This window comes from Microcebus murinus, chromosome 10 (assembly GCF_040939455.1).
Source record: "Microcebus murinus isolate Inina chromosome 10, M.murinus_Inina_mat1.0, whole genome shotgun sequence".
Taxonomy (NCBI): Eukaryota; Metazoa; Chordata; class Mammalia; order Primates; family Cheirogaleidae; genus Microcebus; species Microcebus murinus.
The window spans coordinates 52,410,484-52,698,841 of NC_134113.1; the positions used below are offsets into that span (position 1 = coordinate 52,410,484).

Below are 288,358 nucleotides of genomic sequence, written 5' to 3' on the forward strand. Positions count from 1 at the left end.
ATACATGGATAAATTAAGAAAACACGAATAAGAGAAAGGGAACAAGAGGCAGTGAGATGTTTAAGGTTAAAGACTAACAGTGGTGCACATCACTTCTGCTCATATTTCAGGGGCCAAAGCTCAGTCAACTGGCTCCCCTGGGTGCAGTGAGGACTGGGAAAGGCTATCTTCCTGCTCCCAGGAAGAAAAATAAAATGATTTGTTTTCTCTGCAATAGACAAGGCTTGTATATTATCTTCTTTCCCTCTCACCTCTAAACGTGTTCCTTGTCTATACCTCTGTTAAATCTCTACCACTCGCTCATCTTTTCATGGCTTATCATTCCCAACTCCATGGCAAGGTCCGAGAGAAGAAAAATCACATCATGTCTTAAGCTTTTTGTCCTAAACAACACCCAGCATGGGCTTTGTGTGCTCAAAATGCCTCACTCCAACAGAGTGCATTTCAATTTACAGAGTGTCTTCACAGATTTATCTCATTGTTGATTGCTGAAGTGGAAGACCAATATTTCTGACTTTATGATATACGAATGTTTGGATGAGCTGCAGAAGGTCGAGCGAAGCAAATGTTTCCATTCCATCCAGTTCAGCCCCGCCAGGCCCACATAGACATAACCTTTTTCTTTCCTTTCTAAAATAAACTCAACTGGGTCATGCCACATTTTTCTTTTATTACTACTGGCATTTTATTTAAATGTTTGCATCCATATTCCCAAGTGAGATGATATTTCCTTTTTTCGTGCTATCTTCTCAATGTTTTGTATCAGGTTATCTTGTTAGGAATGAATAACTCTGAGCTGGCAAAGCCATGTAAAGAAGGAGCCCCAGTCTCTGAGTGTCTGGAGGACTACAGCTGCCAGGAGAGCTGCCCAACCCAAGCTGGAATGTGACATGAGTGGAAAACAAGTTTTACTGTGATAAGTCATTGAGATGTTGGGGCCCTTATTATGGTAGCAAGCCTTGCTTTTTCTGGCTCATAAATTCTTGTCATCTCAGGTCCTGCCCTCATCCTAGGTGATTTCTGTGTCCACGTGGATGACTCTTCAAAAGCCTTAGCCTCATAGTCCCTCCTAACCTCATCAACCTTTGTAACTTCATTTCCTCTGCTGCCGTTTACCCACAGTCCTGCAGCTTGTCAACCCCTTGAACTCCCCAACCACACCTGTTCTTCACCCTCCCCTGGCTCTCTTGTCCACTTTTCTGTTAGGCCTTTCCTGCCTTCACTTCCTTCCCACCCATCTTATTCTCAGTGGCCCGGGAGTGCAATCATTCTTTGGCCAACCAGCACCCCAAACTCCCTTGACACTTGTCCTTCCATTGCACCATTGCAGAAGCTCTAAACCTGCATCAGTCCTGGGGCCCCCTGGCTCTGCTCCTACACCTGCCCTGCTGAGCACTGCTGGAGGCAAAAAAAAAATGCATAAACATGTTCACGTGTTGTTTTCTTCAACTCGAAAGCCCTTTCCATTTCCCTATTCTTGTTCTCTTATTTCCCACAATTATTTGAGATCTCCTCCACTTTCTTTAAGCTCTTCCCCAATCCATTGCTTCCCCCTCACCCATCGAATGACTTCCTTTTCTATTTCACAGAAAAGCTGTGATCATCAAGCACAGATTCCCTCCATGCCCTATCCAGTCCTCTGCATCGTGTTCTGTCCACGCCCATCCTCTTCTCCTTCTCTGCCCTCCTCCCTGCTGTCCACCCTTCCTGCTGCGTCATGCCGGTGCTGCACTCCTGTGCCCTATCGTAGCTAGACCTTCACTCTCTCCTCTACCAGCTTCTCCACCCTCGCATTTCTATACGCCCAAACCTCCTGAATGTCACAGCCCTCTCTACATTCTGCTTCCTTCTGCATAGTTGAGGCTCTATCTTTTGTTTTCCATTCTTCCCATCTCAGCTTCTTGAAAGAGATGCTTGCACCTTCTCATTTCTCATGCATTCCTCAACCCACTGCCATCTGTCTCCCTCCTCCACTTAACTACTTGTGCCAAGGTCACTTGTTCCTAAGTCTAGTGAACGTTTCCAGGCTCTGTCATCCTTGATCTCCCTGAAGTATTCGGCCCTGCTGGACACTGTCTCCTCCTCATTTGGCTTCAGCGATCCCATCCTCCTCCTCTGGTTTTGCCCTCGCCTCTTCGGCCCCTCGTTTTCTGGCTCCTGCTCTTCCAACTGCTTAAACATTACTGTTTCCCACTGTTCCATCCCCTTCTCTTCTCTTGCTGATTTATTTCACCCACTCCCATGGCTTGGATGCCTAACAAAATGCTGATGACTGAAATCTAAATCTCTGGCTCAGCTGTTTCTTCTGAGCTCCAGGTATCTTCATTCGTCTTTGTACTGATGTTTCCTCTTTGATGCCTTACAGGCTGCTCCAACTCTACGGGTCCGAAATGAAACTCACTTTCTTCTCCCTCAAATACATACCCCATCTTGGAGGAGGGCATCACTGTTTACTGCACCCCCCTGCTGTAAATCATAAAGTCAGCCTTGGTGCTCTCTTCTGCCTTCCTCCATCTAACCAAGCACCAATCTTGTCCACCCCAGTATCTTAACACCTCTCGCATAACCCCCTCTCCATCTCCACTGCTACTTCTCAGTTTACGTCTTCATCGTTTCTTCCTGATTAATCGTATAATGCCCTAAGTATCATATTTCTCCGAAAATAAGACAGAGTCTTACATTTATTTTTCCTCAAGAAGACACCCTAGGGCTTATTTTTAGGAGATGTGTTATTTTTTTTAAGTATGGTACAACAAGCTACATTTATTCAAATATAGTTAAGTCGTCTTCTTCTGGAACATCCTCATAACTCTCCAAACCCCGAATTCCATACTGAATTTCTTGCAACTCTATTTCCTTTAGAACCATGAGCCCCAATCTCTCATGTCGAGCAACAGAACTCTCATGGGGTAGATGAGAAGGGCTGCTCATCTTCTTTACCGCTCCACGACGAAATGCATGGGTTGTGCAGATGCGCTGCGTAGCCACGCCCATCACTAGGGCTTATTTTCGGGGTAGGGCTTATATTGCACAAATGCTTAGAAATCCTGCTAGGGCTTATTTTATGGGTAGGTCTTATTCTTGGGGAAACACGGTAGTCTGCCTCTTCCTCACTGCAGCCAGGAAGCTCTTTCTAAATTACACATCTTTTGTATCACTCCACCTGCTAAAACCCTTCACAGGCTGACCCCACAGCTTTCAGAATAAAGTGGAAATGAGTTGGGGTGGGGCACAGGACCCTTCACACCTACTCTTCCAGATTCCTCTCTGTAGAGCCCCCAACCCCACCCATCTTCAACTACAGTCTGGTAAAAACAAACTACTTGTGATTTGCTGGTTACAACATGTTCTTGCCAGCCTCTCAGCTGCTAACTAACTATGCCACTCCCTCCGACTGGAATCTCCTTCCTCCCATTCCACTTCGCCTTACATACTCCTTCTTTAAGGTTTGTCTTGAGATATTATGTCCTTAGGAAGGCTTTTCTGGATATTTATCACCACTATCCTTCTTTGTTCTCCTATAGGACCTTGTGCATATTTTTATTGTTGTCCTTCTGTGAGTCTGAAATGATTTGTCTATCTAATTTCAATCAATCATTAAGTCCTAAAAATTGTGCCTCATTAATATCTTCAAATTCCTGCCATCCTCTTGCTACTAGGCCACTGGGAAGGCCCTACAGTTGGTTTCCTTGCTTCCATCCCCCCTACTCCCCCACAATTGATCTCAAGGATCTCAACATTATCACCACGGAAATCTTTCAAATACAAATTGAATTAACATCCCTTCCCAGCTTCAAAAGGGTCTTTTAAGGAGGGTTTAAATCAGAACTAGTAGATGTTCAGAAAATGTTGCTTTAGGATGTGAATACAAGAATGAGGTAAAAGATGGCTTCACTGAAGTGTGATTTTTGCTAGTTCTTTATGATTAGTAGACTAACGATTAATGGAAAACATTGAGGAGAACATTCTCCTTTTTTTTTTTTTGAGACAGAATCTTGCTCTGTTGTCCGGGCTAGAGTGCTGTGGTGTCAGCCTATCTCACTGCAACCTAAAACTCCTGGGCTCCAGTGATCCTCCTGCCTCAGCCTCCCAGGTAGCTGGGACTACAGGTACTCACCATGCCTGGCTAATTTTTCTATTTTTAGTAGAGACAGGTTTTCACTCTTGCTCAGATTGGTCTCAAACTCCTGAGCTCAAGTGATCCTCCCACCTCAGCCTCCCAGAGTACTAAGATTACACGCATGAACCACCACACCTTGCCGGGGAGAACATTCTTTAAGGCCAGACTGGAATGGATTATTTAGATAGAATTATAGGAATCAATGCTGGGTAAGTTGCCTGGAGCTGCTCTAAGGAGAATTTTGAATGCAATTCTAAAGAATCGCACCATCACGTGTATTTTATACAAGATAAAATTTAGTTCTGCATCTGATTTTCCTACTCAAAACTAATATACCTTAAGAAAGTTAAATAAGAAATGAAAGGAATGTTTATGTGGTGAAAGGTCATATGTAGCGTCTCTAAAGAATGCAAACTCAATGTCACAGCAATGTCCAGTGAATCCAGGAGAGATATTGGGAGAGAAAGAGCTGAAGGGGCAGGCAGATATAATTTTAAGAGCCAATTATTTTAATGTCCTATTATGAAAATAACTAAGATGTAAACTGACCTAGAAAATTTTTTAAAAAGAAAACCCATAGTTACTGTAGTATTTGACCAAAGCCAGTAATTGTTTAAATACTCAATATTTAAATACATATTAATACTATTTGATAAAAGGAAAGCTTTAGACAAAAAAAAAAAAATTAACAGCGTTCATTTGGGCAAATAACAATTTGCCAGATGGGCAGCCTTCAGAACCAGAAGAGGTTCAGAGTGCTCCACTCCCCACCTTGGAAAGTATTTATGAATAGAAAAAGGTTGAAGAAAGTGGAAACAGGGAACAAAAAGCAGAGTGGTTGCTTCAGAGTGCCTTGTAAAGGTTAAAGTAGAGGGGACTTCCTTGTTACACTGGCTAAAACTGGCCTGTTGGGTTATGTGGCTATTATTGCTCTCTCTTCTGATTTCTCAGAAGGTCAGAGAAGCAACTTAGTTCTAGCGTGGTGCTGTGGGGGTGTAGCATGAGCGACTCCATCTTCCTCTAGTCTGTTGAGCCTAGTGCAGGAGCTCAGTGCGAATCAATGACCTCCTATAGATTGTATTTCACATATTACAGAAGGTAAAAAATATCTCTTCCTCATCCATTGCTAGGCTCATGGCTGAAACACCTATAACAAAATACAGATCAACAAGAAGGAAAGTATACAAAATTTTTAAATATGTTTTAAGCTTTTAGAAATGAAGACCCAAGGAAACAGGTAAACGTGTATATTTTTATGCTTAGGTTTGATGGAGAGGTGGATAATTACAGAGAAGTTTGATGAGACGAAGGGAGCTTGATGTAATGGTAATAAGCTGGGGGGATTTAGCAAGGACTGCTTGTTCAGATCCTTCTGTGTCCCTGTGTCTTCAGAGATAACGAAGTTCCTTTCTACTGGGTGTAGGGAGGGCACCTCTCGAATGAGGGTCTTTTCTCAGGGAAGAAAGACAAGGGAAAAGTTGCGAGTGGTCTCTGTTTCTGCTGTTTTCTCAAATACAAAGGTGCCGTATTTTGGCATAGCATGTTCTCAAGCTCGTTACTATTCTAAAATAATCATATTCTCATGCAAATAATTTAACCAATAAGAATAGGCAGCAGCAACAACATTTTTTAAAAAAGAGTGCCATTATTTTAAAATTTTTTGTCTCCAGAGAAATTGATAGTTTGTTTAAGATTATACTCTGGTGTGTAGAAGCATGGTTGTCAAATTCAAATGTTCAGAGAAAGACTTTTTATTCTCTGTTTACCACAAAATTAATAGTTCTGCATCAGGGAAAGTTCCTGTTTAATGGTATGAATCATCTTTGACTGGTTAATAATTAAACTACTGATTTTTAACTTTTTAATCTACTTGAAGGCTGGGAAAATTTGAATTAATGTAGTTTCTGTTCTTATTGTTAAAAGCTTTTTAAAAGCTTTTGAAAACAATAGATTGAGAATAGGAATACCTGCATTAAATTCCCAGACCTACGATAATTGTAAATCTTCACGCTGGTGCATTATATGAATCAGTCAACAGATATGCTTGTCTTGCCATTAAAAAAGTCTGAATACTAATGAGATACATATTTTGCAAGCCTAAAGTTATATAATGATATCTCAGGAACATATTAAATACTAGCTATCATGATTCCGAATGTGAGTTGTGACAACGTTATGGGATATTTTATGACACCTAAAGTGACACTTATGAGTAGGTGAAATGGAGGTACGATGTGATGGATTGAGTGTGATTATCTCCCCCTTCCATTATACTGACATTTACTGAAATGGCATCTGCCTTAGCAGTAACTCGGAGAGGTAATGGTTATGTGCCACTGGTTATGTGCCATTTAAGAAATACTGGTGACAGCAGCACTTTAAACTTAATGTTAGAAATCAAGTGAATGGTAAAATATAATGTTTTCAGACTATAAATGGGATATATTAGCAGACCCCAAACTGTGAGGTTCTAAATAATACATTAGCCTAGGAGAAAAGAACTAAAACTTTTCTAGACAAGCACTATAATTATTATGAAAAAAGTAGTGATTTAATAAAATCAAAAGAAAAAGAGTGACAGAGAGAGAGGAGATGTAGAGAGAGGAAAAGAAATGGAGAGGGAGAGAGAGGAAGGAAGGAAGGAAAAAGAAACATGGAGGGCAAGAGAGAAATTTTTAAAAAACAGACAATACTTGGCACAAATTGAGTGGGAAATTTTACCATGAGAATAAAAACAATCACAAGACAATAAATGTGAATAATATGTAAACATCAATTCTGTGGCTGCTGTCAAAATGATAATGTTGCTCTTATTCTCAGAAATATTTTTATGGATACATTCAGTTAATTCTACCCAGCTATCAGTAAATACTTTTTGAAAGTTTCCAGAAAGTGAAGAAAGTGTATGAAGGTGAACATCAAACATAATGAATAAAATAATTTTAACACATCTGTGAGCATAAAGAAGAGCATGTGTACCAAGTGGCTTTGGTGTCTACTTTTTGGCACAGGTATCGAGGGGCTACCAGACCTGCTATGTGTAGCATGTGCTCTTGGAATTGTTTTTCCAACAGAAATGTTAGATTTCTGATGAATATCTTCAATCTTAAAGGGTCTTCCTAGTGGCCAATAGTATGGTAGCATTCTTTTCTGAGATGGCTGATGGGGACTAGTGAACCAGGCTGCCATCTGCGGTAAATTGGTTTGGACAAGCTTAGATAGGGATATGGACCTTGATCTCACACTCAAAAGTTTCCCAATGCATTAACAAACATTCTTAATTCTTCTATTACAAATAAGAAAAAATTGGTGTGGCTAGGTTGTCTAGGTGCCAATCAGCATGTGGTCTTTACCCTGATCACTGGTAGGGGGAGGGCTGTGTGACTATGCCGAAAACACAGGCTTTGGTGGCCAGGGACGTGAGATCAGATCCCACCTTGGCTATGTTATATAACCTGCGGCCGGCCACTTTCCCATCTGAAAATGGGTCTATTAATGCCTACCCACAGGGATGGCTTGCCTCTTTGCAGTTATATAGGCAAAGAACCTGGCACTGTATGAAGCACATGAAATACAGTCGCCAGGGCCGACAGAAGTCACTTTTGGCAGCTCTAATGTGTTGCTGCTCAGATTTTCATGCACTGGCTATTTTTTTTTAATGAACCTAAAAATTGTAGGCTCTTTACCTAATACAAAGTGATAGCTGAATGCCTACTTCCAACAAAATGTATGGTAATTCCAAAATTAGAATGTTATTAATAATAATAAATCAAAAGGAATGGGCTTTACCCAAGAAGGACAGCCAAGTGCTGATTCTAAGACTACAATCTAGCCAAACTTGGATTCTAGTCTTAATTTCATACTTATTAGCCACATGACCTTGTGGGTAATTCATTTCTTTCAATTTTCTCATATGTAAAATGGGCAACAGTACTTACTTCAGTTTGGTGGTGTTTAGATTAAATGAAACAACACGTATGAATCTTGGCTCTGCCATCTACCAGCTGTGTGGTCTTGGGCAAGTTTCTAAATCTCTCTGTGTTTCCATTTGCTCATAGGTCAAGTGGATTTCACAGTACCCTAAATCAGAGGTTGTTAAGAGGACTACACAGGTTAGCTCACGGAATGCACTTACAGAACTCAGGCAAATCAGCAAGAGAAAAATCAAACAACCTCATTAAAAAGTGGCCAAAGAACATGAACAGAAACTTTTCAAAAGAAGACAGACTAACGGCCAACAAACATATGAAAAAGTGCTCAACATCTCTAATCATCAGGGAAAAGCAAATCAAAACCACAATAAGGTATCACTTAAACTCCAGTGAGAGTGGCTTTTATCAAAAAGCCCAAAACAATAAATGTTGGTGTGGATGTGGAGAGATAGGAATATTCATATGCTGCCGGTGGGACTGCAAACTAGTATAATCTCTGTGGAAAGCAATATGGAGATACCTCAAAGAGGTACAAGTAGATCTACCACTTGATCTAGCAATCCCATTACTGGGATCTACCTAAAAGAACAAAAGACATTCTATAAAAAAGACATCTGCACTAAAATGTTTATAGCAGCACAATTCACAATTGCAAAGATGTGGAAACAACCCAAGAACCCATTAATACATGAGTGAATTAATAAAATGTGCTATGTATACATCAGCCACAAAAAACAATGGTGATCTAGCACCTCTTGTATTATCCTGGATAGAGCTAGAGCCCATTCTGCTAAGTGAAGTATCACAAGAACGGGAAAACAAGCACCACGTGTACTCACCATCAAATTGGTATTAACTGACCAACGCTTAAGTGCACACATAGTAATAACTTTCATCAGGTGTCTGGCAGATGGGGGGGAGGACGGGATGGGTATATACACACCTAATGGGTGTGGTCCATCTGGGGGATGGACACGCTTGAAGTTCTGACCAGGGTAGGGCAAAGGCAATCTATGTAACCTAAACATTTGTACCCCTGTAAGATGCTGAAATAAAAATAAAAATAAACAAAATAAAATAAAGCAATGGTCGGCACACAGAAAGCACTCAATAAATGTTAGCGACTCGTTTTGCATTTTCACTTCTTTTTCATCGGTTTTATTGTTCATGGCCAGAAATTAGGTTGATGCGATGACAATGACACAGACATGGAAAAATACTGTAGTATAGAGATAGTGTAATATGCCAAGAGGCTCGACCTGCTGAGTGCGGTGTGCTGGCCACTCTCAACGGAAAGCAGAGAGGGCTTGGAGTGGGGGACACCGACGGAGATGAGAGGGTTGCTGGACAGAGACGAGCCCCCGAGCGTCACTGACACTGAGCCAGCTGCCATGTGGGGTGGTCATCGTCACCTGGCCTTCCACAGTTCCCAAAGCGCTTCCCGCGCACCACCGCATGCCACTCCCCGCCTTCCCCGCAGTGGGCGGGCGCCCTGAGCCGCCAGTCCCCACGCCACGCGTCCCACCCCACTCAGGTTTCTTCTTTCGCTCAGTTTTCGCTGGTGGTGACACAAGTTTCTCCTCATACCCAGGAACTAATTCAGAAGATACACTGCCATGGAAGTTGCCGGAACTTTGCACGTATTGACAGGAGAATTGGCGGTTAACTGGCCTGTCAGACCGCAGGGCCTCCACAGAGGTCACCTCCGTGCGAACGAACGGCATCCCTGCTGTTTACCCACCGAAGCAGTCGGAATTCCTCTGCGCGGAACTGGGTTCCACAAACGCCCTCCCCAAAGGTAAGAGGCAGCTTGCTAAACGTGTGTCAGCCCTGCTGCCTCATACCTTTCAGGCCCAGCCTGATTCCTTTCAGGCCCTTGACGTGTGCTAATTGGCACTGCTCCCTTGGCAGCTGCGGCGAGGAGACAGGCATCCGCGTCTTGCTCCCCTGCCCTCAGCATGACGTCTCTGCGTAAGTACCCAACGGGGTGCCTTAAACGAGTGGGAAATATATGCTAAATGGGCACTTAGATGTATTTAGCGTATTTATCACTGAATAGGACAAAACTCTTCACATGCTCTCTTAGGGGGTGAAGAAGAACGTCACCAACTGTGGGCAAAGTAGAAGATGTGCTACATGGAAATCAACCATACTGTAGACAGCACGAGACTGTCCCCCTTCTCGCTTCAGAGTTTATCGTCACAGGGGCCAGTCCCACAGCTCCTTCCTTCCTGGGCATTGATTCATTCATGCTTTCGATAAATGGTTTCTTTTTTAATTTCAGCGTATTATGGGGGCACAGATGTTTAGGTTACAGATATTGCCCTTCCCCACTCAAGTCAAATAATTTCTGATGAAGACCCCAAAGGCAATGACAGCAACAACAAAAATAAATAAATGGAACCTGAACAAATTAAAAAGCTTCTTCACAGAGAAGGAAACTTATCACGAGAGCAAACAGACAACCTACAAAATTAGAGAAAATATTCTCATGCTACACATCCGATAAAGGGCTGATAACTAGAATCTATATAGAACTCAGGAAGATCAGCAAGAAAAAAATCAAACAACACCATTAAAAAGTGGGCAAAGGACATGAACAGAAACTTTTCAAAAGAAGACAGACTAAAAGGGCAACAAACATACGGTACATGTTTATTATTTGTGGGGACTAGTTCTGTTCTCAGCACTGGGAAATACAACTCCAAACAAAACAGAAAAAAATTCCTGCCCTCATGGAGCATACACAGTAAGTAAAGTATATCGTAAGGCAGATGGTGTTGAATGTGATGGAGAAAAATAAAACAGGAAAGGGTGCAGGGGCGGTGGCCTTGGAGAGGGGTGTGGGGTTTGACTTTAAGTAACCTGGTTGGAGGCCAGGTTGGGTAAAGACCTGAAGGAGGCCGAGCTAGTCCAGCAAGAACCAGGAAAGGGTATTTCAGGAAGTGGGGAAGAAACGCAGAGCATCTGTGCTGCATGGCAACGTGCTTGGTGTACACAGAGGCAGGCGGAGTGAGCAGAGTGAGTGTGCGGCACAGCAGCGGGTGTGAGACCGGAGACCTGGAGAGGTGGTAAGCGTTTGCAGGGCTTTGTCGGGACTCAATCATGGCTACACTTTAGAATTTCCTATAGAGCTTTCAAACCAAGTGAATCCGAATCTCCAGGGTAGAGCCCAGGCCTGGGAATGGCTTGGAAATCTCCACAGGAACCTCCAGTGAGTAATCAGGCATTGGGAGAGAGTGAGACCTAAGGTTCTTAGCAGGGGAGGGATAGGAGCTGATAGATGCTTCAGGGGGGTCGTGGTGGCTGCAGTGTTAAGGACAGACCCCAGGAGGGAAAGGGTAGATGCAGGCAGACCAGCCCGGTTCTGCAGTGGTCCAGGGGAGGGATGCTGGTGGCTTGAACATGGGATAGGGTGGTGGAAAGGGCTCAGACTCCAGGTATATTTTGAAGGTAGAGCCAAGGGAATTTTCCTACAGATTGGGTACAGGGTGTAAGAGCAAACAAGCAGTTGAAGATGACACCAAGGTTTTAGGCCTGAGCAACTGGAAGGATGGAATTGCCACTTGACCAAAATGAGAAAGACCATGAGAAAAACCTGGAAGGCATGTCTAGACCATATATAAACACTTCACATGGAAATGCCCATAGATAGTAAACTCCTCAGTACCTGATACTATAAAAGGCTCACATAGTTTTAAGAGAGAGTGCGTTGAGTGGGGGTGGAGGGCAAGTGTCTATAGCTGAGTAGCTTTAAGGTCATTGGATAGCAAATAACAAACATGTGTTGCAAGCATTTTTAGAAATACGTAGAGAAGATGAAGATGCAGCCAGGAAAATGTTCCCATATATGCCTCTGCCTCCATCCCCTCTAAATCTTTTCCTGTGGGAAAAGTCTTCATTGCCTGGCAGGAATCCTGGCAACTGCCTCTAAATGCAAGAGCAGTGGTGCTACTGGTGGACAACACTCCCATTTCCCCAGTGTGCAGTACTTAAAGCTCAATACCCTGAGTGACAAACAGCAGGGGAGTTTGCCAGCCACCTCCTCACTGAAAGTGGAAAATCCCTGTAGAGCAACGACTGCGTCTAGTTCTCTAGGAAAGCCTCAGCTCTTGTATGGAGCTGTATATGACTTCATTTTCAGAAACCTTGCCACATTCCTAAGATGCTTAGTGTTCACCAATTAAACAAGAAAAGAAATGTAATAACACATTTGTCATTCAAATCACTACATACTAATTAAGTCCTTATGACAAATTATTTATCATAATCAATGATATGCTTTTTCAATTGAATCCTTATGTGAGTAAGATTTATTAACACACGTAGCTCCTGAAAAACTTGGCCCAGGATCAAGCCCTATATTTCCTCTGGTTTTGGGAAAAAGTCAAAGTTATTATAAATCGTTGCTTAGGAAAGCTATTTGCTATTTTCTTTACTGATTTGAAGTAGGTCAGATTGAGAGCTGAAGGCTTCCCTGAGGTTGTAATTAAGTATGAATATTAAAAAAAACTGAGAACAAATAAAAAAACAAACAACTTCTTTTAGGCTTTCACATCATAGACTTTTAATTGTGTTTTCACTTCAGGCAAGATACTTTCTTTGGAAAAAGGGAATGTAGTTGAAAAATGGATTTTTTTTTAAACCATGCAATAGCTCTACAAGCCTAGACTTTGAGAAAGATTTGCTTAAGCATGAATGCTTTGGAGAAATACTTAACAGGCAACATAGGGGCAAAATTGCACACAAATGCTCAGTAAGCAGCTTGAACTGTTGTGATTTAATTCTTCAGGTCAGTCTGATGGGTTTTTCCCCCTTGAAAATTACATCTTTCTGTCTCTTCCCACCCAAATCATTCACTCTTCTAAAACTGGCTTAGTCTAATCAATGTCTGAGCTAGAAAAGTAAATTTAATTACAGTGAGGCTGGGGTAAACATTAGCTCTAAGCCATTTCTTGGTCTATGGAGTGATAACTGAATTAAGTAGGATTATTTCATCATTACCATATTAAGCTCACATTGTTACACAAGAGAAGCTAATATTTCTAACTCTTTTCAGCCTAGCAAAATACGCTATCAGCATTTACATGAGCCAATTTAGTGTGTTTCCTCCTTGAAGAGCTATGCAATGGGAATGCATTGCAGCTACATTTTCAGTGCAGGGGGGGGGGAATGTGAAATGAGGAAGCGGCACACTGGACCCCATCCAAAGGCTCTAGTGATCAAACTACCTGAGGGCCTCATTATACCGCAGTTCCACGGATGCTGGCGCCCTTGTTTCCTGATAGCCACTGTAGCTGAATCCCCGTGGACCCGGGGCACACTCACAGTCTTGCCTTCCATCGTGTCTGTTGCCAGCTGTGGAAAACAAACAGGATCTCTCTAAGCATACATTCTTCCTTGAAGCCTCTGCTTAGGCATTATTTCTTCCAGGAATCTTTTTCTTGACCTCCCTATCTTTGGGCATTTCTGTCTCAGGGCACTTGCCTCATGATAAAACTATATTTCTGCTTTTCTTTGAAGCCTGGGAATAGCTTGATCATAGCTGACCTCTGGGTCGCCTGCAGGGACAGGCACATACTAGGTATTTAATACCATTTGTTGAATTAATGAATGAACATACTTGAAAAGCTAAGACGCACAAATACCTCCTACGTGCTAAGTGCTGGATCAAGAGATGGAAGACATAGCCTCCAGAAGTTGAGGATCCGGGTCAGGAAAATGGGGAATGTCTAGAGAGCCCCAGGAATAAAAGCCAGCATTGGTGGAAGGCCAAAGCAGTGAGCTGCCAGCGTTAGGGGAGATCACTGCAAGGGAAGGCACAGAGTAGAATCTTAACAGCAGGGCCAGACCGCAGAAGGTAGGCAGCCTCAAGCCAGACATGAGGAGGCAGGAAGGCAAAGGGGATATGATGAGCAAGGCCCTCTTGTGGAACTGAAAAGTATTACAGTTTATTACAACAGACATTAAGAGACTGGGTTCTGGATTCAGACAAAACTGAGTCCAAATCCTCATCCCTTTACTACAAGCTTTTTCAGTAAATCACTTAACATTCCTACGCCTCAGTTCCTCCACCTGTAAAATGGACATGAAAATAATATCCTCCTCATATATATGAGACAAAATGCATAAAGCCCTTAGGATGGGGCTTACATATAAGAAATGTTATTAGTGTCATTATTCTCATTCCTCATGGCATGACTAGGACACATTTAAGTGTTCAAGCCCATGTCACATTAGCTCAGCTGGTTCAAGCGAGGTCTCAGCCAATTATCTTCCTTCTTCACCTCCTACTGGCCATTATAGTCACTGGTGGACAAATTAACTCTTAATTACTCTTGAATTACTTTAGGTTTATTCGTTTACTCTCTCTGGTGTATCGTAATCTTCTTTAAGAGGATGGAGTAGTTATTACACATCATTTATGGCTCCACAGTATCTATCAATGCTCAATAATCTTCTCTTGGTTACTATCAGCCATTCATCACCATGAACCTTGATCCCATGATCCTTGACTCCATGACACTAACATCCTATGGACAATACACAAGTCTCTAAAAGTATATTTGATACTCTGCTAACATATTACCTTGTAGAAAAGTTTAATCAAGTAAGCCGGCAAGGCTGCCTTGTGAAATAATTTAAAAATTATTTTGAGAAATCTAATTTTAAAATTAGCTGGAAAAATTTGCCATGGGGTCTGCATTGTCTCTACCACTTTTCTAGAAATTTAAAACAAATTCTCTGATACTTCATCACATAGAACTTTTTTACTCTGTAAATCTGGGTCATTTTTAATTAAAACATATTGATATTAATCATTTATTCATTGACATAGTCTGATATGTATTTTATAATGGGAAAGCAGATATTTATTTTGCTATTAAGTAATTTCATGTATGAAGTGCAACCAGAGAAAAAAGCCAATAAACTGGAAGAAGCCTAGTCTACCAAACTCCTATCTTCTCAGGTAGATTTCCAACTTTGCTACTTGTGACACATTGTGTTTTATAGGAAAAAAATCATGTCCACCTTTATTATGACCTGTGATCCCGGATCTTCCATTCCTCTTCTCCCCAGACTTGCTGTGAGCATAATTCACTCTTATATTTACAGAGAGTTTATTTATGATCTGTAAAGCCAATGGCTGTACAAAGTCATTTTATTGGTAGAGCACCTATACTATTACTGTGTAGAGCTTTTAAAAAATGATTATCATGATAAAAGAGCTTATCAGCTGGGTCACCTGGAAAAATTATTTATCCTTTTGGAGCTTCTTGTCCCATCTGTAATATTTCCCACTTTTCAAGGCTACTGTGATGAGAATGACAATAAATAAACACTACCTCTCACATAGTAAGCATTGTAGAGAGGAAGGGCATGCCTCTAACCCTTGCCAGAGAGAGGCAAAGATATAAAATGTAACCAAAATGTTTGTACTCTCATAATTTCCTGAAATTAAAAAAAAAAAAAAACACTACCTCTCACAGTGTGCCTGGTACTTAGTAGGTGTTTAATAAATTAAAGCCAGTATACATGCCATATGCACATTTTATAATTTACAAAGTGTCTATTTTTTCCACATTCTCTTTATTCTGGTTCTTATTATAAAAGGGCTCCCTTCCCTGGAATCTATCTATAAGCAACAATGGCCCCTTAAACAGTCCTCTAAATTATTCAGGAGGTTATTATAAGAATCTTTATTTCTACTTTTTATATGTTACCATCCAATAATACTTGCAAGGGAAAACTAATTATCCTCTTTCCACACGAACTTTTGTATTATAATACATAAAAAAACGAGGGTTTGAGGACTGGCTATCAGGCAGGGAGGGATGAGAAAACCATGATAAGAACCTCAGTGCTCTCTCTAAAAACTATTATTCTAATATATTGGAAAAGCAAAGGAGTTTGGTTGTCTGTAGTTAAAATCTGCACTTAAATACCTTTGGAATACATCCTCACTTTCCTATGATCTAATCAAATTTGAAAGCTCCAAAGCTTTTGTTATGAACCTGATCTGTTGTAGCTGCTTTCAAACTAAAAATAGCTTAAAAAATGAAAGAATTAGGGATTTAGTCATCTCAAAGTAACTATTCCATTCTTCATACTTTAGAAAAATTCATAAATTATAGCCAACAATTTATGTTTCATTTAGCATCAGCAAATCAAACCTCTTTTGCTTTTGTAATATATTAGAATTTTTTTAGAGGACTAAGATTCTTTTTATTAATAAATCAATCAGCAAATAAAAATATTGTATTTTGATATAGCCTCAAACACAGCATTTGCTGTGGTCCCATTTCAGGATGTGTTTCATCAAAACAGGCAGAATCAGAATTCCATGGCAAATTTTTAAACAATAGGATGGGCAGGCCTTACCCCAAACTTCCTGAATCAACATCTCCGGCTGAGAAGTAGGTAGAGGGCTAACTGCTGGGAACCCTTGTTTGTTTAACTCTCCCCTGAACGCCTACTGAGGAGCTTAGCTTGGGACCTCCTGCTAGATCAGTTGGTAAGCCAAATGACACTGGAAGGTGGCAGTAAGCAAGTAGCAGCTGTGGCAAAGGAAAAGCAATGCCATGACAGGATGCTTAGGCTGTATCCTGTTTCTACAGTGCTTAGTAGGATGATCCAAAATCAAATGTCTTCTCAGAACTTGGACTGCCAGTGTGTCTTCCTGTCCCTCTTATGTTCCCACCCCCATAAGTTTCACCTACGTCCCTTCTGATGGGCATCTTGGAAAAATGTTTATTTATAAAAATAAAAACCATTTTTCTGTGCAAATCATTCAAGCAATTAAAGCTAAAAAATGAATATATTTAAATGTCTCCTAGGCCAAACAGTGAGGACTAATGCAGGAGTTGACTATAAATAAGAAAAATTTTTAGGCCATTCTTTCAGATTATAAATCTTAAAAGTGCATATAAAAATTTAACTCACAATCAGTTATGGAATATATTATCATAAGCATACAGGAAATAGTAGACCTCTTCATTACAGTGAATTTATGAAGCACAAATTAATTTTGTTCCTATGTTTAAAATACATGTGATCAGGCTCCTACCAAAAAATTGATACCCTCAAGAAATTAAAAATTCTACATCACAGCTTTCAATCCTATGCTTTTTTTTTTTTTTTATCACCATGCGTTCCTATTTTTGCTCAAAACATGACTTTGCTTTTCAGTATTCAGGATTTTTTTCTATTTTCTTTTGTTTTGGTGATAGGTATCTTGGTTTCTATCTCAGCTCTTCCTATTTTTTTCACCAGTGAGTGAGTGTTAAGACTTGCCAAGATTAGGCTTTACTAACCCCACACTCCTAGCACTGTCTGTATTTCCCTGCCAAATGCAACACTTATTTCCCAGGATCAAGGATTTGAGGGCTGGAAGGACCTTAGGCATCCCATCCAGAAAAGATTCAATTCAGGAATCCTCTTTCTAACTTCCTTGTCAGGGGATGGTCCTGGCTCTATTACACTTCTAAAGTCAGAGTATTTATGGCCCCTTGTGGCAGCCCCTTCCTTTCCCAGAGAACTTTTGTAGTTCAAGAGTTATTCTTTGTGTCCAGCCTAGATGTGTGATCCTAAACAAATCACAGCATCTATTGAGTCTGGGTTTCTCCAAATCTGAAGAAAGGGGTGATGATTTCCAAGGTCATACAAATCACAGAATTCTTCCTAATTATTTAAATGATTAACCAGAATAAAATGTTTACCGGTAACATCTTTGGCTCTGAAAGGTTACTGTCTAAAGCAGGGGTCCTCAAACTTTTTAAACAGGGGGCCAGTTCACTGTCCCTCAGACCGTTGGAGAGTGCGCACTGTGGGCCTGGGACAGTCATCTGCTAAGCAGGACAGGCAGCGTCAAAAACACCAGGAGGGCTGGATAAATGTGCTAGGCAGCCCACGTGTGGCCCACAGGCTGCAGTTTGAGGACGCTACTCTAAAGGGTGAAATCAGCATTTAAGAGGCAGGAGTAGTAAGTTTAACATCATGCAATAAGGAATTTTCAGTGCTACTGTGAAGTAGTTTTTGCATCTTAGTACCTAAAGAGACACTTCCTAGCCACTTGTTCCTTAACCCCCTGCTGCCCAGTCTGCCACTGAGAGTCTAATAAGGGCACTCACGGAGCTCTCACCATGTGTCCATTATTATTATTACTGACTCCACAGAAAACCACCATTGCAAAGTCAGTGGTTGATATTCCCTCCTCATCTACTTCTCTGCAATACGTCACTGTTGCCTACTCTCATCCTCTAAACATTCTCTTTTCTCTTAGCCCCAGTTACAACAATCCTTGATTCTCCTTTGCCCCTTTTTGATAACGTTTTTGTCTGAATCCTTGGTTCTTCTGCGTGCCCATCCTGTTAAAGACAGCCATTCCTGTGGACTTCTTATCTTTGCCAGGGAAGATGCTGAACCCTAGCCTTCCTTCTGCCTCTGTCACTAATTCACTGTTCAGCCTTAGGCAACAGACAACCGTTTGGGGGCCCCATTCATCCCTGAGAAATGGGAAGGAGCGGGGCTCAGTGATCAGGAACACCCCTTTGAGCTATACAATGCTATGCTAGGCTCTCTTAATCCCATTCCTGCACTCCATCAGTATGTGGTAAAGTTTCGGAAAGCCAGTGTAAGTCTGTGATGGAGCTAAGACCACCAGGAAATCATCAATTCCAGTATGGGAAGGAATTTCAACGCTATTGTGTCTGAAACCTTCATTTGATAGCTGAGGAAACAGGTTCAGTGAGGGTACCTGGTTACCTCATGGCAGAGACAGAAATAATAAGGAGGTCTCCTGGGCTCTCACTTCTTGCAAAATTGGAGTTTAAGTGTCTTCCAAACCAGGTAAAATGCATAATGATATCAGAATAAAATGTGATATAGAAGGTATAAATTGATATAAATTTAGAATACATTAAAGCCGTTCCCCCCCTCTTTAAAAATAAATTCTATTCTATAAGAATTTTGGAGAGAGATTTGCTATAGGTGGTGCTTTACGCAAAATATCATAATCTGATCACATAAAACATCTTAGATTTATGTTTTTAAATACCCAAATAAAACAAAACATCAAGTCACACATTACATATATTTACATTAATTCAAATGTCCAAAGCACAATACAGCAGGGTCTATTTAATAGTTCACATAATTTAAGATTTACATATACACAAGCATATGAACAAATATTAATGTGCTAGAACAAAGATTTAAGAAGTTACTCAGACATTCTGGTATTGACACCTACATATTTACGGGAACAAATAATGATGACTTCGAACTTTCGATGAGATCTTTTATACAAGGATACAGCATGGAAAGAAGACAAGTGAACAAATGTATTTTCCTTGCACTATTTATCTAACACCATATAGGATGATGTGGCCTTATCCAGATTTTATTAGCAGAGTCTGTTTACTCGTCTGAAATAGTGATTTTGGCTGAATAAGTCCCAAATCCAACTTTACTTTATACTTTGCTGCTTGATTCTTTCTTCCATATCTTTTAAAAATGAAATAGGACACTAGTGCTTTTCTTTAAAATAACTCAACTTTGGTCCTAAGAAGTTAGCAAAGTCTATTTTTAAAGAACACTAATACATGAAGTTTATTTTTTTCTTTTAAGAATTTTGAATAAAGGGATAATGTCAGTCATATCACCTCTGGGCCAGCTTTGAAAAGATCCATGGTGCTAAAGGCTAAGATATTGTTATTTAGAACTTAAACTTTGGAAGACAACCCCATTTTTCTCTGGCACATTTAGGAACCAAAGTGCTTTACCTCATTTTCTATCAAAGATTTTAAGAGACCATTTGCTTGTCTTTCAAAAATCAAAACAACACAATTTCTATCCTGCTGTTTATTTTGTAGACCACACACAAAGTTAAATACGAAGAGATTAAATTATGACATCATACAAATACAGGCACAAAATTAAGTGGACGCCACGAAGGGTGTGTCTGAAAACACTGAATTGACTGAATCTGAGTCAGATTTCCCCCTCGCGGACTTTAAGATGCCCTCGGCTATAACCGTCTCGCTGGGAAAGAGCCTGACTTTCCCATTCTGCCCCGCTGCAGTATCCTTTAGGGGTTCCAAAAACACCACTCTTTTACCTGCTCCTGCCTTCCGTTCATCAGTGGAGGCATCACTAGCAGGGCCGGGACTGAGAATAGATGAATGGGCATTGCTTTGGTTTAGCATATTTTTCTGTCTCTTAGATTTACACTTGCAGGGACATGGAGTCAGATAGAGGTACAAAAGTACCAAAATGATACTGGCCACACAGGCAGCAAGAGTGGTAAAAGCTGTGTTAAATGCCTCATGAGCATGGGATCTGCTAACAGTGAAATTGCTCACGTTTATTGTGACATCCACAGTTTCATTTAACAGGCGTTGCCTATTCATTGCAATACAAGAATACACTCCAGCATCCTCAAAACGAGGGCTTTCTATAACCAGAGTTCCATTGTGAAACACTCGAAAGTTTTCCATCTCTTTATCTGGCTCCAGCAGTCTGTTATCTGGACCCACCCAGATGAAATCAGTATTTGCATTATCAGTCTTGCTGTCACAGTGGACAATCAGTCTTTCCCCTACCTGAGCCTCATGAATAAAGCCAAGTGCACGGAAGGAACCATTGATGATGCTGTCAGAGCAATTCATAAAGCTATCTTGGAGCAGTAGCACCTGGTGGGAGTGCTTGGAGTCAGACCATAGGCGACAGGTGTAATCGTTCTTAAAATCCATCACTGAGCTAAAGTGCCTACGATACCAAAAGACCAACAATGAGTACAGGGAACAATCACAGATAAATGGGTTTCCGTGAAGGTAGATGCCTCTCAGCTGTTTTCCTGGCACTAAATTTATATGGTGCATTGGCAGGGAAGGAATCCGGTTATAAGAAACATCTAAAAACATCAGTTCTGCCAGCTTGAACCTTCCAACATACAAATCCATAGGAAACTGTGTGAGAAAGTTTCCGCTTAGGTAGAGTTTTTGCAATTGGGAGAGTCCTCCAAATGCTGAAGGATCAAGATAGGAAATGTGATTGTTGTAAAGTAGGAGCACTTCCAGAACCTTCAACTCTTGGAACACTGCATTTTTCACCGTCTTCAGCTTATTGGAAGATAAGTCCAGACACTTCAAATTTGGAGTTGTGGAAAAACTGCCCGTGGAGATGCTAGTGATGTTGTTATGACGAATAATTAGGGTGTTCAGCTTTACAAACGACACTGGAATCCACTCCGCATCCAGAAGCCCAATTCTGTTATAACTCAGATCCAGCCTCTTAATCAGTCTGAAAAGGTTCCCAGGCACCTTGGACAGGTTTTTGTTGGTGCAGCTGACAATGTCCGTCGCACAGATGCAAGCGGTGGGGCACACCCCCGAGGCGCTAGGGCTCACAGTCACTGTGATCACCAACAAACACAGCAGCTCTCTGCAGCCAGGTCTGACAGCTCCTGGCAGGGTGGGCAGTGTGTGTAAGCGAAAAGACATTATGGTCGCCTCTGAGCCTCCTCCTGGTGTCTTTTCCACCAGCTCAGCCTTCCACCAGGGAACCTGGTAAACAATATTTAAGAAGGGGTAAAATGCAGAAGTTAACCACCACTAGTTAACCCTTAAGAGTATGCCTTACTTTCTTTCTAGTAACTTCTGAAATGGGTTTTATTTCACACTGGGGAACTCTTATGTTTCCCCTTTACTGTTAAATGCATTTTCCCCCAGGGTTATGATTCCTGCTTATAGGCAGACATTTACAGTCACATTCTCTCCACACGACTGTCTCACCATCAGAAACTCCATTTTTTTAAAAGGTGCATCCTGTGTTGTTGTTTTCAACTCCCTCCAGCAGACACAAAAAGACACAAACGCATCCTATAAACAATTCAGCGGAAATACTTAGCAAGCCACCCGTCCAGAAAACGACTCACGGAGCAGGGAAGCCTCTGGAGCTCGGGGGACAGGCCGCCGACGTGGTGCCTTCCGAAGGTCTGCGCGTCAGTCGGTCCGCGTCTGTCACTCCTGCACCTTCCGACTTCCTTTCCCTCCTGCCCCCGGCGGGCGGCAGCCTCTCGCCGGCTCTCAACTTTGGGGAGTTTCGAGCAGCCGCGGCGGCAGCAACGAACCGGGCGCAGCCCAGCTCTCCGCTGGCTCCGGTGGGTTCTCCCGGGCTCTTCTCATTGCACGGCTGAAGGTACCGCCTCGGCGCTCCGGCCGCCGTGTGCCCGCGCGGGCGCCCCGCTCCCGCAGCCGGGCCGAGGGGCGGGGGCGCGGGCGGCGGGCCGGCCCCGCCTCTGCGCGCTCGGGAGGCGGCAGGACCCGGGTTCCCGCGCGCCCAGCGTCGGGGAGTCGGCGCCGCCCCCGCGCGCCCTCCCTCCTGCGGGAGCCGGCTCCCGGTCGCGGGAAGGGGCGCGTGGCGAGGGGCGCGGGGCGCGCGGCGCGGGAGGGGGCGCGGCGCAGCCAATCCGAGCGGCGGCCGGCGCCCCCCTCAGGCCGCCCCGCGCCCCGCCGCCGCCGCCTCGCGCTTCCCGCCCCGGCCGCCCTGGGGACCTGGAGAACCTCCGCGCCGACGGGGGCGGGGGCGGGGTCCACACCCGAGGCCCGGACTCGCGTCCCCGGGTAAGGACGCACCCATCCACTGTCCTGCCAACGGTGTCCGTTCGTCCAGCCCAAAGCGGGGCAGTGGTGGGTCGGGGAAGGTTAAGGCGGAGACGCCCAGCCCCAGAGGGAGGGGTCCCCACTTTGTCGCGGCCGCGCAGAGCGCGTCTCTCCCCCAACCCTGTTCACTCAGTCCTCCGACCTCAGAGCTTTGCTTTGGGGCGAGGGCCTAGGGGGCTTTCTGGACCTAAGTGCAGCTGGCTTTCAAGGTTTACAAAATAAACACAGAAGCAGCTTTACGTCCCCGCCCACATTTGGGGAGGAGGTCGGGGAGGAAGGGAAGTCTGGCACGCTTCCTCTGGAGCGACAGGGATCTCAGCTTGAGGGAGGGTACCGGGAGGGCGCGGCGGGGACACCCCTCACCTCCCTGGGAAAGTTCCATCTCTTTCCTAACTCAGAAGGCGGCGTCAGGGATAGTGCCCAATTTGAGGAGGAGGAGGAGAAGGGCAGCAGAAAAGAAGGCTAGGAGCCGACCTTCTGGCTCGAATGCAAAGATAGGGGTATTAACCTAAATAATCATAATAATAACAGTAATCCTAGAGCCAGGTCCTTTTTCTTTCTTTTCCTTTTTTGAGCGTGTGTCCGTGGCTCGCGCCGTCCAGGGACCTTAGAGGTGGGCAGGGTCCCCACTCCGGAGCGCTGGGGTCCAGCCGGCACAGAAGGTGCGAGCTGGACAAGGCCGTTCGAAAATGAGGTAGAGGGCATGAGACTGATGAGCTTTTCGATTAAAAATCCATTTTTGTTTAATTCCGAGATAAGTTTTAGCGATGGGATTTGGCTGAGCCAAATGGCCCATTTGGCCATTAGATCCGGATTAAAAGAAAGAAATTACTGCGCTGGCAAAAGATGCTAACCGCAGCATGAAGAATAGCAGACCAAATGGAGAAAACAGGGCAGGGCAGATAACTTGTAATATCACTTGAAAAATAAAAACTAAGACAATAGCCACCACCTTTCCCCCCTCCCATACCCCTCCACACTTATGCAGTCTTGGCTTTAGTGAAAGTTGGTCCCTACACTGTCCCCGAGTTATTTCTGTGGGAGCACAGATCTGTCAGACCAGTGCCTAATTTAAGTAGAATTGTGTGCATTGTTAATTTTGTCAGCCTGATTGTGAAATAAAGCTGGAATAGCAGTGATAAATCAAGACATTTTCAAGTGAGGACAACTTGATTCAGGTTAGCTTCAGTTTCATGAAAAGTTAAATTTTCGCATAGGAGTACAGGCATTCCTCACTGTGAGCTCCCCAGGGAGAGGCAGAGACTGAGATTTTCTAATATTAGGCCACACTTCCTGGGGTTCTGAAAAATAAATCTTAGTCCCTAGGTCTTCATTTTTATGGAGTTGGAATGGCTAACACGGATAAATAGAATTAAAATTACTCAGAGAAATACTTTTCAAAGGACTAATAAATGACCAGGTTTTTGCAGTATTTTGCTAACATTCTATTCAAAGAAAACCTTGAAGGCAGAAGAAAGACCTATATTTAATACAAAGATGGTCTAAGAAGAATAAGTGAGTTTTAAAAAAATGGAAATGGGAAGGTTATGTTTTTTATAGCTGCAGGCAAGTCTTATAAACATTATGCAGATATTACACAACATAAATAGGCCAAATGCACTTAAAATCCACAGACAAGGCTATTTATCCATTTGAAGACCTGATTTGGGGGTTTTAATACATTTGTGGAGAGGAAGAAAGTTGTGAAAGAGTGGGTTTTACTAGCTGGGGAAAGAGGCAGGTGAGAGTTGACCTTAATGGTGTGATATAATAAGGTAAGATGTGCCCTTATTTTGTGGAGGGTAAACATTTTTATCTTTCTAGCATTCCTTCACCTCTTTGCCTTCTTCTAATAGATCTCGTCTTTCTACTAGAAGGTAAATACCATGAGGGCAGCAATTTTATCTGTCTTGGACACTACTCTATTCTCAGCTTCTAGAACCCTGGCTGACACATTAGTACATTTTTGATGAATGAACTGATGAATGGGGAACCTATTCAAGGTGGTTAAGGAATGGTTTACTCCACCTGAATCTTCTGGTTGCTATCCTGTTTCTTTACACCTCAAAAGTCTGTCTGAAAGACATAGGGAAAGAAAGGGAAAGAAGAGCCCTACAAACATGATTTGAGTCTGGATCCAGTAGTAGCTGAAGGCCACTGCACACTTTAATTTCCTTGTTAATTATACTTTCCACCTCCCTCATTTTTTTTTTTGCCTAAATTATTCTGAATTGTGCTTATGTCACTTGTGACTGACAGAATCCCAATACATACAATGATGGAAATAATAAATCTATACTCAGCCATTATTATGTGCCAGACATCTACATTATTTTATTTACTGGTCACTACAACCCTGTGACTTTATATAATTCTATAACCCAGATGGTAAACAACTGTGTTCCAAATTATTTGGAAATGAAATGGGATGCAATTATCTCAAGGGTCTATTTGAAGGATTTAGATTAAACAGAAGAGAGATGTTTCTGCCAGTGTGGATCCAACCTAGAATGGGTTGCCAAGACAGATGGTTGAGTTGCCTTCTCAGGAGTTTAAAATAGGACAGATATTCTTCTGGTCTCTTCCACATGACATAATCTATTGGTATTTTTGACCATTCGATAATGGCTCCAAGGAATAGTAGAAAGAAAGTGACTTGACAGTTGAGATAATTCTGAATCTAGTGTGCTGATCTGGATGTGGTCATGTGAGTGTCTGGCTGGGTTTGGAAATAACTTCTGCCTCTAGGCAAGCGAGTTGAGGAAATGAAATCTCAGGGGTTCTTCCAGCCTTGTGATTTCCAGATTTTCTCAGGTTGTAATCAAAGAGCTAAGGAATTAGAGATCTAAGAAATTGTTATAGCATGAGTTTGATGATTCTAAAGTCATTTTTACTAATAACACTCTAATAGCACTTTATATCTTTTGAAGGGCTTTCACATTCTTTCTCATTTGATTCTAGCATGCTTCCTGCAATCAGGTGTAATTTGGACACTGGCAGACATTTATCGTGCCCTTTTTATAACCTAGGAGGCACATTGGATGTTCTTTGGAGATGGAGTTCACGGGGGTTGCTGGCTCTACAGGCAAACAGGAGCTTCGTGTAGAGGTCTCCTCACTCTGGTGGGCAGCACTCTTAATAGGGTTTTTATAATGTAAGTTAACTCTTAGCCCACAGGAAGCACATACCTTTGCCCAGCAACTCTAGAAGTGCACTCAGCTCCTATAGCAACCTGTTCTCTTGGCCTACTCCAGTTGATTTTTATAAGTTGCCCAAGATTTGCTATAGGACCAGATCTCTCACCCAATCCTATGTCACTCACAATATGGAGACATATTTTCAGAGCAGGCTCAAACCCTGGCTTCTGTGCTTTCTGAACTCCCAGTGTGCACAGGGTGTTTGTTTCTCTGGATGCCCCCTTTACTTGACTAGAAATTGGGTGGGGGTTACTTGGGGAAGAGCTACATGTCCTCCCAGGAAGAGCTCACAAGGGGCAACTCTAAGTAATTACCACTCACCCATCTGATCATTATTATCTCTTCAATCTTCATTGACATAGGCTAGGTAAAATTCACAGAACATAAAATTCACCATTATTTCAAAATGCATAATACACTGATTTTTAGTTTACTCACAACATTGTGCAACCATCACCACTAATTATAGGATACAGACTCTCCTTGACTTATGATGGTACTGCATCCCAATAAGTCATCATAAATTGGAAATATTGTAAGTCAAAGATGCATTTAACACACCTAACCTACTGAACATCATAGTTTAGGCCACCCTACCTTAAAATGTGCTCAAAACATTTATATTAGCCTACAGTTGGGCAAAATCATCTCACATAAAGCCTATTTTATAATAAAGTATTGAATGTCTAATGTGATTTATTTGAATACTGGACATACAATTGTATGGGTACTCATAGTTTCTACTGAATGTGTAACTTTGACACCATTGTGAAGTTGAAAAGTCTTAAGTTTTCACTTTGGGAACCATCATTAGATGAACTGAACCATCATAAGTTGGGGGCCGTCTGTATTTTCATCACCCCCAAAAAGCCCCATACCCAGCACTTCCATTCCCCATTTCCTATCCCCAGGCAACCACTAATCTACTTTCTATCTCTATGGATTTGCCCATTCTGGACATTTTTTATAAATGAAATCATATAATATGTGTCCGGCTTTTTTGTGTCTGGCTTCTTTCACTTATCATACAGTTTTCATTGTTTGGATGGAGTTTTTTTAGCTAAGGGGGTTGCAGAAAGCCCTACATAGTTAGTTTAAAGCCATACATAGTTAGTTTAACCAAAGCCTTATTTACCCCAAGTCTTTAATTATAAAAGTATTGAACCTCTCTGTGATCACAGAAACCTACCAGTATTATGAGGCAAGGAGATCTAAGATCTCATTTTTAGCAAAACCCTTTACCCTGTTTATAAACCCCAAGAGTTAATTGAGGATATAACAATTGATTAGTTCTAAAGTTCCTTTCAACTTCAAAAAATTAACCTGATTTTCTCATAACAATGTGTCCTCTGTTGCCCAGGTCCCAGGAACATGGACTATTAAAAAACTAATTAGTGCAACTCAGTGTTTATTTTCTTAATCTGCCAGTTAGCACTGTGCTGGGCAGACACAAGGTCCTCTCTCTCTCTCTCTCTCTCTCTCTCTCTCTCTCTCTCTCTCTCTCTCTCTCTCTGATGAATAATGCCAGTCCCATTGCTTCTTTAGGAAAAGTAACTTACAGCAAGTTCTCTATAGTTGAGAAATCACTTTAATCTATCAAGTATTCTATTATGATTGGGTATCACATGTTCATTGTAGCATTGTTTCTAAGAGAAAAAATGAGCACAGGGATGTGGGTAAATAAACTAGTGTACGTCCATCTGGTGTCATACTATATTGTCATTAAAAAACAATGTGGCAGGGGACTATCTGTTGACATAGCAAAAAATTACAAAATGGTATGATTCCAATTTTTGTAAAAGAAAAAAATATGCATGTGAATTACATGGTACGTGTAGAAGATCATGTGAAAGGATATACCTACGTCATAAACAATGGTTTTAACATATTTCTTCTCTTTCCTTATTAGTATATTCTATTATTCTACAATGCTTTTGTGATAAGAAAAAGTACCATGAAAACTTATAATTATTTAATGTGCATCATGTGCATCAATGTTTCTGCTTAATTATGATTCCTACTTCATTATCAGCTACTGTAGTTTCAGAGAGCAAAACTTCTTCTGGCTTCTCAGGTAGGAAGTGACTCTGACTTCCCCTGTTTTGTATAATAATTCCCATCCTGTCATTTATTTGACAAATATTGACTAAGCATCTACTGTGTGCCAGGCACTATTCTTTACTCTGATCATTACAGCAATATACATACATGCTAGGATAGCCACACAAGCCTGACTGAAATGAGGCACTTAGTAGGCACTTATATATTTCTTATTGGCCGGTTGTCCACATTGCCAGGTTTGGGGCTCAACATTCTTGGTTGGGATCAACTCTCAACAGCCATGAATCTTTCTCTCCCAAGGCACATTCTTAGGCCAGTCTTGATGAAGGTGACATGGTTCCCTGCCCATGCCACCTTTTGTTTTTCAATGAGAAACAAAAATAAAAATAACAACTAAAAACTTTTTTCTCTGAATTAGTACTATATATGCTTATTGTAGAAAAATTGCAAGGTATAGGAAAAAGATAAAGAATCAGAGAATGCCATTCATAATCTCACTGGTAAATTACAGTTTCTGCTCAAAGGCTAATTCCATTGCAGTGAGAAACCTGAGAGGTTTGCAAAAGGATGATTTTTTTTCTTTGCCATAATTATGTAATGAGAGAAACAAGCATATCTTTTTTTTAAATCCTCATCCTTAGCAATGAAATAAGCAGATAAAAATTTGCTTTAAATTTAAATTTGCTTTAAAAAACTCAGTGTGTTAAAACCATACACCTAGCATTGTGATCGTATGTGATACATGCTCTAATTTGGGGTCCCCAATCCATGGTGAGTTGTATAATTATTTCATTATACATTAACCATGTAATAATAATACAAATAAAGTGCACAATAAATGTAACGTGCTTGAATCATCCCAAAACCACCACCTCCCCAACCCCAGTTCATGGAAAAATTGTCTTCCATGAGAACGATCCCTGGTGCCAAAAAGGTTGGGGACCACTGCTTTCATTTTGCTCATTATTAGCCTGAAGAGATCATCAATTCAATTTAGGAATTGAATTCCTAAATGCTATTATATCCCTTAAAACTGGGGCTCATTTTATCTCTCTGATAAATACAGATAATATTTAACCAACCCAGTTTAAAGAACTATATGAAGCATTCAGATTCCTGTTTTATGTCCTTTAAAAAATTCGATTTCCTGTAGGAGTAATTAATTTATCATTGCTGTATAAAGATGAATTTAATTGTTCAAAATAATATCTAGTTTGAAGGAACCATTACTCACCCACAAACATTAACACAAAAGAAAATAAAACTAAGAAAGAAAAGAATAAACTGTTTCCACTATGCAGCCAGCACTATTGCAAATACTTATTCAATTATTTTGAGCAAATACATGGCCCTCTATGGTGGATACTTTATGGGTAATTTGCTCTGGTAATTTGACCTTTCAGTTTGTGATAGTGAAAAGAAACATCACGTTATTATAAGAGAAGAACCTCTGGAAAGATCCAAGAAAGTGGTCTTGATAATAAGAACTACCAGTTATTGTGTCCTGGTAGTTCATATGGTGTTAAGACCATATAACAGTCTTCTCATTTAATTCCTACAAAGAGCCTAAGAGATGGCCATTAACATCCTCATTTGCTAATGAGGACCATGGGGCTTAGTTGGTTTTTATAACGTGCCCAAAATTAGCGGTGGAACTAGATCTCTCACTGAAGTCTGTCTTGGTCTAATTTCATACTTAACAATTTAACTCTAATGCTTCCCATTTAGGGAGTAGCCGGGTCAGCCATCATTTAAATTCCATTCAGCAAAAATTGTTAGTCCTGGCCACACTCCCAGAGCCATGATATGGTTGCTCTCCTCTAGGAATTTGTAGTGTTATTAGAAGTAACTATAAGATATGACAGCATAGAATTCAATTCCAAATTGGATAGAATCGAGAGCCAAAATATGTACAGAAAATGTGCAACAGAAAATATGTACTTTGGACTTCAAAAATTCCAAATACATAAAGAACTTTAGATCTTGCTCATTTTGTTGATAAAGTATCTGATACAACAAAGTGAATTGTATGCAAAATAAAAATAGAATCTGGGGGAAACTGTTAAATGGTCAGAGATGAAACTTGTCTCTCAGATTTAAGCAATGATAACGTGAACCCTATGGCTCATCTTATCCATGGTATTAACAACACAGAATTATAAGCAAGGAAAGCACTATCTTTCTCTGAGCACATACCAAGGATCTGAAACACCCTCTAATTAAATGCTAAATGACAATGTGTAATAATAATAATAATAAAAGTGCAATGTAGTAAATAGAGCATTGAATTAAAAATCAAATCCCTGGGTTTTGGTCCCAGAATGTCTATTTATTAACTGTGTGACCTTAGGTAAGTGACTCAACCTTTCAGATTCTCCGCTTCCCCATTTGTGAAATGGAAATGCAGTACCAATTATATACCCTGTTTAATTTCCCAAGGTCGACTGAGATGAGACATGTGAAAAGGGCTTTGATGTAAGAGAGTATTGCCTTATTGCCCTTGTGCCTTGGACATGGTCTGACACAGCACAGATGTTTAACAAATGTTTGCTGAATGTAATGGCTAGGTTTATGTACAAAATAAATAGAGCTGGAGAGGTGTCTCACCACAATGATGTTTGTACTAATTATGTGGCTCCCTCGAGCCAGGCTGTGCCAGAGTACAGCAGGTCCTCATTTGGCCCAGCTCTGCCTTGCTCTCGGTGGTAGTCTCTGTCGGCTGCTGCAGACTGGATGAGCCCACTGGTCTGCGTGCCTGGGCTTCTCAAAGCCCCAGGAGACTCACAGGTGGTGTTTTCTGGGGACGACCACAGTGGAGACCTTTAGTCAGAAGTGATGGTCAGCACTCTCAAAACACACTGGAGAGTGCCCAAACGGGTTTTGAACGATAGGGAAAGCCAAAGAAAGCAAATAATAATAATAATAATAATCACTCTCTCCAGAGAACAGTTTTGACATGCTGCTATTTGCTTCTTGCATTGTAATAAAAATACATGGTCGGAAACCAACATAGGTTTCCTTGGCAGCTATTGTGTAGAAGAGGTCAGGTGCAAATCTGAACACGTTGCTGGAGGATGAGTCTGCTCACTGACATTTCCTACTTCATAGAAACAGCAGGATGATGGAAAACATGCTTATCGTGGCAGTTATCCACATTTGTGCCAAAGTAGAATTTTCCATTCACTCGGTATTTATTAAAACTATTGTACATCTAAATTCCTCTTTTCAAAATTCCCTTTGTTGGGAAAGCACTGAGAACCTTGGCTCCTTGGCTGTATAGTTGTGTGTGCATCTGAGCCAATTTCTATAATATCCTTGGCTGTATTTTTAGAAAGAGAATACGCATTGACCCAATGAGCATTAAAATGTTTGTTTGTAGGGTGTGCCTGGGGGAAGCTGGATGTGAGCTCTACAGAGAGGGCCAACTGGATAACATTAACATGAGCCCAAGTTGGCAGGTGCAGAAACTTGATATTTTGGGTGTCTCAGAGTTAATTTGATATGTGGAGAATGACTTAAAATATAAACCAAAAGAATATCTACCTATCAATTTATAGCAAAAATCAAGTGAATCAGAACTTGATGTTGATGCAAATGAAAACCACAATGAGATATCACCTAACCCCAGTGAGATTGGCCTTTATCAAAAAAATCCCAAAACAACAAATGCTGGCAAGGATGTGGAGAGATAGGAACACTCTTATGCTGGTGGTGGGACTGCAAATTAGTGCAACCTCTGTGAAAAAGAATTTGGAAATAGCTCAAAGAGCTAAAAATAGAAATACCATTTGATCCAGCAATAGCACTATTAGGCATCTACCCAAAGGAATAAAAGACATTCTATAATAAAGACACCTGCACCCAAATGTTTATGGCAGCACAATTCACTATTGTAAGGATGTGGAAACAACCCAAGTGCCCGTCAATCCATGAGTGGATTAATAAAAATGATATATGTATATAATGGAATACTACTCAATTATAAAAAACAACAGTGATCTGGCACCTATTAAATTTTCCTGGATAGAGATTGAGCCCATCCTCTGAAGTGAGGTATCACAAGAATGGAAGAATAGGGTCCACATGTACTCGCCATCAAATTGGCACTAACTGATTAACACTAAGGTGCCCACACGGTAGTAATATTGTTTAGGGATTGAGAGGTTGGGGATGGGTAAACTCACATGGTGAGGATTGTAGGGTGGAAAGGACATGCCTCAAATCATTGTTTGGATGTGGCAAAGTCATTAACATGTAACCAAAATGTTTGTATTCCCATAATATCCTGAAATAAATAAATTTAAAAAAAAAGAATTTGATGTTGGCCTGGTTGTATTCTCTGGCTGTAAGAAAACTTTGGGAAGCCAAGTTTATAATCATAAATATGTTTGGTGAGTGTGAAATAATAAAGAAGAGTAGTTTGCTTGATGAGTTTAATGTTTAGTGGTATCAAGCTATTGTACATGGTCTAACCAGCAACACAAGAGAGAGATGTCTGCCAATAAGACCACATACTCAGATTGGCTGAATATGATACTATCATGCCTGGACAAAAGGCACCAAGCAGTTAATCAGTGAAGTCTTAATACAAAAGAAATACAACTGCACCCTGATTCTGCCCTAATCAGAAAATTCTCCTTTGTATTAAAGACAATCTCTCCCCTCTTCCTTTATCAGAACAATAACAGTCTGCAAAGGCAGAACAGCATCATAAATATGGTAGAATTGTGACCATGCACAGGAGAGCAAATGGACAAAGACCATAGAACTCATATCAGAAAGACATTATCAGAAAGCTGAGGAACCATCTGGAGAGAAAAGCCAGTCCCGGGAAGTAAGTCAGTTATAATTGTTTTTTATAAAGTCTGGGCAGCTCTCCTGTTTCTATATTCCTGAAGAATTATACAAGACAGGTGTTAATTTTTCCTTAAATGTTTGGAAAAATCATTGGTAAGCTATCTGGGCCAGAGGTTTTCTTCTTTAAAATAAAGGGCTCAATTTTTTAATATGTATTTTAAATTTTTTAATAATATTTTTAATAATTATTGATATTTTTTATCTTGTCTTCTGTCAGCTTTGACAAATTGTACTTTTCAAAGTTTGTCTATTTCATCCAAATTATCAAAATTTTCAGCATACAATTGTTTTTAGGATCCTTTTATTATCTTTTTTTGTGTTTGTGCCATTCAACTTTTTCATTGCTGTTGTTGCAAATTTGTTTTCTCTACTTTTTATCAGTCTTGTTTAGTTTTATTAATTTTGTTAATCTTCTCAAACAACTAACTTTGACTTTGCTGATTTTCTCTGTTATATGTTTGGTTTTTTTTTTTTTTTTTTTTTTTTTTTTTTTTTTGAGACAGAGTCTTGCTTTGTTGCCCAGGCTAGAGTGAGTGCCGTGGCGTCAGCCTAGCTCACAGCAACCTCAAACTCCTGGGCTGGAGCGATCCTTCTGTCTCAGCCTCCCGAGTAGCTGGGACTACAGGCATGCGCCACCATGCCCGGCTAATTTTTATATATATATATATCAGTTGGCCAATTAGTTTCTTTCTATTTATAGTAGAGACGGGGTCTCGCTCTTGCTCAGGCTGGTTTTGAACTCCTGACCTTGAGCAATCCGCCCGCCTCGGCCTCCCAGAGAGCTAGGATTACAGGCGTGAGCCACCGCGCCCGGCCTATATGTTTGGTTTTGATTTCCTTGATTTTTGCTTTTATCTTTATCCTTTGTTTTCATATGTTTCATTATTGTTCTCTACTTAAAATCAACACTGAAACATTGATTTTTAGCCTTTTTTTTCTAATACATGAATTAAAGGCTATATATTTCCTTCTAAGCACCATTTTAAGTTTTTTTTTTCTATTCTTGCTATTAATCTTTAGCTTAATTCCATAGTGGTAAAAAATATTCTGAAAGATTTCAATATTTTGAAATTGTTGAGGCATTTTTATTTATTTATTTATTTTGAGACAGAGTCTCGCTTTGTTGCCCTGGCTAGAGTGAGTGCCTTGGCGTCAGCCTAGCTCACAGCAACCTCAAACTCCTGGCTCAAGCAATCCTCCTGCCTCAGCCTCCCAAGTAGCTGGGACTACAGGCATTCGCCACCATGCCCGGCTAATTTTTTGTATATATTAGTTGGCCAATTAATTTCTTTCTATTTATAGTAGAGACAGGGTCTCGCTCTTGCTCAGGCTGGTTTCGAACTCCTGACCTCGAGCAATCCACCCGCCTCGGCCTCCCAGAGAGCTAGGATTACAGGCGTGAGCCACCGCGCCCGGCCTTGTTGAGGCATTTTTAATATTACAATGTATTGGTTTTAATAAATGTTCCTTGTATACTAGAAGTCAAAACGTTCATTAGTAGTGCAGTTTTACATACATGGCATTAGATCAGGTATGCTAATTTGCTGTTTATATCTTCTGTATCCTTACTGATATTTTATTTTTTTCACTTGTTCTGCCAGCTATTTGAGAGAGATATGCCTCTCATGTGATTGCTGATTTATACATTTTTTCTTGTCATTCTATCCAGTCTGTTTAATTGATTTTGAAGATATAATATGTATTTAGGATTGTAATATTTTCCTATTGGATTGACCTATTTGTAATTATGAACTGCTCTCATTACCTCTAATAATGTTTCTTGCCCTTAAGTTCACTTCATATGCTATTAGTATAGCTAGGTAGCTTGGGGTGGGGAGTTAGTGTTTCCATGGTTATTCTTTTTATATTAAATATTTCTTTGTCTTTTTTATTGTAGAATATTACAGGTGTACAAACATTTTGGTTACATAAATTACTTTTGTATAGTTTGAGTCAAAATTATAAGTGTATCCATCACCCAGATAGTGTACATTTTACCTCTTAGGTGTGAATTTACCTATCTCCTCCTCTCCCCTCCTGCTTGATTTCTGTTGACTTTTGTTACCATATGAGTAACAAATGAGTGTTGATCATTTGCTTCCAATTTAATAGTGAGTACATGTGGTGTTTGTTTTTCCGTTCTTGTGATACTTCATTAAGGAGGATGGTCTCCAGTTCCAGCCAGGTTGTTACAAAAGGTTCACCACTTTTTTAATGCCTGAGTAATACTTCATGATATACATATACTAGATAGATTAGATACTGATTTTGTAACCTGAGAATTTGCTGAATTTATTTATCAATTCCAGGAGTCTCAAGGCAGAGTTTGGGGTTCTCTCGATATAAAATCATATTGTTAAAAAAGAGTGATAGTTGCCTTCTTCTTTCCCCATTTGAATACACTTGATTTCCTTCTGTTGCATGATTGCTCAGGCTAGGACTTCCAGCACTATGTTGAACAGAAGTGGGGTCAGTGGGCATCCTTGTCTGGTTCCAGTTCTAAGTGGGAATACTTTTAATTTTTCCCTATTTAATATGATGTTGGCTGTGGCTTTGTCATAGAAGGCTTTTATAATATTGAGGTATGTTCTGTCTATGCCTATTTAGTTAAGAGTTCTTACCATAAAAGGATGCTGAATTTTATCAAATGCTTTTTCTGTGTCTATTGAGTTCTATTTATGTGGTGAATCACATTTACAGATTTGAATCACATTTATAAATTTGAGCCATCCCTGAATTTCTGAGATGAAGGCCACTTGATCATGGAATTATTTATTTATTTTTTGATATGCTGCTGAATTCAGTTTGCTAGGGTTTTATTGAGAATTTGTGCATCTATATTCATAAGGGATATTGCTCTGTAGTTTTCTTTTTTTGTTATGTCCTTTTCTGGCTTTGGTATCAAGGTGATATTGGCTTCAAAGAATGAGTTAGGGAGGATTCCTTCCTTCTCTATGTTATGAAATAATTTCTGCAAGATACATGCCAGTTCTTCCTTTTGGGTCTGGTAAAATTCGGCTGTGAAATCGTCTGGTCTGGGACTTTTTTTGTTGGGAGATTTTTTTATTGGTGCTTCAATTTTGTTACCTGAAAGTGGTTTGTTCAGGAGTTCCATTTCTTCCTGATTGAGCCTAGGAAGGTTGTGTGCCCAAGAATTTGTCTATTTCCTCAATGATTTCAGATTTATGTGCATAGAGATTTTTATAGTATTCAGAGATGATATTTTGTATTTCTGTGGTATTAGTTGTAATATGTTCTTTTTCATTTCTGATTATCTTATAGTGGTACTTTCTTTTTCGTTTCTGGTTAATCCAGTGAGAGGTCTGTCGATTTTATTCATCTTTCCAAAGAACCAACTTTTTGTTTCATTAATTTTCTATATAATTCTTTTGTTTTCAATTTCACTTAGTTCTGCTCTGACATTAGTTATCTCCTTTCTTCTGATGGGTTTGGGATTGGTTTGCTCTCCCTTTTCCAATTCATTATATTGTTGATTTGTGATTTTTCTGTCATTTGGAAGTAGGCATTTATGGTATGAATCTTCCACTTCTGTTTTTGCTGAATCTTGGGTTACCTCTGACATGCTGTCTTCACCTGTTCCCAACTGTGTATAGTGAGTTAGGTCCCCTAGCTTACTCTTGGTGATGGTGGGTGGTACTTGTGAGTACAAATTAGCTGCTCCTTGTTTGCTTGAGTTGGGAGGCACTATGCTTGCTTATGGTGTTGTTCTCTTGTCATTGATTGATGTTTTCATGGAATATCCAACTGCTGTGCCCATGATAAGCTCTGGTCCCCCAGGTGGGGCATATGAATACGCCAAGCTTTAGGAGTGACCCTGTAGCTCCAGGTGCTTTCTTGATCTCCACCATCATTGAGGAGGGGGCAGGAGCAAGGAAGTTCACAGCTAGGCTTTGCAAAGCCTCAGTGGGACTCAGAAGTTGCATTTCCCGCCACTAGAGGGAGCTGCTGGTAGGAGGGTCAGGACAAGCTTTCCAAACTGGGAAAGCTGTTCGTGGGGGAGGGGCCTAAGCACTTGTATGCTAAGGCCCCACGCTGGGTTTTTTCCACCAGTGGCACAATTTTTCTGTGGGGAGGGGTAGGCACTCCACAACTGGCCACTCCTTGGACACCCTGTAAAATTAAGTCAGTAAATGCTGTAAAGGGCATGCAAATTGACCTCCCTGTCAGTAGGAGGTGCTTGCCAGAAGGAAGGAATAAGGTGCAGTGTTGGTTTTGGGTCCTGCGGCTGGCTCCAGTCCCTCAGGAAAAGCACAGGAATGCTCCAGCTGTTCACATAAATCGATTCATCTATATTTGTTTAACTTTCTCACTATCTTGTCCTCTTATGCTCATTGAGGACAGAAGCAGTTTTGCTTGTATCTTGTCACTCTCTATAGCACCTGGCACAATACCTTGCATAAACATAGCCTGGGCTCAGCAAGTCTGTGGATTGGATTCAATTGCAAAATCTATGCATTGATTTAAGAGAAACCAATATTTAAAAATGAGACTCTTCATTAGAAGAGTCTAACAGATATTAATTGCTTTGCATAATAATTATCTACTTTGGAGACACAATTTCTTTTTAATGAATGCTTTAATTAGCTTCTATTATATATATTAGAAAATAAACTTGGAATACAGCCACTATGCAAGTTATCTATGCTAGTTTAAAATATATTTGAGGTAGAATTTGATTAACTACCAAAAACAGATATGTAAGTTTGTGTAAGATAACTTTAATAGCAAGGTCAGGTGACAATATTGATTTTTCAATAAAGTACTGAATATATCCAGTCAAATTCAAACACTTGCTAAATGGTATTTTGCAGATTTCAAAGAGCATTATTATTTAGCTCCTCAGTTGATCCCCTTAATAACTTGATGGATTAGGCAAAAAACGCAAAGAAACAGAGGATCGTGGAGGCGGGGGACTTCCACATTCACATTTATGTCGGCAGAATCAGGACCTGAACTGAAGTCCCCTGATGCCTAGTTCCATCCTCTGACTTTCTGCATCCACTAAAAATGCCTAAAATAACTCATATGTCTATAAAGATAAATCTACCTATAGAAAATACAGCCCTCAAAATACACAGTTTAATTATAACTTCTTAAATGATCACCCTCTTCCCAGATTTTAAAGAATCAAAACACACATGAGCATCTGCCTAGAGCAAACACAGTGAGTTTCCTCATGACTGGAAGCTCCCATGAAAGCCACACCTAAGTGGGGAGGGGAAGTCAAGGCTGATAATATTTTGTTTATTTTAGTCCTTCTGCTTAGTTTTTGTTTCCAGGCATTGGACTGAACTCAGTTTTCAGAGCCAGAAATCACCACTGTTTATGTATCTAAATTTATTAATACGCTACTTTTGGAAAGTTCTAGGTACAATAGATTCCAAGACTATTTTAGGAACTTCTTAGTGGCAAAGTCTAAATTGTGGTTCAGTGAAGAGCCAACAAACACAAACTCCAAAGAGCAATTGGTAAAATAAACTTTTGGAGGATATGAGACTCTTCTGTTCTTCTAGTAGGAGGCGCAGAATAAGTGCATGCTGAAGTTAATTAAATGAATGAATGAAAAGTACCTTAGTCTCTAGCTCTATCGCCTCAGTTTACCCAAAGATTCTTTGTGATGGCTGTGCCACCATTAGAGCAGCAGTTTATTTTCTGTAAAATTTGTAGTAGAAAGAAAGAAAGGATGGAGAACCAGAAACCAAATTTTTATCCATGTTGTATACATTATCATACTTGGTTTTGTGCCATAGCAAACAGCATCCTGTCCTCTCCAAGTTAGGCTTACCCTGTGCCACTTCCTGAGGAGGGAGCATTGGGTGTGGGGTGGTGGCTGACATGCTTTGGGACATTTGTGCCACCTCCCCAACTCCCATGTCTGAGAACTGCTGTTCACAGGCTCTACTGGGAAGAACATGGCCAAGTGGCCCTGACCCTGCCGCATGTCCACCGTGCCCCACTCTGGTTAGACCAAGGGCAGACCTGTGGACCACAACAGTAAGACTCCCTTGTGATTTTTACAGAAACTACAGTCAGCAGCTGTAGACTGCAGCTGAGAGCTCCCCTGCAGGGCAGGCTGAGGTTGGAGGCTTGCTAGTCAAAGTCAAGTACAACCAACTTAAGAGTAAGATTATAAATTATCACAGGAAGCCAAAGTCTATGGTGAGAAAAAATTAGATATGCTTTTAAAAAGCGAAGAGGAGAGTCAAAAGAAAAAGAACCAAAAACAAAAGAGAGAAATAAAGAAACAGAAAACAGAGACCTACTGCCTTGAGTTTCTGATCCCAGGTTTGGCCACTATGAAGTCCAGTTGGACTTTGTCTCCTGCTCGTGGATGCCTGTAAAATTGCTGGCTTTATCTTTACAGTCAACTCCTCTTTTTAATTTGAATCAATTCGAATGAGATTGGATTCCCAGCAACCAATCGTCTCTGACTAATGGACTTCTTCCTTCTCGCCTGGGCACCCAGTGCGTGTTGGCCCTGCTCTGTCCTGTCAGGAAAGAAAGGGGTCTGACAAACTTTCACACTATCAAATCCTGAGTTTGCTGACTTTTCTGGTGACATTTTAGAAGAGCACAGCAGCGAGAAGGCCACATGAGACGTTAAGGAGTAACAATTCCCAATACCATTTTGGGCATCAGTTATGATCTATTTCAGGAGGAGCAAAAGAGCATCTTCTATTATAAGTAGCACATTATTTATTCTGCCTAAAGGAATACTTACAGCTTGCATATTACTCTTTTCCTCCCCCACCCCCAGCAACCCCCACATACACCATGTGCAGTATAAACTCTTGTATCACTCGTACATGCCTTGAAAACAGGGATGGTGTCTCCACCGCTGCAACATACTCAGCACCTTCATACAGTGTTTTGCAGGTAAAGCGTTCATTGGAATGGGTACATGTCCTACATAGAATTTGAATCCATAATCATTCTCCCCCTTCTCTTGAATATTTTGAAAAATTCTGGGCCGAAAATCCAGATGACACATTTTCAGAAACCTTCCTTTTCCCTTTTGCCACTCCTTCTGGACATCCGTGTGCTTCTGTGAGTTCTGCTAGAATTGTTTGAAGAGAATGAGGAAGACAGGAAGTCGGGATTAGCTTTCACTTAGCCCAGCAAAAAAAAAAGACTTAGAGGTGACCCAGTCAGATTCATAAAGTGGTGATTAAAGGAGCCCAATATCAGCCATTTAAAGGGACTTTTCAAGCCAGTGCAACCTCCAGTTCCATCTGGGCACTCCCAACATCAGCCCACAGCCTCCCAGGCTCAAGTCCACCCCATGCCAGTCCTAAAGCCACCTTTCCAATGAAGGCACAGCAGGCAGAGAGCACATTTGCATGAGTGGAGGTGTAGGTGTACAAGCCCAGTGGCTCCAGAAGGCTACACTGTGCAGTGTTTAGCTACTTACTTGGAGGAAGGCCATTCTCACAGATTCATCTAAGGCCAATGAGGGAGCATTAATGGAAACCCTGAATCCAGAACAATTCATAAATACTGTTTTAGAAAATTATTTTCATTCATAAAGAATAGCTGGTTCTGCCAACTATCATTAACATTTTATTTCCTTTTTCTATATCATTAAAGGCAAGAGTCATATTCAGAACACTCAAAAGTCATATATGGAAATAAAAGAAGATAATGTTTTGGCAGGTTTCGTTTCTCTACCATATTATGTTCTTGTCTTTTCTGGTACAATAGTCGGACTTTTTTTCTAAACATTCCAATTTTACAGAATAAGTCATTGTTAATGTGGAAAGCAGCTGAATCATCCATCTATCCATCAATCAGTATACTTGTTTTCTTTTTTTTTTCCTATATGCTTATCATCATACTAAAATGATATTAGGAATTCTTTCCTTTAGAGCACTTTTCCCCTTCAATTATTTTGTTTGTTTCACAAGGATATAGTAAAGCTATCATTAACTTTGTGTTAGTTCAGATTCCTATTCAAAATATTGAGTCAGAAACTCGAGTCACGTGTAATCTTCCAGTATTTCAAATCTGATGCCTCCATATGGGAAGTAAACATAACATCTAGAAAAAGTAAGATAGAAAGGAAATGTTTTTGGGCCCTCAGAAAGACAAGTCAGACTGTAAGAGTTGACTTTAAAAGTTATTTGATCATCTTTTTTCAAATATGAAGAATCTAGTTTACTCCATCTTAAATATGATAACCTAAGATATTTTTTTCATTATAATACACTAACTTGTTGGGAACATATTTGATTATTTGAACCAAATGGTTTCAAGGAAAAGAAATGTAGACAGAAACAAAATATTATTTGGAACCAAACTATGATTTGGGGTGGGGGTTGGGAAGGGGCAATGACCTGGAGTCAAGAGAGCCGAAGACTGGTCACTGTGGTGTCACCATTGAGCTGAATGGCTGTTGCTTATTGGGCTTTTTATCTGCTTCAGTTTCCTCTTCAGTAAAATGAGATTCCTCCAGTGCCTAAAATCTCATTCTGAAACTCATCGACTGACCCTTTTCTTATTCTGCATCTCTTGACCCAAAATTTGTGATACAAAATCTTCGTGATAATTATGCATTCAACATCTACTCAGTAACTATTATGTGTTACATGCAATAATCATCATTAGCTCCCTAATCTTTCCCATTCTAACTATATGAAGATTATATGGGGAAAACTGTGATTTGAAAGGAAGATTTGAATTTGTTATGCATTATTTCTAAGAGAAGAACCTGGAGAAATAATTCGTCATAGACAATAGCCTCTATCTTAAAGCACTACGATATTGACCTCCAAGTAAGAAACAATATTGCTGGTACCAAATTATCCTTTTAATACATCCATGTTATAGATTCCTAGGCTACATGCTCATTAAAACACATAGTCTACCAAAACCATATTTTTAGCATTGTTAGCTTTTTTATTTTACTTTTTTATTATTTTATTTTATTTATTTTACTTTAGGATATGACTGGGGTACAAATGCTTTGGTTGCATATATTGCCTTTGCACTACCTGAGTCAGAGCTACAAGCATGCCCATCCCTCAGACAATGCATACTGCAACCATTAGGTGTGAATTTACCTATCCCCTCCTCCTCTTCCCACCTGCCAGAAACCCGATGAATGTTACTACTATATGTGCACATAAGTGTTGATCAATTAGTACCAACTTAATGGTGAATACATGTGGTATTTGTTTTTCCATTCTTGTGATACTTCAGTTAGAAGAATGGGCTCCAGCTCCATCCAGGATAATACAAGAGGTATTAGTTCATCATTTTTTCATGGCTGAGTAGAACTTCCTGGTACACGTATACCACATTTTATTAATCTACTCATGTATTGATGAGCACTTGGGTTGTTTCCACATCTTTGCAATGGTGAATTGTGCTGCTATAAACATTCAAGTGCAGATATCTTTATTATAGAATGTCTTTTTTTCCTTTGGGTAAATACCTAGTAGTGGATTGCTGGATCCAATGGTAGTTTTACTTTTAGTTCTTTGAGGTATCTCCATATTACTTTCCATAGAGGTTGTACTAATTTGCAGTCCCACCAGCAGTGTATGAGTGTTCCTATCTCTCCACATCCACTCCAACATCATTAGCTTTTAAATAGTAGCAATCATTTGAATGCTTGGAAAAGTCTGGTGAGCATGATTACATGTGGAAATTTTCAAATAGAATGTATCCAAAAATGTAAGTATATTAAAGAGTTTTCAACATGCTTTGCCATTTTTTTGTGCAGTTTCACATCGTGTCTTTACTAGTAATAACAATAAGTGGTGCAAAGATAATAGACTACACTACCATTCATTCCTCTCACCCCCACCCCCGGTATTATACAGTTTTCCAATCAACATGCTGCTAGTTTGCAAGGCATCTTTGTGATGTCAGGAGATTCTAGATTTCCTTTCAGAGACAACACATTGTAGTGTTAGGTTGAACCATAAAATTGCCATTTTTGGTCAGAAATGATTGACTCCTAGCAGTTTCATATGGAACAAGCTAAAGAGCCTTCCTCGGGTTTGAATTCCAGGCCTGAGAGTCAGCTGTGTGTCGGCTCGGGCCAGGTACTTAACTGCTGAGCCTGGTTTGTGCAATGGTAAATAACACCTACTTTGTAGGATTGATTATTAACTTAACATTGAGGCTAAGCGATGATGTATAGGAGCACTGTGCGTGGAAATAGCTAATGTTCAAGAACTAGCTAATAATACAATATTATTATAAGTAACTTAGAGATTTTCTTCCCTTTCCTTTAGCAATTTCTGCATATATGGCAAAGGTGACAGTTGCTATGGTACAGAGAAATGGAAACTATTTGTTAGGCAAGCTCAATTTTCAAAAACCCCACTAGTTTTAAAAGCCTTCCATTCCTGTCCTGCAGCTCTGGTATGTCCTAGTAAGGACACAGATAAAGTTTGACACATACTCGGAGTATCTAAATAGGAAATGTACTGAAGCAAACCAAGAACAGAATAAAAAAAAAAAAATCAAAGCACTGAGCAAACATTCTGAATTTTTGCCAGAGGAATTGGACTGCCTGAATCCCCATGACTCTTTGAGTTATTAATAGTGGCGCATTTTGCCATATTTTGAGCAGATATATATTTATATGTCATGTAGTATCTGTGCGTGGAGACTCTCAAGGCTTGATGGCCTTTTAAGAAATGTGTTATCTTGGAAGAGAACAGGCCAAGGAGGATGGCATTTTGTCATCTGTGTGGCACCTGCCACACTGTGTTCATCAAACACTACGAGAAAGACGGGCACTGCAGCCATGCCTGCGACACGGCTCCCATCTGCTCTGCCAGAAGCCATGACGAAGTCACGAGTTGCACAACAGTAGTAATTCGCAGCTATTTATGACCATTTTAACAGCGAAGGTCTAGATTAGAAGGCTGTGTTTACATGCCGTGCGGCAGAATGGTTCCATGAATCATTCTCACAGTAACTTTTGGTTCAACCAGTCAACCACATAATGAAAAAGCAACCAGTTGGTCTTGAAGCTATGATTAACAGCTCTCCCAGTTAGCCTCGACTTTCTTGAGGTTCTTCGGCATTTGAGACCGGTTGACTCCTGCCCCCACGCACACAGCCTCCCTCCTTCTCTCTTCCCTGCCAGCCACGGCTCTGCTACACTTTCTCCACTTAAGCTCAGGTCCCAAGACATCAAATAAGTCACAGGAGTTTAGGCAACTCCTGAAGAGCCCCTGTGCATATAATTCCTGTGCACATAATTAAAAGAACATATTTGAAGCACATGTTTATTTTCTCATTGTCTTGCTCCTTTGTGTGACTTCAATTAGTAACCCTGATGGCTCATTTGCATTAAAATTAGTAAAAGCCTTTCATTTGTCCATTTAAACTGACTTGAGGTTTTAGTTCATTATCACTTCCTGACAGCATGAAGGTCAGACTATTTCCTTTTGTTTCACCAGGCAGTTAATCCCCTCATTAAGGGTGATGGAAAATGAATAATTAAACATATGCCATTTTCATATTTCAGGTAATGAGAAGCCTGAAGATCCCAGAGGATGCTGTTAGAGGAAAAGTCAGGAAAGTGTTGAAGACTCTACCTCCTGCAAATATGTGAGTTTCTCTCCTTTGTCCTCATGGTAGAAAAGGTTCAGCGAAGGCTCTTCCCTTAAACTGAAACAAAACAAAGTGAAAGTAAAAGCAATAGTTGTTGGGCTAGGCTCAGACACTCATTAGCTGTGTGACTTGGGACAATGCAGCTAACTTTTTGACACTGAAGTTTTTCTCAATTATATAATAGGAATGATAACGGTAACCACCTTATCCAAGTGTTGGGAGTGTTAAATGCATAAATGAATAAACAGTGCTTACCTCAGTGCCTACCACATGGCAAGAGCTCATTAAATGTTAGCTAATTATATTAGCATTTTTGTCATCACCCCAGAAAGTCGCTTTCTGAATGCCGTGGGCATCAAGCCCCAGCAAACATTCACTTGAGACTGTTCAAAAGTTCACTGTGGTCCACGGGGTCAAGGATTAAGAGTAAATTGTGTTACACCTGGAACAAAAAAACCCATGTAACCCTGCCTCTGGGCCTTAGGGAATTCAACTTACATCAGACCTCTTCTAATTATTCTAAAAAGATTTTTTGGAGGGTGGAGGTGGCAGAAGGTAGAAAGACACAGTAGATGGGACCCAGAAGACCACAGCTGGTGAGGGAAGGTGAAGCCACCCACAGCAGGCTCCACTGTGCACTCTGAGTTCCTGCCACCAACCCCAGGCCCACCGCCTGTGTCCTTCCTCTGCTTCTCCCTCACAGGAAGCCGGCTCCTCCAGGGCGTCCGAGTCCTGTTCTGCTGAGACTGGTCAGGGGCCATCTTTGTACGTGGACTCTTGTCTCCTCTGACCATGTTTCAGCGGGACCTTCAGCTCATGCTGACTAAAAGTAGACTCAGCCCTGCTACAGAAATCCCTGCCCCATTAGGAACTACCTAAGGGTCTAATTCCTTTCGCTGTGTCAGGCAGCGTAGTAGACTGTACAAAGTAGGGGCAGCACCCTTCCAGATGCAGAGGTGAGGGAGGGAGGTCTCAGCTGAGTTTGGAAAGCTGCCTGGGATTTGGGTGATGGAGTGAAAGGGGGAGGATGTTTTAGGTAAGTGAGGAGTAGGAGCAAAGAGCAAAGTGCAAAGGGTCAGAATGTACTTGGAACAGGACATCTTCTGTGAGGCGGAAACAGGCCGTGTGAGGGGGTGAAGGTGGCTGGGGCTGCTCAGAGAGACGCGAACCTGGCCAGGGAAAGGGAAATCTGAGGGTTGGATCAAGGTGTTGGACTTTATCCTGCTGTAAATACAGATGGGGGAGGGTGGAAGCAGCGTTTTACCAAAAAAGCATGCAGTGCTGTGCAGGCAGCGTTGGTGAGGATAGGCTTGATGGGAGGAAGATTAGTCAGGGCTCTCAGACCTCAGGTTATGGCAACCTGGGAAGGAAAAGGAAAATAAAAATGCCTGAGGGTGGCTCTATGATTCTAGGCATTGATTCTATGCAAACGGAGCAGAAACCAAGGCTCAAAACTAAATCTTGAAATGTGTTCTGTCATTGCTTTACCTCAAATAGTCAATCCTAGTTGTATTTTTGTGGGGAAAATATTTTGCCCTTTTTAAAAAAGTTCTAGTAAGAAGCAGCTTTAACACTGCTTCCAGAAGAATAAACGTCACAGGAGAAAGTGAATTGAGTGTGTGCTTGAAAGAATGACAGAGAGTGCTGATGTGTTTTGAAAGAGCACACATACACCCCCACACACACGTGAACTGATGGTTTCCACGATAAGCACAGTCTCACAGCTACTTTTTCCCTCGTCAGTACTGGGAAATACTTTCTAGATCTTCTCATAAAAAAGTAGAAAAATAGTCTAATAATTGATGCATTTAGCAAGTTGTATAATTTTTCATTGAAAAACTGATATCATAGTTAGAAAATTAAATCTAGGAGAGAATTTAAATGTCCTTTTATAATTTTACAGAAAAATCAACAGGACAAGAGAGTAAACAACTCACCCAGAGTCACCCAGCTGGTGTGGACCAGATCCACTGTGACAAGGTAAGTGCTTTGACTCTCAGCCCAGTGCTCTTTCTGCTTTGCCATGAGAGTTCAAAAAGACCAATTCACAGTTGAAAGAAAAGAGTTGATGTTTTCCATTTTCTCTTTCTAAAGTTAAGAGCTGTTTTATTGGGTAAATTCTTCACATTTTTTCCTACTGCATTTTTTCCCCCTGTTTATAGAATTAAACAATTAGCTTTGTGGTAATCCTTGTGTTGAAGATACCTTAGTCCAGGGGTGCAAGTTGCCTCCTGGGAGAGACGGTGGGTGCACGTGGAAAGTGCAAATTTCTAGGCAGCCGGGCTCCCGGGGCCAGCCCTCTTGACTGGTGTTCTGGGTAAAGTGAATTCACAGAAAAGAAAAAAAAAAAAAATTCACAGAAAAGCATCAGCAAATGCTGGCTCTGAACCTGCCATGCCTACACCGACTGCCACCCCGGGACTGTCACCCCAGGCCCTCGAGTGGAGCTTCCCAGGAGGAGTCTGCGGGCTCACTCTGTGCCCCTCTCCCCTCTGTGGGAGCCTTTCCTGGTCTGGGGGGAGGCCCTTCCCCGCAGAGCAGCCCTCAGCCTCCATTCCCTTGCTCTCTCTCCTCCTCTGTTCCCTACCTTTCCTGGGAAAAGTTTAAAAGAAAAAAAAATTCATTGCATCAGAGCATGCTTCTTTTTCTTTTCCTCCAACTTCTCTTTCTCAGTCTCTGCCTCTCATCCAGGGGGAAGTGCTTCTCCGGGCCCTGGGTAAACACCCTTGGGGGCCCTGCCTCTGCAGCCTTCCCTCTGTGGCACCTCCCCCCAAGGCTTGCTTCTTTCTGCACTGGGGAGGGGTGGCCAGTAACCTCGGAAGGTTGCTGCAGACTGCTCCCCCTCCATCCCAGTGGCCAGGCCTGCCTCAGGGGCAGGAAGCTCTGGTCATGCGGAGCTGCAGAGCTTAATTAATGAGAGACTCAGACGGTAAAGCGCACATAGAGCAAGAGCGAGTGCAGTGGAGAGTCTTTGAAAAAGGCTCTAATTTTTAGCACAACCCAATAAAGTACTCAAGCAGCGTGATTTTCATTGGGATGTTGTTCCATTAAACATAGGGCAATTAAGAGATCTAGCTGGATGTCTGGCTTGATGACATTTCCATTTCGAAAGCTGAGTCAAATGGAAATACGGTGATAGGTGGTAAGTTTCTTAAGCTCAAGTCTGTCCTTTACATAATATCCATGTTAATTTTTTCTGTAACCTTTTAACTTTTCAGAGAAAACCTTTTTCTCTTATGACCATCTTAAGTTTTTAACTTTTGATTCATCAGATACTTATTGCTATCACCATGTCTTTGCTCTGTGTATTCCTTGGAAAGCCGGGTGTGGTGAAGCTACTCGATCTTCTAAATCCAGGCACTCACCTCATTTTCTTTTCTTTCTTATAGTGTTTCTTAACTTATGATTCTTAAACTAACTCTGGAATCATCTGGTGCTTACTTACATTGAATTTAGCATCAAGGTTGATTATTTAGTCAATCCTTGGGAGGAAGTATTAGATGCCAACTATACACCAGGAATGTTCTGAGTGTTGAGAAAATCGTGGTGAATAAAAGTGCTGTGGCCCTTGGCAACTGATCACATGGGCAATAATCAACTGATCATATAACAAATACATAACTGAAACCGTGGTAATTAAGATCAAGGAAAAATATGCTTAATAAGTTAAAACCTAACCTCCAGTGGTCAGTTTGATCAGTTGGGATTCTGTCTGTGGAAGCTTATTTCATCCTACAAAAAATCAAAAGTTGATGAAAATAAGATAAATTATGTTTTACGAACACATTAATTACAAAGAACTGTAATGTCTATATTTCACTTTCTGCCCCACACTCCTGCCCCTTTCTTGTGGTCACAAAGCCCACTCCAATTGTCAGAGATGGTCACATGATCCAAAAGAGGTGAATTTGAATCCTTCTCCAAGATTTTTCTAAGTGGGGCCGTGGGAAAGTTTTTCCCTTGTTGGCATGGAGAGGAGTGGCTATGAGTCCAGGCTGCTCTTGTCCACGAACATGCTCCTTTCCCCAACTTTTCTCCTGTACTTCTGAAGGCAGACAGAATGAAGCCAGCATGCAGGGAGAGGCAGGGATGAGAGACAAACACAGAGAATCCCAAAGTCGGAGCTTCTAGCTTCAGACATACCTCAGGCCAGTCCTCCATGGCTTTTTCCATGGTTGGGATACATAGGAGACTTAAACCACATTCCCAGCTTAAATGAGTTTGAGTCCATTTCGGTCACTTGCTAATAATAAGTGCATGTTCATACAGAAAGCAAGCACTTAATGCTGTAAATATTTCTTAGAGTGGATTACTACATGTGGCTGGACTGCCTGGACATATCTTAAAATGAACCCACTGAGGTTCTGGTTTTCTTGGTTAGTCTCTTTGAAGTAATTCTTCATAACACCAAGTACCCTGATTTTTGGTTTAGAGTTGGAGATAGGGGTGTCAGCCTTGATATTCTTCATTGTTGATTCATGTTCGTTAAAGATTCTCCCAAAGTTCTTGTGGGTGAATGCCCAAGCCAAGCACCGTAAGTCAAGATGCACCATGCTTTGTCTGTACCCAAAGTCTGGGAATCTTGGTGGAATCAAAGTCTTACCCGTCTCCACTGACTATTGTATTGCCATTGGGGACAGGTCTATGAGACAAGGACAACATATTCTCTGCCATAGGAAGAGGGAGGCTCTCTCTCTCTCTTCTCCTCTTCACAGGACACAGCGAGGGAACTGATAGATGGCAGCCCTAAGGACACAAATTGAAGAAGATAAATTGGAGTGAACTTTCTGAGATTTTGCCAATATTCCCAGAAGAAGCAGAGGGTTTCATGCATTGAAGTTAGAGCATGAGCAAGGACCATGGCATGGCCCCTGACGGCAGCTTGGGCAGAGAGACCAGATCCCAGCAGGTGGCAGCAGTGGCAGCAGAGGCCTCTTCGTCCCCTGACTGCAGCAGAGGTGGCACAGGACCACCGTGCAGACAGGGCTGGCAGTGAAAGAATGCCGTGCCTCAGAGATGCCAGGATCGGAGCCTGGAGACTCGGGCTCAGGTGCTGGAGTCACCACACCTGGGTTAGCCTCCCACCCCTTAGCCAGTTCCACAAGGACCTATCTATTCAGATACAGTGTCCCCCAAGGAGGAAATTGGTGAAAAAGTACGTTTTTACTTTCCAAACTGCTCCTTTACATCCAAGTGAGACTCCTAAACCAGAAAAATCGGAGCCCTTACCACCAATTGCAAGCTGGGTGTCCTTCAGAAAGACATTTACACTTTCTGAACCTCAGTTCTCTCCTATGTAAAATAGGGATAGAAATAATAATTACTTTCTAGGATTGTTGGAGGACAGAATGACAGTAGGAGACAATGGAATGCTATGCCTTGTACCAGCGAGGACCTCGTGAATGTTAGGCAGACGCATGTCCAGCAGCCGGGCTGGCGGGAAGGTTACCGTGCAGGAGCGTAGCACTTGTGGACTTGCGTGATGACAAGGAATTCAAGGTGGGGGTGGCGAGTAAGCATTGCTCTCTCCAACTTGGGAACCCTGAGATCTGCTGCTACTAGTGGGCTGTGGATGGGGGAAAGAGGCAAAAAGCAGGGAGAGTAACCCAAATGCTGCTGAGCTCCTCAGGAACTGATTCGCGAACTGCCCATACACTCACACAAGGACCCAGATGTGCTGGCTCAACACGCTAAGTGGAAGGTAAAATATGGGGCTGATGAGGAACAACAGCTCTTTCCCAGGGACTTCCTCTCCCAGAATCTTTTGTACCCTGCACATTCCTGTTGCTCCCTTTCTGTCTGGAAGCAACATAATTCCCAAAAGTGCATCAGGTTGACTTTTTTCCTCCACATCTTTGCCAAGCCAGTATGATCAACTTTTTACTCTTTCTTAATCTGACCAATTAAATTGTAGTTTAATTTCCAGTTTCTTGACCATTTCCTGATGCTGGTGAGACTGATCATCTTTACACTTATTTAATAGCCATTGGCATTTTCTCTTAGGTTTCCATTGCTTGACGCTTACAACAGGATGGAATCATCTTTAGAATCAGTCTGAGTCCAGCATTCATTACGACCACTCATTATTTCATTTTGTTTTCTTTTCTTCTTTAAACTTCATGCCTCTGATTAATCTGTTTAATTTTAGAAATATATAATATTTCAGGGCACACATAGACTGTCTTCCTTGGGCAGATTCCTGACAATAGGTAGAATTCTTTCATCTTTTGGATTCATCATGATTCAGATATTGAAATGAAAACTAAAATAAACTTTCCAGTTTGCCTTTAATCTCAATTTGAAATCAATGTAAGATGATTGAAAATCACCTACTTGATAGTACTTTATGTTTTTGCACTTTCTAAAGAACAGACTTGGAGAAAGGATTCTGTAAAAAAGAAGTTTTGAGTACTAGATTTATGATTTAAATGTCCCCATGTGCATCCTTCTCCCAATCTCTGAGCTACTTTCAGCAAATCATTTCCCTTTTCTTTCTCCATAAATGTGGCTTTATCAGTGATTCTCAACCCTGCCTACATATTAGAATTTCTTGAAAAACTTTTTTAAAATACTGTTTTTAAAACTTTAAAAAAAAATCTTTTAAAAAATATATACCCTAAAGAGAGTTAAACCAGAATCTCTGGGGTTGGGATTTACGCATCAATGTTTTCTTTAAGTGTCTCAGGTGATTTTCATATGCATCCAAGAATGAGAATCACTGAACATGATGATCTTTGATATTCCTTCTGGCAAACATCTCTGTGATTCTAAAACATGTTGAAATTTGGGCAGTATATCAAACTCTTTAGTGATTTTTAACCTAGTAAAACGGAGACTGCATTTTCCCACACACTGCATTAGAGTTTAGAAATGGCCTAACTGGTTGGTTGGCTTGGAGAATGTTTGTTAGTGGCCAAAATCACTTTTATTTTCCCTCTCCTTCTATGGTGTTCATGTCTCTAAATGAAACATTATTCTGGGCTTTTGTTGAGCTGAAAAGTAGACGAACAGAGAGGGGAAAATGATTGGACAATTGGTCACATAAATCACCAATCCAGTGGATAGCCAGCAAACACTTCTTTTGTCCCCACTTTGAGGTTTAAAAACAAAAATATTGTGTTTAGTGGGTATAAAGGGAGCTTTTGCAGAGGTGGTTGTCGACAAGGGGGGAAGTACAATAGGGTTACAATAAGACCCACTTCAATAAACATTTTTTGACTCAGTCAGTAGCCATTCAACCAATCAATGAATTATGAATTGCAAACATTCACCCAGGAAGTGGTTAGTGATAATTTGTAGTTGACAAGCACAACATGTCTAACATAGGATCTGGCTCAAATTTACTATGAAAATATGATCTTTCTGCTGTACAAAGGACTTAGAATATTATTAGGGAGACAAAACCTTTAATGCACAAAGATACTCCATAATATCCTTCTTAATTGCATGGTAGAGACCATAAGTGTAAGAAAAGCAGCCTCACCTTGAATTTCAAGTGAGAGAGGTTTTGAGATTCAGCTGAGTCACTATTCAGGAACATAACCAGTGAGAGATATGAGGTTCCCCAAGAAGTTGCTTTGATCATGAAAACATGAGCTTCTTTTTTAAATCAAATTCGTATTTTCTTTCAGGCAATTATTGATCAGGCTCTTCTCTGCTGAGTCAGTAACCAGCACATACAGAGAGGTTGGTCCTATGTGAAGTTTGATTTCCCAGGCCCCAGATGCAGGGCAACATGAGGTCACAGGACTAAAGGTTTGAGCTCTTCAGTTCAAAAACCAAATGCAAGCTGGGTGCAGCAGCTCACGCCTATAACCCTAGCATTCTAGGAGGCCGAGGTGGGAGGATTAGTTAAGGTCAGGAGTTTGAGGCCAGCTTGAGCAAGAGTGAAACTCCGTCTCTACTAAAAGTAGAAAAATTAGCCAGGAGTGGTGGTGTGCACCTGTAGTCCCAGCTACTGGGAGGCTGAGACAAGAGGATTGCTTGAGCCCAAGAGTTTGAGGTTGCAGTGAGCTAAGATGATACCACTACACTCTATCCAGGGTGACTGAGTGAGACCCTGTTTCAAAAAAAAAGACAAAAAAAACAAACAAACAAAAGAACCACCCACACACAAAAGAACCATATGCACCATAAAAGAATATGCTGGTGTTCTTTGAAATTTGATTAATATAACTCCAAATCTCAAAAAGAAATACATTTCTTCTCCCACTGAATTCAATTGCTTTAGAAGTGGTCTGATTTTTTTAAAAATTGATTTTCAGTAGAACTGAAGAATTCATTTAACATTTGGGTTGTCTTAATAATAAAAGCCCAAGCATGCTATGGACCTCATGTTTTGAGAGCCTGTGCAAAGCCACAAAAACACAAAGTTGAGGATAATCTCACTCTGTCCCAAGAGAGCTCACTTTCTAGGGGAATCAACACCTATATTAAACAGTGTTATGGAAGACTGCCTTTAAATACTTAAAAATGTATCTGCCATCATTTTATGATAGGTGGACTATCTCCATGGTTTTCACTGATCCTCACAAGAAATAAATGCGTATTAGATTTTTATGAATATATTACTTATTTATATATTTTTTAGTTGTGGGAGAGTACACATAACACAAAAGCTACCATCTTAACCATTCTTAAGTGTACAGTTCAGGGACCTTAAGTACATTCACATTTTTGTGCTACTGTCACCACCGTCCATCCACAGAACTCTTTTCATCTTGCAAAACTGGAATTCTGCACACATTAAACAATAGCTCCTCATTCCCTCCTCCCCCGGCCACTGGCAACCACCGTTCTACCTTCTGTCTCTATGAATTTGACTCCTCTAGATACCCCATGTAAATGGAATCATCCTGTATTTTTCCTTTTGTGATTGACTTATTTCACTTAGCATAATATCCTCAGGGTCATTTTTTTTTTAAAGAGCTAATATTGCCAAGTGTCTGATAAACAACCAACTGTATTTATTCTAGCTGAGGTGTCTCAGGTTATTTACAGATCTTATTCGAAAGTCGCTTCTTCTGGTGGTAAAAGATGTTGATTGGATGTCGTTTTGTACCCGGTTGAAGGAAATCGGCATCCTTCATGGATCGTCTGGACCCATCCATAGGCTCTCTGAGCAAGCCAAGGCTCCAGCACCGCCCCTAATAACTGTTGTTGAGGGTCGTGCGGCTCCTGCACAAGGGGACTCAGAGAGAAGGCAGCAGGCCTGACTCAGAGCTGCTGCCAGCCCCCCGCCCACGCAGGCTCTGCGCTAGATTACGGATGTGCACTACCATCTGGTATGTGGGTTTCACAGTAAGAATGGGAGAATCAAGCTATCCATGTCACGTGTTGCTATTATTTTATTTAACACTTGTTATATGGCCAACGCTGCACCAAGCACAGCATAAAATCTGGAATTGTTCGATACACTCTCTGTCTATGATCCAAGGGATGCTCCTGCCAAACTTGCTTCAGGAGTTTCCTCCCAATCCATTCAAAACCAGCTTTATTTCCTAAAACCCTCCAAATACAGGGTCTTGGTTGTTTAAAGACTAAAAATCTGCGCTTTCAATTTTTTTTTTATTTTAAGTAAGTGCCGTTTCAATTAGAGTCTCTAGGCAAATTTCTCTATACTTCATTAAGTTTATATCTTAGAGGAAAATATATTTCTCCACATTCCATGCTGTTAGTGCAGGAAATGAAACAAATATTTCCATTCACTATTTCCTTGGCTGTTTCTGTTTAACAAAACAGCGATTTTTTAGCTGAAGGTTTGTTCGTGATTTTAATCACAATCTATATGTTGGACCTTAGTAAATAGAAATCTGAGTGTTTTTCCACAGGAAAGCTGCTTGCAAGGTACATTATTTTACTATAATACCTTCTAATATTGTAATCTTTTAACAAAAACTTTGTAAGTGGTCACATTATTTGCAAATGTTCATAATAGTCATAATACTAACTTTTAAAAGCCTCCCAGTTCTTTCCTGGGCTCCAGGGAGTACTGGGATTGTTCAAGCGCCTCCTGCAGCTAGTAGGCTGGTTCCATTTTTTACAGTAAAGTGCCCCAACCTGCAGAGAGGATAACAGCTTCTTGGGCATGTGAGCCCTCGAACATACTGCTGCCTGCAGCGTGCAAAAGCAAACGGAATTTCCTTTCCCTCCCTCTTAACGGATACTCCTCCTCTCTTGGTAGATTTGCCTTTATAATCTATTATCAAAAACTGGCTCATGGAACTGGCTGTCTTTAAAAACATACGCAGTCCCCTCCCAATTATTTGGTGATGTTTTATTCATTCCATAAAGGAATGCTGGGCATTAGGTTAGGTCTCTGGCATGTACTAAGATGCATCAGACAGAGTCCTTATTCAAAAGGAAAAGGCAAGAGGATTTATACTCAATTACTATAATACTGTACAAGTCATAGGATCGGAGAAGGCTATAGGAATTCAGAAGATGGTCAAATCTTTGAATTTAGGAGCCACAGGTGAGGAATGAAAACACCTACCTTTTATTAAACATGTACTATGTATTAGGCACTGTGTTGGCAGCTTACACACATAGCTCCATTTCCACCAACACAGTACGATTAGACATTTTTGCTCCCGATTTGACAACGAGGAGAACAGTGTTGTTCAGGTCTGACTGCTCAGTTTTCGTGCTTTTTACTGCACCATGCCATACTGATGATGCATCCTGCTTCAAAGCCTATTTCCCTGTTCCGTTCCCCCTGCTGCCTCCCCAAAGGAGGAGAAAGACTGGCTTCAGACAGTCAGGTTTTAAACTACCTTATAGTTTGCATCAGAAATCTGTGGGACATGTGTACAGAGAAACATATATGTGCAAAGGATAGGCAAAGGTGTGATTTTTTTTTTTTTTTAAAGAATGTGGTTTTGAGAATCACATAATTTATTTAGAGGCACACACTGGTGAAGCCTTTTGCATAAGTTTTTCTTCCTCCTGTGATTCCAATTAGGAAAGGAAAAAAGTAGGTTTGGGACTTGGGTAATTTACTGAAGATTTCCATAGCGAGGCACACACGTCTGCAGAGATCCAGACTCCCCACACCTTCCTGAGTGCCCACGATGCAGCCCCACCTTAGAGGCTTCTCTCTCACCATTTGATCTTCATAGCAAAGCTGGGAGTTGATGCTACTCTTTCCCATTTGATACATGAGGAAACTGAGGTCCAGATAGATAGTGATAGACTTTAGATTCAAACCCAGGCCCTCTGCTTCCCAGTCTAGTGCATGACTTAAAAGCAGATGTGTTTGGAATCTGGGAAGAGGCTTTTCAGCTAATTAAAATCTGGCCCATGAAAGCTGGAAATGCAGCTTTCTCCACATTCTGGTCTGTCACCTTACCACCCCGGCAAGCAACAGAGAACATTAGCCCTGGGACAGACCTATGGCTGGCTCATAGCACATGTGCACACACCTTAATTTTATCTCGAAATTGGGTTGCCATGGTATAGAGGAGGCTGCCTCCCTGCTACTCCTGCTATTGCTTTATCTGTAGAGCTTCCCAAGAAAAAGCTATGCCAAATGTAGGTTGCTGGCACCAACCCCTCCAGCTGGGGCATGGGTGGAGGGATTGCCAGAGACTGCCGCCAAAGTGCAGGGCCCAGGGCAAACCGTGATGAGTCAGCTAATGCCAGCGTCTGGCTTTCCATTATGATCATCTTACTCCATGACACTGCATGTTTTTAGGAAATTCTATTCTCATGTTTTCTGCTGTATATTACACAAAGTTTAATAATATAGTCTGGAAATACAGGTGGGAAGAAAGTTTGGGAAGTTAGACTATGTGCAAATTAAGACTATAACTTGCGTTTTAATTATGCCAAAGCTGATATATTTTTCAAAAATAATAAAGAACAAACACAGCAAATTAAGTAAATTCTAGTTGAATTCACTACAGTCTGAGTAAGACCTGATGTTACCAGTTTATCTAAGTCTATAAAAGGGTATACATCAAAGCCTGGCACACTGGTTACCAATGAATGTATAATTGAATAAATGGATGGTGGTTTAGGACCTTGCCAAAACCAAGGGTGACAGCCTTCTTTGGATTAGGCCTCCTTTTGAGTCTTTATAATAGTGGGGGAGGGGGGATTCCAGGCACAAGAATTAGATAACAGTTGAAAGCTTGTTCTACTCCTTCTTTATTCTCTGCCCAAACCCACATTATACCACCTTTGCATGACATCTACACTGGATTCCAACCTCTGCTGCTGTGGTTTCTTTCGCCCTCCTCTCCCTGCTTCTCCTCTGGTGTCTGGGGACTATCTGGACCCTCCATTTTGTACTTTTCTGGGGACAAACACAGAAGGTTTTGTCTTAAAGGTATAGCCACTCTCCTGAGGTACCACTGGAAACTGCTTCCAACAAGAAAGGTGCTGGGAAGGCTTCAGTGCCTCCTCCCCCACCCCCTTCCCCTCTCATCTCCTCCCCTTCCTCTTCCTCTTTGTCTTCTTCTTCCTCTCTTTAGTCTATAAATGTTTGAACTTAGAAAGTAATTTGTTACTCTGATGTTTTAAAAAAATGTGGTATGGATTGAATCTCCTTATTGATCTTAGAGATCAAGTTCTGTGTACATCTAATGTACAACCATTTATTCTCTAAGTGGGATGATGATATGACGATTATTTATAGCAAATTAGAGGCATCCTTTAAGTTTTACAAATCTTCCATCTTCATATATTCCTTTTACGTGTAAATCCTTTTATGTGGACAATGAAAAATAATTGTATACAACAGTGTGAACTGCTATGCTAGGCTTTGATCCAAAGAAATTATATAGATTGATTTTTGGCATCTAAGAGCACTTTAGCTTTTGTTTCACATTAATGAAACTATGTTCCTTTAAATTACCTCACTAGAGATATAGATTAGGTAGTACAAAGAAAAATTTAAATATGTTAATATAAAGTATACAGAACAAGAAAATATTCCTGAATTAATTGTTTCATGATTTCTATTAGCATATAACTTCAGTGGTTTGTTTCAAAATATAGCAGTATTTTCTCAATATGTTTCTATTTTAAAATGAACTTTACTGTTAAAATATTGTGTTGGGTCTACATGGTGCCAAGTAAGCAGACAACAAATGCAAAATTCTGTCATGTAAATATTTGCAGACATACCCTCAGTGTGATGAGCCTTGGCTATAAAAAAGTTGTTGATAAGCTCTGTCCTCATCAATAATTGTTCCTTTTAGAGAGGCACACAGTCTGTCAAAGCACCTGAATTATTTCTAGTCTGCAAATAAATTTAATGGAGCAAATGCTTTTTTAGGTCACAATTTGGAAAAGGTGACATTTTTATTACAGAAAGAGTGAAAATCTTTTTGAAATCTTCTTTTTTAAAAAGAAAAATAGATTGGCCCAGATTTAAGTTTTTTTCTGGTTCCAAAATTATATAATTTATTTTAGTTTGATATTTTAATTTTTAAAATGCACAATTAGATTAAAAAAAATGAGTCTAATCTTTGTCATATAAATTTCATCCTAAACATAGTAGCTAGCATACAACTTTATAATAGTTCACTACTGATATGCTATAAAATTTTAATAGGTAGTTAGCTCATTTGAGCCAAATTGTCTGTTAATCTATTTAATAAATGATAATTATTCATTTATTGAAAATATCAAAGTTGTGAGGTTCTGGACTGTGTCAACCATAGGTGTTTATAAAATTGTATTCTTACAAAACAACAGTATTGGTACTAACATAAGAATAGACAATACAGATCAGTGGAATAGAATTGAGAGTCTAGAAATAAATCAACATATCTATAGCCAACTGATAAGGGTACAAAAACATTCAATGAGGAAAGAATAGTCTTTTCAACAAATGATGTTGGGACAACTGGAAAACCACGTGCAAAAGAATGAAGTTGGATCCTTACCTCATACTATATATAAAAATTAACACCAAATGGATCAAAAATCTAAACTTAGGAGTTAAAACTATAAAACTCATAGAAGAAAATATAGGAGTATTTGTGGCCTTAGATTTGGCAACAAATTTTTAGGTATGACAACAAAAGCAGAAGCAACAGAAAAAAAGTAGATAGATTGAACTTCATCAAAACTAAAAACTTTTGTGCTTCAAAGGACACTATCAAAGAAGTGAGAAGATAGCACAGAGAATAGGAAAAGATATTTGCAAATCATATATCTTGTAAGAGACTTCCATCCAGAATATATGTGAACTACAGCTCAATAATAAAAAGATAAATAGCCCAATTAAAAAATAGAAAAGAATATAAATAGACATTTTCTCTGAGGATGATATTCAAATGGCCAATAAGCACATAAAAAGTGTTCAATGTCATTAGTCATCAGAGAAATGCAAATCAAAACCACAATGAGGTACCACTTCACACCCTCAAAGACAGCTATCAAAAAAAAAAAAATTCAGATAATAAATTTGGCAAGGATGTGGAGAAATTTAAATCCTCATACACTGCTAGTGGGAATGCAAAATGGTGCAGCCACTTTGGAAAACAATCTGAAAGTTTCTCAAGCAGTTAAACAAGAAGTAACCATATGGCCCAGCAAATTCTACTTCTAGGTATACACTCAAGAGAAATGAAAACATATGTCCACACAAGACCTTGTATGTGAATGGTTATAGCAATATTATTTATAATAGCCAAAAGGTGGAAACAACCCAAATGTCCATCAACCAATGGATGGATTAAGAAAATGTGGTATCTCCATACAGGAGAACATTTTGTGGTCATAAAAAAGAATGAAGTATGATACGTGCTAAAACATGAGTTAGGCTTGAAAACATTATACTAAGTAGAAGAAGCCACTTAGGTCACAAAAGACCATATATTGTATGATTCAATTTATATGAAATGCGGCCCAGCGCGGTGGCTCATGCCTGTAATCCTAGCACTCTGGGAGGCCAAGGCAGGAGGATCGCTCAAGGTCAGGAGTTTCAAACCAGCCTGAGCAAGAGCGAGACCCTGTCTCTACTAGAAATAGAAAGAAATTAATTGGCCAACTAAAAACATATAGAAAAAATTAGCTGAGCATGGTGGTGCATGCCTGTAGTGCCAGCTACTCAGGAGGCTGAGGCAGGAGGATCGCTTGAGCCCAGGAGTTTGAGGTTGCTGTGAGCTAGGCTGACGCCACAGCACTTTAGCCCGGGCCATAGAGTGAGACTCTGTCTAAAAAAAAAAAAAAAAAAATGTATATGAAATGCTTATAACAGGCAAACCTGTAAAGAAAGAAAGTAGTTTGGTGGCTTCCTGGCGTGGGGAAAATAGGGGTTTGAAAGGGGAACTTAGCTAAAGGGTGTGGGGTTTCTTTTAGAGGTAATAAAAATATTCTAAAGTTGTGGTGATGGTTTCACATATCTGCAAAGATACCAAAAACCACTCAATTATATATTTTAAATGGATAAATTTATATTATGTGAATTATTTCTTCATAAAGCTGTTAAAAATGGGTGAAAAAAATCTTATTCTTTAAACACTAGGGAAGAACCTATCAGGGTGCTACCTCATGCAGGATGGTTTACAGATGAGACTTTGGCAAAAGGCAAGGGCTTCTCCCCTAGTTTTGCATGTCTCCTTTCATGGCTACATAGGTATGAATCACTAGTGGGTACTCATAGCCATGTACAATAGAATCTACTGTAAAAACACTGACTCTGTTGGAACCAAACCACTTCAGATCTAATAAAAATTAATAGTAAAATGAAGCCCAAAGTAAATTGAGTTTTTTAATTAGCTAAAAATATTGGAGGTTTTCCTTTTTTTAAGAAATCTCCTTTGCAATTTTTCTTCAATGGCTAGAAATAGGAATGCATATATAACATGTTCTAATACATTTTTTAGTAAAAAAAAATAATAATTTAATCTAATTAAATGTCCAAAGAGAATTTTTCAGATGTTGACTTTAAACTGGTTACTTTGCCTTCGGAAATTTCTGCTGCAATAGAAAAGTGGTTAAGAACTTACCTTTCTTCATCTGTAAAATGAGTATAATTGTAGTCCTCATGAAGTTAGAAAAAACATTATTTGGAATAATAAAATAGAGTTAGTATATAACAATCATTCTAAATGCTTATCATCATTATTATTTTGAATTAGGCATTCATCAGTTGGCCTAAGAAACATTCTGTTGGAGGAATATGTATTATATAATACAATCTAGTCACTCATTCTGGCCCTCTTTTTCCTTTTTTTAAGCACCACAGCAGATTTACCATTGACTTCCCTGTTTATACCACAGAAAATCTGCTTCACTTGTAATTGCAGCCATCATGATGTTTGCCTGAAGGTGGGCAGAAAGCCAATGGATCCACACATGCCCTTCAGTCCAGAACTTTGCATTCCAGGTTGTCTGGGTGTGACTTAACATCATAATTGCTCGAACTGTATTTTGTTAAGTGTGGAAAATAAATGCCTTCCTTACGTCCCCAGCAATAGAAAATCATTAAACATCTTGTGGCTGCTTAATCTTGTAGTCAAGATATATAGTATGGCATACTAGATTGATAGAGTCTTACCTTTCAGCTTCTCAACACCTACCATTTGTTTCTAGAAAATGAACATTTTCACCAAGATATTGAGCAGCTTCTCCTGTAGGCTGTAATTAAGTTCTTTAAATCTGGAAAACGAGAGTTTGGAGATGGGTACAAACCTTGGCAGTTGAATGATAAGTGATTTACAAGTCTATCTTGCTGCCATTTGTAGATCTTGGCTGTACAGTGCAAATCTTGTCAAAAATCTGTTCAGTGATTAAAGATTTATTACGTGCTCCCCAACGTCCTATGCATTTCTGAGAACTCACAGAAGAATTGGTCGCTGACCTGCTGGAGATTATAGTCCCCTAAATCAAAAACAAATGCCATGAGCTCATTTTCTTTTGCTACTTTCTCATTATAGTGGAGATCTCTGAGTTTCAAGGGAAGCGTACCGTAGAGTGTGGAAAGCAGAATGCAGAAAATAAGGTTATTTATTAGATTAGAATAAAGAATTTATCATTTGCTCATTATAGAAATTCTGCTCTCTAGAGTAACTGTGTGCTTATGTCACAGCCAAGATTATTTGACTCAATACAGAGCTTGTTGGTTTTCCACAAAACAAGGTACTCTCTTTATAGTAGTCACATTAAGGATATCCATATTTAGTTACAACTAGTGGCCAAAAAATCTTTCCTATGATTTTTATTATGTAAAAAATGCTTTCATGTTACCAAACACTAAAAATTGTTCTGTAAGATATAATAGACATTACTTGAGCTCTAGAATAGTTCCTTCTAAACAGTCTGTGAACACAGCCTCATATAAATCCAAGTCTGCCCAAGCATGTATTTTACTCATGCAGAGGTCAAAAAAAGATGCTTAATTTTTTATGACATCAATTATCTATGGAGGACAGGGATTGCACAAGCATTCCCCTTTAAAGATCTTATTTGATCTACAGTTAAGATACATATACTTTCATAAAACTAACAAAACAATGTACCAATACTCTATAGTAAGTCCACCAGGATATCAAAAAAATTAATAACAATTCCTATTCCCCTTCCTTAATATATTTGATATTTAAGTAAAAACTTGGAGGATTTGAGAAAGCAAGAAAAAAGCTGAATATACATAGTTGTTCAGATGACTGTTCTTAACACAGGTGATGGAGCCAGTGCCTCATGTGTGTTAAACAAGTGACTTTTTCCCTTCCTTTTTTTTCTATTGTATTTTCATTTTACAAAATCAGGATCATGCTGATCTATAATTGAATTCTCTCTTTTATTAAAATTTTTATTGTAACTTGGCCCTTGTCCCATGTTATTAAATGTTCTCTGAAAATATTTTAGTGGCTACAAGATAATTATATTTTATTAATTATCATTTTTTATTTAGCCACTGACTACTGTTAGAAATCTCGTTGTTTCCATTTTGGGCTATATAAATACCAGTGCAGGCCAGGCATGGTGGCTCATGCCTGTAATCCTAGCACTCTGGGAGGCCGAGGTGGGAGGATCGCTCAAGGTCAGGAGTTCAAGACCAACCTGAGCAAGAGCGAGACCCCATCTCTACTAAAAATCAAAAGAAATTCACTGGACAACTAAAAATATATAGAAAAAATTAGCCTGGCATGGTGGCTCATGCCTGTAGTCCCAGCTACTTGGGAGACTGAGGCAGAAGGACCGCTTGAGCCCAGGAGTTTGAGGTTGCTGTGAGCTAGGCTAACGCCACAGCACTCTAGCCTGGGCAACAGAACAAGACTCTGTCTCAAAATAAATAAATAAAATAAAATAAATTTAAAAAAAAAACGATGCAGTGAACATACATTTTTAACAACTCCTTTGATGTAATTGGCATATAATAAACTACAGATAAAGCATATACTTGTTAAGTTTTCACACATGTATGCACTCACACGGCTATCACTGCAATCAAAATAATGAACATACCTGTTGTACCCCAAAGTTCTCTCATGCCCCTTAGTAGCCCCTCTTTGCCCCTCAGCCCCATATCCAGAAATCATTGAGCTGCTTTTTACCACTATAGATTAGTTTGAGTTTTTTAGAATTTTATATAATGGAATCATATAATATGTGTTCTTTTTATCTGGCTTATTTCATTCAATATAATTATTTTGAGATTCATGCATGTTGTTTTATATATTGTTTTATATGTTTTATCAAGAGTTCATTCCTTTTTACTGCTGAATTCTATTCCATTGTATGGATATACCATTCACCTGTTGATGAACATCTGGATTGTTTTAGTTTTTAGCTATTACAAATAAAGCTCCTATAAACATTTATCTACAAGTCTTTGTGTAGACATATGCTTTTATTACCCTCTGGCAGATAATTAGGAGTAGAATGGCTAGGTCATGTGGTAGTTGTACACTTCACTTTTAAGAAACTCACTGACAGTGTAAAGAATTCCAGTTGCTTCACATGCTTACCAGCACTTGCTATGACCAGTCTTTAATTTTAGACATTCTAATAGGGTGTGGTAATATCACTGTATGATTTTAATTTGCATTTTGCTAATGACTAATGATATTATTCAACATTTTGCGCCCTTATTTGCCACCTGTACTTGTCTTTCATGATCTTTCTAAAGCTGTTTCTCCCTTTTTTTAAATTGCATTTTTTTATGACTGAGTTTTGGGGGTTCTTTACATATTCACAATACAAGTTCTTTATTGGGTAGGTGATGTGCAATAATTTTCTTCCAATCTGTGTCTTGACTTTTTAATAGCAGATTTCTTGATTCTGGTTAAGTCCAACTTATAAGGCTTTATTGATGGTATGGGGCATATTTTTAGTGTCATATCTGAGAAATCTTTGCCTAACTCAAGTTCATAAAAGATTTCTCCTATATTGTCTTTTAGAAGTTTTATAGTTCTATGTTTTACATTTAGGCCAATGTTCCATTTTTATTTTTACACTGCCCAAGTTCCCTTTTTTGTTCTTTTTCTTTGTATATGAGTTGTAAATTATTCCATTACCATTTGTTGAAAAAAACTAACATTTTTCTACTAAATTTTCTTAGTATGCAGGTCTTACACAGGTTTTGTCAGACTTATCCCTAAGTATTTCATATTTTAAAATTTTCTTTGTACTTCTACAAAAATTGATTGACCATATATGTGTGGGTCTGGACTTTCTGGTCTCACTATTCTGTTCCATTAATTCATTTGTCTGTCTTAATGGCAACAACATGCTGTGTTGATTACTTGCTTTACAGTACATCTTAATTTGGGGTAGTATTAGCCCCTCATTTTTGTTCTTTTACTTTTTTTGGCTATTCTAGGTTCTTAGAATTTCCATATGAAGTTTATAATCAGCTAGTCAATTTTGACAAAAAAAAAAAAAAGCCTGCTGGGATCTTGATTGAGATTGTGTTCAATCTATACATCAATTTGAGGATAACTGACATTTTAATAATATTAAGTCTTCTGCTCCATTAACATAGTATATTTTCCACATATTTAGATCTCTGATTTCTTTCAACAGTGTTTTGTAGTTCTCAGTATGCAAGTTTTACACAGGTTTTGTCAGATTTGTCCCTAAGTATTTCATATTTTTTAATACTGTTTTAAATGGAATTGCATTTTTTTATTTTAATTTAATTGTTCATTGCTAGTATATAGAAACAGAATTAATTTTACACTTTGGCCTTGTATTCCACAACTTTGCTAAACTTATTTATTAGCTCTAATAGTATTTTTAAAGTAAATTTCATAGGATTTTCTACATAGATAATTATGTCATCTGCAAGTAAGGACAATTTTATTTCTTTCCACTCATTTCAAAAATTCTTTCAACAATGACATTTCTTTTTCTTTTCCTATTGCAATGATTGAACCTCTAGTATAATGTTGAATAGAAGTGATGAGAGTAGATATTCTTGCCTTATTTTCAATCTTACGGGGAAAACATTCAGTCTCTCTTTCATCATTAAGTATGAACATAAGTTTTTTTGTGAAAACCTTTTATGGTTTTTTTGTTCAGATTGAGAACTTTCCCTTCTATTCCTAATTTACTCTGAGTTTTTATAAGGAATGCAAGTTGGATTTTGCCAAATATTAATACTTTCTCTGAATCTATAGAAATGATCACATTTTTCATTTTAATCTGTTAATATGGTAGAATGTATTGATTGTTTATCTAATGTTAAAACTACTCTGTATTCCTGGGATAAAACTCACTTGTTATAAAGTATTACTTTATTTATGTAATGCTGGACTCAATTTGTTAAATTTTTGTTAAGCACTTTTGCATTAAGTTTCATCAGGGATATTGGTGTATAGATTTCTTTTCTTATAATGTCTTTGGTTTTGGTATTGGGATAATGCTGGCCTGCCACACTGAGTTAGGAAGTATTCACTCTTTGAAATACTCTAAAAATTGCATAGAATTAGTATTATTATATCTTCCTTAAACATTTGGGCATATTTACCAGAGAAACCATTTGAGACTAAAGTTTTCTTTGTGGAAAGATTTTAACTTTGAATTCAATTTATTTAATAGATATAGGATTATTTAGGTTATTTATTTCTTATAAAATGGGCTTTCATAGTTTGTGTTTTCAAGGAATCCATCCATGTCCTCTAAGTTGTCAAACTTATTGGCAGAAAGTTCTTCATAATCTTCCCTTATTATTCTTTGTACTCTTTGTTGAGTCCATACTGCTGTTAGCCCTCCCATTCCCGGTCTTGGTAACTTGTTTCTTCTCTTTTTTTTTCTTCATTTGTTTGGCTAGAGTTTTATTAATTTAGTTGATTTTTCTCAAAGAACTAGTTTTTGGTTCTGTAGATTTTCTTTATTGTTTTTCTGGTTTTTATTGTATTGATTTTCATTCTTTGTTATTTCATTTCTTCTGCTGACTTTGGGTTTTATTTGCTCTTTATTTTCTAATACTTAAAGTAAAAGCCGAGGTCATTGATTTGAGATCCTTCTTCTTAAATATAGTCATTTTAATGTTATAAACTATGCTTTAAGGACTGTATCATCTGCATCCCATGAATTTTGTTATGTTTTGGTTGCATTTACATTTAGATTGGAAATGCTTTATAATCTCCATTTGGTTTCTTCTATTACCCAATGGATATTTAGAAGTGTGTTATTTAGTTTCCAAATATTTGGGGGCTTTCTATTTATTTTTCAGTTATTAATTTCTAATTTAGTTCCATTGTGGTAAAAGAATATACTTTATAAGACAACCTTTAAAATTTATTTAGATATGTTTTATGGCTTAGAATATTATCTGTCTTGGTAAATGTTCCAGGTGTATTTGAAAAGAATGCAGATTCTGCTCTTATTAGGTCGTGTGTTCCATAAGTTACAATTAGGTTAAACTGATTGATATTATTGTTCAAGTTTCCTGCATACTCACTTATTTTCTGTCTATATGGTTCAATTATTGAGAGAATGCATATTCATTTTTGTGTCACAATACCTCTTTATGCTTCATTAGTGCTTAGTAAGAGAACAATACTGTGAAAGTCATCTGGAATATCTTGTAATCATTGTTAGTAGAGACAGAGTCTCACTCTTGCTTATGCTGGTATCCAACTCTTGAGCTCAAGCGATCTTCTCACCTCGGCCTCCCAGAGTGCTAGGATTATAGGCATGAGCGACCACCCGGCCAACACATTCGATTATTGATGTTTGCCAAGGATGAAGGTGGAGAAATGCAAAAGCACATGTCATACATTTGATATTCCTGATCTGGAGATATAGACAAACCTGATGTTCAGATCTGGCTTTACATGATATCTGCTGAATTGAATTATCTGCTTGATAAATTAGGAAAACTATGCAATGAGTTTACTGAGGCTTTTCCATGTTTAAATCAACAAGGAATGCTTAGTAGGACAGAAATCTTTATAAGGACACGAAAAATGAGGAAGTACAGAAAGCCATCTCAGAATTTCCTTTGGAGCACAATAATCCTGGTGATCTGCAAGATATCAAAATCTCTGGGATACAGAGGCAGTGCTAAGGGGGAAGTTTATAGCAGTAAATGGCTACATCAAAAAAGCAGAAAGATCATAAATTAACAACCTAACATTGTATCTCAAGGAACTAGAAAAATGAGAACAAACCCAAAACTAGCAGGAGGGAAGAAATGTTAAAGATCAGACCAGATCTTTAATATTAAAGAAGTATTAAATTTCAGTTAAATGAAATTGAAACCAAAAAAAGTACAAAGAATCAAAGAGTTGGTTCTTTGAGAAGAAACAAAGAGTTGGTTCTTGAGAAGAACCAAGAAGAAACAAAGAGTTGGTTCTTTGAGAAGATAAAGAAAATCAATAAACCACTAACTAGATTAACCAAGAAGAGAGGATTCAAATAAACTCAATCAAAAATGAAAAAGGAGACATTATAACTGATATCACAGAAATACAAAAGATCTTCTGAGACTACTATGAATACCTCTATGCACACAAACTAGAAAATCTAGAGGAAATGAATAAATTCCTGTAAACACACATCCTCCCAAACTTGAATCAGGAAGAAATCGAAATCCTGAACAGACTAATAACAAGTAGCAAGATTGAATCAGTAATCAAAAATCTCCCAGTTTAAAAAAACCCAGTACCAGGTAGATTCACAGCTGAATTTTATCAGACCTACAAAGAAAGACTGGTACCAATCCTACTGAAACTGTTCCAAAAGATTGAGAAGGAGGAACCCTCCCTAATTTATTCTACAAAGACAGTCTCACCCTGATACCAAAGCCAGAAAAGGACACAACAACAACAACAAAAAACTACATATCAATATCCTTGATGGACATAGATTCAAAAATCCTCAACAAAATACTAGCAAAACTTTTGAATCCAAAAGTACATCAAAAAGAAAATTCACCATGATCAAGTGGGTTTCATCCAAGGGATGCAAGAATGGTTCAACATTCACAAATTAATAAATGTAATTCATCACTGAATTAAAAATAAGAACCATATGATTATCTCAATAGATACAGAAAAAAGCATTCAACAAAATCCAACATCACTTCATACTGAAAACTCTCAACAAACTAGGCATAGAAGGAAGACATTTCAAAATAATAAAACCCATATATAACAAAGCTACAGCCAGTATCATACCAAATGGAGAAAAGTTGAAAGCATTCCCCTAAGAACTGGAACAAGACAAGGATTCCCACTTTCACCACTTCTATTCAACATAGTACTGGAGGTCCTATGAGCAATCAGGCAAGAGAAGGAAATAAAGGACATCCAAATTGGTAAAAAGGAAGTCAAACTCTCTCTGTTTGCCAATGATACGATCTTATATCTAGAAAACCCTAAAAACTACCAAAAGACTTCTAGAGTTAATAAATGAATTCAGTAAAGTCTCAGGTTACAAAATCAACATACACAAATCAGTAGCATTTCTATACACTATTAACAACCTAGCTGAGAATCAAATCAAGAACCGAGTCCTATTTACAATATCTACACACAAAAAATAAAATACCTTGAAATATACTTAACCAAAGAGGTGAACAATCTCTACAGGGAGAACTACAAAACACTGATGAAATAAATCATAGGTGACAAAAACAAATGGAAAAACATCCCATGCTCATGGATTAGAAGAATCAACATTGCTAAAATGTCCATATTGCCCAAAATGATTTACAGATTCAATGCAATCCTCATCAACATATCAATGTTATATTTCACTGATCTAGAAAAAATAATTCTATGCCTCATTTGGAACCAAAGAAGAGCCTGAATATCCAAAGCAATCTTAAGCAAAAAGAGCAAATCTGGAGGTATCACACCATCTGACTTCAAATTATACCACAAGGTGATAGTAACCAAAACAGTATGGTATTGATATGAAAGTAAACACATAAGTCAGTGAACAGAATAGAGAACCCAGAAATAAAGCCAAATACCTACAACCAACTGATCTTTGAAAAAGCAGACAAACATACACTGGGGAAAGAATGCCCTATCCAATAAATGGTGCTGGGAAAATTAGATAGCTGTATGCAAGAGAATGAAACTGGATCCCTAGCTCTTATCATACACAAAAATTAACTCAAGATGTATTAAATACTTAAATGTAAGACCTGAAACCATAAAAATATTAGAATAAAACCTAGGAAAAACCATTCTCAACATTGGCCTATGTAAAGAATTGATGACTAAAACCCCAAAAGCAAATATAATAAAAACAAAAATACTAACACAGGGACTTAAACTATAAAGCTTCTGCACAGCAAAAGAAATAATTAACAGACTACAGAGTGGGAGAAAACATTCACAAGATATACATCTGACAAAGGACTAATGTTCAGAATCCATAAGGAACTCAAACAAATTATCAAGAAAAAAGCAAATAACCCCATTAAAAAGTGGGAAGAAGACATGAACATTTTTTAAAAGAAGAGAAGCAGATGGCCAACAAACATATGAAAAATGTTCAATGTCACTAGTCCTTAGGGAAATGTAAATTAAAACCATAATGACCTTAGCCCTATCAGAATGACCATTATTAAAAGGCCCCAAAGCAATAGATGCTGGCATGGATGCAGTGGAAAGGGGATGCATATACACTGTTGGTGGGAATGTAAGTTAGTACAGCCTCTGTGGAAAACAGCAGATTTCTCAAAGAACTAAAAGTAGAACTATTATTCCATCGAGCAATCCCACTACTAGGGATCTACCCAAAGGAGAAGAAGTCATTTTATTAAAAAGACACCTGCACTCCTATGTTTATTATAGCATAATTCACAATTGCAAAGATGTGAAACCAACATAAGTTCCCCTCAAGTGTTGATTGGATAAAGAAAATGTGGATAGTGAAGTAACCCAGGAACGAAAAAACAAACACATGTTCTCACTCATAAGTGAGAGCTCAGCAGTGGATATGCATGGCCATACACAGGGACATAATGGACATTGGAGACTCTGAAGTGTGAAGGTAGAGGGAGGATGCAGGATGAGAAGTTACCTATTGAGTACAATGTATACCGTTTAGGTGATGCGTACACTAAAAGCCCAGATTTCTCCACTCTACAATTCATCCATGTAACAAAAACCATTTGTACCCCCTAAATCTATTTTTAAAAATGATCCCATTGGTCTGATAAGGGAATTCTAAAGTAGGCATGTGCTGTTCCTTTCCCCAGTGTTCTGGCATCTTTATGCTCAGCTACTCCTTTTCTGTCACTGCTCCTGCAATAATAAACTAACTCCTTTGCCTAAAAGTCTTCTGTTTTCTCTTTTCTTTATGTATGTCTATCTTGCTGCTACATTCCTTTCTGTTCATTTCAAGTTCAAACTCCCAGTGGAGAGTGGTAGATCAACCCTCCAGAATGTAGTGCCCTCTTGGATAGAATTCTCATACCAGGTGACCTTAATACCACTGGGCAGCCTAAAGCGAGCTCCTGAGCTCAGATGACCTTTCCTCGTCCAATCACCTATGACTACGGTGGCAGAATTACAATGTACAAAGTATGTAGAAGGGAGCAGATATCTGGCAGAAACCCTAAGGAATCCCAGCAGGGGCAGTGTGCCTAGTAGGTATGGAACATGGGCTGTTCATTGTAGCCATGTGCATTGATTGGACTTGCTCAGCATCAAATGGACTTGCTTGGTACCAAGTGGAAAACAAATTTCCCTATAATGAGCAAAAGCAGTAGTTTTCAAACTGTGCTTAGAAAGTCTTGCATTCTTCCCAAAGGAGAAACTTAGTAGGACTTGGAGCTCCCTGTAATATTTTTTAACCAGAGCAGTTTCATATTATTCACTTTTATATATTGAACTTCAAATAAAATTTCACTTGAAGATAATATTCCATTACTCAAAAATTATTTGAGAGCCATTGTGTTATAGGAGCAGAAAAACTTCTGTTTGGATAATTTTTTTTTTATTTTTATTTTTTATTTATTTATTTATTTTTTGAGACAGAGTCTCGCTTTGTTGCCCAGGCTAGAGTGAGTGCCGTGGCGTCAGCCTAGCTCACAGCAACCTCAAACTCCTGGGCTGGAGTGATCCTTCTGCCTCAGCCTCCCGAGTAGCTGGGACTACAGGCATGTGCCACCATGCCCGGCTAATTTTTTTTTTTTTATATATATATCAGTTGGCCAATTAATTTCTTTCTATTTATAGTAGAGACGGGGTCTCGCTCTTGCTCAGGCTGGTTTTGAACTCCTGACCTTGAGCAATCCGCCCGCCTCGGCCTCCCAAGAGCTAGGATTACAGACGTGAGCCACCGCGCCCGGCCTTGGATAATTTTTTTAAGTAGTGAGGCTTTATTTTCAAAGAGTAACAGTAAATAAGATGTAAAGTGAAATATAAGGTCACTTAATGTATTTTACCCAGTTTTTTGTAAAAAGCTTCTGAGAAGGGTGAATAAGAAAATTGAATAAGGTTACTTCACAACGTCATATTCTTCATCACAATTGTGTTTTTGTCTTGGATATTATCGTGGAAAATTACTTAATTATGATTGTCAATATATGTTTGATCAGTAGGATCAACATTTTGATACCAATGATCAGGTAATAAATGTATAAGGGTTAAAATAACATGTTACTAGGGCTGTTATGTTTGATTTTGTTTATAGTTACAGAATACTGCCACATCAGGGTAAAAGTCATATTAATTAGCTATTTAAATTAACTATGATAATTGAGATACATCAAGCAATTGCATATATTACTTAAATGTTAGGTCATGCATAATTGTATTTTATAACATTCATGTATTTATAATAATCATATTCAGTATTCCCAGTCATCTTCCATGAACAGTTTTTAAAAATTGAAGACATCTTGATGGTAATATTGTAATTTTCCCAGTGTTTTTTATTTTTTAATTAAAAAAATAACTGGCTGCCAGTACTCATTTTAATAAAGAGTAAATTGCCTCTTCCCTTTTCATGAACTCTTTTATTTGCATGCGAACGTCTTCTAAACAAGTTGGTTGAGATGGATCCTTGACTTAATTAGGTGGGTGTGCATAAACATAGTTATGGGGAAAAATAACAGCCCCATAAAAATGATATACTAATTAATTTTTACTTCTATGTGTAGTTAAGTTTAGCAGTCTGGATCTTTGATCTAGTTTATCTAAACTAAAAATAAGGTCCTAATGTTATTTTTTTTAATATTATTTTAATAAGACTATTGCCTCTGAAACAAATGCCTCCATATTAATGTCTCAATACAATCGAGAAATTAAATGGCTTGTACTTTGATTTATAATTCAAATCGGAGTACAGTCTTTATATCATCAGGAAAGAAGGGTCTAGGTGAAGTTGTTAGGCTGAGGGTCAGGCTCTGTCTGACAATGAATTCAATTTAACGATTGTATTGTGTGTAAGTTAATTTCCAGTTGACCCTGACTAAATTCCAAACCCTACCCAACTACCCTAGAATCTGTGTTGTCAGTTAGAAGAGAGATTGGAGGGGACACTATATACATGATTTAACCCAAAAGCATCCCTGTCACTGGAATAAAACCCAAAGCATTACCTTTCGAGGATAAGGATTAATATCCTCATAAAGTTGAATAATAGCATCACTACCAAAGGAAAACCAACATCCAACTGGGACATGATCAACATCTGTGGAATTTAAAAGTTAGGAGCTCTTTTTGTTAAAGATTATCATTAGGAATACATTGAAGATTGAGTCTGGGCAACATAGCAAGACTCCATCTCTACAAAAATATTTTAAAAATTAGCTGGATATGGTGGCACGTGCATGTAGTCCCAGCTACTTAGGAGGTTGAGGTGGGAGGACCACTTGAGCCCAGGAATTTGAGGTTACCGTGAGCACAGTCTACTACACTTCAGCCTGGGTAACAGAGCAAGACCCTATCTCTTAAAAAAAACAAAAGAAAAGGAAGGGAAAGGACAGGAAAAGAAAAGAAAAGAGAAAAGAAGATAAAAGAGAAGAGAAAGAAAAGAAATAAGGTACATGGTGGGGGAGTGAAAATATGACAATATGGTAATCCCATAACACTGATGGTAGAGAGTTCAAAATACTGTTCTACTTTTATGTATGATTACAAATTTTTCATATTTAAAGCTTTAAAAAACTGTATGTAAGGTAATTCTCTCCTATTTCTTAAAAAGTAGCCTTTAAAGAATATTTTTCTTTACATGTAGTTCCATAAAATAATACAAAGTTAATTTAAATCACTGAGACATAAATATTATATCCTGACTCATTTCCATATATTTATAAAACTGTGCAACAAGTTTTGGAATTCAATTCTTTTTTAAAAATATTTTTATATTAATATTAATTTTTTTACTTAATTTTTTATTGACCAAATGGTGATTGATGGATGTATGGAATTCAATTCTTAATAAGCTAAACTAAATGAGGCAACATGAAGTCAGCAGACACATTTTCCAAGTTCTCAAGGTCCATGATTTCTGTGGCAGGGATCGTACTTAGAGATTAAAGAAGATTCTATTCCTTTGCTGGAAGGATTTGCTCTAACGGACCCTCTGATGTGGCATTCTTTGGACAAGGCACTGAAAAAAACAGAAAAAAAAATGGATACATTCCTGTACCCAAAGTAGTCATGTAATTTTTAGTTCAATAATAATAGCTTAAATTTAATTGTGGGAGTGCAGCAATGCAGGGCACACCATGCCAGTGGGATTTGAAAGAACGGGGGTTTTAGGATCAAGCCTGATAACCTGATACTCATTGAAACATGTTCAGAGTTTGCACTGATAAAATCCTGTCATATATTAAGTAAATTACAGCTTGAACTATGTTCAGTATCACAGTACAAGTATAAATTATACCCCAGTATATTGCTTGTCAGGGCAAAGAAAAGGAAGGAATTTTGTTGGTGACTTTTAAGATACAATTTCCAATGACCAGGTCCCTCTTATGGACTGAATGTTTGTGTCCCCCTCAAAAAATATATATTGAAATCCTAATCCCTAATACAGTGGTATTAGGAAATGGAATCTTTGGGAAGTAAATTAGGCTCTACCTTCATGGGTAGAATGGGATTAGTGCCCTTACAAAAGAGACCCCCAAGAGCTCTCTCACTCTCTTCCTGCCTTGGGGGGAAACAATGAGAAGAGGGCAATTTGCAACCCAGAAGAGGACCCTCACGCTGGCACCCTGATCTCAGACTTTCAGCCTCCAGAACTGTGAGAAATAAATCTCTGTTGTTTGCAAGACACCCCTTCTATGACACTTTGTTAAAGTGGCCCTAACTAAGACAGTCCCTGACAGCTTTATGATGTGAATAATCAATCCAGATATGAGGGCATCTTCAAAAGCTCACAATATATTCTATCACTTAATGATGCAATTTGTGTCACACCTAGAGAATTAGTACAGGGGATATTGTAAGTTTACTTTGTAGATATGATTATGTGTTTGTTTTCCCTTATCAACATGGATCTCTTTTCTTCCTTCCTTCTTTTCTTCCTTTCTTCCTTCTTTAGATAATTTTATTTCTAATTCAGCGGCATATAGAGGAGATATTCGTTACTAATATTTGAAACAAACAAACAAAAAATATATATATCTAGTAAGAAAATTGAAAATTCGAACAGGGCAAAAACATACAAAATAGAAATTACAAGCCACCTCTCCCCTCCTAAATTAACCCCTTCCTATCCAATCTTTTACCTCAAAGGTAACTGCTGTTAAACAATGTCTTATGATTCATTCAGGACACAAAAGGGTATATATATGCATATACATGTGTTCATGTATCTTCTTCAGTCTATTTCCCTTCTTTTCTGGTCTATAGAATAGAGATCAAACCACATGCACCTCTTCACACATTTTTTTAACTTATTGCCAAATATCAAAATCTATTCCATGTACACATTTACATTATCTTTTAGGTATCAGTATTTGCACCTGTGGATTTACCTTTATTTTATTTCACCAATTCCCTACTAATAGGAATTGGTCATTTACAATTTTTTGCCATTACAAATGAATTTGTCCATGTTCATAATTTTCCCACTAGTATATTTGTATAGTAAATTTCATACAATGGGCTTGTTCCTTCAAAAGATAGATGCAATTAAGATTTTTATAAATAAGGACAAATTGCTCTCTAGGAGGGTTTTCAAATGTATACTTCCACCAATAGGGTACAACAACTTTTTTCCTCCATTCTTTCACTACTGAATACCATTTGTTCAACTTCCTTTTTTTATTTTTATTTTATTTTTTTGCCAAGTTGATAGATATCTCATGTTTTGTTATTCCTTTCTTTTATTATAAGCGTCTTTCATGTGTTTATTGGCCATTTGTATTTTTATAATGTAAATTATGTAATTATATCTTTTGCCCATTTTTCTGTTGATTTGTTTACCATTTATTTGAATGAGCTTTTTGTAAATCAAGAAAATCAGCCTATCCATATGTCAAAAGTTTCTAATGACTGAAATAAATTATTTTCTTCCCTTCATCTTAACAGATGGAATTGTTAAGCCCTTTTATACAAAGAATTTCAGCCTGATTTCATTTGAAAATGAGATGTAGGAGATGACAAAAGCCAAACTGGCACCTACTTTAAAGGATCAGTGAATAGTAAGAAGGCAGCAGGATGTACCCAAGAGAAATTTCAGTGATCATAGCTGGGAAAGAAACCAACTATTCATGCCTTTATAATCTGCACAAAACTTGCACACCAGTACTCAAAATGCTGACTCCTTCATGGAGCTCTTCAATATCTTTCATAATCCTGAATCTTCCAAATTTTAAGTGATGCTGCTGAAAAATTTTAAGTTCCATTTTGAGCATCTCAACATCACTGTGAAATGGTATTAAGCAAATCTTTAAGTTTAAATGATACCAACATATACTAGAAGATAAGTCACAGTCCACAAAGAGAAGGATGATATAAAAAGGGCCATATGATTAGTGTCACTGGACTTGGATTCTAGATGTGCCTGTCACTCCCTCGCCATGTAACCTTGGGTAACTCCCTCAAGTTCTCTGTGGCTCAGTTTTCTCATCTATAAAATGAAAATAATAATAACTTTTCCACCTATCCAATAAGTTGTTTTGCTAACTGAAAGAACTCATGGTAAAGCATTTTGAAAACCATGTAACACTCTCAATTATTAGTTTAATTGTTGGAAAGTAAAATATCTGTAAATTACTTGCAGTAATGTCTCGTTGGCTCTCTGATTGTTCTTATACTTGTGAAAGGTTTGGTCCTGCTTACAAAATCTAATATGAAAATTTCCCATGAAATGGACATAAACATAGTCTTAATTTCATTTTATTTCCATCATATTTAAACAATTCATGACAAACTTTGATTAAATGTGCACATGATAGCCTCTTTTTTGATCATGTTCAATATATGTCTTTAAATATGGGAATGATTAGAGTTGGAATTATCAACAAATCCAGAATAATCCTTTGTAAAAATGATTTATCCATTATAGGAAAATTTAAGGTGTATAAAGTAAGGTCTAAAAGAATGCTATTAGATAGATTCTTGTGTAAGTGTTTATAAAATATTCCTAACCTGATTTCTAAACATTTAGGGAAATTTTTTTGTCCTTCAAATAAAGAATAATTTTAATGCTCAAAATTAACAAGGCTTGTGTAGTTCCAAAATCTACATCATATGTGGAGATGTTTACACTGAAGCTGAGAGGTTTGATCCAGTTTAGGGAATTGAAACTTTATTAAGAACCATTTAACCTTGCCATCAAAAAGGGCATTCTTAGTTAATTGCAAATGGTCAATTTTGTTGAGATTGCCTGTGATCTGGTGATCTGAGAAGCAGCCCTCATTCTGGATTTTTTATATATTAATAATAATTATTATTATTAATTGTCCCGGCCCGCGGGACCTTCTGTTACTCGCGGGGGCGAGGGGGACCGTGCCTGAAAGAGATGAGCGAGAGAGAGAAACGAGAACAAGCAAATGGTTGTCAAGGTCTGCTTTACTTAGATTTTTAGTAGGTTTTATAAGCATACAAAAACAAGGAAGTCAAAACAAAAAATAGAGTAGTGATGATGAGGCTTGGGTCTGGGTTGATTAGCCCTAATCAGTGTCTTATCAGTATCTTGTTTTTGACTGATTACTCATCTCCAACCGGAACATTTGCAGTCAACACATCCTGGAGCATTCTGTGGTCAGCACGTCATGGACTGCATTCTTCTCGGAGCTATAGCTGGAATTTTCCAGGGCGAAGTTCGTGCGTAGGACAAGTCATAGGGGAGTTGAGGGTCTTTGAGGGTCCTTGCCTCTAACAATTAATATATATAAAACCTCAAGTTATCATTTCTAAAATAATTATTTTCTTTAAAAGATGATGGGTTGGGTTAATTATACCAGGACATACTGTTCAACATGTAGGGATGCCTCCAAAATATGCCTGCTCTTTCATCTTTCTCTCTCTGATATTTCCATTTGGTTTCTGCTTCCTGGATACAATCTCAAACATGAGAAAACAAAGGGAGTTTCCCATATACTGGTAAGTTATTTTCTTAGAAGCCATCACTTCTTGGTCTCTCTTTTTTCTCAGGTCAGATTTGCCCTTTTTAGCCTTCATATTTCTTGGCCTCATCTCACGATGGTAGCAGTAGACTTTTATCTTTCCAGAATAAATATAGATTGGGACATTATGAGACAAGTACTCTGATTTTGGTCTTGCCTTGTGCATGACCACTTTGGATTTCTTAACTTTCGGTAGCTCTCATTTTTAGACTATTGATTCTTTTCTCAGAAGAGTCTATGTTCTCTGACTTTCAGTCAGCTCTAGCCACTGTTAAGTACCTGACATTAACAACAGTATCTAAATTCCATTATGGTTCATTGTGCACAATGCTTTGAATGGATTCAGTACACATTGCATCATTATCTTAACTGCAATTATTGCTGTCATCAAAGTCATTGCAACATATGAGGTCTTTTACACCATCCTTGCCTTGAGCCTAGACTCAGAAACTGTGCCTCCTTTTCAAGTCCAAATGACCCCCTCACTAAACCTGCATGTACAAGCCAGCCTGCCACCTGGTTATCATCTTGAATAACACATTCTAACATCTGTAGAATGTCCAACAGACTATATCTCCTCATGCTCTTGGGATAAAGTTTTCTCAGCTTTTCCTGGCTCTTTCTGACTTCTGCTTCCTTTTTCTTCCCTGCTTATTTAAGGCATTAATGCCTATCTAACATTTATTTATTTGTGTATTACCTGTCTCCCTGAATAGAATGCAAATTTCATGAGTTCAGAGTCTGCATTTTTTGTACCCCTCTGATACATAGCACATACAATAGTGCTTAACACATAGTAGATGCTTACTAAATATTTGCTGAATAGATGAAATGAATGATTTTTGTAACCTTGGACACGTTACTTCTTTTGAGGTTTCCATCTCATCTGCAAAATGAGGATATTAGACTAAATCAGATGATTTCTAAGGACTGTTCACATCTATGGTTGGGACTCAGAGTATAGGTAACTAAGGCCATTCAGGAGAGCAATGGGGAGGGGCAGATAATCACAGAGAAGGAGCATCTGGATGTTACCGTGCATCAGAGGAAAGGCTCTCTAAGGATAGGGAGTGCACCGTGTGCATATCCAGGGAAAGAGACATTCAGGCCGAGGGAATTGCAGATACCTAAGCCCTAAGATGGGAGTGTGTTTTGGTGTGTTCAAGAAAAGGCAGGGAGGAATGTGTAGCTGAAGGTCAGGGAACAAAAGAGAGAGAGTTAGAAATAAGGTCGAGAAGGTAGCTGGTGCTCAGATCATGTTTGTGTGCGGGGTGCGTGTGTGTGCTGGTGCATGTGTGCTTATTATGAGAGGAAAGATATGTGTGGTATGGTATGTGTAGTGCATGTGTGGTGAAGTCTTGTGTCTGTGTGGCATATGGGCATATAGTATGTATATGTGTGTGGTGTGGTATGAGTTTTATGAGTGTATGTTTGGTATAAGAGGTATATGTGTGTGTGTGCCGTGGTGTGTGTGAGATAACGTGGCATGTGCTTGGTGGAGAGGGGAGTGTATGCAATATGGTATATATGTGTATGAGCTGATGTGTGCATGGTGTGTAGTGTGTGGATGTGTGTTTTGCATGGGAGAAGAGTATATGTGGGGTGGTGTGAGTGTGTGTGCATGTGTGTGTATGATGTATATTGAAGTTACTACTCATGTTACAACAAAAGCTGGTCAAAACATCCTTCCAGGGTTATTGAAAATCCTTGCTTGAAAAGAAAAGAAACATTCCATTTTTTATTATTTCCTTCTACATGAGTTCCCAGGATTAAAAGACCATCTTGCATATATTACTGCATACTAATAAGGAATTTTGCTTATCACATAATCTAGATTTTTAATAATGGATTGAATCTTTCTGAGAAAGCACATTTTTATTGCTTCTGCTATATTATCATGATCATTGAGATCTAATATCTTTCAACATCATAAATATATAATTCAGTAAAGCACAGATTCTAAAATAAATCTATAATACATTTTAGATGAGTGCAGAGTTTTAGGATTCATTTGCTTATCATTTTTATTCAACATGAGGGTTTGAAAGCCCAGGGATTCTTGACCTATATTATCTAGTGTCTATGCCCCTGGCATCTTGGGCTGCCAAGAAATGTATATCAAAGTGTCAGAAACAGCAAAATATGTTGTCACTTTCAACTCTGTTTTATGCATTAATATTTGTACCTGAAATCTCTCTCCTCGTTTAATCAGTGGAATGAAATGATATACTGTCTCCGCCTTGACCCACATGGGAAACACAACCAAGATTGAAACACTAATGATTTGCTTCACAGCTGAGATTCCAGTTATCTCAGAAGATAGTGAAAATGCTTCACATTTTTAACAAGAGACATGACAGAATTTTCCCCTAATCATGATTGTGATGGTAGCATGCAAAAACAGAAATCTATTTAAAATACAATGGATCACAAGAATGGAAAACAAACACCATATGTACTCCCTATTAAACTGGAACTAAACAATGACACACATGTACACAGAGGAGTGTAAAACTTAGTGGAAATCAAGCGGGGAGGAGAGGGGCAAAAACCTACCTAATGGGTACAATGAACACTATTTGAGGGATCGGCACACTTATAGCCCTGACTCAAGCATTACAAAAGCAATACATATCATCAAAACATTTTTATCCCCTTAATATTTTGAAATTAAAAAGAAATAATTTTAAAAACTACCTATGGGGTACAATGTACACTACTTGGGTGAGGGATACACCAAAAGCCCAGACTCCACTACTAGACAATATATACATTAATGGAATTCAACTTGTATCCTCAAAATCTATTAAAATTTTAAAAATTATAAAAAAGTCATCCCTTAAAAAATAAATAAAATAAAATACAATGAATAAACAAAGAAAAGGAGCAAGGGAAATGAATCCTCCTCCTTTTGTTAGTATAGTTGTTTCTGGTTGTTTCTAAGTGTACCAAGATATGTTCACTTGCTAAATATCCCGAGCAAAAACAAAACAAAACCTTCTTAGGTATGACTGGCGTATTTCCTGAAGTGGCCTTGATCTAGGGATCGTTTCTAAGACATTGTTGTTACTTTCAGGTGACAGACTACACATCTCTAAGCTGTTTCACACTTAGGAGAGCGAATTCACTAAAGGTACCTAAAAGGATGGAATTGTGTTGTACAATGGTTGATTGCTTGAGTGCTGTGATCAGAAGACTATGATTTGAGTCATGGCATTGCTCTTTACCATCTATAGAGCCTTGGGAAGTTGGTTAATTTCCTCCTCACTAAATCTCTGTTTTAGATATAACGAGGGGAGCAAGTTGGCAGAGTAGGAGCTCCCTTGCCCGTATTCTCCCACAGCAACAAGAATTTGGTAGCCACCCATGGACAAATTGCCTTTGTTGGAGCTGTGGGACACAGGTAGGAAGTTGCAAAACCCAGGCAGAGCCCAAGACCAAGGAGAGCTGTTTTGAGAAGGCAGGCTCACACCCAGGTGGCGTGCTTGCCAACTCTGTTCCCACGGTAGTCTCTAAGTGTTCGAGTAATTGAAAGAAAGAACACATCTATCACTTTAAGTCAAAAGCTAGAAATGATTAGCTTAGTGAGGAAGGCATGTCAAAAGCTGAGAGAGCCTGAAATCTAAGCCTCTTGCATCAGTTAGCCAAGTTGTGAATGCAAAGGAAAAGTTCTTCAAGGAAATTAAAAGTGCTACTCCAGTGAACACATGAATGATAAGAAAGTGAAAAACAGCCTTATTGCTCATATGGAGAAAATTTGAGAGGTTTGGATAGAAGACCAAAAGAGCTACAAAAGAGCTAATTTAAGCCAAAGCCTAATTTAGAGGAAGGCTCTAACTCTCTTCAATTCTATGAAGATTGAGAAAGCTTCAGAAGAAAAGGTTGAAATTAGCAGAAATTGATTGGTTCCGGAGGTTTAAGGAAAGAAGCCATCTCCAGAACATACAAGTGCAAGGTGAAGTAGCAAATGCTAATGTAGAAGCTACAGCAAGCTATACAGATGATCTAGCTAAGATCATCGATAAAGGTGGTTACACTGAACAACAGCTTTTTGGTGTAGACAAAACAGCCTTCTATTGAAAGAAGATGTTGTCTAAGACTTTCATAGCCAGAGAGGAGATGTCAATTCCTGGCTTCAGAGCTTCAAAGGACAGGCTGACTCTCTCGTTAGGGGCTAATGCAGATGATGACTTTAAATTGGAACCTTTGTTCATTTACTGTCCCCCAAATCCTAGGGCCCTTAGTAATTAGCTAAATCCATTTTGCCTGTGCTCTATAAATGGCACAACAAAGCCTGGATGACAGCACATCTGTTTACAGCAGGGTTTACTCAATATATTAAGCACACTGTTGAGACCTGCTCAGAAGAAAAGATTCCTTTTAAAATGTTGCCATTCAACTCATACTCTGCTGTTGGGACTGCAAACTAGTACAACCTCTGTGGAAAGAAATATGGAGATATCTCAAAGAGATACAAGTAGAACTACCATTTAATCCAGCAATCCCATTACTGGGCATCTACCCAAAAGAACAAAAGACATTCTATAAAAAAGACATCTACACGTGAATGTTTATAGCAGCACAATTCACAATTGCAAAGATGTGGAAACAACCCAAGGACCCATCAATACATGAGTGGATTAATAAAATGTGGTATATGTATAACATGAAGTACTATTCAGCTATAAGAAACAATGATGATCTAGCACCTCTTGTATTATCCTGGATAGAGCTAGAACCCATTCTACTAAGTGAAGTATCACAAGAATGGAAAAACAAGCACCACATGTACTCACCATCAAATTGGTATTAACTGATCAACACTTAAGTGCATATATAGTGATAACATTCATCGGGTATTGGGCAGATGGGAGGGGGGTGGAGGGGATGGGGATATACACACCTAATGGGTGCAGTGCGCAACATCTGAGGGATGGACATGCTTAAAGCTCTGACATGGGTGGAGCAAGGGCAATGTATGTAACCTAAACATTTGTACCCCCGTAATATGCTGAAATAAAAAAATTTAAAAAATAAATAAATAAAAAATAAAATAAATTATTGCTGTTCATTGACAAAGCACCTACTCACTCAAGAGCTCTGACAAAGATGCATAAGGAGGCGAATATTGTTTTCATGCCTGCTAATGCAAAATCCATTCTGTGGCCCATTGGTCAATGAATAATTTTAACTTTCAAGTCTTATTATTTAAGAAATACTTTTTGTAAGGCTCTAGCTGCCAATATAGTGACTCATCTGATGGACTCGGGCAAAGTAAATTGAAAACTTCCTGGAAAGGATTCACCATTCTAGGTACCATTAAAAATATTCATGATCCATGGGAGGAGGTAAAATGTCAACATTAAGGCCGGGCACGGTGGCTCACGCCTGTAATCCTAGCTCTCTGGGAGGCCGAGGCGGGCAGATTGCTCGAGGTCAGGAGTTCGAAACCAGCCTGAGCAAGAGCGAGACCCTGTCTCTACTATAAATAGAAAGAAATTAATTGGCCAACTAATATATATATACAAAAAATTAGCCGGGCATGGTGGCGAATGCCTGTAGTCCCAGCTACTCTGGAGGCTGAGGCAGGAGGATCGCTTGAGCCCAGGAGTTTGAGGTTGCTGTGAGCTAGACTGACACCACGGCACTCACTCTAGCCTGGGCAATAAAGTGAGACTCTGTCTCAAAAAAAAAAAAAAAAAAAAATGTCAATATTAGCAGGAGTTTAGAGCAAGTACATTCTACCCCTCAAAGATGACTGTGAGAGATTCAAGACTTCGGTGGAGGATGTATTAATAACTCTAGGTGTGGTGGAAATAGCAAGAGAAGTAGAATTAAAAGTAGAACCTAAAGATGGGACTGACTTGCTGTAATCTTGTGATAAAACTTGAACTAATACGGAGTAGCTTCTTATGGATGAGCAAAGAAAGTGGGGTATTTTTAGATGAAATCTACTCCCAGTGAAGATGCTGTGAACATTGTTGAAATGACAAGAAAGAATTTAGAATATTTCATAAACTTAATTGATAAAGCACTGCAGTGTTTGAGAGGATTCACTCCAATTTTGAAAGAAGTTCTACTGTAGGTAAAACGCTATCAAACAGTATCATGCTACAGAGAAATCTTTTGTGAAAGGAAGAGTCAATTGATGTGGCAAACTTCATTGTCCTATTTTAAGAAATTGTTACAGCCACTCCAACCTTCAGAAACCACTACCTCGTTCAGAAAGCAGCCATCAACATCAAGTCAAGACCCTCCAGCCACAAAAAGATTACAACTCCCTGAAGGCTCAGATGATCAATAGCATTTTTTACCAATAAAGTATTTTTTATTAAGGCATATGCATTGTTTTTAGATATAATGCTATTACACACTTCATAGATGAAAATACAGTATAAACATAACTTTTATATACACTAGGAAACCAAAAACTTGTGTGACTCACTTTATTGAAATATTTGTTTTATTGCAGTGGTCTGGAACGAAACCTGCATTATCTCTGAGATATACGCCTATGCGGTTTGTCGTAAACCAAAACATTGTTATGTGGCACATGATTGTAATTATAAATTCTATTTCTGAGTCATTTCTTTCCTCTCATATTTAACTGTATGCAGTTAAAAGTAGCCACATAGCTCCTTCAATATTTTGCTTAGAAATTTCTTTGGCCAGATATCCTAATTCATTGCTCTTAAACTTTGCCTTCCACGAAGCCTTTCAGCATGGACACCATTTGGCCATGTTATTTGCAATTGTATAACGAGAATGGCTTTTATGTCAGTTTCTAATTCCTGGTTTTCTTGATCCATCTGAGATCTCATCAAAATGGTCTTTACCATCCATATTTCTATCAATATTCTGATCATGACCACTAAGAAGATATAGGCTCTCCCTACTTCTGGAGTTTTCTTCTGAGCCCTCCCCAGAATTGTCCTTAATGCATTGTTCATGGAACAATGGGCTTTTTCTAGTCTTCTCCTCCAAATTCTTACAGCCTCTACCCATTACCCACTTCCAAGGCCAACTTTCACATGTTCAATTATTTGTTATAACTACAGCCTCGCTTCTCAGTACCAAGTTTCTGTCTTAGTTCCTTTTGTACTGCTATAACAGAGTACTAGAGGCTGGGTAATTTATGAAGAAAGGAAATTTATTTCTCCAGTTCTGGAGTCTGGGAAGTTCAGTATCAAGGTGCTGTCATCTAGTGAGGGCCTTCACGCTGTGTCATCCCATGGCAGAAGGCAGAACGGCAAGAGCAACAGATGCAGAGGGCCAAACTCACTTTTATATAATAACAACCACTTCACACTAATGAGCCCACTCCTGCAATAATGACTTTAATCCATTGTGAAGGTGCAAACTTCTTGGCCTAACCACCTCTTAACAGTCCTATGTCTTAATGTCATCACAAAGGTAATTACATTTCATCATGAGTTTTGGAGGAGACATTCGAACCATACTAGTTAGCATAATCAAACCTTAGCACCTGGAAATAAGAATGGGACCAACATTCCATAATGCTCATGGTTTCTTGGAAAAGTGTGGATACTTAAAAAAATTTAGACTTTTAGAAGAGAGTGAGTAGGAAATTGCTGTTGGGTAGGCAACCAAGGATATCCATCTGCTGCAGCAAGTTCACAGGCAGAGTAGCACATCAGAAACGATTCACCACAGATTCTGAAACCTCCAGTTATAATGGGGGATTCCAGGGTTTATTTATGTTGTCTAAGTTTCCTGGAGTTAAATGATTCTTAGGAGTAAAACTCAAAAGCCTAAAGAACCATGTTTGATGCTTATGTAGGCTTTATTTTTCTATGCTTTGTCCAGGTATTCACCACACAGGAAAGTCCTTTACTCTAGGAAGGAATTGTACCCTTTGTTTTACAAATTTATCCATCATTAATTCAAGGGTACCAACACTATCCTCCATATTTTGGTGCTGCTGACTACAGACTCTTAAATCTCTGGCATATTTCTAACACCAGAGGGACCACAGCCGTTTTTACTATTTGTCACCCGTAGGCATCTTTCCTCTTTCCATTGGATTCTATAAAATTAGCACCTTCTGTCCTCTTTTTCTCTTTCCCCCTCCCTATTTCATTTTCCACTGTCCACAAACCTCCATGTTTGGTAACATCTTATGGGGAATGGCATCGTTGAGACTCTTCTGCAGAAAGCTCAGTGGAAGATTCCATATCTAACAATCCCTGTGGCTGTTCCCAGTCTTTTCAATTTACAGAAATAAAGCTGTGCTGTCAACTGATGGAAACAACTTTCTGGCTATTATTTCTCAGTTTAGACATCACTCAATTGCTTTAGTAATTTGGTATTTTGTATCTAGCTTCCAAATACTGTAACCTGGAGCTGACAATACATTTCACTTATCTTAAGTGCTTCCTCTCCAGAGTAATCCCCCCACCCATTGTGTTTAAATGTAGGGAGAGACACTGACATCCTCACCCCTATTAGAGCTCAATTCCTTTTTCTTCTCACTTCTCTCTCCCTTTGTCTCCCTGCCTCCCACTTTCTGCTACCTGTTATTGTTTCCTTATTCTGCCTCTCCCTGCTAAATGATTTGGGATAACCGTCTTTTTATAGGCTGGCTTACACAATCATAAATGGTCTATCTATAGGTGCACATAATGCTTCAGGATAATTTTTTTTTCAGAAAAGTGCTTTAAAAGTTGATTCTGGAGCCTGTAACATGAAAGATTCCTCAGGAAAATGAGTAGTTAGGAAAAATATCACAATAATTCTACAGTGAGGACTTACCCTTTAACATATGATCTTGTTGTTTTAACGGCCTTTGTTTTTTCTTTGATTATAAAAAAAATAATGCTTCTTGTAAAGACTTTAGGAGGAAAAAACATGTTTCCTTTATATAAGGAGAGGCAGCTGTTAGAAGAGACGTGGAGGAGTGTATTGAAGGCAAACATTCTAATGACTAGCCAGGATCACACACTGTACTTGCACAGCTACTATAATGTGAATCCAAGGCAGAAATACAGATTGCCGGTCCTTATGCTTGCAGTTTGTTATCCATTGACACTTATCATTAACAGCTAAAACATCTTAAGATATTTTCTTAAAGAAATATGAATCAGGTTAATTCCACAAATGTTCAATGTTAATTAGCTTGATTGTGAAAATCAATTCACAATGTGTCTATGTACCAAATCATCATGTCACACATCTTAGATATACACCAGTTTTATTTGTCAATTATACTTTAATAAAGTTGGGGGGAAATGTTCAATAACATATATGTATATTAAAGTTTCTGCTGCTAGAACAGTTTCAAGTATATTCTAGATCAGGGAATTTGACAGTGAACAGAAGAAAGCCCTCATGGAACTTAAGTACTTATAATTGAGACAGACAAAGAAATAAATATATAAGGTGCCTCTTAGATAGAAGGGTAAAGAAAGTGAGGGCTCACCCATGTCAGTATCTGAGGGACAGCATTTTAAGCAGAAGTGAGAGGAAGTGCAAAGGCACTGTGGTGAGAGCATTTGTGCTGTGTTGATAGAACAACAAGGAGGCCAGTGTGCCTGGACGGGGGTTAGCAAGAGGTTGGGTGATGAGGAGGTGAGGTCAGAGAGGCATAAGGAGGCCAGATCACATAGGCTTAGGCCATGAAAAGGACTTCTGATTTGACTCTGGGAAGATGGAAAGTTTTTGTGTATATGGGATGAGACTTAAGTTTTAAAATGAGCATAAATGGTAATGAACAAACAATTACAAATTAACCACATAACTACAATGAAGGGGATGCAGAGGAAGAGAACTAAACTAAGTAACTTTGGAAAATAGTATTTTGGCTATATACTGTGTATTAGTCTTGGTTCTCCAGAAAACAAAGTCAATAGGATACATGTATATGTATGTATGTATATATATATATATATATATATATATACATATATATATATATATATATAGTCATGATGATGTTTCTTTCAGCAATGAACCAAATATATTAATACAACAGTGGACCCATAAGATTATAATCCAATAAAATATAACCATATTTTTACTGTACGTTTCTATATTTAGAAATGTTTAAATACACAAATACAGTTGTGTTACAATTGCCTACAGTATTCAATACAGTAACATGCTGCAAAGGGCTATATACCATATAACTTAGGTGGATAGTGGGCTATACTATCTAGGTTTCTGTAAGTGTACTCTATGATGTTCATACAACAATAAAATCACCTAATGATACATTTCTCAAAACATATCTCCATTGTTAGGCAACACATGACTGTGTACATAAAGAAATTTATTATAAGGAATTGGCTCATGTGGTTGTGGAAGCCAAGAAGTCCCAATATTTACAATTGACAAGCTATAGACCCAGGAGAGCCAATAGTATAGTTCTTGTGTGAGTTTGAAGACCTGAGAGACAGGAAAACTGATAGTATAAGTTCTAGTCCAAGACCAAAGGCCTGAGAACCAAGAGAGCCAATGCTGGATGTTCCTGTCTGAACCCAAGTGTGAAGACAGGAAAGGATCCATGTCCTAGCTGGAGGAGAGTCAGGCAGTGGGAAAGGATTCTTTCTTATTTAGTCTTTTAATCTATTCAAGCCTTCAACCAATTAGATAAGACCCACTACATTGAGGAGTACTTCACTCAGTTTATTTACTCTGATGTTAATCTCATCCAGAAACACTCTCACAGACACAATAGAAGTGATTTTTAATCAACTATCTGGGCACCCTGTGGCCCAGTCAAGTTAACACATAAAATTACTATCACATACTATATGGCTAAAAACAAAGAGAACTGATATAAATGTATAATTGAACAAGTTATTCAACTCTTCTTTATAGCAGAATTCCAATTTGTGAATGCAGAGGGAATGATAGAAATAGAACATTACTCTTTGGTAGACACCACAGTAAGAACTGTTATAGGCCAGCAACATCAGAGGATACTAAAATTTGTGGGCAAAACTATGATGCGAAACAGGATATTTGCAGTCTCAAAGTATCTCCTCACAAGATGTTTACAGTGGGAAAAATCATAACTTTACAGTGGAGAAATCTAGTCAACACCATGTTATCCAAATGATCAAAGTCAGTATCACCAAGTGTGAGACTTACTGACATCATGTACCACCTGAGATGATGCACTGAGAAGGGCCTATATAGCTTCTGCAATCTTCTTGACAAAAAATGAATAACCTTTGTAGAATAATGGGAAAACATCAAACAAACCCAAATTGAAGGGCTCTTCAAAATATCAAGGTCACGGAAAATAAAGACTGTCGAATTATTCCAGATGGAGGAGAATAAGGAGACGTGAAAGGTACACACAACGTGGGATGCTGGAATAAATGTTGGACCCAAAAGAGGATAATTGGAGAAATTTGAATAAGGTCTACAGATTAGGTCAGTAATATGTCAATATTATCTTCTAAAATAACATCAGGCTAGCAGTTATTAAAAGTGATAAATAAAATGATTATTATATATAAGACTGTAATCAAATGTAATAGTTTTAGGAAAAGGAGAAATGCTTAGAATTTAAAATTATAGAAAATGTTCTAATCAGTTTAATATATTAATATAAATTTCAAATGATTCAAGTTTCACTCTTCAAAAATCTGGTAACTATCTTTACCTCCCAAATCAAATCCTTTCAGTTCCTTGAAGACAAGGAACTGTGAACTGTTTCATATTGCCAAAGGAAAGGAAAAGTCCTCTAGGTAGAAAGAGGAAAAAAATTAGCTCTTCATAACTAAACTTGGAACTTAAAAGTCACATCTTTAGGAAAAGATGTTTCCAGCTACCACACCTTTAAATATCCAGTTTTCTTCTTCCCTCTTAATTATGGAATACATAATAAGTATGTGTTTGGACAATGAGGAAAAATAACTACTTTTTGTTTCCTTTGTCCTATTTCCTTCTCTATGAATTGATCTTTTCATTCAAGTTCATTCCCATGAGAAGACTAAACCCATACTACTTCAGGCTAGAGCTGGACCATGGCAACTTTCTAGGCAGTCTGATAACCTGTGCCTCTTCCCACTGGTGTTTTTTTCTGTATATGTTTCAATATGTGTTTGTTTAGTGGGCTGGGAATGACTATGCTATATTCCACCGTATGCCATATGTCACATGCACTGAACATATTATGTCACTGTTAGGGGACAATTCTCCAGGGTCTCTTGCATTTCTGCACATCTTATAAGCAAGGTGCTGTCCCCGCTTTGTTCCAGACTATCTGACCTTGGAGACTTGTGTCTTCTACTAGCATCCCTGGAACAGTAGCAGGCTAACTTCTTAGCTTGTAAGAAGAGTAAAAACTCCGGTCCATACTAGAGACTGGCAGTTCCTGACAATCCTTTTAATTTACCACAAGTGTCCATTTCAGGCACAGGATTTTAGGATTGGAGGTTCATCCCATAAGTGTACTATGTGACCTCCTTATGAGCACTACAAAAATACTCATTTGAAACAGGATTAGCACCTGCAGGAAGTTGGGAGATTTTTTGTTTTATTTTTAACCATTTCTTTTAGAGGTCAGTGTCTCCTTTGGTGGGAACAGGCCCAACTTGTGTTTCAGCCACCATGTTGTTGTTTTCAAAAACCTTACCTGGTATCATACTTCAGATTTATGCTAATGACATTTTATCACTCTTGTGGATTGATTCCCCCAGGAAAGTGCCTCCTAATCTTTCTTTATAATCTGAATTACCTAGAAGAGTAAATATATGTGTGTTTGTGTGCACCACCTATTCCCAAGCAGGTGACACCAGCAACTCTGGGGGCTCAACTACCTATATTCCCTTAGAGCTCTAGTTTTGGGCGTCATGTGAAGACTAGAGGCAGTACTACATAGTGTGTGACACAGGTGTGTGTATGTGTGTGTGTGTGTGTGTGTGTGTGTGTGTGTGTGTGTGTGTGTGTGTTTGCATGAGCATCTTCCTACTGGCTCTCCCAACAGTGAGACTGTGATCAGCATGTTTCTACACACCTGGAAAATCACATTCATTACATTTTTGCGTGGTTCCATTTTAAAAACTGCTTGGAAAATCTCGAACTTAGTATTTTTTGTTTTGCTGTGTTTTGTTTAAGCAGGAACACGCGTGGTGGGGAGAAGGTGGAGGAGATAGGGAAGGAGGGCGCCAGATGGTATGGATCACATAGGAGACTGGGTGGATGGATGATGTGACGTGTCTGCTCTGAGCAGCAGATGTGTTGCCAGGTTGCAACAGTTCAGAAAGAGGAGATGAGTACTTGCCACGAATCTTATCTTTTCCGTCAGAGATTTATTGACTAGGAATAGGATTTGACTCCTTCTTTTATCTCTTGGTTTATAACCAAACTAAAATGTTCCATATGCTGAAAAGAGCCACCCTGTTTCATCTAATCTGAGATTTCCTCCATTGTAAGACACTCCATTAGTTTATGATCAACTATGAAAGAAAAATCACTGCCGACTAAACCATGGCACATCCTATGTTGTAAGACCCATTGCAGTTCTAGAGATGTTAAAATGTGAAAAACAGTGTGTCATAGAATTGATTAAACATGATACATAGATCAGGGGTTGCAAACTTTTGCCAAGGCCATTTCACAGTGTTTTATGATCTAAGGTCTCATTTGAGTTTGTGACCGTGAATAAATAATAATAGATACCACCAACACATAACATATGGCCTGTCGTATTTACATTCATTATCTCCACTCCTTTCGACCAGGCTGCAGGGAAGGGATTATAGATCCCATTTTACAAGGCAGGAAACTGAGCTCCTAGAGGTTAGGTCAGGTATGAAAGGTGAGGCTGCCAGGATTGGGAGCTGCGATTTGAACCCAGCTGGGTCTCCCTTCAAAGCCGAGGTGCTTTCTGTTGCTTTAAGGAATTACTCTCTTTGAAGGAGCCGGCTGAGTTGAGAGTGGCTTTGAGAACGGTACCCTATCTAAATATTTGTGGATTGTTTTAGAAACAAATTCCCACCCATCACACAGCTGTCACCCAGCGATAACGGAGAGCCTCTGCTCCTCTCTTCCTGCTAGAGTTAAAAGTGAAAGGAGGGGTGAGGGGGTGGCTATTCACCTCCGCAGAAATCACGACAGACACAATGGGGCTGATGCTTGGTGAAACTGCACAGTGCGGCGTCACTGTTTACCTTCTGCCAAGCCTTTATTCGTAGCAGGGAGAAAGCCCTTTCCAAACTCCTCCTTGGTAAGGTTTTTGGCCTTTTCAAGTGCCTGAAATGTTAGGGCTTCAAATTCTTAAAGCACATGCATAAAGTATTTCTAGCACATTATTTAAAACACACTTTTTCTTTTTCTTTTGTTTCCTTCTGATTTGAAGAAGTCCTCACCACAGCCAAGAACAGAATTTTAACTGATGGCAAAAATATAAAGCCTTGGGGTAACGTTTTATCACTATTTATTATTGTATCCAAAGAAGAGGCCTTGACAAGTGCTGGCTGCTACAGGGTTGCCATGGCAGTAATCATTCAAACAGGCATGGGATTTTTCAAGCCTGCTTAACCCTTTTTCTTACTGAGCAGGGGAAAGCTGATGGAAGGATTTTCATTTTGCACAGTATTAGTAGATGAGGCAAATATGTCCCTTTGTGACAAGGTCCCAGTCTTGCTCCCAGCTCCCTGACTCATCAACCCCCCACCCTTACCCCTGGCACCCTGGCTCCATCCACACTGGACCCCGTACGTTTCTTGAGTGTGCCACAGCCTCCCAAGTGCCTCAGCCTCTGCTCTGGCGGAGATTTCTATGTTGATGCCGAGCTAAGGGGATATTTCCAAGAAGTCGGTCCTAGAGCCTTTAAAATAACCGTTCTTTAAAGAATTACCTCACCATCGATCATCAGCACTTCAAGAACGGTAGCCCTTTTCACCATCCTTTCAAAAATCATTTTTTTGGAGCCGGCCTTTGTGAGAGGTGGAAAGTGCGGGTCCTGTGTCAGTCCTTCCTTCTAGCTGATTATCCTCAGAGATGAGGAGTGTGCATGCGCCCCTGAGCACAGGCACACACGGCTGCTTCTGCCTGGAACACACTTGAGCACCTATCCGAGCCCCAACTCCTGCTCATGTGCTGTTCTGTGAAAGCAGCGCCTCCTCCAGGAAGCCTTCTTCATCCCTTCCTCCACGGTATGACTTAGACACGCATTCCAAGCGCACTCCAATAACACCCCACTTACTTCTATCTTAGCACCCGTCACCTTGATCATAGCTGTCTGTTCCGGTCTTGGTGAAGAACTTATAGAGCTGGTCTGTCTGGGTTTGAAGCTCTCCTTCGTCCTAGGTGTGATCTTGGGCAATTCCTTTGACCTCATTAAGCCTCGGCTTCCTCCTACGTGAAAGGAAAATAATGACAATAATAACTATTTCACAGAATTACTGTGGGGATTAAATCACACATCAGGCACGCTGCGGGCATCCCCTCATTGTCTAGCGCTGTGTGCTCAAGAAGGGGTTTCTCTACAGCAATAATTTGCCATGGGGGTAAGGCTTACCCCTTAAAATATAAACAGAAAATCTTGTTAATTATAATATTAATTATAAAATTAATTTATATGCATTGATGAAAATTTGGAAAACACAGAATTGTAAAGAAAAAAATGAAAACTGTATGTGGTCCTACCATCTACTGTTAATATGTCAGTGTGTCCTTTCACACACACACATTTTTATGCACATGTATACATTTATATTATATTGAAATATTCTAATTTAATTTATTTTCCAATTTTTAAACTGTGGCAAAATACATGTAACACAAAAGTTATCATCCTAGCCATTTTAATACATCTGTACACATAGGTCAGTGTACAGATGTATTAAATACATCCATAATGGGCAACTATCACCACCATTCACCTCTGTATTGTCACCTTATAAAACTCAAACTCTGTACCCATTACACAATAACTCCCCGTTCCCTCTCCCCCAGCCCCTGGCAACCGCCATATTCCTTTCAATGATTTCAACTATTTTAAGTACCTCATATAAAATGGAATCACACAGTATTTATCTTTTGGTAACTGGCTTATGTTACTTAATATAATGTCCTCAAGGTTCATCCATTTGTAACATGTGTCAGGACTTCCTTCCTTTTAGAGGCTGAGTAATATTCCATTGTATATACCACATCATACTTATCCATTCACTTGCTGAGGGACACTTGGTTTGCTTCCACATTTCACCTATTATGAATAACACTGCAATGAACATTGCTGTACAAAGATTACTTTGAGACTCTGATTTCAATTCTTTTGGTTATGTACCCAGAAGTGGAATTGCTAGATCATATGGTCATTCTATCTTTAATTTTTTAATGAATAACCATACTGTTTCCTACAGCAACTGGACTCTTTTCCATTTCTACCAACAGGACACAGGGGCTCTAATTTCTCCACATCCTTGCCATCAGTTGTTCTTTTCTGGTTTTGGTTTGTTGTTTTTGTTTTGTGTGTGTGTTTTTATAAATGTCCTTTTCTTTGGATAAACACCTAGTAGTGGGATTGCTGAATCATATTGTAGTTCTATTTTTAGTTTTTTGAGAAATCACTATATTTTTTTCCATAGTGGCTATACAAATTTACATTCCCACCAATAATTCTCCCTTTTCTCAACATCCTCAACAGCATGTTATTTTTTGTCGTTTTAATAATAGTCATTCTAAGTAGGGTAAGATGATATCTCATTGTGGTTTTGATTTTCATTTTCCTGATGATTCACGCCACGATGTTGAACATTTTTTCATAAACCTGTTGGCCACTTGTATGTCTTCTTTTGAGAAATGCTTATTCATGTCTTTTGCCTACTTTTTAATGGGATTATTACTTTTTTATTGTTGAGTTTTTTTGAGTTCCTTGCATATTCTGGATATTATTAATAATCCCTAATTGGACAAATAGTTTACAAATATTTTCTCCCACTCAGAAGGTTGTCTCTTCACTCTGTTGATTGTTTCCTTTGCTATGCAGAAGCTTTTTAGTTTAATTTAGTCCAAATTGTCTATTTTTGTCTTTGTTGCCTGTGCTTTTGAGGTGTTAGCCATAAAATATTTGCCTAGACCAGTGTCCTAAAGTGTTGTCCTTATGTTTTCTTTGGGTAGTTTTATAGTTTCAGGTCTTACTTTGAAGTCTTTAATCCATCTTAAGTTGATTTTTGTATGTGATGAAAGATAGGGGTCCTGTTTCATTCTTCTGCATATGGATATCCAATTTTCCCAGCACTATTTATTAAAGAGGATATCCTTCCTGCACTGTATGTTTTTGATGCCTTTGTCAAAAATCAGTTGTCTCTAAATACATATATTTATTTCTGGGTTCTCTATTCTGTTCCGTTGGTCTATGTGTCTGTTTTAATACCAATGCCATGCTGTTCTGGTTAATATAGCTTTGTAGTATATTTTCAAGTCAGGTAGTGTGGTACCTCCAGCTTTATTTTCTTTGCTCAGAATTATTTAAATTTTTCATGTTTAATTCATCTATTTTTGTGGTTGTTATTGCCTGTGCCTTTGGTATCTTATTCAAGAAATCACTGTTAGGTCCAATGTCATGAAGCTGTTGTCATGTTTTTTTTGGTAAAAGTTTTAAAGTTTCTGGTCTTACATTTAGGTCTGTGCTATGGTTTGTCCCTGTGAAAGCCCATGTTGGAACCTTAATTCCCAGTCTGGTAATGTTGGGAAGTGAAACCTTTAAGAGGTGAGGCCCAATGAAGGAAGTGTTTGGGTCATGTGGGATCTACCCTCGTTGGTGGCCTGGTGCCATTCCTGCAGGAATGGGTGAATTCCTTTTGAGATGAGACTAGATAAGTTCTCATGGAAAGGAATTAGTTCCCACAAGAGTGGGTTGCTATGAAGCCTGGATGTCTCTCAGATTTTGCTTCTTGGCACATGCCCCCTTCCCCTTTGACTTCTGCCGTGTCATGATGCAGCACCAAAGCCCTCACCAGAAGCTAAGCAGATCCTGGCTTTGTGCTTCCTGAACTTCCCAGCCTACAGAACCACGAGCTAAATAAATTTTTCTTTATAAATTACCAGTCTCTAAGCTATTTTGTCATAACTTCATGAAATGGTCTAAGATTGTCTTTGGTCCATTTTGAGTTAACTTTTGAGTTGACTTTTGGTGTTAGATAAGTAAGGGTCCAACTCCATTCTTTTGTATGTGGATATCCAGTTTTCCAGCACTATTTGTTGAAGACACTGTCATTTTCCCATTGAATAATCTTAGCACTGTTATTGAAAATCATTTCGCCACACATGCAAGGGTTGGTTTCTGGGCTCCTGCAAGCTGCGTGCAGGCTGCTTCAGGAACATGCGCACAGCTGCCTGCCATGGGGGATGGGTAGCTGCTACAATGCTAAGAACTGAAATAGGCAGAAATTAACCATGATTTGCCTGTCCAAGCCTTCCCCTAAAAGTTGGAAGCCTTCTACAGACTCCAGAGTTCCCAAATAGTTCATCAGGCAGATTGTGGCAGTGCAGTTGCTGTGTAGGTGGGAAGACAGATTCCTGGTGCTTCCTGTTCTGCCATCTTCACAAAAACCTCTCTCTAATTTAACTTTTTAAAATATTTGTTGTACAATTTTTTTCTATTGTTGGGCAATTTTTCATAGTATGTGTTAATACTATAATGAACATCCTGTGTCATACATCTTTCTAAGTATCTTGCATTCTTCTTAAAACTTTTTTTTCCTAAACTGTTCATATACCTTCGAAAAGTTTGTAAGCATACCCATTTTACTGTGCCCTTATCAGCACTGGGTTTTATCACAAGAAAACACATTTGCCAATTTTTAGATGAAAAAAATGGTATCATGTGTTTCCCCTCTGCTTCTTAACTGATCACGCAGCTCATCATTGAAACCTTTCTGATGATTGAATGTGGTCATTCTGAGCATCGAGTACTACGCCCCTCTGTATCTGCTTACTGTTCCCAGGGGCCAATAAGGTCTATGGAGCTCTTTGTCCCTACACGGAATGGCCCCAGATGACTGGGCTTTCTCAGGCATTGGTCCTTTGATTGTAGTTTCTTCCTACAGTGTCAATTTTCATACGTGACTTCTTGCTGCTTCCAACAGGACATCAAGTCTTCTAATTCTCCATTTTTGATTCATTGTATTTAATTAGCATTTATTGTATGCCTATAGAGATCAAGGATTCTATTATAGAAAGATTTTGAAGTAAAGAGGAGTAGAAATAGTAATAGGACATAATAAGCATCTACCCAAAAAAGAACATAGACATGTAAACAACAGGAAGTCAACTAGGGAGAGGAAGAAGTGCAAAGATAGGACTGAGGACAAAAGGAAACAGCTTCACAGTTCCAAAGCGGATCTAGTATGTCTTAAAACATGATTGTTTTAAAATTCTACCCCAGGAAATTAGTATTGTATAAAATTCTTCTAGCTTGTTGGCATAGAAACCAAATAAACAAAATTAAGTTCTGTACTACATAAGATTAAATACGCTTTGATTTGGGGCTTTGGGGAGTTCTGTGATACGGACTCTAAACCTACTGGCACTGACTCCAGGATCTTCAGTTGGCTCTTCAGAAGGCATTCTTACTTCTTTCTTCAGTTTCAGCTATGTTTCTTAGAGGGGAGATTTGCTGCTGGGGTATCCAGTTAAATTAAATGCTTCTGTGTAACAGTGAGAAAAGATGACAATAGTACGGTGTCTTTGTAACTGAATAATCTGAGTGTATTTCCTTCTGCCATCTCTTTGAGAAAGATGCTTCTACCGGGGTGACTCAACCAGTTAAAATGCAAATATTACTCAATATCTTAGACATTTTATTTACATGTGGCCAAAATACACATTTTGAAGACTCCACTTACATATATTACCTGAATGCCTACTATGGGCTAAGCACTAAATATTTGGCTGTGGGTTTGCAAATCCCTATCTGGGATTGTTTTGTTCAAATTTCATATTGATCTACTCATATTCTCTACATCCAAATTGTGGTTTGTAATAAGATGACTTTTTTTTCCTGTTGGGTCTTCAGCATATAGTACAGAACCTACCTCACCAGAGGAATATCTGATTTAGCAAAACATTTATTCTATTTCCCTATAGCATATTATTTCATATAGTACTGCCTGTGATTACAAAGATAAAACTATTTTACAACCAATAATGTGTGAATGATGGGCAGTTTTACTAGAATTGCTTTTCATTTTTGTGCTTCAGCTTTATGAAGGTGTCACATTTTCACATATATATTTCCAGTGTATATACATGGTGAAAACACTTCTGAGAACTAACTTGGCACATATTCTTTTAACAACTCCAGAGAGAACATGGTCTTTTATTGTCACTTGTTTCAATAATTTTTCTACAATGAAAGAATTCACAGGCTAAAAAGTTCCATTCTGTACTTACTTGTTCACGTGTCTTAGATAGGCTTTCAGACTAACTCCTTGGTTTTCTATCACCATGTAAGGTTAGTGGACAAAAGTTCACTATTGGAGATATGCACCCGCAAAATCTTGCTCTTCCATTTTAAAAAGTTGTTCCAGATGGTGGACTTAAGGCTATCCTTTGGAGCTGGTTATATTATGCTGTTATTTAAGAATGTCTTCAGGGGCTACTGAGGAATAATGTGCAAATTGGCCCTCTATTCAATTAAAAAGTGCAGTATATAGTATTAATTTTACTTTATATTAGCACTAATTATGCATTTAATGGCAAAGAAGAATCATATGGCAACAGGGGTATTTATTAATATTATTATAGCATGACCTCCTTAGGTTACCTCTGAGAACTATCCTTGCTCTCATCACAAATGATTTTGTCATTCCCCCTCCCCGACTAAGACACCAGCATGGTTTCTAACAGCTCAAGGCCGTGTCCTTGGGTCAACCCACTCCCCCTTAAGTTCCTGCCTGAGAAATCTCAAGGCTGCCAAAAAATCTGCTGTTTGTTCCAGCCAACACCTGAAGGCTGGGCCTCTGTCTCCCAGTCTCTGTGGGAGGATAGGAGGCTAGCTGACTTGGATACGTGCCAGTGAACAAACCCAGATGGTCTAATCACATTGACCAACCCCCCCCACCACCACCCAATTAATGTACTTTTCCACTTCTGTGACTGTTTGAGCTTCACTGGTTCTCCCTTCCCACTCCCTCTTTCTCCCTTTAAAATGCCCAGACACCTCTGGACTGACTGGGGTTGAGCTCAGTTCTGTACCAAATTATCTTTTCTCCTACTGCAGTAATTACCGCTTGAAGTCTGTTCTTTACTGCCTTTAACTAGTGTCTGGCTTTTTTTTTTTTTTTTTAACATATCCAGCCCAAAACTCAAACTAAACCAACTAAAATATAGGTGCATTTCAGTGGGCCTCAGACACGTGTCAATAGCAATAATCTGTGAATTAAGTATAGTTGAATGGCAACTGGCCATAGTCATGACCGTGACTTACAATCTAGTCTAGTAAGAGAATTAGAAATAATGCTCTGCTCATCTCAACATTCCTACTGTAAAATGGAAGAATCAAAGAAGGAAGTCTTTCTGCAAATGAGTAAGTAATCAAGCCAAGCTGCAGTAAAAAATAATAATAATAATAATAATAACAATAATAAAAACATCTCCCTTATCAAAAGGATTACTTTTTTCTATTGGTTCTAAAAAATTATTTTCCCATCTACCCATCTTGGGTTGATTGGCTGGAATTTGTGAATCAAACAAATAAAAGACAAATTAATAAGAGGAAAAAAATCAGTTTTAATTAGACACAGAGCTACATATTTACACATAGGAGTTCACAAAGAAAAATGTGGCCCAAGGAGGCAGCCAGATGGTTAAGAATTGGACGTACCATTTTAGGCTGAACAAAGGAAAAAAATGGTTTTGGGCTTCTGAGTGGGGAGGCAAGTTGTGGGATGGTGACTGACCATGAGAAGTAGGGTAAACAAGGGTTATTTAGTGCCTTCTCCATTGGTAAGAGTCCTCCTCTGTAACAGAGGGGAGATACTTTAACAAATGGAAATTTTCTTTATAGTTGTAAATTTCCTTTATTAAAGGAAAACAGTACCCTATTTTTAGAGTTCCATCTGTGTTTGTTGGTTCTCAATGGCCTTTAGCTAAAATAGTCCATATGCCAGAAAGGCATATGGCAGGGGGTGGATATTCTGGTACCCTTCTTGGTGATACATTTTATCTCTGTTGAACATTCTGGGGTGCGGTGGTGATTAGTGCTGGATTTCCCTGCTGACCAACTGGAGACATGAGGTGGGAACTGCAAAGGACATTGTGGCTGTCTCTCAAACAGTCCCTCCTCTGATGATAAGTCAAAGCCAACCATGCCTCTTACCTGGGATTGGGCCAATCAGATGTGAAGCATATTTTTCTGGAGTTCTCAGAGGAAAGAACCGGCTGTCTTTGGGTCATGTACATGGTCAAGGACACATGTGTGCCCAGTTGTGCTGGTAGCCATATTATGACAGCAAGAAGAGCCAACCTCAAGATGGAGTTAGTGGCATCATAGCAGTGTGGAGAAATAGAAGGAAGCTGGATTCTAGATGATATCGCTGCACCCCCGAGTCCATCAGGCCTGAAGACTGCCCTTACTTAAAGTTACTTAAGACAGTGAATTCCCTTAGTGTGTAGGACATTTCGAGTTGTTATTCTGATACTGGAAACCAAAACATCTTAATTGAGACAGAAATCCCTGTGGTGTCCTGTAAGATTTCCATCTCCACTAACAGTCACAGAACCCACAAGAGGGAGTCAGTGTTTCCCAGGGAAAGAAGGTGGGCCTTCTAGCTCAAAGGAGCCCCTCTGGGGAGAAACTTGAGCAGTGTCTGAGCAGGTGAAAATGGTCTCCCTACACCCAGCTTGACCGGCTGCTAGAGGCAACAGAAATTTTGATGAGGGAAGTGGTTGGGGAGTGGGCTAGGAGTAGTAATGTTGAAGCCAGCAGGTCTGTGAAGGCAACTAAATGTGCCAAATGTGTTTGGGTGAGATAGAGGGGAAGACGAACATTAAAGAGAGGAAAAATGATAAAGAGGAGACCAGAGATGTCTTTTTCTGTTTTCTGGAAAGGTATAAGTTACCTTTGAATCACATGTTTGATTGTTTGTAAAGATCAGCTAGAACTTAACTCTAAACCCATCTAGTCCTGGTGATTTTTTAAATAGTAGGTCTTTTAAGTGTCTTCTGGTCTATTCTATGGCAGTTGACCAGTTACTCGGGAGGCTGAGGTGGGAGGATCGCTTGAGCCCAGGAGTTCAAGACCACCCTGAGCAATATAATGAGACCTCTATATCAAAAAATAAAACAGTGGAGTTTTTTTGTAACCAAGAATATGACCAAATGTGGTAAATGTTCCAAATGTCATAAATGTTCTACGAATATGCAAAAATATGAGTATTTTATACTCAATACTTTCTACTCAAAAAATATATGGTTTAGTATTGTAGAGGAGGAAAAATATCTTCTCCTTCTATACCTGTTTGCTGGGGCCCCTGTAACAAAAGACAGGTTAACAAGAGAAAAGAACACAAATATATTTGATAGAAGTTTTACATGACACAGAAGCAGAAATGAGCACCCAAAGAAACAGTTAAGCCTGAGTATTTCCTTTGTGGAAAGTCATGGAAAAATATGTTAGGGCAAAGGGGATTTGAGGTGAGGATGGTAAACTGGAGGAAACTTAGCAAGACCTGTTGGTTCGTATTCCTCTCAGCATCCCTCATTCTTCACATCTTCAGATATAAGGATGTTCCTCCCTCCAGGTATAGAGAAGGCACCTCTCACATCATGGTCTGATGTCCTGTTTCAGGGGAGTAGAAAAGGTCAGGGAGTCATTCTTGGACCTGCCATTTCTCAATTTCTTTAGCTTAAAATACTCAGTGTGCCAAGGTGCCATACTTTGGATAGTATGTCCTGAACCCCATCATTTCAATAGTTTTACCATTTAATTTCTATTTGTCATCACTACTAATTTTTTGCTCCATTGGATCCAGATGATTCAAAAAGAAATATATTAAAATATTAATTTTAATTATATTTTTAATGAAGCTTTCCTTGTATTTCTAATACTTTTCTTTGTATATTTAGCTGCTATGTTATCTAATGCATACAAGGTAATGACTGATATACAGTCATAAATTTCATTTTTTATCATTCTATAATAACTTATTTTTAACTTCATTGGTGCTTTAAAAGTCTGCCTTATCTGGTATTAATATTAATTGCTTTTTCTTTGTTTACAATATATCTCTATCTCTTTATTTTTTAATCTTTTTAAAAAATCACTTTGTTTTAAGCATTAAAAAACAGGATATTGCTGGGTTTTGTTATTTAACCCAACTTGCCAGTCTCTGTTTCACCACAGAAAAGTTAGCCCATTCATATTATATATAACAACTACTTTATCCATTCTGATTTATTTAATGTTTATTCCTGGTCTTTGTGTTTCTTCTTTATTCTTTATTTTTGCTGATTTGTTCAAGCTGCTCTCCATTCCCCAGCTTTCTTGTTAACTGGAAGTTCCACTGAACTCTTCCATTGCACTGGGGGTTACCTTCCCTTTCTCATCACACACAAGCTTCTGGACTATCATAGGAAATCCACATGTTATTTCCTCTCAACCAAATTGCTCTTTTCTCACCATTTCCCCCAATAAATGAGGCCTTTGAATATGTTTATATCTCCATTCTTCCTACTAGGTTACCTTTAAAATGTTTTTACAGAGCAGAATCTGTTTTATTTCCAAATCCCTCAGCTTTGCTGATATGGCTTAATTCTTTGGATTCCCGGCCATTATTAGATTTTCCTTGCAGTAAATTCTTCTTGCTAAAGATTACTTATTTAACTGTTACACTATACAATCTCACTCCATTAGCATTTATTTGCTAATAGTATTTAGCTATACTTATACAAGATACAAGCTATACTTATGCAAGATACGCTGCTTCCCATTTTTGTTTCTCCTCTTCATCTTCTACTCTAATCAGATTTCTCTTAGATGGAATAAGAAGATGAAATTTTCTCTGAATTCCTGCATAGCCACAAATATATATATTCATTCTTTTTCTTCTAACAAATGAATAATAATATCTTGCCCCTGGATATAAAATTCTTGGGTTGTAGTTCTTTTCTCTCTGATATTATTAATTTTTATTAGGTTCCTGAGTTGTAGATGACAGAGTCTGCTACTGCTGCTGCTTCTTCTTCATATACATTATATGTATACACACACATATGTATATATTTTCTCTGTCTCTAAACTTGTAAGATTTTTCTTTATACTTAGAGTTCAGAAATTTTTCTAGAATATATGTAAGTGTGTAGATCTTGATAATACATCTCCATCTGCTTACTCATAGAAATCTAATTTGTAATTAAACTTGTCCCTCTTCAATCTGTCCTTTTTTATTTTTCTAATATTTACATGTCAGTCTCTTGGATGTGTCTTCCAAGTCCCTTATCTTTTTGCTCATGATTTCTACCTCTTTGAATTTTTTTGTTCTTTATTTTGAAATACTTCTGCTTGATCTTCCAGGCCACTAATTTAAACCGTACTAATTATTCTCTTAAATTCACCCACACACTTGTTTAGTTTAAAAATCATGGGTTGCTTTTTATTTTATTTTATTTGGTCATCATTCAGTTCTTTTTTTGTTTTTGTTTTTGTGGTTAACAGGTTATATTTATTTTTTCCTGTAGTACCTAAAAAGTAAGATATATTGTAAGACTTTGTTAAAAATAATTCTTTATACAGCTTTTGGAAGGTAACTGGCAAACATGATTTATAAGTAAAAGCCATAATTCCAACTAAAATCAATTTGTTGTCTTGATGGAATTTACATAAGCAAGTTATGATTCAGTTTAAGTATCTGAAGTCGTTTCCACATTAAAGCATTCCCAAGAAATGGAAAACTGAGAAGCTTAGATAAAGCGCCAGCTGTCACATTGTCACCAAGTTAACACAGATTCCTCACTGGTTCCCATCACATGATGGAGAGCAGGAGGAGAAAGGGAAGGAACTCTTATAGAAAAAAAAAAAAAAGGACCCAGAAATTACATTTAATTAGCAGATCCCCCAGAGGCATCTCAGTAAGGTTATTACATTTCTGAGGAGCAGAAAAAGAATATGATATTTAAGGCTCAAGATCATGCACTCATAATAAAATACAATTACTGATATGTAAAGGATATTGAATGTCATACAACATATTAAAAGAATGTCATTTAAGTCAATAGTATACAGATTTTCTTTTTGAATCTTTTAGGACTTTGTAGGCACATTGAAATCAATCTTTATACAGATGGAATAAATATTAGAATCTCAAACTTCATGGATGTAAATGCACTTTTATGAATAAGTCAAAAAATGACTACTTGTGCCTATTCTTTAAATATAATTTCAATAGTAAAAACTAAATGTTCAAGATTTTAAAGTTCTTTGAACATAAACAATTTTTCAGAGTAATTATGTATGTGATGAGATAAACATTTAAAAAAAATTGGTATACTAAATGTGTAAGTGAAAACTAACTTATATACACTAATGTAAAATAACAACAAAACTTATACTTTTATCTCCTAATTAATAGTCCTTATAGTTTGAGTGATCGTTTTCTTTCTCTGAATTATAAAGAAGCATAAAGTACAGTGAAAAGTACTTTAATGTGGCCACAGTTTCCCAAATAAAAGACACTGTGAAAATTAAATTCCTGGACATATAGTAGCTCTTGACAACTCTGATTCATATTACGCCTTATATTGTCAGCTCTTACATACTCAGCATTACATTAGAGATAAATGGTAAAAAATACATCACTTTTATGGCAAAGCTTGAGTCTATTAACATATTATGTAGTACATCATTTTAGTAATGCATACTTTTAAAAAAGTGTAAACGAAAAGAAAATGTAGACCATAACTGTCAGTTTCTTTTATGCTTCTTATTTTATGAATTTACCCTATTCAAGAGCCAGAGCTTAGGTGGAACTAGCCAAAGAGTTGAGAAACCAGGAGCCTGAGAATGATGAAACAACATTAATTCCCAGTACTGAAAATAAAAGAAAACAAGAACAAACAAAAATGAAAATAGGGCTTCAACCAATCTTTTTCAATGTGGTTTTAACCAGCTGAACAATCTCTCTGATTGATCCCAAAGGCACTTTCTAAAGAACTGCCCTCTCCCTTCCCCTAATTGGTATTTGTGTAGGCAAGTTTTCTTGTTGTTTTGGTTTTCATTTTGGGTGTTTTTTTAAAGTATTATAAGTAATACCATTAAGTTAATTTTTAGTTTTTTCCAGTGCAAGCTGAAGCCTCTCTCCCCGAGCCCTTCTGTCTTGCAAGGAGCTCTTGCTATGAAGGTTATGTTATTTTGTCCTCCTTCCAGCTGCTTGATAGCTATTTATTCTCCAGATCAGTGCTTCTCAAACTTTAATGTGTATATCGATTACCTGGGGATCTTTTTAAAATCTAGATTCAAACTCAGAAGACCTGAAGTATGGCCTGAAGTCTGCATTTCTAACAGGCCCTAACAGGTGTTGTCAATGCTGCTGGTCCATGGACTATGCTTCCAGTAGCACAGCTACTCAAACTTTAGTATACATCAGAACTACCTGCAGGGTATGTTAAAACAGATTGCTGGCCCTACTCCCAGAGTTTCTGATTCACTGAGTCTGCATTTCTAACAAATTCTCAAGTGATGTTAATGTTGCTGGTCTCTGACCCACACTTTGAGATCCACTACCCTACCTAGATGGAGCTCAGGTTCAGCTGGGGCACCTTATGTACAGACACTCAGGCCAGTGGTAAGAGCTAGTTGGTTCTGCCAGGTAGGTAGGTGGTGTTCAACAAGTTCAGCAGGTTGCAGGCCCCTTTCCAGAACACCAGAAGGAAGCTTCTCTCCATCCTGGTGGTCTCCTTGGCTGCAAAGGCTAATGGCCTTTCAGCCTCATGGATGGAGCAGACTTGGCCCAGTTGTTCAACTTTCCCATAGAACCAAGGAGACCAGCAGGCCTCCCAGGGACACCTACATTTGCTAGTGCTATATCTCTCCCCTCAGAGGTCTACAGACCTCTTCAGGGCCAATCTGATACTAGTCTTTAGGGCTCTCTGCAGCTGGTCTCCAGACTCTGAAGTTCTGTGCCACCTGCCAGAATTCTCTGTCTGACATAGCTTAGCCTGCTCCGACCCTCCAGGCTCAGCCTGCCTGTCAGCTGCAAGAACCACTCAGCTCAGGAGACAGAGCAGCAGCTGGATTGGCATGGCACAGGAGGGATGAGGAACACTATCTTCCAAACTCCTCCAATGTTTAGGAGGAGAAAAGCTAAAACTAGAGCAGTCAGAAAAGTCCTGTGGAAAATTACATGGTAAGCCTTGAAGAATGGATAGACTTAGGACCGGGAAAGGAAAGGGTGTTCCAGGCAAGTAGGTACAGTTTATCTTAAGACATAAAATCAGGAAAGCTGTGTGGTGATTATCCTGAATGGACTTTCTGGGAGTCATGGCATATAAAACTGGTTGAATAAAATGTGATCCTGACCAAGGAACTCCATGAGTGCTAGACTGTTAAATTTTAAGTTTGATCATGACTGTGGTAGGCAGCAGGGTGAAATAGCATGAACTTTGTGGTTTATGGTGAAAGAGCATGAACTTTTGACCTGGGTATAAATCTCACTTCGGCATTTCCTGGCTTTGTGAACTTGAGCAGACTCTGACCCCAGTCCTGTAAAATGGAGGTCACAATGCATTCCTTCAGAGCTCATGTTAGGGGCTCATGTCTCTGAAAGATAAGGACTGGCACAAGACTAAACCTCTCTCCTCCCTTTCCTGGTGGAATCGAGGAACTGTCTCCCGAGATCACACTCAGATTAGCTGCCCAGAGGAAGCAGAAATGTGGCTGGGGAAAGGAAAGGGATTAAGAAGGTGACAAGGAGAAACCATTTTGAAGCAGACAAGGCTGAGAGAAGGCACCAAAATGTATTTGTGTTTGTGGAGGCAGTTTTTTGGGCGACAAATTTGAGCTATCCTGCCAAAGAACATGTACTATCACTAATTTTAGGATGAGTATTATTAATCCCTGAGGTACAAGAAGAAAAACATAATGCCCAAATAAGAAATATTATCTTCATCAATTGCTTAAGTATTAATCTAAAAGGAAAGATTTCAGACCTCTTTAAAAACGGTCATTAAGTGCCTCACATACACTTCTCAGGTTTTTCATATGTTTCAAAACCCTGAGGAAACCATCTGTGGAAAATGCAGTGGATATACTGAAAAATATTCTTATGGAGACAAAATAAATATATATGCAAAAGTATCTAGCATAATGACCGGCAAACAAAACAAGCTCCATAAATGTTAGGGGAATCCAGTTAAGACCTTTAACCCAAGTTTAATCCATCCAGACTTCCACTTCTGTATTCTCAGTCAGCTGCTCTTTGGCGAGCTCCACCCTCTGGTGTCAGCATGCCTCGGATCCTCTTGCTCTTACAGCCTCATTTTTTCCAGCATTTACCTTTTTCAGAGCCTTGGCTATTTTGCATGAATGTGACAATTTTAGAAAAGGATAAAAAAATTGTGTATACATTTTTGCATATTTGGGATTTTCATTCTTTTTTAATTAAAGTGTCTCCCTGTCCTTCCTGCCTCATAGCACAGGGGTTAAGTGCATAACCTCTGAGGTCAGAGGGATGCAGTTCAAATCCGGGGCCTGCCACTTACAGACTATTAACTTGAGCAAGTGACTTAGTATCAATGAACATTAGTTTCTTCTAATGAACATTAGTTTCATCCATAAAATGGGAATTAAAACTACTCTATACTTTAAATACAATAATGTAAGTAAAGACATGGCAAGGTATCTGATGCATAGTAAGCCTCAATAAATAATGCTTATTATTGTTATATATAGTACTTATAACTATAATGACTGTATACCACATTTATATATCTAGATACTATGTCACTTATAATTAGTCTTAAATACCCTTATAATGTCCCTCCTCAAATTTCTCTAATTCTGCATTTTTGATGTTTAATATAGGAAAATTGAATCATAAATTGTGGAAAAATATAATTGCTAGCAGAGTAGAATATTTACAGTTAATATATGGTATTGGCTTTATCTTCAAAATATAATCTTAGAAATTTAATTAGATTTTATTTTTACATTACATTATCCTAGATGCAAAGTGGCCAAGTGCCCATAATATCTGGGCAACAAAAACAAGTTCAGTGTAAAAGTATTTATTCACTCTTGGGCCCTCATATTTATTTGAGTTGGTAAATCAATAATAACTTGTATAGAATCTTTATATCCTTGAATTAAATTTGCCTAAGGCTTTTTCCTAAAGAAGTCTAACCTCATCATTAATTTTAAGTTGTCATTGTCTAGAATATTACAATGATTTCCAGCAATCATGTCATAGAAATTTCTAACGTATAGAAATCTCATTTTGGAATTCAGAAACCGATCTGTTTTGCTCATTTTAATATTGGTATGTCCTAGCTAAAAAGTTCTTTAAATAATATTATTGCTCAGTACTTTTCCTTCTTAATAAGTGGCTGGAGGCAGGGCACAGTGGCTCACATCTGTAATCCTAGTACTCTGGAAGGCCAAGGCGGGAGGATTGCTGGAGCTCGGAAGCTTGAGACCAGCCTAAGCAAAAGTGAGACCTTGTCTCTACTAAAAATAGAAAAATTAGCCAGGTATGCTGGCGTGAGCCTGGAGTCCCAGCTACTTGAGAGACTGAGGCAGGAGGATTGCTTGAGCCCAGGAATGTGAGTTTGCAGTCAGCTATGATGATGCCACTGCACTCTAGCCAAGGTGACAGAGTGAGATCTTTTCGCAAAAAATAAAAGAAGAAGAAGAAGAAGTCAAAGCTATCTCTAGCAAGAAGATACAATTGTAGCTAAGTAAAGAAAGAAGAGAGGGAGCAAACAAAAAGACCAAGCCCCTTGGCATGAGCTGAGCAGTCCCAGGTGAAGTGCCAGCTGTGAAATCCAGATGCCTAGAGCGGGAGCGAGCAGCTTAGGCAGAGTTTGCATCCTGGCTATGGAGGAGAGGACAGAGGGGCCACCCAGTTACAAGCTGCCCGACACACACAAATACTCGTCTGGGGGCAAGTGAGGAAAGGCCACAAAGGGATGACTCACTCCAAACCCCGCTGCAAGGGCAGGTGGGTGGTACCCACCTAAATGATACACTGAAGAGAATTAATGATATTGTGTGCAGAGGCTAAGGTTGTTAGGGCTTGTTTTGTCATTGGAGAAACAGGAGAAAAGCATTTCCTTAGGCAAGAGAGCATTGGGCTGACCGCTGCTGCGCAATCACCCCATTCCTCACTGGGGTTCCCCTCACCCCCGTGAAACTCTCATGTACCCCTTGATGTACCTGGAGTCTTCTGCTCTGTGACTGATCAGGAAGAGGAGTTTGGTTGGGGAGCATGTGCCAAAGGAGAAAGGAGAGATGAGGATTTCAGCAGCTGTGCCCCAACTGATGTCTTAGCCCAGCCTGGCGGTGCGACAGGGGGTGGCAACTAGAAACTGGGGGAATGGGTCCAAAAGAATGTTTGAGACTCTGGGAAAGGAATGAGCACCAGATACTGACAGACCTGTTTTCATGGGAGACTCTAAGGTCCTGGGAGAGGGTCAAGGCCAGAAGCTGGGGGAATAGAAAAGACTCCAGATGTGATCAGATCTGCGTAAGGGTCTGAATGACCAAGTGTAGCCGGAACTTAGAGAGAGGACCTTTCTCCCCTCTTCTGCTCAAAATCCAAGAATCTGGCACCTCAGGCGTGGACACTGGCATCCTCATCTCAGACAGGGGTGCTTGGCAGTGGCGGGAAATCAAATGACAGACAGGCAAAGACATCAGTGAGCACAGCCAGAAGGGAACGTGGTGGGTGCCCTGTGGTGACTGCGTTTGACAGACCGGTGTGTGGGCAAATGGGAAGCACCCACGCTAGGGGAGTCCCAGCATACATAAGGACTCTTTGTGTGGGGGCTGGGGGTGCTAGGTTACTCCTTGAGAAGATGGAGTGCTGCCACAGGAAATCCCATGGGCTAGTGAGGCCGGATGACATCCAGTTTATGCTTTCAAATGATGGAACGGCAACAGCCAGCTATCCCTTATCACTCTTGCCACCAATTCAAAAAATAAAGAAAAACATAGAAAATGGGGAAGAGACCTCAAATGTACCAGTGTCTTGAATTGAATGTAAGATTGACTGTCTTCATCCTGAATGAAAAAAAAATGCATTACCATCGTTTGCAAGAGCCCCTGAGGCAATTATCATTTTTCATTTTGAAAAATTAAAAAGGGTTAATTATATAAATTTGTATCTACATGATGCAAATTACAGAGGGAGGCATTGCCATAATTTGCTTTAATTTGCTTTGTAAAATGCCCAATTATGTCCTATGAGGTTGGTAACCACAATTTAAACCCTAATAACTAATCTCCACCTCTGCTTCTGATCTTCTAAGTCTCTGAGAGGCTCACACAAGACGTTCTGTGCCAGTGTTATTTAGTTTCAATCAAGAAAACTAATATGGAGTTTTAATTGGGGAGGTCTGTTCTCAAAGATGACACAAGGGACCATCAAAGCTCAACAGACATCTGGGAATGCTAGCCGAGGGAGAGATTTTCATAAGGCTTTATTATCAAACGCAAGATTTGCACTGATACAATAATTCATCATCTCAAAGTCTGCTTCTGTGTTCTTTAAATTCAAAGCCTCAATTAATTGGAAGTGTGGATCATTCTCATGAAATATTTCTGGTTAATCAACTTATTTTTTTAAAAAGCAGTATTTTGTCAGCATCTTTCTAAATACAAGTCAACTGCTTTGCTTTAAAAGGTACAGTTCCATTGCGACATAACTAATATTATGTTGATGATTACAGACTTCACCATGCCTCTACTTCATAATTCTGAACATCATTTCTAATTTTTCCAGTACCAAACACATTCATTTCATTCATTTATTTACTCATCAGTCCATTTGACAAATGTTGACTGAATACCCACCCTGTTCCAGGAACTCTTCTAGAGACTGAGGGTATAGCAGAGAGCAAAACAGATCTAAATCTCTTCCTCCATTGAAGTTAAATTCTAGTATGTATAATAAATAAGATGCTGGGCATATCTTAGCAGTCGATTTTTGATTAATCACTGAGGTTAGCTGGTTTGTTATTTGATACTTTCTCCTGACATGTATACATATGTGTATGTGTGTGTGTGTGTGTGTGTATATATATATATATATTAGATAATATATATATTTCTAATCAATTTACATCATGGTTCCAGGGAGTTAAGTTCTGGTCAGTGGAGGTATTTTCAACTTTATTTCCTTGATTGAGTATAATAAGCTCGAAAAACCATGTATATTAGAAATAATGCTGGATTTCTAAATTCTTTCAAATGCAGAACTTTTTTTTCCCAGTCTTATCTACTCTACTGGGAAAAAAAGGAAAAAGAAAAGAAAAGCAAAACAACTCAAGGTTTTGTCAGCGCTAAACAGAAGACCACACATCATTACCAGCTATCACAACCCTTCTGCCATCCCAATCCTGCCACAAGAAACATCCTGTAATTTCCCTCCTTCAAAATCAGAACTAAATCCAACAAGATCAGTACAGAACTGGATGCTAATAATAGTCCACTCCCACTGCTAATGGAAAGGCTGAAGGCTTCCAACCCTTTCAAAGAACAGTTTGATGTAATTTTGAAGTCACAAGTAGTTCTGTTTCTCTAAGCAGGCATTTTTCAGAGGACAGAGCCTGTTTGAAGTCCCAAAACTGAAGAGAGCCAGTGAAACTTGAAGATGGTCCAGAACAGAGCATCTGAAATGACTGAGAGCTTAGGAGATCCTTAGTGAGGAGGTGCTGGAGGAAGGAACCAAATTTATTTATCTGACTTAGTTGGAAAAGAAAGAGAGGACGTAGAAGAATTCAAGCGTGTTTAGCAGTGAGCCACTGTAAGCAGTGACCCGCAGTACTGAGAGAGCTAGAGTTACAATACCGTGTGCAGTGCTTTACACCTGCTATCTTTTATAAAGCCTTTCAGTAACTCAGGAAGCAGATATTATTGCTATCATTCCCACTGCACCGTTGAGGAAAGCTGAAGCTTAAGTAACTTTCACAAGGACACACAGTTAGTAATGGCAGAGCTAGAACTTGAACCCGGCCTGGCTGCAGAGCCCCGGCTCTCACTCACCGCACCCTATTGCCTTAGAACAGAAACATCTAGCTATGCCCATAAGAAGGTGAAAAATGAGGACATATAAATTAGCAAGATTTTGCTACTCATCACTCTAGAGATTAAAAATGCAAATGGAGTATCTTATTGGGATGGATGGGGGTTAGTTCTGCCTGAAAGCTAAAAGCTAAATGAGAATGGTTTGGGGGAGGAAGATCTTTCTTTCTAGGAATGATTGAAAGGATAGTTTTTACTCTTTACACCCTTTGGAAAAGAGGTGACATAAAATATCTTGATTAAATAACATATCTGATATCTTGAGAGTGTTAGCTACCCAATTAGGAAGTGAACTTCTGCCAATTAGGGAAAAGAAGAGCACCTACAATTGAGGTACTCTGAAATGATAATAGGTAAGCATTCATGTTGTAGTAGGTAAAGAAGGGGACAGATTGTACATAGAAAACTTCTGAACTGTCTGTCTCTTGATTTCTAGAGATGGAATTCCTAAATATATTTTGCTTTAATGGCTGATAGATAAGTCCCTCAAGAAAAATAGTAGAAACCTTTTAAGAAATCTAAGATGACAATGTGTTAGTGTTTTCTGAAAGGTGTTCTGTGAAACACTTATAGGCAATCACTTCAAAAATGAATTTCATAGTCAAAATAAAGATTCACAAGCATGTCAACATCATATTAAAGTCTCTGAGAAGTTTAGCAATAAAGAAACTGACTTAACTTGGGTTAACCAATACTTTCTAAATGTATTGGCTATAGAATCATTTCTTTCTTTTTTTCTTTCTTTTTTTTTAACACTGGTACACCATCCATTGAACTAATATTTTACTGAATGCACTATAGTGAATTGTTTAAAACTCACATTCTGTTGATTTTCAATACTTGAAATTACAAAATGCTTATATTCATTGCATATTCTTGCTCAGTGATCTCAGAATGTGTACCACATGAGGACAGGGACTCGTCTGTCTACAGACTTCCCTCACTGGTGAATAATTTTATATTTTAACAGCCTTTGCTTCCCTAAGCATCCTGATTACTATGGGATCTCTGATAATGACTCCTAAGAAAATAAGGGCACCCTGCACCCCCTCAGTGCAATGCTGGGCAGTAGGGAGATTATATGAATAGAACAGATATGCTTCCTACTGAGACAGAGCTGATACTTAAAGGAGGGAAATGGACCATCAGTAATTAAATAAGCAACGAGAGAAAACATTTTTTATTGTGAATGTAGAAATTAATGAATGACGTTCACCTCAGTGTCGCGGGTGTTTCAGGGTGTGAGCTGCACCCTGCACGCTTACTCTCCGGCTATTTGGGAGAGTCAGGTTGGAGACCATGGTGTGCGGGTAAACAGCCAGCTGGGGGCAGGGGGTGGTTTGATTGATGATATTTCCAGATTTCCATGATGCAAATACTCCCACCAGGTTGGATTTCAAGCTACCAAGGTGATGCCAAGTAGCTTCCTGGAAATTTAACCATCTGCTCTTGGGAGCTGCTGCCAGCGGCCCCAGCACACTGCTGGTTCTGGGCCTTCAAGCAAGTTCAGCCAACATTCTTCTCTTCACAGACTTTTGGATTTCACAAGCTAAGAAAATGAATTTTTAAAAATTAGAGAAAGACCAACTTTCTACAATCTTGTTTTCTTTCTCCTTCTCCCTTCTCCCTCCCTCCTTCTTCCTTCTTTTGCCAAGCAAGGACATGAAAAAACAAATGACAATCTATAATTACTATCATTTCATAAAATAAAGGATATTTTAATACCAAAAAAGTAGGAATGACAAAATTTGAGAATAAAGAACAGTCCTTTAAATTTAATGAACCTAGATCTACAAAAATTTTATTACCTAGGCCGGGCGCTGTGGCTCACGCCTGTAATCCTAGCTCTTGGGAGGCCGAGGCGGGCGGATTGCTCAAGGTCAGGAGTTCAAAACCAGCCTGAGCAAGAGCGAGACCCCGTCTCTACTATAAATAGAAAGAAATTAATTGGCCAACTGATATATATATAAAAATTTAGCCGGGCATGGTGGCGCATGCCTGTAGTCCCAGCTACTCGGGAGGCTGAGGCAGAAGGATCACTCGAGCCCAGGAGTTTGAGGTTGCTGTGAGCTAGGCTGACGCCACGGCACTCACTCTAGCCTGGACAACAAAGCGAGACTCTGTCTCAAAAAAAAAAAAAAAAAAAAAAATTTTATTACCTTATTTTTCTAATTTTATTATGAACTAGGGAAATTTGATGTATCATTAGAATATTTTTGGCTATAAAAATGCCTGGCAATGGCTGAAATAACTTGAGTTTATTTTTCTCACATATTAAGAAGTCTAGAAGGTGGTGGTTGCTGGCGGTAGTCTAGCCATGCAGTGATGCTATCAGACTCCTACCTTTTGCCTAGCTCTCCTTTCTACTAGCTTTAGCCTGTAGACTTTCTTCCTCCTCCTTGTAGCCTCATCATCACAAGATGTTACTTCACCTCCAAGCAGATGAAAGGGGAAAAAGGCTTTAATAGGGGTTGAATTGTGTCTCCCAAAATGATATACTGATGTCCTAACCCCAAGGCACCTATGAATGTGAAATAGGGTCTTTGCAGATGTAACTCGTTAAGATGAGGTCATACTGAACTAGGGTGGGCCCTAATCCAACAACTGATGGCCTTATAAGAAGAGAAAACAGAGACAGACACAAGAGGAGAATGCTATGTCAAGGCACAGACACGCACAGAGGGAAGACAGCCCTGTGAAGACAGAGGCAGATATTGGAGTGAGGAAACTGCAAGCCAAGGAATGCAAGGGTTGCTGGTATAGGAAAGGAAAATCCATCTTAGGTTCTCAAGTCAGACCCTGTGTATTAGATTGACAGAAGACAGATTAACAACAGAAAAATGAACAGAAGTTTACTAATACATGCATTGCACATACACACAGGAGTCTTCAGTGATGAGTAACTCAAAGGGGTAGTTAGAACTGACATAACATTTAGCAAAGAACAATCATTTTGTAGAGAAGTGACAAGACACAGGACAATGACTTTGAGATTCTAGGGGCAGCAAACGGTAGGAAGGCAAATACCTGAGGAAACTAACTATAGATGAGAGCTAGTCAGTAAGGGTTGTTTTTGTAGATTCCTCTGGATGACACCTTGTCTCCAGTGATAAGGTTGTTCCCTTACTGGTACAGGAAGTGGAAGGGAACACTCCCAAGAAAGGAATTGTGTTCTGTTTTCAGGTAAATAGGGGAGATCAGAGACCTTATCCTATCTTCTTTTCTCAGCTACCTTCAGCTCAAAATACTCCATATGCCAGAGTGACATATCTTAGAGTGGCATCATCCAAACCCCTTCACTGGCAACCATCAGAAGCTAGGAAGAGGCAAGAAAGGACTTTTCCCCTACAGCTTTCAGAGGGAACGGCCCTGCCATCACCTTAGTTCAGACTTAAGGCCTTCAGAACTGTGAGATGATCACTTTCTGTAGTTGTAAGTCACCCACTTTCTCCTACTTCATTATGGCAGCCCAAGGAAACTAACACAAGTCTCCTCATCACAAAATTTTGTCTTTACATAGGACGTCTACCGCTGACTTCCCTGTATAGCCTGTTGGCCAGAACAAAGTCCAATGCCCAAACTGAGAACAGCCAATGGACGAGGGAAAGGAATTGCCATGACTGGGTAGGCCTATCCTGCAGTGGACGATCAGTATCCTTGGCACCAAGGATCTCCCCCACCAGCGGGACACACTGGAAGAAGGAGGAATGACTCTGGGGGGGGAAGGGGCAGTGACTGCCCCACTTGAAGAGGGACCGTGTGCTGCTCTGTGCATGCCACACGCTAGGAATGCTGTCCTATTCACAGTGCTTGAGATTCATCTCAAAACAGATCTTTACCTCCTTCTGAGAAGCACTCAGGAATGTAGATAAGGGATCCAGGGAGATGGCTCCAGGGGAGGGAGTTAGAAATGCTGAGGCTATCTGAGAAGTAGTGATCACGGGGAGTGACCATGGGAGCTCATCTAAAACCCAGAGACAGAAGGTACATTTAGTAAAAATGAAATATCAGGAAACTAGAAATCTCAGGAGGAGGAAAGGCAGCTGAAATGATCCAGTACTGATGAAAATCCCCCATCCCTACTTTACAGGAATGAATAACCCGGTTTTGAAAACAGAGAATGAGAGAGAAAAACGGGAAATGTGTTTAGTTGCAGCCAGCAATGTATAGTAAGACATGTTCTTAATCCTTAATCGGTGAATATGTAAATGGTTAGACCCAGCCCTGAATAAGTATACCAATGTTTTTAAATATATATTTTCACAGCTAAGATGGGGACTAAACACGCTAATGAATTCAGCACCGAGGGCCAGAGACGGTGGGTAGAACATTCCATCTCCCAGGCAACTCCCAACTCTGTGAGTTCTGGAATACTTAAACATTAGATTGGCTTCACTAAAGGCAGATGGGAACTGCAGCTTCATTGTAGGGAGGCCAAGTCCTGTGCTTGATGGGTTAGAGGAAAGTCGTGCTCCCACTGGGGTCTTGCTCTCCATGCCAGCCCAGGCTTGGCTGCCACCTTTTCCAGCCAGGCCTCTCTTTTGTCCTGCTACTCCGTGAACAGGGTTTCAATTGACCAGCTGATCTGCCTGCATCGTCCTGACTGCAGCGAGCTGTTTGACCCATGGCTGCTTTATCCCCACTGCTTGCCCTGCCTGGGAGTACCGTGGAGTCCCCTCTGGTCCCCAGACATACATCTGTCATCAGACCATGACATTTTGTGCCATTTTTCAAATTACATGTCTGATCTCCCCTTACTAAGGACTTTGGGGACAGCAGCTGTGCCTTAGTTATCTTTCACAGTTCAGGAGCTATTAAATGTTGGGTGAATAAATAATTAAAGGCTAATTCCAAGGGGAACATGTCATAAATTCTTCAGCTGGAACTCGCAGGGGCTGACACTATCCCACACAAAAGCCCTGTGGGGTAAGAACCCAGGAAAAGGGTGGCCACGGGGCTTCCCGGCCTGTGGGGAGGCAGTGGGTATGCTGTGATCCGAAGACAAACATCCCTGGCTCTAACATAATCTACCTCTAGGAACTTCTATGCTTAGGTGGTGCCATCTCCCTTTCTAATGTGTCAATTCTGCTTCCCCTGGAAGTTGAAAGGAATTTGAGCCATTTCTTCGGTAGTTTCAGGACAAAACTGCTTCTCAGAATTCAGGACTTCATTTTCTCAGTGTGCACCTGAATATTCAGCAGTTAGAGCTGCAAGTGGCAGGGCCTTACAGATGCAGATGCGAGAAGGAAGCGTTCATCCATCACCCCAATTGAAATGGGAACCACAGCTGCAGCCATCCGCCTCCCTGCGGTGCTAGAGCAGCTGAGGAAGGCGGCTGGAATGGATGTGAAAAGGAATATAGAGAACCACTGGAAACGCTCGTTTTACTGGATCTCCCTGAAAATAGACGTGTGGCTGGTAACATGGACTGTTGTCAACCCTGGTTACATAGTTGTTGGATTTAGGTGCCAGACTCTTGTTGCTTCTCACTGCAAAATGCCTCCACATTGCATTTTGCCCTGTTTTCATTTCTGCTGCTGGTTAGGTCACTGTGAACTTCTCTCTGTGTCTATTCAAAATACTCGAGCCCTCCTATTGTTCTTCATGATGCGTCCAGCTCTGCTGTGCTTTTTCAGTTTTTCTACCTTGCATTTTGATTGGTTTGATCTTTTTTGCTTCCATTGTATTGCTCATTTTATCCGTTCCTACCCAGAGTCTGCAACCCTGAGAAGTTATCTAAGCAGAAAAGCATTCATTGTGTTTTCAGACCTTCTGAGACAGGGTAGCCACTACCCCTGGTGTGAACTAGAACGAGGTGTCCCTGCCTCAGAGTAGATGCAGCCCCGCACCAGGGTGCATGGCGTGGTGAGCAGAGGGCAGACTGATCTCAGCTCCAACTCTACTGTGCGCTCTTGTGCCATGAATAACCTGCCCAGCTGGATAGTGGCGCCCTATTTAGAAAAAAGCCCATAATCTTGCTTAAGTGAATCATTACAGCAACCATTATTCTCATGATGAAAATGTTCTCCTTTAAAGACTATTTAATAAATGAGTGATGTTGGAGACACATTTCTTTTTATTTTATTATTTCAAAATATTAAGGAGGTACAAATGTTTTAGGTTACATGGATCATTTTTGTAATGCTTGAGTCCCGGCTGTAGATGTGCCCATCACCCAAATAGTGTTCACTGTACCCATTAGGCAGGGTTTTGCCCCCACTCGGTTGATTTCCACTGAGTGCTTTCCTCAATTTTCAGTAGTTTACAGGCCCTTAAACACCACTGGAGGCTACATTAGTGGCTGTCAGTAACATAAAATTCAAAACACCATGGACTTACTTGCAAAGCCCTATTAGCACTTTCAGCATAGCACCATGGACTTATTAGCACTTTTTAGCACTATATCACCCTCTCACATCTGTCTTCATTTGAGCAAATGGTTAATGAAAATCGACTAGGAGCCAAACTTGTGAAGCCCATCCTCTGTCCCTTTCTGGCTCAGCATTTCCACTTCATCTAACTCTATCTATGACAAAATGTGCATCCTTGAAACTTCCAAGCAGAAGATTCCAGTGATGTTTTGCAAGCCCTGGGCATAAATTCTGTTACTCCAGGCCTGAGATCTACAGAAGAGCTCCTCCCACCCTGCCCTTCTCCTCAGCCCCATAGAACCACCACCTCAAAGCAATACACTTAAAATGCACAAATTAGTTCAGTATCATTTATACCTACAGAGGATCTCTAAGTATGAACCCTGCGCAGAAAAAGAATGATAATATTTTATTTGCATAGTATTTTGTTATTTAGAAAATACTTTCACATGCGTTAGCTCATGTAATCCTGAGTTGGAATTACCATGCAAAAAGCAAAAGTGTATCAGCTCAGATTGGTAAAATCCAGTTATCTTTCAGGCTGTCTTCTCCCACCTTGTGCTGGTGGGTTCATAACAGAGAATAAATGAAAGCCTGTCCCACTACAGCCCCAGTTTCTGAGCTTTAGTCTCCAAAATGGGTTTAGTCTCCCCAGCGTCACCCCAGTTCCATCTGTTCTGATCCATTTCCTCTCACCCTGGTCTCCAGCCTTTGGGCTCCATGCCTGCACTTTGGCCTCCTGTTCAAGGCCTTTCTTCCTTCCAGCTCCTGGCAGGATTGGGATGAAGTGCTTTCTCTCAATTCTCTTGTACTAGAGACACGAGGTCCCTTATGCCTACACCAGTTTCAGAGGGAAACTCTCTTTATATGCAGCTATCCAAATCCCAAGTCTGGGATGCCTGTGATGCATACATACAGAATCTTTATCCTTTTCAAACAACAGTATCATTAACTAATGCTTACTGCTCTGTGTGTGGCAGGCATAGCACCCTGTGCTTTCTCCGAGTCATCTCATTTCATCTTCACAACAGACACAGAGGGCTGCTATGAATGGGCTCACAGGACTCCCGCCTCATTTACAGGCCAGGTGTGGTGGCTCACGCCTGTAATCCTAGCACTCTGGGAGGCTGAGGCAGGAGGATTGCTCAAGGTCAGGAGTTCAAAACCAGCCTGAGCAAGAGCAAGACCCCCGTCTCTACTAAAAATAGAAAGAAATTAATTGGCCAACTAAAAATATATAGAAAAAATTAGCCGGGCATGGAGGTACATGCCTGTAGTCCCAGCTACTTGGGAGACTAAGGCAGAAGGATCGCTTGAGCCCAGGAGTTTGAGGTTGCTGTAAGCTAGGCTGACGCCATGGCACTCTAGCTCCAGCAACAGAGTGAGACCCTGACTCAAAAAAAAAAAAAAAAAAAAAAAAAATGCTCATTTACAAAGGAGGCTGAATTGAAGCAACTTTTACCAAGAAAACCCCACTGACCCCGAGCTGTTTTCAGACTTTCTTCACTCCTTTATCTTCCGCCAGCTTCACAATTCCATACATTTGATTAAATTACTTAGAGACACACACACAATTTTTACTTAAAATCCCTAGGTTTTTTTCCTAATTCTATACCCCAGCATCAGCATTCAGCAATTCCACACATCTCAGAGAACCACCTCTCAAGTCCTTACCTTGACTTTGCCCAGGCGAAGTCAGTATATTCATGACCCAATGCATTCACTTTACTCTCTTCCTAGACAAACTAGAAGAATCCATGTTTCCACTACAACCAGGAAGAACAAATATTCGTCACAGGCCTGCCTCTCTCCACCCAGGACTAGCAAATATTCATCATCTGGTCTTTGCCCTAAAGCAGATGTTTCCAGCCTGGATTGCACACTAGAATCCCCTGGGAGCTTTCTTAAAGTTGGACATCTAGGCTCCCTGTCCCTTTGGAACTAAAAGAGAATCTCTGGAGGTGGGGCCTGGGCACAATAGTTTTGTTTTGTTTTTGATCTAGTTATTCTAATGAGAACCACTGCCCACCTTTCTCTTTGCCAATCCATGTTCATTATCATTTTCTAGAGCTGGCTTAGAAATCATTTTCTCCAGATACTATATGAAACATCTAGCATGGCACTTGCCATAGAAATGATTAGTTTCTCTCCTGACATCCTTATTAGCTCTTGCCCAATAGAATGCCAATTTATTTTGTCTCCATTGTATGCTCAACCCACCCCATATCACTGTGAAATATTTATACTTTGTTCTAGAATTATTATTTTCTTATTCATATAGAATTGGTTTGCTTTGACTATCACAAAGATGGCGGCTATGCTTTGTAATTTTTGCCTCTTCGCACAGTGCCAGCAAAGAGCTTCTAAACCACAATAGGCAGTATGTTGATTACAAGTAGAAACTACTCTTTTTGCTTTCACTTTCCTTTGATAGGAAAGTCAATTAAATAAGCAGTTTAGAGGGCTGAAATACATAGCCTGGAAAAAAATATAGAGATGTTCAGTAAGCAAAGTGAACTTATATATACTGCAGACTGATTAGCTCTATCCAAGTGGGTACTCCTTTAGATATGAGATTGAGCTCTACGTTCACTTTAGAGCATGTAGTTGGCAGCCTGGATCCTAGTCTAGGCTCTGCTACTAACTAGCTGTGATTTTGGTGTGTCATTGAGTCCATGAAAGCTGACTGACTCCCAGAATTCTCCAAAGTAATAGTTCTAATAAAATTGTCAACATCCATGGAGTTCTTGCCATGTACCAAGTACTATGCTGACTATTTTTCATGTATTATTCTATTTAGCCCTCACAATCACTTCCCAAGATGGGTATTATCATTATCCCCAATTAAGGAAACTGAGGCCCAGAGACACTAATTTGTCCAAGATCACAGGGGAAACACATTATGGTAAAGTTATTCATTCCAGCCTAGCTCCAACATCCATTCCTCTTTCCCCACATCTACATGAAACTTTCCCTGCCTCCACATTTGCAAGCAGAGTGCATTATCCTGGGCTCACCTAGCACTTTATGCACACTGATGTTTCAGTACTTCTCCCATTGTATTGTGTTAATTGTTTTTGCACATTTTGCCCAGCTGACTGAGAACACTGAATTCAAGAGCCGTGTTCTGTTTATCTTATTATTCTCAGCACTTGCCCTAGGGCTTGGCAATTAGTAGACATAAAATAGATGTGCCAAGATCTAAACTCTCAAATTTGTATCTCATTTAGTCCTCACAACAATTTTGGGAAGTGAAACTATTCTCAGTTTTATAACTAAAGGCTCAGAGAGGTCAGGTAGTTGGCTCAAGTTCACACAGGAAGTAAAGAATGGAACCAGATTTTGCATCTAGGCATCAGACTGTCCCCACTCCCAACTAGCATCATCTTCTACACAGTTGTCCAAGCCAATGCATAAAATATTCTCTGTAATAATTCCCTGCTTGTAATTCCTCCCCCTATGTCTCCACTCTAGGTATTGCCCAGGCCATCACCTCCTCCTCACCCCTCAGTCACCACTGTAATCCACATGATTGCCTTCAGTCACCTGGATGACAACAGTGGCTAGGGTAAGGACTTGGAATTTTGGCTGACCCTCAAAACAAAAGGTTAAGAATCCTGAATGACTTTTATAAATTAAAAGCATTTCTTATAATTACCCTTAGAGACAAAGACATCTGCACATTCAGCCCTGTGTAGCTTAAATCAAACTTTCTCTAGAAAGTTAGGATTGTATTTCCTCCCTGTGACATCAATTTTGGTATGAGGATCTGCATATCACTCCAGACTTATACAGCATAGGAGGCAACCAAGTAGTCTCCAAGATTCTAGCCTCGTTTGCTGTTTATCTGTTTTAAGATCGCATTTCACCAGTTTCAGGGCATCAGTGCATTCTGGTAACTCCACTTTTCCCCTGTATTGTTGTTGTGGTTGTGTTTTAACCCATCTCATTGTTCAGTCTTTCCAGGGCTGGAGCCCTGCTTTGCTCCTGTCCTCACTAAGCTGCATTCCTGGTTTCTTGCCTACTGCCTTGTCTTTGAATAAATATCACATGCTCCTGCTGCACTTTTGCTGTGCTGTGCCACCTGTAGGGACACTTGGTCATGCCGTGTTAAGACTTCCCTGCAGGACCAGCTGCTTGCCCTTTGCTGCCAGCAACCTTCAGACAACTTCCCTCCATGCTCCTCAAACAGATACCTGCCTCCTCTCAAGGTTGGGTCTCTTTACAGATACTGGAACTAGTTTAGAGCCATAAATGTCCCTTTGATAACTACTTAATGCAAACACAAGAGAAACTTCTTTAGAGCAAAGAAAAATCAATCATTTTTGGTAGATTACTTAGACTTTCAGCAGTGAAGCTTCTCAAATATTAAGGTCTCCTGCTCTTCTGGGAACCACAGGACACAGTACTCTAGTTAATATTCTCAGACGACCTGCCAAGAAGAAAGGTCACACTGGTAGGAGTTCCATGTGCTATTTAAAGGACAGCCCTTAGATGGGAGCTCCAAGTAGCAATATATGCTCAGGGTTTTAATGAGAAAGAGAAAGGTGCCATGTGGCAAAATCAGATAGTAAATGAAATTGTTGTGTTCAAAAACAGCACTGGCCATTTATCTTGTTTCATAATTCCATTTAAAGTTATTGTCTTCATTTTGAGTATTGTGGATTATTTGTTAGAGTTATGTATTTAACTTGTTACATAAAGAAATGTGTTCTTGTATGAGAGAAAAAGAAGCCTGTTTTAGTCTCTTGGAATTAGTCTTTATAAATATTTCTAAAAGTTAGAGCTATGTCTCAAGGGAGAACATGAGGATCATGAGAAAATTAAGCATTTAGTAGGTGGCTATGAGTTTATTCCTTTTCCCTCTGCCTACCCTCCCTCCTCCTCTGATTATCTTTCTAAATTCATTTACAGGCAACTCCCAACAAACCAATATGATAACAGGGTAGAGGAGGGATGGGTACTACATGAAGGAAGGTGTAGTCCCTGTAAGTAATATGTTGCGGTAAGAGCCACAAACAAGAAGATTGCTCATAGCAGCCCCAGTATAATTTGATATCAGATATTGAGCCAAGTCAGGAAGACCTAAGAAAATCATACCTGAATCCATCAGAATTGTCTGTTTCAACTATTTCTGTTCTCCATTTACTTACCTTCCATTCACTTTTTATGTGTAAATATTTACTGTTCACTTTATTATGTCCATGCAGATAGTAATCATAATTTAATGTTATGGTGCACTATAATTATGCTTTTTTTTAATCATTTGCTTGTCTCTTGAAGTTAATACTTGCTTTTTTTTTAAAAAAAAAAAAAACTTCTTAGTTTTCTTTGTCTGTATTACAATTCTTCGCACACTTTTCAATATTCAATGAGTCCAATTTTCTGTAAGGTCAGTCAAACCAGGTAACTGGATTTATTCCAATTCCAAAATAAATTAATTCTTCTAACTTTGTGAGGACTATAACATATAGCTCTATGTTATGAAATTTGAATATTTTAATATTTTCAAAGTAGAGTGCATATGTGTGTACCTTTTAAAAAATATGTAACCATAAAAAATGTAGGTAAATAATATCATCTTCAATTGGGAGTGCTTTGCTAGAAGGCAGAAGAACTTAGGGGCTAAGTCTCTGGCATTAGAATGACTAGCTTCAAATCCTGGCTCTGCCACTTACTAGATGTGCTTGTCAGTAACAAGATACTCAACCTATTTGTGCCTCAGTTTTCTGATCCATAAAATGGAGATAATAGTACATACCACAAGAATTGTTTGAGATTTAATTTAGATAATACATGTAAGTCACTATGTATATAGTGCCTGTCATACGTAAATGCTTAGTAAATATTAGGAATTATTTAGCACAATAGCGAAGGAAGAAATAATTAAAAAACACTGAATGACTTACATATAAAATATGAATAGAAAATAATAATCTGGATTAAAAACATTTGAAGCATGTATGGGAGGTCAAACAGCTAATATCTTATTATATAATAGGCCTTAAACAAAATAGAAAAGTAGGCAAAGTACATAAATCAATAGTTTATTTAAAAAAACAGGCTACATGAAAACATATCTGCTCTCACTTATAAACTATATTCCATGTTAAAATTTAATGATATACAAAGAAAGAGAAGACACAGATTACTAATATCAGAAATGAGACACATTAAAAGGAAGGAAAACTACAGACTAGTATCCCTCTTGAACATAGATCCAAAAATTCTCAACAAAATATTAACAAATGGAATCCAACAATGTATAAAAAGAATTATGCACCACAACTAAGTAGGTTTTATTCTAGGCACACAAATCTGGTATAACTGATTTGAAAATCAATTAATGTAATGTATCATATCAACAGGCTATAGAAGGAAAAAAAATCACACAATCATATCTATCGAGAAAAGCATTTGACAAAATCCAAAATGTACTCATATTTTAAAACCCTCAACAAACTAGAAATAGAAACTTCCTCAACTTGATAATGAATATCTGCAAAACAACTACATCTAACATCATGCTTGTAAGGAAACTAGATGCTCGCCTGTAATCCTAGCACTCTGGGAGGCCAAAATGGGAGGATCTCTCAAGGTCAGGAGTTTGAAACCAGCCTGAGCAAGAGGGAGACCCCATCTCTACTAAAAATAGAAAGAAATTAATTGGCCAACTAAAAATATATAGAAAAAATTAGCCGGGTATGGTGGCGCACGCCTGTAGTCCCAGCTACTTGGTAGACTGAGAGAGGAGGATTGCTTGAGCCCAGGAGTTTGAGGTTGCTGTGAGCTAGGCTGACACCATGGCACTCTAGCCTAGGCAACAGAGTGAGACTCTGTCTTCAAAAAAAACCAAAAAACAAAAACCAAAAAAACTAGATGCTGTCTCCCTGAGAACCAGGCAAAGATGTCTCCTCTCACCAGTCCTATTCAATACTGTACCAGAAGTCCTAACTAATCCAACCAAGACCAAAAGGGCAAAAAAGGAAACAAAAGGTGCACAGATTGATAAAGAAGAAAGAAGAAATAAAAGTAAACTGTCTTTGTTCACAGATGACATAACTGTGTAGAAAATCCCAAAGAATAAACAACAACAAAAACTCTCCTGAAACTATTAGATCATTAAATATGAAATGTCCAATTTTGAATCAAAAGCGTAGTTTATTATATCTCAGACAAGAATCATTATAATTAATCGAAGTATGGGCCTAAACTATTCACACAGTGTTGCCATCTTAACAGTAGTTTGTTTATGCCAGCAGCAAAGAAGCCTGGAGAGTGAGTGGCAATCAAATCATCAAAGACGTTTTCCACAGCTTGTTGAGAATTGAATATTTTTCCTTGCAAGAAGTGATCCGAAGCCTGGAAGAAGTGGTAGTCAGTTGACGTACAGTCTGGTGAATATGATGGATGACAGAGTTTCCAAGTCCGGCCTCTGCAGTTTGAACAGCGTTGTTTGGGTGGCATGTGGTCAGAGTTGTCTTGCAAGAGAATTGGCCTGTCTCTATTGACTAGTCTCGGCTGCTTAATCACAAGCATTCTCATCATTTCATACAATTGGTTGCAGTAGACATCCGCTATCATCAATTGACCAGGTTTCATGAAGTTGTAGTGGATAATACCAGCACTGGATCACCAAACAGACACCATTAGTTTTTTTGATGAATATTCGGTTATGGACTGTGTTTTGGCACTTCATCTTTACCCAACCATTGTGCTGAATGCTTGCAATTGTCGAAAAGAATCCATGTTTCATCACATGTAACAATACAGGGTAGAAATTGTTCATCTTTATGTTGTGACAGCAAAAAAAGGCAAGCTTCAAGACGATGTCTCTACTGATGCTCGTTGAATTCACATGGGACCCATCTATCCAGCTTCTTTACCTTGCCAGTTTGTTCCAAATGGTCCAATATTGTTGGAATAGTAACGTCAAACCTTGCTGCTCATTCACACATAGATGAGATGAATTTGCTTCCACTACAGCTTTCAGCTCATCATCATCCACCTTAGTCTTGGGTTGCCCACATGGCTCATTTTCAATATTATAATCATCAGAACAGAACTTCTCAAACCATCAATGTATTGTGTGCTCATTAGCCACATCCTTCCCAAATACATTGCTGATATTTTGAGCTGTCTGTGCTGCATTGGTTCCAACACGGAACTCATTCAAAAATAACATGAATTTTTGACTTAACATGGTTTCACAAAAATTGCCCTAAAAAACTTTTAAAGATAATCACAAGCCAAAAGCCATGTGTTTGAAAGACTGAGGATGTACCTTCACAATAAAAATAAAACAAGAAGTGTCAAAGTGAAATGTCAGAAATATCAACTGTCAAACTTAGTACTTCAGGAAATCAGATATTTCATATTTAATAACCTAAATAATAAGTAATTATAGCAAGATTGCAGGATACAAGGTTTACAAAACTAATTGCTTTCCTATATGCCAGCAATGAACAATTGACATTTGAAATTAAAAACACACTATTTACATTTGTACTCAAAAAACCACTTAGATACAAATCTAACAAAAATGTACAAGATCTAGATGAGAAAAATTCTAAAACTCTGATGAAAGAAATCAAAGAACTAAATAAATAGAGAGCTATTCCATGCTCATGGATAGAAAGACTCAAATTTCTTATGCTATCAGTTCTTCTCAATAACTTGATCTATAGATTAAATGCAATCCAAGTCCCAGCAAGTTATTTTGTGGATATCAATAAATTTATTCTAAAGTTTATAAGGAAAGGCAAAAGACCCACAATAGCCAACATAAGATTGAAGAAGAAAGAGGTTGAAGACTGACACTACCCGGCATCAGAAGTTACTATAAAGCTATAGTGGTCAAGACAGTGTGTTATTTGTGAAAGAATAGACAAATAGGTCAATGGAACATAATAGAGTCCAGAAATAGACCTCCATAAACAAAGGAGCAAAGGCAATTTAATGGAGAAAGGATAATCTTTTCAACAAATGGTGCTGAAACAATTGAACATCCACATGCAAAATTAAAAAAAAAAATCTAACACAGACCTTGCACCTTTCACAAAAATTAACTCAAAATGGATCACAAACTTCAATTTAAAATGCAAAACTATAAAACTCCTATAAGATAACATATGAGAAAATCTAGGTGATCTTGTGTTTAGTGGTGAGTTTTTAGAGTCAACACCAAAAGCACAATCCATGAAAGAAAAATTGATAAAGGGGATTTCATTAAAACTTAACAACTTCTACTCACCAAAAGACATTGTCAAAAAAATAAAAAGGTCAGCCGCAGACTGGGAGAAAATATTTGCAAAACACATATCTGATTAAGAACATGTATCCTGGCCGGGCGCTGTGGCTCACGCCTGTAATCCTAGCTCTTGGGAGGCCGAGGCGGGCGGATTGCTCAAGGTCAGGAGTTCAAAACCAGCCTGAGCAAGAGCGAGACCCCGTCTCTACTATAAATAGAAAGAAATTAATTGGCCAACTGATATATATATAAAAAATTAGCCGGGCATGGTGGTGCATGCCTGTAGTCCCAGCTACTCAGGAGGCTGAGGCAGGAGGATCGCTTGAGCCCAGGAGTTTGAGGTTGCTGTGAGCTAGGCTGACGCCATGGCACTCACTCTAGCCTGGGCAACAAAGCGAGACTCTGTCTCAAAAAAAAAAAAAAAAGAACATGTATCCAAAATGTATAAAGATATCTTAACATTCAACAATAAGAAAACAAATAACCCAATTGAAAGAAAATGGGCAAAAGACCTGAATACACATCTCACTAAAAGAAGATATGCAGATGGCAAATAAGCACATGAAAAGATGCTCAACATCATATGTCATTAGAGGATTGCAAACTAAAACAACTAGATACAATTGCACCCCTATTAGAATGGTTAAAATCTAAAACAATGACAACACCAAATGCTGGTAACGATATGAAGAATGCTCATTCATTGCTGGTGGGAATGCAAAATGATATGGTCACTTCAGAAGAGAGATTGGCAGCATCCTACAAAGCTAAACATAGTCTTAGCATACAATCCAGCAGTTGTACTCCCATTTACCCAAATGAGATAAAAACTTACAGGCACACAAAATCCTGTATTTGAATGTTTATAGCAGCTCTATCATAATTTTCAAACTTGGCAGCAACCAAGATGTTCTTCAGTTAAGTGAATAGATACATAATTTGTGACATATCCGTACAAGAGAATATTATTCAGTGATAAAATGAAATGAACCATTAAGCCCCGCAAAAAGGCATGAAAGAATCTTACATGTAGATTGCTGAGTGAAAGAAGCCAGTCTCTAGGCCGGGCGCGGTGGCTCACGCCTGTAATCCTAGCTCTCTGGGAGGCCGAGGCGGGCGGATCATTTGAGCTCAGGATTTCAAAACCAACCTGAGCAAGAGCGAGACCCTGTCTCTACTATAAATAGAAAGAAATTAATTTGGCCAACTAATATATATAGAAAAAATTAGCCGGGCATGGTGGCTCATGCCTGTAGTCCCAGCTACTTGGGAGGCTGAGGCAGGAGGATTGCTTGAGCCCAGGAGTTTGAGGTTGCTGTAAGCCAGGCTGACGCCACAGCACTCACTCTAGCCTGGGCAACAAAGTGAGACTCTGTCTCAAAAAAAAACAAAACAAAAAAACAAAAGAAGCCAGTCTATAAAGGTTGTATGATTCCCACTACATGACACTCTGAAAAACACAAACCATAGAGACAGTTAAAAGAGCAATGATTACCAGGGTTGCTCAGGGAAGAATGGAGGGATGATTAGGTACAGCACAGGGGATTTTTAGGGTAATGAATGGAACTATGCTGCATGATATTGTAATGGTGGATACATGATGTTATACAATTATCAAAACCTATAGAACTACACAACACAAAGAATGGACCCTAATGTAAACCATGGACTTTAGTCGATAATAATATATCAATATTGGTTCATCAATTGTAACAAATGTACCATGCTAATGCAAAATGATAATAGGGGGATTTTGAGGGGAAGGGAAGGAGGATATGGAAACACTATACCTTCTGCTCAATTTTTCTGTAAATTTAAGACTGCTCAAAAATAGTCTATTAATTAGTATATCTAACATATTGTTATATATAATGATATAACATGTTATAATGTGATATAACATGTTTCACCTATGACATTTCAAAATTATTTTGATATTGCAATATCCGCTGTTGGTGAAGATACAATCTATTCTCCACTCAAGGCTATAGTTATCTTTTTAAACATTGCGTATGTATTATATAGTTATACATATATATTTACATATAGATATTTTTATATATAGCTCTTTCTTTAAAAGCCTCTATTTGTTCCTCAATGTTCTGTACCAAAAAATCCATATTCACTCCTATATTTGTAAAACCTAAAGCAGTGCCTAGTTCATAGATGCTATAATAGGTACTCAATAAATATTTGATAAATGTTGAATAATATGTTGAATGTAGATGACTAACTACGATCACACTGAAATGTACTCTCATGGAGGCTATACATATGTCTACATCTTATCTACAAGGATAAAGCTGTAATGACAGGCTTCTCCAAATGCCTTGCTGATATCAGGATACAAGGCGCCTACAGCGTTCCACTGCTATAATAGACCAATAACTCCAGTCTGTCTCAGATCGCTGCAGGTTAAGTGGAAAAAATAATGATGAGAGTTAAACAGCAAAGAATATATGTGATGTGGATTAAAAGGCACACTTGTTCATTTAAATTCTATTTCCCCAGTGTTCTAAAAAAATAGATTTGTTTGGAGTTATTTGGAAGGCTTTTTAAAAGTTATAGATAGTATGGTTATTGATACTACCCAATGGTATTTTATTATTATTCCTTAACAAAAGAAGCAAATATTTTTAAGTTCATCTTTGAGGAGTGATGTGTGTAAACCTGAGCATCTATCTGAAAACAATCCACTAAGCTCTACCCAATTGTGAAGAAATATTAAAAGCCATTCAGACCAGGCACAGTGTCTCATGCCCATAATCCTAGCACTTTGGGAGGTTGTGAAAGGAGGATTGCTTGAGGCCAGGAGTTGGAGACCAGCCTGAGCAATACAGCAAGACCCCATCTCTACAAAAAATAGAAAAAATTATCTGGGCATGGTGGTGCATGCCTATAGTCCCAGATACTTGGGAGGCTGAGGCAGGAAGATCACTTGAGTTTGAGGTTGCAGTGAGTTTGAGTTTGAGCCCAGGAGTTTGAGCCCAGGAGTTTGAGGTTGCAGTGAGCTATGATGACACCACTGCACTCTAGCTCAGGCAATAGAGTGAGACTCTGTCTCAAAAATATTAAATTAAATTTTTTAAAAAGCCATTCAGATCAAGAACCATATCAGTATATTTGTGTTACAAATATCCTTATATATCCATCATAAGCATCACAAATAAAATATAAACAACATGGCCAAGCGAGGTGGCTCACGCCCTGTAATCAATCCTATTACTCTGGGAGGCCGAGGCAGGAGAATCGCTCAAGCTAGGAGTTTGAAACCAGCCTGATCAAGAGCGAGACCCCATCTCTACTAAAAAAAAAAAAAATTGAAAGAAATTAATTGGCCAACTAAAAATACAGAAAAAAATCAGCCGGGCATGGTGGCACATGCCTGTAGTCCCAGCTACTCAGGAGTCTGAGACAGGAGGATTGCTTAAGCCCAAGAGTTGGAGGTTGCTGTGAGCTAGGCTGATGCCATGGCACTCTAGCCCAGGCAACAGAGTGAGACTCTGTCTAAATATATATATATATATATATATATATATATATATATATATATATATATATACACAACACCTAGAAGATATTTGAGGTTTTCAGGCTTTGGAGAACCTGGTTCCAATGACAGGGAGTTGATAGTCTATAGACCATCCCAGCTTCCATTCCTGGATTGATAAGATTCTGGGAAATTATGTCAAAATTTGCCCATCAAGAAATGATACTGCATTGCAGAAGCACATGAGCTTGCAGGCTATGCCAGGTTGGATGTTGCCTGGGAAACCAGTACTGGTTTTTGCTATAGCTAGAAGAAAAATCTGTTCCTGAGGTGAGGTTAGTTTCAGAATTCTGTGTCTCTGGTTCTTCTGTAGCTTCTGCAGTGCTCTCTGCTTACTCGTCTTTTACCCACTGCCCCAGTTTGATCTGATTCTGTGTGGGCCCTGATTCCCAGATGTTTGCTTTAATTTGACTGCAAAACTGCAAAACTCTTTGTTTTTACCTATGCAGTGCTTTTTTTTTTTTTGAGCCAATGTTTAAAAATCAGGATATAGCTCATAAAAACCTATATTTACAGTTCTTTTTTGTAAAATTGGAATATCTGGTAATATTAAAGCCATATTTTCTCATGAAGTAGTCTGCTGGGGTAGAGTGGCTACCACCCACTTGAGTGACACATTCGTTCTCTAGTTGGCCACAATCTTTGCTATTCTCTATTGTCCCCAACCCTGAGGCTAAGTAATTACTTTCATTTACCACCAAACTTTTACCTCTGTCTTTTTCTTATGGTAGAGAAGTATTTCTCTTTTCCCATGCATTTATGAGAAGTAGCTAAACAAGAGATGTAATGAGAGGTTTATGAATTTCAAGGAAAAGAAGTACAATTCTTAGAGGAAGTGAAGACCATGCTTCCATGTTTAATATGCAAAGTGAGGATATGTGCAAAGAACAAACCCTGCGCATTTGCTCATTTATATCTCATGTCTGGTCCCTACAACTGTTAGAGTAGGTAGTCAGTTAGGAATGAGCAAGGGAGCAGGGAATGGAAAGTTAGTCAACAGGCCTGGAACAAACAGAGCTGAGGAGAAGAAAGAGCCATTAATTTCCCAGCATTGTGCAGGTACAATGTGACCTTTCCCCCACTGTATCACAATTGCAGTAAGTTAACATTAAAGTTTTGACCCCGCTTGTGGAAAAACAGGGCAACTATGAGTAAGAACAGAGTAAACACTGACTGCCCAGCCTTCTTTGACTTCAACAAATAAAAACAGCAACAGCTCAGAGTTCAGGGCAGTGTCTGTTTTTCCATCCTGCCCAGTCTTTTTCTTGGGAGTCACTCTTGCTTCTGCACAAGACTTTCCTAAGCCTGGCGGCTTTCATGCAGTAAACTTGCCACTATTGCTCAGTTGTGTGTGTGTCCTGAATTCCTTTCTGTGACACTAGCAAGAGCATTTAAACCAGTGACAGAGCCATTTACCTTTGCAACTCTTGGTCTGGTTTGCAGGCATCTGGTGTTCATGGAGTGTGTATCATGCTGCAGTTTACTCTAACCCTAGCTTGCTACCTCATTTCCTTAATCCACCACTGCCTACCAGGGGCAGCAGGTCATGCATCTATAAGTAAAAGTTCTGGGTGGCTCTTAATTATGCCTCTGAATTTGCCTGCCTCATTGTCTACAGATAAACTGATTTCTACAGATGGGCCATAATATTCCCTTCTAATGTAGCAATAAATATTATGTACTCAGGGATTCTTAGTATAAAAGAAACTGGATATCCCAGCTCAGTTACCTCCCTAATCATTTAATTTTCCTTGTAATTGAGGTTATGTGTAGATACTACAACCATAAACTAATTTAGCCAACAGTTTTTTATGGAAAAGAGGAAAGGAATGAAGGAAGGAAAAGGAGGTAGGGAGGGGGGAGGAAGCAGAAAGGACAAGGACCATAGTTAGCACTCAGTAGCCATTAACCGTAATATTTGGCATGAGGCCTAGTGTGTCCTGCTACACATCTTCCCTCTTTGGTGGTTCCTGCTGAGGACAAGGCAAAAGTTCACTCCCATTTTCTTCCATCTCTCTTTATATGAATTGATTATTTCAAAAATCCTAGGTTTTTAAGAACCTTGTTTGTTAGAAAGGAAAGTCAGGAAGTAGACCTGAGTGTGGTTTTGGGTGCTGCTCTATTTCCACCTCCTACTCTGTGCCCCCAAATCCCAACACCCCCCAAAATAAATAAATGGTGCCTAGGTGGCTTAGCCAACGTCCGCACTCCCTATAAGTAGGTGGCTGTCTGATTGGCCTGGGATTTAACAAACTCATTCAACTGAAGCTGGAGCCAACTTGGCTGGCATCCGAGTCAAATGTCTCACTGCTCAGGGTGGAAGGGGCTTTGAATGCGATGAATTACCCTCCAGGTCTCCAGTTGAAGGCCTTCAGGGAAAATCCTTCTAGGACATAAATGGAGCCGCAATCAAGAAAATAAAAGGCTTTAGACTGAAGATGACAGAAGGAGGGCCAAATTAGTTTAAGAGTTTGTCCAAAATATGTAAGACAAGTTGCTAGGATAATGGCAGTGCTGGTTGGAGCAGCCTGTTGGACTGGTTGGGATGAAGTACGGAGCTGGCAGTTGGGCCCATCTGGCGGCACAGATAAGAGATTAGCTCCATAAAAGAGGAACCCCTGAGCCCCACTCCAGGGCCGTGCCCTCCAGCTGCCCGGGGCGCTGCCCCCACCAAGCCCACTGATGAGGAAGGAAGTGCTGCCTCTGTCCTGATAGGACAAGGATGACCCAGCAGATCAGTGCGTGGCTAAGCCGAGCTCTCAACTACCTTTTTCTCCACTTAGCATGGGCGACAGCACGGATGGCCAGTGACCTCTTTTCCTTCCTCTTTCCTTCTCCTCTGGACCAAGCGATGAGGGCACTAGGAAACCTTCCTTGAGAACATGTAAGTAGGCATTCCTCATCGCACACTACCACGGCCTAAAGCTTTTGCAGCAGGCTTGTGAGCTGGGTCCTGGCCCCTAGCCCGTGGCCATCATCGATTATCCTTAAGACATTCACTGAGAAAACTTATTCAGTGAAAACACTTTGGGGCTTTTTCCATTTGGAGGTTTTCCCGTGTCAAGCAATAATAAGCTCCTTCTTTTAACAAACTAAGCCTATGACAGGCCAGTGTTGCAGATTTTCCTTAGCCTACTTCCTCCTAAAATATATGTCTGTGGTTAATCAAGCTCTGTGAATGACAGTCTCTCCTTCAGACTTTGTGGGCTAACACAGCTCTCTGAAACCCCACGATCTGTTGGGGTTTTTCCCCATGGAGTGTAAACAATCATAATAAAGTTTTAAATAAATGAGGTGTTAAGAAATTTTCCCCGGGTCCTGTTTCTGTGACTCCTTTGGATGTCAATGACCCCAAGCTCGCTGTCCCCCCACACATGCCTGCACCCAAGGCAGCCACTCCAAGAAGTGATAAACTTGGTGCTGTCGACTTAGCATCAGCCTGTGTTCCCCTACAAGTCATAAGTCAAAGCAGCCTGCGTGAGTTGGCCGCAATATTTTGATTTCCGTTTACACCACCATTCTCTACGTGGCACCGTGGGTGTGGCATCAGTGCCTGTCTGGGGTGCAGTGGGGTGTCTGGTGTTAGTGGTGGGTCAAGAGCAGAGCTGGCAGAGGGGTTGGATTCCAACCTTGCCACTCGCTTCTAGCTGACTGGCCTAAGGCAACACCGGACCCTCCAGGAAGTCTCTTTACTTCTCACATTCTTCCTGGAGACAGAAAGACCTACCCTGCAAGGTGGTTCTAAAGGTAACAATTGATGGATATATGACACCTAGCTGCAGAGTAGGCTTTCAATTAATGGTAGCCATAATAATTATTGTTGATTTTGTAAAAAAAAAAAAAAGTTAATACACTTAAAATGCTCAGAGTAGTATAATTAGTGGGTATTCATTATTATTTACTGTTGTTATCTAAGGGAATTGGATGCTTTGTCAATTTGGGATCTTCAGGCTTCACTGAGGTAATGCTATGGATCTGGCTAATGTGCCTGATTAAGGCGGAAAGGCTGGTATTGTCAGAAAAAAAAAAATGACATGATTTAGCAGGTTAAGTTCAGCCCATGAAGGGAAGTGAAATGATAAGGTCTGCATCGTAGAAAGAGCAAAGGCTGTAGTTTAGAGAATGGGTTGGAGGAAGAAAGGAACATATGTGGGAAGATAAATTTGGGTACCACAGCAGGATTCCAGGTTTGAACGAAGGTAGAGGCTGTAGGGGGAGAAGTGGACTGATCAGAGATTGGTTTCGGAGGTAGAATCTACTCTACTTGTGGCGGATGGAGGGGAGGATCTATGATCTTGAGATTTCTGTCTTGGGGCAATCAGGTGGATATTGATGCCATTTACTGAGAGAAGGAACAGTCTTGGAAAATAATTCCTTTAGAATGTATTTTAAATTGGATCCTTGCACAGTCACAGAGTTTATTCAACCAGAAACAAAGAGATGTTTCTTTACTCTTAGCTGTTTTTGTCATGTATTTTAAAACTATTCCATGATTTAACTAGCATACATCACCAAGAATAAATGCATATGTAGAAAATAAACACATTCAGAGTCTTTTGCTGTGATACCAATATATAAAGTGACTGGGGCCACAGTTAGGTGACACTTGGAAATCGTGACTAAGAAAATAGAATATTGACATATGATTCAAAGATTTACAATCATAGGTTAATTAAACTGGTAAACACCAGATTCAATGGAGTGAAAGTAATTTCTAGTTCCCTATCTTCATTTATTTAAATGTGATTCAGAGAAACACCCACAAAATATGTTAAGGCAAGGAGCATCCTAAAGAAAAAAGGAAGGCAATAAAAAGTAATCAGTAACATTATTTTTGTCAATGATAATTGGGAAAAAAATACTTTAAAGCCTGCTATTTTACCAGCAGGATGTAACAGTGATATACAATTAATTTATAGACAAATGATGCAAGGTGGGTCAAGCATACTTACAAAGCAAATATCCATTGAAGAGTCTGACCAGAAGCTACATTTTTTAAAATTTAATTTTATTTATTTATTTTTATTTCAGCATAGTATGGGGGTACTAATGTTTAGGTTACACATATTGCCTTTGCCCCACCTGAGTCAGAGTTTCAAGCTTGTCCATCCCCCAGATGGTGCACACCACACCCATTAGGTAGGAATATACCCATTCCTTCCCACCTGCCTGACACCCGATGAATGTTACTACTATATGTGCACTTAAGTGTTGATCAATTAATACCAATTTGATGGTGAGTACATGTGGGAGCAAAATTCACAGTGCTATTTTTGGTCATTTTCATACTTTCAGTAGAATTTTTTGAATCCCTGTTCAGTAATAGAGGTGATACCCTAACATAAAGCCATAATTGCATTTCTGACATTGAATTATAATTATCTGCTTCAGTGTTTTCCCCTCGCTAAACTGTGAACTCTAGAACACAGAGAAGACTATGTCTGACTCAACTTCATATCCTGGGTGACAAGTACTGTGCCTGACCGAGAGAGACTCTGGTGAATGTTTAATGAAGGAAGAAAGGAGGCCAGGCTTGGTGGCTCACACCTGTAATCTCAGCACTTTCGGAGGCTGAGGCAGAAGGATTACCTGAGCCCAGGAGTTCAAGACCAGCCTGGACAACATAGGAAGACGCAGTCTCTACCCCAAAACAAACAAAAAATAAAAAGCTATTTCTCTACCTTCCTGGACAAAACAACTTCATGTTCAGGAATTTAGCAGTTAATATCATTTAAAATGTTAGAACTTTTTCTTTATAAATGTAATATGACCAAATTTCAGACAATTTTGAAAATAAAGAAAATTATTACATATGTAATCCCACCATGCAAATAAATGAAAGGTTGGCCAGGCGCGGTGGCTCACGCCTGTAATCCTAGCACTATGGGAGGCCGAGGCGGGCAGATTGCTCGAGCTCAGGAATTTGAAACCAGCCTGAGCAAGAGCGAGACCCCGTCTCTACTATAAACAGAAAGAAATTAATTGGCCAACTAATATATATAGAAAAAATTAGCCAAGCATGGTGGCACATGCCTGTAGTCCCAGCTACTTGGGAGGCTGAGGCAAGAGGATTACTTGAGCCCAGGAGTTTGAGGTTGCTGTGAGCTAGGCTGATGCCACGGTACTCACTCTAGCCTGGGCAACAAAGGGAGACTCTGTCTCTAAATAAATAAATAAATAAATAAATGAAAGGTTAGCATTTTAGTTTTAGCAAAGATGATGGTATCACTGTTAGAATTAATTTATGATGCCGCTAAAAAACATGCTTTTTTTTTTTAATCCAGATTTTAAAAATTGCCAATGTTGTCGATAGAGCTCTCAGGTATGATAAATTGGAAAGAAAAATAAAAGGCATTTTATTTATTTATTTTTAATTTTTTAATATTCAAAAATACTCCTAAGCAACAAACATGTACAGTATGTTACTGTACTGAATACTGTAGGCATAAAAGGCATTTTAATGAGAAATTTTAGAAATGAAGACCATGAATATGAAAGGTAAAGTAAGATTCTTTGACAATCTCTGCTGATTGGAGAAGAGATGATACTTGTAGGATTTTTTCAGATCTAGGGATGAAGGTTCTTTCATTGCATAGTTTATTCTAACATGAGTTGGGGGAAGGAAAAGTTGTTATCCTCAATAAAGAACTGAGTCTTCTGACTTGGACCATAAAACATCTCAAATATGGTATCTGAGAACTACTGGCCTGGTGTTTGACAAAGCTGTGCTCTCAAATATAGTAACCAGGTGAATTTAAGAGAACTGGACAATGGAATAGAAAGTTACCAGGAGCTGGGGAAGAAGAGGGAAAGGAGAATTGTTGTTTAATGGATATGATGTTTCAGAGTTGCAAGATGAAAGAGTTCTGGAGATCTGTTTCATGCCACTGTGAATATACCTGACACTACTAAACTGTACACTTAGAAATGATTAAGTTGGATAAATGAAAGAGAGAGAGAGAGAGAGAGAGAGAGACTGCTGGAATCAGAAAACTTAGCCTGTGGCTTGCAGTCTTCTAATAAAATTTAATATCATTTAGAGGTTAGGGACATTAGTAAATAAGACCCAATTCTCCTAGCATATTAAGTTACTCTCTGTTAAAAAAGGTTTACAACCCTTAAAAAAATTCATGAACTGTGGCTCTGGAACTATGGGACTGGTCCTTAAGCTAAGCTGGGACAGTTTCTTGATTTCCCTGCCTCAACTTGACCTAAGGATGAATTTTGTCATCCCTGACCCCTTGCACAGTCTATTCCTGCAGGGATAGAGTCACACCAGTACAGAGAACTGTGCCCACAAAACAGGGTAACAATTGTCTGTGTTTACATTTTATTTAGTGGTTAGTCACTTCAAGTATTATTTTATATTACAAAGCATAGATGTATGTATACTAATCCATAGAATAAACTAAGCGTGTATCAGGTGCCATGCAACTATGCTTAGCACTTTGCATATTTAATCTTCGCAATTGGAAGTGGGCCCAGAGTGGTTAAGTGATTTTCCCCAAATTACAAAGCTCGTGAGTTAAGGATTTGCAACTCTGAACTCAACTTTTCTGCCTACAAGGCCATACCCTGAACCACTAAGTTGTATTGGAAAAGAATACAGAACTTGCATAAAACATACCAATTCTAAGAAGGTTTATAGAAACGTTTAAGAAATCCTGACAGAATGGGATCTTTTATAAATCCCATTCCATCCACCCTAACGAGTGAAACCATCTATTTGGTTCTTCTCAGTCTGTAACTTCCCAAATCCCAACAACTCTAGCCTTGCTTATCAACAACAGAAAAGTTTGCATTACTGACTTAGTGCAGAATTTAGTTCTGTTACTAAGATGAACTCATGAAAAGTTTTAATCCAGAACCTCAAATTTCTTAATATACTATCAGAAAAGACTTTGCACCCCAATAGAAATAAATTAGTCATTATTCATATGTGCTTGAAAGTGCTAAATGTTAAGTGCTTTGAAGAGAAGTTACCAAAAATATGTAGACTATTTACGTCATATAAGCAAAGAAAAAAACACATTGTTTTGTGATTTGCCAAATTTGGTCCATTTTTTAAGGTAGCCAGGAATAGATCTGAACACAAACACACACCAGCCAGCTAAAACTAATTCATTTGTAAGTATATATTTAATGGACTGATTTCTGGCCCACTTGTAGGACTCCTTTCCAAGAAGATAAGAAAAACAACTGTGTTCCTTAAAATACAAAATGTAGATAAAATGATCATGGCTTACATGAAGATAAATTAAAGTTAACCTGTGGCTGGAACTATTAAAGAGTTGATGATATAAAAGGACCATTATTTTTCCCCTTATATTCAGAATATTTTTCACTGCCTAATTAAAATATTTAGCTTTTATGGTTTGGTTTTTAAATAAATCATGGTTTTAAATAAATTATATATTTGTAATAGCACATTAATACAAACTGAAAGGTAAAACCCCAATCCTGATTAAAAACAATTTTTTCCCAATGGGCACTAGCTTTTAGTAGATAAAAAAAAAAAAAATTTTTTTAAGAAAAAGTAAAAAAAAAGAAGTAGAAGAAAATAAATACAACTTTTTGCCTTCTCTGCACCTGCACCCATGAGACAGACTAGAGAAAATCAAACAGTCAGGCTCCCGGCCTAACGTGCAGCCTCCATGCTGCTCAGGAAGCCCGGCCTGTCCCGTTTCCTGCATAACACTGCATACCTTCCTCTCCTCGGACTTCTAATGCCACCTCCCCACCCACGTCCACTCTCAGCTGATGCCGTGACGTGCCCCAGTCTGAGGCCAAACCCCACTCAGGCATCAGATCAGACCCCTTTTTATCAATTCAAGGACTTTGCTCCAGGGATCCTCCCTAATCCTCCTGCATCATCTACTCTTCACCCTTTCCTGGGTTGTCCCTGTAAGCACGCAAGCATACTATTGTTCCCATCTTCCGAGAAAATAAAACTCTCTTAACCCCACGTCCCCCTCGGGACAGCTTGCCGTTTCTGCTTCTTTTTAATCACAGCAAAACTCATTGAGGGAAGTACTGTCTCCAATATTCCTTCCATTCTCTTTGGAATCTCTCTAATCAGGCTTTGTCCCCACTGCCCCATCAAGGTCACTAGTGTCCTGCATGATGCTACCACCAGCGGTCAAACATCCCATGTGACTTGCCAACTGTTTCTGACACAGACAATACTCCTTTGAGTCCTACCTTGAAACTCTTCGCCCTCTTCGCTTCCGGGACCTCACACTCTCCTAGTTTCCCTACTTCACCACTCTTCCTTCTCCATGTCCTTTAGAGGTTCCTCCTCCTCTTCCTGACATCCTCGTGGACCTTGTTTCCTCTCTAGCATTCCTTCTTTATGGGCAACACCATCCAGACCTAATGAATATTTCCAGTCTGGGCTTCTCTAAACTCCATACTTGTGTAAGCAAGTGCCCATTCACATCATCACAGAGACATGTAAAAGGATCTCCAACCTAACAAGCCCCAAACCAAGCACTTGACCTCTGCCTGCCAACTCTGTTTCTCCTGAATGTTTTTCCTCTCAGTAAACGACAACATCATCCTTCCTGTTGTTCAGGCCCAAAACACAGAGCCACTCTTGTCTCCTCTCCTTTTCTCATACTGCTACTGCCCTGCCATCTCTGCACAGGCAAATTCTTTTTTTTTTTTAAATAGAGTCTCGCTTTGTCACTCTGGGTGGAGCATAGTGGCATCATCATAGCTCACTGTAACATCAAACTCCTGGGCTCAACTGCCCTCCTGCCTCAGCCTCCTGAGTAGCTGGGACTAATGTGCCACCACACCTGACTAATTTTTCTATTTTTAGTGGAGACGGGGGACTCACTCTTGCTCAGGCTGGTCTCAAACTCCAGAGCTCAAGTGATCCTCCTGCCTCTGCCTCCCAAGGTGCGAGGATTATAGGTGCGAGCCACCGTGCCTGGTCCAGCACAGGCAAATTCTATTGCCTCTACCTTCAAAATATATCCAGAATCGGACCACTTTTCATTCCTTGGCTAATATGCCTCTGGTCTAAGCCACAACTCCTGCATTATTCAGTACCTTCCCAATTGGTCTCCCTGCTTCTTTCTCCCTTGCCCCGTACAGTCTATTCTCAACAGAAATCGTATTAAAACTGATAAGATGTATAACGTTTTCTGCTCAGATCTCTCACCGTGGCTCCTAAAGTAAAAGCCTAGGTAGTCTCAATGGTCTAGGATCTGCCCTCCATGGTCCCATGATCTGATCACCCCTTCTTCTTTGACTCTGTCTTCTAAGTCTGCCTCTCTCATTCACTCTCATCTAGTCATACTTGCCTCCTTCCTGTTCTTCCACTTGGAGCTGCCTTCCCCCAGATCTCCCCAGGGTTTGCTCCATCGCCTCCCTCAGGCCTTCACTCAAGTCTGTCTCCCCTGGAAGCCTTCTCCAGACCACCCTATTTAAATTCCAGCCCATGGCCCCTGCACCGCCCCTCCTCCCATCCAGCACTCTTATTCCTTTTCTTGTTTATCTCACATATTCTCTTACTTATTATTTTAATTGTCTGTCTCCTTCAACTCAAATATAAACTCTATAAGGGCAGGGTTTTTTTGTTGTTGTTCATGTTTTCTTCACTGCTGTTTCCCTAGCACCTAGAACAGTGCCTGTCATAACTATCGAATGAAAGAAAAAAGAGAATGAATGGATAGGCCATGGATAATGATAGAGATCTTTTATTACAACCTCCTATGTGCCTGGTACTCTAGGTGTATTTTGTCATTTAATCTTAGCATCTATATAGTGGTTATTATTGTCACCATTTTACAAATGAGAAAATTGAGTCACAGAGGAGTTAAGTGACTGCCAAGATCATGCAGTCATAAGTGACTGAATGAGGTTTTAAACCCAAGCCTTTTGGCCCTCAAGCCAGAGGATCTAATGGTTCGCTTATTTCACAGCATCACAGCTTTAGCTTCAGTCTACACTGTCAACACACATGCAGTCACTGTAGCACTAATCAGTATTGAAGTTTGAGTGGTCTCCATATAGGTAACTGTTAGGTTTATTCCAGGTGGGACTCTGGAAAGTATGTATAGGACAGAATGTGGCTAATGGAAAACTCAGACTTATAAAGCAATAGCCAGAGGAATCCGGGGAGTCCCTGGACTTTGTAGATCTGGCAGACAGCTACAGCCAGCATTCCTTCCCCCTCCCTCCCTGATGGAGACCAAGGCTTTCCCTCCCTAGCTCTCCTGATAAGGAGAAGGCCAGAACAGAAGGATGGATGTGACTAGGGCAAAGGGGTCTTAGGAGTTGGTTCATTGAAGAATTTACTACAAACTGATCTGCAGTTAGCAGATTGCAGGAAACAGATAGCAGGAAGCAATTCTTCACCTACCAGTTTGGCCCAGAAACAAAGAACTAAACAGGGCAGGTGGAAGGGGGTCGGCTATCCCCATTTATAAAAAACCTCACTAAATCCCCTTCTGTACTGACTCTCTTTTCGGACTCAGCCCACCCATACCCGGGTGAATAAATCAGCCATGTTCCTCACACATAACCTGTGTATGAAATGTGTCCTTTGGGTCATTCATTCACCTTTTCAGAAGTAACCATGAGCCAGAGGCCTAGTTTAGTTATCATGCTGTATAGGGCCAGCTTAGCTTACCTCTTTTTGCAGGCTGTTGTGAGTAACAGGTTTTCTATACCATTTCAAACATCTGGATGTTTCCAACAATCTGCATGATCAGTTTACCAAAGAATTTCTGAGTTTAACATCTGTTCTAAGTGATGCTCATATTTTTTTCCAGACAACTGCCTGTAATAAGAAGGGATGTTGAAACTTTAATAAGGAAGGAAGAGATAATAAAATATTTCAGAGATATTTAGAATATCTCTATAGAGTACTGCTGGCAGAACAAACAAGAAACCAGTGGTAGTTTTGCTTCCAGAAGGGAAACTGAAAGATTAGGGAACAAGAAAGGAGGGGAGACTGACTTCTCAGTCAAACCACTGGTATGTTTTGTGCATGAATTACCTTCTAAAAGTAAACAAAATAATTTAAGAAGGACAGTAATGGCAGTGCACTGTGTATGGCCTCCCCCAGACAGGGCCACAAAGATGACACACTGCACAGATAGAAGAGCTGGCTCACGGTCCCTGGGCTGCTCCGTCAAAGTGACAAGTCATTTAAGTGTTTTCAGGGCCTCAGCTTTAGCTTCTGCAGAAGGAAGGTAATAATTAGGGCTCACTTTACTGAATAAAAGGAGATCTGTGTGAGAAAGCACATTTTAGGTGTAAAACCTAACACGCACATAAGTTATCATTATCTTTAAGGAAAAAGCCAAGTTCGGTGGGTAAGAAAAAAGACAGCTCACTGAGCTCTGGAACATGAAACGGGGCCAGAATAGCAATAGTCGCTGTCTACACATATCATAGTAAGTTCTTGGAAGCAAGAGAATCAGTTGAAAATCTGTTGCTTGATCTCAAATGACTTTAAGTTTCAAGAGTATAAGCATAATTATCATTTGCATTATTACAACTCCTCTGTTCTCTGGTCTTGGGATGATTACAAAGATTTTAGTCATCCTCCCCTAGAATGTTCTTTTATTCTCACAGTGCACAGACTAGCTGGAAGTTGGAGAATGGGAAAGATTTGCAACTCATTTATAGGTTTGCTAGAATCAAATAATGGCAAATTTTTAAAGTTTACTATTCCAAATTTTAAAATACTAAAATTATCAGTTGGTTTCTAGATCGAAGCCCTGCTTTGATTGTATTAAATATCATGGTAATGATTATATTAAAATTCATGATAAAATGCAAAGTAATTCGATTGATGGCTATAGACAAAAGGGTGAAAACAATGTGTAATGTATGGAATTAATTTTAAGCACACACTGGGTAGTCAAAGTAAAATGATATTTTTCAAGGAAAGACAACTATGACACTTTATAGGGCAGTTTACATAAATAGCATAGTATTAAAAAAAACCTCAGTAGGCAGGACATGTCATTCAGGACTGTTTTGAAATCTGTTACTAGTTTGCTAGTTACCTTATACAGTAGGGGAGGAAAAAATGGCTTCCTCCACTCTTCCAGTTTCTTTGGTTGTGCTGTGAATTAAATTGACATAAGATAGATTAACAGGAGGAAAACCATATTTAATTACATGTATACACACAGGAGTCCCACAGATGATTCGGGTTTGCATGGGTAGCATCCTGATCCACAGGAAAGAATAGGGACTTGGGGATTCAGGAGTGAGGTGGCGACAAGTTATGGGCTGGGCTGCAGATAAAGTCTCTTGGCTAATACAAGCTGTCCGGAGCAGCCGTCTTCCCAACAGATACTTTCACTGATGTAGATTTCTTTTACAAAAGGACAGCTTTTCAGAGCTACTCCTGTATCTACCATTTCTCAGAATGATCAGCTCAAAAATATGCCAAAGAAATATATTTTGGCATGGTATATTCTGGTCTCCTACAGTCATGAGTTGGAGTGGTATGATTTGAGCCCCAACAATACCAATAATGGGAAAATGCTCTATCCTATGGTGTTTAAAATATTCATAGAAGGCCCACTTGATATTTGTAGGGAAACTGATAGATGCTCCTCTCCCAAATCACACCATTCCAAACAAAAGAAAACAAAGGTCTGCCCTCATCCAATCAATCAGAAGACCATGTCCCCTTTTAGCACACAGTCCCCTCCCTTACCTGCCGGGCGGGAGGAACACTGGAGGAGGACGCAGAAAGTTCTAGTGGAGGCGCAGCCCAGGCCTGTCTTGTTCTCCCCACAGACGTGGACCGGGCTGTTCCTCCACCAAGAGGTTGGTGGGAAGACCAAGGGAAAGGACTGGAAAGCGGCTTGCCAGCTGTGACACACCACACAGAAGCTCAGGATTACCACTCTCAACTATGAGCTAGGAGAGGCCACGATCTTCCGGTCCTCCCACCACTTCCCCGTTTCTCTCTTCTTCCCACTTCCTCTTTTTCCGCCTTCCGAACACCTTTTCAGCGGTGAACACCCAGCACCGGTGGGAGGGGTAACATGAGCCGAGGTTTTGAATTGCTAAAATAAATCAAAGAGCCAATGTAAATTACACCCAAATTACTGAGAAAAGTGAAACAAAAACAAGTTCAGAGCCCAATCCCAGGAAGATGTTGCCTTCTGTATTGACTTACCGCTTCATGTTTTCCTGGTACATCAAGGTCTCCAAGCTTCGACCATTATCCTTCCGCCTTCTAAAGCGAGAAAGCAAACGCTGACTCGTGCCATTTGCCCCAGATGCCACCGGAAATGGCATCTTCTCCCCAGACGCAGGCGCCCAGAGGCTAATTCATTTCCCCGTAGCCGTAGCGCAGGTTCTGGGCTCTCCAGCCTGGCTCCTCTGCTCCGCGGCGGGGGAGGAAGGACTCTGTCTGGGGAAGAGAGCTAGGGTCAACTGACACAGACGTTTTCCCAAATCACCGCTTACTTTAACGAGTAAGTACTTTCTAGTTTTACCATTGTATTTTCAGCATTGACTTTGTATTTCTGACCAGCCTTTCTTGGGGCTCTCTTTTCCTGGGCACTTATGGCAGGAAGAGATTGGCATCCTGGCCCACTCCGGCCCACCCAACGTGACTGAACAGCACTAGGGAGTACCAGTACTAGTTGGGACTTGGTAATAACAAAGTATTAGTGATTTAGAAACTCCCACATTTCTAAAAAGGAGCAGGGAAAGGAAACAGCCAATTTAGTCCTGAACTAGATAGAGAAGGGATGCGAGGCATCTGTTGTGTGTGCAATCTTGTATGTTGTGGTTGACCACAAAGGCTTGGCATCGGCTTTGACTTCCAGACTGATTTTTAGAAAATGGATGACCTCGGGCAGATTACTTAATCTTTTAACCTTAATTTTTCAATGTGTAAAATGGAGAAAAATAGAGTACCTGTCTCTGAGGGTTCTTAGGAGGAAGAAAGAGATATCAGATAAATACCACTGGAGGGTGTACTAAATAATGTTACTAAATAATTAGTGGTGCTAAATAATAAGTGAAATCAGTGTTACTAAATCGTAAGTTAAATACTTCACTTAACTGGGACCATTCCCTTAACCACTAAGCTTATCCCCCCGATATGCTGAGGTGGCTCAGAATAACAGTCACAATGAACATTTGTAGAGTTTACAGAGCATTTCGTTTGATTTCCACAATTAACTCTCAGGTAGGCAGTGCAGAGCTATTGACTTAAACGTGGAGTTGGAGGACCAGGGAGAAGTGGGGAGCTCTGCTGGATGTGGCAGCAGAAGGAGAAGCTCAACAGATGCAAACTTGGCGCTGATGGGAGGAAAACCATGACTTGGGAAAAAGCCCAACAGGAGAAGTTAGTTTGTGTGCCTGGGGGACAGGACATTCATTTCTCCAGCAAGTTCCTCAGCTTTCTCAGCCCCTGGCCCTTGTTCTCTGTCCCATGCCACAGAGCTTGGAACCCGGAAAGTCAGTCCCACTGCCAACAGGCAGAGGCGTGGGAACCCAGGTCTTCCAGAACCTTCTAGGAAACGGTGTGTGCAGCGACCAAGGCAAGCAGAGATGGGCTCCTGGAATCGCATTTTAAAATTAAAAATTTTTTTTGATAGAAACACGGTTGCACATAGAATATAGGTACAACAGTGTTAGTAATAACAACAATAATAAAATGATGTCCATTTTTAAAGCTCTTTTGTGTAATCTCCTTAGAGATTACACACATTACACATTACACAGGTGCTATTTCTCCCATTTAAAGGATGAAAATCCGAGGAACACAGAGATGAAGTGAGCTTTGGAAGTGGAAGAAACATAGAGAATAACAAGGAAAACTACATGCAAATAATTCTTTCTAGATAAGATTATTCTTTCCTCTTAATTTCAACATATATTTAGAGGTGAGGTTGAAAGCTCAGGTTCTGGAGCCATATTTCCTCCTAAATAAATAAAAGGAAACCTTAAGCTTATCTAAGCAATGGGAAAATTCACTGTCAATAATAGACCATTTCTGCCAGTTTCCTAGCTGGGCAATCTTGGGCAATTTACATCAGCTCTCCATGCCTCAGTTTACTCAGCTAAGCAGATGATGATAGTTCCTACCTCACTGGTTGTGAGATAGAATAGGCCTGGCACAGAGCACATGCTCAGTGGATGCTGACTATTCTTGGGCATAAGGCACTGGGCCCTGAGGGGTACAAGGATGGGTGAACCCACTTCTGCCAAAAAGGACTAGGATAGATTGGGATAGAATGGCACATGGCAGTTCATTGTAATGCAAAACAGAACCAAATGTTAAATAGGGGCATCTGTGAAAAGAGGAAGAGATTTTTCTGTCTGGGAAAACAGAGAAGGCTCTCCGAATTGCCTTTTAAAGTGAGTCTTAAAGAAGGAATAGAATTTCTGTAGGAGGAAGGAGTTCATGAGTCACAGCAGCAAACCTAAAGAGATGAAAAAAAGCCCTCTGACCTTACACAAATCCTATAATTCACCCACAAGCTTTGAGACTATCCAAAGAAGTAAGGGTCATAGCCTAAATTAAAAAAATACGTGATAGAATGCAAAAATGTTGGAGTTATGCTAACATATCACATGAATATGAAACTTTAAAAACCTAGATAACATTGTATGTGAAAAAGCACATATAAAACTATACTGTTTGTCCCACCCAGTTATGTATCCCCCGTTACTGTTTCAAGCACAATCATACAGCAGCTCTCAGAAAATGCGGGGCGAGAATACGCGGCCAAGCAACCGTCGTTCACTTTGATGGTCAATGCAGTGTTCACCTTTAGGAAGGTGGCTCAAAGGTCAGGAGAGAAGTATCTTAGGAATTCTGCCACAGTTTGATGGGAGAATAAATGGGTGTATAGAGAACTGGGAATTGGTGGGGCCGCATAGACTGTCACTCCTGTGGGCTCCCACCCTCAGCACTACCCCCCACCCCCATGGAACTCTACTCTCCCTACCCAAATGTATCTGGAACTCAGGAGACAGGGCTGGGCTAGAGAGAGATATAATAGCTGAATTCACTGGCCTCTTAAAAATGTGGCAGCATCGTGTTGATGACTTTATATATTCTCACGCAACTCTCACTTGTAAAGAAATCCATAGCCACGTTATTCCCATTTTGTTGATGAGGATTCTTCAGAGCAGAGAGGTTGCTAAACCTGCCCAGGGTCTGGGGCCAGTGAGTGGTAGAGCAGGATCTAAACCCACAGACGGCTGACTCCGGGCCCTCCCTCTGGGCTTTGGGCTCTATTGCCTCGATTCTGAGTCATCTGCATACAAATGGGAATTGATAAGGGGATGGCCCATTGTTACTCTTGGAGGGAGTGGTGCTATTAATAATTATGCTGGGAAAACAGGCATAAACCAAAGCCGTTTGGGGAAAGTGAGGACAGATGATCACTCTGTTGCCTGACACCCTGAGAATGAGAGGACATCTGAGGGTAGGAGAGATGAAGAAGAAAGGAGTCATTTAATGGGCCTTGAGAAAGACCAACATTTGGGGGATTGCAGAGGCAGAGAAATGAGCAAAGGAGACGGGGAAGGACGGAACACAAGAACGTTTTAGACACCCAGGCTCAAGGGGAGCCGTCAGCCCCTGATGTTGCAATGGCCACTGAAAGGAGCGACCAGGAACTCGGTGATTTGCTGACAAATATTTCTTCGGTTTGGTGGAGTTGAAGCCAAATTAAAGCAAAAGGAGGAGTGAGTGGGAGGTGAGGACCGGGACACAACCAGCGCAAACAACTCTTAAAAAATGTGGCCTTGAAGCGGAGGCAAAAGATAGGACTGTCGGAGGTGGAGTCAGGGAAGTTCCTTTCTTTTTTAAAGCAAGTAACTAGAATGTGTTTAACGCTGAAAGGCGGGAGCCAACCCTAGGAGACTAAAGAAAAGGCCGAATGCATAATTACCCCCTCTCCGGGGGATATCCTGGAACAAAGTCCCACCTGAAGCTGAGGCAACTTTATAACTCAGAAGGTGCATCTCGGCCTTTGCAGGAGGAGAGGGGAGTGTGGTTTGAAGGTTTGAGGAGGAGTCTGCGGGAGGTCCTGTCTGCAGGCCTGCCTTCTCCCTGCTGTCTGCGGCATGGGGGGCGCTTGCTGAGCCAGAGGATTAAAGGGGCCCAATGTCTGGCAGGCACTGTAGTAGGCCCTTGATATACAGGCTCTCTTTTCATCTTCACTATTATTCAGCGAGGTAAGTGATATTATCCTTGATTGACAGAAGAGGAAAATGTGGGTCAGCACTGTGGGCAACCAGCCCTGTGATGGCCGTGGCGGGGTGGGGGTGGGGAAGGTCTGTCTAGGGGGAGAGTCCACTTCTGGCTTCATTGTTTCTTGGAGGTAAAAAAAAAAAAAAGCCAGGTCGCCGTTTTTTTGTGTTAGAGGAGTAATAGGTGGGAAGTTAGCAAATGTAGTTTAAGTAATGGCTCTAAACCATAATGTGAGAGTTTGCCACAGACTATGCATGATTGAAATTACATTTTTGTTTGTATGAATTGCTCTCATCATTTACTTTAGGGAATCCTTTTGCAAAACAAGAGATTTTTAAAAATGAGGCCATTTGAATGAATGGCCCATAGTTTACCTTATGCTTTTATAGGAGAAGTTAACCTGCTTTGCAGGTATTAAGTACTCCCCTTCATTCATAAGGATGTCCCCTGCAGTCCATAGCAATTGATTCTCGTAGGCTATTACTTTGGGAAACATATGCTGCTTTAACAACTTTTAAACTTAGTAATTTTCAGACTCAAAAGTATTTGAAATTCTTCTGTTGATAGTTTACTTCAAAAGAATTACAAATATAAGATTGTGGCCTGGTAAGGGTGATGCAGATGTGAAATGAATATGTCTACAGGGATTCCTGCCTCCACAAAAGAAACTTGTGGTTACATGGAGCCTGGTTTAAAGATCATTACTATAGTTTTCAGTTTCCATTTATGTCACGTGATTTTAGGTGTGTTTAAGAACTGCCTGAACATTCAAGTTAGAACTATGGGCTATATGATGTGGTTTCATGATAGAGGAATCATGATAGTTGTTGGGGGCTGGGAACCAGGTTTGCAGGATGACAGCTGTCTCTGTCATAGGTAGTTTTCACTGAATTGATTAATGGGCTGCAGAACTGAGGCCTTTTTAGAAGGTGAGGTCATTGAGGGTGGGGGATTAGAATTGGTCTTTCCAGAGATTATTGGGCAATTATTTTAAATTTTTGACAAGTTCAAATTCAATTTAGAAAACTGACCAGATATTAAGACATAGGTAACTTATAGAGGTGAGTTCATGAGAAATAATTATTTTCTTATCTGTACCATTCTTTCCACTAAAATTTAAGAGAATCTTGGAAAGTTCAAAATATTAGTTTGATCCCAAAAAATGCAGTTAGGAAGGGAATTATTTATATTCCCAGTACAATGTTGCATTAAGATGGTTAGTCATATGCAAGAAGCTTATAAACTAGTTACAAGTACCCCTGATCAAAACATCCTATTTGTTAGTGACTGTGTCTGTGATTTAAAACTTCTCTACAGGGTCTCTGGAGCCACTGGCCTATTTCAGTGTCACTCTCCTGTAACTAAAGGTCCAGAAGAAAGGAAAAAGAATTAACCTAATCGCTACAAAATATTGATTACTGAAAAATAAATGCTATGTGTTTGGTGTGTGATAGTTATAAAGCAGTAGTGAATCATTTATAATTCATGGCTTATGAAGCTATTAAAAAATTCATTAGCCCCAAACAGGGAAACACAAGCAAAAGGCTTGAAAATAATTTATTGTAGCAGTAACCATTATTTATGCATATTTCTGCCACAGCTATACCCTCGGCCCAAATTTTACTTTGAAAACAGAAAAAAGGCAACTACTTATGGCTATAACTTAAGGAATCATCATAAAACTCTTTATTTATTTATTTTTTTCCAGCGTATTGTGGGGGTACAAATGTTAAGGTTACATATATTGCCCTTGCCCTCCCCCGCCCCCCTCATAAAACTTTTAAAAACAAAACACTTGTTTTAATTTGAGATGAAAATCACAGATTGCAATGATCCTTCATAAACCTCACTCCTCTGCTCATTAATATGTTAATACCAGCAGCCAGTCCCTCCTTTGATTTATCTTTACATGCCCACCTCTTTACCCCTGAGCTTGCCTTTTCATACCTGCCTCTTGCACACAGCCAGATATCTGACTGTCAGTGATCCATATTAAATGAATGAATGAATCCATCAAACAGCTACCAAAATGAGTAAGTGAATTTAGCAAATTTGAAGCAAAAGAAGAAGTCTAGGCTAATGGGATCACTGATCTGGCTACTTTCAAATCCCTTTTTTGTTTTCATTTTCTTATAAATAAAAAGAGCTCTGAAAATAGATATTATCAGACTTAAAAAAAAAAAAAAACAGATGATTTACACCTCCAAATTGGGCTCTCTACTCACTCCTCTAAGAGAGTCATTTTGGTTTTGTTAAATTTTGTTTTCATTGCTTGGCATCTTAGCTTAAACGATTCTTTCCCACAGTGATAGTCTTGAGAGTTTCAGATTTTGTTAATCTTGTTACAGTTGTGGTGTTTTTTATCAAGAATTTCCTTTCATTTTCAGCTTTTAACTGGATCTTCCTAGTCATTTTTCCCTCCCTTCTCTTGTCACAGGCATAGCTGCATGTTTCATTGGAGAAGAACAATAAGACATTCTTAGGTGGACATTTTTGCCTGATTTTGGCTCTGAGCCTTTGTAGCAGCATTTGAGTGGGTTAAGTTCACTGGTTGGTATACAGGGCAGCCAGAATTCCTCAAACACTAGGAAGCATAGAGTCTGTAGAATCTCGTTTGAGTTATTCTGAAATCTAGGTCATTATATTTTGTTATGTCTCTTGCTTGAGATTGAGATTAAAGTATGGAATGATACACACACACACACACACACACACACTACCATTCACTACTCCATCCCCTCCAAGTACACACACCACCCACTTCTCCTGGGCAGGCAGAGTGGATGGTTGCCTGACTGTGACTAGGGCACACCAAAAGACTTTTCTCATTAGAGATGGACTTTGGAGTAAATCTTAGCTTCATCAAATCAATATCTTTCCCTCTAAAATGGGAATGATAATAATCTCATAAATAGGTTAATATTTGTAAAGCACCAGCACCTAGTAGGTGCTCAATAAACGGCTAAAAAACTAATTTTGTTTTTTTTTTTTCAAAATCTTTCACTTGCATCATCTTATTTGATCTTCATAGGACCCTGCTTAACAAGCAGCACAAATATTGTAATCCATCTTTTATAGATGATTAATCCGGTGTTCTGGAACTTCCTCAGGACAGGTTGAGGATCTCTTATCAGAAATGCTTGGGATCAGAAGTATTTCAGATTCTTTTTTGGATTTTGGAATATTTGCATATGCATAATGAGTTGTCTTAGAAAGGGGACCCAAGTCTAAACACAAAATTCATTTATGTTTCATGTACACCATGTACACATAGCCTAAAGGTAATTTTATGCAATGTTTTTAATTTTGTGCATGAAACAAAGTTTGTGTGCATTGAACCATCAGAAAGCAAAAGTGTTGCGATCTTAGCCACCCATATGGACAATCTGTGGTTGTTTAACATCGCCATCACCTGACTCCGAATTCATATGTAAACAATGTGTAATCATTCTTACATTAATTAACACAAAAGTACTTAACAGTAGAAAATATGACATACCATTAATACAGTGAAAAAACAATGTGTTCAGGGAAACGTGGAGCTCTAAAGCAGTTTAGTATTTTGGAGCATTTTGGATTTTCAGATTAGGGGGTGCTGAACCTGTAATAATAATAAGGAAACTCTTATCAGCACTTACTACTTGTCAGGCATTGTCTTATCTAAACCATTTACATTTAATCCTTACATCAAATCTCTGAAGTGGGTCCTAATGGTCCCATTTTTGCAGATGAGGAAAATTAAGGCATAGAAATGCTAAATAACTTGCCCAAGGTTAAAGAGCTAGCACATAGAAGAGTTGGGATTCAAACCCAGGTAGTATGACTCCAAAACCAGTGCTGTTCACTAGTACTCCTAAGGGAGGCTGGTTTCATTTTTTTTTTTTTTTTTTTTTGACAGAGTCTCACTCTGTTTCCTGGGCTAGAGTGCCCTGGCATCAGCCTAGTTCACAGCAACCTCAAACTCCTGGGCTCAAGCAATCCTCCTGCCTCAGCCTCCCAAGTAGCTGGGACTACAGGAATTCGCCACCATGCCTGGCTAATTTTTTCTATATATTTTTACCTGGCCAATTAATTTCTTTCTATTTTTAGTAGAGACGGGGTCTTGCTCTTGCTCAGGCTGGTTTCCAACTCCGGAACTTGAGGGATCCGCCCACCTCGGCCTCCCAGAGTGCTAGGATTACAGGCGAGAGCCACCAAGCCCAGCCCATCTTAGTTCTTCTGAAGTGGGATCTTCAGCTGGGTCTAGGAACCAAATTAACACAGGACAGATTAACAGGAGATAAAAGTGATTTTAGTGAGTTTAAGTGTACAGACTCTTTGCAGTGTCACTTCTCAGTCACTGGTGACAGCTCTTATCTTCTCATGTTGGTGCAGGGAAGGCCTGTGTTTCTCAGTTTTTACAGCTTGCTATAGGCAAGAGAGGGCAGTTTACATGGGCTTTTCTTCCACCGCTGCATCTCAAGAGCCTTCCCTTCAATAATATTTATGTCAAAGAGGCATATTTTGGGTTGACATTCTGTTTGCTTCCACTCTTAAGTGCCTCCATTTCCCACATTTTTAAGGAGTGGCCTTGAACTCCTAGCTGTTCAATCTGGGGCACCTTATACACATATCCCGAAAAGGAATGCATCGGGCCATTTAAACAAAATACCTCTGAAGCAGAGACAGCACTAGGTTAACAGATCTGCCAGTTTCCAGGAGAGAACTTTATTGGAAGGGGAGGATGTCAAATACCCCAGGGCAGCAGTCCCCAACCTTTTTGGCACCAGAAACCGGTTTCACGGAAGATAGTTTTTCCATGGACTGGGGATTGGCAGGGTGGGGTGCCGTGGGCTGGTGATGGGCCTCAGCCCCGGGGCATGGGGACCACAGTCCTAGGGTACAGGGCACAGAATATGACCACAATGCTGGCCCAGATAGGGCAGAGTCAGGGCTGGCATGGTATGGGGGCCCTGGAACACAACAGGAAAGGGTTTCCTTCTTTACATTTTGCATTTTGGAGACTTGGGTGGAGAAGAATGCTGTTCCCCAAAACTCCTGAACTATGACAGTTCATGGCCCTAGCACTTTCTACTTTGGATTACGGTTGTCAATGAGTATTTCTTGTCTGTTTCTTGAGTGTAAGACTATATTTTACTCATTTTTGTACTCCCCATGAGGAGCACATAGTAGGCACTTAATAAATGTGAGTTGGATGAATCAATGAATCTGAACAAATGAACCTGCTTGAGTCCCAAAGGGATTTGGAGTTTGCTTTAATTTTGTTTAATTTTGTCACATCACAATGAGCTAAATCCTATTTTTAAACTTTTTTCTGATAGCAAGAATATTTTAATGAAGATTCTTTGGGGGAAGATTAGTCACTATTTTCAACCGTTCCCTTATGAAATTCTTAATAGTCTACCTATTTTAATTTTTCAACTTTTACCCATTCAAACCCACAAATAGTATAGCTTTTAAAAACTGAATGTGCAATTTAGTAATAGCCAGCCACCACACTTAACTAAATGTTCATTAGTGCATAAAATCTTACAAATATCAAGCCACATTGGATTTTAATGGCTTGTGTAAGCAGATGAAGTGGGTACCATGTTCCTCCCATCTGAGATTTGTTAGCAGTATTTAAGTGTGTTTCTACCGCTTAGTCATCAGTGGGTATGAGTTGTAAATGGCAGCTTGAGAAAAATGTAACTGGAAGTTTTAAAGAAGAGTTTCACAGCTTTTAACATTTCATCCATCCCATGTGCTAGAGAGGAAAAAAACTTGTTCTCTAGTCTCTCAGCTTCAGGACCTGGGGGTGGGCAAATTAAACTAACAAAGGACAGATTAATGGGAGAAAAGGCTCACAATTTTTTATTAATATTTACATGCAGGGAGTGCAAAAGCAAAGAAGTGAAACTAAAGAGGGTTTGGGCTTCAAGGGATGATAAATCTTGAGGTACTGACTGAGAGATAAATGGGGTAGGGGGGACTAATGGAAGGTAAGGGCCATTGTAGTAAGGTTTGTTTATGCAAAATCCACTTGGTGCCCCCTCCCTGTTTTCAGTGAAAAGGATGATAACCAGTAGGATAATTGGTAAGAGTTGCTCTTCTGTCCCTGGTGGGGGAGGAGGGCAGAGTGTCACCTTCTGCAAAGGAAAATTTATGCCCTTGTTTTAGGCAGATAAGAGAGGGCAGAAAACTCCTTCTGTTATCTGTTGATTCTCAGTTGCTTTCTGCTCAAAATAATCCTTATGTTAAAGTGCATATTTTGGGGTGGCATATTCCAATCCTCTTCTCATGAAAGCAAAGAATATTATAGCTGGAACACATCCAGATTATTTCCAGTTTTGTTTTGAGTGATTTTTTCCAGTCCTACTGATTAAGAAATAGCTACTTCCTTGTGAAAGAAATCTGTTTTATAATGTTTTTTGACCTAACATATGTACTCTTCCTTTCTGTTACCTGTTGCATTTCATTTAATTCTTTTTAACTTATAAAAAGCAATATAAGACTATAAAAGATATTTACAAAAATAAGGGGGGAGGGGAGGTGATCCGCAACCCTACTATTCTATGAAAAACTGTCTTTACATATTTCCTTTCAATGTTATCTATGCATATCTATTTTATGTAGTTTCAGTGATGGGGCACACAATATGGGATGTAACTTCTTCAGCTTAACATTACATTAAAAACATTTTCCATGTTCTTGCTTACTTGCAGTTCTCATTATTTAACAGCTGCATAGTTTGCCTAACCATCTCCAGTTAGATATGTGGGCTGCCTCCAGGCTGTCTGCTGACCTCCTGCACTGGCCAGTGTGGGTGGGGTTGGCCCCTCCCCACCAGGGGAAGCCTAAGCCTCCCTGAGTAGCCCCTGGTGGTTTAAAGATCAAGCCCCAGGCCTAACCTGCTGGGGACGAGGAGGGCTTCTGTCTCCTGGCTCCCTTCCAGCCCCCTCACCCCACTCCCAGATCCAGGCTTGGTGGAGCTGCCATGCAGGCACCCTGGGCCCACTCCCTCAGGGCGGAGGCCACAGCTCCATCCTCCTCCCCAGTTGCCTTCCCCCACTGGGCGCCCCGCCCAGGGGTGAGTCCCTCCCAGCCTGTCTCTCCTTCTGTCCTAGCAATCCGCAGACCCACCCTGTGCAGAGCAAGGAGCTAGGCCATGCGCCATGGGAGACATTGTCTACCTAAAGTCCTCTGAGGTACAGCAGCTGCTCCACAACAAGTTCGTGGTCATCCTGGGGGACTCCGTGCAGAGGTCCGTGTACAAGGACCTGGTGCTCCTGCTGCAGAAGGACTGCCTGCTCACCCTCAACCAGCTCAAGGCAAAAGGGGAGATGACTTTTGAACAGGATAAGCTGAGGGAGGGAGGCCAGCTGGGCCAGATGCACAATGGCACCAGCTACCGCGAGGTCCGCGAGTTCCGCTCCGACCACCATCTGGCGCGTTTCTACTTCCTCACGCGCGTGTACTCAGAGTACCTAGAGAGCATCTTGGAAGAGCTGCAGTCGGGAGAGCACGCCCCCGACGTGGTCATCATGAACTCCTGCCTCTGGGACATCTCCAGGTATGGTCAGGACTCCTGGAGGAGCTATCTGGAGAACCTGGAGAACCTGTTCCGGCGCATGGGCCAGGTGCTGCCGGAGTCTTGCCTGCTGGTGTGGAGCACGACCATGCCTGTGGGCGAGAAAATCACCGGGGCTTTCCTGCCCGAGCACCAGACCTCGGGCACCTCTCTGAAAGCCAGTGTGGTCGAAGCCAACTTCCACAGCTCTGTCGAGGCGAAGAAACACAACTTCGATGTGCTAGACTTGCATTTCCACTTCCGGCACGCGAGGGAGCACCTACAGCCAGACGGGGTGCACTGGGACCAGCGCGCGCACCGCCACCTCTCCCAGCTGCTGTTGGCCCACTTGGCGGACGCCTGGGGTGTGGACCTGCCCGCCCGCCCGCCCGCGGGCAATTTGATCAAGCAGGCTGTGAAGAAACTGCCGGGTCAGAGAGTTGAAGCTCAGTCCCAGGCCAGCAGAGATCGCTTGGCCTTGCTGTCGACCCCCCTCTTGCCTGCTCCCAGAAGACGCACCCTGCTCCAGTCCCCACCCCAGCGCCTGCCTGTACCCCTACGCCTACCCCCACAGCCTCCTCTCATCCCCCTGCCCCAGGGGATGCCCCAGTTCCCAAACTGTCCCCAAGACGCCTATTTTTACTCAGACCATACTTTCCAGTCGGATCAGTTCTATTTCCATTCGGATGTCCCCTCATCTGCACAAACGGGATTTTCCTTTGAAGCCAGCTTTATGTTTGATGCCCCGCCACCTGTGCCCTACTTTCCCCCACCCTGTTACCGGCAGCCGGCCCCTGTGGTCCATAGAGGTTTTCCCCGGTATCTTCCCCCTGGCCCCTATGCGCCCTCCAGACAGCGGCCTAGACCTTCAAAGAGAAGGGGCCCCAGCCCACGCAGGCCTCAATAGACTGACCTCGCCCTCTTTCCTCCTCGTGGACACGGACTGGACAGAGCGTCTGCTGCTTCCTCTCTGTTGGCTGGCCCAAACAGACTGACCCTGTTAACTTAAGCCTTTAGTACATGTTTGGACAACCGTTTGTTCGTTGCTGTTACCAAGGAAGTCAGGGAAGAACAGTCTGTCCTGTTCTTACTGGCTGTAGCCTCTTCCCCACTTCCTGTGGGTGGTCCTATTCTCTTTGTTTTTTTGTAAAAATAAGATTTAAATAAAGAAGTTGTTTCACAAAAGTAGTTTTGTGTGTGTCTGTATCTAATGGATGCCTTCATTTCCATTAAACAGTTAGCCCCGTAAGAGCACAAACAATATCTGCTGCATGAATAGTTGTGGTGTCTGCTTGATAAACTATTCGGAATAGTTTGTGTGAAAGAATTCTCCTGAGGCATTCCATAAAATGGATCCAATTCCTTACAAATAAGCCCAAGAACTTTAACTTTTTGTGATCATACTTTGCCAGAGATTCCCAAAGAATCATTGAATGTTTGAGCTGGGAAAACTAAAGACATAACATTTAACCAACATTTATAAACAAAGAAACTGAGGCTAAGGAAGATGAATGACTTATTTTAGGTCACACAGAAAATCACTCCTCTAGTCTTTTCTAGTTTATACCAGTTTCCAGGTTATACCAACTTTGAGACCATAGAACTAATTTCTACCACAGCAATATCAAACCAAGAAGAGAAGTCTATGAAGTAGGGTCTTCTTACTATGAAAGCTATGGCAAAAAAAAAAAAAAACCCTGTACCCCCATAGCTCCATAATCAGAAGTGTATTGGTTCGAATTATGCATATAAGCTAGGGTGGATGGCATGCTTATAACTTAATGATTCCTTGAATAGTCCTAATTTTTAGACTTGAAAAAAATAAAGAAAAATAAGCGGTGCTCAATGGCAATGTGAATCACCATTAGAGAAGAAAACCACAACTTGGAAGGGACCAGAGAGTGCCCAAATCTCTTCTGCGTCAACTCTCCATAGGTGGCCACTGCCACGTCTTCTTTGTTTTGCAGGAATTTTAACATCACTAGGACTGTTTAAATGCTAGGCCTTTGTCACACTGAACTAGTGAATTGTTAATACTTAGATAAAATAGTCAAAATTGATATGACTAAAATTGTCCAAATATAGACTTTTTCATTGAACTGATGTGACTGTTTTATACATCCCCAATACCACCATCCCTACATTTGACAAGAGAAAGGGAATTGTTACCAGTTCATGAAATCATGAGAAATGGATGATATTATACCTAAGCAAGAAATACGTAGTAGCTTTGAATCCACTAAAATCCATAGGATTCCTGGAGAATAGGGCCTTTGTTTTACTTTTACTTATCTCTGTGTCTCAGATCCTGGCACGATGTCTACCACTAGTAAGTACTGAATAGTGTTTCTTAATGAATCAATGAGTGAATGAAGAGGTGGCTTATAAATGTGTTCCTGATGAGACTACAATCCAAGTCTAAAAATTGACATTAATCTTTGTAGTACATCTGAAGAATTGTTGCTGAAACAGTATGATGATGATCTTTGTAGGCCCTGGAATAATGGTGCCTAAAAGTCAGAATTTGCCAGAATGTCCCATCATAGTGAGGAGAGGGGACCTGTATGGCCAAGGTAAATGTTCTAATCCCGTGGAGATTAGGGCACCAGGCTGTGAGATTTCATATTAGCCATCAAGATGCCCCAGATGCCTTCATTGTGGCTTTACATGTTCCCAAGCAATGCCAAGTAGCATTTAGCCACTGATCTGAGTAAGCTGACACATTCAGTGTTTCTATTTCCATGAATAAGCCAATAAATTGGGTGTTCTGGTTTATATCTCACTTTTGCAGGTTATGTTAGTATGTATGACTCCTCCTTAATCTGATCCTGCCTGATGAACCAAGGAGAATGAGTTCTTAGACATACAATGCTGAGGACCACATGAATCCACTATATTGTGCATTAAATGATGTCCACCATTCAGCAGTTCTGTTTCTCTCACATGGGTAGCAGTGCAGGTAGACTCAGACAGGGACAGTCTTTTCCTTCGCAGGTGTATCAATTTCCTGTGGTTGCTATAAAAATACCAAAAACTTTGACTTAACACATTTTTATTCTCATACAGTTCTGGAAGTTAGAAGTCTGAAATCCATCACTCCAAAGTGAAACCCTTACTATGTCCTACATGATCAGGCTTCTACCTGCCCCTGCAAGGTTATCCCCTGGAACTCTTATTGCTCACCATTCTTTCAACCACACAGGACTTCTTTCTGTTCATACAGCATGTCAGGCTCTTTTATAACTTGAGTCTCTGCACTTGCTATTTCCTTTACCTGGAATGTTCTGCATCCCCTACCTCTTAATTTGAATATCTACCTCTTCATCCTTTTGTCCTCACCTTGCAAGTCCTCTCCTAAGAGGCCTTCCATGACCATTCAGTCTGAAACTACTATGATAATCTGTCATCACACTCCTCATTGTCTTTGCGTTGCTTACTGGGTTCTGCAATGGCTTCAGTAGTCACTGTCCTTGTAGAATGAATGCTCCATGAGTCTTGTTCGCTACTAAGTTCCCAAGGCCTGCTGGCATAGTGCCTGGCAAAGTGGTGTTCAGGTATATTAGCTTTAGTTAATTGTTTAAGAACATAATTAATTCATATGGTGCACTCAATTAAGAATTCAATTTATATTAAAATAGAATAGCATTTGATTACTTTTCCCTAGAAAATGTCTGTAGATCTCTCCCATAATTTTACCTAAGTCATGCTGGGTGGCCAGGCCCCTTCTCCCATTCCCCGGTCCCCCACCCACTCAGGAGAAGTGCCCAAAAGCACAGTTCAGTGGTGCTTGCATTTAATTTCATACATATCCTGGCTTTTATATTCCAGACTTGGGCATTCTTTTTTGCCCATTTTTGCTATTGTTGTCTTGCTCCTTAAATCAGGAAACCTAGAATTGCAATCAAGCTATTGTCCGGGAAAAATAACCAAAGCTATTCAGCATTTATGAGAGAAATTATTGTTCTGTTGTTAAGATTTAGAATGCAGGGTTCATTTGGCTTATTCTCCATCCTCCAAGAAACAACAGCTCTCAAAGCATTTCCTACTTGACTCTTGCCTCAGGTTTTCTGGAAAAGGGAAAAACCAGTAAAATTAATGATTAGGTTGACATCATCCAAGCATCATGTGTTTCTCACAAGATTCTATAATAGTATGTTATAATGAAGGCCAAAATTTTGAAGCTGTAGTCATGTTTGTCCATATGTACAAAGAAAGCAACTGTTCAAAGAAAGCATTTGAACCAACTGAAACTTACAGCCTGCCATGAGGTCAGCATCCAGCATCCGCTCCTTCTCCAAGGTTCAGCCTCAGAGTTCTTGGCTCTTTTTGCCGGGAGGCAACATCCACTGTAAATTCTGGAGTTGTACAAAGTGGCAGCTCCATCTCTTGGACAACTTTGTATTCATGAATTCTGCAAAGGTAAGTTGTTTTGAACACTTAGAATCACGTGAGAGAAAGGATTTATCATGGTTTTCAACTATTGTAGGGTTGTTTCTATAAACTCCGAAACAATATTCTCATTCTCACAACTTCAAGAAAGGCCTTTTCTGCTGAATGCTTAATTTATAGATATATAGATTGTCCCTGGCTTACAATGGCTCAATTTACTATTTTTCAACTTTACCATGATGAGAAAGCAATACACATTCAGGAAAAACAAAAAGCAAAAAAAAAACATCCATTACTTTTTCCCAATGCTGGGCAGCTGCAGTGAATTGCAGTTCCCAGTCAGCTGCAATAACTGATACTCTACAAGGCCAGGTGGTTTTGCCCAGCTGTGGGCTAATGTAAGTGTTCTGAACACATTTTAGGTAAACTAGGCTAAGCTTTTATATGCAGTATATTAGGGGGATTAAAATGCATTTTCTTTTCTTTTTCTTTTCTTTTTTTTTTTTTTTTGAGACAGAGTCTCATTTTGTTGCCCAGTCTAGAGTGAGTGCTGTGGCGTCAGCCTAGCTCACAGCAACCTCACACTCCTGGGCTCAAGTGATCCTCCTACTTCAGCCTCCTGAGTAGCTGGGACTATAGGTATGCACCACCATGCCCAGCTAATTTTTTCTTTTCTTAGTAGAGACGGGGTCTTGTTCTTGCTCAAGCTGGTCTCAAAATCCTAAGCTCAAGCGATCTTCCCCACTTGGCCTCCCAGAGTGCTAGGATTACAGTGTGAGCCACCGCGCCCAGCCAGCATTTTCGATTTATATTTTCAGTTTATGACAGGTTTATCAGGATGTAACCCCATCATAAATTGAGAAGCATCTGTAGTTTTTCTTACAAGACTACCTATTAAACCTCAAGGAAACATTTCCTAAAACATGTCCCTTTAGCCTGTAATCTTTATTGCACACGCATTCTATAGGCATGTGGATGCCTATAAGGATGTTTGTAAAAGCCTTCATTCTATAATTGCTCCATCTGGAAATTCACAATGACCTTTTATAAATTAGAGGCTCTGAGAAGTTCTGCATGATATAAACTTGATTAAATGTATTTAACCTAGTATTTCCCAGATGTATTTAACCCAGAACCATTTTCATATGTAGCATCCTTTAAAAACATATTTTGGGAAATAATATTCTCGAGAATGCTAGATAAAATAGTTGAGGTAAGTGAAGAGAAAAGGTTTGCAAGTGACATCTTACATTCAAAGCCCTTTTCTAATGTAGCATTGTAATAATCTGTTCCTAAATATCAGGTAATACTTGTTAGGTAAACCTGGGACGTGCATGGGAATGGCTAGTTAGTAGGAATGGGATAAACTGGACCAGCAATGATTGTCCCCTCCCTCCTCTAAGATGGGAAAGGCACTGCGACAGTCTCCCTTAATAACAAGTTCTAGGGGGTGTCCAGTCTAGCCCAGGTATTCCATGCCAAGATGCATCCCAGTGGAGCATAGTAACTGAGAAGAAGAGAAGAAACAGAATTCTGCAGCTGCACACAATCATTCTGCAAATGCTAGGAGCAGGAAAGGGCCTGTCTTAGAAGAACAAGAGCACCAGCAGATGCTGCAGTGGCTGAGCCAGAGACCCTAGCCGGAGAAGCGACACAGCCCGCTCCTGTGGTCTGATAAGGTCCAGTCTGGGTGCTGGGCAGGTGTGCTACAATCGCAATGTCTCTCCGACCTGGGCTGCTAAATGGCTTCTTGAGCTTGGCTTCTTATCTTCACTTCTCGCTTACTTGTCTACTTAGCATGGGCTAATTTTGGGCAAATAGTCTTTGATCTTGTGTTTCCTGGAGGTAGTTATGTCACTCCACCAGATCCATCCTCTTCATACCATCCACTCTTCCCTACCTCCACCAGGCCCTAAGGCAGTGGTTCTGAAACTGTATTTAGCGTGCATCAGAATCTCCTGGTTGGTTTGTTAAAACACCATTGCTGTGCCCCCACCTCCCCAGAGTTTCTGATTCAGTAGGAGCCCTAGAATTTGCATTTCTAGTAAGTTTTCAGATGATGAGGCCCACACTTTGAAAGCCACCACTCTAAGTTGTTTTCCTTCCAAAGAAACAAAAATATAAAAAGAATCATGTAATCTCATTCATGTAGCTATAACCTAGATTTAATCATTGTGAGCATTTTGCTGTTTTTTCTTTATCTTTTTACCAAAGTATTTTAAAGTAAATTACTTCGTAATTGTTCATCTCTAAATATTTCATACCTGGGAAATAAGGACATTTTCCTACATAACCACAAGATTAGTATCACATTTAACAAAATTGACATAACTTGCTGTTGTCATCTGATTCTCAGTCCCAGAAATGTTTTTCACTGCTATTCAAACTGGGATCTAGGGGCATGGTGCCAGGCATGTAGTCCCAACTACTCAGAAGGCTGAGGCAGGAGGATCCCTTGAGCCCAGGAGTTATGATCACACCTCTGCACTCTAGCCTGGGCAGCATAGCAAGACCCTTTTTCTATTTAAAAAACAAAACAAAACAAAAACAAACTTCAAACTGGGATCCACTAAAGAATCACACATTGCATTGACTGTTAACTTCTCTTGAATTTTTTTTTTTTTTTTTTTTTGAGACAGGTTCTCACTATGTCACCTGGGCTAGAGTGCACTGCTGTCATGATAGCTCACTGTGACCTCAAACTTCTGGGCTCAAGCAATCCCCCTGTCTCAGTCTCCCAGTAGCTGGCACTATAGCCATGCGTCACCACACCTGTCTAATTTTTCTATGTTTTTGTAGAAACGGGGTCTTGCCCTTGCTTACGCTGGTCTGAAACTCCTGGAGTTTGTCTACTAATTTCTTCATGGTGTCATTTAAAATTTACTTTTTCCCCTGTATTTTCTATAAAGTGAATGTTAGATCCAAAGGCTTGATTAGATTCAAGTGAAAAATTTTTGCTAGAATACTTCATAGGCGAGGCAGTGTACTTCACATCGTTATCACAAAGGAAGGCATATAAGCTGGTTTTCCCAGCATTGGATACTAAGATTGATCACCAAGTAAAAGGGGAGATAGCCAGAACCCTCCAATTTCAAGTCGTTTGCACACTTGCAACTATTAGTATCTTGTGGTGTATCATATAAATGTTCCAATTCCTTCTCAATCTTTTACTTGTTTCAGCACCAATTGATGATTCTTGTTTGCAACAGTGATTTTATTAGAAGTGGAAAAATGATGAATTTCTCATTTTTCCATTCCTTGTACATTTCTTAGCTGTACATTTCTTTTGTAAAGAAGAGATTTTTTTCATCAACCAAGGTTATTTGGTTACCCCCAGATACACTGCCTACAGAAAAGCCTGGCTACCATGAGGATGTTACAATGGATGTAACTGGACTCTATCCTCAGATTCTCTTTGCCAAACAGCTAGGGCCCTACTGGCAAGAACCCAGGCACAGGGAAAAACACATGACACTCATCATCTGAAATATGGTTTTGCATAGAAGCCAGGTCTTTGAAGCAACCCAAGAGCCCTGATATGAACACAGGGAAATCAGCTCATAGCTGGACTGGCAGCAAAGATATAGACCAAGTAGAGATGAACCTGCAATTAGATGATAACTGGTCTTGGTTTTGAGGATGGAAAGGAGCTGAGTTTAAAGCTGTGAATTGGTTGTGACTTTTGAAGGAATTGAGGATGACCTACCTTCAAATATACCAATTTGGTATATTGATTTTTCAAGCTGAGAGTACTTGAAAAACTGTAGTTATGGAAAGGGCTATGACAGGCTATGACCTGTCCTTTCCTACATGTAGCAAGCCATAAAAATTCCTTTCAAGTAGGATGCAAGAAACTAACTCTTATCAACAGAGACTGAGAACTGCTGCTGCAGTGGACTTGCACAAATAAATCTACTGAAGAAACCCTCATCTTCCACTAGCTGTAGACCTTCCCCCCATCTGTCTCATAGTGACTCCCCTAGAACTTACTACCTCCAATCAGATCCCTTTGCCCTGTCATTCCTTCTCAAACTTATCATTTTTTTTTTTTTTTAAAGTAGAAAAGCTTTCTGCTTTGGCCATTTCTTTGGGTTTTTACTTTCTTGTGAGTGTCTCCAAGTACATGGAAAATTAATAAAACTTGTATGCTTATCTTCTGTTAATCTGTCTTGGGTCAATTTGATTCCTAGACCCAGCCAAAGATCCCACTTAAGAACTAAGTTGGATAGAGGTGATCTATAATCTACCCTACACTTTCTAAAACTAGCCCATTGGGCCAGTTAGTAATGGACATTAAAAGTGGAAAAAACTCCTTTGCATATGAAGTTATCTTCATTTTGAGATTGTATCTTTCCTAATCAACAAATAAATAAATATTTACACATCAAAATGAGGGTATTTATGTATCTGTGTGAGTTGACAAACGATATACTGGTCTGTTATTTGTTTATTAGCAAATATATATTTGTTAACTCAATAAAAAGTGTTTATTTTATATTAGGTACTACATTAAATTTTCATGTCTAGAGATAAAATTTAGATAAGAGTACCTTATTATATATGCATATTCAAGAAAATTACATACTGGAGTGTATTAATTTAAAACTTCTGGATGTGCTTGGTGGCTCACACCTGTAATGCTAGCACTCTGGGAGGCCAAGGCAGAAGGATTGCTTGAGGTCAGGAGTTCGAGACCAACCTGAGCAAACCCAAGACCCTGTCTCTACTGTAGAAAAAATTAGCCGGGCATGGTGGTGTATGCCTGTAGACCCAGCTACTTGAGAAACTGAGACAGGAGGATGGCTTGAGCCCAGGAGTTTGAAGTTGCTATGAGCTAGGCTGATGCTACGGCATTCTAGCCTTGGCAACAGAGCAAGACTCTGTCTCAAAAAACAAAAACAAAAAACCAAAAAACAATATAAATTAATTAAAAATAAATGAAGAAATAAAATAAAAATAAAAATGCTAAGTAATTCCTTCATTCTAGATTCTCAAACCTTTCCACTAAATTACCTCTAATGGTGGAGGAGCTTGAATCTATATATTGAGGAAATTTGCCTGCACCAGCCTACCCCAAGGATTAAATTTATTTCAAGACTTATATTAAATAAAATACTAACTGAAATTCTGTGCTCACTCCATACAGTATCATGTGTCTTATAAGTAATAGTCATCATGATGCCCTTCACAACATTGAATAAAATCAGCGCTACAAAAATGCAGTGGGTTCAGTGGTTAACTCAGAGTGAGAGGAATAAATAAAATTAAAAAAAAGAAAAAAGGAACAAAAATGCAGTGGGATTTAGAGTTCTAATCCATAAAATAGGGGATGATGGCTTCTATTGTATAGGATTATTATAGGCACTGAATTAATATTTTTAAAGACTTAGAACATGGCACTATAAAATACCTGTTAAATAAAATTAAAGATTGTCCCAAGCTCATCTTATTGTTTAAGTTGTCACCATGTAATTGCCTCCCAGGGTATTAGTAACCTAGTTTGAGTGTGATTTTAATATTTAAGGACATAATTATGGTTAAAATAGGAGAAAAAGGAGACTGATTATTTGGGCTAAGTTAGAAAAGAGATGGAAAAATGGAAGGAAATGACATGAAGGCCCCCTCCACCCCCCGGTTGTGGGCAGAGGGCAGGTGTTCGACAGATTTCAGAGCACAAGCCCCAGGCCCAGTGCCAGGCAGTAAGGACTGTGGAAGCTGCAGGCAGTTGTTGAGATGATAGGGTGTGGAGTTTCGTAGGCCATTTCCATCAGAACCACATGAGGTGTTTGTTAAAAAGGCAGAATGTGTGCCCCTTTCCCACACCAACCTACACAAGCAGAATCACTGGGGTAGGCCCAAGAATCAAGATTTTAGACAAACTCCCAATTCCTTATGTGACTAGAATGTGAAAACCATTGTGAGGGATAGTGTTCCATATCAGTGCTCTTTTTCCTTTTCTCCTTACAAAAATAAACTTTAAAATAATATTTTTAAAATATTTTGAAAACATATAACCTGTTCACCATGTCAGAATAGCCTAGAATCTTTGGCTGGAAGAAAATTTAGCAGCCATCAGATGCAGTAATTCATAAGGCTGGCGGTGCACGATGATAACCTAGCTAGTTAAAAATAAGTAAGCAACAATACCAGTGCACAGGCTCTACCCTAAAACAATTAAATGAGAAATTCTGGGGGCAAAAACCCAGACACAAGTGTGTATATAAAAGCTCTCCAAATATTTATAATATAAAGATAGGGTTAGAATCACTAATCTAGTCCAACCTCCTCATTTTGTAAATGAGGAAACTAAGGACTCAGAAATTAAATAACTTGTCTAAGACAGTAGAGCTCTCTTCAGATAGGTAATTGTGTGAGGTATGGTGGTTATGCACTAGTTCAGTGCTTTTCAAAACTACAATGAGATATCACTTAACTCCAGTGAGAATGGCCTTTATCAAAAAGTCTCCAAATAACAAATGCTGGTGTGGATGCAGAGAGAGAAGAACACTCCTACACTGCTGGTGGGACTGCAAACTAGTTCAACCTCTGTGGAAAGCAATATGGAGACACCTTAAAGCGATACAAGTGAATCTACCATTTGATCCAGCAATCCCATTGCTGGGCATCTACCCAAAAGATCCAATGACACTCTACAAAAAAGACACCTGCACTCGAATGTTTATAGCAGCACAATTCATAATTGCAAGGCTGTGGAAACAGCCCAAGTGCCCGTCAATCTAAGCAAGAATGGATTAATAAAATGTGCTATATGTATACCATGGAGTACTATTCAGCTCTAAGAAACAATGGTGATATAGCACATCTTATATTTTCCTGGTTAAAGCTGGAACCCATACTATTAAGTGAAGTTTCCCAAGAATGGAAAAACAAGCACCACATATACTCACCAGCAAACTGGTATTAACTGAGTAGCACCTAAGTGGGCACATAGGTGCTACAGTAATAGGGTATTGGACAGGGGGGAGGGGGGCAGGTATATATATATATGCATAGTGAGTGAGATGTGCACCGTCTGGGGGATGGTCATGCTGGAGGCTCGGACTTGTGGGGGGAGGGGAGGAAAGGGCATTTATTGAAACCTTGGAATCTGTACCCCCATAATATGCCAAAATAAAAAAAAAATGAAGGTAATGACCCATTAGTAAATTGTGAAAATAATTTATGCATCCTAATTTTTTTAAAAAAGGAAATGGAACAGAATAAAAAATATCAGAGTACAAATCAAGCAGTAATAATTTTATTCCATGGTGTGTGTGTGTGTGTGTGCGTGTGTGTATTATGTGACCAAATGTAAACTGTAATTATTATTATTATGAGTGGTTGTGAAAAAAATTGAAAGGTCCTGCTCTGGAGTTTCCTTGAAATTCTAATATCTAAGGTGAGAAGGTGATGTCTGCACACAGGAGTGATGCAGCTGCCCCTTCTGTCTGGTAAGTAGCCCACAGAGAGGGTGTGGATGGCACGGAGGGTGGGCACATGGGCTTGGGGGTGCACATACTTTGGGGAAAATTGAGTCTATGCCCTTTATTGGTGATGGAGCTTGTGCAAGAACCTTAAACTCTTTATGGCTCAGATCTCTAAACTGTAAAATAAAAATAATAATACCCACCTCACAGGATCATTACTCTTAAATGGCATAATATCTGCAAAGCACTTAGCATAATGTCTGGCACTTAGCAAACAGTCAATAAATACAAACAATTAAAAATGTATCCATGATCTATCATTTCCTGACTCAAAGAGGAAAAGAGCTTAAAATGGACCAGGATTAGAACAGTCTTCGGAGAGATGTGTATTCTTGGCTCTAATGTTTATTTTAGAAAGACAAAAGCTAAAAAAAAAAAAAAAGAAATAGCTAAAATAATTGCTTTAACAGGCAACATATTTACAAGAACATTTTTCTATTTTCACAGAACCATAAACTATGGTGCCAGCCCCAAGATACCTGCTTATCTTGAAGCCAAAACATTTCATTAAAATAAAAAAAAGAATGGCCTTGTATTGCAGATGTAGAATCAAGTGTGCCCCCAGCTATTTGGATGTTGTGGCTTGGTTAGTTTCTTTTCTAGTTTCTTTCTAGAAAGAAAGATGTTGTTCAACATCTGCATGGAAAAAAAAAGTGTTTCATGGTTTTTTGGTGGCTGGATCCCAAATAAAACGCAAACCTAGACTGTTGGCCTAAGAACTCCTTACTGTTGGTCATATACCTCAATGAGCATAGGTTAGGGTCTCTCTTGCCCAGATCTTGTGCATGTCCAGAGTATTTCTGGTACAGCTCTCCACTTTTAATAGGGAATTCCTCAATCAAGGAATAAACTCCTCCATACTCATCTGTTGTTCCACTTCAGTTTTGTGAATGAACAAGTGCTCACTCTGTTCCTAAACAATGATGTACCTGGGATGCTTAACATTTGTGTGGCAGCTGGTGAAAAGCCTTCGTTTTTTTTTTTTTTTTCTCTTGTACCTTCCTGTGAACGCATATGGTTGCTCTAGAATGTCATTTGCATATATGCATATACTTACACACACATATACACATACACACGTACACACGCATATATATATACACACATATGCACACACATAAAGGACTATGATTAGATGTTAAGTTTATAGGACATAAATATATTGGGCTCAGCACTGCAGATTTAGAGATGAATCAAACAGTAGCCTTGCGGTCAAGGAGCTTAAAATCCGATAGACAAGGTAAGACACATGCATAGATAACTCTAATCCAGTAGAAAACACAGTAAATGCCTGGAGAGAGAGAGCTACAGCACTACGGGCGTTCAAAGAAGGGAGAGCTTGCATGCCCCCAACAGACGCAGGAAGAACGGGGCCGGTGGTAGAGGGAGCATCCGAGGCGTGTCCTGAAAGATGGGCAGGATTCTCCTCTGCTGACATGAGGTGGCATGACATCCTCATGAGGGACAGCACAAACAAGGACGCAGAGGGGGTAGGGAGTCATGTCCAGAGGCCACTGAAGAGGGTATTGTGGCCAGAGCAAAGGCCCCATGGAGGGAAGTGGAGGTCAAGAAATTTGGGGAAAGAGGTTAAGTATCAATTTTCTTGAACTGATACTTGTGTAGTTTAAAACGACACAAATTTATCACCTTATAGTTCTGAGATTAGAAGTCCAAAATGGGTCTCACTGGGCTAAACTTAAGGTGTCAGCAGGGCTGTGTTCCTTTCTGGAAGCTCTAAAGGAGAACACATCTTCTTGCTTTTTCCAGCTGGAAGTTGCCCACATTCTTCTGCTTGTAGCCCCATTTCACCTTGAAAGCCAGCAATGGCAGGTGGGGTTTTTCTCACAACACATCACATCTTCTGCCTCCTGTTTCCACATTGAAGGACACTTGATTACATTGGGTCCACCGGATGATCCAGGATAATCTCCCCATCGCATGGTCACCTGACTAGCAACCCTAATTCCACCTGCAACCTTTATTTCCCTTTGGCCATGAAGCAACATATTCATAGGTTCCGGGGATCAGGACGTGGACATCCTTGGGGAGCCTTTATCCTGCCTACCGCAGATTGGAACCAAAAATGGAAGTCCCCAAATGTCAGGATGGTTATCCACATTCTTCGTGATGGGGGTGGAGGGAGGAATGCAACGTCTGCTTCAGGTTAAGGACTGTTTCAGTTCAAGTATTTTCTTGCTTTTAGCTGGAGTAATAGAAATTCAGTGTAATAACGTAGGTTGTCTCATACTGATCGGATGTTCTGGTTGGCAGTCATAGATGACTTTGATTAATAAAAAATGGGGAAATAGATTAAATATTGATAAATGCACTTTGGTGTGTTGGGCTTTTCAAAACACAGAGCCTTTGGGGAGGAGAAACCATGAAAGATCACAGTATTACAAAGATTGAGAACCACTGCCTCATAAACAATATGACCTCTGATGATTCCAGTTGGTCTTGCTTGTATATATGGCATTTTTCTCTATTGTTGACAGATCTCTAGGGTTGGAGGATGAAATGTTTGGAAAAGATTTTACAAAAAACAACTAATTTGTCAAATGTATTTCATCTTCCAACTTATTTATGGTTTGATCAATAATTCATCCCTTAGCATCTGTCTCTTAAAGAGTGTCTTGACTGTTGTCTTTATAAGTGGCAAATTATGATATTGGAAAAACAATATACCTTCTTTTTAAAGTACACAGTGTCTCAAGTGAAATGCCCCAAATTTATAGCATGTGGGTAACAAAAACAAATGACCTAAAACTGTGAAACAGGAAGAAGAAAGAAACATCTGATAAGGCAGGAAAGTACAAATAAGGCAACAGAAAATCCATCTGGACATAGGCATTGAGCTGTTCAGATGGCCTTTATTTATTGGCTTAGCCAATTGGAAGATTCTCCCTTTAAAATAGCATTTAAATTAAAATGTTCTACTATGAACTACTAGAGCAAAAGTTTACAAGGCTGTTAATCCCACTGAGTCCAGATACCTTTCCATTCTAGGTATTTATGTGGAATATATTTTTGTCAAATTCCTAGTACTTACTGGTCTGTTTTGAATAAATAAATGGTGAAAAGGAAGAACAAACTAGTTATATGGAGAGAAAAATCTAGGCAGAGAGAGAGTGTCAGCTGGGCACACAGACTCTGGCCAGTGCCTCAGCTAATACTTCTGGAGCACTTGCGTTGTGTCAGGTATAGTACAGAATGAGCAATCCTCACAGCCACCCCATGAGCTAGGCACTGCTACCAGTCTTATTTCTTTTTTAAAATTTTTAATTTTTATAGATTTAAGGGGTATGAGTGCACATTTGTTACATGGATATATTGCATAGTGGCGAAGTCTGGGCTTTTAGTGTACCTATCACCTGAATAGTGTACACTGTATCCAATAGGTAATTTTTTTTATGTATTTACTATACTTTTATTATTTTGTTATTTTTACTTCAGCGTATTCCAGGGGTACAAATGTTTAGGTTACATATATTGCCTTTGCCCCACCCAAGTCAGAGCTTTAAGCATGTCCATCCCCTAGATGTTGCGCACCGCACCCAATTAGGTGTGTATTAGGTGTGTACATCCCCATCCCCTCCTCCCCCCTACCTCCTGCCCGACACCCAGTGAATGCTATTACTATATGTGCACTTAAGTATTGATCACTTAATACCAGTTTGATGGTGAGTACATGTGGTGCTTGTTTTTCCATTCTTGGGATACTTCACTTAGTAGAATGGGCTCCAGCTCTATCCAGGATGATACAAGAGGTGCTAGATCACCATTGTTTTTTGTGGCTGACTAAAACTCCATGGGATACATATATCACATTTTATTAATCCACTCATGTATTGATGGGCTCTTCGGTTGTTTCCACATCTTTGCAATTGTCAGTTGTGCTGCTATAAACATTCTAGTGCAGATGTCTTCTTTTCTAGAGTGTCTTTTTTTCCTTTGGGTAGATGCCCAGTAATAGGATTGCTGGATCAAATGGTAGTTCTACTTGTAGTTCTTTGAGGTATCTCCATATTACTTTATTAGTCTTATTTTTGATGGAGAAACTAAGGCTTAGAGAAGTTAATTCACTTGCCAAAGCTCACACTATCAAGGAGTGAAGGAGCAGTGAGTCAATCCACAGGCTGTTTATTCAAAATACAAGCATACTCATTTCATTCTCCTGCTTTGTAAACATTATTCCTTTAAACCTCACAATCTGTGGTTCCCCACCTTAGCTTCACATTAGAATCCCTTGGGGTCCTTTTACAAAATACCATAGCCTAGAATCCATTCAAGACAACATAAAAACAACATCAACAACAACACTAAAGTCAGCCAACACTTGTATGTGCCAAGCACATCTCTAACACATATATATAAAATCTCACTTAATCCTCATGACAAGTCTTGGATGAAGATACCATTAAGTATCCCTAATTTTAAAACGTGGAAGATGAGACTTAGAAATGTTAAAAGCCAAGCTAATATGATTCAAAATATGTGATTTAAACAAAACCAAACAAACAAAGCCTTGGCTGAAAGTTGTATGGCCAGTAACTGGCGAAGCTGAGGTTCTGATCCCAGGCGGTCTGGCTTCGGAGTCTGTACTCAGAAAACAGTGCTCAATCAAGCAAATAAAACAACGACTACAGCTAAAACCATCACTGGTAACCTCTGGTGGATCCCAGAGAACCAACCTACTTTTCAAAAACTGGCAATAAAAAGGAAGAATCAAGCACTTATCCTGCCTTTATGTGAATAAACCGTACCTTGGAGTAACTAGTGGAGGAAAAGAAGCTGTCTTTTGGGAGAATTTCAGTTAATAAATAAATGAGTGATAGAATATCATTTTGCAACCATCAATGAAATAATGAATCTAGGCCGTAATCATCAGTGAATGTAAACTTCTCAAAAAAAGATGTCCAGACTTCACATTCATCCTGATGGAAATACACATTACCTTGTAACAAAATGCTCTTTCCTGAAAAATCAAATCTCTTCAAGCTTCTAGAATCAAATACCCTTTTCAGATAAAACAAGAGACCAGAGGAACACGTTACATGACACCTTTACGTGGGCATGCAATCAGCAAAATCTAGACTGGGGAACTCAACAGACAGAACACTTCATTTTCTTCACACATAAGTAGAAAGAGAGAGAGAAGCTATAGATTAAAGATTAAAGATTCATATAAGCTTATATATACTTACTGCAAACATATGTGTGCCTCATATTTGAAACCTGATTTGATCAAACTCCTAAAAAGAGTTTGGGGAAATTTTTACATTGCCTGCATATTTGATGTCATTAAAATCATTTTAATATATTTTTGGTGTGAAAATTATTCAGTAGTTACGCCTCTAAAAAGAGTCCATACTGTTTATAGATACACACTGAAGTATTGATCAGTGAAATGGAAAATATAAATAGCAATAATGACTATTTGAATGGGTATTTAAATATGTGCATTTGAAACAGACCTAATTTGACTTCTGCTCTATTTGGCACTTCTCGTGTTTCCTCAACCACTTAATTGAGATTGAAACCACAACATCTTCATTTGTTAAAATACCCTGCATGTGGCAGGTTTTTAATGCGCATTTTTAAAAAAATTAATGGTAGTGATAACAGATGGTATGAGACTGAAAACAAACCCAAATCTTTTTCTTTAGCCCTCTGACCAAGAAAGCATTGCTCAGAGATAATTGCCAAACTCCTGCAAACTTCTGGAGAGTTATCATCACTACTCAGCCCTTTTTGCCTTTTTCTTTTGTTGACTTTTCTATCACATTGTGTTCATTTCTTCATTCACTTATTCATTCACTCACTTAACAAATGTTTGTTGAACACCGTTTGAGCCAGGACCGGATTGGGCACTAAGGATATGACAATGAACAGACAGTGGCAGCCCCTCGCTGGGGGTGCTCACAGATCATTTGAACGTGTCTTGCGGTCTTGGGATCCTCACCCTCCCTTCATCCTTTCTCCTCTCTCTTCCTTTCAAAGGATAACAGCTTCCACATTCCCCTGAAGCCTGGAAAACTCAAGTCTAGCCAAGTGAAAAACACAAACAGTTCAAATTGATTGGGGTTCTAATCAGATTGACCAGTTAGTAGTTTTATGACTTTGGACAGGTGAAAACCCTCTCTCAGCTTGTGCCCTAATCTTCAAAGTATGAACAATAACACCTAACACATAAGGCTGTGTGAAGATGAGAGATGAATGGAGTACAAAGCTGAGCCAAGCGCCCAGCATTTGGTAGACACTTGATAAATGGCAGTTGTCATTATTGTTATCACATCATCCATTCTCCCCACTCTCACACATAGCTTTAATTTTTCTTTCCCAGTTGTTCCTTCTCCTCTTGACACCACACAACCCTGCCCAGAAGATCAGGGAGCCACACAGGAACCTCTCTCTCGCCCCAGCTCCTGGGTATCCCCCACCTACACTGAAGAAAGGTGTCCCCTTTCCTAACCATCATCAGAATCACACCTTTTCTCATCCCTACTTCTCTCTTGAATGTGTCTTTCTGTGTCTGTCATTCGAAGATGAGATATGGATGGCCAATGCATACAGACAGGACCCCTGGGGGCACAAGGACCTCAGAGAAGGAAACCCCACCTTAACGGGCTCTCACTCCACTCAGCTGTCACACTTGGCCCTTTGTGGTGACATTGGCAATAATGATCTGCATATAAAATATAGGGCTTTTAACTTTCAAGGAAGTGTTTTCAACTGTCCTTTTATGTTCCGCTCATGCTTTCCCAAGAGATCCATAGAACTGCTCTTACTAATGTCCTGGAGAAATTTGAGTCCCAGAGAGGTTAAACAACTTGCCCAAGAGCAGGGGAGATGGTAGTGACAGAAAGAGTTGCTCCATTCTTTCTGGAGTCCATTGACCAAAAGAGAATTTCTCTTTCCTAATCATATCACATAACAAGGAGTGTGTCACCCATAGAGAAGAGTCTGGAGGGAGAAATGAGGTAAAATAAGATGACACAGAGATTTAAGAGGATAGAAGAAAAAGTAGGGTTTGAGAAAAAAGAGGAAATGGGCTAAATCAGCATTTTTTAGACAAATGGTCTTTACACTGCTGCACCAGTCTTGGCTGTCTTCTCTATGAGAGCATTATGACCTGCCTGGAGATTCTTTAAGACTTTATTCATTCATCATTGGTTGCCCCCCTCCTGGGTGCCAGGCACTGGTGCTCGGTACAAGGATACGGTAAGGAAGGGAGTGTCCACAAGCTGAATTATTCCCTATCATTGGAATTTCATTATAAATGCCAGAAGTCTTAAGTTAGCCTGCAGTGCTTCTGTGTAGAATTATTACAAATGACCTTATTTCATCACCAATTCCAGCATGGTAGGGGCCAAAGTACATCCTCTGTAGCAGAGTCCTAATCTATTTCTCCTTTGGGATATTTCTTGTCCCACAATCCTGGCCCCAAAATGGGATTCAGATGGAACTGTGAAGAAATATACATTCTTTTGCAAGGCATTCTTGTCTAACTTCATTCCAAGAGCTCAAGTTTTCTCCGCTATGTTCATGGGAATTGATCAAAAGAATGGAGAAACAGGACAGGCGGGGGCTAGAAAGCAGGACTCCTCACTGTGGGCTTGATTTTTAAAATATACGTTGACGTAAGGTCATGGCTGAGACTCAGATGCTTTGGAGAGTGCATGCTTTGGGGAGTCACCCTCCCCTGGCACATATATTGAACATCTGATCTATATGGAAGCTGAGGAGCTCCTAGGAAAAGACTGAAAGCATGTGCACCTGAGGGAACTAGACATATATACATGTGTTAAAGCATGCCACGTGGTCCCAAAGCAGCCAGGTTATAGGAAGAATGATGGGGATGACTGAGGAAGAATTCTGTGTGAGGGAGGAAGGTCTTGCCTTGAGAGCTAGGCATGGTGGTGATTGTAGGAGTCACAAGGAAACTCATACTGGAAGTCAACCTTACACACACTCCGAGTACAGCAGGCCTCTACTTCCAACAGCAGCATCATGTGGTGGGGCTTCAACCTCACTGATAGACATTAATTTTGGCTACAGCAACTGGGCATTAGGAAGAATATTCTAGCTCGATGACACCACTGTTATGTCGTTGGGCAGAAACCGTGCAGTTGGGAAGTGAGCAACAACTAGGGCTCAGCCATGGACACACATGAGTCTCAGAAATTGCTGAGCAGAACACTGTCTACCCAGCTAAGCCCAGATGCCAAATCTAGTTGCAAAAAGCACTGATGAATGATGTCAAAGCCTTTGAAGGGGGAACCCTCAATATATTGCACTCCTCTTTCCCACCTAAGTCGTGAGCAAGTTGAGGAAATAAAACAAAGGAAGAGCAAATGGGGGTCACCTTTGTTACTGGTAGAGGCTGGGCTGGAGACTAGGTTTTAGGTCTGGTGGTCCAGCGGGCTAAAATTAGACAGACTGGCCCAAAGACAGGCATTTGCTAGACAGGAGCAGGCCCGCCCAGGCAAGACATACAATACAGAGAGACATTGTGCTCTCTTGGAATGTTCACCTCGAAAAGGAAGTAGCAGAGCTGAACCAACAAGCCTGGGGATTCTTCCAAAATTACAATCGGATTACTCATTCCAGAGCCCCAGGGGTGAGATGATCAAAGGGGCAAAGAGAGACAAGACCTGTATTAGGGAAATCTCTTACTATAGAAACCAGGAAAGGAACAAAGGTGCCTCTCCTCTATATTGATTGGGGTTTTACCAGGCAAACAAAATCCATACCATGGTTATTAAATAGAGGGTATCAAACATAGGGAATTTTAGTTATAAAGGTATTCGAGAAGTTTAAAAAGTAACCAAGATAGATGAGGCATCCCAAAGATTAGCAAGTGGAAAGCCAACCCCTGCCCTTATGGCTGGAGGGACAAAAAAAGGAGCTGGGGGCCCTTTGGTAGACACTAGCATCGTAAGGGGCCTTTTCAGGCAAGAGCTGGAACCACAGAGGAGTTGCAGCTGCTGCCAGATATTCCTCCCAAGGCAGAGAAAAAGGGCATGAAACACCTTGATTTCTCCTTATCCTTCCAACTTCCAATCTCCACCAATTCCTCTCACCGGCACACTGAGGCTAGAGTGAGTGGTCAAGAGAGCCTGGGTATCATAGCGGGCAACAGTAAGACTCAGAGCAGAGACAGGGAGTGGATCTGAAGCAAATGGGCAAATAGCTAGCACAACCTTTAACAAAAACCGAGTTTTATTGCAATTTTGTAGTTAGATGAAAGATAAATCTATCACCCATCACACACTCAGACCCTTCTAAATGTCTCTTCACCATTTCTTGAAATTTCTTTCCTATAGCAGCTGCCATTTCTTGCTCCATCTTTCCTCTCCATCTCAGCTCTGTCTCTGGTTCCCTCTTGTTCTAAGTCCCCTCAGCAAAAGCCTTGTCCAAAAGCCTAGGGAACTTCATTTTGCTACCTCTTCACCTTCTTTGTCATTGATGACTCTCTTTGGTACTCCCTGGGCGACTGCTCAGAGCTTTGAGATTAAGAAAATTGTGTTCATGTGACCAACTTGGTACTTGAAGCTTAATCAAGCCTTAGTCCAGGTACCCAAGTAAGACTAGAGTATGCACCTACTCAAAATAATAGTGTCTACAAAAGCTTGTGTGCTTCTCTTTTCTCTTTCAAACTTTAGCAATCGACCAGTTAGTTACATTGGCTAATGCCTAAGACAAAATGCAGCCTCTCCATCCCTCACCTGGCTTGCATATGTGTTTGTTTTGCTTTTAGCAGAACTGAAAGGGCTTCTTTCTGTTTCATTTTCTTGTAACCACAAAATTTAAATATCTGTTGTTTAGCTTGTAGGTTCACTAAAGAGGGTGAAAATCAAAGAGGGTGATACTATTTCAAAGTAGATGAACAAAGTAGATGAATAAAAGATTACAATCTTCCAATTTAGAATAAAGCTTGGAACCTAGTAGGGATTTCAAAGCTGTGTGCGGATTCATAGAAAAACATGAAGACACAGATAGGTTACATGATTTACTCAAGGTCGCACCACATCTCATGCAATGACTTTATTATCTGAACTACTGAAGAACAACACAGATATTTGCATGGTTAACATTATTGTGGATAGTAGTGGGGCCAGAATTAGAATATGGATTTTCTGGCACCCCAATCCCTGTCTGCTGGCTCTCTTATACTGTCCAACATGATGGAATTGCAACATAGTTGTTAGAGGTTTCGGCTGTGTGGTCTTATAGGCATAGGTTCAAATCCTAGCTCTGCCACCTACTAGCTACATGACTTTGGACCAGCTCCTTAACAGCTCTTAGTTTAATTTCTGCATCTAAAAAGTGGAGTAAGAGTAGTGCCTTCCTCATTAAGAAGGATGAGGATTCAATGCGATGATGTATGTTGTTGGGGAGGAAAAACTTTTCCTCTACCCTCTTACATTCAGTGCCTCGGAGCCTATAAATTAAACTAACAAAAGACAGAATAACAAGAGAAAAATCACACAATTTTTTTCTTTTGTAAAAATAGTTTATTTATTTACTTGTACAAATTTATAGGGTACATATGAAATTTTGTCACATGTATATAATGCATAGTGATCAAATCAGGGTATTTAGTGTGTCTCTTACTCAAGTACAATGCATTTTTGTTAATCATAGTCACCCTATTCTGCTATCAAGCATTGAATGTATTCCTCACATCTGATCATATGCGTGTCCCCTTTAATACACTTTTCTTCATCACCTACCCTACCCTCCACGTACCTTTCCCAGTGTCTGTTCTCTATCTTTCCTCTCTTTACCTCCATGTGTTCAAATTTTTTTGAGAACATGCAATAGTTGCCTTTTTGTGCCTGGCTTAGTTAGTTTAGGATAATGACTTCCAGTTACAATTTTTATTAATATTTACATGTGCAGGAGTTCACAGAACAAGAGTAAACTCAAAGAGAGCGGTTAGATTTCAGGGATAAGTCACTCTTCCCTTCCTGTCCCAGAGAGGCAGAAACACCTTCACGAAGGGAAATTTGTGCCCTGCTTTTAGGTAGATACTGGGAGAGGAGAGGCCTCTCCTGCATCTGTTGATACTCAATTGCCTTCGGCTCAAAATAATTCTCATGCTAAAGCAGCATGTTTGGGGATGTCATATTCTGATCCCCTTCAATGTCCAGTGCCTTAGCACCAGGCCTGGTCACAGAGAGTGCTAAATCATCACCTATCATTGGAGTTGACTATCCCCCACTCCCCGCTGTTGTCCTACTGGACAACAGACACAGCGGGATGGCACAGAAAGGGGATGAGGCATTTTTTTCCTTCCCTCCAGTTTTCCTGCCTGGGCTTCCGTACAAATGAGATTATCTACATTTAAATCATATTTGCTCCACTGAATGCTCACTTGAGTCTGTCCTCTCTTCTGCAATGCTCTGCCTTGATCCTGCTTCAGGTTTGTCTGGCACAGACAGCCCTCTGTCCAGCTCCTGTCCACCCTCCTAGGTCATAAGCTAGAGAAAATGCAGAGTCCTTCGTGGGCTCCCTGCTGCCTTCAGGGTAAAGTTCAAGTGCACAGCCCAGCACCATCTGCTCTGCACCTAACTTTTCAGTCTGAATCCCCTCCCTGCTCAGCTCACCACTTCCCCTGCCCTTTCCCCAACCCTATCAAAGTAACCGCCACCACTGACTCAGGGTGCCTTCTCCTGCTTTCTGTCTCTAAACAGGGGGCATCTCTGCTCCTTACTCACTCAGGAGGCACCTGCTCTTGGTAATATTTCTCGGCAGCCCTGCCTTTCTCCTCTACCCCCACCCTGGCTTAGTCGGATGCCCCTTTGAGGCCCCTGTCCTCTACAGAATTGTAATTGCGCATTTTCTTCTTTTTCTCTCTCTTTAGTTATGAACTCTTTGAAGCAAAGACCACATTTATTTCACGTCAGGATCCCAGCGCCCAGCACAGGCCTGGCTTAGAGTAGGCACTCCAAGTACTTACTGAATGAATGACGCCATGTAGTCTGGCTATGGTGGCTCAGGACACCAACAATAACTTAACAGCCTGTCTGAAGTTCAGGGCTCCTATAAGGAATATGCGGGAGGAAAAAGAGATGACTGGTAGTGATCCTGCAAAAATAGGCAGGTGAAAGGAACGTCTGTAATGTAATGAAGAAATAGCCTTTGTACATTTCCTCGGGGAAGATATATGTTAATTTCCCAAGTGTATGAGCATCTGTGTACTTTTCTGGGGAATATACAGTGTCTTTTCTAACACTGAGATGCTTGAAGTGGGGTTATTTCCCCTCCAAATGGAAACCAATTAAATACATTATATTTTTTCCCTTGGTGCTTACAAAGTGTGGGAGTTGTCACCAAACATTACTAAATGTTCTAATTTAGTCATAAATGGGCTGAAAGAATGTAGTATAATTATAAGTCCAAAGTAAGTTGTTCTAAATATTTTATCATGTTCAGCATATGCTGTTAAAAAAAAAAACTCTCAAACTATAATTGTCAACATTCAATTCGCAAAAAGTAAACAACAGCTGAGTATAATGGGATGATAAGGAATCTCCCCATAATTCCAAACATATGGCAAAGAATATGTCCATTTTCAAGTAGAAGATGGTCACGCGCTTATCAACTGAGCCATTTCCTTTGTTTGAATTGTTCTGATCAGAAAAACATCCCCAGGAAAACTAAGGACATTTTCCTGAAGCTGATGGGGTAGGGTGTAGTGAGTGAGAGCTCAGGCAGAAGGGAAGGCCATATATCTTTGTGAAAGCAGACATTCTAGGGTTCCGTAAGACAAAAACAAGTGGATGCTGAGTGGGAAACCTGTGGAAAAATTTCCACCTACCAGTTTCAGATTCTGTGAACAAACTGTGGCAGGCAGGCCTAAGCCCGAGCCCTGACTTTCGACGATGTGCCTTCATTTTAAATGCACGGACACATAGTCTATTTCTAGGGAAGGCTACTTGGAAGCTGCTTGAAATTTCTCTCTTTTTTTTTAATCAGATGTTTTGCACACATGGGTTTTAAGCTCAGAGGAGATAGCTCTAAACCATTTATCTTTCAGAGTGGAGGCACAGGAGGGAAGGGCCATCCAAACTGGCTCTAACCAGACACTTCAAAGCTGCCCAGAAGAGGAAGACAGGGCGGTCTCCAGAGAACAGGCCCTGCTCCTGGGCTGGGAGAGATAAGGAGCAGACACCCAGCCTTGGGACAAAGGGTTTTGTGAAGAAAATGCTGAGTAACAAGACTGTCCCTTTGTTTTTCCCCGTGAATAATAACATTCCACCTTAAATCCTTTGGGGAATGAGCAGTGGGGTTTTGGAGCCAGCAGTGAATTGAATAAATTAGCAAATCATTGAACTCATTAGTTAATTAATAACCACACCCAGGCAGAGAGAAATGAACAAGAGCACTCACGGAGAGCTCTCTGTGGAGGGAAGGTCCTGCTCTACATGGTCAGATGTAGTGGAAAAATCTGACAATTTGGGGATAGCACAGCTTTCTGGGCTCCAGTTTCCTGGAGATAATAATCAGAAGTGCTGTGACTATGTTTTGCAACTCTAAAATGTCCTGAAGCTGTTGTTTATATCACTCTGCTTGTCTCCTTGATGAGCTGTTTTTAAAAATAATAGCGTTATAATTAATCAGATTAATCTCGTTGAATAAAAATAAAGCTTGTCTTTTCACAGAGCTCTTTATCATGCCAGCCAGTTTATCTGCTCAGGCAAGATGATTCTTTCAACAAAGAGAGAGAGAGAAAGAGAGTGACTCTTTGTTGAGCTCAAAAGCAGCTACAAGGAGAAAGGAGGTGGGTACCATAGAGACAGCACCCACACTGCTGTTCTTTAAGGGTACTGGAAGGGACATACAACAAAAGTATTCTCAGAAAACAGAGAGACTTCGGGGAAAAACTCAAGGTTCCTTGTATGGCTTCTTGATGGACGAGACGGTATCACTGTTGCCTGAGATACAGAAAAAGAAGAGTAAGGATTCTAGAGGGAAAGCGTCCCTAACAATGAGGGGAGAACCTGGGTAGCTGAACCGTTTGATAGATTTCCTTTCTATCACTGTCTTTTGAAAGCCTCTGACATGATCAAACTGCACTGGGGGAGTTGAGAAAAGTGAGGAAGAGATTGTAAGACTCGTCTGCCCTCTGGAATCACTCCAGGCAGGACAGAGGCGCAGGAAGCAAGCCAAACCCAGCACAGTACAGGATGGGTGGCCAAGGGCAACGGAACAGGTCTTCTCTCAGAGAAAGAAAGAACAGCAGAAGCAGAAGCAGGAGGAAAGAGGCTTGCGGTGCTAGCTGGTAGACATTCTGACCTCTTATGAGCATACGACAATTTCTTAAACTTTTAATGATGACAGAAGAAAAATGTGTCTTAAAAATGAAGTGGACTTGAAGAAGAGGAATTCACAAAATTAGCATTATTTTACCTTTTTCCTTTACAGAGGTATATTTGGCTATTTTGTGAGGCATACTGGGATAAGGAGAAAAAAGAATAAAAAATATCTTTTAAAAAATGAAGTAAAATTAGAGAAAATGGTGTGTCTTAGTCCCCGTGCCAAGTCCTTTAATCATAAGTAACTGGATTTCATTATAATGTGTATTATAATAACACCTGATTCATGGTGTAGATTCTAGTCATTCTCTTTCTTGAACAATTTTAGTCATTTTTATTCTTCCTCTTTGTGGTGTTCCATTTCGTCTATTATCTTGCCTTACAGTACTTACCTAACAACTAAATGTCAAGTTGGGAGATGGTAATTATATGCCATGTCCTATTCTCCTAGTTTAACTTGACCTTTTGCTTGATGAGGTGTTTTCTTCCCTTGGGTACTGGCATTTTGATGCCACATAGGCAAGCTATTTTGGATTGCTCCTTGCTGTAGAACTTCTCACATGAAGGGTTTCAATGTGAAAATTGTCATTTCATTTTCTAAACTAACAACATTTTTGCTGATTGAAATAGGTTCTGCCCAACTTTCTAGACAAAGGTACAGAACATGTTTTGTCTGTTACATGACAGATGACAAGTGCTTCCAAAGAATATAAATGTTATTTTCAGTTCTAGATCTCTACTTTGCCCAAGTTTCCATTACTTAACTGAGAGCCATACTGATCTTCTTGCAGAAGGGACATTATTTTTTACTTAAGTTGGGATTCATACTGATTTTTCTAACATATATATTTTGGGAGAACATTTGTATATAGTAGGAAGAGTGACTTATCCGTCAAGTTTTCTCATTGATTATTCATGAAAAACTTTTCCTCATTTCATTGTCCTTACAGAGTTGTTGATGGTGTGGTTTGTATTTTTCCAAGGCAGATCTTGAAGCTGACAAAATAATTATACTTACATTTGCCTTTCATGTTTAAGAAATAATTGACAGTGCTTGTAGAATGTCAATATTTCTGCATTGTCTAATTAGATTATAGAGGATGCTCAGTTTTCTGGGCTATGTTTTCTTTTTGTTTTGTTTTGAGAGAAAGAGATCAGCAGGGCAGAGAGAGCCAATTTTCTGAGATTAGTAGAAAATAAAGAATTTACAGTGAACAGCTTCAGAAAGATTTATACAGTCCCTTTTCAAAAATTATAGTCTGTAGGCTTGTAGGTAAAAAACGTCCAAGCAGAGAAAACAGGCAGGATTTGTTCTCGGGAAGAATGTGTGTTTGGATGCCTCTTAAATTTATGATTTTAGGATAATTTAATATCACCATAATGACAATACTTCCATATATTTTTCTACATAGTAATATTCCAGTTTAGCTCAGCAAGATTGACAGATGTTTGCCAATTTCCAAAGCATCTAAAGCAGCTATTGAGTCATCCGTCCACCAGCGTTTAATGAGCCTTGGTCTAGGAGGAAGACACTATAGCAAAATTCAGGAAATGTCTAGATGAAATCCCAGTGAGTCCTAGTTAAGACCTGGTAAAGAGAGTTAAGCACTACTCTTACAATATTTATCACACTGTTCAAATATCCAGCACAAATTTGCAAATCTTAAATACGTGAAACCTGATATAAATGTGCTGGGATTCAATCACTGTGTACTTCAATTTCTTTGTGTGTCATGCTGTGGCCCTCCTATTTCTGCATGATGGCTACTCAGGACATATTTGTTGATGGCAGGCTGGCAGGGTGTAGGTATATAGAGAGTAACTCTCCTCCCCTCCCCTGCCCTGCCCAATTGATTGCATTGTAGGGTTTCGTACATTTTCTCCTAATTAACTCTTGATAGGTATCCAGTGAAATGGGTCCAAACTCTAACCCAAAATTCTGTGTGTACAACTTTGGTCAGATTGACTTTCACTCTGTAAGTATTACATGTAAGCACAAAACAATTAAACAGCAGAAGCCAGTGAGACAGGAAGCAGACAATTTTAACCACAGCTGCTGCTACTGGAGGGGGCAGGGTGGGTTGGGCTTTATTGTGCAAGACAGAAAGTGTCCAGAAAGAAGAAGGAAGGGTATGAACTTGTACTAAGTGCTAAGTCTGTGTCAGGAGCCAGGCCAGCTCCTTACGTAAACCATTGTTGGGTCTCACTGCAATCCTGAGCCGTAGCCTTTTAAAGATTGAAAGGCCAAGTCTCAGAAGTAGTTAAGTCACTTGCCCAAAGTCTCCTAGCTCACATTTGGCAGATCCCGGATTGAAACCCAGACCTGTCTGCTTGAAGGCCATGTCTTTCCCACTCTGGTCAGCTGTCCCCATTCTGCCTTGTGTAGTGAGGGGACACCTGTGTGGCGAACTGACCATTCGAATTAGGTTCTCTTGATTTTAAGAATAAGACTAAGGTCACCTCAAATAATGAAGAATGTGCTGTGCCTATTCCTTTAGAAATGAGGAAATAGTGATCTCATGGCAAAGTCTCAGAGAACCCAGGAAAAGCAAAACCACCAGGTTTCAGAAAGCATCACAGCCAGGCCTCAAGGAGACTGGAATAAGAAAGTCACTGAGATGCTGAGTCACTGAGTCACTGAGATGCCAGGACAGTTCTGGGTGTGCAGGTGGTGGGGTTTCTGGGTCTTCTGCAGGGCCACCCACCATTGACAAAACCATTTACTCCCCAAGAGTGCTTAACTCTTGGGCATAACTGCGTCTCTGTTTCTCTTTCATTATCCACTGGTGTTCCCACCTTTTACTCACATTCTTTTACCGACTGTCTGCCCACTGATTCTGCTCCCTCCCTCTCTACTCCTACTTGTTTGCAGCCTCTCATGCCCCCTCCCACCAACCTCCTTCAAGTAGTCTTTCTTTTCCAATATTCTCAACAACAATGTGCACTGCAAACCGTCCCATTCTCTGTGTGTCTTCATTCTAATTCCTGAGGATTAGATTGCCAAAGCCAGCTTCATCTTGTTTGGAAAGGGTCTTCATGCCAGAATATCTCACAGCCTACAGGTTTTAGCTGCCCTTGATTGGGGGTCCAGCCAGGTTTAGTCACCCCAGGAAAGCTGTGGGCAGACCTAGTGTCTTCAGGAATGGCCAGGGATGTGTCAGGCACTGTGACTGACATGTTGGCAGTGGCTGATGAGAACAAAAACTGATCTCCCACCAACATCAGGTTGGCAGCAGAAAAGACCACAACATGGCAGTGCCACAAGATGGCAGCTCATGGGATAGGGGGCAGGAAGCCCTGGGAAGAGATGCAAAATTTTGGTTGAGAATTGATAGTGGCTGGGGAACAAGCTGCAGACTATGAGTCATCCATCCATCGGTAAGACATGCGCTGTGAATAGACAGCTCACACAGAATCACCAGAGCCTTCCAGGAATGCTTCCTATCTCTCCTCTGCTTGTGAGTTTCGTGAAAATATGTACAAGCTCACTGAGAATTGAGATTTTTCTCTTACTTTCAGCCTTGATATAGAACTGAAACCACGACACTTATTTTGCATTTTCTCTCTCATTTAAACTTGCTTTTTAAAAAAATATTTTAATTATATCAATGACATATGAATATATTCTCCCTATGAAAAGTTGAAACAGTAAAGATAAGCCAAAGTCTCCCTTGAAGCTATTTCTCAAATCCTACTTCTTCCCCAGAGGCAAACTGGGCAGCCTTCCGGACCCACTTCCGTGCTTAGACAGAGTTCCATTGTATTGCCTTACATAAGGGAGCAGCCAGATTCAGTACTTTGCAATCTAGAACCATTTCAACCAAAGAAGGTAGGTAAGGATTTTTATATTTCACAAATACCAGCAACCAATTTTTTTCCGCTCCCAGATCTTGAATGTCAACAAAGGCTAAACAGTGTAAGCAGCAGATTCCAGGTAAGTCAAAAGCCAAAGGGATCATTTGGCTAAAGTACAAAGAGGCACAAGGATGACAATGGCCACTTATCCCAGGAGTAGAGACAGACAGTCGGTAGCTTGACTCCTACCTGGTTTGGTGCTGTGAACTCTATGCATTTGCCTGATAAACATCAGCAGAATTCAACCAATGTAGAAGTCGGGTCAGGTGATAAAAAATAGAAGTTCCCTCAGCACAAACAACTATAAAAAGCCCCATAAGATCATTAAAAAAAAGTAAGGGACGACCTGAACAAACAAATAAAAATGTGTTTGACATACCTCCTTCCCTACAAATTGTCATTTCTATTCCAGCCTCATCATCTAAAATTCTTCAGGAAGTCTTGAGTTAAGAACTAAGTTTTGAATAGAGTCCTCAACAACTTATAATTGTAAAACTTCATGAATTTGAAATAATTAGGGCAAAAATTCTGAATTTCATAATTCACTTTTCTAGAGTACAGTGTAATTGCTAATTGTATGTGGCAACTTGAATTAGTCTACTTAGGGTTATTAGGCCTGTTTAAGTGATTGGCAATAAAAGCATTAATTGATAGTATTTATGTGTGAGCCTGTGCTTTTAATCTGCTAAAACATAGTTGCTGAAACCAAAATCATTCGAGCACTGATTAAACTTGCATTATTAACCATATATGAGGCCAGGATGATTCTGCTGTTTTAGTCCAATATCCCTCCCTTGTGCCCCCAACATATGCACTGAGCGCACTAACTATATCTCATACATGTATATCTCATACATGAATATCTCATGCAATTGCAACAAATGCATATTGACTGTTGAAAACATAAACACATCAAAGCCCTGGAGATACAGGAATGAACAAGACAGACAAATACTTACCTGTGTCATAGAACTGACATTGGCGCACTGGTGGAAACAGAAAATAGCACGTAAACAAATAAAAATTATTCAGATGGTGATCAATGGATGAAAAAAATAAAACAAGGTGAAGAGAGAGAATGACTGGGGTTAGGCATACAGTAGTTTAGCTATGGTGGGCTGAGAAGTCCTTTCTCAGGGGCACATTTAGACTGAGATGTGAATGATGAGAAAGGACCAACCAGGCTCAGATTTACAGTGCCATTGGAGAAACCAAGCAAATCCACACGAAGCAGTTAGCAAATACTTAGGGACTGCACTTCTTATGACCAGGACAGCATTACCAGTCAGAGAAGGGAAATTGTGTCTGGTCTTGGAAAGCAGTTGGGTGGGATTTAGGGTGCAGGGAGGGAGAATGAATGGCAGAGACAGCACTAAAAGATTTTGCAGAGTGAGACAGAGGTGAGGCCGTCCAGGGGGGTAATGCACAAAATTTGAGGAGACACCCCCTTCTCAGGGTCGTGCAAGGACAGAGCTGGCACCTGAGAATGAGTTTGTCCTAAATCTTGCACCCTGCTTGCCTCACCTAGTCCTGTTTCAGAGGATTGAGGTAAGTGGCGTGGTCAGAAGATGGCAAGGAGACCCTCCACAATAAGGGAAAAAGCAGCCCTGACATCCAAGAGCTGGCCCGGTGCTATTAATATCAGTAAGTGTGGGTGCTGCTTTGAGCTGGCCTGTAACTGACAGCTAGGCTTTGGTGTTTTCTGACAAAGGAAAACAATTTCATAAAACACCCACATCAGACAAGGCCACTCTGTGACCGTGATGGATCAAGATAAAAACAAAACCACTCGGCAGTCTTGCCTGAATGTGAGACTTGCCCAAGCCACAAAACACCAAACCTCCTCTCCCCCAGGTTATGTGAGTGACAACTGCCTCTGCACCAATTGCAGCTTTAGCTTCCCTCGAGTCTGCCCTCCCTGTAGATAACATTTATTAACATCCTAATCATAGAATTGCCTCGCCTTCTTGAGAGCAGCCAATGCAGAGCAAAGCCCGGCTCCCTTGAACTCTCCCCCAAATCAGTAAACATAAGCCTGTCTCATAACAAGTCTTTTCTAACACCCTTTTACTGAGACACCCCAGGATGTGTGTTCTTTCACACTGTGAGTAATAAATTCAACATATACAGGGTGCTCCTCATGGTCTCTGGCTGGAGGACATTGACCTAGGTGAGAATTCATTCCGCTGAGGTGTGGAGAAAAATGAGCTTGGGTGGTAGGGCTGGATCAGGTTTACTAGCTTGAGCAGATCATTTTGGAGCTAGACTGAGGGCATGGAAGGAAATCTATTTCCAACCATTTAAGAGCAAAGGCTAACCTGGTGGGAAATTAGAGTTTTGAAAAATTGACCTGGTAGTGTGCACAGTTAATGTGAGGCTGGGGTGGGTGGCCTGAGCTCTTGGCTGCTTTTTTACAGATGAGAAAACTGAAGCAGCAACCAAGTGACTGCCCAAGATTCGCATACCGTCTAACACAGGGCTTCTGAGTCTCGTTTCTAATGTAGGAGCTCCCTGTCGCCCCACCTCCTACTCCCGCCTTAACCACATGTTGTGTTATTAGAAACCATTTATTGGCTTAAAAAAATCATTAACTATGAAAACTCCAGTGAGGAATTTCATAAATAAAACAATCACTCCCTACTTTGGAACTGATTTTGTCATCCACTGCCATCCACCACTGGCATTGTAGAAAGCCTGAGAGGTCCAGCAGAAGGCACGGCTAGGGAAACCTGACCCAGTGGAAACGCATTCCACATTGGACTTTGGGGCTGGAATTTCCAAAGAAAAAGGGCTGATTTCAAAGAAAAATAAATGTTCCAGGACTAGGTCACAAGGGGAAGGCTTCTCGACCTTGCAAAGGGCAGGCAGGGACCTGTTGCCCAGGTTCTGAGGGAGAAACTTTTCATTTCCTTTCCTGGTAGGTCTGTGTGGCGCCATCTCCCCTCTCCACCCTTGGGTTATCTGTGTGTGTATTTTCCCTGTCCTTTTAGACCGCCCGGTCCCTGAGCGATCACATTGCTGTTTTGCCTTTGCAATGTTAGCCCAGTGCCTGCCACCAAGTAGGCCCTTTCTTGCTCATTGACGGACTTCATGTCTGAAATGTACTGAAGAAGCATGCCAAAAATAGTTGATGTTCTCTGATGGGAGTTTTGCTAGCTGGGAAGGTGATGTGGGGTAACTTCGCAACAGGGTGGGAATTTTGAGTACTAGGGAAAGAGCAGCGTGATTGGAAGAGAGGCTCATTTCACTAGGATACTCTCTGCTGTCTTTGTTTTACATTGAAATGAAATTTGGGTCTCCATGAAATGTGGATGACACATTAAGTGCAATTTCCTCAGCGTGATTTCAGCTGCTGATTAGAGAATCAAGGCCTCCTGGAGTACTCTGTTTGTGTTACTGATTGGTGAAGGGCTGTTTCCCTACTGTGGGGTGAGTCCCATTTTCCTTTGCCTTTCAGGTGCAGCCAGTGCAAATTCTCTTTTCACAAAGTCTAAGCCCCTGAGCTGAAGCCCTTGAGTTCTCTTCCTGACTGCACACTGTGTAGTGAAGAATTAACCCTCTCTAAAAGAGCTCTGGCTTTTGTCCTTGGCTTCTAGAAGATAATGTCTAGTGTCTTTCTCTGTTTGGTGGCTGTGGGTCACAGAGGGTAGTCAGAGCAATTTAGGGCAGGGGCTGGCCTTAGGCCTGGGGCTGGTCTTTCCAGAAAGACCAACAATGTGACATTGGGTGGAGGTGTTGGGTCACCCAGTATCAGCGGCCTGGAGACTGAGATCAACCAGCCAATCAATCAATCGTGCCTATATAATGGAGCTCCAATAAAGACTGGACACCAAGGCTTAGGTGAGCTTCCTTAGTTAGCAATACTCTGTGTCGTCACACGTCAGTATCACATATTGAGGTCACACATATCCTGACTCCATGGGGAAAAGACAACAGAAGCTCTGCATTTGGAACCCTTCTGGACTGGCTGTGTCTCCTTTTGGCCAATCTTAACCTGTATCTTTTCCCTGTAATAAACCGTAACTGTGAAGATAACAGTTTTCAGTGAGTTCTGTGTTTCCAGAGAATACCAAATCAGAGGGTGATTTTGAGAACCTTGTAAAATTGCAGTTGGTGTCAGAATGGAGGAACATCTTGGGGACCGTGCCCTCTAACTTTACAATTGACCCTACACTCCTCACATACCCCCTCCCAGAAAACCAGACCCCAGGCCCTGGGAATAAGGAATTAGTCCACTCTTGGGGGAAAAAACTATACTAGAGACTGGGAATACCCCAGGTTTGGGTGCTGATAGTGGAGGATGGGGGAGAATATTCTCAATACCCCCGTAAAGCCTGATGAAATCTATCAATGGTAGGTTTGCCAGCTAAGTAGTAATATCTAGGAGAATTTGCTTTGATGGATTTTAAGGCATAAAGAGAGCACAGTAGAGAAAGGAGCAGTGAACTAGAAAACATCAGACCAAGGCTCAGGCTCAATCTTTAGAAACTGCTGTGAGTCTGTACAACCCAGTCTCCTGGGCCTCAGTGTTTCCTATCTGTGAAATGGCAATGACAGTTCCTGGCCTGATCACAAAAGATTGGTAGAAGGAACAGATGAAATAAAGCATGTGAAACAGTTTAGAAAACTGTGACATGATACTTATAGAAATGGATGATATTAATATTGTCATCCTATTCCTAGTCATTTTATAGATGAGACCCAGAAGGCAGAAGTGACAAATATTTCAGATTCATAATAGAAATGAGAATCCATGTTTCCTAACTCCCATGCTGGTGATTTTTAAGTAAAACTTAGTATAAAAGCATTCCCTTATCCAGAGGGCAGGTTTTTGATAGCCCCAACTGTCCAGGGTAAGCAGGAAAGTGTCTCTGAACACAAAACAGCTGCCATGAACACCACTTTCCAGAAGAAGCCTCCAACTACACAGATATTTTGCCTTTTATTCTCTTGGAAATTAGTCAAAAGTTAAGCCTACTGATTTAACAACTCATTATTTATCAGAATAGAAACTACAGAATAGCCTAGGTAGAGCAGAGGCTAGTAAACGGAAGTGACACCTAGGAAAATAATAGCAGACACAGCAGTTTCAATTAGGGGCAACAGTTCAACATAACTCATTAGTATTGCTGCAAATGCCTGGTAGCTAGTCTCCATAATGATGTGCCCAAGTCATTAAAGGAGGTTTAAATGATGTTCAGTTTGCCCTGAAAGATAGCAAAGGAAGGAAATAAGAGGTGTAATTATAGGAAGGGTAGAGACATGGTTATCATTTTGTGCAGACAATATAATTGCATTCAGAGAAAACATCAGAGAATGGACTGAAAAATTACCAAAATAATAAATTAATCAATCTCAGTTTCTTCAGGGTTATTGTGAAGATTAGCACTTGCACAGGGCCTGCAACACAGTAGGTTATTCACAAGTAATAGAGTAAATACAAAATTCATATACAAAAATACAGAGTGTTCAGTACTGGCACTTACCAATTAGAAACTCTAATGGAAGGGAAATGGATTATATTTGTTATAGCAATATAAACCCCAAATCAAAATCCCAAGAAAGAAGAAAAAACATGTGGTGCCTATAGGAGGGAAAAAATTATCAAATTACAGAGAAAGAAAAATGATTTACTGAATTGAAAGATATGCCAAGATAATGAATGGCAAAACAGAACATGTACAGAGGTCACTTGTCCCCAGATAACTTATAGACTTAGAATAATTTCAGGCAGAATCCATACCTTAAAATTTGGGGAACTTGGCAAAATACCTTAAAATTTCCTCTAAGGAGGAAGCAAGTGTAATTGGGAAAATCCATGAAAGGGAAGAGATGGCAGGCACATTCCTAACATACATAGTGTATTATAAAGCCACAATAATTAAATCAATAAGGGACAGGCACAAGCCTCATCACATCAATGACAGCTCAGAAGCAGATCACAGAATTTGTTTTATGAAAAAGGAGGTATCACACATTAATGGGGAAGAAGTCTTGCTCAATAAATGGGGCTGGGAAAAAATGGTTAATTATTTGAGATGTTAACAAAAGACCATGAGATGTGGGGAAGAAAAAGAGAGAGCTTTATTTTCTATTGAAAAAAACCCCAATATTATTAATACAAGTACTTTTGCTAAAGTCTGCCGACATACTTTTATATTTTCTGCATGGTACTGATATAAATTACAATTAATTATGGGACTTTTCACCACTGTTAACTTGCTATCCATGCTTGTTTTTCAAAATTCTTTGATCCCAATTTTTTTTTGTTTTAATTACCATTTAAGCAAGTGAAACCTGAAAAACTAGGAAGGACATTTTGAGTCATAGCTGGAATTTAAAATAAGGTTTTTTTTTTAATGCACATGGAATTATCTTAATCATATTAAATGGCTTTGCTATAAATAATCTCCTAAGGAACTTACATAAAAAGCTTTTAGGTAATTAAGACCAATTTCTGACATTGTTTTTCAATCAGAAAGGGGTTTGATTGAAGCTGAGAACAGATTAAGGAGATGATGTCTGATGCTCCTGTGTTTGTCAGTGTGCTGTGGGCCCCACTCAGAGCCAGGAAGGACCACTTTCTAACACGCTCCTCCCTGTGCCGATGAGAAAACCAGGACTACTCTTCCATTTCCATGAGAAAACCAGGACTACTCTTCCATGCCAAGTAGCTAAACCCTGAGACCATGGACCCTCTTGAAGGCAATTCAACTGTTTATTAATTGTGTTAATATTAAAAATATAGGAAGTTATGAGGAATCAGGAGCTAAATTATTCCTTCTAATAAAATTAACATTACATTTTTAAAAATACTTATTTTTTCTTCAACAATTTTTTCTGAGAAATATGATGCAAATACAGGAAAGTGCGTGAAACAAATATACAACTTAACAAATTTTTGTGACTTGAGCACCCGTGAAAGCACCATTAGGTCAAGAAATAAACTATTGTTGGCGCCCCAGAAGGCCTCCCTCCCTCCCTTCCTAGAGGGAACAGCTATCCTAGATTGGATGATAATCAATCCTTGCTTTGAACTAGAGTTTTGTCACCTAAATATGCACCCCTATTCTTTAGAATATGCTTGTCTTACTGTTGATCTTAGGAAAAAATATTCTGTCTTTTCCCATTAAGTATGATACTAGTGTAGGTTTTCGTAGATAAACCTTTTTTTTTTATCTGGCTGAAGAAATTTCCTTCTATTCCTAGTTTGCTGAAAATTGTTTTATGAGTGGATGGTGAATTTTGTCAAATGATTTTTCTGTGTCAATTGATATGACCGTGTGGTTTTTCTTCTTTAGACTGTTAATATGGTGGACTGCGGTGATTGACTTTTGAATATTGAACCAGCTTTGTATTCCTGGGATAAATCCCATTTGGTCATTGTAATTGTTAATTTTATGTGTCAACTTGAGTAGGCCACAGGGTGCCCAGATTGAACATTGTTTCTGGGTGTGTCTGTGAGGGTATTTCCAGATGAGATTAATATTCGAATCTGCCCTCCCCAATGTGGGTGAGCATCGTGCAATTTGTTGAGGACCTGAATAGAACAAAAGGCAAAGGAAGGAGAAATTTGTCCCATTTTCTTCTGCCTGTCTACTTCAACTGCAACATCTCATTTTATCTTTTCCTGTTCTCAGATTGAGATTTGCAATAGTCCCCCTTTAATCCCCTTATTCATGAGACCCCCAGTGCATGCCTGAAACTGTAGATAGTATAGAGCTCTATATAAACTATGTTTTTTGCTATACATGCATACTTATGATAAAGCTTAATTTATTATAAGTATGCATAGTCATACTTACACAGTCACAATAAGAGATTAACAACTAATAATAAACAGAACAATTAATATACTATAATAAAAGTTAGGTGAATGTGCTCTCTCTCTCTCTTAAAATATCTTATTGTACTGTACTAACCCTTCTTGTGATAATGCCAGATGATGCAAGTCAATGATGTAGGCATTGTGACATAGCATTAGGCTACCATTGACCTTCTGTATTCCTAAATCTATGTAACTGTCCCTTACTTGTAACAAATGGCTCGGTGTCACTCCTTTCAGGGGATCCTTTGCTGCAATCTTCATACAGACTCAATGCTTTCCGGCACAAAACACTGTCGACAATCAGAACACATTTCTGTTCAAGTCTTCTACCCACAAATTTAATACCTTTTCTATCTTAACTAAGCACTTCTCACACACTGAGGTATGTTTCAGTTTGAGATGCAACAGCAAAACTAGCATGCATTTCTTTTTCCTTCTTCACAATTTCACAGACAGAAGATTTGTTCTTATGGTAGATGTTAGCAACCTCAGCATATGATTTTTTTTCTTTCTTCATTAAGTCGAGAACGTTCATCTTTTTGCATAAAGGAAGCACTACAGCTTCTCTTTGGCATATCCACATTGCAAGCATCACTATTCTTGTGCGTTAGGGCCATTATCAAGTAAAATAAGGGTTACCTGAACACAAGAACTGCAATACCACCACAGTCAACCTGATGGCAAGAGGGCTATTAAGTGACTAACAGGTGGGTAGTGTAGACAGTGTGGATAAGGCAGACAAAAGGATTCATGCTCCAGGTGGGATAGGACAGGATGATATGAGATTTCATCATGCTACTGAGAACAGCATGTGATTTAAAACTTATGAATTGTTCATTGCTGAAATTTTTTATTGAAAATCTTCTGTGGTATAGAGAATAATTATTTCTATTGGTAATATTAAAAGAAATGTTTGCTTTAAAAATATTAATGCTATATTTAAATCTCATGATGTGTATTTTTCTTAAATAGTAATTCACATTATCATGAATCTTAATATACTAAGAAATTTTAAACCAAGGATATTTTTAAGTGCTTTTTATTGAATAAGCTTCTTTTAAAAAATAGTTGTCATATACTTAGCATTACAGCAGATTTATGTTAGACAAATCCCAGACAACTAACAATTATTCTTAATGTTGACTGTTTTCTTTCATTCTTATACTTTTTCTATCTGATAAACATTATTTATGAAAGTTCCCCCTAGTAATGACAGCAGTGACTATCATTTATGAAATATTTACACATACCCAGCCCTGTGCTGTGCTTTATAAGCATTTTCTTATTGAATCCTCACCACAGTCCTCTCAGTTCGTTTCTCTTGTTGTTTCCTCTTACTAATGAGAAAACAGACACTTAGAAATGTTAACTAACTTGCCTCAGGCTTCACAACCAGTGAATGGCATACAGGATTCTAACTCCTTTCTGTTGGAAGCCAAGACCTCCAGTAAATTACTGACTATGATGCAGAAATAAACATCCCATGGAAATGTGAGAGAGATGTTCCATTTCTTCTGGGAAAACTCCTTACTCCCATATTTATTTCTTCCCTCCCCACCTTCCATACTTGACTTATATGAGGGAGTCATTCTTCAGAGAAAGAACACATTCTTCTGACCAATGAAAGAAAAAGAATGGAAAGACAGCTCGAGTTTTCCTTGCGGGTCAGTAGATTTTTTCCAAAGACCTTTATCAGTCGTTTGGACACACAATGCCATGGTAGCCTGGTCTGGTATGTGGCAAACACACTACGTCTCTGGTTCTGCTCTGTGAGAGGGTTCCTCTTCTGTGTGTGTGCTGTTGCCATGCAAAGCGGTGGTATCTTTGACACTGTCATTTCACAGATGTACTGTATTTTCCAGCTGCTGATCTTAGATGTGGAAATAATGATCTCAAGCTTAGTTCTCCTCCCCCACATTCACAGTTGAACCCTGTAATTTTGCTCATCGGAATTGCAAATGAAGGTTATTTTACACTGGTTAGCTTGGTTAACTGTTGTCAGTTATCACCGTGGGTGTGGCCTCCTGTGAAGGAGAGCCTGTGTGGGGAAGGAACTGGAAATCAGTGGGAAGAGGACTGCAGGATGCAGAGCACTCTGCTTAGAATGTCTCCACTTCTTTGATCCTTGAGCACTTAGACATGCTCTCCTAAGAGTGAAGTGATTTGGAACATGCCACCCCAAAATGTGCTGCTTTGACATGCTGATTGTTTTGAGCTGAAGGCACTTGGGAAACAGCATAGATAGGATGGGCTCACTGCCCTACCCCTTTCTACCTAAAAGCAGGTCAGAAAACTTCTCATGAGAAAGGTGCCCTCCCTGTACCAGGAAGAGGAGAACATTCTTATCATCAGAGACTGGGCATCAACGCAGAAATGGACATGTAAAAAACAAACCTGCTACAGTAATCTTTACCTTCCACTAGTTTCCCTCACATTTTTCCTAGTCACTGTCCCACCGTTTACTGCCCCTGACCTTTGCCTTCTCACATCCCCACAATTTGTCCTTCTTTGTGTAAAAAGGTATATAAGCTTTTGAGCCTAACAGCTTCTTTGGGTCATTGTTTTCCTTCGGAAGACTCCTATATAAATGCAAAAATATTGTTTGTTATAAAAATATTTAATATTTTATGTTATTTAATATTTATTGTATATTAATGTACTGTACATTTATTTGGTCATTGTCATCTCCCCTTTATAAGCCTCTTAAGAGCAGGACTTTTCTGGTGAGTTCGCTGTATTCAGCACCGAGAGCCCTGGCGGGCGCAGAGGAGGAACTCAATACATCTTTGATAGATAAATATGTGCAATGTTTAGAAGTGTTAATATAGGAAAATGGATGGGAATCTCCCCAGATGTTTAAAATCTCATAGATTTTTAAATAAATTCTTATATCTACCCAGTTTAAAATAAAAATAATGCTAAAAGGCTTTGATGGAAAGCAGAAGTCAGTCTTTTAGTTCTTTTCCCTATATTTGATCTCTTCCTTTCTAAATTTGTTTATATTTCTAACCCTGTGCTTTGTCAATGTGATGCTAAATTATAAGAATAGAAAGTGAGCTTTTGGTGAATGACGCACAATTTTTTGCTTCAGTAATACCAAATGATAGTTCATCATAGCCAGTCTGTCTTCTAGCAGTCCTGCCTTCTGACACTTATTGGGGATTATTTTGCTTCTTACGATCAACAGAACATGGGAGGGCCTGGGATGGAGGGGAGGCAAGAATCCCACATCTCTCAGGGAGAGAAGGGGGATTCTTGACTTTTTGTAGCTTTCTTTTTGGGTAAGAGCCTAAGTTAAAGAACAACCCAGAGGCTGACCCTGAATGATCATTTAGGTGTGTGTGTGAATCCTTCATATACAAAGACAGCGTTTATAGCAAGGAAAGGACCGTTTTCCTTGGGATGGTGCTGCTTAGACAATAATCCTAGATATTAAAACTAAATAAATAAATAAACAACATGGAACTCTGGTTGACAGCACAGTTAGTGATCTGACTGTAGCAAGAAAGGGGAGCACCTTGCTTGGGTCTTACAAATTTTGTATGTCTGTATTGAGGGGAGGTGGTGGGGAGGATGAGGTTGCAGCAAGTACTTGATGGAATATTCTGGATATCCATGTCAAATATAGACTGAGAAATTATGGAGTAATTATTTACAAGAATCCAAAAGCCCGTAAATCAATGGATATCTCCAAAACATTTTAAAACCTTTATGGAATGTGAATCGTGCTGTCTAATAGCATAAAACATAGCCTTATTTTTGAAATCAAAACCCTCAGCATAAACACTTGTGTCTTTCATGCTTACATACCTCATGGTTGCCATTAGCTAAGCCTCTTTTTACATGAGGCACTGTATATTATTATTAAAACCGTCTGGCAAAAAAAAAAAATGATCTCCTTTTTAAAACTTGGGACTTCTAGGCCTCATAGAACACTTGAAACTATGTTCCTTATAAACAGAACTCTGACTGCTTAGTACCATTCTTTCCCAAGGTCTCCAGAGTTCTTATTTTAAGGAACAATAATATGAGTATAGACTCATTCATTTAAAAGAGAAAAGGTCTACAGCTGTCACTTCCACTGTTATGTGACTATATATGGTCTCTTAAGGCCCAGGCACAGAACTCATGATAAATAATTGTGCTGTCCTAATAATTTTGCTGTTCCTACTTGGGGAGAGCTAAGCAGAGAACCCAGGCTGTAAGACTGAGCAGTAAAAGGTCATCTCTTCAGGCTGGGATGGGTCCAGGGCGTGTGGCCACTCCAGGAGTTGCCAAGGTCATGCTTCATGTTGCTAACGCAGGGAGAGGCACACCTGCTTAAGGGCAAAAAGGGAAAGTCTCTAGCAAGCAGGAAGAGTTGATAGGTACAGAGATGGAGAACCATTTATAATATGAAACCATTTTAACCACTTTTAAGTGCACAACTCAGTGGCATTAAGTATATTCACAATGTTGTACAACCATCACCACTATTCATTTCCAGACTTTTTTCATCATTCCAAACAGAAACTCTGTACTCATTATACAATAACTCCACATTCTCCTCGTCCCCAAGCCCCTGGTAACCTCTATTAAACTTTCTGCCTCTCTGAGTTTGTCTATTCTAGGTACTTCATATAAGTAAAACCATATAGTATTGGTCCCTTTTCTGCTTGGCTTAATTTGCTTAGCATAATGTTTTCAAGATTCATTCATGTTATCGCATGTATCTGAATTTCATTCTTTTTTAAGGCTGAATAACAGTCTGTTGTATGTTCATACCACATTTTGTTTATCCATTCATCTGTCAATGGGAATTCAGGTTGTTTCCACTTTTTGAGTATTGAGAATAATGCTGCTGTTAACATTTGTGTACCTATTCGAATCCCTGCTTTCACTATTTTTGGGTATACACCTAGGCAGATAAGATTATTTTGACCATCAGAGTTCCAAATGGTGCCACATTTTCTTTTAAATATATTCTTGGTCTATTTGTTGTATAGTCATAACATCTTCCTTTCTACTCCTTTTTCCTGTCTGAAATAAGAATTACAGTGTGTTCATCAACTGGAGGGGCATCTTCCTTAGCTGGGGCTTTCCCCAGAACTGCTCATGTCCCAGAGCATCTGACAACAGCCAGGAGTAGTGTCTCTTCTTTCAAGAATTTATAGCATGTTGCTGAGGGCAGGACCTCAACCTTGGATTGGACTTCAAAAGCAAGGTCAATCATACTGCAATTTTGTGCATACAAGATTAAGGGAACACAAGAAAGGGTAAATATGAAAAATGATTTATTTTATTTTTATGACAAAAAGAAGTAGATAGAATTAAAAGTTCATGGATGCAAAAAAATTTCTTATGCTTTTTAAAATTTCATTGATAAGATAGTAAGCAGTGATGGGAGTGGAAATTGACAAAGCCTGATTCTTCTCTTGTTTGATCCTTACTCGTGCTAATGAAAGGATGCGCCTGACCCTGGAGAGAGGAGAGAAAAGTCTCCAGGGAGGGAAGCCGGGATGTCTGTAGTATGTGATGGTTGCCCTGAAGATGCACACACAGGTAAGCTCAGGTGATGTGCTTGAGACTATGAGTTGTTTACCCAATATCTATTCTATTTTTATTTACTAAGCTTGATTTTGTTTGGGATGGCAACGTGCACAATTTAAAACAAAACAAAACAAAAACATTTCTCAGTCTTTCTTGCAGCTAGGAATCATCATGTGAACAGTTCTGGCCAATAAAATGTAAGCAGACTTCACCAAGTAGAACTTATGGAAAAGTTCTTTAAAGGGAACTGAATCACTTGTCATCGGCCCTTTATTCTCCTTTGCTCTTCCCCTGCTTCCTGCCTAGAAGCTGACTGTGATTGCTGGAGCTCTGGCTGCTCACGTGCAACCACAAGGCACCTGCTAAGGATGACTGGGGGAAAGGGTGGGGGAGTCTGGGATCCTGATGATACCACAGAGCCATGAGACCGTCCCTGGACTGCCTGCTTTAGTCTCCTTCTATGTAACAAAAAATTAAACCTCCATATTTTAGAATACACCATTATTATATTAATATTTGGGCATTCTGCTGTATACAGCCAAACTTAACCACTAAATGATATAAATTCAAAGGCATCTGCTACCTTGCAGATTTTGCTAGGTCTTCAGATACTAAAGGAGTTATCCCCTGGGCAACACTCACTGTCTGAAATCTCAGAGAAAATTATCCCAGATCATGAATGTGGCAAAACACCAGTGTGTTGAGTATCTTATCTCTTCCCGTACAGCCATAGGACCTCTTTCATAGACCTACTAGCTCAAGGATGAATAAATGAATGTATGAATGTTCTACTGCTGGTCCCTTCTCTTAAGAATCCTGGAGTGCAGTACCCTGGACAAACCCTGTGGAGCACTTGGATCTGTAATTCATATCGAGAAAACTCTGAGAGAGTTTTATATAAGTATGTAAGCAGAAGATATGCTATGACTGAAGAGTTCTCCTATAGTAGAGTATAGTGATTGAAAACCTGGCTGAAACCAGACTGCTAGATTCCAGTCCTACTTGTACCACTGGCTAGCTGTGTGATTTGGAATACAATACTTAACATCTCTCAATCTCAGTTTCCTCTTCTATAAACTGGGGAGAATAATAGTCCCCACCCTATAGGATATTATGAAGAATAAAAAGTACCTGGTACAGAGTTAGTGCTCAGTAAATGGTTAATATTACTATCACAATCTGCTTATGTTATAATTATTATTTACTATGTCTTTTTTTCCTGTGGCTTATAAACTTTTGCAAGGCAAAAGTGTGTCTTATTTGTTTTTGTGCCCACAGAGAAAGTGTGTATCACACAGTACATCTTTAATACATGTTGGGTTGATGTTGGGTTGAATAATCTGATTTATTTTATTATCTAATAACTTCTTGGTTAGATTAGAAGGCTAGCTGGTGAAAAGTGTTTGGGACTGACACCATATTTATCTTCTCAGAGTAAAAATACCTTTAAAAAATGTATTACACATATGTGGAAAGAAAGCCATCAAAACGTTAATAGTGTCTATTTTCTAGATTTTCTGCACTTGACATATCTAACTTGTGTAATTAGAAAAATACAGAAAGTATTAGAAAGTATCTGTTTTTTAAAAAAATCTACTTGGATAGAGAGCTAGGTTATAGTAGAAGGATTGAAATATGTATTAGTAAGTATGACTTCTCAATAATTTTTGTTGTGAGCTATGCTCTCCCCAAAACACACTGACCCAATAAAATTGAGTTTGAAAGTCCTGAATAAATTAACATTCTGATAATTCTATAAGAAGGAATGGAGGTGCAATTGCTGATCTAGAAAGTACATATCCAATGATCATCTGAGCAAAGAACATCATCCTTCTTAAAGTAAATAGCGCACAGCTGTTTCCATCATACTGACTATAAGAAGATTATCATACTCAGAAAGGAAATTCCAGGAACCTGCATTCTAATTAACATGGAAATGAAATCCACAAAATAAATATGTATCCAAAGTGTATGCAATCCCAGGGTACAATGGAGACAGATGCAGATTGATCTAATCTGGTTGCATTAGGAACATCAATGTGTGTTGGGGAACATTGCGTGGAAAGTTGACATTCGGTTCAATCAGGAAGGGCAAAGTAAAAATGATGAAAGCAATTTCCTTTGTTCAGTTAAATTAGGCATCCAAATAACAGGCTACTCTTTGACCTTCCTGGGAAAGGTCAGGATGGCTTCTAATGGTCATTAAATAAATAGCCAGCCCACTTTTGTAAATGCTTAATAAGAAGGATTTCAGAAAATGTATTGTAGACTGAAAATCAGCCAAGGAAGAATCTGCAAGATTTTTTCTAACATATTCTTACTGGTATTATTTATGTATCTTTAATTTGGAGCAATAGAAAGGACTGGTAAGAGCACCAGATCAAACTGAATATGGGGTCTATGTAACAAAATTTAGAGGTCACTTTCTGCTTCTTCCTGATTTGTACTGCAACTTCTAAAGAAAGGAGAATTTTTTACATAACTTCCTGGGGTGCTCCTCCAAGGCCCCACTTAATATAAATGAGGAGCATCCCTGGCATTTTTTAAGATATATGATTTCTTAATTAGAATGGTGACTTGCAGAATTAGAATTTAACACTTTTGCTTCTTCCATGGGTTGTAATTCCCAGTTACTATTATGGACACGCTGTTATTTCATCCAACAGTTCATGTCCCAAGTGTATGAAAGTGAAATCAAATCTTTTTTCTTATCCATGAAAGTCCAAGTTGCATGATAAAAGTTGATTACAAAGGCTAAATTAATAGAACAGATTTTAAGTCTAGTTTCCCTTCATTCATACATCTTTTTTCCCCCATATTCTCATTCTGATTTAGATTCAACCAATGTTCCTTAAGCATTTACTATGTGCCAACCTCCATACTGGAGGATTGCATATTAAACCTGCCATCACTTAGCCTTATAATTAGAGGAGGTCTGAAGACATGGCCTTAAATTAGATGTCTGACTAAAATTATGGGTCCTTTGAAATGTTAATGGATTCAAATATTATCCTGGTGTGTAATTAAGGTAATACAAGAAGTATTTGGAGTCATATTTTAATGTTATTATCATTATTGTTATTATTATAGAAGTAATATGTCTGTTTCCATGATTTTAAAAATTCAAAAAAGACAGAATGGTATAAATGAAAAATAAAAGTTGTCCATTTCTCTCCTCCTCTACTTCCAGTTTTTTTCTACTGAAATACTGTACATTGTAAAAATGGCCATAAAACTGTGTAGTTCCTCCCATGAAAAGGTAGGGTCCCTTTGAATTTGGGGTAGCCTTTCAGCATTCTTTGATCAGTACAATGTGGTCAAAGTAACAATGAATGAGTTCCAAGCTGAGGCCTTGCAGCTTCCTATATTGTACTTTTGGAACAATGCAGTCACCATGTGATCCTGCCCAGAGAGCCTAATGAGAGAAAAGAAACCATGTAGAGACGAGCCATTGCAGCTGAGGTCCCCGACCAGCCAAATCCCAGCCAACCTGGCCAGTACTGCCTCACTGAAACCCTGTCCAAATTGCTGAACTAAAGAGTCACAAGCTAAAAAACAGTTGTTATTTTAAGCTGTTAAGTTTCTGGGTGATTTGTTATGCAGCAAAAGCTAAATGGCACGAGAGATGACCACCATTTTAACAGTTTCTGGCATCTGCAGGTTATAAGAATGCAGGAACAACTAAAAACACATGGAATAATGAAATGATAATGGAAGAACCCAAAAGTATGAGCCTACCATAACCTGGGGTTAGATAGTACTACTATAAGACCATCATGGAGGAAATACAAGGAAAACTGGGGAGAGGAGACAGAGAGAACAAAGTAAAGAAGGGGTTTTGATTTTGTACAAATGTATAAATTCAAGCCTGCATACTTAAGAACTTCTCAGGCACAATGCCTACACAGAAATGTGTTTGCTTTCAATGTAAGCAGATTAATGCTGCTTCACCTTCTCATTCAACTGGATGATGTTGAGGTGTGGATGGGTTTATTATCTGGGAATCAACAGAGAATTCTCGTGATGGTGTTTGTAGGTTAAATTGGTATTGGTATTATGTGGGTTGTGGCAGCTGTTCCAGATTGATATCCACATCTCCTTCTATCACCAAAGAGAGTCATGACGGCTTCGAGCAGGAAGAAGCAAAAAGTTATCAACATCTTGGTGTAGAGAGCAAGTGGAAGCCAGTCTCTGCAGATCTCCTGGTAGCTGAGCTCACTTGGCATGTGCTGAGGAAATCCATAGTTGACCACAGATCATGACTGAAGAAATGGGCCTCCCAGCAAAGGGAGGAAGACTCAGGCCAGTATACATTTAGTCTCTTACAATGTCAGATGTGGAAATAGGTTAAGGGGAGAAGAGACTGTGAGAGTATGTGATAGAACTTTGTAGGAATATCTTCAATGGACAGAGCATGAGTGATGAGGGGAGAATTCAAGGGTAAAATTCAGATGATGAGCCTTCAGCAGAAAGGATTTGGCCACAATTTTGGCTTAAGTGGAAGAAAAAAATCTTTGTGAGAGCTACGGGGTTATAAACAATGCCATCCTTATAACCAGTCCTTTGTATGTACATTGGTTTTCCCTTTCTCTAGGACCTTTTGGGTTTGTGTTTCTCTCCTACATTTCCCCTTACTTCTTCTTCCTCTGTCCCCACTTTCAATTTCTATCAGCTATGTATCAATTTTAAATTTTCAACAAAAGCTCTAGACAACATTATCTCATTTATAGAAAACTCTGAAAGCTCTACCAAAAACCTGTTAGAATTGATAAATAAATTCAATAAAGTTGCAGGATACAAAATCAACACATAAAAATCAGTAGTGTATCTATACATCCACAGCAAACTAGTGAAAGAAAGAAATCAGGAAAGCTATCACATTGTCAATAGCTACAAAAAATACTTAGGAATAAATTTAACCAATGAGATGAAAGATCTCTACAAAGAAAAATATAAAATGCTCATGAAAGAAATTGAAGAAGACACAAAATAATGGAAATACATCCCATGTTCCTGGATTGGAAAAATTAACATTGTGAAAATGACCATACTATCAAAAATGATCTGCAGATTCAATGCAATCCCTATTAAGATACCAATGACATTCTTCACAGAAACAGAAAAAAAAATCTTAAAATTTTTGTGGAACCATAAAAGACCTTGAATAGCTAAAGTAATCCTCAGTAAAAAGAACAAAGCTGTAGGTGTCACACTACCAGACTTCAAAATATATTTAAAAAATTATAGTAACCCAAACTGATTTGATCACTGTTTTTATACTGGCATAAAAAGAGACAATCCAGGTGTAAATCTATACACAAGCAACTCATTTTCAACAAAGGTGCCAAGAACATTCACTGGGGAAAATATAGTTTTTTCAATAAATGGTACTGGGAAAACTGGATATCCATATGCAGAAAAATGAAACTAGGCCCCTATCTCTCACCATATGCAAACATCAACTCCAAATAGATTAAAGAATGTAAGATCTGAAAATATGAAACCATAAAACCACTAGAAGAAAACACAGGAAAAGCATTTCAGGACATTGATCTAGGCAAAGATTTTATGAAGAAGATTTCAAAAGCACAGGCAACAGAAACAAAAATAGACAAATGGGATTGTATCAAACTAAAAAGCTTCTGCACAACAAAGGAAATAATCAAGAGAGTGAAGAGACAATCTGCAGAATGCAAGAAAATATTTGCAAACTATTTGACAATGGATTAAATTCAGAATATACAAGGAACTCAAACTACTCAATAGCATAAAACCAAATAATCAAATTGAAATATGGGCAAATGAGCTGAATAGCAATCTCTCAAAAGAAACATACAAATGGCCAACAGTCCCATGAAAAAATGCTTGACATCACTAATTATCAGGGGAATGAAAATCAAAACCACAATGAGATATCATCTTACCCCAGTTAGAATGGGTATCATTAAAAAACAAAAAATAACAGGTGGTGGCAACGATGTCAAGAAAAGGGAACTCTTATACACTATTGGGAGGAATGTAAATTAGCAAAGCCATTATGGAAAACAGTATGGCATTTCCTCAAAAAACTAAAAATAGAACTACCATATGATCAAGTAATTCACTACTGGGTTTATATTCAAATGAAAGGAAATCAGTATATCAAAGAGATACCTGCACTCCTCTGTTGATTGCAGCATTATTCACAATAACCAAAATACAGAATCAACCTCAGAGTCCATCAACAGATAAATAAAGAAAATTCATTATATATACACAATGGAATATTACTTAGCCATAAAAAAGAACAAAATTCTGTTATTCAAGGCAATATGGATGAGCTTGGGGAACATTATGTTAAGCGAAATAAGCCAGGCACAGAAAGATAATACTGTATGTTCTCACTTATATGTAGAAGCTAAAAAAGTTGATCTCACAGAAGTAGAGAGTAGAATAGTGGTTACTAGAGGATGGGAGTGGGCAGGAAAGGAGCATAACTAGAGGTTGTTTAGCAGATACAAAAGTACAGCTAGATAGGAGGAATAAGATCTAGTTTTCTATAGCACTATAGGGTGACTATAATTAACAACAATTTATTGTATATTTTAAAATAACTAGAAGAGCAGATTTTGAATGTTCCCAACACAAAGAAATGATTAATGTTTGAGAAGATAGATATACTAACTACCCTGTTTGATCATTATACATTTTATATTTGTATTGAAGTATCACACTATACCTCAGAAATATCTATGTCAACTAAAAATAATAATAAAAAATTTTTAACACTTAGATTTAAAACATTTAAACATATTTTATCTATACTGAAAACTGAAAATAGAACACAACATTCACAGAATATGAATATCTGAACATTATTCACTGAAGAATCAAGTACTACTATTATATTTGACTTTAAAAAGGCAGTATAATTTCTCTGTCGGTACACTTCTGCAACTTAAAGGAGAATGTGAAGGGTCTATTTTTCTTATACGCTCTGAACTGTTCAAAACACTACAACATTTTAGTTTGATTCATATTTTGGGCCAATACTTTGTTATGAGGTTTATATTAATATTTTTCTTAGAGTTTCTACAGTTGAACTTACTGGAAAAGCAGAAGGAGTTTTTATTCTCCAAAGGATATGTTTCCTAGAATATGGAAATTACAATACTAATAACAAAAAAATCTGAGAATTAATAACCTGTAAAATTTTCAAGAATTTTTCCTATTTTTCCTGTCTTCCTTCTCAATTGCAGTTAGATGAGTATTTGGGTTGAAATTTGACCTTATATTTTCAACCTAATAGTCGAATGTGTGTTTAACTCTGGGAAATATAAACTGTCAAATTCAGATCTCCTAAAAACTTTAGGAAGAATGCTACAAGGCAGAATGTCTTAGAGAATCAATCTCTGTTTTGATATGATGCATACAAAGCATTGAAAAACACAAAGGGACAATGTTGGGATGAATCACAAGAATGGACTTTTCTGTGAGCATACCTCTTGGACATACATTGTAGAAATTATCCTAAGACATTGCCAGTACCTTGAGGTCGTCAACTTAGATGGTACTAATCTTTAGAGAAGTTTAACTAGAAGGCTTTAAGTAAGAATTTGTTATTATGATTAAGGAGGAGAGAGGAAAACTAGCTTACTATGTACCATGCACTGTCTTAGTGCTTTTGTATAAGAATATCATTTAATATAACATATATTATTACATATTATTAATTATATCAACTGATGTACTGTTTTATATTTCACATGTTATTATATATTTGCACAGGGCCAGAAGAGTTGTTCCACCTGCCTGGGAGTGAAGGTCACCTTCCCCTCCGCTTTCCCTGTCTTGGTGCCCATGGCATCTGCCCCTTTACCAGGTATGAGCTGAACTACGTAACCCTGCTCCCCAGCGTGCTGCTCACAGCCTCCCACTGCTATGAGTACTGAATTTTCTGTCATCTTCTCGCTCAACTCAAATTCTTAGACCCTGGAATCTGCTTTAATTCATCTCTTTTGAAAACTTCTAGTGCTGCCCTTAGATCTGATATTTAATGTCAGCTTTCCTCTTGAATAAGTGAATGTTTTCTAAGTAGTCTCAATTTCCGTGACTTGAATCCCAGAATATCAGAGACGGAAGGGGCCTCAAAGTCAGCTAGATCAATGGTTTCTAGCCTCTGGCATTTGGATTCTCAGAGACTCTGGAATTATTCCAAGAGTCTTGAAACATATATATATATATGTGTGTGTGTGTGTGTGTGTGTGTGTGTGTGTGTGTGTGTGTGTGTGTGTGTGTTTTTAACCTTTCACTGGGCAGTAAAAATGACACCATTATAATGGGGAATCCATGACCTTTTTGACATTAAAAAGAGTTTCATATTCTAAGAATCTGGGAACCGCAGATGTACACTGGCCTCATTGTACCAAAGGGGTCAGGGGGAAGCTCAGAAAGTGATTTGATTTGCCCAAGGTCACACATTGAGCTAGGATCATGTCAGGACTGGTGCATAAGCATTGCACTGGATTCCAGACCATCACCCCTTTGCTCTTTTCAGTACCCTGATCCCCCAAATACCGTAATCACAATTACATAGCAGCTCCCACAGATCCTACTGCAGGTGTGAACAATGGGTCCCCATCTGGCTCAGGCTAACTTCTGGGGAAGCAGCTTCTCCCTCCACAGTAAATGTTAGGCTCTATTGAAAAGTATTGCCAGGATACAATAAACAATCATACAGGTAAACAAATATCCTTAGAGAACATACTAACATTTTGAAAGAATTGCCCCATCTGTTTCAAATAATCCTGTCTTGCCCACTGCACCTGCCAAAGGTGAGTGAGATGCCCTAGATGCCAGACGGTCCCATATACAGGTTTTTCCAGAATCCTATGGTGTGGCTCTAAAAGAGAGTATGAGACCCAGATTTCTTCCTCAGGGATTTGAAATTGGAACTCCAAGACATGAAGAAGGATGAACGGGAAGGTGATGATGAAATATTGGGGCTGGTGGACATTTTGAACTGTAAACCTACAGAGAAAGAGAATGAGAATGAGATGGGGGAGGGGAGAGAGCACATGGGAAGATGAGTCGAGGGGCCACATGATTACCAAGAAAAAGGGAGACTAAGAAAAACAAGGACAGAGGAAGACCCCGAGAGAGCGCGCCCTAGATTCAGTCTTTCTAGCTCCCGGTTCCTGTCACAGGAGGCCCAACTTCCCTGGTGTCCCACAGGTTTTCCGGATCCCCAAATAAGCTCCTTATACTTAGGCTGATTTGATTTGATTTGCTCTCTGAATCAGCGGTCAGCTCTGGGGAACAAAGTCAGATCTCAGAAACACCTCAGAGCTCCCACAGCTGGGAGATGGTGATCCCGCACTCTTTCGTGCTGAGGCTGCATCATCAGGAAAAAGAAGGATGAGCCTGCTTAAACAGCAACCAGCAACGGCAGTGTGGGCGACCGAAAGCCATCTAGTACAAGCGTCTCAGCGCACAGCAGTCTGTGGTACCAGCCACGGACTCCACAGAGACCTCATCGTAATCCCAAATATCTCTGAATTTCCTTCCTCTTCAGAAGAGGCCTCTCTCTAAGCACTTGGGAATAGCAGTGAAGGTTCTATGTAATCACTCTGGCATCCATAATTCCAGTGGGGGAAAAAATGATTTTGAGATTTCTGTTGTATGAAGCACTTAACGTGAAACATCTAGTTCTAGGGAGATTTAAAAACAGTGAAAAGTACACTGTCTTGCTGAAATATATACATGTGTTTATATATATGTATTTGTTATTCTCAAGACTAGAAATAAAAATAATAATAAATAGTAATATGTTTCCAGTGTGGAGACAGAGTATCAGCAAAACCTCTCCAGGTGGAAACAAAGAAGAAAAGATAAGATGAAGCAAGATTATATTAATAGTTTGACAAAAATGTGGAAGAAAGACATAAAACCAGAAAGGAAAAAAAAGGAGATTGTTAATGATGGCCAAGATTCTTGAGAGAAAGAAGAGTTCTTCCTTTTCTTGTATAATTGATGTTCTTTAAAATTGTTAATGTATAACAGGGCTTATGTTTCAGTTTGTTTTCTGTTCTGTTTTTTTTTTTGAGACAGAGTCTCGCTTTGTTGCCCAGGCTAGAGTGAGTGCCGTGGCATCAGCCTAGCTCACAGCAACCTCAAACTCCTGGGCTCAAGCAATCCTCCTGCCTCAGCCTCCCGAGTAGCTGGGACTACAGGCATGCGCCACCATGCCCGGCTAGTTTTTTCTATATATATTAGTTGGTCAATTAATTTCTTTCTATTTATAGTAGAGACGCTCTCGCTCTTGCTCAGGCTGGTCTCGAACTCCTGACCTCGAGCAATCCGCCCGCCTCGGCCTCCCAGAGTGCTAGGATTACAGGCGTGAGCCACCGCGCCCGGCCTCTGTTCTGTTTTAAACAGAGAATAAAAGGGGTGAAGCTCCTTTTCTCATTCTAAAGTTGCTACCAAGTGTGTGCAGTAATTAGACAAAAATGAAACATTCAGTAGAACATTTCATTGCGTAGTTAACAACATTGCTTGAATGCTGGTGGTTCTGTCCCTCTGACACTGTACAATTTTCTAATATGTGCTAATGCTATGCTACAAAACTCCCTGATGCCTAGTGCCAAAGTTTCAACTTAATGTCTTAATACATACCTGAAAACCCATGCATTTGTGCTCTTATTTATTTTGTGGTGCTTGAAGCAAAACTGCCCCTCCCCTGCAAGTCCATCGATGTTGTTCCTTAGGCATTCTATCTTTGCTCAGATCATTGAAGGATGGTGATTCGTTTCATGGTTTTCATATGTGAGTCTAATGCACATTCTAACATGATAGACAAAATACATTACTGTGTAGCCACAGTTTTCTGGAAAAGTTGATATTTTAAGAATTGTATTTCAGATCTTAAATAAAATGTGCTTCTAAATTTCAAAGCAAAATAAAAAAAGAATTCTTACTAATTCACCTATATGAGAAGAGGTAACTGACAAAAAAAAAAAAAAACAAGGGATGAATAGCATGATGTCATGATTGGAAATCTTAGAGGTACAATATTATAGTTCCTTTGTTTGTTTTGTGAGACAGGATCTCAAGGTTCTGTTGCCTAGGCCAGAGTACAAGGGCACCAATGTAGCTCACTACAACCTTGACCTCCTGTGCTCAAGAGATCCTCCCATTTCAACCTCCCGAGTAGGGGGGACTAGGGCCATACCAACATGCCTGGGTAATTTTTTTGTAGAGATGAAATCTCACTACATTGCCCAGGCTGGTCTTGAATCCTGGCCTCAAGTGATCCTCCTTCCTGAGCCTCCCAAAGTGATGGGATTACAAGTGTGAGCCACCACACCCAGCCCAACATTGTATTAATAGTTAAAGTCTGCCATTGGTTAAAAAATATCAGGAAAATAAGCAAGGGAAATTGTGTGAAATGAATTACTGATTTTTTAAAAAGCAAGTACCTGAAAAACATTGAAATATCTTTAAAAATTCTGCCTCTGTAATATACATCCTAAGTTGCTAAGAGAATTGGTTAATGGATTTAGAGAAACCCTGATCATTGTGTTCAGGGGACACTTTGGATGGAATATTTCAGAAAGCTGTCAAAATAAATACAATTCTTCAATATATTAGAGGGAAAAATAAGGAAAAATGTGCATATGTGGACCTAATTTTTCTTCTTCTCCCTCTCTCTCCCAAGAAAGGCCTCCCAGCTACCCCGAGGCTGCTGGAGAGAGCTCTGTTATCTTACAGGGCGAGCTTCAAACTGGGAGTCAGCACTTCTGTTCTCCTCCACTCCCTCTACTCCAATTACTTCCCAATCCCAGGCGATGTGGCTCCACAGATTTGCTCAGACCGTGCTCCTCCTGTAAGAGCAGGTAGTCAGTTAGGAAAGAGCAAGGGAGCAGGGAACGGAAAGTTAGTCAACTGGCTCCACAGCCCTGGAACAAACAGTGGAGGAGAAGAAAAGGGCCATTAATTTCCCAGCATTGTGCAGGTACAATGTGACCTTTCCCCCATATATCACAATTGCAGTTAAGTTAACATTATGGTTTTGACCCCCCTTGTGGGAAAAACAAGGGAACTATGAGTAAGAACAGAGTAAACACTGACTGCCCAACCTTCTTTGGCTTCAACAAATAAAAACAGCAACAGCTCAGAGTTCAGGGCAATTGCTGTTTTTCCATCCTGCCCACTCTCTTTTTTGGGAGTCACTCTCGCTTCTGCACGAGACTTTCCTGAGCCTGGTGGCTTTCACACAATTAACTTGCCCCTATTGCTCAGTTGTGTGCGTGTCCTGAAATTCCTTTCTGTGACGTTAGCAAGAACCTTTACAGCTGTGACACTTGTTCTCATACCGACCGCAGATCCAGGCTGCATCCCTACTGATGGGGAGAGGTGTAACAGTGGTTAAGGGTGGAGCCAGGAGTATGGCCTGGAACAAGGCCACATCGGCATAATATTTAAATAATGCACTTTATGCTGAATTATTTACATATTGCAGGGCATTTTAAAATTAAATTATTTATGAAATAATTGTAGATTCGTAAACAGTTGTAAGAAAATAAAACAGCAAGATGTTCTTTACCTTTTCCCAGTGATAACATCTTGCAAAAACTATGCTGTAATACCACAACTAATATATTGACATTGGTATTGTCAAGGTACAGAACATTTCCATGGCCACAAGGTCTTTCATATCTTTAAACTTTTTTTTCTTCTTTTTGAGACATAGTCTCACTCTGTCACCTGAACTAGGGTGCAGTGGCGTCATCATGGCGCAAACTCCTGGGCTTGAGCGATCCTCCTGCCTCAGCCTCCCCAGTAGCTAGGACTACAGGCACCTGCCACCACACACCTGGCTAATTTTTCTATTTTGTGTAGCAATGGGGTCTCACTCTTGCTCAGATTGGAATCGAACGGCTGGCCTCAAGCAATCCTCCTGCCTCCAACTCCCAAAGTGCCAGGATTACAGGTGTGAGCCACTGTGTCTGGCCTGTGTTGCCCTTTTATAACCATATTCACTTCCCTCCCACCTACACCCCTTCTTTAACCCTTGGCAACCATTAATCTGCTCTCTTATTCTATAACTTTGTCATTTAAAGAATGTTATATTAATGGAAGCATACAGTATATAGTTTTTTGAGATTGGCTCTATTCACTCAGCATAATTTGCTGGAGATTCATCCAGGTTCTTGCATGTATCAATACTTTGTTCCTTTTTATTGCTGAGTAGTATTTCATGGTATGGACACACCACAGTTTGTTTAAACATCTGCTGTTGAAAGACATCTAGATTGTTTCCAGTTTGGGGCTATAATGGATAAAGTTGCTATACAAACATTCACGCACAAGTCTTTGTGTGAACACAAGTTTTCATTACTCATTACTCTGGAATAAATGCCTAACAGCACAATTTCTGGGTCATAGAGTAGTTGCATGTTTAGTTTTTAAAGAAATTGCTAAAATGTTTTCTAATGTGGCTTTACCATTTTACATTCTTAGCAGCAGTGGATGAGTGCTCAATTTCTCTTCATCTACTCTAGCAATTGCTGTTGTCACGATCATTTCGAGACCCCCCCATCTCTACCAAAAATAGAAAAAATTAGCCCAGCGTGGTGGCATGCACCTGTAGTCCCAGCTACTCAGGAGGCTGAGGCAGGAGGATCCCTTGAGGCCAGGAGTGACCTGTGATGAGGCCACTGCACTCTAGCCCAGGTGACAGAGTGAGACCTTGTCCCCCTGCCCCAAAAATGATGACCACGAATGCAAGCCTCACTCACAGAATGCTAAAAAATATGAAAAATAAATCAATTTTGAGGTCATATAAAATTTACAGTTTGGAGTTTTGTAGCATAAAGGTAGATCAGCATATTTTCCAACTCAGTTTTCTCTCACACCCTTTGGGCTGACATCTCTGCATTTTCAGAATGCAATCTCTTCTGATGTTCACTGCCCTCCTGCCTTCCACACACCCCCACCGGGATAACTTACCCCCCACAAAGTGTTAACTTCTTTTTCATGTTAATAAGTATTAAATAGCAGTGAGTTTTTCTTTCTTTTCTGTATGGTAACTTCCCATTACTCCTGGCATTCTGAGCCATACATACAAGATTTTACAAAAACTAAGAGGTAGAGAAGAGGCCAAAGGATGAGGCGGGAGGGACATTTCACAAGTTATATAGATATAAATTCAGAAAAAATCACTAAAACTATCCCACTAAATTATATCATTGCTAGCACCCATTAAAATATTCTATTAGGCTATTATAATATCAAAAACAAAAAATAAACAATGCTGGTGAGGATGCTACTACGCTGTTGGCAGGAATGTAAATTAGTATAGCCACTACGAAAAACAGTGGGGAGATTCCTCAAAAAACTAAAAACAGATCTACTATACAATTCGTTTTTATTTATTTATTTATTTTTAAAGAGACAGGGTCTCGCTCTTGCTCAGGCTGGTCTTGAACTCCTGAGCTCAAGAGATCCTCCCACCTCGGCCTCCAAGAGTGCTAGGATTACAGGCATGAGCCACTGTGCCTGGCCTCTACCGTGCAATTCAGCAAATTCCACTGCTGGGTATACATCCAAAAGAAAGGAAATCAGTATATTGAATAGATATCTGTGCTCCTGTGTCCATTGCAGCACTATTCACCATAGCCATGATATGGAATTAATCTAATAGTCCATCAATGGATGAGTGGATAGCGGAGATTTCTGATTCCAAAATGGTGGTATGGAAGCAAGCTGGCTTCACTCCCCTTTAAAGAAAACCAGTGGATGAATGGATAAAGAAAACGTGGCATTCATGCACAATGAAATACTATTCAGTCATAAAAAATGAAATCCTGTCATTTGCAGCAACATGAATGAAACTGGAGTTGTGTTAAGTGAAATAAGTCAGGCAAAGAAAGATAAGTATCACATGTTTTCATTCATATGTTAGAGCTAGAAAAGTTAATCTTGTGGAGGTAGAGAGTAGAATAGTAGTTACCAGAAGCTGGGAAGAGTTGGGGGGAGTCTGGGAAAAAGAGAGGTTGCTTAACAGGTACAAAAATATATAGCTATATAGAAGGAAGGAGTCCTAGTGTTCAATAAGCCAGTAAGGTGACTATAGTTAACAATGATTTATTGTATATTTCAAAATAGCTAGAAAAGATTCAGCATGTTCCCAACATAAAGAAATAATAAATGTTTGAAGTGATGACTATCCCAATTACCCTGATTTGATCAGTAAACATTGTATGCATATATTGAAATATCATACGTAGCCCATAAATATATAAAGTTATTATGTATCAAGTAAAATTTTTATTAAAATATTATTGATGGTAGCCATCATTTTTATTATTTAAAAAGTTATTAAATCTCTTTGGTCACCAATTTATCTCTGCCATAATCCCATCTATTCTTCAGAGTACCAACACCAACATTACTTTTTAGTTTCCCTCAATGGACTATTGTCAAATATGTGAATTTCTGACTGCCCTGAAATCCAGATAAATCAATGGGCATTTTGAAAAATACAAAATATGGGATTCGTTTTTAGCTAAAAAAAAACAATTACTCAAGACCTTGGTTGGCCAAAAGTAGAATTTATTCACATTTGCCTTTGTTTTCCTTTCTAAATACAATGGGCTGGGGTTCCATCTGCTCCACTTAGAAAACAGAATGTTTAGATCTGATGGCAGTTCAGGCACAGTTTTTTTTTGTTTTTTTTGAGACAGAGTCTCGCTTTGTTGCCCAGGCTAGAGTGAGTGCCGTGGCGCCAGCCTAGCTCACAGCAACCTCAAACTCCTGGGCTCGAGTGATCCTTCTGCCTCAGCCTCCCAAGTAGCTGGGACTACAGGCATGTGCCACCATGCCCGGCTAATTTTTTATATATATATCAGTTGGCCAATTAATTTCTTTCTATTTATAGTAGAGACGGGGTCTCGCTCTTGCTCAGGCTGGTTTTGAACTCCTGACCTTGAGCAATCCGCCCGCCTCGGCCTCCCAAGAGCTGGGATTACAGGCGTGAGCCACAGCGCCCGGCCAGGCACAGTTTTTAATAATCTAACTTCACAATATATACACACGATGAATATTAATATTATAGAAAAAACTATTATAAACTAATAGTTACTGTGAGCCCCATGCTGTGCTATTAATAGTTCTCTTCTGTTACCACATTTACTTAATAAAGCCACTAATGTTATTCAATGTTCAGTACTTCTTTTAAATGCAGCCTGGTATAGTGCAGAGGTTTTCAAATGTCAGTGGACATTGGAGTCACCTGGGGAGGGTGTGCCGAACACAGATTGCTGGGCCCCACCCTCAGAGTCTCTGATTCAGCTGATGAGGAGGGTGAGGTTGAGAATTTGCATTCCTAACAAGTTTCCAGGTGATGCTGATGTTGTTGGTACAGAGTCCCCACTGTGAGAATCACCAGCATAGTAGTTAAAAGGGGTAACTTTATTATCAGACTGCCCTGGGTTTGAGTCCTCTAACTTTGGGTAAATTACATAAACTTTTCTATCTTCATTTTCTCATTTGTAAAATTATACCTCCATCATTAGCTATTTGGGGATCAAATGAGATAATATGTGTGTAATGTTTAGCACAGTGTATGCATTAGAACTCCACAAACGTTAACTGCTACTGTAGCATTTACTACAGTACTGCTGTTATTACTAAATGGAATTAGAAAATAACTGATTTCAAAATCACTTTTAAATTGTCAATGCTGCCTTTTCTCTTTACCTGGAGTTGAGCTCTGACACCTAATAAACCATGACATCATAATGGATTAGTAACTAAGACTCCAAGAAATGATATATTGGATTTTTCATATTATTATGGAGGTTCTTCATCATAACTTAAGAAAAATACATAAAATAAGTGTCATTTTTTATAAGAAACATAACCCTGAAAAAAAATCTAGGAAAAAGAGCTATAATTGAGTTAATTTATTAACTTCATTGAACATTGAAGATACTATTATTGGCTATCTAACAAATAGTTCCATTCGGTGGTTAAACCCATACAAGCACACACACACATACCCCAAAACAAACAAAAAAACAGGAAACTTCATGAAAAATTGCTTAATCTTAAGCAAATTTTTAGAAGAATTAGCATATAATTTTGGCCATAGGAAATCCCAGTAACTTATTCAAATGAAATTGGCCTGCTACTAATCTGAGAAATTATAGCGTCCTAGAGATGGCACAATATAGAAATTGGAAATATACTTACCATTTATTAATCAAATACTGACCTAGCACTGCCATTAATTGTATGATTCTGGACACCTGGAAGGTCATCCTGGGTTCTTTCAACCACTGGCATCTAGATTCTTTTTATGAACTCAATGTTTCTGTCTGCCCCCCACCACCTCCCCAGGTTCATATGTTGAAATCCCAACTCCCAATATGATGGTGTTAGGAGGTGGAACTTTAAGAGGTGATTAGGTCATGAGGTTGGAGTCCTCATGAATGAGATTAGTGCCCTTATAAGAAGAGAAGTGAGAGAATGATCTCTCTAGACCATGTGAGGATATTATAAGAAGACAGTCATCTGCAAAACAGCCTCCAGAACTGTGAGAAATAAACGTTCGATTGTTTAAGCCTCACAGTCCATGGTATTGTTACAACAGCCCGAACTGCCTAAGACAATTCTTTTTTATTTTTATGCAGAGCCACTAAAAAATACAATAGATAAGTTACTATCAAAGATTTCACCTGAATCATTTAAAACAAAAACAGTAACCATTCACATTAAAGAGATGCAATTTTCTATGTTAGCTTTGAATGCTCCAATATTCACAGTGAGATTTTAAGCAATTAATAAATGCACTTTGTTTCTTTGGTTTGAAGTTCTCTTGTGCATATAAGTAGAAACAACACTTATTACCTGGTGCTTTCTGACACTGTAGCTCAGGGCAGGGCAAATTACAGCCCCATTTTCCTCCTCTGCTATTTTCTAAATACAGTTTCATTAACACACAGCCACCTCCCTCTTTTCCCATATTGTCTAAATCTGCATTCTTCCTACAGAAAGGTTGTCAACCTTTGCTGTAGACAGTTTGTTGAGATACTTTAGTGAAAAATGTGGTAAGAAGAAATTTAATTTCCTTCCTAGAAATATCTACCCAAAAAAGATCATTTGTCTTCAATAAAATAAATTCCTAGTAGAGTAACAATAATTTAGCCTTACAGTTGGTTTTCCATTAACCCTAGACCAAAATGTTCACTAGCCAGCCCAAATGCTCAGCATCATTACAATGACATATCTACCAGCCCTGGGCAACATTCTACTCTGGGCCAGAAGTTGTCCTCAGCTTTGCATTATTCTTGCTTAATTTAAAAAGCCAGACCTAAGTTCATTAAGGCTAATGAAGTCCCAGAATCGCATCAATTGCCCAGTAACCTTGCTCTGGGAGCCGCACGGTTCTTCCAGAAGTAGTAGTTCACTTTAAGCGCCTATAAGCCTATTTTATTTTATTAAAACATGCCATTGGCCTGTTTTTAAAAATTAGTTTCTAACTTTTTAAGTACTTGAGGTACAATTTCTACGATGCTTCCCCCCTCCAAAAAAAATGAACATATTTGTTGGGTGAATGTTGAATAAACAAAGAGTGTGTCTCAGACTGGGAAGAACAGGCCCTTGAGGATCAACTCTCAGAGTTTCCTCCCCCTGTGAGGGTATGACAACCCTGCGAGCCTCAGTTTCCCTATCCTTGAAATACAGGTAATCCCTACACAACAGAATTGTGGTCAGGATTTTAAACAATGCATGTAATATGCACAGTGAGAGCCACGCACATGGTAGGTGTACAAGTGTTAATTTAGTGAATGCCGGTAAAGTGGGTTTAGTCATTTTTCTTTTCAAATTTCTTTTGGATTGAGTTGGATTTTCCTAGAGGTGAATTAGATACTTAAAAGTAGCGACCCTTAAATTTATTCAGGTAAACTTTAATACATCTAGTTTACACATTATATGAATGTATTAAGTTATCACATGTATACCGAAAATACCTATATTTATTATGTATTAAAAATTCAAAAATAAAAATAGTACATATATTAGAAAATGATCTGAGATTCTATATAAAAACTTTAATCAATTTATAATACTATGCATTTACTGTAAAAAACACTTTCAAAACAGTTTCTGGCTTGAACTGGAATGAAGATATGGAGATGAAGAGCTCCAGCAGGCTCAGGCACAGCTGGGACGTCATTGCCCCTCCTTAACCCCATTCACAAATGCTTGCCACTGGACACGCAGTGGCCAGAGAGTGAGCGCTCAGAGCATCCCCTGCTAATCTCCCCTCCCGACAGCAGAGGCGATAGTCATCCTTGCACAGATGATCCAGGGCTGTGCAAGGCCTTCGTTCCAGCCCGTGGGGACAGTGACGCACAGTAAAGCACTGACTTAAGGCAGCTGGGAGATAAGAACTGCAGCTCCACTTCTGCAACTCTGCACGACCCCAGGCAACCCAGGCACTCTCCATTCTGAGCCCCAGGTGCCTTTAGTACGGTAAAGGAAATCTCTGCAGGCCTGCGGCTCCCTGGCCTTCCCATCTGTGAAGGGTAGCGTATGCACGGACCTTAATGGACTAGGGGGCTGTATGCTAGTCTAAAACACCAACTCTCTTTGATTTGAGACAAGTTTCTCAGACATTTGTACCTCAAAATATCCCACATTGGCTCTTTGCTCAGCTGCCACGTTCTGGCCCTTGTGATGATCTGGTTTCCAGACATATTGAGCACAATAAATGAGTAGTCCCCGGAGGGCTTCTAATGGCCGTCTCCTCCCATATAATCACTTAGTCGCCCATTCTAGAATCACGCTAGCATCTAGGACCTTGTTGCTGTCTAATTGGTTTGCTCTTTACAGAAATTGCTCTTCAAAAACTGGGACAATAGTTACCAATCTCTAGTCATTTGGGACATTTGCTTACATGCTCTTACTTTCTCTTCTGTGTTCTGTTCTTATTCTTCTATTAAACAAAATTACGGGAGGCCTTTGTTTTGGACTGAGCCCATGCCCTAGGCCCCAGCAGACCAGACCAAACCAGAATAGAGTCATACCCTTCAAATGCCAATTAGTCAAACTGAAACTTAAAGAAAACAGATAGAGCCCAAGGCAGAGTAGTTTTTCCTGAAAACAAGAGATTCCGGCCTGTTTTAGCATAATAAGGAATTCCCCCCTGCTTTAACCCTTACAAGAAAGTAATCTGGTGTTACCCAATCCATTTTTTTTCTATTGTTCTGTTTCCTTGTTCCCACTTTATAAAACCCATTGTTCTGCCACTGCCCAATGAGAGCTCTCATTCTATTTTACAGAATAGAGGCTGCCTCAATTCATGAATCACAAATAAAAGCCAATTAGAGCTATCACCAAATTAGTTGTAATTTTGCCTTTTGACCCTGCCAACTGCTCTTTTCAGGCCACTATGCTCCCTGACCCCCCCTCCCCCATAGAATCAGATAATGGGGTCACTGGGGCACCTGGAAGGTAAGAAGTGACACTTCCTTGGATGTCAGTTTGGGGAGAAAACAGCAGCAAAATAGTAATAGCAGCTGGAGTGGCAGCAGCTATGGTGGCAGCAGTGTCCACAGCACTGGAGGTGAGACGGTGACCGTGGCTGCAGCCATGGCTGATCTCTGTCCCTGCCTCCTAAGTCACAGTTCCACTGGGTTAGGGAGAACTTGGTGTCCTGTGGTTACTAATCTTCCAGTAATCTAATCTTTTTTCTTGCTCCAGCAGTCTTTCCAACACTCATGTAGCCAAGTTTTGTATTAAATTCTCTCAATTTGAAATATCTAAAATGGCATCTCTTTTTCTAAATAAACCCTGATTAATACTATATGTAATTTGCCAGAGCTTGAATCCTTAAACTAATTTAGAGCTGCCCTATGATCTTTATTTTGAAATCTGGAGCTTTAAAAGTCTGGATACGACCAGCTGCTCATTTCATATTATAGAATAAAATCAACCAAATGAAAGATTAAAAAACTATTTTTATCCAACTCCAATAAGATTCGAGAAAGGATATAATTTATTTAATGCACTAGAAAGTGTTTGCTATGGTTTGAATGATTTCCCCAAATTTCCTGCATTGGAAACTGAATCCCCAGTGCAATAGTGTTGGGAGGTGGTTAGGTGATGAGGGCAGATGAAATAGTAAGATAATAAGAGGTGATTAGATCATGAGGGTGGAGTAGCATCATTATTGTGGGAGCGAGCTTCTTATAAAAGCCAGTTCACTCTTCTCTTCCCCTGATGCCCTCTGACATATGCTCTCTTGCCCTTTTGCCTTCCAAGATGGGATGACCCAGCAGGAAGGTCCTCACTAGCTGCAGCCCCTCAATCTTGGACTTCTCAGCTTCCACAATGATGGGTCAAGTGTCCCTCATCTGAAATGCTCAGGACCAGAAGTATTTTGGATTTGGGATTTTTTTTGGACTTAGGAGTATTTGTATGATTATTATTATTATAATAATTGTGTTTGTAGCCAAAATCTGAAAGCCCAAAATTTGAAAGACTCCAAAGAGTGTTTCCTTTGAGCATCATGTCAATGTGCAAAAGATTTCAGATTTTGGAGCATTTTGATTTCAGATTTTCAGACTTGGATTCCCAATCTGAATAAGAAATAAATCTCTATTTTTCATAAATGACCCAGTCTCAGGTATTCTGTAATAGCAGCAAAAACAGATTAAGGCAGTGTTCATAATAGTAACTCATGATTTGTTGTTATTAAAATATTTCACTGTGACAATACCATTATGAAATTTATTTTACAAACAACTTTCTTCAGGGTATTTTTTTTTAATTTGAGGCTTATACAAAACCACCTGATAAAAATAGATGCAATCATGCTTGGGCTTTTAGATTCAAAGTCTGTTTCCCCATCTGTTATTCAAAGTCTAGGTCTATATGACCAAAGCAAAATGGAGGATTGTGAAATTATCCATTGACTCACAGACAAATAGAATATCAGAGTAGGGAAGGGGCAGCTGTGCTTATTTGATTCAACACCAGTCAGAAATATGATTCTTTGAATGTCTGATAACCATGGAGTGGATATCTATACTCTGTTTGGATACCCTCAATTATAAGGAAGTCATTACCTTGCCAGGCAGCCCATTCAATCATTGGACAGCTTGGATTACTAGAAATGCACCCCTTTTATTGAGCCCAAGGAATGAGCTGCCACCACTGAGGCTTCTACTCATAGGTCCTAGTTGCTCCATTTAGATTTGTACAAAATAAATAGATTCTCTATTCTATTTGAAAGCTTTTAAAACCAATATATAGATAGCTATGATATCTATTTATAGAAACAATCTCAACATCTAAGAGGAAGGTCCAGTGACATGGGGGAAGTTCTTGAGGTCAGGTGAACCCTCTGACTACACTCTGAAGGCTCCCTGGAAATGATGAACTTTGAAAACAAAACAGGCTTTCCTTTCACACATCTGTACAAGCTCCTTTAGAGACTCAACCACTTCCCCAAAGAGGCAAACTTTCATAAATTTCCCAGAAGTGAGGTCATTGAGGGCTACTTTGGCTCTAGGGACGTTCCTCTTCCCCCTGAAACATGAGGACACTGCAAATCCAAGAAAAGCATACTTCTTTGAGAACCTGACCCAGAAATATTTCTTACACATCACTGTGCTAGTGTGAATGGTGGCAGCAGAGGAAAACGAAAGTGAAAGAAGGAGAAATGGCAGGACATAAACTTTAGGATTTAGATAGGGACTAAATTTTAAATGGCTTTGTGTGACAAATCTAGAAGCTTGGATGCCATCCTACAGCAAAGAGGAGTCATTGCCCCATGCAATGATCATGATTGCAATGATATTGTAAAAAGATTCCCCTGGTGGCAGCATGGAGCAGGAATTGGTGGGAGACAAGGTTGGCAGTAAGGCAAGTGGTCAGAGGCAATAATGCAGGAAAGAAATGATAAATGAATGAATATGATGATGTCAGTAGGGAAGCACAGGATGGGGATAGAGTGAATGGGGTTTTAGTGATTGATTGGATATGGAGGGAAAAGGCAACTGGGTAGATGATAGAATCATTCGCAAAAGAGAAAAAAAGCATGAGGAATAGCAAATTTAGGTTGCAAAATTTGATGAGACCTGTTTGGAGCATGTTAGATTTGAATGCCTCCAGCTTGCACAAGCAGAGATGACCCACAGGCAGTTGAAGAAGTGGTCTGGCAGTTGAGAGAGAGAGACAGAAGGCAGAAGATATAGATTTTGAAGTCATCAGTATATGGGTAAATCCATGAGAAAGGATGAGATCCATCTATCATTCATTCATTCATTCATTCATTCATTCATTCAAGCACTCATTCCCCTATCCACTAAAGTAATATTTAATCACTGACTTTGTGCCAGTAGCATTATATGTGTGGCTAAATATTTGTGCATCAGTGAACAAAAAGACACAGATTTCATGTTGATGGTCCTTACATAATTGTGGGAAGGAGACAAACAATACACAAGGAAGTAAAAGGCAATGCCAGATAATATTAATGCTCTTAAGAAATATAAAGGAAAGTAAGAGAACAGGATGAAAAGTGATTAGAGAAGGTCTCCCTGAAGAGGTTAAACGTAAGCAGAAAACTAAAAGAAGAAAGAGGGTAAGCCAGGAGAAGACAGGAGGGAAGAGTGTTCTCTGAAAATGAAAGGGATGGGCAAAGGCCCTGGGGTGGAAACACATCAGACCTGTTGGATAAACATCAGGGATCATGCAGGGAGAGTGTGTAACATAAGGATGAAACCTGGAAAGGATAGAAGTATGGGAACATCAACCTTTGAAGAGTGGGCAAAGAAAGCAGACAAAGGAGGACTGATCAAAATTATAGAAGGAAGGGTGGCTAATTTTGTATTCTGTGAATTTAACACCATAGTCTGATAGCTTTCTTCTCAAATATCCACCACTCCTGTTTATAGCTGTGTTTATACACACAGCGGCAGAACACATCTAAGAACTCACATCTCCTCCACTCCCACTCTAGCTGCAGGGGCCTTCCTGGAGCCTGGCAACTGCCTGCCTCTGAGCATTTGCGTATTTTCTTGCCTCTTCCTGGAAGTTCTGGAGAAAGGATGGGGTAGGACACCATATCCTTCTTTACCGCCAGGATTCCACTGACTTGTGACTTCCTTGGGGAGGCTGTACCTCAAGTCTAGAGACAAAGATCGGTTCTCCTGTTACTCATTCCTAAAGCAATCTGATCTTTATAACTCTAATCACAATTGGGATTAAATACATACTCATGTAGTATTACTTTCCTCCTCCTAGACAACGGACTCAACCAAGGTAGAAAGCATGTCTAGCTTGTTCACTCTGTGCATTTATTATTAATAGTGTTCTATAGAGAAACAGGACCACTGAGATATATATGTATAAACAGATTTATTATGAGGAATTGGCTCATTGACTCTGACCAGGAATGCGATTATGGAGGCTGGGAAGTCCCACGTTCTGCTGTCCGTAGCTGGCACTCCAGGAAAGCCAACAGTGTGGCTCAGTCCAAGTCTGAAGGCCTGAGGACCAAGGAAGCCGATGATGTAAGTCTCAGTCCGAGGGCAGGAGAAGGTGAGATGAGATGTCCCAACTCGGCAGCCAGGCAGAAAGGAGTGAATTCTCCCTCGCTTCATCTTTGGTTCAATCCAGGCCCTCAGCAAGCTGGATGTGCCCACAGATGTGGGAGAGGGCAGTGCTCTTTACGGAACCCACTGATTCGGATTCTGATATGGCCAGGAAACACCCAGCAGACACACCCAAAATCAATGTTTAGCAAAAAATCTGGGCAAATTGACACATAACATTAACCATCACACACCCTGTGTCTCTAAAGTCTTTGCAGCACAATGTAGGTGCTCAGTAACTATTTCTTGATTAAAGTAGATGAATGAATGAATGGATTTTTATGATTTTCTGTAAAATCATAGACATGACTACAGACTAAGCAACTACAAAGTTGGTAAAAAAATAAATAAATAAAATAACTGACAGTGATCAGTCTCAGCATGCTAGCCTGCTGATAGATTGCACTACTTAGGTTTCATTGGCAGTTACTCTCAGAGTAGCACCCAGAAACACCCCACCTCTACACATGTGAAAGACGCCACCTCAGTCGCACCACTCCTTGAAGAAGAAATTCAAAATTTATGGACTGTAAGTTTAGTTTAGATCCAGTCCAGATGCTATTTGAATGTTTTGCTTTGGTTCTAGTTCAGTGCTTCTTTAGCAAAAAAAAAAAAAGAAAAAGAAAAGAAAGAGAAAGAAAGATTATTATATGTTCAAAATGGCTTATTAGTTGTTTCAAAATAAATAAAAAGAAATTATTTGTTCTGGTTGCCAATCCGTTGAAAAAAATAAGCAAAAAGTTAACATATACTTTGGGGTTGCAGTCATCAGGCTGTTGTAATTTTCCCTAATATTTGTTCAGAGTTGTATATTTCAAATGTCCAATTTTAAGGAGAAAATAACAATGGGCTTCAATTATGGATAGAGGGACTGGATTATGTGTCTGCAATAGCAATCTTTTCGGATACTGAGAAATCTGGTTTTCATATAATTATCTGTGACCTTAAATATCCCTGTCATTGGTCCCAAAACCCATTAGCTCCTTTTGGAGCCCATAAACATTATCAAGCTCAGATATTCTGCCAGCCATATGTGTTGCCTTGGGGGTTTGGTTTCAGCCATTATTTTACGCAGACTGGTGCTATTTATCACTAGCTCGACACACACTTCTTTTTTTCACCAAGGATGGATAAAGTAATATTCAAGTGGTAGAAGTTCTGTGAATAGTGGGTTTAATATTAATGGCCAAGAAATATGCTGATAAAAAGTACCCACCCAATAGCATTAGTTTTTACATATGCAGTTGTCCCTCAATATCCATGGGGTTGGTTCCAGGAACCCCCAGAACCAAAATCTGTAGATGTTCAAGTCTCTGATATAGATAGAGTAGAATTTGCTTATAACCCACACACATCCTCCTGTGTACTTTAAATCATCTCTTAATTACTTATAATACCAAATACAATGTAAAGGCTATGCAAATAGTTGTTATGCTTTGTTGTTTATTTGTTGTATTGTTTTTTTTCTTTCTTCTTCTTTTTTTTGGGGGGGACATTTTAGATCCATAATTGGTTGAATCTGTGGATGCAGAACCCTTAGATACGGAGGACCAACTACAACCCATATATTCTCAACAGGATCTTCTCAATCTAAGAATGTACAACTTATGTATTTAATAATGTTATGCACACATCAAATGGGTTTTCAGAAGTGTCTGGAAGTCATACAAATAAATGTCAATGGTGTAGTAGAAGTATAGGTATTTTTAATTTTTTTCTTTTTTCTAACTGTATCTTCTAACATTTCTACAATAAAAATATATTACCTATGGAATAAAAATAAAATTATATTTACAAAAGAAACAGAACTTGCCTATAAAAATGTATTTTGTTCCAATTTTTAAAATGTATCAACCTGTAGAGAATTACCCAGATTCATCACTGTGTAGGATTATATAGTCAAAAAGACCTATAGATATATTTAACTAAGAAGATTTGATAACTAAGTCCATTATAAGGTCTGTGGGATTTTATTGACTATTAAGATTGTCATAATAGAGCTGAATTGCATTTCAGGACTGCTGGGTTCTCATCTCGACCACATTACTGAATACCATGTCTGGTTTATTGGGAGCCACAGACAGGATGTTGTCTTAACACCTAGTTCTGCCCAATAAAGAGCAGGGGAGTTGCACACCGTCTGTCCTGCCTTAGTCAGAAGGGTACCAGCACAGGCAATAGCAGGGCAGATGATTTTTCTGGCAAGGTAACAATGATCCATAGTTAAAAAAAACAAAAAAGGAATTTCAATGTTACTCCATTACTCCTAATCATGACAGAAGTAATTTTAAAGAACAAAGAAACAAGTTGCTTTGTGCTCTTCTAAGGGGTGAACATAAGGAGCCAATGAGGGCTGAGGTTCTCACTCATCATCTCATTGGCTGTCTCCCACAGCTGGGAACCTGACCCTACAGGAATAAGATTGCAGGAGGATAAACCACAGGGCCTCTGGATCCATAGTGAGAGCAAGGACACAGTAAGGAGGTGCTAGGATTACATGAAGACCTACACACTTAATGTGATGGCTAGGGCATTTCACCAACTTTCCTCCCCAGCTCATCTCCCAGAATGATGACAGCCAGGCTCAAGATAGGATGATTGTCTCAAGGGACTCTGACCAGGCCAACAGAAAACGCTGCCTTAATGACCACGGTCAACAAGCCCCTCCCATGCCCTAGCCCTGTACACACATAGAGAGTCCTCTTATCCTCTTAGTGCCCTACAAATGTGAGTGGATAGCCAAGGATGACTGAACATTTGAAGAAAGTTTCTAACATCAAAGATAGAGATGGGATCATCAAACAAAGTAACTTGGAGGTTTAGATTTTACAGGGAAGAAAAAAAATCTTAAAAACAAGTACTGATAAGAGAAGATATTGGATCAATAAAGCAAAAGAAGGAAGGAAGGAAGGAAGGAAGGAAGGAAGGAAGGAAGGAAGGAAGGAAGGAAGGAAGGAAGGAAGGAAGGAAGGAAGGAAGGAACTTTGGAGGGAGGGAGGGAGGAAGGAGAAGAGGAAGGGGAAGAAGAAGGAAAGGAAGGAAAGAAAAGAAAAGGAGGACAACATTGATAAAACAAAAAGGAGCTCTCAGAAGTTAAAAATATGATCTCTGAAACAAAATCTCAGTACAAAGATTGGAAAGTACATGGAGGAAAAGTAGAACAAAAAGTTAAGGTAAAATAGGAGAGAAAAATCAAAGAGAAAATTAGATGATCAGTCAAGAGATCTAACATCAGAGTTATAGCAGTTACAGAAAGAGTGAACAAAAGAAATAGACATGAAGAAACAATCAAAGGAATAATTCAAGAAAATTTCTCAAAATTGAATGACATGATTTTCTGGATTAAAAAGGCCTACCAAGAGCCCAGCATAATGGATGAAAATAGACCCATAATAAGCCATCTCATTATAAAATTTCATAGTACCAGGCACAAAGAGATGGAAAAACAGGTCACATATGAAAGATCCAGAATAAAAGCAGCTTCGGATTTTTTAACAACAGTGGACACTAGAAGTTAATGAAAAACTATGTTTTCATAATTTGAGAAAAAATTATTTCTGCCTTAGAATTCTATACACAATGTCTTAAGTGTGAAGTAGAATAAAGCCATTTTCAGATACGCAAGTCCTCAAACATTTATTTTTGTGGTTCCTGCTGGAGCAGTAGCACAATGAGGGAACAACACGAAGAAAGAGAACGCCATATCCAGGACACATGGGACCCAACACAAGACAGAGGTGAAGGGACTCCCAGGATGCCAGCTGTGTAGCAGCCTCGGAGAGTAACCTGAGCAGGTTGGGGCAGGTCAGACGATGCAGGAGACATGGCTCCCAGAAGAGAAAATTGATGCATTTGAGCATATGGGAAGAACATTTACACCTCTGGAGAAGAGATTGGGGTCAAATTGATCATAAATGCTTACATAACTAAGCAAAGTTTTTTAAAAAGGGTATTAACTTTGGAGAAAGCAATAAGATCTCTGAAATAAAAAGTAATCATGACACTACATGGCTCAGTTGTGAATAGTGACCACCTTTTCATACTAATGAATACTCATCTGACCATAAAAGTACTTCGACTCTATTGAGAGGTGGGGGGACCAGAAGAGTGTACACTTGTACAGGTGTATGCAGTGTGGTCAGGGAGGGGTGTGGGGAGTGCTGAATCCATATAGTCCATAAAGAAGCCATGATAATGTCCAAACCTTGGAAAACAACCGAGAAGAAGCAATGCAAGAACATTATTTAGAATTATAGTCATAATATTTTTTAAAGCTAAAAGAATTGATTGTGATTACTTGGTGAGTAGAAAATAGGAAGAAAAAAATGAAAAACTGTCAGTTGCAGCACTTTTGGGCTCTCTAAACTATGCATCTGCATAAATTTGATTTAAAAATTCAAATTTTTTTTTCAAAAATGGAATGATGATATGAAATGAAGACAGAAAGTGCAGAGCAGCACTGTAAGGGAGAACTTTCCTCAAGGATGGAAATTGCATCTAACACGGCAGCCACTTGAAATGTGACTAATGTGACTGACGAACTACATTTAAAATGTTATTAAATTTTAATTGGTTTACATTTAAATGGCCACATGGGGCTAGTGGGTGCTGTATGGCACAGTGCAGCCATGTACGATGGCCTCCTTCCACGACTCAACTTCGTTTCTACAGTTGGCCTTCCTTCCCCTGCATCATCCTTTTTTCTGTCTTTACTGGATCATTCCCACCAGCCATGCTAAAATATTATTTATCCATCTTTTTAAAAAAAATGCTGCTTTGACCCCATCCCTCTGTGACCATCCACCCCATTTTTCTGTTCCTTTTGTGTAATAGTAAAACTTCTCCATGCCTCCGCTGTCCCGCACAGCAGCCACTAGCCCCACATGGCTATTGAAATGTAAATCAATTAAAATTTAATAGCATTCTATATACATTAAAATTAAATAAAATGTAAAATTCAGTTCCTCAGTTGCACTGGCCACATTCCACACACCCAGTTGCCACGTGTGGCTGGCAGCTTTGTTGAGGAGAGACAGACACAGGACATTCCTATCACGGCAGAACGTTCTATTGACAGCACTGATGGGAACAGGAAGGAGGTCAGAGTAAATGACTGGCAGTTTGGCAGAGTTGGTGCTGGAAGGCTAAGAAAGTTATCTTCTGGTTATTGCCTTTTTCTCAGTGGAATAAAAAGTAAGTTCATCAGCTGAGAATGAGGAAGGGAGAGGAGATGGCGTGGGTTTAAGAAGAAAGGATCAAACGGTAGATCTACTTGTATCTCTTTGAGGTATCTCCATATTGCTTTCCACAGAGGTTGCACTAGTCTGCAGCCCCATCAGCAGTGCAGGAGTGTTCCTCTCTCTCCACACTCACCAGCAAATTGGTTTCACTGATCAACACCTAAAGTGCACATATAGGAATAACATTTGTCGCGTGTCGGGCAGATGGGAGCGGGGAGGAGGGGATGGGTATATACATACATGAGATGTGCACCGTGTGGGGGATGGCCACTCTTGAAGCTCTCACTTGGAGTGGGGGGGATGGGAGGGCAAGGGCAACATATGTAACCTAAACATTTGTACCTCCATAATATGCTGAAATAAAAAATAAATAAATAAATAAAACTATTATATATTTTTTAAAAAAAGGAAGAAGAAGAAGAAAGGAGATAGTGAGAAATAACCTTCCCAGACAGCAGGAGAGAGGATTGATAAGGGAAATAAAGAGTCGAGGTTCCACCTCATTCTTAGCCTGATTATGAAATTAAGGAAACCCAGAATCATTATGTTTTATTCTAACGTCATTGTTGTTGTTCTCAACGTTGTTATTCAAGAGACCATCCTTAAAATTGGCCAGTCTAGGTGGGAACGGAAGCATGGGGTGATTTTTTTAGCTACTCCTCTTCTCTTATTATTATTTTGAAGTCAGAAATACTGAGAAATCTCACTGTCATTCTGTGACCACAGGCTATACAGCAGGAAGGAAGGGGAGGTCCCTTCCTGTAGATGTTGTGCAGTGATTAGATATGAACTTCCTCAGTCAAGGTTCTTTTGATTTCAAGAAACAGAAACCAAGTCGATCTAATTGAAATCAGTAACGGAGGTAGACGATCATAGTGCATTGGTGTCCTAGAACCCACAGGAATGCAGCTAGTCCTCAGAGGACTTGAGCCTGGGGGAGCCAGGGGAGCTAGAAAGGTCTCAGGGCCCCAGGCAGAATCATGTTTTTCTCTCTCTCTTTTCCTCCTCCCCCTATAAATATGGTTTCCCATCTCTTCTCCACAAGAAGCATTTTTTCTGTTCTCTACAGAAAAGAGCAGCTTTTTAAAAAATTTTATTTATTTTAGCATATTATGGGGGTACAAGTGTTAAGGTTACATATATTGCCCATGCCCCCCTCCTCCCTCGAGTAAGAGCTTCAAGCATGTCCATCCCCCAAACGTTGCACATCTTACTCGTTGTGATTGTATATACCCATCCCCCCCTCCTCCGACACCCGATAAATGTTATTCCTATATGTCCACTTAGGTGTTGATCCGTTAATACCAATTTGCTGGTGAGTGCACGTGGTGCTTGTTTTTCCATTCTTGAGATACTTCACTTAGTAGAATGGGTTCCAGCTCTATCCAGGAATATACAAGAGGTGCTATATCGCCTTGTTTCTTAAAGCTGAGTAGTACTCCATGGTATACCGCATTCTCAGCACACTTGCTGGGAAGAGATGGCCACCCCCACATCATCCTTAGTTCTCATGAGCTCAGACCAAGCAAACATCTCAGAGGAACAGGAACATCTCAGTCTTAGTCTCAAATTTCTGAGAGCATCTGATTAGTCAAATTCAGGACAACTGCCCAAGGCTGGTTCAAACAGATCTGATGGGGGACAGGATCACAGCACAAACATGCCTCCCGGGGTCCATTCCCCCAGGTGTGGGGCAGTTCTCAGAGCTCCCCGGCTCCACCCTCTGGGACGTCCTTCCTGAAGTGAGTGTGGAGCTACACAGCTTCCCTGGCCCACTTCCTGCCCTGAATGAGGGCTGGTCTCTCTGGCATTTTAGACTAGGGTCATGGTTTCTTTGGCAATGCTGCACAACTCTCAAAACCATAGGCCCATCTATCTGCTTCCAGACATTTCCATGGGCAAAAAAAAAATAAAATAAAATAAAAAAACACTTTTAAAATTCTTTTTGAGGGACTTTTAAAATATGTGCTTTATTCTTTTGCTTTCTCAGCCCCAAACACCTCTCTTTCTCTCTTTCCTCTCAGTGGCCAGTACCTTGGTTTAAGTAATTTTAATCTTTAAAGTTTTAACAAATTATAAATGCTGTACCTTTAATCTGAACTTTGTGCTCGCTCTCTCTGTATAAGTATATATGTATTTTTTCCCCTTAGCACTTTTTACTTAAAGCCTTTTAAACTCTTCCTTTTAGATTCTGGGCCTAAAAGTAGTGGCTGTTCCAAATCGTATAAGATGCCAAATTTTGGGGTTATTTTTATTCCCTTTTCTCTTTCACTGTAAACTGGTCTTTCCTTTCCCGTGCTGCTTCCTTCTCTCTCTTAATGCTTAGCCAAAGACAATCAGTAGCAACTAACTTCCCCTGAACTACAACTTCAATGGGTACAGTCTTTCAAGGTAGCAACACCTTTACCAAATGTTTTGCCTCCTTCCCCATATCTGATAGCAGTTTCCTCACTGCCATCACCTAACTGCTGAGCCAGAATTGTAATCTTCTTTTTTTTCAGCAGCTTACCACTATTGGTATTCATTTTTTATTGGTTAAGATGTTTTTAACACTGCAGTAGCAACTTACCCCCAGAATCTCAGTGGCCTCAACACAGTGAAGGCTGCAGGTCTGGAGCGAGTCAGGTGTGTCTCCAGGGCAGCCACCCTGTGTGATAAGGTGGCCCAGACGTCTCTGTCTTTGGGTCTGTCATTTTAACTCATGGCCCCCACAATTGACTGACAAAGGACAAGATCACAGGAAAATTTATAGCTGCTTTTCTAAGCTTTGACCCTGAAGTAAGACACATCACTGCCACTCAAAGTCCATGGACCAAAATTAGTCTTACAGCCCTGCCTATCTCCAAGGGGGCTAGAAATTCGAGGGAGCACATGGATAACTGTTGAGCAGTGAATGTCTCTTCCACAGTCCCCAGAGACCTCATGTCGAGACAGCAGAGCTGTAAGATCAAAACAGCCTGGACAGTGGAGCCTGGACAGCGAGGATCCCTTTCCTGGAGAGTGGCCGACCTGCACGGGGAATTTACACCAGTGAGAAATAAAAATTTGTTATTAATCTACTGAGATTGGGGGATTTAATTAGTCTTGCCGCAGCATAGTCCTGGTTGATACAGAAATATAAAAGAAGACAGGAGTAAATGAAACTACATATCTTATTTTCCCTGAAGCAATTGTCATTTCAATCAAAATACCAGCAGGGGTTTTGGGAAACTGACAAAATGATGTAAAAAGCTCATGTGGAATAATAGCAAAGGGAGAATAGCCAATGTAACTGTAAATGAAATAATGAGGAAGAACTAATTTTACCCAATATTAAAGACATTTTATAGGTAATCACAGGAAACAAGAAAGCTATTAGTGGAAAATAAAGATCCCAGAAACAGACCCAAATACATTTGAGAGTTTAGAATATAAATAAAGTGGTATATTAAGTCATTGAGAGAATGAATAATTCAGAAATGTTGTAATAAATAAGCCATTTGGTGAAGAAAAGTGCTAAAGTATCTTACTGCTTATGCCCAAATAAATTCTGGGTGGATCAATAACTTAAATGTAAAACATGAAACTATAACAATACTAGAAAAATCATTGGCAATTTTTTTCCTATAATTTTGAACTAGGGAATATCAAGAGACATGTAATAAAACATTGACAAATTTACTCACATAAAAATTGAAACTTTTGCAAGACAAAGAATACCATAAGCAAAGTCAAGAGATAAACTCAGTATAGAAAAAAAAAAGTTTGCAATTTATATAACAGGAAGGGGGCTAAATTCTTTAATATGCAAAGAGTTCTAAAAATCAACAACAGAAAAGTAAATAATTCAATGGAAAAATAGGCAAAAGGTAGACATTTTGCATCAAAAATAAAGCAGGCTGGTTATGGTGGCTTATGTCTGTAATCCTAGCATTTTTGGGAGGCTGAGGTGGGAGGATCATTTTAGGCCAGGAGTTTGAGATCAAAAGAGCAAGACCCCTGAGACCCCGTCTCCACAAACAATAGAAAAAAAATTAGCCAGCTGCGGTGGGACACACCTGTAGTCCCAGCTACCTGGGAGGGTAAGGCAGGAGGATCACTTCAGCCCAGGAGATGGAGGTTTTAGTGAGCTATGATGATGCCACTGCACTCTGGTCAGAGCAACAGAGAGAGACCCTTTCTCAAAAAGAAGAAGAAGAAGAAAAAAAACAACAAAACAGGAAAAACAGATAACCAATAACCATATAAAATTTTTGTCAGCTTTTTAAATAATCAAAGAAATCTAAGTTAAAACAAGATACTATCTTTCACTTAGTATATTTGCAAAAATACAGTAGTCCTTCCTTAATCTGTGGTTTCACTTTGCATAGTTACCCCTGGTCAACTGGGTTCTGAAAATACTGAATGGAAAATTCCAGAAATAAACAAATCATAAGTTTTAAATCATGTACCATTCTGAGTAGTGTGATGAAATCCCATGGGTAAAGGAGGACTACTATAAAATTTTGATCATATTCAAGTGTGTGGGAAACAAGAACTGTCATGTATTGTTAATGGAATATAAATTGCTATAACCTCTTTGGAAAGCAATTTGTCAGTAACTATTAAAATTTAACAAGCACATTCTCTTTAACTCAGCAATTCCCCTTTTAGGATTTCTTTCCATAGAAACATTTGCACAAGGAGGCAAATACATTCTGTGCAGAGACAGCATGACACTATTATTTGTAATAGTAAAAACCTAAATGAAACTTAAATGCCCATCATGGGAGGGTTAAATAAACTATGGTGGCTTTATAAAATGGAATGCTACATAGCTATTCAGAAGAATCAGTACATTCATATGTGTTGATATAAACACTTTAGTATCCAAACTAAGCTGTTTCAAGTGCGGAAAAAAAGTGAATACTATATTAAGTGAAAATTCTAAGAATCACATGTTTATACATATATTTATATACGTGTGTAATACACATACAAATTACTGGGAAAAGAGAAAGAATAGCTATGATTATGCTCAGCTATACTTACATTATATGTGAGCGTGTAAGGAAGGAGGTAGGCTTCACATTTCATGTTATACCCATTTGTGTTGTTAGAATTCTTTTTTTTTTTTTTTTTTTTTTTTTTAATTATTTTTTTTTATTTTGGCATATTATGGGGGTACAGATTTTAAGGTTTCAATAAATGTGTTGTTAGAATTCTTTAAACTTGTGAATTGATTAGAAAAACAAGAATTTAAACCATTCATCTTTTCACGCAAATATTAGTTCTATAGTTTTACCTTTCCATTTGTATCTAAAAAAGATATTTGCAAATACAAAAAAGGACCAAAATTGGACATTGAGAACATGTTATAAATGAGAAACTAAGTCATCAATCATAGTGAAAAAGGGGCAGTTCCATCTTTCGGAACAATCAAGTTTTGTTTCCACTGCAAGAAAAAAAAAATCCCCAAGTTTAAATGGAACCCTTTCTCTATCAATGTGCCACAAAGAAAATCAATAATAATGGTAGTAGTAGGTGGTATTTGTTAAGTAGTGACTAAGTGGTATTCGGTGCCCAGCCCTTTTACATAAATGTTGCCACTGAATCCTCAGACTCCATGGGTAAGGGCACTGCCATCAGCTCCATCCTATTGATTCCAACATGAAGCTAAGGATCAGAGAGCGAAATTAAGAAATATCACAGGAGATCCAGGGCTTGCGTTTCAAAGCATGTGTAATGTGCTTCACTGGGCTTCACTGGTGTCCCCACTACTTTCCATGTGTCCTCAGGAAAGAGACTTCACATTCCCCTTCATAAAATGAGGATGGTAAGAGAGCCTAGTCCATGGGGTTGTAGTAGGATTAAATAACACATGTGATGTGTCTTAGTGCCTGTCACATCGTAAGCTCTCAATAAATGTTAGCCATTGTTTTCCCTGGTGTTGTTGCAACAAGGCCTTTTGTGACAGGTCTAGGTCTCTCCTGACCTGTCCAGCCCCTGTCCCTCCCCCATCTTGTCCTCCCCACAGCTGCCCAGGCTTCTGTGCTTCTGCTGCTCTCTCTGCTAGAGTGTCCCTTCCTTCCTCCCACCCCTTCTTCACTGGGCTTTTACTTACCCTTAAGACTTGCTTTAAGCCTCACCTCTTCTAGGAAGCCCCCCTTGACTTCCATCTTTCTGGGTTAGATGCTTCTCCTGTGAGTTCCAATGTCATACCATGCTTCCCCCTCTTACAGTGTTACCAAACTGCAGCACTGTAACTTTCTAAATTCTCAGTCTGCAACCCCTGCTAGTCTGTGAGTTCTTGAAGTCAGAGTCTGTGTTTTCTTTACCTGGGCTCAACACCAACCTGACAATAAACGGTTGGTGGATGGGTGACGAAGTCACTGAGAGAAGAGTAGGCAACCCCCATGGCTACGTATCCGGGACCTCTGTTGGCCACTCCCAGGAGGTTATTCCTTCTGGAAAGTGATATAAGTGGTATGTCAGGCAAACAGAGTTATTCATTAAATTATTATTACTATTATTATCCTAAGTGCTGAGACCACTGCAGTGTCAAGAGATAAAATTACTACCAATTTTAAAGATCTAATTGGCTCTTATTAATGACTCTAGAATCAGACGATATCTCATTCTATAAAACAGAATGGGTGCCCGGAGGAGTTTGGCTTTATAGACAGGAAAGGGCTGAAGAGAGCAGAAATAGAGAACAAAAAGCAAATTGGCTATGCCAAGTTACTTTCCTTATGGGGTCAGAATAGACGGGCCTTCCTTAGCTCAGGGTAAACTGGGGCCCTTTCGATTGACTGCTGTGAATCTGATGTCTTGGAAAACTGCCTCGTTTCAAAGTTCAGCTCGATTATGTGGCACTTAGCACAAGTGACTGCATTCCGGTTTGGTCTGGCCAGCTGGGCCTAGAGTGGGAGGGCTGTCCAACACAATGGCCTGCCATAAATTGTGTTTAACAATAGTAAACAAGACAAAGTGTCCTGCCCCTTGGTGGTTACAGTCTAGAACGGATGGCAAGATAATTAAAATAGCGATAAGCTTCTGAACGAAAGCAGAGCCAGGTTAAGGGGAGAGAGAGATGGGGGCAGGGGTGACTACAGACTGGGCGGGCAGGGAAGATCTCTGTGGAGGTGGCCTTTATGCTGAGACCTAGAAGACAGGAAAGATCAAATCATGCAAAAATCAGGGATTAGAGCAACTTGAAAGGCCCAGGGTGGGAAAGAGGGTCAGTGTGCTTAGGGCCAATTCCACTGGACGAGGCCAGAAGGGTCCCTACCAGTTCTGGCGAGGCATCCTGGGCCACGATAAGGTGGAAGGAAGGGCCTTACACAATGGGGTGAGATGATCTGAATTAATGCTTTGGATTCACTCTGGCCTCTGTGCAGAGGGCGAGAGTAGAAACAGTAGCAGGCTACCGCAGTAGTTCAGTGAGATGACTGCAGCTTGGACCTGGAGATGAAGAAAAGGGGGTGGATTTAGGATGTCTGGGAGAAGAGATGGCAGGACTTGCTGGTGGCGTACAGGGAGGGAGTAGCACAGGACAGGAGGAGTCAAGACCATTCCTAAGTGGCACTGGAACCATGGGGTAGATGGTGGTATCATTTCCTAAGTTGGTGAAGACTAGAGGAGAGACAGGTTTGAGGGACAGAAGTGCTCTGTTTGGAGCACGTGAGGTCAGAGACACTATTAGACGTCCACGCAGACAGCAGCAGCGGCCAGCCGCCCTGCGGGCCTGAGCTGAGTGGCCAGATCAGGGCTGAAATTCCAAATCTGCCAACCATCTGCAAAGGAGCGACGTTCAAGCCGGAGCAGAACAGGTGAGCTGGGCCAAGTGCATGTTGGAAGAGGGCTGGGGAAAGAATAAGGCCCAGGTCCAGCGTGGGTGAGCTCGAAGAGGGGAGACTGAGAAACAGCAAGTGATTTGGGAGGGACATTCGCCCAGGAGAGGGTGTGCTAGAAAGGGTCAGAGAAGCAAGTGAGAGGTTGGAGAAAGTCGGATGAGCAGCATGTGACTGGATTTGGCAAAAGAGAGGGCGTCAATCACAGTATTAGAAATGTTTCTGGGGTGCGGTGGGGTAAAAAGCTCAACTACAGTGAGTTGAGAGGATGAGGACTGAGGAAGTGAGAGCCTGCCTTGAAACAACACTTCAGGGACATTTGGGTGTGGGAAAGCAAGACTGTGACAGGAGGGACGTGGTCAAGGAAGAGTTTGTTGGCTTGTTTGGCTTTGTCTTTATGGTACAGGAGTCCAGCATCTCTGGGTGCCGATGGAGTTGGAGAGAGGGGCTGGCTGCCAGGTGAGTGGGGCTGGGGTCCCAGCACCAGTGGGAGGTAAGGTTGGCCGGAGAGAAGAGCCGGGTCACCTGCTGCAGCCTGGGGGAAGGCAGAGCACAGGACGTCAGCTAGACCGTGAGGAGAGGGAAGCAGGTGTTGGAGAGTCAAGCAAGGACAGAAGCTAGGAAAGGCTTCCTTGTAGGGCAGGACGGGGAACAACTGAGGAGGGGTGTGGGTGGGGCTCTGGGCCCCAGGGGAACTCATCGATATTTGTGATCATGAATTAAAGGGAGACTAGTCTCCCCCTTGTTATCTCTCCCGTTCCTCTGATGCGGGTTACCAGCTAATTCAGGTGCCAGCGTAAGACCCGACTTGGACCAATCAGACAGAAGGCAAGGACTTGACTCCATGTGTTTCTGTCTCCCACTAGAAGAAGAAAAGGAAACGTGACGCCCAGCTGTTGGCCCCGGTCCCCAGACGCAGCCCACGCAGTGAAGAAGGGAGAGAGGGCGATAATCTGGGGTCCAGCGGTGTTGTTAAACCTCTGATCCAACCAGCCATGAAGACTGTTTACCTCTAAACCTCCTGCTATTTGAAATAATAAATCTCCTCATTTTTTTTTAAAAGCCAGCTTTAGTCAAGGTTTCTGTTACTTGCAACAAAATTGTCCTAATGGACACAATTGTTCTTGTGGTTTATTAGAAATTCTCCAAACCGGCAAGTGACTAACGCTTGATTTCCTCTCGGTGGGACACTCTGCCTAGCAGCAGAGAGCGCTGGCAGCAGCCCGGAGGCAGGTCTTAGGGTTGCTGGGGGGAGGGGGCGCTTCAGCTCCCACAGTTTGTTTTTGTATTTGTCTTTGTAATTATGTAAACCACTGAAATACGCATGTGGCAAGGAATTGCTGCTGTCTAACATCCAAACTGAACACTTTCAATAAACAGTAAAGGCAAGTCGATTAAAAAGCAAAACTAAAACAAAACAAATCTTAGACGTTGGTGTGGGTGAGACAAGTATAAAACAATCGGGAAACTTCGTTATTAATAAATCGAGAAGCATTCTGAACTCAGATGTTTGTTTCCCAACCATCTTTGAGTTCTGGCTCTACTTGAAAGGTTCTGGGACTGGGAACCAGTGACACTGAGTCAACTTTGCTTTTTAAATGTCCACACACGACTCCAATTAGGTGCCACATACTTCAAAAAAAAAAAGCCTAGTCCCTTCAAAATACTGTCAAACAAAGGTATATTTATATGTTCTCTTTAATAAAATATTCAAAGCATCTTCCATTTTTAATGTGTCCCTGCTTTAATTGACTAACTGCCTTAACTGGTCACGCAGCGGCCAGCCCAGTGGCCTCAGAGGAGACGCGCCCTGTGCCCCCCCTCAGCCCCTCTCCCACCCGGCCAGCCTACTGCCCTCAACTCTCTCCTTTCTCCACCTTGTCCACACAGCACAGCATCAGCAAAAGTCAATTTTTATAAAATTATAATTACAACAGCAAGAGTATCTTTCATTTTAATGAAAGGTTGGAAGGGTCCACACTAAAGTGTTAACTGCTCATTCTGCCTGAAGAGATTATGGTTTTTAATTTTTTTAATCCATGAACAACGATTCCTTTTTATGAGAGTTTACTCTTTACAAAGAACTTTTAGGTCTCTTGTATCAATGGCGCTTCATAACCAATGGCGCTTCCACCCTGTGAAGACATCGATCTATTCCTGCTTACAGATGAGGAAACCAAGATGGGGAGAAGGGAGCCCGCTGGCCTCCGGTGACAACGCTAGTAAGAGTGAGAGGCTGTTTGGATGCCCAGGCCCCTGAGGCCTGCTACAAATGGGGTCTTACTTCCCTCTAAATCACCGAATATTTAATGAAAACGAATTAACCATGGCTAAATATGTCACCTCTGCCATAATGGACAGTATTTAGCAAACTATATTTCTTATAAATAAATAGAGTATTACATGTTGGAAACACAAATCCAAAAAGGAGACTGGGAAGGAAGAAGGCATCCCAGCACGGCCGGGCACTCCCACGCGAGGTCGGCGTCGTACGGTACGTGGTGGCCTCCTTTCCTGCCCAGCTCCCACTGGGGGCCTCACGGTCAGCTCCCCTGGTCTGCACTGGAAAATGTGGGCCCATTGTTCAACCTCTCTGGGCTTCGTCATTGTGTTCTGTAAGTTAGGAGCGTTGATACCTACTCAAAGGACTGTTGTCAGAATTGGAAATATAACATTCATAAAGCCCTGACACAGCAGCTGGTGGATTTCATCATTGTCATCACCATCACGACTAGTCACACTGCTAGTAGTAACCACACTGCTGCTGTTTGCACAGAAGGTGAAGGACTTGCTGGGTGCTGCCTGGTTAACAGCACTAAAGCCAGAAGATTGAGTCCAAACAGCACTGTCCCTGAGAATGCACCTCTGCTGGTCTCCAGCCTCTGGGTTCTTGTGCTGAGAATTTGACCTCTCAGAGTTTTGGGGGCAACCTCTTTATCATCTACAAGAGTTACCAGCTCTGCTTTGGCCCTTGGAGCCTCCTGAGAGTGGGAAAACTGGTTTCTTTGTGGAGGAATGACATGGTTTCTCAGTTCCTTCTCATCTAGGTAGTTAATTTTGATTCCTCCCTACCATAAAGGATTCTGGGAGGCTGCCACCTCATGTAGACCCACAGAGCAAATGCCTGATGGGAGTCTGACTGGCTAGCCTGGGCTCTTGTTCACAGGTGGCCTGTCCAGCCCTGGTGCTGTGTGATCCCTCAGGCCAGCAGCCCCTGGGCACCACACCTGTCTCACCTTCCACCCCGCTGGCCAAATCCACCACGCACTGACATGGCATGCAGTGTACAAAGTATTTCTCATATTTCATTTGAACCTCAACCCAGTAGGAAGTTGTTAACTATTCCATTTTACAGTTGGAAAAAATCAAATAATCTGAAATCTGACACAAAAGAAAACCTTAGAAGCCCAACTCAATCTCTTCTTTTCTCAGATGATAGTGGAACCCAAGAAAGTGAAGTGGCTTGTTCAAAAATCACACTGACAGTGATGACAAGGGTGACATGACTGGATATGGCACTGAGCACTTGAAACACATCATCTCGTTTTGTTCTCACAACAATCTTGCCAAGTAGGACACATCAGTAAGAAGAGGAGGACACCAAGAGGGCTGAGTCAAGCCCAAACTTCACCCAAACACGGCTGCCCCAAGGTGGCCCCTCCACTCCGGACATCAGGGCCATCCAAAGGGAGGACACAGCTGCCAGCTGGGGAGAGCAATGGCCAAAGTTGGCCTCGTGGCTGAGAGGGCCCAGGGTGAGGGCACAGGTCCCAGGAAAGCTGGTGAGTCACGGGGAAGCTTGGCCAGGGATGGTACCGAGTTCAGCATCAGTAAAGCCATCAAAACATCACTGCAGCCTCTCGCTCTGACCACCCGGATTACTCTCAGCAGCAACACAGGGTATGAGCGAAGCTGCACTGCACCGAGGGCCAAGGAACAAGCCAGGGATTTTTTTATCAGGATGTTTTTATTTTTCACATGAACTTCTTGGACTCCAAATCCAGGACTGTGAACAGGTGAGGCAAAGGTCCAAAAGAAAATCTGCTGATTATATAAATTTTCACCAAGAGTAAATTAGTGGTTCTCAACTGGTTGAGACATTTTGGGTTGTCACAAGGTGGGGGTGGGGGGTGGGAGGGTGCTACTGGCAAAAAATGGAGAGAAGCCAGGGATGCCACTAAACATCCTACGATGCATGGGACAGCCCCCTTCAACAAGAACTTATCTGGCCCCAAATGTCCACAGTGCTGAAGTTGAGAAACCCTGGAGTCAATAAAGTTGACATGACGTTGGTTGCACAACAAATAGCCCAGCTTTCAGAGAAAGAGTGTACTAGGCCAAAGGGCACTGGAGCAGAGGCTGCAAGACCTGATTTCTAGTCCTAAATTGAACAGTTTGGATGTTGGAGTTTGGAGTCATCTGTCACCTCTGGGTCTCTTTTTCTTTCTAGAACTAGAGCAGCCATGTGATGGGGCCAGATCCTACCTGGGGTTGGCTGGTGACACATAGCAAGCAACAGGGCTACTCCACCCTTTCGGAAGGTTGCTAAGATATGGTGAACCCAAGCGTCTCAAAGTGTTTGTGTGCTACCTTTTGTTTTAGCAGAGCTTTAGCACTTCTTTCCTCCAATTATAAAGGTAATGCATATCATCATAGAAACTCAAGAAAATACGGAATGACACAAAGGAAATAAAAAGAAATATCCTATAATCTCACCTCTTAGAAAGCAGCTTTATTCTAGAGGTCTCCAGATACCGAGCCCCACTATTTTGACAATGGAGAGGAAGAGGAGAAGACGGTATCACAGCACTGGTTGCTGGTGGTGTTTTCTTTCCTGCTTCCCTGTAGCAAAAGCAGTTTTACCAACAAGGCAGAAGTGGGTTCAAATGGTTTGCACTCTGGCTATTTGACTTTGCATTAGTGTCTTAACTTCTTTTTAAAAATTTTTAATTGTGATAAAATACAATAACATAAAAACTTAGAACAATAACCATTTTTAAGTGTAAAGCTCCGTAATGTTAACTATATTTATGTGGTTGTGCAATCTCCAGAATATTTTCATCTTACAAAACTGAAACTCTTGGGGGCGGGTATATACATACATAATGAGTGAGATGTGCACCATCTGGGGGATGGTCATGATGGAGACTCAGACTTTTGGGGGGAGGGGGGGAAATGGGCATTTATTGAAACCTTAAAATCTGTACCCCCATAATATGCCAAAATAAAAAAAGGAAAAAAAAAAAAAAAACAACTGAAACTCTGTACCTATTGAACAATAACTCCCCAATTTCCCCCTCCCCCCAGCCCCTGACAACTACCATTCTACCTTCTGTTTTATGAATTTGACTGCTCTAGATGCCTTATAGAAGTGGAATTATATACAGCATTTGTCTTTTTTATGACTGCCTTATTTCACTTAGCATGTCTTCAAGGTGTATCCATGTTGTAGCATCTATCAGAATGTCCTTGCTTTTTAACGCTGAACAGCATTTCATTGTGTGTACATACACCACATTTTGTTTACCCATTCTTCTGCTCATGGACATTTGGGTTGCTTCCACCTTTTTGTTATTATGGATAATGCTGCCATAAAAATGGATGTACAGATTCCCCTTTGAAGCTCTGCTTTTCGTGTCTTCATTTCTTGAGTCCCCTTTTATTTTTGTTGTAAAATGGGGAAAAGAAGAACATCTGCCTTGCACACCTCCCAGGGAGAGTGCTGGATAAACAGTGGAGAGCCGGTTTCCACCAGGGCAGGAGTAGGGATTGGGTGGGGAGGATGGAAGAGGCCTTGGGGATGGGAGAAAGACTGAGGCCTGCCCTGCTCTGGCATGAGCACCCATCCTCACCCACCCCATCCAGTCCTGTGGCCTCATCTGCCCTTTGATTGTCTGGATTCTCTGTAAAGCTCTTCTTCCCTTCCTCTGCCTGAAAAACTCCTATCACATTGCAAGTCCCCTTAAGCAAGTGTCCTTATCTGAGAACTCAAGACATATTTTGTCTCCCACGTTGTAAAGTCAAGCAATTCCTGAGTAACAGAAAATCAGTTTATCTCAGCGTTTAACAATTCCTCTACCATAAGTGACGAAGCTTTGGAAAACAACTGTTTCAGAACTGTAGGGCTATAAATTTCGACTTCAGGAGGCTAAATCCAATCCTGGTGGGCCCCAAAAGATGCATCTTTCTCTAAGACTCTCACATCAGTAATCCTCCCCAACTCTAGACTTGCACAGGCCCCTGACCTCCCTCTATACTATAATACCTTCCATGCCGAAGCCACTGCCAGCTTACAGCCCACTTCCATGTATATTGTACTATCTGATTCTCACAGTCCTAGGAGGTGGGCAGACAGAAAGTAGGAACTCAGTACACAGCCAGGATGTAGCAGGGACAAAACAGATGATGTCTTCTGTCTTCTGCTTCTGCGGCCCTTCTATTCCACCAAGTGGGGCAGCAAGAGGGATGACAAGCTGGGAGACACCAAGGCCACCTCCAGGAGCTCCCAGCTCAGAAGAGACAGAGGAGCTGAGACTAACTCGAAGTTTTTAGCTAATTCCAGTTTTAACTCACAACAAAACAAAGACATAGACATAGAGAAAATGCTAGAGTATGCTGTTCTACAGAGAGCAGGTCTATGCAAACCTACCCCCAAAGGCGTAGAAAGCTGAGAGGCTAAAGAAAGAGGCTGACAAATCCAGATCTCAGAAGAAAACATTTAATAGGGACTTAGGAACAGAAGCCACGTCTCGGGTGGCCACAAAATGGTAGATCCCTGCAATGCCCTCCAGAAATCTTTATACAGCAAGCTTTTAGGGTAGAACATGTGCGGCTGGTTATATTTTCAGACTTTCTTGCCAAGACTTGTGACCACTGGAGAGCTAAGATAAGTATCTTTGTAAGCGGTTATCTATGCTACAGACATTGTTTAAAGAACTTGCTGCAGGATACCTTGGTGTGTGTGGGTCAAACATCAGTCATCGTGGTAGTTTTGTCTCAAGATGGCCTCACTCTTGCTATAGAATGTCCCTTGGCTGTTCTCCTACAGATGCATATGTGTACATGAGGAGAAGAGCAAGCAAAGACACTTAAAATATGAGAAAAAATTAAGAACAAGTAATGCCTGATTGATTATGGACTGGGACTGTCAGGTAAATCTGGAGTGAGTTAAATTCATAGGTGGCCCTACTTTAAAAGATCTCTTACAGACTTATAACCATTTATAATCTAGGCATTGTAAACATGCTTAAACCATCAACAAAGAGAAAGTTTCCTGTTGTTTAAAATGATGCATTGAGTCAGAAAAAATTCATCACCCAAATGCAGTTTACAACATTGCCATTAGAAAGAGTTCATGCTGTGAGAAAAATATAATTATGGAAGCTCTGAAGATGTGACCTTTTAAAATCCCTCTGGAATTAAAGGATGTAAAAAAGGATTTAGCTACATCACTAATAGGGCTGCTGCTGTTTGTTTCTGTTTTTGCTCCATTCATTACAACTAACTACCTGCATGTAAATAAATAGCACCACAATCAAGCCTTTGTGAGAGTTTATTAAAATAATTGCTTCTTAACTGAATATGTCCTTAAATCCCTCTCCCATAGCTTTTACACACGGAAGCAGTGAATTGTTTGTGCTTTCGTATGGCACAGAAGCATCAATTTTCTTCTTTAATTGCTTCTGTAGAAAGGCAAGACCAGCATTCTTGCAAAAAGCTGATGTTTTTGTCTTCAGACTAAAGCCACTGTCTAGATTTAAGGAAAATAAAATCCCACAGGTTTTCCTTAAGTATGACTGAGGGAGTATTTTTCTATTATAGGAGAGGAAAACATTTTCCTCTACCCTCTTATATTTATTGCCAGGGGCCCTGCAAATTAGACTGACAAAAGTCAAATTAACAGGAGAAAAGGCATATATATTTTATGTTAATTTTTATGTGCCATGGGACCCTTCTTGGAAAAGACCCAAAGAAACAGATACACCCGATAGCTTATATACCATTTTTAACAAAGAATGATAAGTTGTAGAGATGTCTCAAGACAAAGGAAAAGGGTTTAGAGTTTCCCAGGGTGGCAAAGTATGGGAAGGTAAATATGTGGAGAAACTAGTGGAAGGCCAGGGCTATCCAACTAGCATTTGTGCAGGTCCATCTTGGTGCCAACTTTTCATCATCTTCATGACCATGAACGTCCCCAGGAGAGGGCATTTATTGCAGCCCTTGTTTAACAGGAGTTTCTGCTTTTAGTCAGATAAGGGAAACTCCAAGCAGGCTTCTTTCTGTATCTGTTTAATCTCAAATGTCTTTAGGTCGAAATAGCCTTATGCCCAAATGGCAGATTTGGGGTTGGCATATTATGATTCCCTTCACTGTCTTATGTAGATCTTCAGCTGATTAGATTATTTTCCCATTATATGCATGATTTGTAACTGTTCAGATGAAGTTAAATATTCCAAATTATGTATATTGCTGTGTTTGGGAAATCAGGCTCTAGAGAGTACTGTGAAATTGGCAGTGGATGCGCCTATATGGCTGAGATCAGCAACCGCCTCCGGGCCACAGTCAGTCTGGCTGCCCCCAGAGGGATATTTGGAGACATTTAGAGAAGCTTTGCGTTGTCGCAGCTTGGCACAGGGGCATGCTACTTCATCTAGTGGGTAGAGGGTCTTGCTAAATATCCTACAAATCACAGGACAGCCCCTCACAGCAAAGAGGTATCCAAACTTAGTTTGCTAGGGCTGCCATAAAAAAGTGCCACAGATTGGGTGGCTTAAATGACAGAAATGTACTGTCTCAGCGTTCTGAAAGCTAGAAGTTCAAAAACAAGGCAGTGCCGGTTCCTTTTGAGGGCTATGAGGGAAGGATCTGTTCCAGACCTTTCTCCTTGGCTTGTGGATGGCTGTTTTCTCCCTGCATCTCTTCACACCATCTTCTCTCCGTGTGTATTTCTGTGTACAAAGTTACCCTTTTATAAGGACACCAGTCATATTTGATTAGGCTCCACCCTAATGGCCTCAGTTTAATTTAATCCTCTGTAAAGACCGTAACTCCAAATAAAGTTGCATTCTGAGCTAACAAAAGTTAGAAAATCAACGTATAAATTTTGGGGGGACACAAAACTCAAACCATAACACAGCCTAAATACCAACAGAGCTGTGGTTGAGATGCTCTGGTTTACATGGTTGCTTGACTTCTTGGCCTTCTTTTCTGCTTTCTGTCTTTCATTTGCTTCAATCTTTGGGACAGCATTTACCTAGAAAAAAGATGGGAATTATCATTTACCATCAGGATATATCACTATGCATTTAGGGGCGGATACCTGAAACATCACAATGATTAGGTAAAAATTTCACTTTCATCCCCCATCTAGCACCAAATAGATCATACCTTTGTTTTTCCATGTATTGCCTTTTTTCTCTGTTTTCCTATCATGTCACCCCAACCCAAACTGGCTTTTGTTTTAAAGCCACTTGCCAGATATTATGCCCATGGGATGTAGCCATTCTTGTTCCTATATAAAAAGATTATTAGTAGAGGAAATCTTTTCAAACATTTTTAAGTTGTGGCAAACTGAAATGCCTTAGCAATATGGAGTAATAGCAAAATATGGACTTCCAGGTTAATCACATATAGGTTCATATTCTACTCTGTCACAATTGCTTTTAACTTTAGGAAAGCTAATTTACCCCTCTAAATCACCAATAGTTTTCTTACTAGCAAAAGAAGAGATAACAAGAATATCTGCGCTACAGACAGAGCTGAAGAGAGGATTGTAAAATAATACATGTGGCGAGATTAGGTTAGTGCCTGGCCCAAAGGATGTAGCCACTAAACATTAGTTGTATTAGCTAGTATTATTACCTTTTTTTTTAGACAGAGTCTCTGTTCCCTGGGCTAGAGTGTCATGGCATCAGCCTAGCTCACAGCAACCTCAAATCCCTGGGCTCAAGCAGTCCTTCTGCCTCAGCCTCCCAAGTAGCTGGGACAACAGGCACGCACTACCATGCCCAGCTAATTTGTTCTGTATTTAGTTGCCCAGCTATTTTTTCCTATTTTTAGTAGAGATGGGGTCTCGATCTTGCTCAGGCTGGTCTTGAACCCCTGACCTCAAGCAATTCCCCCACCTACTGTCTCCCAGAGTGCTAGGATTACAGGCAGGAGCCACTGGGCCCAGCCTGTTGGTGTTATTATTGATACTTATAGAGAGATGGAAATGAATTCCTTGAATTCGTTCCTTCACCTCAGTGACACTGACTGAGCATCTACAGTGTCCTCGGCACTGGGGGTGCGTATGTGGGAAGAGCCTTGAACCTAGTGAAGAAGGGAAGCAGCAGGGACAGCCGTGTGTGAAGTGCGCTGAGAGAACCTCGCACAATGTGCTGCAGGTGCAGGAAGAAAGGATTTATGGAAACAGCCTTTGGGGAAAATGTCCAGAAAATACTTCTGGAAACCTGAAGTCATCATAATTGATTTATAAAAATGTGACTCAGGTTGTACATCAGCAACTTATTCAGCCACTATTATGACAAAAGTCATGCTCCTTTCATCACTCCATATTGATCAAGAATCAATACAGGGTTTTCAAATATTGAAAGAAAAAATGCAAAAGGGAAAAGAAAGAACAGAATTTTAAATGTTAAACAACTTGTTTCTGTGAAAAGAGAAATGAGAAAACATGAAGCAGTGACAAATTATTTCTAAATATTCATGGATGAACAAAGCAATTCAAAATTTTAAAGTGTGTTTATTACAGCAACAAAGGATAGTCTGAGAAATCCCATTCATGTTACATATACAGCAGGAGTGAAACTTATAGGAACAGTTATTTCCAATAAGGCTACTTTTAGAAAGAAAATAGAAATAAAAGAAATTACTGGAATACAATGCCCATACATAGAGTCTGTCTGCTTTGTTGACAAAGTAAAGAGTTTGTCCTATTGCTTAAGACTAGAGCATGAAGTAGGTTCTGAAGAAGCTGTTGGAGAAAATGCCCATCAGCCAAAAGACAGTAAGTAACAAGCTGGAATGAATGGAAAAAATTCAGCCTTGAACATCTTTACATAAAACAGGAGTTTGAAACGTCACATTGGAAGGACCATGTGCCAAGAATTGCCTTCTGCTCTTTGAGGGCTCACTTTGGATCACAGAACAATTAGCTGGACCACCATGTGTTGAGAGTTCACTACTGCAGAGTAGTGGTCAAGCAAAAGTGAACGAGAAAACAGGTGTGACATATTGTAACCCAGGGAAGCACAGAGACACTGAACCCAGATGGAAGGGGCCAGGAATAAACTCCTGGAGAACACATTAAAAAAAAAAGTCTTTTCTGCATCCATCTGTTTATTCAATAACCACTCTGTATGCACTGTAATGGGCCAGGCACCAACTTTGGGTCTGGGGAGAACAAGTTGGATAAGGCATTGCCACTGCCCAAGTTCCCTGAGGTCTGGTGGATAAACGTGTGAGTCATAAGTGCACAAAGTGTTGGACATGCGCCAGAGGCGAGCACGGGATAAGAGAATACCACGGAGCGAGAGGTTTCCTGCTTGGAGAAGACCAGACGGCCAGAAGGCAGGACCCCAGCCAACTCAAACCCCCCAGCAGCAGGGCCCAGGAAGCAAGAAGGAAACAGGAGCCGTCCTCACCTCCTCTCCCGCTTCCAACCGAGCAGCCTGGGGGCCCCACTGGAAGCCCCCCCACCAAGGGCAGCAGGGCAGGCCACCAAAGCTCAGGTACCTGAAGGCCCAGTTTGCCAAAAATCACTTTGTCAAGTCGCCAGTTCAATCAAATTTACCATTTTATTTAAAAACTTGCTTATCTTACTTATAAATTTATAGAAATTCGTCTCCAATGCAATGGTTTTAGTAGTTTTGGATTATATTTCTATAGTTTTCATTGACAAGATTTTATTTTGCAGCCCATTCTACTAAGTGAAGTATCTCAAGAATGGAAAAACAAGCACCACATGTACTCACCAGCAAATTGGTATTAATGGATCAATACCTAAGTGGACATATAGGAAAAACATTTATCGGGTGTCGGGAGGGTGGGAGGGGGAGGAGGGGATGGGTATATACAAACAATGAGTGAGATGTGCAATGTTTGGGGGATGGTCACGCTTGAAGCTCTGACTCAAGGGGGCTGGGGGGCATGGGCAACATACATAACATTAACATTTGTACCCCCATAATATGTTTTGAAATAAAAAAAATTTATTTTGCCTCTGCAGCATTTAAAGAAGTCTTTAAGTGTGTTTAAAATGAATTAAAAATTTAAAAATATTCCATAACCAAAAAGTCAGTGCATGTTTCCCACAAGAATTTTTGAGTTTATACTGATTTCTTTCATGTCTTTTTGGTTTTGCATCTTAGCATATTTGTGATTATTCTGCCAATTTCTCAAATTAATGATTATATTCTAGTAATTTCTGTTACTTGATCGACCTAATTTTTCTAACATTTTAATAATTCAAACTTACTGTGTGATATGGTTGCTTCTGTAGCTTCTAGTTCATTTCTCACTTTACCAGTATTTTTAGGATTTTTTTAAACCATTAAAAAATTTATTTCATGATGATTTTGTATTTACAGTCATCAATACCAAACTTGAGTGTCGGTCATAGAAATCATCATAATATAATCTTCTGAGCATCTTTACTTCCTTTCTGCTGCCTTGGCTTATATTATCCCAAATTTGTTCTTGTTAGAATTTAAAATGTCACCATTTTTTTACAGGATCTTTTGGGGTATAACTAATTTTTCAGGTGCTTTTCAATTTAAATTTTAAATTTCAATTGAAAAACAACTTCACTTGCTGATTCTTATCTGAAAATCCCCAGTTAAAATTTCATGCCTTTATCTTAAGCTTTTACTATTTTAATCTAATTTAATTTCATTTAATTTAAAGTTTTCATTGCTGTAAGTTCAAAATAAAGGCTGATAAACCATTGGAGGAATTTGCAAAAGAATACTGAGAATTCAAAAATAGAAACATGATATTCAACTTGTTAAAAGAAACAAGCATTTGAATATTAGTAAAATTTTCAAATTAGCTAAGTTGATCATTAGGAAACTGAAAGGCAGTGAATTCATCTGGAACCCATTCAGTATGTTTAGGAGACTCCATCCTGTTCTTCATCCACAGTCAACTCTTTCTGTCACACTTCCGCTAGTGATTAAAGAGTATGTTGTGTGGGAGGCCGACTAATGACCTCCCAAATATGTTGAGTCCTAATCCTGGAATCTAATGAACGTTGCCTTACATGGCAAAAGGGATTTCACAAACATGATTAAATTAAGGGCCTTGAGATGGGGAGATTATCCTGGATTATCCAGATTGGCCCAATGTCATCACAGGGTCCTTTTAAGAGGGGCACTGAGGTTAGAGTCAGAGAAGATGTCATTTTGGAAGCAGAGATTGGAGCCGTGTGTTTTGAAGATAGAGGAAGGGACCACAAGCCAAGGAATACAGGATGCCACTAGAAATTAGAAAAGGCAAAGAAATGGATTCTCCCCTCAGAGTCTCTAGAAAGAACCAGTCCTGCTGACACCTTGGCTTTTTAGCCCAGGCAAACTGACTGAGGACTTCATGCTTCTAGAACTGTATGTAAAAGAATAAATCTATGCTGTTTTAAGCCACGATTTGTGGTACTTTGCTACAGCAGGTATAGGAAATGGATGCAGGGTGTTTATTGACACTCCCTCTCATCTGGTTCTTCTTCCTGTTCATGCACAGGGTTTTACAGCCAGGCGATGGGTCACAGAGAAGACAGGTCATTTCCCCAACCCCTCTCTTGGCTCCTGTGTACTCACCTGCAACCAATGAGATGGAAAATTGTACAGAGCCTTTTATGTGTTATGATTTGATGTTGTTCTAAGAAGTCACCAAAATACATCATGAAATTATCTCATTAAGCTTACCCAAAACCATTATATACACTTTCCTGCCCATTCTATTTCCATCTCCAGCCTGCCTGGCTACATTTCCCCATAAAGTTTCTCAGCCAGAATGTTCATCAGATAATCATGCTAAATGATTCAAATAGAGTATGATCAGCATTACAAGAAGCACCCAATCTGCACGCACACACACCCCTACAAAATTCAGTTCTACAGGATTTTCCCTCTTTTGCTATCTCCCTAGCAATGCCATGGGAGAGTTCGTCCAGGCAGGAGTTGTCTAGGCAGGAGATTTTGTCCAGGCAGGAGATTTCTCCCAGGCAGAAGTTGTCTAGCCCCAGACAACCCATGAGATTAAATGACATTCCCATGATTTTAACAATCATTAGAGATAGATCAGGAGCCCACACTAGTATTATAACTAGCCTAGGGCTCCAGCTTTGCACCTGTGACTAGAGGTGGGCGCATGCGCAGGAGGAACAGGTATATTCAAGGGCGCTGCTACCAGAAGAAATGCACCGCCCCCTGCTGGTTCTAGCCTGAAATGCCCTGGTTAGAACTCAACGCCTCCTTAAGATTCAGTTACCTTCTCCCGGGACCCATGTTCACTCTAATCCCAGTGCCCACACCTTGAGGCCAGTTATTTCAGGACTCAGGTGAATTGCTGCACCTGATTCTCCCCAAGTTTCTGGGAAAGTCCAGGATCTGCAGTAATGACAGCCATCCTCTCAGCCTGGTTACAGCTGAGCCTGGCTACAGCCATCTCTCATCTAAGAATTGGCTGCTGCAGAGTGATGATGAATTGTTTTGGAATCGCTTAAAGTTTGAGGTTTGAAAGGAGAGGTAATATCTGAGTCCTGCCCAGAAGGAACCCTCCAGAGATGAGATGATGCTGGAGAACTGCAAGACCTAGGTCTCTCTGGCATTTCCAACTGCCCCAAATGCTGTGATTTCTAAATTGCAACCACTCTGGGCCCTGCTTTCTCAATGTGCTAAGAAGAGAGAGTTGCTAATACTGACCTACACAAGTCTTGATGTCTTAGGATTTTCCATCCACTATGTCATATGACAACACCACAACCAAGAGGAGCCGTCTGCTTCATTATGCATATCTATGCAGTGCAAATGTGCGCAAAATGTCTCAAGGGTCCCTTGAGGATAGGAGGCACTGCAAAAGACAGCAGAAGGGGACAAGAAGGAAGGCCTCTTTCTCAGGCATTGCTTCCCCTAAAGTGATGACCAAGCAAACAAAGGGCTCCCCAGAAAGAGAGTATGTAAAACAAGAAATCAGAGAAAAATGTCAGCATTCTGGAAGAAGAACCCCATAAGAATTTAAAATGTGGATCCCTAACTATCAGAAAATATCCAGATTTGGAAAAGTGGAGAAATCCTATGTGTTTAATGTGTAATGAGTGTGGAAAGTCATGCCAGAAAAAAATCCCACCATAAAATGCACATGAGAATACATGCCTGTTTGTGTCTGAGTGTGGGAAAGCTTTTTGTAAGAGCTCAGTCCTTACTCAGCATTGAAAAATATAAACTGGCGACAAACCATTTAAATGTGATCACTGTGGAAGATCCTTAAGGCAGAACTCTCACCTTATCGGTCATCAGAAAATTCTTACCCTGTGGAGAAACCATTTAAATGTGTTGAATGGGAAAACATCAGTTATAAATCACACCTTACTCAACATAAGGGATCAGACAATGGAGAAAGCTTGTCCCTATGAAGAAGGTGGCAGTCCCAGTAATCCTAGAGTGGATCGTGGTGAACACGCAACAAGTGCAGGGAAGACTTCGGTCACATGGGCAAATCCACACGTGATCTGGGACATAAAACCAGGCTCTAGTATATATTGCAGGGAATACCACAAAATCCACAGCAAAGAGATACCTCAAGAAATACAGTTATTGTGGGAAATTCCTTTCTAGGTTCAAATTTTATAACATATCGAATTATATTAAAGTCATGGTCATTGTGAGAAAACGTTTCTTTGTAAGGATTCTTGCAAATGGCTTACCCAGGAGATAGGTCTTATAATCAAGAAAATATGCAGGTGTTAAAAGATAAACTTAGGCACATTAAGATTTTAATGAGTTTATTTGAGCATTTAAGAGTCATGCATCAGGCAGCCCCAGACCACGAGCAGTCTACGCTCTGCCTAGAGGGCGAGAGGGGAGACTTTTCAGAGGTGTAGTGGGAAGTCCTAGTTAGAGGTTGGTTTGGCAGTTTCTGATTGGTTGAGCTTCAGTTTCCCGTTACTCTTCATTGAACTGGGCTGTGGTTTGCTTATGTAGGAACCCAGGGCACTAATGGCCACCTCAGCCTAATGGCTTCCATATTAATTTTTTTCAACACATAAAAAAGAGAAAAAGAGAAGGAAAAGGAGGAGAGGGAGAAGGAAGGAAGGAAGGAAGGAAGGAAGGAAGGAAGGAAGGAAGGAAGGAAGGAAGGAAGGAAGGAAGGAAAAAGGGAGGTAGGGAGGGAAAGAGAAAACTTTGGGGCAGAACAAAGCTCAAAGCTATTCTTTGTTCTTGAATCCAAAGATCCTGCAGGCAGGTTCTGACAAGGGAGAGCATCTGAGATCCTGGGCACAGGGAGACTTGAGGGAGGGAGAAGGTTGAGGAGTGGGAATACTGGGTCACCCCAACCCCACCCCCCACATTTGGGAGTTTCCAACAGAGCAGCAACTGCAGATCTTTTATGATCAGACTGGCACTGTGCCAATACCCAACCCCCCGCTGCAGGCCCACCAATATGTCCCCCTGTGGCACCCACTCCCCACCCCCCACACAGCCACACACTGGCAGTGGGTGCTCCCAGCCAGAACCCAGGGGGCCCAGGACTCAGCCGTGACACCACCACCTGGTTCTAACCAGGCTTGAGGGCTGAAGGCAGCAAGGGGTCAAGGGATGTGGGTTTCCCGAGGTGTGATGAGGAGCCCTGATAGTGTCTGTCACCCTGTTTGAAAGGAGGCTAATTGTTTGTCCCAAGCCAGCTCCCAGCAAACTGTACCAGTTTTCTTTCCTTCCCACTCCCATCTGCCTACAGGAACCTTCAACGTGTCCCTAAAATAGTCAAACTCTGACTGGGTTAGAATGCAAGGAGGGTCCACTCAGAACTCATAGTACGACCACGTGTAAGAGGCCTGACTTAGACAGGTTTTCTCTGAGACACAGTCGCCTCATCTGTTAAATGAGCACAACAGTGCCTCCCTCCCAGGGTTGCTATGAGAACCAGGTGAGACAGTGCCATAGAGCTTTAGCTCAGGGTGTCGCACTCGAGGAGGGCACTTCACAGCAATAATGAGCCAAAGGTATACAAACATGTAGTTTAATAATATATTTATAATAATAGAATCAACAATGTGAATGAAGTAGAAAGCGTTACTAACATTATTCTCAAGTAGAAATTTCAGTCTCTGAGTCAGAGGCACTGGGAAACTTATTTTAGGGCCTGTGTCACTTGGTCCCCATCTGTGAGTAAAACCTATCCTATTTCAGCCTATCTATGCCTTTGGGTCTCCAGAGTCCAAAAGGTTAAGAAAAAGCACATGTATGTTTCCTGAAAGAAAGGCAGCTACCTTATCCATATCTTAATTTTCAGAAATCAACTTGCTTAGGCCTTCATCGCCTTGCCAGTCTGTTATTTTGGTAGCAGAATATATAATTTCCTTTTATAACTTGATCTTATTTCACATTACCGTCCTCAGGAAATGGGAAAACACTAGTACAAGAGAGAAGACATAGCCACCCAGGCGGGGATGGGAAAGAGCGAGGACTCAAGTCAGGGCAAAGCAGAGAGATTGAAAGAGGAGGGAGGAGGAGGGAAGGAAATGAACAAACGAAGGAGCTGGAAGCCCTCCAAGTCCCAGATGCGGACTCCCGGGGAGTCTGTCAATCTGCAGATCCAGCCGTTTCATTTGCATTTCTACTTCTTCTTAAGGCAATGATGTATATTTCATTCCATCTTTTATTTTGTTTATGGTTTAATTATGAGAAGACGAGGAATCAAGGCATGAAGGAAGAGTTATTTTTCTCCCCCAAGTGCTACATCTGTTAGAGGTTGGGTATAAGTGAATTAATAGCCAAAAATATCTGAGGGGGAAGGCACATGTTTGTTCTTCAGTTTAGTCACCAGGGATTGCCAGGGCGTCATTCCAGCATCCTATCTTGGGTTGAAAAACAAGTACTTTCCAGCACTGGGTGCCAACGCTTAAACAATGAAGAGGGTTTAATCTAAAATGATTCTTTTTCTACTTCCAAATGCCGTTGCTTCCACAATGTAGGAGTCTACTTATGAGTGTTTAACTTACACACACACACACACACACACACACACACACACACACACACATGCAAACACACTGTACTGGCGCAGTAAACATTTACCCTACTGCCACTAAATTGCTAAGTATTGAATAAATATATGGATAAGTGATATAGCCCTTTTAGTTAAGAGAAAATCTGTTCAACAAATATATTTTGTCAAGCTATCGGGTTTACACAATAGTAGAATTCTCTAGGAACATGGAAAGAAATTTCTTGCTTTGAAGAAAATTCTGGTGATGACTCTTTATGAATATCCACTATAAACGTGCGATAGGCGCAAAAAGTATTAGTATGTGCACGAGTACTAATTGGCTTGTGTACTGTTTCTTCCTCCTTGTGTGGTCAAAGAGTCAAAGAGAATTTCCCAACAGCCAGCCCCATCACCCTCCTACCTACCTTTTCCACCTTCCCTTTCTCAGGAAAATTTCCTCTTCCTCAATCATTTGGGCTTTTGCGATGCCAGCTAAGGGCAGGGGTCGGGGGAGGAGAGGGACCATGCGGCAGATGCAGGCCTGGAGTCTGAGTTGACCGGACCACAAGTTGTGAGGAGGCAATGGCAAAGAACAGGAAGGAAATTTTATTTCGAGATGCCACATTACATTCATTCACTCTGCAGTCTCACCAAGTGACGTCACAATGTTCCTCCATAGAGTTAAAAGCCACCTGCATGCTAGGGGTTCCTGTATTTTTAACTCAGGCTTTAGCTGTTCCCCAGAGCTCCAGACCTACTTGGACTTTGTTTAAGAAGCATCTCAAAAGTAACTTGTCCAAAACAAAGCATTTGATTAACACCCCACAAAAAACTCTCTGCTCCTTCAGTCTTCCCCCCACTTAGTAAATACCAGCAACCCGGTTTTCAAGCAGAGACCTAAAGAGTCATCCTTCATTCCTCCCTTTTTCTCTTTATGCTTGCAATAACTCCTTCAGCGAGTCCTGACAGGTGTACCTCCAAACAAGATCAAAATGGCACTGGGGGGTGGGGCGTGGTGGGGGAGGGAAATCTACTTCAGGAATAGTAGAGTGTGGGACTTAGCTTAGGCCCAAATCTGAGAGACCTCACTCCAGTCTTTCTTTTTTAAATTAAAAATATCCTTTTTAGATTTTTAATTGACACACAGTAATTATACATATTTATGGGGTACAAATTGATGTTTTGATACATAGATATAGTATAATCATCCAATCAAAGTAGTTAATGTATCCATCACCTCATGCACTTATCATTTCTTTGTGGTGAGAACATTCTAAAGCTTCTCATCTAGCCATTTTGTACTATGCAATACCTTACTGTCAGACATCGTTGCAATAGAACACAAGAATTCCTTCCTCCTACCTAATTGTAACTTAGCACCCACTGACCAACCCTCCCCATCCTCCCCACCCCTGTCTTTCTTACTGCCCTGGTGGCCCTAATGCAGGGGTCCCAAGGCCTAACAGTCTTTTGAACTAAATGTCAACCCTTTCTTCTTCTCTACCTCCACTGCCCTCAGGTCCACAATTTTATTTTCATATATATGCTGTTCAACAAGAGTCTAGACACAAAAGAATATATACTGTATGGCTCCATTCATATAAAGTTCAAAAACACAAAGCTACTACCATTATCAGGTGGGGGTCGAGGTAGGGGAGCTACTGGAAGGAATTTCAAGGGGACTTCATGATGTTTCTTAATCTGGGCACTTCAACACAAATGTGTTCCCTTCATAAAAATTCACAAGCTGGACACTTAGGATTTATGCTTATTTCTGAACGCATGTTATACTACAATAAAAAAGTCTGATTAAATAAAAGTATGGAAAAGACTAAGCAGTTATTTCAGGGTGAGAATGTTTGCAAACCATTAAGAATAACAAAGTATCTGCATTTTGAAAATATGTGGTTTTATCCTTGGTGCCCTCAGAGATTCAAAGTGTACCTCTTTCAATAAAAAATGAATCTTTCCTTCCGTAGTACAAAATCACTCATGTTTTCAAGTCAACTGAAAGAAAACTAGGAATCAATCACTGCTAACCTTCAGGGAGTTGTAAACACATCTGAAATGTGAGGAATATTACCAAAACTTGGGCAGAGACTGTCTAGAATAGACATCATGATGCATGTCACAGATGCCAGCACTTGGCCTGGCCTTTCAGAATTATTGTGGAACTGCCATTGAATCAGGCTTTCTTTCTTCCCTAAAAGATCTGAACAGGGCAAACTGCATCCTACCATATATCCTCTTATTATTATTAATATTACTATTATTACTATCTAAAATGGGAAGGGTGGAACCCAGAGATAGCCTAACTGGATGTTCTCTGTCCTTGCAGACAGCTTCTGTAGGTGTCCCCAGGCTAGTTTGCTGATGGTGGGGACCTGCCCCAAGTCTCAAAGGGCAGCTGGGCTGCTATCTTAGTCCACTTTGTGTTGCTATGACAAAACACCTGAGACTGGAGAATTTATTTAAAAAACAAAAGGGATTTATTTAGTTCAGGGTTCTGCAGGCTGGGAAGTATGAGATGGGGGCTCTGGCATCTGCCAGGCTTCTGGTGAGGGCCACATACTAGGTCAGAATGTGGTAGAGATGGTCAAAGCAGACGTGGACATGTGTGAAGAGACAAAACAAGGGTGCCTTGGCCTTATAACAACCCACTCTTTTGGAAACTAATCCATTCATACAAGAAGTAATCCAGTCTCAGGCCAGGTGTGGTGGCTCATGCCTGTAATCTTAGCACTCTGTGAGGCCGAGGCAGGAGAGTTGCTTGAGCTCAGGAGTTTGAAACCTGCCTGAACAAGAGCAAGACCCCATCTCTACTAAAACTAGAAAGAAATTAGCCAAACAACTAAAAATAGAACAAATTAGCTGTGCATGGTGGTGCATGCCTGTAGTCCCAGCTACTCAGGAGGCTGAGGCAGAAGGATCACTTGAGCCTAGGAGTTTGAGGTTGCTGTGAGCTAGGCTGATGCCACGGCACTCTAGTCAGGGCAACAGAGTGAGACTCTGTCTCAAAGAAAAAAAAAAAAAAAGAAGAAGTAATTCAGTCTCATGAGAGCAAGAACTCACTACTGCAAGGACAGCATGAAGCCATTCATGACGGATCCGCCCCCATGACCCAAACACCTGCCACTAGGACCCACCTCCCAATACAGGGACAGAATTTTACCCTGAGTTTGGTAGGAACAAATAAACCATATCCAAACCATGGCAGTGCCAACAACACAATAAAACCAGGATTTTGGCCTCAACCCCAGCATGCACACTAAGCAGCTGCCTGCAGGGTACAATTTGAAGGGGGAAAGAACAGTGCTTGATCTAAAGAGTTCCCACCAGCCTGTCACAGATACTGAAATTGCATCATTAATATTTCCCAGCCTTGGCCCTTGCCCACGCCGCACCCCTCACCTCCCCCACCAGGACCCATGGGAGCTTCCACCCCTGGCTCAGATGGGCCCTGCCACCAGTCCCCAGAACCCACCATGACCCGAGACCATGCTGGATTATCCAGACAGCAGCCTACAGGACATTTATATCTGCAAAGCAGAGATAAGAAAGGAGAAAGCAAATTTTATGTTCAATTCCTCCATTCAACAAATATTTATGGAGCGCTGCTTTGCTAAGCATGGCCCTAGTTGTGGGAGACACAGCAGTGAATTTACACCATTAGATTTTAATGATGGGAGACAGAGAATAAACAAAATACATAAATGTATTATATAGTGTATTAGAGGGCGAGGAAGCAAAACAGGGATGGAATAAGGAATGTGGGGTTGGGAAAGTTAGAAATGCAGCTGACATATTTTTTAAAAAGCACTAATATGGTCATCATGGAAAAAAGTCAGAATTCTGTCAGCCCTTTGCACACTTATCATAAGGTTTAGTATGTTTGTGTTTTGAATTATGTGTAGGGGTGGGAGAGGCAGGCATCTCGAAAGAAGGAAGGAAGGAAGGAAGGAAGGAAGGAAGGAAGGAAGGAAGGAAGGAAGGAAGGGAGGGAGGGAGGGAGGGAGGGAGGGAGGGAGGGAGGGAGGGAGGGAGGGAGGGAGGGAGGGAGGGAGGGAGGGAGGGAAAGAACAATAGTTCTGGGTCTTAGTCAGGCCCAGACCTGGGGCAGGGCACGAAGGGCTCCAGCCCTGGTCTGGTTCCCAAGGGGTCACTGACATTAGACTAAGCCCTTGCGCCCTGGTCCTGGTCACAGGCACCTGCCTTCTTTCTGTGCCCAGCCACACACTCCCACCCCCAGGCCAGGGCTGATGAGGAACTCTGATGCCCTGATTCTGGACACCTGTTCCGATGAGCTCTCAGAGCCCAGCTCTCCCCAGATGTTTCAGTTCTTGCAGCTGGGTTTCTGCCTTGGTCGCTCTTCTTCAGCTCTGAGTCTGGTCTCCTCTTTAAATGAACTCTGAGGCCAGGGCTGTGCCTTGTACTTGACAGTACCCGTCCCAAGGGACTAGAAACCTCCCCTGAGTCCAGTCCAGGGTGAGGCACCTTGGGGTCCACAGCCGACTACCTGCCATTTCAGGGACACCCCCGGCCGCTGTCTGTGTTAGGCCAGGCTGTCCCCATGGTCCTCCAGCTTTAGGACCAGAACTTGCCACAGCCTTGGAAACTAACTTTGTTCCTTCAAGTGCTCTGAAGCCAGCCTGGACCACTGGCTTCTTCCTCTGCCTGTGAGAAAGTCAAATATTGGGCTTCAGACTCTCCCCTCTGCCACTGCCTTGTAATAATTGGCCCTTTCAAATGCACGTCTATACTGTCATCCTTTCCTTCAGCTTCCTTCCTTCCTTCCTTCCTTCCTTCCTTCCTTCCTTCCTTCCTTCCTTCCTTCCTTCCTTCCTTCCTTCCTTCCTTCCTTCCTTCCTTCCTTTTTCTTCCTTCATCTCTCTCTCTTTTTCTTTTTTATAGCTTTGAGGCAATTTGCATTCAATGATTTTTCTAGTAAATTTAGAGTTGTGCATATATCACCATATGGCAGTGTTAGAACATTTTCATCACCCTCAAAAGATCCTTCACATACATTTGCAGTCTATCCTCACTCCCACCCCCAGCCCCAGGCAACCACTGACCTACTTTCTATCTTTACAGATTTGCCTTTTCTGGACATTTCGTGTACATAGAATAATCATGCACTATTTGGTCTTTTACACCTGGTCTCTTTCACTTAGCATACTGTTTTGAAGGTTTCTCCATGTTGTAGCATGTGTCAGGAGTTCATTCCTTTCATTGCATGGACACACCTCATTTTATTTATCCATTCACCTGTTGATAGGCATTTGGATAGTTTCTAGTTCTGAATAATACTTCTCTGTGAACATTCATGGTCAAATCTTTGCATGCACATATGCTTTTGATCCTTTTCGGATTTTTTTTTTGTGTGTAAATTCTCTTTCAAGTGGGAACAGAATTAGTCAATAATGCTTTGATTTAAATTCCTGCGGCGTAAGAACTGAGAGGATGTAAGGGAGGAGAAATATAGCAGCTGAAAGAGTAGAAAAGGGGACACAGTGGTGAATTCATCTCCCTGGGGGGAAGGAGGGGAGGCAAAGGCAATCACGGCCCCACTCACGTGTTTTGCTCCCTGGCTTAGGTGAGAAACATGTTAAGTGGCTTCCAGGGGAATGTAGTTCCATGCAATTGTCACATTTGATGAAAAAAAATCAATCAATTGCTGAGATATTTTCAAATATGCAAATGCCCCCCACTCGTGGATAGTAGGTCAGGATGCAGTGCTTTGCTGTCCCCTCTGCGTCGTGCTCTGCGTGCAATCGCCAAGTCTAGCGCTTCAACCTGTCCCCGATTCCCCCACACCACTGCCATCACCCTAGTCCAGGCTGTCCTTTCTTGCCTGGACTCCCTCTTTGCTCACTGAATCTCACCCATACCATTCTTCATGCACTTCCGGAGGAATCTTACCATCGGTTAAATCTGATCATGTCACTCTCCCGATAAAACCGACCAAGGTCCCTGAGACACCCACTTGTATCATCAGCTTTGTCTCTTACCAACAGCTACCCTGCTCCCCATCCTCCAGCCCTAATTCCACACTCTATGCCCAGCCTTTCAGGAATGCTTTGTCTCCCAAATATTCTGCTTTCTCTTCTAGCCTTTGAAACTGCCACTTCCTCTGCCTGATGCCTTGTCCTCCTTGAGCCACCCAACTCCTGCTCATCTTTGAGTCTCGCTGGGGACATCACTTCATTCTGGAGGCCTCCTCTGACCCCCAAAGAGTGGGAAACAGGACCCCTCTTGGGTGCCCCACAGAAAGCATCTCATTCATCACTTGATGGACTTGTCTGTGTACATGTCTGTCTTCTCCTTGAGACCAGAAGTTTCCTGAAGACCAAGACCAGCGTCTCCCCAGCAGCCAGCCAGGGTCTGTACAATACATATTTACTCAATAAATGCCACCAAGACTCAAAAAAGGGACACATTATGTTCATAAGAGCAAGACTTAGGGAGGAAAGCTTGAGACAAAGAATTTCATTTTTTGGTGCCCTTATTAGTCGAAAATGTTATTTACACATACACATATACATACACACACACACACACACACACACACAGAGCCATGAAGCACGGAGGCAACTCTAGCATGACACTGTGTGGGCCACTGTGGGACATGTGGGCTCCTGCTGGCTCCCCAAGTTCAAGAGCTGGGAGACCCTGCACAGTTCATCCAGCCTTTCTCCACCTGCCCAAAGAGCTGTTTATCTTTCAGGATTACTGGGCAAATCTGGTAGTGAATATCGATTGCGGACTCTTCTATTATTACAAAATATTACATAAGTAGAAGGAATTATTATGCACTGCTTCTTCTCTACTCTCCAAAAAACCCTTTGCCATCTTAGAGTTACACAAATACTAATTTCATTGCTTAGAAAAAAATTATGACAATTCCTTGCATTAGCATCACACTGAGACTCTCAAAGTACTTTCATGTCCATTATCTCATTGGATCTTCACTAATGAGATAGGAAAAGTAGGAATGATCCTCTCCATTTTGTAATTAGTGAAACTGAGACCCAGAGAGGAGGTGGTTTATCCAAGGCCACGGAGCTACTGCACAGAGCTTCAGGAAAGAGGCTCCAGGGCTCGGTTCCCTAACTGGATTCTGCTTTGCCATATCAGACTTCTAAGGATTTCAACTCTAGAATGTTTCATCTTCCATACCCTCAAACATCACTCGCAAACACACACCCCAACCCCCAGGTAGTCACACACCATCAACTTCACGGAAAATTCCATCCAAGAAAATACTCGTATCCAGGGGGATTTAGAGAGAAACGCAACACAGACTCCTTCGTGCGCACCCAAGCAGTCAGGCAGAGCATGACGCTTAGTTCTATGAAAAACTAAACCTCTCATTTCAGGAACCGATGGGGGGAAAAATCAACCAAAATTCTGCATTGAGATAATAAAAATATCTTTTGTTATCCCCTAGAGACAGATTGTAGATGTGCTACATGTTAATTTACTGCCAATTTATTCATTTTTGAAAAAATATAATATCCTCTAGTCAAGGTAGACCTAATTCCATTTTCATCTTGTGTACTTCCTTTCAAGGCTTGGTAATTTCTTTTCTATTTTTATCCATTCCGCTTTTGCTTCCTGTCAATTTTTATATCAAAATCTGCTTCAGTTCCATTTGGCAAGGTGCAGTAATAAAAATATTCCTCATGCTTTCATGTTTAAATTTGCCATTGCACTTTAAAATGGTTCTCCACTTATGCCAATGGCATAACGTCAGTCTTTCACCTGGCGCAGCTCCCGGACCTGCAGGAGGCAGGAGCTCGATTTCTAACATGGTCCTCATCATTGCCTGAAATTATCTTTTTTCCCCCTATTCACTGAGCATGCATTAAGCACCTACTATGTGCTACACACTGTGTGTATGTGTGTATGTGTGTGTGTGCAGCAGAATACAATTTATGTGGGAGATGAAATAGGACAGGAACTGACTAGAAGCTGGTATAGGATGGCAGCACAGGTGTTCTGAGGAGGAAGGTGCCCCTGCTGTCGTGCAGAGGAGGAGGGTGGAGAACTGGGACAGAGAAGAGTCATCAGAAACCATGTGTTTTCCCTTCCCTAGAAGAAGACTGTAAATGCAGCGTGTCACAGATTGAGCACATTCTGCAGCCACTACACCATGGGACACAGGTGTGCTTGACTGGAAGCCTGGCCCAATGGTGGACCCTGTGATGTGGGGATGCAGAGGGGACGCTACTGCGTGGATGCACACTCTTCATCTCTCCAGCTTGGTGGACCACCTCTCACACCACAGGGGGCTGGTTAAGAGCTCAGGCTCTGGAGCCAAACTGCCTAGGTTCAAATCCAAGCTCGGCCACTCATTACTCATGTGCCCCAGGATGAGTTATTTAACTCTTATAATTTCATTCCCTCACCTGTAAAGTAGGAAGTAGGTTCTCATGAGAAATAATTGAGTTCATCGACATGAGTAATGTTTAGAACAATGCCTGGTACATAGCAAGCACTCAATGGATGTGTTATCATCATATCCCTGGTTTTGTGTTTTCAGGAAGCAGAACCCGCAGGTTCCGAGGCTCTGCGTCTCCCTCCCTAGGGTGTTCTCATGGATGTGGGGCAGTGGCTCAGGGAGCAGCAGGTAGCATGCAGCTGGGCGTTTTAGCAGGTGCCAAACACAACCGCACCATCCTATAGCTGCCTCCTGTGCCTGAAATCGGCAGATAACCTTTCCCATCACCAGGGCAGGCCCTTGTCTTCTCACATTGGGAAGGGAAGCACAGAAGAGGGTAAGTGTCTTATTGGAAACACTCATGAGAAAGTCATGAAGTCGGGGTGGTGGTTTTAACATAACTTACTCAAAATTATACAACAGGCAGGACCCAGAAGAGGAATTTGGACATTTGGACTCAGGCCTGTCGAGCTTCAAATGTCTGCTCTCCCCATCCTTCATCACACTTCAAGGTGAGATATATATATGTATAAACTATACATACCTCCTCTCACTCTAGGGGTGGACTTAAAGTTCACTGTAATCACATCGTACCCATATATAATGTGGGGATGGGTTAGGGGTTTGCAGGGAATATCCAGAAAAGAGTTACCAGATATCTTACTAGTTCCTACTTTGTCACCCTCTCATTTACCATGGATGTCCCTTAGCTATCTAAATGAACAAGCACAATTCACTCATTCCTTTCACAAGTGACTTTTAGCACCTAAGCTGTGCCAGTCACTGTTCTAGACACTTGGGGATACAGCAGTGTACAAAATAAGCCAAATCTTCACACGAGGAGTTTATATCCTTTTGGTGTGGGGTGGGAGAGGCAGCAGCAAACAGGTGAACACATAAATGGGTAAGTTAATTCCAGATTATGATGTGTGCTAATAAGAAGATAAAACAGGACAAGGACATAAAGTCATTCTTCACTTAGCAACCAACCAGCCTGTCAACTTCACTGCGTTTAGAATAAAATTCCAACTCCTTTCTATGTCTGTCCAGACCCTACATGATCTGACCTCCCTCCAATTTCATCACCTACCATCCTTCCCCTCCTTCAATACCCTCCAGTCATCCTGGCTTTCTTTCTGTCTCTCAAAAATATAACCTGTCCTGTCTCCAGAATTTGTACTTGTTCTCCTTGTCTAGAACATTCTCTCCCCTCCCTAACCCCCTTCCATGCCCCCAGCTCTTTGAATGGCTGATTCATTCTCATTTTTCTGCTAAAATACCACCTCTTCAAAGAGTCACTATTAGTGACTCTATAACCACATCTTCCATTCTCTTCCCTTTGTTTCACTGTTCCTTTTCTTTCTAGCACTTACCACTGTCTGAAACAATCTGACATATTTACTTACTGTTTACCTCCCTCTCCGACCCATGCTTGCAGTTGTAAATCTAGGAGGGCAGGGGCTCTGTCCCATTCACAGCTGGGTCCCCAGTGCCTAGAGCAGTGCCCAGCACATAGTATGTGCTCATTCAATGTTGATTGAATACATGAAAGCATGTCTGGCAACCAGCAAATGGGATATGCTTCAGAACACTGCCCCTTCAAACACCAAAGATAAGCCCAGGAAACCAAAATGTTGGGAAGTGAAGAATTTGTGAGAGATACAAAATACATATTTTGTATCAGACTGATATGTATTTGTATCAGTCTTCAGACTCTAAGGGCTCTCACACTGGTAATAATTTGGACTATCACAGGGCTTACAAAGGGATGTTTGCAAACTGTTCTTCCATCCTTAAGACCATAAGGCAAATGGCATTCCGGACACCCGGTTAACTACTGCTATGGATGGCAAAATAAACACAAAACAGCATCAAAGCCAAGGATTGCTTTCCTAACATGATTTATTTACATATTTTTTTCTCTTCCCAGAAAGAAAGATGAAATGCAACTCTATCACTGAACATTCAAAACAGTCTGTGGATTTTAAGAAGAGCCACAAAATTCCAGAGATGAAAAGATTTTTTTCAATAGTATTTTTTAGCAGCAGAACCCTTTGTTCAAACAAGGTCTTATGCAGAACGCATAAATATATGTAAGAGAGATGAAAGCAGAAGTGGTGATCTAGTTGAAGGCAGGGAGCCCCCTCACCCCCTTGGAAGTCTCCCTGTGATCTAGCTGCAAGGAGCACAGTGAATGAAACCTACTGACTTGTTCTGATCCTCTTATTTCACCGGCATGACATGGAAAATGCCAGTGCATATCATAAGGGCAAATAAGGAAATTTCAAAGCTAATGTTAAAACCTGGGCTGTACATCTTTTTGACTAAACCATAACTCACTTTCAAAATAATTGAATAATATACTTGAGAGTTTGCTTATCAGGGCTTACCAGGCTCTTCTGAGTACAATCGCATCTTGTGAGAAATATTTTATCTTCTGCAAGTGATTGCACTGCATTCTCTCCAGCCAGCCTTATCCTGGGCCATACCACCCTCCCTGTGCTTTCCTCCTCTAACTACTCAAGTTCACCCATGAAGTCTGGGGCTACTGTTAGACTTCTTTTCTAAACTTGTCTCATTAAAAAAATTGGTAGTCTTCAAAAATAATCATGCCTTCCATATTTACAACTTGAATAAATCCTCCCCACACTGACTTTGGCCGATGAGATAGTAGCAAGCATGATACATGCAGAGGAATTGATAAGTGATTGCACATGAAGACTTTTTCATCATGTAAAGAAGTCCAAGTTAGTCATAGAGAGAAAGTGACATGGAAAGTGAGAATGAAAGACAGAGAAGTTCAAGCCTTTCAGCTGTCCTCACCAAGGTTCAAGACTTATGCATGTAGCCATCTTGAATGTTCCAGCCCCACCCACCACCTGATTGCAACAGCAGGAGTGACCCCCCAGCAGAAGAACCACCCAGCTGAGTCCCAGCCAACCCACAGACTCATGAACAAATAAAATGGTAGTTGTTTTAAGTCACTAAGTTTTGGAGTCATTTGTTACATTGCAATAAAAACACAGCCATGTACATTAAAGAAAAAGAAAAAACCTTCTTTTGTTAAAATTAATACCAGTTGGAGGGGTTTAAATTTTGACTGATTCATTATTCCAATGTAATTTTTTTTAAAAATTATGTCTTCTAAGTGATTGTACTGACTATTGATATGGCATAATATTTGGTTTGTTGAAACTGAGACCACCGGAGCAGCCAGGAGACCAGTGGGAAGGGTAGGTGGATCAGTCACCTTTCTCCTCCCCTGCATTTGGGACTGCTGGTGTGCTCCCCAGCGGGTGGAGAGACCTGCAGACACCAGCCCAGAGACAGCCACCACCAGCTAGTGGTGAGCCTGTAGCGGACGCGGCACCAGGCTCCCAACTCCCTCCGGGCACTTCCGTGTGCACAGACCCAAGCCTCGCAGCAGGCGCCATATTGCCTCCTTCTCCCCTCTGCTGACCCTACCCACAGCTGCCAGAGACAATATAGCCACCAGCCGGAGGCACCTCCAGGGAATGGGACCTTCCCTTTTGGGACCCTACATCTGACTAAGGGGAACTCAGACTGTGAGCTCCCTACCCGCCAGCCCTCCCAGGTGCTGCTGGCACGGTGTTCCCAGGAGAACGGTGCAGACTCAGAGGCTGAGAGACATAGACCCAGCTTTGGCTCCCTGTGGGTGAATTGGGACCAGAACTCCTCTCCCTGGTGGGGATACAGTTTGAACTCTGGGACTCAGAGGTCGGACCTGCAGACCAGATCCCGTGCACCAAGGTCTAGCATTGTCCGGGGCACAGAAGGGTTATACGTGAACAGCCTACTGAGGTGTGTGTGCCTTCAGGGGCAGATCAGCATCATAGACGGCAACCCTCCTCCCAAAAGGAGGCCGTACGCCCAGCCCAGGTGGCGTTCCTGCGCAGGGAACCTCCCCGCTGGCATCACAGTCCCGGGAGGCCTGGTGGTGTGTGGTCTGGCCTGCTGGCAGAGGCCCAGCAGTAGCTGCGGAGTTGGGGAGGGTGGAAAGAAGCGAGGCCCACTCCAGACTGCGGGTCTCAGACAGACCCACCCCCACATGCAGACTTTCTGGCTGAGCGGGGCCATTCCAGCCCTGCCCTGACAGCTTTTCCTGGAAGCATAGAACAGAACTTTGACCCCTGCTAACGGCATTGGTGGTGCCTGAGGGCAGGCTTACCCAACCCAGCTCTGCCCAGAACAAGAGCTGATAACAGGACACAAAAACAACAGCATAGCCTGTTCCTCCAAGCAAGAGCCACCTAATTAATGACAGGGACGGCATCCTGCACAGCCTTTTCATGGCACCCACTGACTCATTATACAGAGAGTGGTCGAATCTCACCCACAGACACCACCTAACGGCTCAGAAACTAAACAAGGCGTGTGAATACCCAAACAAAAACCTAAAGGAAAGAAACAACAACTGATCGACATGGGAAGAATCAGCAAAGGAACTCAGCAAATATGAAGAACCAAATGGAAAACACACCCCCAAAGAGGAGCACCAGCCCCCTAGAAACGGACACCAACCTAAATCAGGCAACCAAAATGACAGAAGAGGAATTTCGTATGTGGATCATAAGAACACTCACCCAGCTGCAACAACAACTCAATAACCAACACAAAGAAACCACAAAAAGCCTCCAGGACCTAGAAGAAAAGTTCACCAAAGAAATAGACACAATGAAGAAAAGTTTAACCGAACTCCTGAAAATGAAGAATCAATTCAGGGAACTACAAAATACAGTGGAAAGTCTCAAGAACAGGGTAAATCAAACAGAAGAAAGAATCTCAGAGCTTGAAGATAACACCCTCCAACTAAATAAAACCATCACAGAGATAGAGCAGAGAAACAAGAGAAAAGAGTAAAGCCTACAAGAGATGTGGGATTATGTGAAGAAACCTAATGTGAGGGTCATAGGGTTACCAGAAGGGGAAGAAGAAAACACTCAAGGGTTGGACAAGCTATTTGAAGATATAATAGAGGAAAATTTCCCAGGCCTTGCTCAAAATCTCGATATACAAGTTCAAGAAGCTCAGAGGACCCCTGGGAGATTCAATGCAAACAGGAAGACGTCATGACATGCAGTCATCAGACTGACCAAAATATCAACTAAAGAGGCCCTTCTAAGAGCTGTAAGACAAAAGAAGCAAGTGACATACAAGGGAAAGCCAATTCGTATAACACCAGACTTCTCTAATGAGACTTTACAAGCAAGGAGAGACTGAGGCCCCATTCTCACTCTTCTGAAACAAAACAATGCCCACCCTAGAATCTTATTCCCTGCAAAACTAAGCTTCATATATGAAGGAGAAATAAAGACATTCTCAGACAAGCAAAGTCTCAGAGAATTCACCAAGACAAGACCAGCCCTACAAGAAGTACTCAAAACAGTGTTACGCATGGAACACCATAATAAAAACTCACGAATACAAAAACAACCAAAACCCAAAGATTAAAAGCCAGATAATACAATGGCTCAAGAGAGAAATCAAAGCAACAACATCCAACCCAACAGAATGAACAGTAATCTACTTTACCTATCAGTTCTCTCAATAAATGTGAGTGGCTTAAAGTCTCCACTCAAGAGACATAGGCTGGCTGAATGGATAAGAAAATACAGGCCAAGTATATGCTGTCTTCAAGAAACACATCTAACCTGCAAGGATGCATATAGACTAAAAGTAAAAGGGTGGAGATCAGTATTCCAGGTAAGTGGAAGCCAAAAGAAGGCTGGCGTGGCAGTTCTAATTTCAGACGATTTAGTTTTTAAACCAACAAAAGTAGTGAAATACAAAGAGGGTCATTATATAATGGTGAAGGGCACACTTCAACAAGAAGAGATAACAATTTTAAATACATATGCACCAACTTAGGTCCACCCAGTTTCATAAAGCAAACCTTACTGGATCTAAGCAAATGGATTAATAGCAACTCCATAATCACCGGAGATTTCAACACCCCACTGATGGCACAAGACAGATCCTCCAAACAGAAAATTAATAAAGAAATAATGAACTTAAACAAAACCCTGGAACAATTGGGTCTGACTGACATCTACAGGACATTCTACCCAAAATCCACTGAATATATGTTCTTCTCATCAGTTCATGGGACATTCTCTAAGATTGACCATATCCTAGGACACAAAGTAAGTCTCAAGAAATTTAAAAAAATAGAAATCATACCATGTACCTTCTCAGATCACAGTGGAATAAAAGTAGAAATCAACCCTAACAGAAACTCACATTTCTACACAAAAACGTGGAAATTAAACAACCTCCTACTAAACGATTACTTCATAAATGAAGAAATCAAGATGGAAATAAAAAAATTCTATGAAGAACACGACAATGGAGAGACAAGTTATCAAATCCTCTGGGACACAGCAAAGCAGTTCTGAGAGGAAAGTTTATCTCCATAAATGCCTATAACCAAAAGACAAAAAGATCACAAATAGATAATCTAACGAAACGACTCAAAGAACTGGAAAAAGAAAAACAGACCAACCCCAAACCCAGCAGAAGAAGTGAAATCAACAAGATCAAATCAGAACTAAAATAACTTGAAAACAGGGAAGCTATTCAGGAGATTAATCAAACAAAAAGTTGGTTCTTTCAAAAACTAAACAAAATTGACACACCATTGGCTAAGCTAACAAAAAGCAGAAAAGAGAAATCTCTAATAAGCTCCATCAAGAACAAAAAAGGAGATATCACAACTGATCCCAAAGAGATACAAGATATAATTTATGAATACTACAAAAATCTTTATGCACACAAACTGGAAAATGTGGAGGAAATGGACAAATTTCTAGAAACACACAGCCTCCCTAGGCTCAACCAGGAAGAAATAGATTCCCTGAACAGACCAATCTCAACACCTGAAACAGAAACAGCAATTAAAAATCTCCCTAAAAAGAAAAGTCCCGGTCCAGATGGCTTCACACCCGAATTTTACCACACTTACAAAGAAGAACTAGTACCTATCTTGCAGAAACTATTCCACAACATCGAGAAGAACGGAAACCTCCCCGAAACCTTTTATGAAGCGAATATTACTCTGATGCCAAAACCAGGAAAGGATGCAACAAAAATAGAAAACTACAGACCAATATCCCTAATGAATATAGATGCAAACATTTTCAACAAAATCTTAGCTAACCGAATGCTAACCAGATGCTTATCAAAAAAATAATCCATCACGACCAAGTGGGCTTCATCTCAGGGATCCAGGGATGGTTCAACATATGTAAATCTATAAATGCAATTCACCACATAAACAGAAGCCAAAACAAAGACCACATGATTCTTTCAATAGATGCAGAAAAAGCTTTTGACAAAATTCAACACCCTTTCATGATACGAACACTTAAGAAAATAGGCATAGAAGGGACATACCTAAAAATGATACAAGCCATATATGACAGACCCATAGCCAACATCATACTGAATGGGGAAAAATTGAAATCATTCCCACTTAGAACTGGAACCAGACAAGGCTGCCCACTATCTCCACTTCTGTTCAATATAGTGCTGGAAGTCTTGGCTACAGCAATCAGACAGGAAAATGGAATTAAAGGTATCCAAATAGGGGCAGAAGAGATCAAACTTTCACTGTTTGCTGATGATATGATATTATATCTAGAAAACCCCAAAGATTCAACCAAGAAACTCCTGGAACTCATCAATGAATTTAGTAAAGTCTCAGGATACAAAATCAATACACAGAAATCAGAGGCATTCATATATGCCAACAACAACAAATTGAGAACCAAATCAAAGACTCAATTCCCTTCACAATAGCAACAAAGAAATTAAAGTACCTAGGAATATACTCAACCAAGGAGGTAAAAGACCTCTACAGCGAGAACTATGAAACACTGAGGAAGGAAATAGCAGAGGATGTAAGATGGAAATCCATACCATGCTCGTGGATCGGCAGACTCAATATCATCAAAATGTCTATACTACCCAAACTGATCTACAGATTCAATGCAATACCTATTAAAATCCCATCAGCATTCTTCACAGATATAGAAAAAATAATTTTACACTTCATATGGAACCAAAGAAGACCCCGAATATCAAAAGAAATTCTAGGCAACAAAAACAAAATGGGAGGCATTAATATGCCAGATATCAAACTATACTACAAAGCTGTAGTAATTAAATCAATATGGTATTGGCACAAAAATAGGAATATTGACCAGTGGAACAGATGTGAGAATCCTGATATAAAACCATCCTCGTATAGCCATCTAATCTTTGACAAAGCAGACAAAAACATACGCTGGGGAAAAGAATCCATTTTCAATAAATGGTGCTGGGAAAACTGGATAGCCACCTGTAGAAGGCTGAAACAGGACCCACACCTTTCACCTCTCACAAAAACCAACTCACGCTGGATAACAGACTTAAACCTAAGGTATGAAACTATTAGAATCCTAGAGGAAAAAGTTGTAAACACTCTCCTAGACATCGGCCTAGGCAAAGAGTTTATGAAGAAGTCCCCAAAGGCAATCACAGCAGCAACAAAAATAAATAAATGGGACATGATCAAACTACAAAGCTTCTGCACAGCCAAAGAAATAGTCATGAAAGTAAACAGACAACCTACATAATGGGAGAAAATTTTTGCATCCTATGCATCCAATAAGGGACTTATAACTAGAATATACTTAGAACTCACGAAAATTAGGAAGAAAAAATCAAATAACCCTATTAAAAAGTGGGCAAAGGAATTGAACAGAAACTTTTCTAAAGAAGACAGAAGAATGGCCAACAAACATATGAAAAAATGCTCAACATCTCTAATCATCAGGGAAATGCAAATCAAAACCACAATGAGATATCACTTAACTCCAGTGAGAATGGCCTTTATCAAAAAGTCTCCAAACAATAAATGCTGGCGTGGATGCGGAGAGAGAGGAACACTCCTACATTGCTGGTGGGACTGCAAACTAGTTCAACCTCTGTGGAAAGCAATATGGAGATACCTTAAAGCGATACAAGTGAATCTACCATTGGATCCAGCAATCCCATTGCTGGGCATCTACCCAAAAGATCCAATGACACTCTACAAAAAAGACACCTGCACTCGAATGTTTATAGCAGCACAATTCATAATTGCAAGGCTGTGGAAACAGCCAAAGTGCCCATCAATCCAAGAATGGATTAATAAAATGTGGTATATGTATATCATGGAGTACTATTCAGCTCTAAGGAACAATGGTGATATAGCACATCTTATATTTTCCTTGTTAGAGCTGGAACCCATACTATTAAGTGAAGTTTGCCAAGAATGGAAAAACAAGCACCACATATACTCACCAGCAAATTGGTATTAACTGAACAGCACCTAAGTGGTCACATAGGTACTACAGTAATAGGGTATTGGGCAGGTGGGAGGGGGGCGGGTATATACATATATAATGAGTGAGATGTGCACCATCTGGGGGATGGTCATGCTGGAGACTCAGACTTGTGGGGGGAGGGGGTGAAATGGGCATTTATTGAAACCTTAAAATCTGTATCCCCATAATATGCTGAAATTAAAAAAATAAATAAATAAATAAATATTTGGTTTGTTGTACACACACACACATTTACTCATGTGAGGAAGAACAATCAATAGACTGTTGTTAAGGAAAGAAGGCAAAAAGCAAAATTTACAGGAGAAAGGAGAGGGAAAAACTAAAGCCAGTCTGGGAAAGTGAATCTTTTTTGTACATTTTCTAGGTAAATTGTTAGCTCATGTCTAGCAAAGGAGCCAGTCTGGACAGTCTGTTCTTAAGTAGGTTAATGAGGGGTTATCAAAGGAAAGGATTTAACTGTTTATGGATTCTTCCAAAAGCCTTGAGAGCTTCTCAGGAGCTTACTTGACAGCATTGGCTGACAGTGTCCTTTCACTAAGATCTTCATTGTGCGTAAGCCAGCTCTGCACTATTTTCCTCAACAAAATTTCATATGCTGATTTTAATGTATCTAACCACTTTATTCTAAGCTTTAAATTAAATATTTCAGATTTTCTCCATGCAAAATTGGATCATCCATAAACAATCATTTTGTCTCTTCCCACCATTAATATATAACTGCTGATGAACCACAACTAACATAAGGTAAAAACACAAACTACCAAGCACTCAGAGCACATGTCCAATCAGTGCTGATATCTTACAAGGCTTCCTTCTACTCAGAGGTATTTAATTAATGTGGCTGGGGCAACTCTAATTTGGATCAGCGAGCATCAGCAGATGGCTCATTTAGAGTTAATTCTCACCATAAAAATTTTTCTGAAATCATCTGAATCCACAGGAAGCTCTGTCTTTGAATCTAGACAGCAATAATTCTTGCTTAGATATTCAGCAGATGGTTAATTCTTATCACAGTAGCACTTCACAATCACCCAACTCTATGGGATGCTGAGTTTATTTCCTGTAAAATCAAAGTGAAACAAGCACTATTTGGCTGGAAACGGTTGTAATGAGATCCAACAAAATAGAGTTGCTTTTTGTTTTTTCTGGTTTTGTTGGAGATAAATTGTTGAGCTCTGTAAACGTTAGGATGTAATGAGCTAACTCGTTTATCCCACCATCTTGCTCTTCTTTCTGCCTCTGACAGGTGCACACACGCACACACACCACCACACCCCTCCCCTCTGTAGCACCAGCAAGGCTACGACATACACACCACAGTCCTGCTAGGGAAATCAGATTTTTATTATGTAAATGTTCACCCAGGGATCTACCATGTAGCTCTAACAATTATCCATTCAGCCTAGGAAATCTGCTCTGGTGCCAGGCTAAGAGATGGAGTTTTCTGTGGAAGAAGCTAAAAGCTACTTCCTTCATTTGAAGAAACCTAAAGTGTATTCCATATGTCAATGGTTAACTCTCAGGGGCAAGCTCTTCTCTTCCTCTGAAACTTCAATACATATTTCTGCAAGTTGGGGGAGTGTGGATCTTCTTCCTTGGATCAGCTAAATGGATATCCTGTGGCAGTTTCTTTGGGACAACAAAGCAGACAACCATCTTTTTATGTGGTACAGTCAGGAAGCCCAAGAGAGACCCCAACCTTTCCTGAACACCTTAATAACTGTAACTTACATTTATACCATTCAGTTTGCAAAAAGACAGAAATTCCCTATTTCAAAGACTCTTCTGTGGTTCTGAAACAATCCTTTGGGGATCCAGTACCAACCATTGTCATAGTATATCAGAGACCTGAAGGAAAGACACATGGGATTGATGCTTTTCATTGGAAAGTTGAGAGCATAAGTTGAAAGCCAGTAGGGCAGGACCTACCGGACCTTAGGTATCAGAGGCTAAAAAAATTAGACATACTGGGATGCAGAGAAATGGAGGAAGGAAGGCAAGCATAAAAGAAAGAGAGATGACAACAAAAGGCAAAGTTTGCCCTACTTTTCAGTTTTTCTGGCTTCCAATCTTTATTGTAGTGGCTACGTCTTATGGAGCACTATGTACCAGGCACGTGAAGGTCTTTGCTTACGTTAGCTCGTTACAGCCTTACGTCTCCTAGAAACTTCAACATTGGCTTGGAGTGAAATAGTGGCTGGATAAAGGTTCTACTTGATAAGGTTGTCTAAAGATGATATGAGATAAAGAGATGTAAGCTATAAAGCATCATAGAATATGTAAGGTGGTAGTTATTTCTTCTTTTTTCATCATTTTATCTCTAGTTACTATTTACAATGTCTGTGAGCGAAGGGGAGTTTCTATTCTCACAATTCTTCCTCATGTTGTAGGCTCTGTGGGCTATTGAAAGGAGGGAATGGACAGACGAAATTGATTACCACCATGATTACAATTAACCACATGTCATTAAAAGTAAAATGGACTACCGCTGGTGTTTAGTATGAACTTAACACATAGAAGATGGACAATAAACACTTATTGATTGACTAAATGTCAAACTGAGTTCTTTTGTGTGCCTGTTATGAACAGGCTTCAGGCTGGCTCACTCCACACTCAAGCCAACTCTCTTGCATGTTATCTTCCTATATCATGAGTATTAGCTGTAGTTTCTTCTTCTTTTTAAAATTCTCTTCTGTTCCCTGCATTTTCATTCTTTTCTTTGGGTCCACCCAACCCCCTAACCCTCCTTTCATTGCAGGGCTCCTTCAGATATGTTGAGGTTCTTATTTGGCTGTTCATATTTCAGAGAAATGCATCAAAAAGCTGGTTTGGAGCTCTACATATGTGGGGAAAGGCTTGTGAATTGCTATAGTTTGCTTTAGGTCATCAGGTGGGAAATCATCTTTTATGTAGGAGCCTCCAAGGCTCACGTGTGCAAACCTTTTCCCAAAAGACATTCCATTTCCCCCAGAAGGAACTCCAGTCTCCAGCCTGGGGTAGACACCCAGCAGCCAGCAATGCATGGGCGGGAGACAGGGTTTGACTCTTCCATACCCAGATGGTCAACTAATCCTGTTTTCACCTTCAAGCTTTATTCCTGCCCACCAATATAGCTGACATCTCCAATTCAACACTTCTCCAAGGTTGTGTGGGGTAAAAGCAGCTCCAATGTTTTCTATATGCCTTTTTATGAATGTTCCAAATTATGGCTTTCCCAGTCCATTTCACATCCTCCGTTCACTTGGCATCTTTCAGAATTTTAAGTAGTTCTTCTACTGAGCCTGTCACCCATACTCCTTGCTGTGGGTTTTTCTTCTTTACTGCACTTTAGTGAACTCTCAGAAGGGAGAGGAGATAAGAGTACGTGTTCAATCCACCATCTTTAATCAGAAGACTTCTAAATGTGGGTGTAGACTTGAGTGGGCCATGGAAGATCATACCCCTTGTGTGGTTCAGGGTGGACGGAGAGAAAGGGGATTCTCATTAAGGAGCTATTAACATACTAAGGTGGCTGCTCAAGCCCTGGCCTGAAGGCAGGACAGAGGGGTTGAAAGCCCCGATTCCAGCAATTCTCACTTACGGAGGATGAGCTCACCCTTGCGCCATGTGAGCCTGTCAGGAACTTGGCATGAACCTTGAGGTTAAACTCAGGACCTGAGGGCCCCAAGAATGAACATTCCTGAACATTCAGTAAAGGGTTGTTACATCCTTTTCTGGACCTGTTATTTCTGTTTTGAGAACATTAAGAAAGGAAACACTATTGGCACTTGGAATGAATAGTTATAGGAAAGAAAATAGCCTTAAGAAATAATTTCAGGAATGTGTGAGAAGACTAGGAGAGGATCGTAGAAGGTGTTCTTGGTGGTGATAACGAAAACCCACCAGGATGGAGTTGAGGGACCCCAGAAATCAATTGGAGAAGGGAACTCAAGGAGAATGATTGGTCTTCTTGCCAACCTAGGAGTACTTTTCTTCGACTGCTACAATTTCAGCATTAAAATAAATATGATATTATTCTATGACTCAAACTGGTGATATGAAATGTATTTGTTGGAAATATTTAAAATCTGTGTTTTTACTTTATGATAGATAATCATATTTTACCTAAACACTCTAGTTTGCCTTTAGCTTCAAGGACATCCTTGAAGTATCTTTCAGTAAGAATTTCAAAGTCAGAAGGGAAAAGGAAGGTCGTTTAGGTTGTGAAGATTCTGTTTGGACTTGCTTTGCCCTCCTCAGTGCCCCTGGGGTGTTGATTAGCATCAAGCAGGGCACGTGATTCTGACACCCTCTTCCGTGGTGGAGGGTGCGAAGTGCAGCTGCCGCTGACCTCTCCCTCAGACAAGCTGCAAATGAAAACTGAGGGGGTGGAGTAGCTATGGAAACCATGAGGGAAGGATTTTTTTTTTTTTGAATGCACATGAATTAGAACAAAATGACTGGCGTCTCTTTTTCTCTTCCCATCTGTGACAAAAGTTCTGTGTCCCGATTTCTACCTTCACTTAGAGTAAATTGTGGGGGAAAGAACATCACAAAGACCTGCTATTGTCACAGTGTCATTTCCTCTTTCCATCTTTCTGTGGGTTAATTTTAAAGCCATTTGATAAAATTAACCATATAAGTCAGTCCTATTTTTCTTGCAAATGTTTACCTTTGTGCAGGTGATTTTGTTAGAGAGGAACGTCTCCCAAAAGAAGAGCTGCTCTTTCAACTCACAGGATGTCAGACAGTCACTTTCAAAATAAGGAGGCTCCGGTCTGGAGAGATAAAGTCACTTTCTCAAAGGCCTCTTGGTCCGCACCCAGGTATGAGTCCTTAGTACCGTGGCTGCCTCCACGGCATGGCATTTGAGATATGAGGCTACCTGACCTCAATCTGTTTTATATATTGACTCTTCTGGCCTCAATTGGAAGTACCCATTTTATGAGTTGCTGACATTTACAACCTACCCCCTTTAAGCAGAAACTTTCTGCCTTTTGTTCTTTTGTGGACAACATATTAGCTCTTGGACTCTGAGTTTTTAAATGCTATAATTTTCTTTTGGCTCCCGGCAACAGTACTTCTACTTTGTGTCTGAGCCTCCCATCATCAGCTGTCATTCTGTGCCCACTTGTTCTATTAAAGCATCATCAGGAAGGCACGCAATTGATCCAGGGTAAAGAATCCTGCTCCAGCAGCAAATGAATCATCCAACAACATTGTGCGTCCACTGAGGGCAAAGAAGAAAGAAAACCTCCATGCAGCATATTCATTTTTATAATTATTAATGAACTACCCCAAAGAGTTTGCTATTAATTCCCTGTATCCAGAAATGTCCCCAATCCATTTCAAAGACTACAGTCCTAATTATTGTAGGTATCCTTACCATCACTTTGTTTCACTCTGCTCTACCTTTTGAGTCAGAACACGTCCTGCTCTACTGCTACTGCCTTCCATCAAGAGTCATGCCAGTGAAGGGAGAACATTGGCCAATATGAGTAGAGTCTGTAAGATTCTCCTGGGTCTTGTACAATGGGCTCATGGGCAGAGGAGAGAACAGACAGACCCAGAAGGCTGGCGTCTCACTCACCTTAAAAAGAGAGAGAGAGAGAGAGAGAGCGAGCGAGAGAGAGAGAGAGAGAGAGAGAGAGAGAGAGAGAGCTACTTGGCTCCATTATCTCTTTGGATCTCATGTAGTTGAGAACTGAGGCTGTACTCCCCAACAAACATTAATATTTTAGTCCTAAATAGATGATTGGATAAAGAGGAAGCCAGCTTAATTTAAAGAACACTTTAAAGTATATTTTCACGCTTTGGAAAAGTTTCACTGTATCTGGTGAAGTATTTAGAAATAAAAATTTTTGTAGCTTTATACTATTATTGGCCTGAAAGAGCAGATCACATTTAATTAATGTTCTCAGGTTAAGGCTTTGGCACATGCATAGAACTACAAGTAACAAATTATAGAATAAATTAATAATTGGATCCTGCTATGTTCTGAATGTTGTATCCTCCTAAAATTCATGTTGAAATCTTCACCCCCAGAATGATGGTGTGAGGAAGTAGGTCCACTGGGGGGGTGACTATGTCAGGAGGGCTGAACCCTCAGGATTAGTGCCAATATAAAAGAGGCCCCAGAGAGACCCTCACTCCCTGCACTGCATAAGGACACAGCAAGAAAGTATCATCTATGAACTGGATAGTGGGCCTTCACAAGAGACCAAATCTGCCTTGCTCTTAGACTTCCCAGCCTTCAGAATTATGAGAAATAAATTTCTGCTGTTTATAAGCCACCCAGTTTATGGGTTTTGTTATGCAGCCCCAACAGACTGAGACAGATCCCTCGATCTTGTATACCAGAGCAACAGGAGCAGTGGCCAAGACTACAGACAGGAGCCAGAGATGTCTGCCCTTTATCCAGGCCTAAGCATGCACTAGCTAATGGACACTGGACAAGTTACCTAACTGTTCTAGCTCTGAACTGTATAATCTTGAGAATGAAAATGATAGTGATACCTATGTCACTGGGGTGTTACTCACATCAGTGCTCAATACTACCTGTTATTTTGCTCTAGGATCTTACTGAAGTATGTAAGACCTTATCTGTCCCACAGACTGGAGGCAGACAAACGCTCCACACAACGTTTCTGCAAATTTCCAGGGCATGCACGTTTTCATTCCCTCAGTTCAGATACAGGACATCTTTCTTCCATTCCTTACAAGATAATGTATTTCAGAATAAAGAATCTGAAAGGTCTAATTGCTACTGAACACAGAATACTGGATCTCCCTTAATATTGAATTTAAATTCGCCACTGTGATTTTAAAATACTCATGCTATATTCAATCACTGACATTTTCAGATCTCTATTCTGAGAGGTTAGGACAGTATTAAATGCGAAAGGAAGACAATGAAGGACAGATCTCTACTGTGTATACCAGTTTTAGAGTTTTCCAAGGGCAGTGCCACATTGTGCCCCTGGTGTCACGAGAGCTTGCCAGCCAGCTGGGGACTCAGACACATCAGAGACGACATCTCGGTGTGGGAGGGGGGCACTGCAGGCAGCCCTGGCACAGCGTGGGAGGAGTCCCCTGGGGAGCCATGTCCAGTCCTGCAAATGCTAATACACTTTGTCGTGATGTCGTGCCATTCCTCCCCCTTGCCAGCACTGCCAGGACATTCTGAACAATAACCCCCGAGAAATTCAATGACAGCCACACCTCATCCCCAGCTGTTTCCTGAGCAGGCGACAGGTCTTCACTCAGCGTTCCCCGCAGTCCTGATGAGGCGTTCACAGAGTCCACTCCTCAGAGGACCCTGGAGTGCTGCCGTGTCCTGACTGCTTCAGTGACCTGCCAGGATTTGGGTCTTTTAGACAGTGACGGATTACAGGGCAGGAAACTGTGGTTTTTGGAGCTGGACTCCCCATTTTAGGGCTCAGGTGTGTCATGCCCTAAGACCAAATGCTCACTGAGGGTAAACACCCCCCTCCATGTTTCAAACTCCTTTCTAGCCCTGCCCAAGACCCGTCTCAGTGTCCTGCACATACTAAGTGCCCATTATATTCACTATTTATTATATTTACTAAAATATCTTATGGATTCTTAATTATTTTATTTCACGGTGTCTTTACATTTTCCACAAAACCGTGTCCATCTGGAAAACCATCTTATCCATTAGGACCTCTCTGACTGTTCCAGTTCACAGTAAGCTTTTCTTCCTCTGACTCTACCATCCTTCCGACACCAAAGAGAACACACTAACAAGTTGCAAAGTTCTTCTCTCACAATGGAATGGGTACGTCACATTGTTACACGAGGCTGTGTTGGTTTCTTTCCTTTATTCTCTGTTTTCAAAGTGTGCTTTTTGGAGGCCTGAGAGAATAAAAATGGGTTCAGTGCTGAACCACATGGCTCTTAAGGGTAGCTCCCTTTACATAGAGATCTTGCCAAAGTTTTGTGTTTTTGCATAGAAGGACCCAAGATGCTTTTTCCTCCTTAATTTTGTCTGAGGAGATGGTAGTGGGTAGGAGTGTATATTTTTAAGTTTTCCTGGTTTTCTAGTCACTCAATCACAAGTCAGAGAGTTCCCGCTCACTTAGAGTAATGTCACACAGTTGAGGACACACCCAAATGGCAAGGATGGACTTCAGGTGTGTATATAATGCCACGCATCTGTGAGGTTTCTTTTGGGGGTCAACATGTAGCTCAAGATCCATATGTATTCTTAATGTAGAGTTTTCCTTCCTTTCCTTCCTCTTTGTCACCTTCCTCCATTCCCTCACCAAGCTGGGCACTGGATGCAAGTGATACTGCTAGAAATCAGATGTCATCTCTCCCTTCACAGCATGTCTTAGTCCATTTTTGTGTTGCTATGAAGGAAAACGTGAGGCCGGGCAATTTGTAAAGCAAAGAGGCTTGTTTGGCTCACAGTTCTGCAGGCTGTACAGGAAGCCCGACACCAGCATCTGCTTCTGTTGAGGGCTTCAGGCTTCCTCCACTGCAGGAGGAAGGGGAAGGGGGGGGCCCACATGTGTGGATGTCACATGGCAATAAAGTGAAAGAGAGAGAGTGGAGGAGGAGGAGGAGGTGCCAGGTTCGTTGCAACAACCAGTTCTCATGGGAACTAAGAGTGAGAACTTACTCCTGTGAGAATGGCACTAAGCCATTCATGGGGGATCTGTCCCTAGACCCAAACACCTCCTAATGAGCCTCACCTCGAACATTGGGGATCAGATTTCAACATGAGACTTGACAGGGCCAAGCAAACCATATCCAAACCATAGCAGAGCATGGCACAGTGGAAGATTGAGACACATAAAAAATGACACATTGGAGTATGTGCCATGAACCATGAGAGCACAAAGAGACTCGATCTGTTTTGAAAGGAATGAGTAGATTGAGACATTTGAGCTGGACCCTCAAGGATGATGAGCACATCACTAAGTCGTGATGGTCTCAGCCTCTAAATGTGTCTCTCCTCTCTCAGCTTCTCTCTATCTCTGCTGCTAGGCCCCCTCACAGCTGACCACGTGTCTGGCCTGCACTACTGCCAAGCAGCGAGCTCTGCAGCAATGTGGCTACCTGAGGAAGCGCACTTAGGTGCTCAAGTCAGGTTCTCATACTGAGAAAGACTGAGCCAAGGCTGGGAAGAGATCGTGCATGGTCTGGGCTCTGCCAAGCAGAGAAGCCAAGAAGATGAGTGAGGCAAAAGGCATAAAACCTTGTTCAGCAGAAAAATGAAAATTCATAACAGAGTACTGTGACTCTTCCTTCATGAAACTGCTTCTGATCGGGCATCTTCTATTGTCCCCATGGCAGAAGGTGATGAATAGGACAGAGACATGCAAAGGAAATGTGAAAAGATGGAGCAAGGAGTAGAAGAGCTATCCCCTCAAAGTGACCTCACAGGCATTACTTCAACTGGAACTCCCCTAGAAACTGTAGAAAAGTTAGTTCTTCGTGTTGTATCAAAATAACCTTCTACATTAGCCTTTCATAGTGCCTAAAAAAAAACACTTTTAAAAAGACATTTATTTGGTTCTGTAAAGAAATATTGCTATTAAAATGCAAATACCCCTAGGTGGAGTAAATCATAGAAGCTAATATTTTGTGGACATTTATAGATAGCTAAAAAGGATATGTGTGAATGTGGGGGGGGGGGTATTTGGGGGTGGGGAAGCTCCAGAGGATAGAGACAAACACCAAAGGAGAAGTAATAAAGTAGGAGAACGACAGAAGTAAGGTGCTATTAATACATTAGTTGAGAGCCCTGGAGTGCAGAGGGACAGTTGACTCCCATCACCCATGCCACCAACATTTCTCATCCCACCCAACCTCATCAGTGACCTTCTATCTGCTATTGTTATGTCCCTCTAAATCATCTTCCACATAGCAAAGCAGAGCTTCAAAATACATAAAGCAAAAACTGTTAGAACTGAAAAGGGAAATAGAAATATCTGCAAATACAGTTGGGGATGTTTGACAGTATCCTCTCAACACCGATAGAACAACTAGACAGAAAATCAGCAAGGATTTATAGCACCATGAACCAACAGGAACAAACTGACATTTGCAGAACATTCCAGCTGCAACAGAAGAACACACAGAAGATATATATGTGAATCTACATATAAACAGGCCAGATCCTGGATGATAGAATAAACTTCAACAAATTTATTTTTTAAATTTTTTTGAGGAAAAAGATAGATTTATGAATTTGTCAGCACATGAAGAAAATGACAGACTCCCATCCTAAAGTACTAATTTCTCCTCATAAGCAGAAATACAGAGCTTTTAAAGGGAGGCTTTCAGTTTCAGGCAATTGCTATTCTGGCTCATCTCTGGGAAGACAATCTCATGACCTCTGCCCAGACCTCCACTTATCTTACCAGGCCTCCGCTCAGCAGTTCCACTAAGCCATCTCCTGTAGCACAGAGAATAAAGGACATTCCCCTGGCCTCCCTGGCCACTAGCCTGAGGCAGGGATGTAATATCTCAACAAATTTAAAAGAATTAAAATCATATATGATTTGTTCTCTGACCACAGTGATTTCAAACTGAAATCAATAACAAAAAGATAACAGGAAAGTCTCCAAATACTTGGAAACTAAATAACCCATGGTAGTCTCAAGAAAATTTTAAAAATTTACAGCAAACTAAACAAAAGTGAAGATATAACAAAATTTGTGGTTTCCAGCTAAAACGGTGCCAAGGGAAAATTTTATAGCACAAAATTAAAAAGGCAAAATCTTAAATCAATAATCTAAGCTCTCACTTCAAAACACTAGAAAAAGAACAGCAAAAATTAGGCATATCTTGTGCTATTGCATTTCACTTTATTGCATTTTGCAGATATTGCATTTTTTACAAATTGAAGATTTATGGCAACCCTACATTGAGCAAGTCTACTGGTGCCATTTTCCAACAGCTTGTGCTCACATTGTGCTTGTGTCACATTTTGGTAATTCTTGCAATATTTCAAACTTTTAAATTTATTATTATATCTGTTATAGTGTTTATTTTTGCAGTCAATGATCTTCATGTAATTGTTTTGAGGTGCCACAAAGAGCGTTCGCATAAGACAGTGAACTTAACTGATAAACGTTGCATGTGTTCTGACTGCTCCACCAACTGGTGGTTCCCTGTCGCCCTCCCTCTCCTCAGGCCTCCCTATCCCCTGAGACACAACAATACCAAAGAAAGGCCAATTAATAATCCTGCAATGACATCTAAGTGTTCAAGTGAAATAGTCACATGTCCCTCACTTCAAATCAAATGCTAGAAATAATTAAGGTTGGTGAGGAGGGCATGTAGAAAGAAGAGACAGGCCAAAAGCTAGGCCTCTTATACCAGTTAGCCAAGTTGCCAATGCAAAGCAAAAGTTCTTGAAGGAAATTAAAAGTGTTATTTTCCAGTGAACGCATGAATGATACGAAAATGAAATAGCCTTATTGCTAATATGGAGAAAGTTTTAGTCACATCATTTTCTTAAGCCAAAGGCTAATCTGGAGCAAGAATGTACAAGGAGATTAATGTTGTTTTCATGCTTGCTAACACAGCACTTATTCTGAAGTCCATGGATCAAGAAGTCATTTTGACTTTGTAGTCTTATTAGTTAAGAAATATATTTTATAAAGCTATACTTGCCATAGATATGCCATGATTCCTCTGATGGCTCTGGGGAATGTAAATTGAAAGCATTCTGAAAGAATTCACCGTTCTAGATGCCATTGAGAACATTCTGAGAAAAATGATGATGGTATTTTGATAGGGATTGCATTGACTCTGTATAGAAAAAATAATTTTATGCTTCGTATGGAACCAGAGAAGACCCCGTATAGCAAAATCAATCCTAGGCAATAAAAACAAAATGGGAAGTATCAATTTACCAGACTTCAAACTATACTACAAGGCTATAGACATTAAAACAGCTTGGGATTGGCACAAGAACAGGGACATTGACCAGTGGAACAGAACCAAGAACTCAGATATAAAACCATCCTCATATAGCCAACTAATCTTCGACAAAGCAGACAAAAACATACACTGGGGAAAAAAATCCTTATTCAATAAATGGTGCTGGGAAAACTGGATAGCCACATGTAGAAGACTGAAACAAGACCCACACCTTTCACCTCTCACAAAAATCAACTCATGCTGGGTAACAGACTTGAACCTTAGATGTGAAACTATTAGAATTCTAGAGGAAAACATTGGAAATACTCTTTTAGACATTGGCCTAGGCAAAGAATTTATGAAGAAGACCCCAAAGGCAATCACAGCAGCAACAAAGATAAATAAATGGGACCTGATCAAATTAAAAAGCTTATGCAAGTGGGAGGGGGGAGGAGGGGATGGGTATATACAAACACAGTGAGTGAGATGTGCAACGTTTGGGGGAAGGTCACACTTGAAGCTCTGACTTGAAGGGGCAGGGGGCATAGGCAATATACGTAACCTTAACACTTGTACCCCCATAATATGCTAAAATAAAAAAATTTAAAAATTTAAAAAAAGAACATTCTGAGAACCCAAATATAAAACCATCCTCATATTACCATCCAATCTTTGGCAAAGCAGACAAAAATATACACTGGAAAAAAGAATCCCTATTCAATAAATGGTGCTGGGAAAATTGGATAGCCACATGTAGAAGATTGAAACAGGATCCACACCTCTCACCTCTCACAAAAATCAACTCATGATGGATAATAGACTTAAACCTAAGGCATAAAACCATAAGCATTCTAGAAGAAAATGTTGGAAAAACTCTTATATAAATATCAGTCTAGGCAAAGAATTTATGAATAAGACCTCACAGCAACAACAAAAATAGATAAATGAGACCTTACGAAACTAAAAAGCTGCACAGCCAAAAACTATCACTAGAATGAATAGACAATCTACAGAATGGGAGAAAACATTTGCATGCTATACATCTGATAAAGGGCTAATAACTAGAATCTATATAGAACTCAGGAAAATCAACAAGAAAAAAATCAAACAACCCCATGAAAAAGTGGGCAAAGAACATGAACAAAAACTTTTCAAAAGAAGATAGGCTAATGGCCAATAAACTTATTAAAAAGTGCTCAACATTTCTAATCATCAGGGAAAGGCAAATCAAAACCACAATGAGATATCACTTAACTCCAGTGAGAATGTCTTCTATCAAAATTCTCAAAGCAACAAATGTTGGTGTGGATGTGGAGAGAGAGAACACTCCTACACTGCTGGTGGGACTGCAAACTAGCACAACTTCTATGGAAATTAGTGTGGAGATACCTAAAAGAACTAAAAGTAGAACTACCATTTGATCTAGCAATCCCACTACTGGGTATCTACCCAAAGGAACAAAAGACATTCTATAAAAAAGGCATCTGCACTTGAATGTTTATAGCAGCACAGTGCAAAATTGCAAAGATGCAGAAACAACCCAACTGCTCATTAATACATGAGTGGATTAATAAAATGTGATATTTATATACTATGGAGTACTACTCAGCCATAAAAAATGGTGAACTAATATCTCTTATATTATCCTGGATGGAGCTAGAGCCCATTCTTCTGAATGAAGTATCACAATAATGGAAAAATGTATGATGATATATTTTTATGTAAATATATGTATAAAGTTAGACAAGATGGCAAATTAATTTGAGACACTTTTTTTAAGTCTTATTTCCCATTGATCTAATATACTTTTTAAACTGTTGATTCATTTAATATATACAATATATTTTTTAATATATACAATCCAAATGAGTGATCTTTTTCTGTTTTTAATTTTTAGTAGTATGTAATTTTATTTGGCTTTAATTGAGATAAAACAAAAGTAGTCAAATTTTCCTTTAAAAAAATGGAAAAATGAACACCATATGTACTCACCATTAAATTGGTACTAATTGATCAACACTTACGGGCACATATGGAAGCAATGTTCATGGGGTGTCGGCCAGGTGGGAGGGGGGAAGAGGGGATGGGTAAGTTCACACCTAATGGTTGTGGTACACATTGTCTAGGGGATGGCATGCTTGTAGCTCTGACTTGGGCCTTGCAAAGGCAATATATATAACCAAAGCATTTGTACCCTCATAATATTCTGAAATTTAAAAAAAAATGTAAAAAAGAACATGCATGATACATGGGTAGAAATCAAAATATCAACATCAACAGAAGTTTGGAAGAAGTGGATTCCAATCCTCATGGATAACTTTGAGGGGTTCAAGACTTCAGTGGAGGAAATGACCACAGATGTGGTGGGCACAGCAAGAGAACTAGAATCAGAAGTGGAACCTGAAGATGTGACTGACCTGCTGCAATCTCATGATCAAACTTGACAAGAGGAGTTGTTTCCTATGAATGAATTAAGAAAGTGGTTTCTTGAGACAGAATCTACTGCTCGTGAAGATGCTGTAAATATTGCTGAAATGACAACATAGGATTTAAAATATTCCATAAACTTAGTTGAGAGGATTGACTCTAATTTTGAAAGAAGTTCTACTGTGGGTAAAATGCTATCAAACAACACTGCATGCTGCAAAGAAATCTTTCATGAAAGGAAGAGTCAGTTGTTGTGACAAACCTCATTGTTTTCTTATTTTAAGAAATAGCCACAGCAACTCCAACCTTTAGCAACCCCCACCCTGATCAGTCAGCCGCCATTAATATCGAGGGAAGACCCTCTACCAGCAAAAATAGTACAACTT

At 40.2% G+C, this 288,358-nt stretch overlaps 2 protein-coding genes and 2 long non-coding RNA genes across 7 annotated transcripts; 2 read left to right on the top strand and 2 right to left on the bottom strand.

Annotated features, from left to right (window-relative positions):
* Positions 1-10,932: 10,932 nt before the first annotated feature.
* On the top strand, positions 10,933-225,218 carry PCED1B (PC-esterase domain containing 1B). Of its 4 annotated transcripts, XR_012921433.1 has the most exons (8): positions 10,933-11,123; positions 32,651-32,807; positions 44,340-44,422; positions 46,329-46,405; positions 199,853-199,949; positions 204,051-204,239; positions 207,705-207,798; positions 221,250-225,218. XR_012921433.1 is itself a non-coding variant. In XM_076007205.1 (7 exons), exon 7 carries the CDS (start codon positions 156,131-156,133, stop codon positions 157,430-157,432), a length of 1,302 nt encoding a protein of 433 aa, XP_075863320.1. In that variant the 5' UTR covers positions 10,933-11,123; positions 32,651-32,807; positions 44,340-44,422; positions 46,329-46,405; positions 121,449-121,542; positions 133,558-133,658; positions 156,083-156,130; the 3' UTR covers positions 157,433-161,445. The 4 variants fall into 4 exon arrangements, 3 of the variants coding, with proteins under 3 accessions (XP_075863320.1, XP_012607706.1, XP_012607497.1); XM_076007205.1 differs by lacking the exons at positions 199,853-199,949; positions 204,051-204,239; positions 207,705-207,798; positions 221,250-225,218 and adding exons at positions 121,449-121,542; positions 133,558-133,658; positions 156,083-161,445; XM_012752252.3 differs by lacking the exons at positions 199,853-199,949; positions 204,051-204,239; positions 207,705-207,798; positions 221,250-225,218 and adding an exon at positions 156,083-161,445.
* On the bottom strand, positions 19,134-21,554 carry AMIGO2 (adhesion molecule with Ig like domain 2). Its single transcript, XM_012752760.3, has one exon. The coding sequence runs from the start codon at positions 21,552-21,554 to the stop codon at positions 19,989-19,991; it is 1,566 nt and encodes a 521-aa protein (XP_012608214.1). The 3' UTR covers positions 19,134-19,988.
* LOC105864757 (uncharacterized) lies at positions 112,997-144,999 on the bottom strand. The gene is made up of 5 exons (XR_012921434.1): positions 144,933-144,999; positions 144,465-144,819; positions 143,803-143,861; positions 142,416-142,565; positions 112,997-113,152 (listed from the first exon to the last, which is right to left on the bottom strand). It is a non-coding gene; the product is annotated as an uncharacterized LOC105864757 (long non-coding RNA).
* An 11,661-nt stretch (positions 225,219-236,879) lies between the features above and the next one.
* On the top strand, positions 236,880-238,704 carry LOC142873280 (uncharacterized). The gene is made up of 2 exons (XR_012921330.1): positions 236,880-238,097; positions 238,505-238,704. It is a non-coding gene; the product is annotated as an uncharacterized LOC142873280 (long non-coding RNA).
* The last annotated feature ends 49,654 nt before the right edge of the window (positions 238,705-288,358 follow it).

Coding starts and splice junctions, on each gene's coding strand:
- AMIGO2 (XM_012752760.3), bottom strand. CDS start 21,554: ATGTCTTTTCGCTTACACACACTGCCCACCCTGCCAGGAGCTGTCAGA.
- PCED1B (XM_076007205.1), top strand. CDS start 156,131: ATGGGAGACATTGTCTACCTAAAGTCCTCTGAGGTACAGCAGCTGCTC.